The 288358-nt window shown below is 43.2% G+C and overlaps 5 protein-coding genes across 6 annotated transcripts; 3 read left to right on the top strand and 2 right to left on the bottom strand.

Moving 5' to 3' along the window:
• Nucleotides 1-61235: 61235 nt before the first annotated feature.
• SMC2 (structural maintenance of chromosomes 2) lies at nucleotides 61236-95116 on the top strand. Its single transcript, XM_063128532.1, has 25 exons — nucleotides 61236-61284; nucleotides 64629-64840; nucleotides 66107-66256; nucleotides 66484-66606; nucleotides 66874-66912; nucleotides 67009-67119; nucleotides 67415-67459; nucleotides 68917-69150; nucleotides 69907-70056; nucleotides 72084-72317; nucleotides 73340-73499; nucleotides 74346-74463; nucleotides 74740-74878; nucleotides 75359-75478; nucleotides 76777-76981; nucleotides 77442-77577; nucleotides 77973-78097; nucleotides 78784-78977; nucleotides 80540-80683; nucleotides 81637-81831; nucleotides 83991-84191; nucleotides 90510-90626; nucleotides 90915-91075; nucleotides 91988-92135; nucleotides 94279-95116. Exons 2-25 carry the CDS (start codon nucleotides 64673-64675, stop codon nucleotides 94468-94470), a joined length of 3609 nt encoding a protein of 1202 aa, XP_062984602.1. The 5' UTR covers nucleotides 61236-61284; nucleotides 64629-64672; the 3' UTR covers nucleotides 94471-95116.
• A 5076-nt stretch (nucleotides 95117-100192) lies between these two features.
• Nucleotides 100193-178993, bottom strand: ECPAS (Ecm29 proteasome adaptor and scaffold). 2 transcript variants are annotated; one of them, XM_063129185.1, is made up of 51 exons: nucleotides 178928-178993; nucleotides 178242-178286; nucleotides 169387-169517; nucleotides 168468-168584; nucleotides 166851-166969; nucleotides 165450-165599; nucleotides 163518-163689; nucleotides 162997-163136; nucleotides 161210-161291; nucleotides 154367-154486; nucleotides 153212-153297; nucleotides 152240-152318; nucleotides 150279-150328; nucleotides 148458-148524; nucleotides 148235-148357; nucleotides 147556-147659; nucleotides 146143-146266; nucleotides 144015-144095; nucleotides 141527-141746; nucleotides 140338-140430; nucleotides 139165-139256; nucleotides 137835-137969; nucleotides 136596-136761; nucleotides 135494-135666; nucleotides 133153-133254; nucleotides 131939-132062; nucleotides 130229-130374; nucleotides 127807-127861; nucleotides 126592-126706; nucleotides 124598-124666; nucleotides 124004-124121; nucleotides 123200-123367; nucleotides 122024-122103; nucleotides 120368-120473; nucleotides 119428-119475; nucleotides 118500-118621; nucleotides 117280-117430; nucleotides 116496-116561; nucleotides 113801-113890; nucleotides 113265-113331; nucleotides 112579-112670; nucleotides 112412-112478; nucleotides 111036-111227; nucleotides 110126-110334; nucleotides 108387-108430; nucleotides 107599-107791; nucleotides 106029-106173; nucleotides 105165-105270; nucleotides 103776-103864; nucleotides 102479-102550; nucleotides 100193-100487 (listed from the first exon to the last, which is right to left on the bottom strand). In XM_063129185.1, exons 1-51 carry the CDS (start codon nucleotides 178947-178949, stop codon nucleotides 100348-100350), a joined length of 5667 nt encoding a protein of 1888 aa, XP_062985255.1. In that variant the 5' UTR covers nucleotides 178950-178993; the 3' UTR covers nucleotides 100193-100347. The 2 variants fall into 2 exon arrangements, with proteins under 2 accessions (XP_062985255.1, XP_062985256.1); XM_063129186.1 differs by lacking the exon at nucleotides 140338-140430.
• A 5710-nt stretch (nucleotides 178994-184703) lies between these two features.
• On the top strand, nucleotides 184704-197946 carry DNAJC25 (DnaJ heat shock protein family (Hsp40) member C25). The gene is made up of 4 exons (XM_063129182.1): nucleotides 184704-185080; nucleotides 190676-190828; nucleotides 194306-194776; nucleotides 197624-197946. Exons 1-4 carry the CDS (start codon nucleotides 184748-184750, stop codon nucleotides 197744-197746), a joined length of 1080 nt encoding a protein of 359 aa, XP_062985252.1. The 5' UTR covers nucleotides 184704-184747; the 3' UTR covers nucleotides 197747-197946.
• A 2353-nt stretch (nucleotides 197947-200299) lies between these two features.
• On the top strand, nucleotides 200300-213955 carry GNG10 (G protein subunit gamma 10). Its single transcript, XM_063129184.1, has 3 exons — nucleotides 200300-200446; nucleotides 209915-210046; nucleotides 211605-213955. Exons 1-2 carry the CDS (start codon nucleotides 200366-200368, stop codon nucleotides 210038-210040), a joined length of 207 nt encoding a protein of 68 aa, XP_062985254.1. The 5' UTR covers nucleotides 200300-200365; the 3' UTR covers nucleotides 210041-210046; nucleotides 211605-213955.
• Nucleotides 210024-285243, bottom strand: SHOC1 (shortage in chiasmata 1). Its single transcript, XM_063128463.1, has 28 exons — nucleotides 285121-285243; nucleotides 275037-275166; nucleotides 273602-273689; nucleotides 265629-265819; nucleotides 259891-260053; nucleotides 258572-258665; nucleotides 255964-256117; nucleotides 255699-255797; nucleotides 254879-255008; nucleotides 252892-252986; nucleotides 249244-249486; nucleotides 246268-246740; nucleotides 243241-243358; nucleotides 242025-242201; nucleotides 240846-240953; nucleotides 239039-239220; nucleotides 236539-236611; nucleotides 235716-235785; nucleotides 235404-235588; nucleotides 234251-234368; nucleotides 233168-233279; nucleotides 231341-231462; nucleotides 229611-229704; nucleotides 227262-227393; nucleotides 225547-225696; nucleotides 222228-223182; nucleotides 217553-217660; nucleotides 210024-210109 (listed from the first exon to the last, which is right to left on the bottom strand). The coding sequence occupies exons 1-27, from the start codon at nucleotides 285241-285243 to the stop codon at nucleotides 217560-217562; spliced, it is 4680 nt and encodes a 1559-aa protein (XP_062984533.1). The 3' UTR covers nucleotides 210024-210109; nucleotides 217553-217559.
• Between the last annotated feature and the right edge of the window lie 3115 nt (nucleotides 285244-288358).

Below are 288358 nucleotides of genomic sequence, written 5' to 3'. Positions count from 1 at the left end.
AAAGCCATTGAAGCTACTGGCAGGGAAGGTACTGGCCGGCAAAGCCATTGAAGCTACTGGCAGGGAAGGTACTGGCAAGTGAAGCCGTTGAAGCTACTGGCAAGGCAAGTACTGGCAAGTGAAGCCGTTGAAGCTACTGGCAAGGCAAGTACTGGCAAATGAAGCCGTTGAAGCTACTGGCAAGGCAAGTTCGGGCAACTGAGGCTTGGGAAGCTACTGGCAGTTGTATTACTGGCCGGCGAAGCCATCGAAGCTACTGGCAGGGAAGGTACTGGCAAGTGAAGCCGTTGAAGCTACTGGCAAGGCAAGTTCGGGCAATTGAGGCTTGGGAACCTACTGGCAGTTGTATTACTGGCCGGCGAAGCCATCGAAGCTACTGGCAGGGAACGTACTGGCAACTGAAGCCGTTGAAGCTACTGGCAGGTAAGGTACTGGCAAGTGAAGCCGTTGAAGCTACTGGCAGGGCAAGTACTGGCAAGTGAGGTCTGGGAAGCTACTGGCAGTTGAATTACTGGCCGGCGAAGCCATTGAAGCTACAGGCAGGGAAGGTACTGTCAAGTGAAGACGTTGAAACTTCTGGAAACATAAGTCCTGGGAATTGAGGACGTGGAAGCTACTGGGAGCTGAAATACTGACATGGGAAGGTGTTGAAACTGCTGGCAAGGAAGGTACTGGAAAGTGAAGCCGTTGAAGCTACTGGCAGGGCAAGTACTGGAAAGTGATGGCTGGGAAGCTACTGGCAGTTGAATTACTGGCCGGCGAAGCCATTGAAGCTACAGGCAGGGAAGGTACTGGCAAGTGAAGCCGTTGAAGCTACTGGCAAGGCAAGTACTGGCAAGTGAAGCCATTGAAGCTACTGGCAAGGCAAGTACTGGCAACTGAGGCCGGGGATGTAACTGGCAGCTGAAATACTGGCAGGCGAAGCCGTTGAAGCTACTGACAATGCAAGTACTGGCAATTGAGTCCGGGGAAGCTACTGGCAGCTGAAATACTGACATGTGAAGGTGTCGAAACTGCTGGCAAGGAAGGTACTGGCAAGTGAAGCCGTTGAAGCTACTGGCAGGGAAGGTACTGGCAAGTGAAGCCGTTGAAGCTACTGGCAGGTAAGGTACTGGCAAGTGAAGCCGTTGAAGCTACTGGCAAGGCAAGTACTGGCAAGTGAAGCCGTTGAAGCTACTGGCAAGGCAAGTACTGGCAAGTGAAGCCGTTGAAACTAATGGCAAGGAAGTACTGGCAAGTGAAGCCGTTGAAGCTACTGACAATGCAAGTACTGGCAATTGAGGCCAGGGAAGCTACTGGGAGTTGAAATACTGACATGTGAAGGTGTTGAAACTGCTGGCAAGGAAGGTACTGGCAAGTGAAGCCGTTGAAGCTACTGGCAGGGAAGGTACTGGCAAGTGAAGCCGTTGAAGCTACTGGCAGGTAAGGTACTGTCAAGTGAAGCCGTTGAAGCTACTGGAAAGGCAAGTAATGGCAAGTGAAGCCGTTGAAGCTACTGGCAAGGCAAGTACTGGCAAATGAAGCCGATGAAGCTTCTGGCAAGGCAAGTTCGGGCAATTGAGGCTTGGGAAGCTACTGACAGTTGTATTACTGGCCGGCGAAGCCGTTGAAGCTACTGGCAGGGAAGGTACTGGCAAGTGAAGCCGTTGAAGCTACTGGCAAGGCAAGTTCGGGCAATTGAGGCTTAGGAAGCTACTGGCAGTTGTATTACTGGCAAGTGAAGCCATCGAAGCTACTGGCAGGGAAGGTACTGGCAACTGAAGCCGTTGAAGCTACTGGCAGGTAAGTAATGGCAAGTGAAGCCGTTGAAGCTACTGGCAGGGCAAGTAATGGCAAGTGATGGCTGGGAAGCTACTGGCAGTTGAATTACTGGCCGGCGAAGCCATTGAAGCTACAGGCAGGGAAGGTACTGTCAAGTGAAGCCGTTGAAGCTACTGGTAGGTCAAGTACTGTCAAGTGAGGCCAGGGAAGCTACTGGCAGTTGAATTACTGGCCGGCGAAGCCATTGAAGCTACAGGCATGGAAGGTACTGGCAAGTGAAGCCGTTAAAGCTACTGGCAGGTAAGGTACTGGCAAGTGAAGCCGTTGAAGCTACTGGCAAGGCAAGTACTTTCAAGTGTAGCCGTTGAAGCTACTGGCAAGGCAAGTACTGGCAATTGAGGCCTGGGAAGCTACTGGCAGCTGAAATATTGGTAGGCGAAGCCATTGAAGATACTAGCAAGGCAAGTACTTGCAATTGAGGCTGGGGAAGCTACTCGCAGCTGAAATACTGGCAAGTGAAGCCGTTGAAGCTACTGGTAGGTCAAGTACTGTCAAGTGAGGCGAGGGAAGCTACTGGCAGTTGAATTACTGGCCGGCGAAGCCATTGACGCTATTGGCAGGCAAGGTACTGGCAAGTGAAGGCGCTGAAACTGCTGGCAGGAAAGGTACTGGCAAGTGAAGCCGCTGAAGCTACTGGAAGGTAAGGTACTGGCAAGTGAATCCGTTGAAGCTACTGGCAGGGCAAGTACTGGCAAGTGAGGCCTGGGAAGCTACTGGCAGTTGAATTACTGGCCGGCGAAGCCATTGAAGCTACAGGCAGGGAAGGTACTGTCAAGTGAAGCCGTTGAAGCTACTGGTAGGTCAAGTACTGTCAAGTGAGGCCAGGGAAGCTACTGGCAGTTGAATTACTGGCCGGCAAAGCCATTGATGCTACTGGCAGGGAAGGTACTGGCCGGCAAAGCCATTGAAGCTACTGGCAGGGAAGGTACTGGCAAGTGAAGCCGTTGAAGCTACTGGCAAGGCAAGTACTGGCAAGTAAAGCCGTTGAAGCTACTGACAATGCAAGTACTGGCAATTGAGGCCGGGGAAGCTACTGGGAGTTGAAATACTGACATGTGAAGGTGTTGAAACTGCTGGCAAGGAAGGTACTGGCAAGTGAAGCCGTTGAAGCTACTGGCAAGTAAGGTACTGGCAAGTGAAGCCGTTGAAGCTACTGGCAGGGCAAGTACTGGCAAGTGAGGCCTGGGAAGCTACTGGCAGTTGAATTACTGGCCGGCGAAGCCATTGAAGCTACAGGCAGGGAAGGTACTGGCAAGTGAAGCCGTTGAAGCTACTGGTAGGTCAAGTACTGTCAAGTGAGGCCAGGGAAGCTACTGGCAGTTGAATTACTGGCCGGCAAAGCCATTGAAGCTACTGGCAGGGAAGTTACTGGCCCGCGAAGCCATTGAAGCTACTTGGAGGGAAGGTACTGGCAAGTGAAGATATTGAAGCTACTTGTAGGGAAGGTCCTGGCAAGTGAAGCCGTTGAAGCTACTGGCAGGTAAGGTACTGGCAAGTGAAGCCGTTGAAGCTACAGGCAGGGCAAGTACTGGCAAGTGAAGCCGTTGAAGCTACTGGCAAGGCAAGTACTGGCAAGTGAAGCCATTGAAGCTACTGGCAAGGCAAGTACTGGCAATTGAGGCCGGGGAAGTTACTGGCAGCTGAAATACTGGCAGGCGAAGCCGTTGAAGCTACTGACAATGCAAGTACTGGCAATTGAGGCCGGGGAAGCTACTGGGAGCTGAAATACTGACATGTGAAGGTGTCGAAACTGCTGGCAAGGAAGGTACTGGCAAGTGAAGCCGTTGAAGCTACTGGCAGGGAAGGTACTGGCAAGTGAAGCCGTTGAAGCAACTGGCAGGTAAGGTACTGGCAAGTGAAGCCGTTGAAGCTACTGGCAAGGCAAGTACTGGCAAGTGAAGCCGTTGAAGCTACTGGCAAGGCAAGTACTGGCAAGTGAAGCCGTTGAAGCTACTGGCAAGGAAGTACTGGCAAGTGAAGCCGTTGAAGCTACTGACAATGCAAGTACTGGCGATTGAGGCCGGGGAAGCTACTGGGAGTTGAAATACTAACATGTGAAGGTGTTGAAACTGCTGGCAAGGAAGGTACTGGCAAGTGAAGCCGTTGAAGCTACTGGCAGGGAAGGTACTGGCAAGTGAAGCCGTTGAAGCTACTGGCAGGTAAGGTACTGTCAAGTGAAGCCGTTGAAGCTACTGGCAAGGCAAGTACTGGCAAGTGAAGCCGTTGAAGCTACTGGCAAGGCAAGTACTGGCAAATGAAGCCGTTGAAGCTACTGGCAAGGCAATTTCGGGCAATTGAGGCTTGGGAAGCTACTGGCAGTTGTATTACTGGCCGGCGAAGCCATCGAAGCTACTGGCAGGGAAGGTACTGGCAACTGAAGCCGTTGAAGCTACTGGCAGGTAAGGTAATGGCAAGTGAAGCCGTTGAAGCTACTGGCAGGGCAAGTACTGGCAAGTGATGGCTGGGAAGCTACTGGCAGTTGAATTACTGGCCGGTGAAGCCATTGAAGCTACAGGCAGGGAAGGTACTGTCAAGTGAAGCCGTTGAAGCTACTGGTAGGTCAAGTACTGTCAAGTGAGGCCAGGGAAGCTACTGGCAGTTGAATTACTGGCCGGCAAAGCCATTGAAGCTACTGGCAGGGAAGGTACTGGCCGGCAAAGCCATTGAAGCTACTGGCAGTGAAGGTACTGGCAAGTGAAGCCGTTAAAGCTACAGGCAAGGCAAGTACTGGCAAGTGAAGCCGTTGAAGCTACTGACAATGCAAGTACTGGCAATTGAGACCGGGGAAAGCTACTGGGAGTTGAAATACTGACATGTGAAGGTGTTGAAACTGCTGGCAAGGAAGGTACTGGCAAGTGAACCCGTTGAAGCTACTGGCAGGTAAGGTACTGGCAAGTGAAGCCGTTGAAGCTACTGGCAGGTCAACGACTGGCACATTAGGCCTGGGGAGCTACTGGCAGTTGAATTACTGGATGGCAAAGGCATTGAATCTACAGGCAGGGAAGGTACTGGCAAGTAAAGCTCTTGAAGCTACTGGCAAGGAAGGTACTGGCAAGTAAAGCCATTGAAGCTACTGGCAGGGAAGGTACTGGCAAGTGAAGCCGTTGAAGCTACTGGAATGGAAGGTACTGGCAAGTGAAGCCATTGAAGCTCCTGGCAGGGCAAGTACTGGCAAGTGAAGCCATTGAAGCTACTGGCAGGGCAAGTACTGGCAAGTGATGGCTGGGAAGCTACTGGCAGTTGAATTACAGGCCGGCAAAGCCATTGACGCTACAGGCAGGAAAGGTATTGGCAAGTGAAGACATTGAACCTACTTGTAGGGAAGGTACTGGCAAGTGAAGCCGTTGAAGCTACTGGCAGGTAAGGTACTGGCAAGAGAATCCGTTGAAGCTACTGGCAAGGCAAGTACTGGGAAGTGAAGCCGTTGAAGCTACTGGCAAGGCAAGTACTGGCAATTGAGGCCGGGGAAGCTACTGGCAGCTGAAATACTGGCAGGCGAAGCCGTTGAAGTTACTGACAATGCAAGTACTGGCAATTGAGGCCGGGGAAGCTACTGGGAGCTGAAATACTGACATGTGAAGGTGTTGAAACTGCTGGCAAGGAAGGTACTGGCAAGTGAAGCCGTTGAAGCTACTGGCAAGTGAAGCCGTTGAAGCTACTGGCAGGGCAAGTACTGGCAAGTGAGGCCTGGGAAGCTACTGGCAGTTGAATTACTGGCCGGCGACGCCATTGAAGCTACAGGCAGGGAAGGTACTGGCAAGTGAAGCCGTTGAAGCTACTGGTAGGTCAAGTACTGTCAAGTGAGGAGAGGGAAGCTACTGGCAGTTGAATTACTGGCCGGCAAAGGCATTGAAGCTACAGGCAGTGAAGGTATTGGCAAGTGAAGACATTGAAGCTACTTGTAGGGAAGGTACTGGCAAGTGAAGCTGTTAAAGCTACAGGCATTTAAGGTACTGGCAAGTGAAGCTGTTGAAGCTACTGGCAGGGCAAGTACTGGCAAGTGAGGCCTGGTAAGCTACTGGCAGTTGAATTACTGGCCGGCGAAGCCATTGAAGCTACAGGCAGGGAAGGTACTGGCAAGTGAAGCCGTTGTAGCTACTGGTAGGTCAAGTACTGTCAAGTGAGGCCAGGGAAGCTACTGGCAGTTGAATTACTGTCCGGCAAAGCCATTGAAGCTACTGGCAGGGAAGGTACTGGCCGGCGAAGCCATTGAAGCTACTGGCAGGGAAGGTACTGACAAGTGAAGACATTGAAGCTACTTGTAGGGAAGGTACTGGCAAGTGAAGCCGTTGAAGCTACTGGCAGGTAAGGTACTGGCAAGTGAAGCCTTTGAAGCTACTGGCAGGGCAAGTACTGGCAAGTGAGGGCTGGGAAGCTACTGGCAGTTGAATTACTGGCCGGCGAAGCCATTGAAGATACAGGCATGGAAGGTACTAGCAAGTGAATCCGTTAAAGCTACTGGCAGGTAAGGTACTGGCAAGTGAAGCCGTTGAAGCTACTGGCAAGGCAAGTACTGGCAAGTGAGGCCTGGGAAGATACTGGCAGCTGAAATATTGGCAGGCGAAGCCGTTGAAGCTACTAGCAATGCAAGTACTGGCAATTGAGGCTGGGGAGGCTACTCGCAGCTGAAATACTGGCAGGCGAAGCCGTTGAAGCTACTGACAATGCAAGTACTGGCAATTGAGGCCGGGGAAGCTACTGGGAGCTGAAATACTGACATATGAAGGCGTTGAATCTGCTGGCAGGTAAGGTACTGGCAAGTGAAGCCGTTGAAGCTACTGGCAAGGCAAGTACTGGCAAGTGAAGCCGTTGAAGCTACTGGCAAGGCAAGTACTGGCAATTGAGGCCTGGGAAGATACTGGCAGCTGAAATATTGGCAAGCGAAGCCGTTGAAGCTACTAGCAAGGCAAGTACTGGCAATTGATGCTGGGGAGGAGACTCGCAGCTGAAATACTGGCAGGCGAAGCCGTTGAAGCTACTGACAATGCAAGTACTGGCAATTGAGGCCGGGGAAGCTACTGGGAGCTGAAATACTGACATGTGAAGGTGTTGAAACTGCTGGCAGGGAAGGTACCGGCAAGTGAAGCCGTTGAAGCTACTGGCAGGGAAGGTACTGGCAAGTGAAGCCATTGAAGCTACTGGCAGGGCAAGTACTGGCAAGTGAGGCCTGGGGAGCTACTGTCAGTTGAATTACTAGCCGGCGAAGCCTTTGACGCTACTGGAAGGCTAGGTACTGGCAAGTGAAGGCGTTGAAACTGCTGGCAGGGATGGTACTGGCAAGTGAAGCCGTTGAAGCTACTGGCAGGTAAGGTACTGGAAAGTGAAGCCGTTGAAGCTACTGGCAGGGCAAGTACTGGCAAGTGAGGCCTGGTAAGCTACTGGCAGTTGAATTACTGGCCGGCGAAGCCATTGAAGGTACAGGCAGGGAAGGTACTGGCAAGTGAAGCCGTTGAAGCTACTGGTAGGTCAGGTACTGGCAAGTGAGGCCTGGTAAGCTACTGGCAGTTGAATTACTGGCCGGCGAAGCCATTGAAGGTACAGGCAGGGAAGGTACTGGCAAGTGAAGCCGTTGAAGCTACTGGTAGGTCAAGTACTGTCAAGTGAGGCGAGGGAAGCTAATGGCAGTTGAATTACTGGCCGGCAAAGCCATTGAAGCTACAGGCAGGGAAGGTACTGGCAAGTGAAGACATTGAAGCTACTTGTAGGGAAGGTACTGGCAAGTACAGTTGTTGAAGCTACAGGCAGGTAAGGTACTGGCAAGTGAAGCCATTGAAGCTACTGGCAGGGCAAGTACTGGCAAGTGAGGCCTGGGAAGCTACTGGCAGTTGAATTACTGGCCGGCGAAGCCATTGAAGCTACAGCCAGGGAAGGTACTGGCAAGTGAAGCCGTTGAAGCTACTGGTAGGTCAAGTACTGGCAAGTGAGGCCTGGTAAGCTACTGGCAGTTGAATTACTGGCCGGCGAAGCCATTGAAGGTACAGGCAGGGAAGGTACTGGCAAGTGAAGCCGTTGAAGCTACTGGTAGGTCACGTACTGTCAAGTGAGGCGAGGGAAGCTACTGGCAGTTGAATTACTGGCCGGCAAAGCCATTGAAGCTACAGGCAGGGAAGGTACTGGCAAGTGAAGACATTGAAGCTACTTGTAGGGAAGGTACTGGCAAGTACAGTTGTTGAAGCTACAGGCAGGTAAGGTACTTGCAAGTGAAGCCATTGAAGCTACTGGCAGGGCAAGTACTGGCAAGTGAGGCCTGGGAAGCTACTGGCAGTTGAATTACTGGCCGGCGAAGCCATTGAAGCTACAGCCAGGGAAGGTACTGGCAAGTGAAGCCGTTGAAGCTACTGGTAGGTCAAGTACTGTCAAGTGAGGCCAGGGAAGCTACTGGCAGTTGAATTACTGGCCGGCAAAGCCATTGAAGCTACTGGCAGGGAAGGTACTGGCCGGCGAAGCCATTGAAGCTACTGGCAGGGAAGGTACTGGCCAGCGAAGCCATTGAAGCTACTGGCAGGGAAGGTACTGGCAAGTGAAGCCGTTGAAGCTACTGGCAGGTAAAGTACTGGCAAGAGAAGCCGTTGAAGCTACTGGCAAGGCAAGTACTGGGAAGTGAAGCCGTTGAAGCTACTGGCAAGGCAAGTACTGGCAAGTGAAGCTGTTGAAGCTACTGGCAAGGCAAGTACTGGCAAGTGAAGCCGTTGAAGCTAATGGCAAGGCAAGTACTGTCAATTGAGGCCGGGGAAGTTACTGGCAGCTGAAATACTGGCAGGCGAAGCCGTTGAAGCTACTGACAATGCAAGTACTGGCAATTGAGGCCGGGGAAGCTACTGGGAGCTGAAATACTGACATGTGAAGGTGTTGAAACTGCTGGCAAGGAAGGTATTGGCAAGTGAAGCCGTTGAAGCTACTGGCAGGGAAGGTACTGGCAAGTGAAGCCGTTGAAGCTACTGGCAGGTAAGGTACTGGCAAGTGAAGCCATTGAAGCTACTGGCAAGGCAAATACTGGCAAGTGAAGCCGTTGAAGCTACTGGCAAGGAAGAATTGGCAAGTGAAGCCGTTGAAGCTACTGACAATGCAAGTACTGGCAATTGAGGCCGGGGAAGCTACTGGGAATTGAAATACTGACATGTGAAGGTGTTGAAACTGCTGGCAAGGAAGGTACTGGCAAGTGAAGCCGTTGAAGCTACTGGCAGGGAAGGTACTGGCAAGTGAAGCCGTTGAAGCTACTGGCAGGTAAGGTACTGGCAAGTGAAGCCATTGAAGCTACTGGCAACGCAAGTACTGGCAATTGAGGCCCGGGAAGGTATTCGCAGCTGAAACACTGACATCTGAAGGCGTTGAAAATGCTGGCAGGTAAGGTACTGGCAAGTGAAACCGTTGAAGCTACTGGCAGGGCAAGTACTGGCAAGTGATGGCTGGGAAGCTACTGGCAGTTGAATTACTGGCCGGCAAAGCCATTGAAGCTACAGGCATGGAAGGTACTGGCAAGTGAAGCCGTTAAAGCTACTGGCAGGTAAGGTACTGGCAAGTGAAGCCGTTGAAGCTACTGGCAAGGCAAGTACTGGCAAGTGTAGCCCTTGAAGCTACTGGCAATGCAAGTACTGGCAATTGAGGCCGGGGAAGCTACTGGGAGCTGAAATACTGACATGTGAAGCCGTTGAAGCTACTGGCAGGTAAGGTACTGGCAAGTGAAGCCGTTGAAGCTACTGGAAAGGAAAGTACTGGCAAGTGAGGCCTGGTAAGCTACTGGCAGTTGAATTACTGGCCGGCGACGCCATTGAAGCTACAGGCAGGGAAGGTACTGGCCGGCAAAGCCATTGAAGCTACTGGCAGGGAAGGTACTGGCAAGTGAAGCCGTTGAAGCTACTGGCAAGGCAAGTACTGGCAAGTGAAGCCGTTGAAGCTACTGGCAGGTAAGATAGTGGCAAGTGAAGCCTTGGAAGCTACTGGATACGCAAATACAGGCAAGTGAGGCCGAGGAAGCTACTGGGAGCTGAAATACTGACATGTGAAGGCGTTGAAACTGCTGGCAGGGAAGGTACTGGCAAGTGAAGCCGTTGAAGCTACTGGCAGGTAAGGTACTGGCAAGTGAAGCCTTTGAAGCTACTGGCAGGGCAAGTACTGGCAAGTGAGGGCTGGGAAGCTACTGGCAGTTGAATTACTGGCCGGCGAAGCCATTGAAGATACAGGCATGGAAGGTACTAGCAAGTGAATCCGTTAAAGCTACTGACAGGTAAGGTACTGGCAAGTGAAGCCGTTGAACCTACTGGCAAGGCAAGTACTGGCAAGTGAGGCCTGGGAAGATACTGGCAGCTGAAATATTGGCAGGCGAAGCCGTTGAAGCTACTAGCAATGCAAGTACTGGCAATTGAGGCTGGGGAGGCTACTCGCAGCTGAAATACTGGCAGGCGAAGCCGTTGAAGCTACTGACAATGCAAGCACTGGCAATTGAGGCCGGGGAAGCTACTGGGAGCTGAAATACTGACATGTGAAGGCGTTGAATCTGCTGGCAGGTAAGGTACTGGCAAGTGAAGCCGTTGAAGCTACTGGCAAGGCAAGTACTGGCAAGTGAAGCCGTTGAAGCTACTGGCAAGGCAAGTACTGGCAATTGAGGCCCGGGAAGATACTGGCAGCTGAAATATTGGCAGGCGAAGCCGTTGAAGCTACTAGCAAGGCAAGTACTAGCAATTGATGCTGGGGAGGATACTCGCAGCTGAAATACTGGCAGGCGAAGCCGTTGAAGCTACTGACAATGCAAGTACTGGCAATTGAGGCCGGGGAAGCTACTGGGAGCTGAAATACTGACATGTGAAGGTGTTGAAACTGCTGGCAGGGAAGGTACCGGCAAGTGAAGCCGTTGAAGCTACAGGCAGGGAAGGTACTAGCAAGTGAAGCCGTTGAAGCTACTGGCAGGGCAAGTACTGGCAAGTGAGGCCTGGGGAGCTACTGGCAGTTTAATTACTAGCCGGCGAAGCCTTTGACGCTACTGGAAGACTAGGTATTGGCAAGTGAAGGCGTTGAAACTGCTGGCAGGGAAGGTACTGGCAAGTGAAGCCGTTGAAGCTACTGGCAGGTAAGGTACTGGAAAGTGAAGCCGTTGAAGCTACTGGCAGGGCAAGTACTGGCAAGTGAGGCCTGGTAAGCTACTGGCAGTTGAATTACTGGCCGGCGAAGCCATTGAAGGTACAGGCAGGGAAGGTACTGGCAAGTGAAGCCGTTGAAGCTACTGGTAGGTCAAGTACTGGCAAGTGAGGCCTGGTAAGCTACTGGCAGTTGAATTACTGGCCGGCGAAGCCATTGAAGGTACAGGCAGGGAAGGTACTGGCAAGTGAAGCCGTTGAAGCTACTGGCAAGGCAAGTACTGGCAAGTGAAGCCGTTGAAGCTACTGGCAAGGCAAGTACTGGCAAGTGAAGCCGTTGAAGCTACTGGCAAGGAAGTACTGGCAAGTGAAGCCGTTGAAGCTACTGACAATGCAAGTACTGGCAATTGAGGCCGGGGAAGCTACTAGGAGTTGAAATACTGACATGTGAAGGTGTTGAAACTGCTGGCAAGGAAGGTACTGGCAAGTGAAGCCGTTGAAGCTACTGGCAGGGAAGGTACTGGCAAGTGAAGCCGTTGAAGCTACTGGCAGGTAAGGTACTGTCAAGTGAAGCCGTTGAAGCTACTGGCAACGCAAGTACTGGCAATTGAGGCCCGGGAAGGTATTCGGAGCTGAAACACTGACATCTGAAGGCGTTGAAAATGCTGGCAGGTAGGGTACTGGCAAGTGAAGCCGTTGAAGCTACTGGACAGTAAGGTAATGGCAAGTGAAACCGTTGAAGCTACTGGCAGGGCAAGTACTGGCAAGTGAGGGCTGGGAAGCTACTGGCAGTTGAATTACTGGCCGGCGAAGCCATTGAAGCTACAGGCATGGAAGGTACTGGCAAGTGAAGCCGTTAAAGCTACTGGCAGGTAAGGTACTGGCAAGTGAAGCCGTTGAAGCTACTGGCAAGGCAAGTACTGGCAAGTGAAGCCGTTGAAGCTACTGTCAAGGCAAGTACTGGCAATTGAGGCCTGGGAAGCTACTGGCAGCTGAAATATTGGTAGGCGAAGCCATTGAAGATACTAGCAAGGCAAGTACTTGCAATTGAGGCTGGGGAAGCTACTCGCAGCTGAAATACTGGCAGGCGAAGCCGTTGAAGCTACTGGCAGGTAAGGTACTGGCAAGTGAAGCCGTTGTAGCTACTGGAAAGGAAAGTACTGGCAAGTGAGGCCTGGGAAGCTACTGGCAGTGGAATTACTGAATGGCAAAGCCATTGAAGCTACTGGCAGGGAAAGTACTGGCTAGGGAAGCCGTTGAAGCTACTGTCAAGGCAAGTACTGGCAATTGAGGCCTGGGAAGCTACTGGCAGCTGAAATATTGGCAGGCGAAGCCGTTGAAGCTACTAGCAAGGCAAGTACTGGCAATTGAGGCTGGGGAGGCTACTCGCAGCTGAAATACTGGCAGGCGAAGCCGTTGAAGCTACTGACAATGCAAGTACTGGCAATTGAGGCCGGAGAAGCTAATGGGAGCTGAAATACTGACATGTGAAGGTGTTGAAACTGCTGGCAGGGAAGGTACAGGCAAGTGAAGCCATTGAAGCTACTGGCAGGGAAGGTAAGGCAAGTAAAGCTGTTGAAGCTACTGGCAGGGCAAGTACTGGCAAGTGAGGCCTGGGGAGCTACTGGCAGTTGAATTACTAGCCGGCGAAGCCTTTGACGCTACTGGAAGGCTAGGTACTGGCAAGTGAAGGCGTTGAAACTGCTGGCAGGGAAGGTACTGGCAAGTGAAGCCGTTGAAGCTACTGGCAGGGCAAGTACTGGCAAGTCAGGCCTGTTAAGCTACTGGCAGTTGAATTACTGGCCGGCGAAGCCATTGAAGCTACAGGAAGGGAAGGCACTGGCAAGTGAAGCCGTTGAAGCTACTGGTAGGTCAAGTACTGTCAAGTGAGGCGAGGGAAGCTACTGGCAGTTGAATTACTGGCCGGCAAAGCCATTGAAGCTACTGGCAGGGAAGGTACTGGCCGGCGAAGCCATTGAAGCTACTGGCAGGGAAGGTACTGGCCAGCGAAGCCATTGAAGCTACTGGCAGGGAAGGTACTGGCAAGTGAAGCCGTTGAAGCTACTGGCAGGTAAGGTACTGGCAAGAGAAGCCATTGAAGCTACTGGCAAGGCAAGTACTGGGAAGTGAAGCCGTTGAAGCTACTGGCAAGGCAAGTACTGGCAATTGAGGCCGGGGAAGCTACTGGGAGCTGAAATACTGACATGTGAAGGTGTTGAAACTGCTGGCAAGGAAGGTAGTGGCAAGTGAAGCCGTTGAAACTACTGGCAGGTAAGGTACTGGGAAGTGAAGCCGTTGAAACTACTGGCAGTGCAAGTACTGGCAAGTGAGGCCTGGGGAGCTACTAGCAGTTGAATTACTAGCCGGCGAAGCCATTGACGCTACTGGAAGGCTAGGTACTGGCAAGTGAAGGCGTTGAAACTGCTGGCAGGGAAGGTACTGGCAAGTGAAGCCGTTGAAGCTACTGGCAGGTAAGGTACTGGCAAGTGAAGCCGTTGAAGCTACTGGCAAGGCAAGTACTGGCAAGTGAAGCCGTTGAAGCTACTGGCAAGGCAAGTACTGGCAAGTGAAGCCGTTGAAGCTACTGGCAAGGAAGTACTGGCAAGTGAAGCCGTTGAAGCTACTGACAATGCAAGTACTGGCGATTGAGGCCGGGGAAGCTACTGTGAGTTGAAATACTAACATGTGAAGGTGTTGAAACTGCTGGCAAGGAAGGTACTGGCAAGTGAAGCCGTTGAAGCTACTGGCAGGGAAGGTACTGGCAAGTGAAGCCGTTGAAGCTACTGGCAGGTAAGGTACTGTCAAGTGAAGCCGTTGAAGCTACTGGCAAGGCAAGTACTGGCAAGTGAAGCCGTTGAAGCTACTGGCAAGGCAAGTACTGGCAAATGAAGCCGTTGAAGCTACTGGCAAGGCAATTTCGGGCAATTGAGGCTTGGGAAGCTACTGGCAGTTGTATTACTGGCCGGCGAAGCCATCGAAGCTACTGGCAGGGAAGGTACTGGCAACTGAAGCCGTTGAAGCTACTGGCAGGTAAGGTAATGGCAAGTGAAGCCGTTGAAGCTACTGGCAGGGCAAGTACTGGCAAGTGATGGCTGGGAAGCTACTGGCAGTTGAATTACTGGCCGGTGAAGCCATTGAAGCTACAGGCAGGGAAGGTACTGTCAAGTGAAGCCGTTGAAGCTACTGGTAGGTCAAGTACTGTCAAGTGAGGCCAGGGAAGCTACTGGCAGTTGAATTACTGGCCGGCAAAGCCATTGAAGCTACTGGCAGGGAAGGTACTGGCCGGCAAAGCCATTGAAGCTACTGGCAGTGAAGGTACTGGCAAGTGAAGCCGTTAAAGCTACAGGCAAGGCAAGTACTGGCAAGTGAAGCCGTTGAAGCTACTGACAATGCAAGTACTGGCAATTGAGACCGGGGAAAGCTACTGGGAGTTGAAATACTGACATGTGAAGGTGTTGAAACTGCTGGCAAGGAAGGTACTGGCAAGTGAACCCGTTGAAGCTACTGGCAGGTAAGGTACTGGCAAGTGAAGCCGTTGAAGCTACTGGCAGGTCAACGACTGGCACATTAGGCCTGGGGAGCTACTGGCAGTTGAATTACTGGATGGCAAAGGCATTGAATCTACAGGCAGGGAAGGTACTGGCAAGTAAAGCTCTTGAAGCTACTGGCAAGGAAGGTACTGGCAAGTAAAGCCATTGAAGCTACTGGCAGGGAAGGTACTGGCAAGTGAAGCCGTTGAAGCTACTGGAATGGAAGGTACTGGCAAGTGAAGCCATTGAAGCTCCTGGCAGGGCAAGTACTGGCAAGTGAAGCCATTGAAGCTACTGGCAGGGCAAGTACTGGCAAGTGATGGCTGGGAAGCTACTGGCAGTTGAATTACAGGCCGGCAAAGCCATTGACGCTACAGGCAGGAAAGGTATTGGCAAGTGAAGACATTGAACCTACTTGTAGGGAAGGTACTGGCAAGTGAAGCCGTTGAAGCTACTGGCAGGTAAGGTACTGGCAAGAGAATCCGTTGAAGCTACTGGCAAGGCAAGTACTGGGAAGTGAAGCCGTTGAAGCTACTGGCAAGGCAAGTACTGGCAATTGAGGCCGGGGAAGCTACTGGCAGCTGAAATACTGGCAGGCGAAGCCGTTGAAGTTACTGACAATGCAAGTACTGGCAATTGAGGCCGGGGAAGCTACTGGGAGCTGAAATACTGACATGTGAAGGTGTTGAAACTGCTGGCAAGGAAGGTACTGGCAAGTGAAGCCGTTGAAGCTACTGGCAAGTGAAGCCGTTGAAGCTACTGGCAGGGCAAGTACTGGCAAGTGAGGCCTGGGAAGCTACTGGCAGTTGAATTACTGGCCGGCGACGCCATTGAAGCTACAGGCAGGGAAGGTACTGGCAAGTGAAGCCGTTGAAGCTACTGGTAGGTCAAGTACTGTCAAGTGAGGAGAGGGAAGCTACTGGCAGTTGAATTACTGGCCGGCAAAGGCATTGAAGCTACAGGCAGTGAAGGTATTGGCAAGTGAAGACATTGAAGCTACTTGTAGGGAAGGTACTGGCAAGTGAAGCTGTTAAAGCTACAGGCATTTAAGGTACTGGCAAGTGAAGCTGTTGAAGCTACTGGCAGGGCAAGTACTGGCAAGTGAGGCCTGGTAAGCTACTGGCAGTTGAATTACTGGCCGGCGAAGCCATTGAAGCTACAGGCAGGGAAGGTACTGGCAAGTGAAGCCGTTGTAGCTACTGGTAGGTCAAGTACTGTCAAGTGAGGCCAGGGAAGCTACTGGCAGTTGAATTACTGTCCGGCAAAGCCATTGAAGCTACTGGCAGGGAAGGTACTGGCCGGCGAAGCCATTGAAGCTACTGGCAGGGAAGGTACTGACAAGTGAAGACATTGAAGCTACTTGTAGGGAAGGTACTGGCAAGTGAAGCCGTTGAAGCTACTGGCAGGTAAGGTACTGGCAAGTGAAGCCTTTGAAGCTACTGGCAGGGCAAGTACTGGCAAGTGAGGGCTGGGAAGCTACTGGCAGTTGAATTACTGGCCGGCGAAGCCATTGAAGATACAGGCATGGAAGGTACTAGCAAGTGAATCCGTTAAAGCTACTGGCAGGTAAGGTACTGGCAAGTGAAGCCGTTGAAGCTACTGGCAAGGCAAGTACTGGCAAGTGAGGCCTGGGAAGATACTGGCAGCTGAAATATTGGCAGGCGAAGCCGTTGAAGCTACTAGCAATGCAAGTACTGGCAATTGAGGCTGGGGAGGCTACTCGCAGCTGAAATACTGGCAGGCGAAGCCGTTGAAGCTACTGACAATGCAAGTACTGGCAATTGAGGCCGGGGAAGCTACTGGGAGCTGAAATACTGACATATGAAGGCGTTGAATCTGCTGGCAGGTAAGGTACTGGCAAGTGAAGCCGTTGAAGCTACTGGCAAGGCAAGTACTGGCAAGTGAAGCCGTTGAAGCTACTGGCAAGGCAAGTACTGGCAATTGAGGCCTGGGAAGATACTGGCAGCTGAAATATTGGCAAGCGAAGCCGTTGAAGCTACTAGCAAGGCAAGTACTGGCAATTGATGCTGGGGAGGAGACTCGCAGCTGAAATACTGGCAGGCGAAGCCGTTGAAGCTACTGACAATGCAAGTACTGGCAATTGAGGCCGGGGAAGCTACTGGGAGCTGAAATACTGACATGTGAAGGTGTTGAAACTGCTGGCAGGGAAGGTACCGGCAAGTGAAGCCGTTGAAGCTACTGGCAGGGAAGGTACTGGCAAGTGAAGCCATTGAAGCTACTGGCAGGGCAAGTACTGGCAAGTGAGGCCTGGGGAGCTACTGTCAGTTGAATTACTAGCCGGCGAAGCCTTTGACGCTACTGGAAGGCTAGGTACTGGCAAGTGAAGGCGTTGAAACTGCTGGCAGGGATGGTACTGGCAAGTGAAGCCGTTGAAGCTACTGGCAGGTAAGGTACTGGAAAGTGAAGCCGTTGAAGCTACTGGCAGGGCAAGTACTGGCAAGTGAGGCCTGGTAAGCTACTGGCAGTTGAATTACTGGCCGGCGAAGCCATTGAAGGTACAGGCAGGGAAGGTACTGGCAAGTGAAGCCGTTGAAGCTACTGGTAGGTCAGGTACTGGCAAGTGAGGCCTGGTAAGCTACTGGCAGTTGAATTACTGGCCGGCGAAGCCATTGAAGGTACAGGCAGGGAAGGTACTGGCAAGTGAAGCCGTTGAAGCTACTGGTAGGTCAAGTACTGTCAAGTGAGGCGAGGGAAGCTAATGGCAGTTGAATTACTGGCCGGCAAAGCCATTGAAGCTACAGGCAGGGAAGGTACTGGCAAGTGAAGACATTGAAGCTACTTGTAGGGAAGGTACTGGCAAGTACAGTTGTTGAAGCTACAGGCAGGTAAGGTACTGGCAAGTGAAGCCATTGAAGCTACTGGCAGGGCAAGTACTGGCAAGTGAGGCCTGGGAAGCTACTGGCAGTTGAATTACTGGCCGGCGAAGCCATTGAAGCTACAGCCAGGGAAGGTACTGGCAAGTGAAGCCGTTGAAGCTACTGGTAGGTCAAGTACTGGCAAGTGAGGCCTGGTAAGCTACTGGCAGTTGAATTACTGGCCGGCGAAGCCATTGAAGGTACAGGCAGGGAAGGTACTGGCAAGTGAAGCCGTTGAAGCTACTGGTAGGTCACGTACTGTCAAGTGAGGCGAGGGAAGCTACTGGCAGTTGAATTACTGGCCGGCAAAGCCATTGAAGCTACAGGCAGGGAAGGTACTGGCAAGTGAAGACATTGAAGCTACTTGTAGGGAAGGTACTGGCAAGTACAGTTGTTGAAGCTACAGGCAGGTAAGGTACTTGCAAGTGAAGCCATTGAAGCTACTGGCAGGGCAAGTACTGGCAAGTGAGGCCTGGGAAGCTACTGGCAGTTGAATTACTGGCCGGCGAAGCCATTGAAGCTACAGCCAGGGAAGGTACTGGCAAGTGAAGCCGTTGAAGCTACTGGTAGGTCAAGTACTGTCAAGTGAGGCCAGGGAAGCTACTGGCAGTTGAATTACTGGCCGGCAAAGCCATTGAAGCTACTGGCAGGGAAGGTACTGGCCGGCGAAGCCATTGAAGCTACTGGCAGGGAAGGTACTGGCCAGCGAAGCCATTGAAGCTACTGGCAGGGAAGGTACTGGCAAGTGAAGCCGTTGAAGCTACTGGCAGGTAAAGTACTGGCAAGAGAAGCCGTTGAAGCTACTGGCAAGGCAAGTACTGGGAAGTGAAGCCGTTGAAGCTACTGGCAAGGCAAGTACTGGCAAGTGAAGCTGTTGAAGCTACTGGCAAGGCAAGTACTGGTAAGTGAAGCCGTTGAAGCTAATGGCAAGGCAAGTACTGTCAATTGAGGCCGGGGAAGTTACTGGCAGCTGAAATACTGGCAGGCGAAGCCGTTGAAGCTACTGACAATGCAAGTACTGGCAATTGAGGCCGGGGAAGCTACTGGGAGCTGAAATACTGACATGTGAAGGTGTTGAAACTGCTGGCAAGGAAGGTATTGGCAAGTGAAGCCGTTGAAGCTACTGGCAGGGAAGGTACTGGCAAGTGAAGCCGTTGAAGCTACTGGCAGGTAAGGTACTGGCAAGTGAAGCCATTGAAGCTACTGGCAAGGCAAATACTGGCAAGTGAAGCCGTTGAAGCTACTGGCAAGGAAGAATTGGCAAGTGAAGCCGTTGAAGCTACTGACAATGCAAGTACTGGCAATTGAGGCCGGGGAAGCTACTGGGAATTGAAATACTGACATGTGAAGGTGTTGAAACTGCTGGCAAGGAAGGTACTGGCAAGTGAAGCCGTTGAAGCTACTGGCAGGGAAGGTACTGGCAAGTGAAGCCGTTGAAGCTACTGGCAGGTAAGGTACTGGCAAGTGAAGCCATTGAAGCTACTGGCAACGCAAGTACTGGCAATTGAGGCCCGGGAAGGTATTCGCAGCTGAAACACTGACATCTGAAGGCGTTGAAAATGCTGGCAGGTAAGGTACTGGCAAGTGAAACCGTTGAAGCTACTGGCAGGGCAAGTACTGGCAAGTGATGGCTGGGAAGCTACTGGCAGTTGAATTACTGGCCGGCAAAGCCATTGAAGCTACAGGCATGGAAGGTACTGGCAAGTGAAGCCGTTAAAGCTACTGGCAGGTAAGGTACTGGCAAGTGAAGCCGTTGAAGCTACTGGCAAGGCAAGTACTGGCAAGTGTAGCCCTTGAAGCTACTGGCAATGCAAGTACTGGCAATTGAGGCCGGGGAAGCTACTGGGAGCTGAAATACTGACATGTGAAGCCGTTGAAGCTACTGGCAGGTAAGGTACTGGCAAGTAGGGATGTGCTCCGCTCCGATTAGGAGCGTAGAAGCAGTAGCGGATTGGCCTGCTCCGCCTTACCCAGAGGCGGAGTAGGAGCGGACCGCGGACCCCCTAGAAGCAAGGCGAAGAGAAGCGACCATTTTTCGGAGCTCCGAGTTCAGTCGGAGCGCTCCGGTCGCCATCTTGAAAACATTTCGCCATAGGATTGCATTGCGGCAAATAATCGCGCATAACTACGTTGTTTTTGAAGCTATCGTTCTGGAAATTCTTGTGCACAGAGAGTCGTGGATGGGGGTCATTTTGAGACCACTCTCACCTCTCTGCGTGCTGTGGTTCACGTGCAATATTTTTTTAAAAATCGGGTCAACCGCGGGGCTCAAACTGCGTTTCGGCTTTTCGCCCATAGGATTGCATTGAGGGAAAGAATCGGGGATAACTGGGGGGGGGTTTAAGCTATCGTTCTGAAAATTCTTGTGCACAGAGAGTCGTGGATGGGGGTCATTTTGAGACCACTCTCAACTTTCTGCGTGCTGTGGTTCACGTGCAATATTTTTTTAAAAATCGGGTCAACCGCAGGGCTCAAACGGCGTTTCGGCTTTTCGCCCATAGGATTGCATTGAGGGAAAGAATCGGGGATAACTGGGGGGGGGTTTAAGCTATCGTTCTGAAAATTCTTGTGCACAGAGAGTCGTGGATGGGGGTCATTTTGAGACCACTCTCAACTTTCTGCGTGCTGTGGTTCACGTGCAATATTTTTTTAAAAATCGGGGTTTGGGTTTTTTTTTTTTATTATTATTATTTTTTTGGAAGCGATGACAGGCACATTCAACTCCCAATCCTGATGAGAATTCATCTCCTCAGAAAGCATCCTCCTCCAATCCCAGCGTTGGAGGGGGGACTAAGGCAGACCCACCCTGAGAACTTTCTGTTTTGTGTCTCTTTGTGGGTTGGCGTTCGTGGAGGGAACACTTACTTAGCTAGTGCTCCTGCTTTGGAGATAGATTAATTTAATATAGGTTTAGTTTGGCGCGTGTGTGTGTTTGTTTGCTTCTTTCTGACTTGTAGCTTAGTTTGCCCTGTGTTTTCCCCTTACTTTGATTTAATATAAACTTTATTTTTGAATTTTGGAGTGTGTGGTTGGGTTGGTTGCCCCCCCCCTTCCCTGTATTAAAGCCTGACTGTTCTGCTTTTGTGAAAGCTTTCTTTTGAAAGCATACACACACTTTTTGTCCCATTTCCCTACATTTATATTCTTAAACATATTTTATTATATTCTTTCACATAGTCCATTAGTATATATTCTCATACATATTATATTAGTATTCATATTTTGTTCTTCTTATAGTAGTGGTTGGTTCTTTTCCCCCCTCCCCTCTCTTAAATCCTGATTGTGTTTCCTTCTATCTTCTATATACCAAATATACCAAAAAAATTGGATTCTCTTTTTCTTCTCTGTGTAACTTCGACGGAGTGGGCTGCTTTTGTCAAGTTCAACAGGCAGCCACAGATTGAGCATTTTGGGGAAAGCATACGCACACCATTTCCCTATTCTTAAACATATTATTATTATATTCTTTGACATAGTCTTAGTAGTCTATTAGTATACATTCTCATACATATTAGTAGTAGTATTCATATTTTGTTCTTCTTATAGTAGTGGTTGTCCCATTTCTTGTCCCATTTCCCTACATTTATTAGTAATATTCTAAAACATATTATTATATTCTTGTAGATATTCTTAGTAGTATATTCTCATACATATTAGTAGTAGTATATTTTATTGTTCTTGTCCCATTTCCCTACATTTAAACATATTATATTCTTCTTATACATATTCTTAGTAGTACCTTATACATAGTATTAGTAGTATTAATATTTTGTTAGTCATCATGAAAAGAGAAAGCAGGCGTGCTGAAAGCAGCAAGGCTCAGTCTGCCAGCAGGGCTTCCTCTCCTCCTGTGAAACTCAAACGGGCAACTCCTTGGCTGACTGCTCCAAAACAGAAGCAGGACAAGCAGCAGGCAGAGCCACTCTCTTCTGCAACTTGTGCCCGGCGTTCTCTTTTTGAGGGTGGGAATGGGAAAAGTGCCCGTTTGCAAGAGGCACGTGGCAGCAGTGCCATTAGAGGAGGAGGAGTATCCCCAACTCCTTCATTCTCCTTTCAGCCCACGAGCCCGCTGATGGACCTAGACGAGGTCCTCAGCACAGTGGAGGGGGGGGAGGAGGAGGAGGCGGTGGGCCTCCAGGATGTGGGGGCTGAGGAGGAGCAGCAGCAGGCCGAGGCTCTCTCCCCAGTCTCATCCCACACCCCTGTTTCTGTGGCAACACCAGAGAGCTCAGGCGGGCAATTGGTGGTGTCACCACAGAAACGAAAGACAAGCATCGTGTGGGACCACTTTGAGTTGGGAGCGGATCCCCGCTTTGCTGTCTGTCGCCACTGCAAACTCAGCCTAAGCAGGGGTTCATCGACAGGGCATTATGGAACCAGCAGCATGAAGATGCATCTTCATAGGCAGCACCAGGCGATCTTGCTGGGGAAAGAGGCGGGCAAGGCGACTGGTTCCAGGGGAAAGCCGAAGGCTGCTGCTGGCACTGCCACTCTAAGCTCTCCATCTCCCATCCCCACAAGGGTTAGGCAGGCAACCCTGCAGGACATGGGGTGGGGGAAGTATTGACCCACAAGATGGCGTTTTCCAATGCCCACCCAGGGTGCTACTGTGTTGGGGCATCTGCCGGGACTGACTCCTCCCCAATACTAGATCTATGACATGTCACTCTGCCTGCCCCTCTGCTAGCCTGTCCTCCTCGGTGACCGACTCGCTGGGATGGTTTGCGTTTGCAATGCGTGACTAACTGCAATGCTGGCTTAGAAACCAGCCATCACTTCCTTGTGCCCCCAGAAATGCCCGCAGCCTGCCTGCCTGCCTGCCCGCCTCCCCCGGGGTGCTGCTGTGGTGGGGCATCTGCCAGGACTGACTCCTCGCCTACTCTGCCTGCCTCTCTGCCCGCCTGGTGCCTGGTTTGCTCCCAATCGTCCTCCTCTGTGCCCCTCAAGGCGTAACTGCTGGCTTAGAAAGAAACAACCAGCCATCTTTGCCTCACTTTGCGCCCACTTATGGGTTGGTTTGCTATGCGTTAGTGCTCAAGCCATCCTTGCGGCACTACAATGCATGCTGCCTGCCTGCTTTCCATTGATGGTGCTATATAAATAAATAATAATAATAATAATAATTCTCCCCTTCCCGCCTTGCAGCGATGGTGTATGTGTCTTGCTTTGACTAAGGGGAGAAGTCCTTCCTGCGCTCACTTAGACTTTATCAAATTCAATAATCCCTTTTTCAAATGTGCCAGAAGATTTAGGGTTATCTCGTGGCATGTTGGGATTGCCTTGGAACTGGCCCCATTGAGCTGTCTGCAATTGCAACTTTAAATCCCTGACATACTGGAGTGTTCAAATTTCAAAAGTTCCCCTAACATCAGGGGATGATGGGATTGCCTTGAAACTTGGTGTCCATGGGGACACATGGGTAAGCTGTCATGGGACCAAAGGATAGGTTTCTAACGTGCAAATTGACGTAGTTGTAGAATGGGACTTGATTTGGGGTGAGTTAAAAAGTTTAAGCCGCGCCAAAAATCAGGGGATGATGGGATTTGCTTGCAACTTGGCGTGCATGTGGACACATGGATAAGCTCTCCTGGTGCCGAGTTTGAGGTTTCTAACATGCAAATTGACGGAGCTATCCCAAGGGGTGTGAATGGGGTGCCCGATTTTCATAAATTCCCCAAAAATCAGGGGATGATGGGATTGCCTTGAAACTTGGCGTGCATGTGGACACGTGGATAAGCTATCATGGTGCTGAGTTTGAGGTTTCTAACGTGCAAATTGACGTAGTTGTAGAATGGGACAATTTGGGGTGAGTTAAGCCATGCCAAAAATCAGGGGATGATGGGATTTGCTTGCAACTTGGCGTGCATGTGGACACATGGATAAGCTCTCCTGGTGCCGAGTTTGAGGTTTCTAACATGCAAATTGACGGAGCTATCCCAAGGGGTGTGAATGGGGTGCCCGATTTTCATAAATTCCCCAAAAATCAGGGGATGATGGGATTGCCTTGAAACTTGGCGTGCATGTGGACACGTGGATAAGCTATCATGGTGCTGAGTTTGAGGTTTCTAACGTGCAAATTGACGGAGCTATCTAAAGGGGTGTGAATTAGGGTTATGGGAGGTGCGTTAGAGGGTAGAGCCGCGCCAAAAATCAGGGGATGATGGGATTTGCTTGCAACTTGGCGTGCATGTGGACACATGGATAAGCTGCCCTGGTGCCGAGTTTGAGGTTTGTAACATGCAAATTGACGGAGCTATCCCAAGGGGTGTGAATGGGGTGCCCGATTTTCAAAAATTCGCCAAAAATCAGGGGATGATGGGATTGCCTTGAAACTTGGCGTGTGTGTGTATACGCCCATGAGGTGTCATGGTGCCAAACGTGAGGTTTCTAACTTCAACGGAAAAAAAGTTGTTTACTTTTTTAGCTTTCAATGCAAGCCTATGGGGGGGCAAAAACGGAGCTCCGGATCCGATCCGGAGCTCCGGGCGGAGTGGAGCGGAAGTGGGCGGAGCGGGGGCGGGGCGGAGCGACCCGCTCCGAAAAATGGCGGATCTGCAAGTGAAGCGGAGCGGGGGGTCCGTGCACACCCCTACTGGCAAGTGAAGCCGTTGAAGCTACTGGAAAGGAAAGTACTGGCAAGTGAGGCCTGGGAATCTACTGGCAGTTGAATTACTGGCCGGCGAAGCCATGGAAGCTACAGGCAGGGATGGTACTGGCAAGTGAAGCCGTTGAAGCTACTGGTAAGTCAAGTACTGGCAAGTGAGGCCTGGTAAGCTACTGGCAGTTGAATTACTGGCCGGCGACGCCATTGAAGCTACAGGCAGGGAAGGTACTGGCCGGCAAAGCCATTGAAGCTACTGGCAGGGAAGGTACTGGCAAGTGAAGCCGTTGAAGCTACTGGCAAGGCAAGTACTGGCAAGTGAAGCCGTTGAAGCTACTGGCAGGTAAGATAGTGGCAAGTGAAGCCTTGGAAGCTACTGGATACGCAAATACAGGCAAGTGAGGCCGAGGAAGCTACTGGGAGCTGAAATACTGACATGTGAAGGCGTTGAAACTGCTGGCAGGGAAGGTACTGGCAAGTGAAGCCGTTGAAGCTACTGGCAGGTAAGGTACTGGCAAGTGAAGCCTTTGAAGCTACTGGCAGGGCAAGTACTGGCAAGTGAGGGCTGGGAAGCTACTGGCAGTTGAATTACTGGCCGGCGAAGCCATTGAAGATACAGGCATGGAAGGTACTAGCAAGTGAATCCGTTAAAGCTACTGACAGGTAAGGTACTGGCAAGTGAAGCCGTTGAACCTACTGGCAAGGCAAGTACTGGCAAGTGAGGCCTGGGAAGATACTGGCAGCTGAAATATTGGCAGGCGAAGCCGTTGAAGCTACTAGCAATGCAAGTACTGGCAATTGAGGCTGGGGAGGCTACTCGCAGCTGAAATACTGGCAGGCGAAGCCGTTGAAGCTACTGACAATGCAAGCACTGGCAATTGAGGCCGGGGAAGCTACTGGGAGCTGAAATACTGACATGTGAAGGCGTTGAATCTGCTGGCAGGTAAGGTACTGGCAAGTGAAGCCGTTGAAGCTACTGGCAAGGCAAGTACTGGCAAGTGAAGCCGTTGAAGCTACTGGCAAGGCAAGTACTGGCAATTGAGGCCCGGGAAGATACTGGCAGCTGAAATATTGGCAGGCGAAGCCGTTGAAGCTACTAGCAAGGCAAGTACTAGCAATTGATGCTGGGGAGGATACTCGCAGCTGAAATACTGGCAGGCGAAGCCGTTGAAGCTACTGACAATGCAAGTACTGGCAATTGAGGCCGGGGAAGCTACTGGGAGCTGAAATACTGACATGTGAAGGTGTTGAAACTGCTGGCAGGGAAGGTACCGGCAAGTGAAGCCGTTGAAGCTACAGGCAGGGAAGGTACTAGCAAGTGAAGCCGTTGAAGCTACTGGCAGGGCAAGTACTGGCAAGTGAGGCCTGGGGAGCTACTGGCAGTTTAATTACTAGCCGGCGAAGCCTTTGACGCTACTGGAAGACTAGGTATTGGCAAGTGAAGGCGTTGAAACTGCTGGCAGGGAAGGTACTGGCAAGTGAAGCCGTTGAAGCTACTGGCAGGTAAGGTACTGGAAAGTGAAGCCGTTGAAGCTACTGGCAGGGCAAGTACTGGCAAGTGAGGCCTGGTAAGCTACTGGCAGTTGAATTACTGGCCGGCGAAGCCATTGAAGGTACAGGCAGGGAAGGTACTGGCAAGTGAAGCCGTTGAAGCTACTGGTAGGTCAAGTACTGGCAAGTGAGGCCTGGTAAGCTACTGGCAGTTGAATTACTGGCCGGCGAAGCCATTGAAGGTACAGGCAGGGAAGGTACTGGCAAGTGAAGCCGTTGAAGCTACTGGCAAGGCAAGTACTGGCAAGTGAAGCCGTTGAAGCTACTGGCAAGGCAAGTACTGGCAAGTGAAGCCGTTGAAGCTACTGGCAAGGAAGTACTGGCAAGTGAAGCCGTTGAAGCTACTGACAATGCAAGTACTGGCAATTGAGGCCGGGGAAGCTACTAGGAGTTGAAATACTGACATGTGAAGGTGTTGAAACTGCTGGCAAGGAAGGTACTGGCAAGTGAAGCCGTTGAAGCTACTGGCAGGGAAGGTACTGGCAAGTGAAGCCGTTGAAGCTACTGGCAGGTAAGGTACTGTCAAGTGAAGCCGTTGAAGCTACTGGCAACGCAAGTACTGGCAATTGAGGCCCGGGAAGGTATTCGGAGCTGAAACACTGACATCTGAAGGCGTTGAAAATGCTGGCAGGTAGGGTACTGGCAAGTGAAGCCGTTGAAGCTACTGGACAGTAAGGTAATGGCAAGTGAAACCGTTGAAGCTACTGGCAGGGCAAGTACTGGCAAGTGAGGGCTGGGAAGCTACTGGCAGTTGAATTACTGGCCGGCGAAGCCATTGAAGCTACAGGCATGGAAGGTACTGGCAAGTGAAGCCGTTAAAGCTACTGGCAGGTAAGGTACTGGCAAGTGAAGCCGTTGAAGCTACTGGCAAGGCAAGTACTGGCAAGTGAAGCCGTTGAAGCTACTGTCAAGGCAAGTACTGGCAATTGAGGCCTGGGAAGCTACTGGCAGCTGAAATATTGGTAGGCGAAGCCATTGAAGATACTAGCAAGGCAAGTACTTGCAATTGAGGCTGGGGAAGCTACTCGCAGCTGAAATACTGGCAGGCGAAGCCGTTGAAGCTACTGGCAGGTAAGGTACTGGCAAGTGAAGCCGTTGTAGCTACTGGAAAGGAAAGTACTGGCAAGTGAGGCCTGGGAAGCTACTGGCAGTGGAATTACTGAATGGCAAAGCCATTGAAGCTACTGGCAGGGAAAGTACTGGCTAGGGAAGCCGTTGAAGCTACTGTCAAGGCAAGTACTGGCAATTGAGGCCTGGGAAGCTACTGGCAGCTGAAATATTGGCAGGCGAAGCCGTTGAAGCTACTAGCAAGGCAAGTACTGGCAATTGAGGCTGGGGAGGCTACTCGCAGCTGAAATACTGGCAGGCGAAGCCGTTGAAGCTACTGACAATGCAAGTACTGGCAATTGAGGCCGGAGAAGCTAATGGGAGCTGAAATACTGACATGTGAAGGTGTTGAAACTGCTGGCAGGGAAGGTACAGGCAAGTGAAGCCATTGAAGCTACTGGCAGGGAAGGTAAGGCAAGTAAAGCTGTTGAAGCTACTGGCAGGGCAAGTACTGGCAAGTGAGGCCTGGGGAGCTACTGGCAGTTGAATTACTAGCCGGCGAAGCCTTTGACGCTACTGGAAGGCTAGGTACTGGCAAGTGAAGGCGTTGAAACTGCTGGCAGGGAAGGTACTGGCAAGTGAAGCCGTTGAAGCTACTGGCAGGGCAAGTACTGGCAAGTCAGGCCTGTTAAGCTACTGGCAGTTGAATTACTGGCCGGCGAAGCCATTGAAGCTACAGGAAGGGAAGGCACTGGCAAGTGAAGCCGTTGAAGCTACTGGTAGGTCAAGTACTGTCAAGTGAGGCGAGGGAAGCTACTGGCAGTTGAATTACTGGCCGGCAAAGCCATTGAAGCTACTGGCAGGGAAGGTACTGGCCGGCGAAGCCATTGAAGCTACTGGCAGGGAAGGTACTGGCCAGCGAAGCCATTGAAGCTACTGGCAGGGAAGGTACTGGCAAGTGAAGCCGTTGAAGCTACTGGCAGGTAAGGTACTGGCAAGAGAAGCCATTGAAGCTACTGGCAAGGCAAGTACTGGGAAGTGAAGCCGTTGAAGCTACTGGCAAGGCAAGTACTGGCAATTGAGGCCGGGGAAGCTACTGGGAGCTGAAATACTGACATGTGAAGGTGTTGAAACTGCTGGCAAGGAAGGTAGTGGCAAGTGAAGCCGTTGAAACTACTGGCAGGTAAGGTACTGGGAAGTGAAGCCGTTGAAACTACTGGCAGTGCAAGTACTGGCAAGTGAGGCCTGGGGAGCTACTAGCAGTTGAATTACTAGCCGGCGAAGCCATTGACGCTACTGGAAGGCTAGGTACTGGCAAGTGAAGGCGTTGAAACTGCTGGCAGGGAAGGTACTGGCAAGTGAAACCGTTGAAGCTACTGGCAGGTAATGTACTGGCAAGTGAAGCCGTTGAAGCTACTGGCAAGGCAAGTACTGGCAATTGAGGCCTGGGAAGATACTGGCAGCTGAAATATTGGCAGGCGAAGCCGTTGAAGCTACTAGCAAGGCAAGTACTGGCAATTGAGGCTGGGGAGGCTACTCGCAGCTGAAATACTGGCAGGCGAAGCCGTTGAAGCTACTGACAATGCAAGTACTGGCAATTGAGGCCGGGGAAGCTACTGGTAGCTGAAATACTGACATATGAAGGCGTTGAAACTGCTGGCAGGGAAGGTACTGGCAAGTGAAGCTGTTGAAGCTACTGGCAGGTAAGGTACTGGCAAGTGAAGCCTTTGAAGCTACTGGCAGGGCTAGTACTGGCAAGTGAGGGCTGGGAAGCTACTGGCAGTTGAATTACTGGTCGGCGAAGCCATTGAAGATACAGGCATGGAAGGTACTAGCAAGTGAAGCTGTTAAAGCTACTGGCAGGTAAGGTACTGGCAAGTGAAGCCGTTGAAGGTACTGGCAAGGCAAGTACTGGCAATTGAGGCTGGCGAGGCTACTAGCAGCTGAAATACTGGCAGGCGAATCCGTTGAAGCTACTGACAATGCAAGTACTGGCAATTGAGGCCAGGGAAGCTACTGGGAGCTGAAATACTGACATGTGAAGGCGTTGAAACTGCTGGCAGGTAAGGTACTGGCAAGTGAAGCCGTTGAAGCTACTGGCAAGGAAGTACTGGCAAGTGAAGCCGTTGAAGCTACTGACAATGCAAGTACTGGCAATTGAGGCCGGGGAAGCTACTGGGAGTTGAAATACTGACATTTGAAGGTGTTGAAACTGCTGGCAAGGAAGGTACTGGCAAGTGAAGCCGTTGAAGCTACTGGCAGGGAAGGTACTGGCAAGTGAAGCCGTTGAAGCTACTGGCAGGTAAGGTACTGGCAAGTGAAGCCGTTGAAGCTACTGGCAACGCAAGTACTGGCAATTCAGGCCCGGGAAGGTATTCGGAGCTGAAACACTGACATCTGAAGGCGTTGAAAATGCTGGCAGGTAGGGTACTGGCAAGTGAAGCCGTTGAAGCTACTGGACAGTAAGGTAATGGCAAGTGAAACCGTTGAAGCTACTGGCAGGGCAAGTACTGGCAAGTGAGGGCTGGGAAGCTACTGGCAGTTGAATTACTGGCCGGCGAAGCCATTGTACCTACAGGCATGGAAGGTACTGGCAAGTGAAGCCGTTAAAGCTACTGGCAGGTAAGGTACTGGCAAGTGAAGCCGTTGAAGCTACTGGCAAGGCAAGTACTGGCAAGTGAAGCCGTTGAAGCTACTGTCAAGGCAAGTACTGGCAATTGAGGCCTGGGAAGCTACTGGCAGCTGAAATATTGGTAGGCAAAGCCATTGAAGATACTAGCAAGGCAAGTACTTGCAATTGAGGCTGGGGAAGCTACTCGGAGCTGAAATACTGGCAGGCGAAGCCGTTGAAGCTACTGGCAGGGAAGGTACTGGCAAGTGAAGCCGTTGAAGCTACTGGCAGGTAAGGTACTGGCAAGAGAAGCCGTTGAAGCTACTGGCAAGGCAAGTACTGGGAAGTGAAGCCGTTGAAGCTACTGGCAAGGCAAGTACTGGCAAGTGAAGCTGTTGAAGCTACTGGCAAGGCAAGTACTGGCAAGTGAAGCCGTTGAAGCTACTGGCAAGGCAAGTACTGGCAATTGAGGCCGGGGAAGTTACTGGCAGCTGAAATACTGGCAGGCGAAGCCGTTGAAGCTACTGACAATGCAAGTACTGGCAATTGAGGCCGGGGAAGCTACTGGGAGCTGAAATACTGACATGTGAAGGTGTTGAAACTGCTGGCAAGGAAGGTATTGGCAAGTGAAGACATTGAAGCTACTTGTAGGGAAGGTACTGGCAAGTGAAGCTGTTGAAGCTACAGGCAGGTAAGGTACTGGCAAGTGAAGCTGTTGAAGCTACTGGCAGGGCAAGTACTGGCAAGTGAGGCCTGGGAAGCTACTGGCAGTTGAATTACTGGCCGGCGAAGCCATTGAAGCTACAGGCAGGGAAGGTACTGGCAAGTGAAGCCGTTGAAGCTACTGGTAGGTCAAGTACTGTCAAGTGAGGCCAGGGAAGCTACTGGCAGTTGAATTACTGGCCGGCAAAGCCATTGAAGCTACTGGCAGGGAAGGTACTGGCCGGCGAAGCCATTGAAGCTACTGTCAAGGCAAGTACTGGCAATTGAGGCAGGGAAGTTACTGGCAGCTGAAATACTGGCAGGCGAAGCCGTTGAAGCTACTGACAATGCAAGTACTGGCAATTGAGGCCGGGGAAGCTACTGGGAGCTGAAATACTGACATGTGAAGGTGTTGAAACTGCTGGCAAGGAAGGTACTGGCAAGTGAAGCCGTTGAAGCTACTGGCAGGGAAGATACTGGCAAGTGAAGTCGTTGAAGCTACTGGAAAGGCAAGTACTGGCAAGTGTAGCCGTTGAAGCTACTGGAAAGGCAAGTACTGGCAAGTGAAGCCGTTGAAGCTACTGACAATGCAAGTCCTGGCAATTGAGGCCGGGGAAGCTACTGGGAGTTGAAATATTGACATGTGAAGGTGTTGAAACTGCTGGCAGGGAAGGTACTGGCAAGTGAAGCCGTTGAAGCTACTGGCAGGGAAGGTACTGGCAAGTGAACACATTGAAGCTACTTGTAGGGAAGGTACTGGCAAGTGAAGCTGTTGAAGCTACTTGCAGGCAAGGTACTGGCAAGTGAAGCCGTTGAAGCTACTGGCAGGGCAAGTACTGGCAATTGAGGCCTGGGAAGCTACTGGCAGTTGAATTACTGGCCGGCGAAGCCATTGAAGCTACAGGCAGGGAAGGTACTGGCAAGTGAAGCCATTGAAGCTACTGGCAAGGCAAGTACTGGCAAGTGAAGCCGTTGAAGCTACTGGCAAGGCAAGTACTGGCAATTGAGGCCTGGGAAGCTACTGGCAGCTGAAATATTGGCAGGCGAAGCCGTTGAAGCTACTAGCTAGGCAAGTACTGGCAATTGAGGCTGGGGAAGCTACTCGCAGCTGAAATAATGGCAGGCGAAGATGTTGAAGCAACTGACAGGGAAGGTACTGGCGGGCGAAGCCATTGAAGCTACTGGCAGGAAAGGTACTGGCAAGTGAAGCCGTTGAAGCTACTGGCAGGGAAGGTACTGGCCGGCGAAGCCATTGAAGCAACTGGCAGGGAAGGTACTGGCGGGCGAAGCCATTGAAGCTACTGGCAGGGAAGGTACTGGCAAGTGAAGCCGTTGAAGCTACTGGCAGGTAAAGTACTGGCAAGTGAAGCCATTGAAGCTACTGGCAAGGCAAGTACTGGCAAGTGAAGCCGTTGAAGCTACTGGGAAGGCAAGTACTGGCAAGTGAAGCCGTTGAAGCTACTGGCAGAGCAAGTACTGGCAATTGAGGCCGGCGAAGCTACTGGCAGCTGAAATACTGGCAGGCGAAGCCGTTGAAGCTACTGACAATGCAAGTACTGGCAATTGAGGCCGGAGAAGCTACAGGGAGCTGAAATACTGACATGTGAAGGTGTTGAAACTGCTGGCAAAGAAGGTACTGGCAAGTGAAGCCGTTGAAGTTACTGGCAGGTAAGGTACTGGCAAGTGAAGCCGTTGAAGCTTCTGGCAGGGCAAGTACTGGCAAGTGAGGCCTGGTAAGCTACTGGCAGTTGAATTACTGGCCGGCGACGCCATTGAAGCTACAGGCAGGGAAGGTACTGGCAAGTGAAGACGTTGAAGCTACTGGTAGGTCAAGTACTGTCAAGTGAGGCGAGGGAAGCTACTGGCAGTTGAATTACTGGCTGGCAAAGCCATTGAAGCTACAGGCAGGGAAGGTACTGGCAAGTGAAGCTGTTGAAGCTACAGGCAGGCAAGGTACTGGCAAGTGAAGCCGTTAAAGCTACTGGCAGGGCAAGTACTGGCAAGTGAGTTCTGGGAAGCTACTGGCAGTTGAATTACTGGCCGGCGAAGCCATTGAAGCTACAGGCAGGGAAGGTACTGGCAAGTGAAGACGTTGAAACTTCTGGCAACGTAAGTCCTGGGAATTGAGGACGGGGAAGCTACTGGGAGCTGAAATACTGACATGGGAAGGCGTTGAAACTGCTGGCAAGGAAGGTACTGGCAAGTGAAGCCGTTGAAGCTACTGGCAGGGAAGGTACTGGCAAGTGAAGCCATTGAAGCTACTGGCAGGGCAAGTACTTGCAAGTGAGGCCTGGGGAGCTACTGGCAGTTGAATTACTAGCCGGCGAAGCCATTGACGCTACTGGAAGGCTAGGTACTGGCAAGTGAAGGGGTTGAATCTGCTGGCAGGGAAGGTACTGGCAAGTGAAGCCGTTGAAGCTACTGGCAGGTAAGGTACTGGCAAGTGAAGACGTTGAAACTTCTGGCAACGTAAGTCCTGGGAATTGAGGACGGGGAAGCTACTGGGAGCTGAAATACTGACATGGGAAGGCGTTGAAACTGCTGGCAAGGAAGGTACTGGCAAGTGAAGCCGTTGAAGCTACTGGCAGGGCAAGGACTGGCAAGTGAGGCCTGGGGAGCTACTGGCAGTTGAATTACTAGATGGCAAAGCCATTGAATCTACAGGCAGGGAAGGTACTGGCAAGTGAAGCTGTTGAAGCTACTGGCAAGGAAGGTACTGGCAAGTGAAGCCGTTGAAGCTACTGGCAGGGAAGGTACTCGCAAGTGAAACCGTTGAAACTACTGGAATGGAAGGTACTGGCAAGTGAAGCCATTGTAGCTACTGGCAGGGCAAGTACTGGCAAGTGAGGCCTGGGGAGCTACTGGCAGTTGAATTACTGGCCGGCGAAGCCATTGACGCTATTGGCAGGCAAGGTACTGGCAAGTGAAGGCCTTGAAACTGCTGGCAGGAAAGGTACTGGCAAGTGAAGCCGTTGAAGCTACTGGCAAGGCAAGTACTGGCAAGTGAAGCTGTTGAAGCCACTGGCAAGGCAAGTACTGGCAATTGAAGCCGGGGAAGCTACTGGCAGCTGAAATACTGGCAGGCGAAGCCGTTGAAGCTACTGACAATGCAAGTACTGGCAATTGAGGCTGGGGAAGCTACTGGGAGCTGAAATACTGACATGTGAAGGTGTTGAAACTGCTGGCAAGGAAGGTACTGGCAAGGGAAGCCGTTGAAGCTACTGGCCGGGAAGGTACTGGCAAGTGAAGCCGTTGAAACTACTGGCAGGGCAAGTACTGGCAAGTGAGGCCTGGGGAGCTACTGGCAGTTGAATTACTAGCCAGCGAAGCCATTGACGCTACTGGAAGGCTAGCTACTGGCAGTTGAATTACTGGCCGGCGAAGCCATTGACGCTACTGGCAGGGAAGGTACTGGCAAGTGAAGCCGTTGAAGCTACTGGCAAGTAAGGTAATGGCAAGTGAAGCCGTTGAAGCTACTGGCAATGCAAGTACTGGCAATTGAGGCCGGGGAAGCTACTGGCAGTTGAATTACTGGCCGGCAAAGCCATTGAAGCTACTTGCAGGGAAGGTACTGGCAAGTGAAGCCGTTGAAGCTACTGACAGGTAAGGTACTGGCAATTGAATAAAACAAACCGCTGTTTCGCTTTCAGTTTCCATCGTTTATCATTGTCAGCCTTTGGCTGCTTTCCCGGACAGACTGGCTCATGCATACTGATCATTCAACCAACTGTATCAGAAACATTGCCACACAATCTATACTTCCACATCTACCCTGACCGCAAGGGTCTCACCCGTGCTGTCACTGTATATATTGCAAATTCACAAAGAAAGTGCAGTCATTCAACAACAAAAGTAATGGAAATCTGATAAGAATTACAGATTTCTGTACATATAACACCTCTGGAGCCATATATATAATTGCATGTCCAGTGAAAATATCTATGTAGGAAAAATCTCCAGGCAACTAAAAATGAGGATAGCCAAATATCTGTACAACCTGTGGCATGCCAGACCTGGGGCGCCCTTAGTAAAGCACTTCTTAGATAAGAATCACGAACCAGAGTCTATAACCTTCTAGGCTATTGAACAAGTAAAAAAAGGCAAATCTCTATTGAGCAAAAGAGAACTATTCTGGATCCTATCTCTCAAAGCTTTGGTCCCACAGGGCCTCAATAAATCTATGGAATGGAAATTAAACTTAAACAGCTAACTAGCAAACAAAAAAAATAGACGTAACAAATAATCAACAAACAAAATAGACATGCAAAATAGGATGAGTTCCTTTAAAACCCTGCCCAGCCCATGGAAACAGAACGAAGTCTGGGCAGGATCATCCAGCATAAAAAACACCTGACTTTGGCTGGAAAGCACAAACAGCTTTCCTGATAGAGAACATCATTTCTGAACAGGACACCCCACGAATATACATCAGTATTAGGTAAAGATGATAAAACCACTGTTTTAAACAGCTAACATTTGATAAGAGGTGAATTGCTGTGCCAAATATAGTTTTGTAAGACTATTATACTGTTTTTGTATTAGATATCATGTAATGACCAAAAAATTTTTTTATCTCTCTATGCTTTAACAGCTCTGATAGCTGCCAGTACAGGGCATTTCTATGTAAGATTATATATCCAAGAAAGGAAATGCATTATTTTGTAAACATAGAATACTAATAACAAAAGCAATGCATAGAAGGATATAATGTAACCTCAGGGGAGGGGGAATTTATGGGTGTTGCTTTGTAGATTCATAGGTATTTGTATTATATTTTTATTGTAGCTCCTGATGAAGGATAGTAATATCCGAAACGTCGAGCCCATTTGAATTTCTTAATAAACATTTCAACCTTGAACGAATACCCAAAAGATTGTCTTTCACACAGCACCAGAGCCAGTCTCCCCTCCCACGCCATATTGAAATGAGACAAAGCACCAGAGAACAAACCCAAATTGACTATTCAATTTTGCCAATTTCCCCCCACTACTTCCGTGGTGATCCAGGGATGAACACTCAGTTTTCTCAGGATATCACTGATGGCTTTCCCCCCAGTTTTTTCTCCTGTCTCGGGCCAATCCCGAGGTCGGCGGATAGTGTGGCTTCCACTCCCAAGGTTGTTGCTGCTTCTCGCGAGGTCAGTACTGGTCAGCGAGAAGCCACTGTTAGTGGCAGGGCTGTGGAGTCTGAGTCTGAAGCAATTCTTGGGTTACTGGAGTCAGAGTCGGTAAAAATGTACCGACTCCTAATAAATTTAAATTGTATATAGAATTGCGATATGTCCCTGAAAACCAAGATTGTCCTGGATTCCAGCCAATTCCAAAATATTCTGGCTGGTTGGACAAAAATCCCGGATTCGCAGTCCAGCTGGCCAGAGAAATTCAGACCCCCTCAGCGGATTGGCAGCAGCAGAGAAAATGATGGCTCAATGTGCCACCTTTTCCAGAGTGCCGCTGCTCCTTCACAGGCAGGCTCAGACGAGTCACCATGACTCAGGTGCTCCAAGCATGTGAGTTCCAAGCACAAGAAGGAATTTGGTAATCTTGGCTGGTTGCAGTAAGCTCTGGGCACCGCTGGGTTGTTTGTGGGGGAAGAAAGTTTTTTGGGGTGTATGAGGAAGGGAATGTGGGGAGGAAGGAAAGGAAGCACAAAAAACAATTTTTCACTTTTAACTGAATAAAATACAGTTGTTATGAAGTAGCTCTCCTGTGAGTGAGCAGTACAGACTCCATTTTGAGGCAGCCAACAGTCAAGGTGTCTTCACCCTTCCATCTCCAACAGAGATGAGGGAAAAAACACAGGAATGGGGGGAAAACACAGGAATGGGGCTGAGAGCAATCACAAGGCTAGGTCAAGCATTTCATTTAGATAAGAATCACCTTACTTAGCCATAGACGCTCTATGACCAATGTCTAAAGATTCCTTACAAGTGTGTGTGTGAGTGAGAGAGAGAGAGAGAGAGAGAGTCTCATTAGAATGTGTGAAAGTTGTACACGAGTCTAATGGGAGCATATCACGTAACACAGTAAAGGAAATTTTTATTTGGATTTGGGGGGGAACACCCCAAAAAATATACACACAATGGCACAAATCAGTTGCTTTAAACACTTTTAGCTACCTAAACTAATCCATGTTTAATAAAAAGCAATTTCGATAGAACTCACTGGGACTTACTTCTGAGTAGACACACAGTAAGTCCCTTTGTCTGCAGTGGGGCTTGCTCCTAGGTAAATGTGCAGGTAAATGTATTTTATCAGGATATATTTTAATTTCAAGTTATTTTGTGATAGCGACATCCTGTGAAGAAAATCACAATGGCAAAGAGTGTCAACGAAGTTGGCTGTTTTTGAACATTTTACAATAGCAAGAGATGAGAAACATTATGTATGTCAGTGTATTATAGAAGATGATGATTCAGAAAAAACCATGTAATGCAAAAATCAGTAGTTTTGGTGGTTCTGGCAAAAATGCACCTACAAGAGCATCAAATTTGAAAAGACACTTGCAGCGTTTTCATCCTAAAGTGTTAGAAGCTGTGAATGAGAAAGATAACAACATTCCATCTACTCCAGGGCTAAAGAAAGATCAGAAATCTACTGGAGGCCTAACACAAGTATCAAGATTATTTACATCTAATAAAGTTACCATAACAATGTCACCAGAAAAGTTCAAAAAACAAATCATTGAAATGGCAGTGAATAAAAGTTTACCTATATCCTTTTTTCCCCACAACCAGCCTTTTTAGGCTTAACTGGAAAAATGGCTAGAAAACTTGGAGTTTCTCTAGAAAGAGAAAGCGTAAGGAGACATATAATTGAAGAAGCCAAATGTAAGAAAGAAGAACTTCGAAAAAGTTTGAAGGGACGTTTTGTCTTCATTAAAATGGATGCATGCACACGTCACAGAGTCAATTATTTTGCTATTAATGTTAGATTTGTTGATGAAAGCAATAAAATGGTAACTCGGACATTAGGAGTAAAGGACACCCAGGCACATCCCACCAGCAAATATCTTCAGAAGTTAGTGGAAGATGTTTTGAAAGTTTCTGAAATTAAAAAGGAACAGGTTCTATGTATTGTAACAGATAATGCTTCAAATATGTTAAGCACAATTGAGAAAATGAATGAAGTTGACGAAGAAAGCACACAAATATTAGAAGATGAAGATCCCATTCCTGCAAGTAATCCACCAACAGTGCAAATAGAAGAGAGCAGTGAAACTGAAACTTTAGATGATATTGCAGAAGAAGCATCTAAGCTTATTACAATTCAACATACGTGTTGTGCTGTACAGACACTGCAACTAGCTATAAGAGATGGATTGAAAGATCGTCATGCAGCTACTCTAATTGGCAAGCTGAGGCAAGTAGCTGTTGCGAGAAATTGAGAGCATTACCTGATGGCTTGAATAAGTGAAAATGATATGGTGATAAACCTTGGAGGGTTCCACTCTAAATGTATAGCCGCGGCTCCTTTTGTGAACCAGTTGCGTCCTACTGACAAAGAATTCTCAAAACAGAAACTTGTACCAGACTACTGTTTATTAGATGCTTTATGAAATTATTTATTAGATGCATATTTATGAGATCATTGATTCTTGTCATGAATGTTTAATGGATGCCAACTTTTTGTAGGCTTTATTATGAATGTTTAATGAACATCTTGTAAATGTTATCTATATGCCTGTCTTTTGTACATTTGTGATATCTTATGAATTATTCATCTATAAAACTTTTAGTACCTTTGTGGTTGAGTGTTATCAGTCCTATTGTACTAAGTAGCTGTTGCAGCCAGAACCCCTAAAACAGATGCTATTCTGAAGAGATGTGCTGGAAAAGGAGCCATTTTGGATCAAGCAACACGCTGGGGAAGCACTTATTTGAGGATAAAGCATTTGCTTGAACTAAAAAGACTTTCTTGAAGATCTGGACAACAGAAATGTTTCACTAACTTGAAAGCCAGTGGGTGCAAGTGACAGAATTAGAAAGTCTACTTTCTCATCCTTTTACTATCACCAAGAAGTTGCAATCTGAGGATTTAACACCTGGTAAATTCTTGTTGGAGTGGAAAAGCTTGATGTATCACCTGAACAAAAGAGGAGGATTAATTGCTGATGGCATTGTATCTTCAATGAAGAAAGAGAGGCTCTCTTGCTGGATAATCAAATCCTGTTAGCTGCTATTTACACTGATCCAATGACCTGGCTTTTGCTGAGCAATGCTCTATGAAGTAGCAGTTCGCATGAAAGGGTTACAAGTACTACCAGAAGCACCTGAACCACTGGATGAAGCTGGAGGGATTCTACACGTCGTACAGAGGGTGCTTCCATGCGCCCCCAAAGCGATCGTGTAGCTTGCCTGTTCGAAGAGACGAGGAAGAGGCGTCCTTGCCGCCGCCGCCACTGCCACCCGCCGAGCTCTCTGACCTGGCCGGCGAGGAGGTAGGTGGGTGGCGGCGGCGACAAGGACGCCTCTTCCTCGTCTCTTCGAACAGGCAAGCTACACGATCGCTTTGGGGGCGCATAGAAGCACCCTCAGTACGACATGTAGAATCCCCCCTAGAAGCACTTAATCATCCAGTTCAAATGAAGAAGTAGACTTTGAAACCTACTTGGACAGAATGGAACATTCAAAAGTAAAGTGATGCCGCTTAAGCATGGAAAAACATCAACCAGTACATATCGAAATAAAGAAATTTCAGCAAGAATTTTTTGATGGATTAAAGGTAGTGGAAAAGTATGACTGTTCATCAAAACTGACTAGAAACCATCCTAGTTTATCCAGCGGTTATTAGTGATGTAGCTAGAATTGTAACAGCAATGCCACCCACCCAAGTCAGTGTTGAAAGACTGTTTTCAGAACTGAAAATAGTCAAATCAGATTTATGGGCTTCTATGAGGGAGAATTTGGCAGAAGCAATTGTTTCTAAGAGTTAGAAAGACTAATTGTTAGTCTTCAATCTTCTACAATATAATGTTTATTTCATTAAATGTATATTCACTTGAATTTTATATTAAAATGATACTTTAATCTCATAAAAGGTTTATGTTACTTATGTACCTAACTGAGTTCATTTCTTTTAAAATTGTCATTTGTTAAGTTGTTTTAGGTGTTCAATTGTTTTTTACTTTTTTGTAGTTTTGACTGTGATATCAAAGTATAAACTTTAGATTTTTGAACTAGTAGAGAAAGTTGTTCCTGATTTTCTTTTATAGTTTCATATCCTATTACTTTATACTCTATAGTCTTTTGATAAACCGCCCAGAGAACTTCGGCTATGGGGCGATATAAATGCAATTAAATAAATAAAAATATAACCTCATTGTTTTCATTTTTGGGCTTCTTTAATAAATAAAATAAAAAACCCAGAATGTCTTAGCTAAAGCCTTTAGACCCGGGCTTTAACAGGTTTGGGTTCTAAAAAGTTGCGTGCTTGCAGTCGATGTAGGAAATATATAGGACATTTATTTCCTATATCGATATATAATTAAAGGAGTCAAGAGTTGCCATGAATAAAGGAGTTGGAGGTTTTATGTGCTGACTCCACAGCCCTGGTTTCCTCCCCGCCCCCCCAAGAAAAGTTTTGCGCACCAGCACAATTTTGAACAAGTCTCTGGTGAGTTGGGCAGCTTTGTGGATGTGGTGCTTAGCTATGTAGTACTGGGCAGCTCTGTGGGAAACAGTTGTGGGAGAAAGTTCTTTGTCCAACTCTAGAGAGTGGCCGCTGTGGTTTCCAGTCGCCAGTGGCCACTGCCACAGCTGGGAGCAGCAGCTATAGTTCCAAATGTGGTAGGACTAGGCTCTGTGGGTTCGTCAGTGGCAAGTAGGGGAGCAAAAGTCATGTTTGGGGGGAAGGCAGCCCCGCTAGTGCTTTCTTTAGGGTATGTGCTGAGCTTGCAGTGAGTACAGCAACAGTCCCACGACATTTGAGTTTAACTGCACAACACGTGAAGATGGGCGGCCATGTTTCTTCTGTTCTATGGCAGCTGCCTGGATTCATGGGAAGCATCCCCCTACAGCCCCGAACTTTCTGCATGGGGGGGGCGTTGGACTCAGGGTCCTGGGCTGCAGAAGAAAGCGGTCCCGCACTTTCAATTGTGCGCAAACTGACGACCCTTTGCATTCTTTGTGCTTGACCCATGTGCAGGTGTGAGGAATGACTCCACGGGGAGGGGGAGGCACCTGGAGGCACCAGGAGACCCTAGATCTCTTGAACATATGGGGCGAGCAAAAAATCCAGGACCAGCTCAGGGCTAGTCATCGCAATCTCAATGTCTTTGAGCACGTTGCTGAGGAAACAGTGAAGAGAGGGCATGATCAAACAGCATTCAAGTTCCACTCCAAAACAAAGCTCATGCGGAAGGAGTACCGGAGTGACAGGGAAACCTGAAAAGACCCCCTGAAGCTCCTCATTCCAATGTGAATAAAAGTGCAAAAGCACGCACACTCCTTCACTGGCCCCCATCTTTGTGCCTCTATGTGGAAAGACACAAATGTGCCTCATCTTCACTTTCTACTCAAGGTTGCCCTAAACTAGCTTGACTGTATACTTCGGAGAAGTCCGGGCCACTCTGGGAAAGCCACAGTAAGCCTTGTTTCTCTGGGTGTGAGCATCTTGTAAGGAAACAGGAAGTCTCATGAGACTTCCTGTTTCCGGTGAGACTTTGAAAAGACCCACCCTGGCTGTCTGCACAAAAACAGCAGAGAGCTTTGGGCGACGGAAGAAGCAGGATGGAGTCAGTGCAGGAGCAGCAGCAGGACCATGAGGATGACAACCCAGAAGCACAGGTAGGAATGCGGGGCCTGGTGGGGGGTTGGTGGGAAGGCCGCTGGCTCCCTTCGCTGCCCAGCCCATATTGGAACGTCAGTATGGCTAGTGAAGTTCCCAACTTCAACTATGCATCGTTCTTTGACATGATTGCAGTTGCTTTACATGCATTGGAAACTGTGATCCATGCCTTGCATGATTTTGACAAAGATAAATGTAGGAAACAGAGGTCGCGCATCCTATTCTCAAAGTGATACAGAAGGAGGGTGTCGTGCCTTGCAACACATCTTCAATTGAACATGAGCAAGATTGCTAAAATTTCTCATTTTGTATGGATGCCGGTGGTGTTCTGTCGATAGGGGGAGAATGTCATCCTAAAGGTATGGAATGACTCACGATGGATTGAAACCTTTCGAATGTCTTGTTCAACATTTGTTTGAAGTACTGGCCTTGCTAACTCTGGCACTACAGACAGCGAACTGCAATGCGGGAACCCCTTACTGTGGAGAAAAGAGTTGCAATTGCCATATGGAAACTTGCCAATCCTGGCTAAAAAAAAAGAGCACCTGAACTATTTGGGGTTGGAAGATCCACTGTGACTACTGCTTTTGTGGAGTTCTGTCTTGCGCTGGAGGACAAACTACTTTGGAAGACAGTTTACGTCAGTAATGTTTCCAAGGTATGTATAATTCATTTTTTAAAAACAATATCAAAGCATGCGCACCTGCGCATATTTTTATTCTTTTCAAGAATAGATAACATAGGGTACATTGTAACACTGTGTCTGCTTCGGTGCATGTTAGTTCTACAATTTCTGTGTAATTAGGCTTTAATGGACATGTATGAAAATGCTATGAAAGCCCACTGGTATCGTATGTCCTTTTTTCATAGATCATGGATGGATTTGCAAAACTAGGTTTTAGACATTGCTGTGGACACTTTGCTAATGACTTCAAAAACCAAAAAAGATTCTATTCTATGCTGCTTCAAGGAGCTACAGACCACACTGGGCGTTTTATAAATGTAGAAATCAGATGGAGCAGCTGTAACAACGATGCATATATCTTCACAAACCCGGCACTGAGGCGATGGAGGCAGGAGCATTTCTTTCAGAAACAGTATAAAGTAGTGGTCTCACACGTGGTGGCAACGGGAGTGATCTAGAGTAAACCCAGAGGCAAGACCTACACCATGGAAGGCCCAGACCGCCTGAGCCCAGACACGGCTGGCATAATTCCCCAGGCAGTGAAGCAAATCTTCCAGGTCTCCCACGGGATGGAGGCCAAGGGCTGGAAGGTGAGCGGGCTTTGCAGGGGAGAGGCTCCATAATTCCTGGAACCATTTACAAAGTTTACACAATAATAAAATAGCTGTGGGGCCTAAGCAGAAGAAGGCGCGCCACAGGGACGGCTTTAGCACCCCAAAGCCTTGACAAAGGCACCTGAGCTGGGTCCTTTGGGTCAAGAAAGAATAAGGGAACAGTATAAAATAGTGGTTCTTCGTGGTGTCTATGCATCACACATATGGGCTCTGCGCCTGCGCGGAGACCCGAACCGGAACCTCAAAAACCATCCCTAGCGCCACTGCGCATGTGCACGGGTTCCCACCTATACCTCAGTTCTTCGTCATCCGCCATTGTGGCTAGACCTAGAAAACCGACCTCTTAGCGTTTTTTCTCCAAAAATTCTTCATACTTGATTCTATCTCATCCTTTTCTCTCAGTATCTCCTCTTTTTTCTTATTTCTTCTTTACTATTAAAAAAAAATAGAGAGAGAGTTAGTATACTTTACTTTCGTCTTCGCGGCGATCCGCGGGTCGCTGGGGCCTATTGGTCCTATGGCAGTGAAAGCTCCATTTCGAAAGTGTGTTAGCTGTCGAGCTAAACTCCCTCCGACGGACGGTCCTTCCCTCTGCATAATCTGCTTTGGCGAGGGGCATGAAGTTGAGACTTGTCACCACTGCATGTCCTTCACTAAACAAACACGCAAAAATCGCGCCGACCGTCTCAGATCCATTTTGTGGGAGAAAGTCCTCAGGGCGACCGACGCTCCAAAACAGAAAACAATGGAAAAATCTACAATCCCAAAGAAAACAATTACTCTTACTCAACAGAGTATTGACGACGACCAGGGCTCTGGTGTACAGACTGTCGTCATTTCAGAAACGACCATGGCAGAAGATTGGAGAGATATACCCCTCACGCCTGGTCGCTCTTTGGTAAGCTCCGTGGCTAGAAAAATTTCTAAAAAAGCCTGGACTCCAAAGTCTGCAGAATTGCAGAAAAGGAAGAAAAAGAGAAAAGACTATAATAAATCTTCCTCACCGCGTGTCTCTACCGTACCAACCGCTACAGTACCGAGCAGGCCTGCATCGGTACCAACTTCGCTACCGAGGCCGCTAGAGTCGATCTCTGAAGGTGAAATTAGAGACTCGACGCCGACACGTTCAGTACAACCTGAACTGCCTTCATGCGAGCAAACAGCCGCAGACCGTGAACAACAGCCACAACAACTTATGCCTCCGATCTTCCCAGCCAGGTCTAGATCACCTAGACGTACAAGCTATAGAGAACAATTGTACTCCCCGCGTTCTGAATGGGACAGACATTCAGCATATGCTGATCCCCACAGATGCCGTGAATGGGAAGACTGGGAGTACTATCACCCGCAGGCATACTTACCAGCAGATGACTACTACTATCGATACCGACAGCCTATGGAGAGCCATTTTGCTCATCGCCCACCTGTAAAGAACCCTCGCAGGTTCTATGGCACCCCCGCCTACGACTACCTCTCGTCGGTACCGTGACCACTCTGCGCCACCAACGCCATCATCTCGTCGGTATCAAGACCAATTAACCACGGTACCGAGCACGGCGATTGTACCCGTACCCCCACAGCATTCAGAGCAAGACGTTCAACCTTTACCGTCTCCTACACAACATCAAACTATGTCGCCTGACGATGACTACCAGTCAGACTCAGATTCTACTGTATCACCAATGCCTTCCATTCCGTCACCAGATGGTGCAGTAAATTCTAAGGACCCTGCGTCTCCATCCGAAGATATGGGACACTTCTCTGAGCACATTTTAAGAATGGCTCAATCGTTAGGACTTGTAACCCAACAACCTCTAGAAAGGCTCGATGACCCCATCTATGACGTGTTCCACACGGACACCAATGCACCAGTCATCATACCATTCCCTCCTAACTTGCAGCAGACTGCGCAAATGTCCTGGAAAACACCATCTTCCACGGCCCCAACGTCAAAACAGCTTGAGGCGATGTATCACATCCAGGAAAAGGGAGCTGAATTTTTATTTCAACACCCAAAGCCGTCGAATCAGCACAGAGGAAATCCCAAAAAATTCATACTGCCCCTGTCAATAAAGAGGGGAGAAAACTAGATTTTCTAGGTAGAAAGATCTATGCATCCACCTCCGTAGGAGTAAAAGCTGCTACTTATCAAGCCATTATAAATAAATAAAAAAATTATGGCACGCTACCAGATCTTCCTTTGGGAAAAAAATTGGATCACTCTGTGACTATTTACCTGATGATAAAAGAGAACTAGCCAGGGTCTTCCAGGCAGAAACATCTGTTATTGCAAAACAGCAGCTCAGTACTACTAGGCATCAAACGGACTGCCATTCTAAGGCCATGATGGGTTCCATAGCCCTCCACAGACACGCATGGCTCAGGTCTGCCGCATTGAGCCATGAGACTAAGGCTCGCATCGAAAATTTGCCGTTTGACGGCGAGGGCCTTTTTAATGCCAAGACGGACGAGGCTTTAGATTCAATTCACAAAGCTCGTACGACGGCTAAGAGAATGGGATTCTCTGCTCCGGCCATACAATATAGACCTAAAAGATGGTCCAGACAACCATTCTTCCAGCAACAACATTTTCAATATGAGAAGGAACCTAGACAACAGCAACAGGTGCAAAAGAAAAGAAGCTACCAGCCTCAGTATCAACAACCTCACCGACAACCAGATTTCAGCAAGAAACAGCACCTTTGACTGCCTTTACCATTGCCAACCACCTTTCGGCCACCGACTTCAGCCATTCATCCACCAATGGGAAGCAATAACTATGGACTCCTGGGTCCTTACCATCATCCACAACGGCTACAGTATCGAGTTCGATACCATCTCTCCTTTTTCGGGAGTAAAGTCAACGACACCATCCGTACCGCTTCTCCAAGAGATTCAAACGCTCCTCCACAAGGGAGCAATCTCCCACGTACCAGCTCCCCAACTCAATCATGGGTTCTACTCCCGTTACTTTACTGTCCCGAAAGAAGATGGGGGTCTTCGACCAATTTTAGATCTGAGACAGCTCAATACCTTTATTACCCCCCAAAAGTTTCGTATGATCACGGTGGCATCGGTCCTTCAACTGATCCAGAGAGGCGTCTGGTTCGCTGTGATAGACCTGAAGGACGCTTACTTTCACATCTCCATCAGAGAGTCGATTCCAATTCACTGTTCTCCCATTCGGACTGGCAACAGCACCTCGGGTATTTACAAAGGTGATGGCGGTGGTTTGTGCTTATCTCAGGCAACAAGCGATATCCGTCTACCCCTACACAGACGACTGGTTACTGGTGGCAGAAGACAGCGCTACCCTACAGGAGAGCATTGCCACTACCCTGCAACTCCTCTTCAGCCTGGGGCTCTGAGTCAACCTAGAAAAATCTATCCTAACTCCCCAAACAAGGACAGATTTCATAGATGTTACCCTGTCATCGGTGAAGGGAAGAGCTTACCTTCCAACATCGAGAGCAATTACCTTACGCGACCAAGTGATCGATATCAGAGCTCAACACCTTACCACCGCATGATTGATACAGAGACTACTGGGGCTAATGTCTGCGACCAGAGCAGTCATCAGGTTCGTGAGGTTACAGATGAAAATCCTGCAGAACTGGTTCCTCAGGACATTTGATCTCCATACCAACCCTCATCGGACTCGGCTGTCTCTACCACCGTCGGTGCGGTCATCCCTTCTATGGTGGACAGTGCACAAGAATCTTCTACAAAGAGTTCCTTTTCAAGCCCCAAGTCCAACGAAGACGATCGTTACCGACGCTTCATTACTAGGATGGGGCGCCCATTGCGGGTCACACCAGGTCCAGGGAAGGTGGTCTACGCCACAGAAGACCGAGCATATCAACCTCTCTATTGGCAGTAGAGAGGGCATTGAAGGCCTTTCTCCCATCCCTGCAGGGCCGCAGTGTACTTGTAGCCACCGACAACACTACTGTCGCCTGCTACATCAACAGACAGGGAGGTACAAGATCTCACCCTCTAACAAGATCAGCCCTTCGCATATGGAACTGGTGCATAAGGAGAGACATCTTCCAACTGCCATCCATGTGGCAGGAAAGACGAACACTGTAGCAGACTTTCTGAGCAGATCGTTCCATACCGATTACGAGTGGGAGCTCATGTCATGCCCTGCGTGGACATGGAATCAGGGGATGATGAGGAGTTGGTGGAAGATGGACCCAGTACCAAGGAGCCCAGCCCAGGAAGCATGGAGTCTGGACTGGCAGAGATTCCTGCAGAGCCCAAGAGGGAAGAGCCAGTGCCAGCTGGGACCCCTGCCAGCTCAGAGGGCTCAGTGCCAGCAGAGACTTCTGCTAATCTGGATGGGTCAGGGGGAGAAACGGACATACCTGTCTTTAGTCAGTTGCGGGCAGAAAAAGAGACTAGGCGGCGGCCACGCCGCCTTTATCTAAAACGCCAAGCAATTAAGGAACAGCTGAAGGACCGTGACTCAGCACCCTGACTCAGCATAAATACGCAGCCGTCAGCAGAGGTAGCTTTGTCAGAGATTAACTGAGCTTCCTGGCGAAAGCCTCTGTTCCTGAACCTCTTGACCCCATGCCTTGCTTCTTGGATTCTTGTTCCTGATTCCTGCCTTGACTCCTGGACCTCGTGACTACGTCTCTCTGCTCTGGACTCCTGTTTGACCTAGGACTGGATTGTGACTTCGCTTGCCTGTTCTTGCCCTGTGGACCTACGGACTGTTACTTGGACTTTGCTGCTTGCCAGTTGTGCTGACCCTGGACTGGACTCTCGACTACGTCTCTTGCCAAAGCCCTGGACCTCGGACTGGACAATAACTACTCTGTATGCCATAAGCCTGGACTTCTGCCTTGTTTTCCTCCCAGTTACATCCAAGCCTCTTGAGTTCCCCCCCCCTCACCTGCCTGTGTTCTTTGAATAAAACAAACTGCTGTTTCGCTTTCAGTTCCCATCGTTTATCATTGTCAGCCTTTGGCTGCTTTCCCGGACAGCTCAATGTTGAAACAAGGCAGGACCTCTTTCAATACTGGGGTACCCCCACGATTGATGTCTTCGCCTCAGAAAGCAACGCTGTATGCCCAAAATTCTGTAGCAGAGCAGGCAAGGGCAGACATTCCTTAGGGGAGGCGTTCATGAGGACATGGAAGGGAACTCTACTTTACATGTTTCCACCCTTTCCACTGCTAACACGTGTCCTAGCCAAGATTCAAACGGACAAATCGGATTGCATCTTAATAGCCCCATGGTGGCCTCGACAACCGTGGTTTTCCCATGCACTGAGACTGTCAAGCCACAATTACATACGGCTCCCATCGATACTGATGCTGCTGACTCGGGATCGAGGTATGATACGGCATTCGGAGTTGTCGACGCTGAAAATGACAGCGTGGAGGATATCACTCTGCAGCCCAGCGCCTTAAGTATCGATGATGTATTGGTAGCGTCCCACAAACCATCGACTAGAAAATCATATGCTAGCAAATGGAGAAGATTTTCTATTTTCTCTAGAAGTAGGAACACTCAACCTAACTCGTGTTCTATCAGGCACATTTTAGAGTACCTACTCTCCTTGCACCAGCAGGGTTTGAAGATGTCATCGGTAAGAGTCCACTGCGCAGCCATCGCGGCATCACATAACGGCATCGACAACCACTCACCTTTCACGCACCCGGTAGCAAAAAAGTTTTTACGGGGGCTAAGAAATACGGTACCGACAACTAGACAGATAATACCAAATTGGAGTCTGTCGGTAGTACTACACGCTCTGACAAAGAAACCATTAGAACCCTTGGCTACGATTGACATAAGACTATTATCCTTTAAAGTAGCATTCCTCGTAGCAGTGACTTCTGCTCGTAGGTCAAGTGAGATTAGGGCGTTAAGAGTCGACCCACCTTATTTAACCTTTCACAAGGATAAGGTGATACTCCATACCGACATAGCCTTTCTACCGAAGGTTAGTGTTGGCCTTTCATACGATGCAGGACATTGTACTGCCTGCATTCTTCCCTAATCCGTCAACACCAGTGGATCGTACCTTACATCTTTTAGATGTCAGAAGGGCCCTTGCTTTCTATAAGGCAAGGACAGAGACCTTCAGAAAGACAAAACAGCTGTTTGTGTGTTATGGGGAACCTCGTAAAGGTCTCCCCGTATCTTGCCAACGTCTTTCCCACTGGATAACGCAGACAATAGAGATGGCTTATGCCTTGTCTAATCTGCAGTTGTCTGACACAGTGACAGCGCACAGATCGATGGCAACTTCAGTGGCCTTCCGGAGGGGTGTCCCTCTACAAGAAGTGTGTAGGGCAGCAACGTGGTCAACTTCGTCCACGTTCATCAAACATTATAACCTTGACGTAAGGGAGCAACAGGATTGTTCGTTTGGGAGAGTGGTCCTGTCTGAAATATTAAGATGACACACCAACCCACCTCCAGGTATGTCAGCTTGCTAATCGCCCATATGTGTGATGCATAGAGACCACGAAGAAGAAATGCAGGTTGCTTACCTGTAACTGTAGTTCTTTGAGTGGTCATATATGCATTCACACAATCCACCCACCATCCCATCTTAGTGGTGTATTTTGATACTTTCTGTGAATTAAATGACACTAAATGTTTTTTGTATATACAAAGTTTATGGGGCCACAATGTCGGACTCCTGTAAACTGAGGTATAGGTGGGAACCGCGTGCACATGCGCAGTGGCGCTAGAGATGGTTCCCGCCTAAAATGTTATTTTTAGCTATTTGAGGTTCCGGTTCGGGTCTCCACGCAGGTGCAGAGCCCATATGTGTGAATGCATAGATGACCACTCGAAGAACTACAGTTACAGGTAAGCAACCTGCATTTGTCACACATGGTGGTAAAAGGAGTGATCGAGAGTAAACCCAGGGCAGGGGTGGTTGTCACAGCCCCAAAGCTGCAATTTGAAGCCTTCTGCAGGGTTTGGAAACATGTAGCACAAGGACGGGGTGGGATGGGGCGGCCAGCACGCCTGTCCTGACAGGGCTCAAGTGGGGCGGTGGGGGGAGGGGCCGCAGGCTTGTGGCTCGCCTCCCGCCTCGCTCGCCTGGGGGTCCTGCACAAGGCGAGCCTTGTGAGCATGCAGGGGGCCCTGATCCTGGGCCTGTTCCGGTGGACGAAGCCCCACCACACACAGCATCACTTAGCCAAACCACCACCCCGGAAGAGGCATCCAGCCTTCTCGATTTTCTCCTACTTTGCAGGGATGTTGTGACATTAGGCTGAAAGAGAGACAGCAACTGGCCCGTGGTTATATTATTTATTTATTTATTTATTTATTACATTTCTATACCGCCCAATAGCCGGAGCTCTCTGGGCGGTTCACAATAATTAAAACCATTCAAAGTATAAAACAACAGTATAAAACCATAATATAAAATACAATATAAAAGCTCAACCAGATAAAAACAGCAGCAATGCAAAATTACAAATTTAAAACCATGTTATTTAAAATTTATAGACGGTTAAAATGCTGTGAGAATAAAAAGGTCTTCACCTGGCATCTAAAAGCATATAATGTAGGTGCCAAGCGAACCTCCTTAGGGAGCTCATTCCACAGCCGGGGTGCCACAGCAGAGAAGGCCCTCCTCCTGGTAGCCACCTGCCTCACTTCCTTTGGCAGGGGCTCACGGAGAAGGACCCCTGAAGATGACCTTAGGGTCCGGGCAGGTACATATGGGAGGAGGCGTTCCTTCAGATAACCTGGCCCCAAGCCGTTTAGGCTTTAAATGTTAATATTATTACTCCTTTGAGGGGGGATCTGAACCCAGCTCTCCTGGCACCAGAGAACGTCTTTCCCTTTCTTTGCCTGAATTGGCACTTTCTCTCTCTCGTCGCAGACCAGCTCTACCTCGGGCATGATGGGGGACAACACCCTCAGTTTTTCAAAAGAGCATTTGGAGCGCTCTTATCAAGACCCTCCATCTTTGAACAAACATCTGTTCCAGACCATAATTCCTGGAACCATTTACAAAGTTTACACAAGAATAAAATAAAAAATGAACTGCATGATTCCACTTTGATCGAGTATTGTAGGCACCAACATATCCCACGTGGACTTAGGATACAGAACCCAGCATGTATCGAGATAATCCAGGTGGGAATCTACACTATTGTTATTATAACGTTATGAATCAGCAACTGTGACGCAAAGCATCACATGACCCTCTCTATCTTCAGTTGTAAATGAGTTATACTTACCTCTTTGATTTCGTTGTTGCTCAGTACTAGCGCTTATTTAGAAAGCACGTGCCCTGTTCTAACGACTTGAGTGATCAGCCAATTGCTACCCTGGGGGCGTTTCCACTTCCGTTACCCGCCTTTAGTAACCGTTCTACTGAGCGTTTTGCCTCGTGAATGACTGCACTAGTCCTATCCTCCTCGGTGAGGATTGTTGTTTGATAGAGGGGGCATGAACGTCAGGTTTGTATTGCCCGGAGTCTATATATTAATATTTTCTGAAGCTTTTTTTAATGTGTTTTAATTTAATAATTTCCTTTATGTTGCTTTCCATTGTTCCCCTATTGTTTTCTCATTTCATTTAAAAAATTCTAAGAATGTACTACCTCTCTGCTGCATACTGTTTTGTTCTGTAAGTGTGCTTTAAAACACTTCTTATAATTCCATGGTCATCACTGTATTTTAAGTAATAAATGCACTTCTTAAATGATTTTTTGGAAATCACTAATGTTTAAAATTGTCTTCCACAGTACTTTCTTATATCTTAAAGTTCTATTTTTATTCCTTGGTATAGAAATCAATGATGTTTGTGGAGTAGCATTAACGTCTTCTGTAAAGGGGATTGCTGAAATCATGGTGTTACTTTTTTTGAATATTTTCTAATATTAAAATCTTGTATATTAAAACAATTTAATCAAAATAAATTGGCTGCACTTATTTTTAATAAATTACTTCTGCTACTATAGCCTCTTGCTCTGTAATTTTCCCTAATTTAATCATAGCTTTAATTTTTTTAAAAGATTCTTTGAATTAAATTCTTCATATTAAATGTGTTTTCTAGCAGTACTGGGGGCACGTTTATTTAACTTCAGTGGTGAGTATGTTTAAAAACTGTCATAATTGCATGCATTTTCAAATGCATGCAGACATAATGCTGTGGGAGTGTCCTTTTCAGCGTTATCTATATGGTTTATGTGTCATGCGTAATGTATCAACAAGCAGGTATATAGTACTGATTTGTAACATTACAGTAGAGTTTTCATGTAGGTGTTCTGAACACTCCTTGCTAATAATTTTTTTTAACTATTATGATGTAGGATGTTAGCCTTTACATATGGATGTATAAATACTTATTAAGTGTACTATTAGTCTTTCATTAGTTTTTTACATTGTGATTCTAAAACATAGCAGTTCTGTTAGTTATGAACGACTTAATGTAGGTTCCAATTCTGCATTTACTGCTGCTCAATATAATATTAATATTTCTTAATTTAAATGCAGAACCACTACTTATGGCGTCATCTCAGAGTACAAATATAGAAGAGATTATAACTCAAGAAACTTCTGTAACAGACATAGGGGATGGTATGTATTCCAGTTATGTAATGAAAAAGTTAATTATATGTACAGGACAGTATTTATAATCATTGTTATTGTAATAAATAAATGAAGCAGACTTTCAGTAAATAATTGTTTATACTGTAATTTAATATTTTTAATTGAATATTCCAGATTCCAATGAACAGGACACAACACTGGACGATTCTGTTCCTCCAAACGATGGAAGTGAAATTGGTATGTTCTTTTAAATTCTTCTAATCTAATTAATTATTATTGTATTATAATGATTTACATCATATAATTTCAAAGAGAAGGCATAGTACAAGAACAGTATGTATTTGCAGATGTTACATTCTGTGTCTGAGTGATTATTATTCTGTGTCTGAGTGATTATTATAAGTTAATTAATGCCGGAGTAATAGAAGAATAGCTTTGAAATTGCGTGAAGCACAGGTTCCTCTCTATTCGGCCCTTGTGAGGCCTAAAATAGCATATTGCATTTAATTCTGGGACCTACACTTCCAGAAGTACGCTGACAAGTTGGAGTGTGTTCAGAGGAAGGGCACCTGGATGACCAGGGGTCTGGAACCAAAGCACTATGAATACAGATTGAAAGAACTGGGCTTGATTTGCCTGTAGAAGAGAAGATTGAGGGGAGACATGATAGCCCTCTTCACATACTGGAAAGAGGAGGGCCAGGATCTCTTCTCGATCCTCCCAAAGTGCAGGATGCGGAAGAATGGGCTCAATTAACAGAAAGCTCAATTCCGGCTGGACATTAGGAAAAAGTTCCTGACTGTTAGAGCAGTACAACAATGGAACCAGTTTCCTAGGGAGGTAGTGGCCTCTCCCACAGTAGAGGCAATCAAGAGGCAGATGGACAAGCACCTGTCATTTCTGCTGTAGGGTGGATTCCTGCATTGATCCGGGGTTTGGACTCAATGGCCTGGTAGTCCCCTTAATTTTAGTATTCTATGTTTCTAAAATTACATGAAATCTTGAGAGCTCATTATGGAAATGCTGACTGTAATGCTTTCGTAGTTAATTTATTTAAATTGCTGTGGTAGTATCGGGAAGGAAATGAATGTAACTATTGAAGAAATACATAAATGAATCTATACATGTATTTCTCGCAGTGTTCTATCATTATGTAACATTTATTTTCATGGATACCGGAATTCCGAACCATACAGTCACACTTTCACCAGCCACTAGAATGGCTATTATTCAAAACAGAAAGAACAGGCATGCAGGAAATGAACTAGCTGACCGTGTAATGCGTCATTGTAGCCGGGAAAATGATAAAATTCTTGCTGTGTTGAAGGAGGACTCTGCAATATTTTCAAATTACATTGCCAAAACATTAGAGGATGATGTGCTGGTCAGACAAGATAGGTTGGCTTTAATCAAATCTATTGAAAAAACAGCAGCAATCCTTCAGGGAATGTCAGACAAACTGCCAGATAGCAGAATACAAGGTATTGGCAAATGTAGGAGAAAACTCTAGCACATTACCTAGTCTTTCACCTCATAAAGAGGAAAGTATTGTTTCAATTCCGAACAGGGAGAAATCCACGCTGATGCCTGCAGATCAGGGTTACATAGTAGTTAAAACCTCTAGCCCTATAGCTACTGATTCAACACTGAGAGAACATACTAGTTTCTCCTACTGTAACAAGGAAAATGTCCCAGAGATTCCGACTGATCTGTGTCATACACCAACACGAAAGATGTACATACGTGACAGACCAGCACGCATGCACAAGAGACCTGTTTTGTTTTCTCCATAAAAACATAACTTACTTATTGAAAAAAGCACTTTAAAAGTAATGTTCCTTCATGTTAAAAGTGCTTCATATAGTGATGTGACAATCACTACTTTAATAAACAATGTTATTATGATCAGTACTACCTCATATAATATATTTTACTCGTTATTGTTCAACTGCAATTATTTAAAAAATCCTAGAAATTGAAATGAAACACTATTTAAGTTTTAAGAATACAATTGTTTTTGGATGTCATATCTTTAGCATTATGGTAATGGAGAAATTGTGTAAAATTCTCTCCCCCCAAAGCAGGCATTTATTTCTGAAGTATTCCCTAAGATGTTAAACTAAAGCAAAACTGTGATGTTCATGTTTTTGAAACTTTATTTTTACATCCTTTTTAGTAACAATACTTTTTGGAATATAAAAAGATCTGAAAGTAATGCACTACAGAACCACGATTGTATGTTAAAAATTCATTATTTGAAAGTATAGAATAGAAATAAACTTCTTAAAAAAATTCTCTTGTCAAGCATCATCTGTTATTGGCATCCATTCCTTGTTATATAGTGATGACATGTAACCATATACTTAAATATGATATTATACTGTTTACCAAGCAGTGTGTAGTAATCTTAGAGATGATAGCATACCTACTTCTCTTTAAAAAGAGTTACGCACATTATCATTAGTCATAATTGAAGCATCATGCTTCTGTCTTATTTTTTGCTTTAAAAAATGTTACACAAGGAATACTGCCTAATAGAGAAAGGAAAACATGTATAGTAACATTTTAACAATCTTTGGTCAAAAGTACTGTAGACAGTGCAGATAAATTGTTACATCTATGGTTGTTCTGTTAGGATTATACATAGCTTTTTGGTTTTAGAAGTATAAAGAACGTGTTTTTCAAGCTTGTGTAGTCTTCTCTCAAATGTTCTCACTGTAAGGAAGGGGTTAAGTGTACAACCAGTGTTCATGCACTGGTTATTTCACGGTTGGACTACTGCAACCTTCTTCTCTCTGGCCTTCCTTCTTCTCACATCAGTCCGTTGGTTTCAGTTCACCACTCCGCCGCAAAGATCACCTTCTTGGCTCGCCGCTCTGACCATGTTACTCCGCTTCTGAAATCTCTTCATTGGCTTCCAATTCACTTCAGAATCCACTATAAACTTCTCCTGTTAACCTTCAAAGCTTTTCACAGTCTAGCTCCTTCCTATCTCTCCTCTCTCATCTCACACTATTGCCCCGCTCATGCTCTTCGCTCCTCTGATGCCATGTTTCTCGCCTGCCCAAGGGCCTCTACTTCCCTTGCTCGGCTCCGTCCATTTTCTTCTGCTGCCCCTTACACCTGGAACGCTCTTCCAGAACATTTGAGAACTACAAGTTCAATCGCAGCTTTTAAAGCTCAATTAAAAACTTTTCTTTTTCCTAAAGCTTTTAAAACTTGATGTTGTGTGGACTTTATACTGTTAGTTTTACCCTACCCTGTGCCTGCTTACCCTACCCTGTGCCTGTTTGCATTCTCTTCCCCTCCTTATTGTTTTACTAGGATTTTATTAGATTGTAAGCCTATGCGGCAGAGTCTTGCTATTTACTGTTTTACTCTGTACAGCACCATGTACATTGATGGTGCTATATAAATAAATAATAATAATAATAATAATAAATAATACAAAGAATTGCTGTTTTTATGAATCCTGTCAATTGTCTATTGTTTATTATAGAAATGCAGAAGTACAGATTATCTCACCACCTGGCCGGAGGCGTGTGGGCATCTCCTGTCTCCGCCAAGTCCAGGGAAGCGGCCTTGAGAAATTTACATCTGAGAAGGGCGAAATGGCCTATCCGGAGGGAGGGGGGGAGTAGAATAGTTAGTGGCTATAAGAATGTAACAATTGTGGGGCCTGGGGCCTGAGACGGAGAAAGTCTGGGCTGGTGATGTATGCTTTGTAACAATGTATTAATTTTGCTGGTGTTGGGGTTCAGGGTGTCTATATCTGTACAAGTTTTAGTAGCTAATCTGATGTTTGCTTGTCTCTTACCCTTCCAATGTAATAAAGGATTGGGCCTAACCCTTTCAATTTTGAGAGCTGTGTGCGTTATTCCAGGGATCTGTGAAAAATCCAGTGGGCAGCCGGTTTGGCTGGGTCTGGTTTCCTTTACACTCACTGTGGAAGATAAAACCAAACTTGGCACTATGAAAGCTTATCCATGTATACACTGCATGCCAAGCCTCAAGTAAATCCAAGCATCCCCTGATTTTTGTGGAATTTCTGAAAATCGGACACCCCATTTTCAGACATGGGCTGTTCTCCATCATTTTGAGAGATAAAAACTTGGAAGCAAGCACATCCATATTCCTGGCAAGTTTCAAGCAAATTCCATCATCCCCAGATTTTTTGGGGGGGGGCTTTAACCTCTAATGCAGGCACCCCTAACCCCAAATCACACCCCTTTCGATATCTCAGTCAATTTTCATGTCAGAAACGTCAAGTTAGGCACCATGACACCTGATGCACGTATACACATGCATGCCAAGGCTCAAGGCAATCCAAGCCTCCCTGATTTTGGGGGGATTTTTGATAATCGGACACCCCATTTTCAGACATGGGCTGTTCTCCATCCTTTTGACAGATAAAAACTTGGAAGCAGGGACTCACAGATGCCATCTAGATCCACATTCATGCCAAGTTTCAAGCAAATCCCATCATCCCCAGATTTTTGGCGGGGCTTTAACCTTTAAACTCACCCCAAATCAAGTCCCATGCTAGAACTCCGTCAATTTTCACATCAAAAACGTCAAGTTAGGCACCATGACACCTGATGCACGTATACACATGCATGCCAAAGCTCAAGGCAAGCCAAGCCTCCCCTGATTTTTGGGGAATTTTTGAAAATCAGACACCTCAGTATCTCAGGGATTTAAAGCTGCAGACAGCTCAATGGGGCCATTTCAAAGGAAATCCCAACATGCCATGAATTGGGGAGTAGATAAACCTATGAATCTTCTTTCGCACTTGTAAAATTGATTTGGAACTTCAAAAAGTCTAAGTGAGCGCAGGAAGGACTTGTCCTCTGAGACAAAGCAAGACACACAAAAACCATCCCTGCGAGGTGGGCACAAAGAGGGGACAGGAAGAGAAGAAAAAAGGAAGTGGGAGGAGCAGAGCCCTTGCATGACTGGTGCATCTCTGGGGTTGGAGCCTAAGGATTTGTGGATGACTCCAAAACTAGAGTTTAGCATGAAGGCTCCCCCCCCCTCAACTTTCTCCACCAGCCACTCCCACAGGCTGACCTCAGAGAGAGAGAGAGAAAGAGGGGGAAAGGGGGCATTCCACCAGCCCTGCTGAAAAATTCATTTTTCCTCTTCCCTCCATATTTGTCTTTCCTCTAATGTTGTTTCCTGCCTTGATGCAAACGGAGAGGTGGGTAAGAAAACTGGGCTAGGCTGGTTTGTGTCCCAATGATGTGCTGATACCATATGTACAACCCCATCCATATGGTACCAATCCCAGGTTGGTGCCATATATACAACCATATCTACAGCATTCCCGAGCAACCATTCATGGAGGGGGTCACAGAAGCAGACGCTTGCGTCTCGTAACACCTGCTGAGAAACTGAGATGGGTTTCCCAGCTTGGAAGCCATCCAACATACTTGGTTTCAAATCCCAATTGTGGGAATGAAGCATTTGCCTGGCATATCCAGGCCGGGGGGGGGGGGGGGGGAGGGAGGAACCAACTGCTGTTTTGCAAAACAAAAGCAACCACATTCAGAAACCTAGCGTAGCTGAATATGGCAACCATCATTGAAGATCATAGAGATTGAGAGTTTTCAGTCCCTAAAATTCCCGCCACTGGCAATTCAAATTACGAGCATGAGCAAATGAGTTAACAAAGGGGGACAGGAAGGGAAGAAAAAAGGAAGTGGGCGGAGCAAACTCAGAAGCTCGCCTAAACACAGAGGAGGCAGGAACCAGCTACAACGGAAGAACAAACAGTGTGCCCTGGTTTAATGAATTAATGACGTAAAGGGAAAACGTAAGTAACACTAGATCCCCATAGTGTGCCCCGTGATTAACAAAACTGACACAGATAGCAATGTTATTAGACTAGTGTAGATCCGCCCCAGAACTCGTCAAAAAATGGTGTTCCATTTTAAACAAATGTTCACAGGACTTAATGATTTTACTTATCGACACTTCTTTAGAGGCCAACACGCCCATACAGAACGCCGAAGAAGAAGAGACGGCATCCTTGAAAAAAACCTGTAATTCTAATGATTTCGATAGGCTACCATGGAGAAAGAACTATCAAAATTCCATGGAGAACTAAAAGAATTCAAACATAAAGAAATTCCTCAGAGACAAAGAGTATTATGACAAAAATCTGGTGGACCCAGGAAGAGTCACGTTCGCCAAAAACCAAGAATCCCCCTTAGAACACACAGAATGGGAATCATCTATTGGAGAACATAGCGACTCTTCCTCAGGTTCCATGTGGAATCGTTCTTTTCAAGATCCCCCCAGAAAAACAGGCCGACTCAAATCCTCAACCTAGGGCCCATTCACACGGGCAGAGGAATATCCAACCAGACAACTGAGAAGGAGGAAACAATGATCGTCAACTTGTCCAACACACTTTCCAACCTAGAAGAACAGGTGCTAAACAAAGATCTCACCTTTGTTCTCACCCAAAAAAACAATATTGTTCAGACACGGTTTGACCTCCTTTGATTCTTTCGTAACATAAAATTAAAACATTATTTCCAAAGTCAGGACCGTATTTTCACAGGAACCCAATCCAAATTCAAGACACCATTTAATTTCACACCATTAGGTCCGATGGACCCAGCCATCCAGCTGTTTGAACAGAGTTTTACAACAACTAGATCTACACACAAAACTTGGCAGAACATGACAAGAGTAGGTTATTGCTTTTGTCAGTCACATTGTATTCCTTTCAGATGAAATGCTCAGAACCAAAATTCTGAGATTTGGATCCTCAATGTTGAGTCAAATGTTTATTTTTCTTAGCTGGCAAATTCTAATATACTGAAGTTCTAACATGTTTCAGTTAAGCTTGTAGTTTTATTTAAAAATACATTTGTACTATTTACTTTTTATGCATTTGGGGTATTATATGGTTTAAGTATACTGCACAGGGCACACTTTTGTGTTTTTTCCTTGGGACAAGGTCTTTGAGTGTATTGGGACCCATACTAACTTCATGAGTAGCAGGAATTGAAAAATGGAAGTGTTCTTTAATAATACACTGACACAACTCTGGGGGGAAATAATCACCCCATGAGGTAAAAAATGTCACCATTTTCATAAGAGGTAATGGGTCAATTTAAAAATGAAAGCACCACTGTGAACTCCACTCTTGATCAACATGAGATACAGGATAGAAATGATAAGAAGTGTTCAGAAAAGTTCTAAGCCCTTCCAACGCATGATTTACTATGTGGAATGGAAAACTTTATTAAAGCTGACTCATACCTAGAGAACTTCCACACGCCGTAGTGAAGGCGCTTGCATGCGCCCCAACTATGGCCCGAAAACGATTGTGTGTACCTGTAGCCTGAAGAGACGGAGGAGGAGGAGGCTGGGTAATCCGGGCGCGTCTGCCGCCACCGCCAGCCTCCTGCTGCCAGGGTAAGAGCGACCCGGGTCGGAGAGCTCGGCTTCCGCCTCTGCCGAGCTCTCCGACCCGGATCGCTCTTACCCCGGCAGCAGGAGGCCGGCAGGGAGGCGGAGGCGGCTGGGTAATCCAGGCGCGTCCTTGCCGCCTCCCCGCCGGCCTCCTGCTGCCGAGGTAAGAGCGACCTGGGTCGGAGAGCTCGGCGAAAGCGGAAGCCGAGCTCTCCGACCCGGGTCGCTCTTAACCTGGCAGCAGGGGGGAGGCGGCGGCAAGGACGCGCCCGGATTACCCAGCCGCCTCCGCCTCCGTCTCTTCAGGCTACAGGTACACACTATCGTTTTCAGGCCGTAGTTGGGGCGCATGCAGGCGCCTTCACTACGGCGTGTGGAAGGGGCCCTAATAGCATCATCAGCTACTTTAGCTGTAACAGCGAATCTTTCCTCCAACATTAGACATGCCATACAGGAGAAAAACTATACTGATGCTCGGACCTGAAAGAAAGGCTTAAAGACCAATTCTACGATCCCTATGTGGAAAGTGTTATCTCTGGCTCCTCCCCGCCCCCGGTATTAGAAATGCCATACAGGAGAAATGCCATATTGGTGCTCAAGACTAAAATAAAAAATTAAAATAGTATGACAACATATATTGTTTTAGTGTATTGTCTCTGCATATGTGCAAGGTGTGCTTAGAAAGATGTTAGAATTATTTAACAATGTCTTAGTGCATAGAATAAATTAGTAACAGTCACACAGAACCCTATGTGCAGCATTAAACTAATCAACGCACAAGCACAACTCCACAACCACCCACACTACACACAAAACTAAACACTGATGTACTATGTAAAATAAACCCATATGAAACACACGTAATAGAAGATGAATTGAATTTTTTAAAAAATGTATGAAGGGTCAAAGATTCACTATTATTTACATCTACACAAGACAAAAACAGTGGATAACAGAACAGAATGGCAAGTAGTGGTGTGCACACAAGAAATGAAACTTAAAATAAAATTGGAATTGAAACGTATTGGAAAATTTTGCAGGAAAAACTACAGAAATTTTAAAAATACAGTATGAGATGCACTCAAGAAAAGGAACTAAAGGACAAGGAACAAGAACTGAATTAGCAATAAATAAGTGTATTATTTCCTTTAACAGTAGGGAAAATGTGGAGGGGGATTAACTCTCAACTAATATTAATGAAGAGTGATATAGTACAGGAGCAAAGATCAGAGTAAAAGATTACAGTGCAGGAAGAAGCGACAGGAGAAGGAATGATTAGCACTAGAGATATACTAGGTTTTTCTTTAGCAAAAAGAACACTATTTTTACTTTCAAATTACATGAAGAAGTCTGGGCTATGGCTCACAACTATTTCTTAGATGTTTTTAAAACACAAAATGTTAATGCACTGTTCTTCTGCTTCACCCTCATAACCTCTTAATCAAATAGGAAATACTGTTGAACTGGTTTCAGTAGTTATTTTAGAACCAGCTTTATTGAGACTAAACATGTTTTTAAGAAGAAAATAGCTGCAGTCAAATTTACAACCTGCTTCAATATCCAGTGCAGGGCAATAACATATATAATATTCTTCCTGAAGTTAACTTCTCTAATTGTAGGTTTTAGCTGTTTTAATTTTTTAAAACTTTTTGTGTCTTTTAATCCCTTTTCCAAGATACCTTAAGTCTTTTTATAAGGAAGGTGTCAAAGAAAATAAGAGTAATAGAAGAGCCTAATAATTTTCATGAGAATTGTGTGAAGCTATGAGTCAGCAAAAAATTCCAACAGCTACATTTCCCTGAAAAGCTGCCATCTCTCATCATTTTATTTATTATGTATAAGTTACGTACTACTCTTCATTAGTTTCCAGTAGTTTGAAAGTGTATATAAACCTATCTATAAACAAACATTGGAGTAGCAGGTACAAGACCCAAAGATGAGGGTCTACAAAGTAAATTTTTGGAGGAATAGAACATCTATTCATAAGTAATATTTTTATGCTTGTAATTTTAGAAAACACACAGGACCAGCCTACAAAATCACCACCCTGCCCTTTCCCATGCTATAGAGCGCTCAGATACCCGACCCCCAAACACGCCTTTTCCCGTCACGCAAAATGGACGTCTTTGCTCCGTCCACCCTCTTTTATAGCCAATTGGGAAGCCCCAAGGAGAGTCAGGCTTTGGGAGATTTAGTCGTCTTCGCGGGGGCCTGACTCGTCATTCGCGAATAAACGCAACAAAAAAATCAGGCAGAGAGCGGGGCCACCTCGTGGTGGGACGTTGCGTGAGCCTGAGGGAAAGTCCCTCTCGGCCCGCGCCAAAATTCAAGCGAAGGAAGGAAGGAAGAAGAAGAAGGAAGCTCGGAGGCGGCGGTTGGTTGAGAAGCCGCGACTGGGGCAGGGTCGTCAGGCGGTGGGTGAGTGAGAGATGGATGGTGGTCCTCTTCTTTACCTCATAAAGCTTTCGTAGACCAGACACCGCTGTGTCAAATGCATGTATTCCTCTTCATCATTAGCGATCACATATTTCCACAGCGCTTTTAAGAGTTCCGGGTGCTTCGCGTACGTCATCTCCAACAACAACCCTGTAGGGTAGACCAGCGTCGTTGCCTCTTAGCTGCTGCGCTCTGCTACAGATCTGCCCCAAGCTGCGGCACTGAACACACTCTCGAGAGAAAGATCCGCAGAGCTCCGTGGGAAGAACTATGCATAGGACTGCGCTGATGCACAGTAAGCCTTCTGCAACTTGGTACTCTCTAGATGTTTTGGATTTCAAGTCCCATCAGCCCCAGCCAGAATGGCCAATGTTCGGTGGTGATGGGAGTTGTAGTCCCAAACATCTGGAGGGCCTCAGATTGGGGAAAGCTGCAGTAAATTGAGGAACAAAGTGCTCGTGAAATGTAAAATGCAGGCCAGTGACATCTCCATGCAGAGATTATTATTCCCTGCTGAAAATTTTAAGGCAGAGCTACAATAATAATAACATATTTGTTACTCGCCTCTCCCTCTGGATCAAGGCTGGGTACAACATAAATGCAAATGCCATAAAACACATATAATTAAAACATTTAAAACTAACACTTTATTAAAAGCAGCACATTATTAAAAGGCATCTTAAAATTCAACTGGGTTCTAGTTCTGGGCACCCTTACTTGAAATAGGAGGAGGAGAAGGAAGAACTCAGCATGATGAATTCAGCATAGGTTGTAACCTTAATATTTTGAAGGCTTTATTCATGTCCAGTAGCTTTCTCCAGTTAAAAGCTTGTGATGATAAAAACAGATGGTTAAGATTACATTCTTTACTCTTATAATATTTTACATGTGATGCTATTGTAGTGAGACAGCTCTTTCTGTCATGTTCCTACCTTTTAGCTTTTGAATACGGTGGAGAATATTTCTGCAGCTATTCTATGCTTCTCTTGACAGGCTGATTTGGGAATTCTTTGTGAAGAGAAACTTCTGTTGTGAAAGCACAATAAGTCCACTTTCCCAAAGTATCATTTATTTTAATCATATTTGCCCACGGCCCTTCCAAGCACTCAGGGCAGCGTGAATAGAGTTATTCTTAACTTCGCAACAATCTTGTAACATTTAGGTGTTCCAGTAAGTTTTATTTTATTTATAGTATTTCTATACCATCCTTAAATTCAGAGTTTCTAAGGTGATTTTCAATAACACAATAAAATTATTTTTAGCACTGCATTTAGTGCTGTAAATAATCACATGCATGTGCGCGCACGCACACCAGTTGTAAAGTCTTGAAAAACAAAAAGGCTTTTGCCTGGTGCCTAGAAGATATTAACATAGTAACAGGTGACCTTCCCTGGGGAGAAAATCCCACAAGTGCAACACTACAACTGTAAATGACAAGGGTGAGCAGGGATTTGAACCTGAATTTCATGCATTTAGAACCGTTGCTCTTGCCACTACCACAGCCCAGGGCATTTTACTTTATGCCTTAAGTCTTAATGTTGATTTCTGCTCATGGACCCAACTTTAGATGCTTAAAAGTAAGATCCTGTTTGTTTTTGCTGATGGCCCTTATTTCTGATCTTGTTTACATCACTTGAGTATTTGTTGTATTGTTTTAACAGTTGAAATTATACCCATGTTAATGAAAATATTGGGTGTAAAAAATGCTAAATAATACTTAGGAATCTTGGTATGATAATTCTTTTAAGCAAATATGCTGATTCCAGTTTTGATTTAATTAGTATCAAATCAATATCTTCTTGGGGAATCACATGGCAACTACTCACTGTAGCAGAGCACAAGAAAGCATAAACCTACAGGTTAAATCAGGTCCTCTGCAATCTGTCCCCTTGCAATCCTCCCCCATGCCCTACTTACTTATATCTCATTTCTTTTTTGCTTTTCCATCCATACGTGAAGTTCAAAGTGGAATATAATTATAATGCATATTATATATTATAATCAATAAACTTAGAACTTCAGTAACATTAAAAGCTACAAAAACACCCCCAAAGTAATGAGCTATCTGTCAGCTAGTAGGAAGTTAATTGAGTTTATAAACGTTCATATATAACCCACCATGTAAAACTAGGAGAGCAAGCATATTCATTGCCCTACAGGTCTATCAGATTCTAGGGGAGCCTTCCCCAATCTGGTGCCCTCCACATATTGTGCAGACTATAATTCCTGACCATCGGCCATGCTATCTGGGGCTGATGGGAATTGAAGTCCAAAACATCTGGAGGGGTACCAGCTTGGGGAAGGCTTTTCTAGAGGGTTATGAATTTTCATTCTTGGTCTTAATCGTGACTAATTGCTGCATGATCACACATTTCTAATTGCATTCTTTGGGAAATGTAAGCTTTTGACTTCGCATTTCTTTCTTTTGGCTGTCAGATGTATATGCTCTCTCTAGCTACAGTCCAGCAAATAGTAGTTGCACTAAGGCCTATGTGCTAAAGTAATATTCCAAGTCTCACCATAAAATCAGTTGGACTTGAACTCAGAATCTCATTCTGTTGCTCAGTGGAAGATGTTGATCAGGGGTCAAGAACCTCAGGCCCAGGGACCAACTCCAGCCTTCCTGGGGTACCAATTAATTAATTAATTAATTAAATTTCTATACCGCTCAATAGCCAGAGCTCTCTGGGCGGTTCACAAAAATTAAAAACATTCAAAGTATAAAACAACAATATAAAACCATAATATAAAATACTATATAAAAGCTCAACCAGATAAAAACAGCAGCAATGCAAAATTACAAATTTAAAATACCAAGTTGAAATTTATTTATAGACTGTTAAAATGCTGGGAGAATAAAAAGGTCTTCACCTGGTGTCTAAAAGCATATAATGTAGGTGCCAAGCGAACCTCCTTAGGGAGCTCATTCCACAGCCGGGGTGCCACAGCAGAGAAGGCCCTCCTCCTGGTAGCCACCTGCCTCACTTCCAGGCTGTTGTATAGTGATTTTTCACAATCTAAAAAGGTTAAAATGCCTCTTTAGACCTAATTACTGGGAGTAATAGCTTTAAGCTACTTGGTATTTTTTGCCTTCCACCAATGAAATGCAGTCCCAAGAGCTTCCCCAAAATTCAGTGCAACCCTTTGGCTGAAAGTAGTTCCAACTCCTGTGATAGATCTCTAACATGTATAATGACTGAAAAGTAAATTCCAGTGAATCTGATGAGACTAGCATGACCACCATTTTCTGGATTGTGCCCAATGGATTTTATGTATACAAGTTTTGGCAAACAACAGAATTACAAATTGACCATTTTCTTTCGTAGGTTGGAAGTAGGTCTGCTTGGAATCCCCAGGGAAAACAATTAAAATGTACATCAAATCGATTGTCCTTGAGGGTTTCAAGTCTTATGCTCAAAGGACAGAGGTTAATGACTTTGACCCGCTATTCAATGCCATTACTGGCTTAAATGGAAGTGGCAAATCAAATATCCTGGACTCCATCTGTTTCTTACTGGGCATCACCAATCTATCACAGGTGAGTGTATGCCTCAGATCTCTACTGTAACCAACACTTCCTTCTAGTAGCCATATCTTGTTTCATGGGGAGTTTTAGGCTCACAATAAAAGAGTTCTGTGGTGTGGTTAGCTTTTCCCACTACCAATATGTAATTATTACAGCACAAAACTATTGGTCCCATGGATAGCATTGAGGCTTGGACCAGAGAAAAAGGCTTTGTCATACATCCCTTGGGCTGCTTTCAGTTTCTGTTCAATAAAACCAAACAAATTATTGCCTATTTTACTGTGGTGGTATGGTGATGAAATAAGGATGTTACATACTGACAGTACAACTATAAAAACAAAACAGGAAGGTTGTTAGATTAGGAAACAATCTTTGTCCTGCTCAGACCTGCACAACTGAAAACCAAATTTTGTAGACATGTGTAGCTATGATTGGCAAGAGGCCCAAGTCCATTCTCCCAATATGGAAATGGAAGATTATATGATGTTTCCTCGGTGTGATACCTGTTGAACCTTGACCTGAATGTTTGCCTATGACATCCTTCCCCAACTAGGTTCCCTTCAGATGTGCTGAGTTACAGCTTCCTTCATCCCAACCAGTGTGATCATGTTGGCTGGGGACGATGGGAGTTGTAACCCAACGCACCCGGAGGGCATCAGGTTGAGGAAGGCTGGCCTCTGACATGACTGAGACAGGACTACAGTTTGGATGGTTTGTGGACTGGCCAATTAGGGTGCTGTCTCAGAGCTCAGGTATAGGAATCCGAATTATACTATGCCCCTCCCCCCCAGGTGCTGTCTAGGGGCCATAGGACTGCTTTCCCCATGTACAAATATAGACAGAATTGGCGTAGTTAAAATAAAATGACATTACAGCAGAAGTAATTTCCTGCTACATCTAATTCTTACTCATTGTGGGAGAAGAGGTGGACAAAACGTTTTATAGAAATTAGGTGAAATGGCCCATTGCCTTGCAATGCCGTTTTTTTAAATCCTATTGAGCTATACATAACACTATACATGCCCTATTGTATCATACAACTGACCTGTCTTAAGTATATTACTCTTATTTTGCCCTCCATCCCACCCACCCTTTAAAATGTATAAACTTCATCAGCTGACAAAATGTTTAATTTCTGACTCCAAGAACGTGTCTGTAGTCTCGTAGGATGTCGATTAAATGTGAATGAAGTTTTTGGATGAAGCCCTATAGCTTAAACACACTTGTGTATCCTATTGATTTACCTGGGAATGATTATTACTTCTTCAACATTTTCAGGTGCGAGCTTCAAACTTGCAAGACCTTGTTTACAAAAATGGCCAGGCTGGAATTACTAAGGCTACTGTATCGATCACCTTTGATAATTTTGATAAGAAGCAGAGTCCGCTAGGGTTTGAGAATCATGATGAGATTACCGTCACAAGACAGGTGAGCCAGGTTCTAGGCACTTCTGTATGTGTTATAACCTTAACAGAGAATTATGCAAATAAAAACATGAAGAAAGTATATTATGAAATCCTTGTGATTTTTTTGGCACGTCTAGCCAAGTGGTGCACATGCCAAGTGGTCCACTTGCCCGAGCAGTGTAATATCAGATGGGGCCGGGGACTACTATGTTTTGTTACGTAACAGACCCTTGTTTCTTTTCTTTTAAGGTGGTGATTGGAGGTAGAAATAAATATCTAATCAATGGTGTGAATGCAAACAATACTAGAGTACAGGATCTCTTCTGCTCTGTTGGACTGAATGTCAATAATCCTCACTTTCTTATCATGCAGGTAAGGTATATTCATGCATCTGGTCCCCATTCACTCGCCTTTTTCCTCTATTTCCTATTTTTATTTTAGATTGTAAATCTGCTGGCTTAGACTCAAGACATCAGTCCTGTGCTATCTGGGAGTAAGCCCCACTGAACCCAGTGGGACTTTATTCTGAGGAGACATGCATAGGATTGTGTTTATTTTATTTTATTTTTAGCCCCTTCTATTGTTCCCATTCTCCTTGAGTTTCCTTTAAATAAAATGTGTTTTTTGCTTCTGTATTAGGGTCGTATTACCAAAGTTCTCAATATGAAGCCTCCAGAGGTAAGCACGGCAAAGTATTTTCCCTTTGTACTTTTTTTTTTTAAAAAAAAAAAAACACAACACGATTTCACTTGATATTGCAATTTGTTTTTCTAGATTTTGGCAATGATTGAAGAAGCAGCTGGCACAAGAATGTATGAGTGCAAGAAATTAGCTGCCCAGAAAACAATAGAGAAAAAAGAGGCCAAACTGAAAGAAATTTGCACGGTATCAGATTTTTGGATTTTATTGGTTCTGTAGAATTGATATTGTCTCTTTTCAGAAATAGGATGGCTGCTAAAGTTCCTCAAAGTAGATTTGACATTTTAAGGGAGGGAGGTATAAAGGACCAGTATCAAAGCACATTTTGTTTCTCTCGAAAGTCTTCCTTGTTCTTCACTTTGCTTGTTTTTAATTATTATTATTTTCCATTATTGTCAATCACGATTGTGCCCTCTTCTTAAAATATGACATGAACATTTGGGAAACTGAAAATTAAGTACATTCTGCTTTGTGTTTACAGATTTTGGAGGAGGAAATCACACCAACCTTGCAGAAACTGAAAGAGGTATTTCCCATGAAGCAAAAAATGCTTTACATTGCAATCCTATGTATGTTTGTTCAGAAGTAAGGAGCTTACTCTATTGGGTAAATATGTTTAGGACTGCAGCCTGGGACTTTGTCTTGTTTCAAAACTTGAAGTAATGCTATAGTTATAGATGTTCTGACTTGGCCCCAAAAGGTGACTGAGTAGGTCAGACAAGTTTACATTTCTGACTGTATCAACAACATATTTTATTCATATCATTTAATTGTTATAAGCATGGCGAGCTGTCGGTGGGCACAACTGTATGCATTCTTCAGCTCAGAGAGCAGAGCGATGAAGCAGGGTAATTAGGGAATAGGGTTGTTTGTGGGGGACTGGACAGGAGATAGTTGCTGGCGGCTGCAGGGTGAGGTGGGAAGTCCCTCCGCCTTCCCTCGAAGTGAACGTTCAGGTTGTAATAGGGCAATGCACAGAGAATGATGCAAATACTATTGTTTTGATATTTTGATTGTCTGAGCCTCTGAGCCCATCTAGCTGACTTACCCCCTGGTGGGCAGGAATGGGAGTGGAGAGGCATGGAGCTCCATGTCCCCACTCCCTGCCCACCGTCCCGCCCCATTTCCTCCCTCCAAAACCCTCTTCCGAGGTCATTTGTGTGGCCTCGGAAGAGGAGTTCCTGCAGAGCTTTCTGTGGTCACTGCTTAGGGAGAGTCCTCTCTCAGATTTCCCCTCCTGAGATTGTAGCTCTTTGTATGGCTTTGTGGTGAGGGAAATCCACAATATCCAGTGGGCCCTCCCAGGGACTGTAGGATTGCTCTGTTCATGGGCAAAATGTTGTGTGTGTTTCATTTCTCTTGCTTTCCTCTGAAATTCAGTGTGGAGCCAGTGTGGTGTAGCGGCTAGAGTGTCAGAGTGGGAGTCAGAAGATCCAGGTTCTAGTCCCTGCTCAGCTGTGAAAGCTCACGGGGTGACTTTGGGCCAGTCACAGGCCAACCTACCTCACAGGGTGGTTGTTGTGAGGATAAAATGGAATGGAGAAGGATTATGTATGCCACCTTGAAGGAGGAGGAAGAAAAGGCGTTATATAAATGTAACAATAAATAAAATTCTGATAGACCCAAGCTATTGAAGCAATCTGTTCTTGGAGTTACTAATTTGACTGAACTTTCATACAAAATGCATTACCATTGTTGACCACATTTTCTGTTCTCATTACACTGGGCGAAATGCAATGTCATTCATGCGGACTTGCTCGTGCAATGGGACATTCCCCTCTCCCTCCCTGAAAGCCCCTGTGCATTCCCAAAATTTGCTCTGGAGGCTCCCCAACCATCTGGAGCAGATGTTCAAGGTTATGGGGAGGCTGCAGAGGGGAAGAGGAGAGGGTATCAACCCCCATCTCCCCATTCGACTGATGGAAGCTGTTTCATTGACGGCGGAAGTGGGTGGGGACTCATCTTACTGCTTGTCCTATCCAGGAACGATCCTCCTATTTGGAATACCAAAAGGTCATGCGAGAGATAGAACATCTGAGTCGTCTGTATGTCGCATATCAGTTTGGATTGGCTGAAGAAACCAAGGCACGTTCTGCTGATGTGCTAAAGGAAATGGAAGGCAATATTTCAAAGCTTCAAGAAGAGATGATTGCAAATGAAAAGAAGGTGAAGGAGCTTGGCAAAGAAATAACAGAAATGGAAAACAAAAGGGATCAAGTAAGTCCCTTAAACTATTCAGCTATTATTGTTATTTAAAAAAAATGTGCCAATACCAGGAATAATCATCATTTTGTCTGTAGATGTAACACAGAGAACTCCTATATGTGGAGTTTGTAATAGTATTCATTTCCATAATACATTAATTCATTTGATAGAATAGCAATAGATCAGAGCATGCACCATATAGTTAACCCTGGATCGCTAACAAAATTGGGGTTTGAGGCTTCCACTTCAGTCCTGGCCTTTGTGTTTCAGGGCTCCTCGATAATTAAGGCTAAAAATCTCCTCTAGATGGCTGAGTTTAAGATGAAGCAGTCTCAATATAAGAATCTATTTATAGTCTTAGTTCTTACAGAGGACCTAAAACATCTCATTTACTGAAATTTTAAAGCATGAAGTCATGGAACATGTAATGTGTTTAGTTGTAAGTGGGACCATTCCCATGAAGCAAAGTGTACAGTAGTGTTCGCGAAATAAAAATTCCAAGGGGGGGACTTTGTTTATCCCTTAGCTGGCACAAGAGACATCCAAAACATTAAGCTTTTAGTAACAAACAAGACAGTTTTTCCCCCTTTATCACTGTTCCTGGAGGGATTCCGAGGACAAAGGTTGTAGATTCCCCAGACACCGTCCTTCTCACTCTCTGGCAGTGCCAGTGAAAGATTTAAGGAAAAAATCAGACAGGTACTTTTTCAGGCACACTCGCAAATACTTTGAACGGTTTTTTTTTTATAAAGTTGGATGTATTTGTAGGAATTTGGTGGTGTGCTTCATTCACTAGAAGAAGCTCTTGCAGAAGTTCAGAGGACTGACACCAAAGTGCAAAGTACCCTTGACATCAAAAAGCAAAACTTGCAAGGGGAAGAAAAAAAGCATAAAGAGCTGGTGAAATGCATGGAAGAGGTAAGCACTGGGCATTTTCTCTCTGTATTAAACAGTACACTTTCCTTGCCCTCATGCACTCACGTGCACCCCTAATGTGCTCGCTCAGGGCCGTACTTAACAGTATACAGCATGCAAAGTACTTCCGTTTTTAGAAATGCATCACAGCATTTTTAAAGGTAACTGAGCTTGGGCTCAATTGCAGGTATAGCTGGTGTACCATCTGCATCCGCATTATACACTAGTATGCACCGGGAGGTTCATGCTTTTTTCTTCTTCATTGTGACACACCTGGCTTCCCTTGCGTTTTACTGGACCACACTGCAGCGTGCACATGACCTGCATGTTAAAAGGGTAACCTGTCAAGCAGCTCCTCCATGTACTATCAAAGAAGCTTTAAAAGAAGGTGACTAAATAACATGCGCTACTTTGATGCCATTAGAAAATCTCAAGGGGAGGGGGTGATGCAAACTGACGCAATCATGTTTAGTGTTATCACATGTGCTTTTAGGGCAGTGGTTCTCAACCTTCCTAATGCCGCGACCCTTTAATACAGTTCCTCATGCTGTGGTGACCCCCTACCATAAAATGATTTTCGTTGCTACTTCGTAACTGTAATTTTGCTACTGTTATGAATCGTAATGTAAATATCTGATCTGCAGGCTGTATTTTCATTGTTACAAATTGAACATAATTAAAGCGTAGTGATTAATCACAAAAACAATATGTAATTATATATTGTGAAATCTTTATTTCTAATTACAAATAAATGAAATTTTGTCTTGAAGCATGGTGTAGCATGGGTAACACTCTTAATATAACAACAGTAAACTACATTGCTACATTTTGCGGCCGTTTGCGTAAAAAGCCAACGTCTGTGCGAAGGTAATTATAATTCAACACAGCAGCTGCTTTCTACACAGTAGCTGCTCTATACACATGTGTGACTGGTCCGCATAAATACATTAGGGCGCCAACCCTGTCATATACACTTGCATTTGTACGGGGTGTATGTGACAGGGTTGGCGCGATGATGTCATCACGCCGGGCACTTGTATGTGGGCGTATCTGCATGTGGGCAGACCCTCCTGGAGATGGATAGAGGAGCGGTGTCTCGGTTCCTAAGACCATCGGAAAGATGTGTTTTCCGATGGTCTTAGGCGACCCCTGTGAAAGGGTCGTTCGACCCCCAGGTTGAGAACCGCTGTTTTAGAGCATGAGTGGGCGACATGTGGGCCATGGAATCTCCCACCAATCAGCTTCATGGGATGACTTCATGGGCTTCTATTATTTTGAGACAGGGAGAAAAAGGTCTCTTTTTCCACATTCTCCACACCATGCCTAATTTTGTACACCTCCATCAGAGCTCCCCTCAGCCTCCTTTTTTCCAATCTAAACAATTTTTGCTATTGTAACCTTCTCTCATAGAGAAGATGCTCCAGCTCTTTGATCATTTTAGTTGCCCTTTTCTGCACTTCTGCGCCTACACCAGCCCCAGTTCCAAGTGTGGTTTGTTCCTGCAGGTGTGTTGGGTTTCCATGTGTCTCTCTGGAACCCAGGGCACACAGGGTTTTCCACACACAGGCATAGCATGAAGTCGGGAACCAGCAACACAGTCCTGGGTGTGTCTACTTGGAAGTAAGCCCCACTCAGTTCCGTTAGACTTGCCCCCTAAGAATGCTACATTCAGTTCCATTGAACACTGCTTCTGACTAGACCTATATAGGGATTCTCTGAAGAGGAGGTAGAATCCTGGCAACCTCATCTTCTAGCTGGGCTACTAAGGCCTTTGGACGCACCAGTCAAATTGTGCAGTTCTTTGGGAACTGGCTGTGGTTAGAACCATCTGTAACGATTATTTGGTATTGCTGCAGAATAAGCAGGAAGAGTCAATGTTTAAAATAAGATGCTGCTGCTGTACTTTCTGATTAATTGGGTCCAACTTTGTGGGCTTCTGCGAGCACGAGCTGCTTATTGTATAAACCCGTTTCCTCTTTAAATCAGTGTGTGTGTGTGTGTGTTTAATTATCTGCAGTATTTTCTCGTAGGATTCTAAAGCTTTGGCCTCCAAGGAAAAAGAAGTCAAGAAGATCAGTGACGGGCTGAGCGCTCTTCAGGAGGCCCGCAATAAAGACACCGAGGCCTTGGCTGCTGCACAGCAGCACTTCAACGCTGTGTCTGCTGGTCTGTCCAGCAACGAAGATGGGGAAGACGCGACTCTCGCGGGACAGATGATGACTTGCAAGAACGATATCAGCAAAGCAGAAACAGAGGCTAAACAAGTAAGGGGCCGGTGCCTGCATCTCTTGGGGGCGGGAATCCTGTGCCGTCTTAAATACTAGCAGGTGTATTAGGCTCATAGGCTCTTGTAGGATTGCCACTGGTGACAGTAGGGACTTACCTATAAATACACGAGCAACAATAATACTGGGAGAAAGAAGCAACGGGAGAGCTCTCCTTGGCAATATATCGAGGGCTATTATGACAAACAGGGCTTGTTCCCCAAAGGCTAGCTCTTTCAGGCTCTCTCATTGAATTCACTCCCCAAAATACCTTTTTCCCTGTAGGAAAGAACATTTTCATGTGTTGTCAGTGCATATTGAATTGTGTCTTAAAAGAACTGGAAGCACATACCGTTTTAGAAGGCAGAAATGTTGATCAGATTTCATGTGGTGCCCCGATGGCATTGTTGAATATTTCAGAGACATCAGCCTTGTTCAAATGTAACGTACTATGCAGGGTTAATTAAGTCACAAATTGCTTCCAGCACACTCCTCACTTCTGCTTTGGTTAGCGACCTATGATCACTTTGTTTCCTTGGTTGTTAGCATGGTGTCTGTACCTGGATATTTTGGTTGTTTGAGGGTTAAACAGCCCACAGTTAACCTACGGTTTGTTGTTGGATTAACTCTGGGTTGTTTAACCCTTATTAAGACTAACTTCTGACTAGACTTGCTTAGGATTAGCACTTCCTTAGCACTGTTAGTTAGCATTACAGCCAGCAGAATGCATCCAAACCCAGGGACTCAGGATTGTTTAACCCCTAAACAATCCATAGTGCCTGGGCTTGGATGTATTCTGCTGACTGTAATGCCCAGTAACAGTGCACTCTTAAACAAGTCTACTCAGAAGTTAGTCTCAATAAGTTCAGTGCGGCTTGCTCCCAGGAAAGTGGGTAGAGGAAGGCAGCCTATGTTAATTGAGTCTCATGTAAAGAGGCTGAATAATAACTTCAGGTTCCATGCAGAAAAAAAATGGGTCTGTGGAAGTGCCGTCTTAGACTTGTCCCGGGTTTTCTTTGCAGGCTCAGATGAAGCTGAAGCATGCCCAGCAAGAGCTAAAGGCCAAGCAAGCTGAAGTAAAAAAGATGGATAGTGGCTACAAGAAAGATCAAGATGCATTTGAAACGGTCAGAAAGCAGAAGGAGAAATTAGAAAATGAAATGAAGAAACTCAACTATGAAGGTTTGCTCAGACATAACAATTGTTTGTGGTGGGGAGACGGCAAGGGGAGGAATACCAAGAATGAGGAAAGAATTTGTGCGTACCTTGGCCCTTTCTGCACCTAAGGATTATCCCAGGAAAATGGAGGGATTGTCCCTGCCTGCTCCCGGGTCCCCTGTGTGTCATTTGGATGCACAGGGATGATCCCCTGGGGGGGGAGGCAGGTGTAGAAACGGGCCATGTCTAGAGACTGCTGAGAAAGGAGACAGTACAGAATGACATGTGAAACTTTCTATGGGGAGCTTCTGCTTTGCATGCATGGAGGTGGGTCTCTTGAGATGAATTGCTATCTCTGCATACTCGTTCCTCTTGGGCCCTGCTGTTCATCAGTTACAAGACATAAGTCAAAAGTGTAACACGGACGCGCTAATATTGCATGCATGTAGGCCGGCACATATGTGGGACATCGCTATGGGTAAATGCTCATTTTAGAATGTTTTAAAGATGTTTTAATCATGTATGGTATGTTTTTAATCAGTTTTTTAATGTGTATTTTATATCATGTTTTTATACTGTTTGTTTTATACTTTGAATGGTTTTAGTTTTTATGAACCACCCAGGGAGCTTCGGCTGTTGAGTGGTATAAAAATGCTAATAATAATAATACCCATGTCATGTCATGTGTCATCTTTCAATTGGGTCCTTGTCATTAGTGGCACATAAATCAAAGTTGCCACAGGGCTCACGCATTTTACCTGGCACTGCTTTTAAATGAGCTGTGTACTTCCTCCTAATCAGCTTCATTCTGTAACCTTGTAGACCGTTATTCAGTGGATTTTTATTTTATTTATGAATTGGCTGTTCTAGACAAAAAGGAAGAGAGCCTTTTAGAAAAACAACGGGAGCTGTCCCGTGTGGTTAACCGCTTGAGAGAGTCCTATGAAGCTTTAATGTCCAGGTTCCCCAATCTCCGCTTTGAATACAGGTAAGCCTACAGAACAATCTGTTTGATTAAATCAGCCTTCCCCAAGCAGGTGCCCTCCAGGTGTGTTGGAGTAGAACTCCCATCATTCTCAGCCAGCATGATGATGGGAGTTGTACGCCAACACACCTAGAGCACAACAGTTGGGGCATTAAAACGTGGAAGCTGAGAAGAAACATTTTGACCTGGGCTGGGATTTCTTCTTTGCTTCAGCTTGGAAGTTATTGATTATTTTGGCAGCAGCCGAATCACTGCTAACAAGTGTTGCCTTCTTTTAAGGGACCCAGAAAAAAACTGGAACTCCGATCATGTCAAAGGGCTTGTGGCATCTCTGATTACTGTGAAAGATGTCTCTACAGCCACAGCACTAGAAGTAGTCGCTGGAGGTCGACTCTACAACGTGGTGGTGGACACAGAGGTATGTTTTGCACATAGATATAATTAAAAGTGCATTACCCAGCCCTCTCGGCCTTTTCCACACATTATGTAGCAGCAAGGCCAAGTTTGGCTCCGGGTGTACACTTGACAGCAATCTGCAGCCAGTCATAACTCTTCTGAGTGTACCTGTATGATAACACCTATTTGAAGACATGTTAGTCTCATTTTAGGTGTGCACCTAAAAATGTCACGTGTGAAGCGGCCCTTATTTCATAACCTCGTCATTTCGTGTGAGGTCTGAGGTGCACAGCTAAAGCCATGCTCATTCAGCTTGTAATCTACCTACAGACGGATACTTATCCGGATGAGAGGGAGTCCTCAAAGTTTAACCCATTTTAAGCCATTGGAAGGCATCTTCTGTTACCACCACAATGTATCATTGATCTAACACTAGCTATGAGCTAAATGGATTAGTATATAAGTATGAAAAATGCCTAACCGTTCCTTCTTCCTGTACTAGGTTACTGGCAAAAAACTGTTGGAAAAGGGTGAACTGAAGCGTCGATACACCATTATCCCGCTGAACAAAATTTCGGCGAGGTGTGTTGGAAAAGAAGCAATCAAAGTGGCCAAAACCTTGGTATGCTTGGTTCTTACAAGGTTTTGCAAAACCATTTTTGCCATCTCTTGGGGTCAATGTGTGCCTGTCTCTTTCTTGTACATACCCACATGCATGGTGGAAAGCTATGCAGTTCTGCCTTCCTCAGCCTGGTGCCCTCAAGAGGTGCTGGACTACAATTCCCATCATTTTCCTCTGCTAGCTGGAGTTTGGTGGGATTGTAGTTCAGCATCACTGGAGGGCACCACTTTGGGGAAGCTTGATCTAGATGATTATTAGTCTTCTTACTATATACTTCACAGTTTGATTTTTCTGCTGAATACCTTTTCACTTGGAGGCCGGGCTGCAAAACCTGTGTGTGTCCCCCAAGGGGGGGCCTGACCCCCACCCTCAATCAAATCCACCCCCTCTCCTTTTCTCTCTCCACTCCCTCTCCCAGATATCCTCATGCAAATAGTTCTTCTCTGTTCTGCTGCTAGCAGTGAAGAAAGAGTGATCTGTCTTTGGACCCCTGGGGGAAGTGGGGAGGGGGGAATACCTGCCTATATTTGTGTCTGTATGAGTGCAGCTTTACACACACGCCCACTTCCCCAAGCCAGCCTCACATACATCTGTCGGAGGAACCCTCCTCCGTGCCCCACCAACTCAAAACATACGCTATGGTGGGACGTGGGAGAGGGCTTTCTCTGTGGTGGCATCCCAGTTGTGGAATGCCCTCCCCCTGGAGGCCCGACTGGCGCCGGCACTGGCTTCATTTCAGCGCCAGGTTAAGACATGGCTTTTTAACAAAGCCTTTGATGGCTAGATCCACCAGTCTTCTTTTAATTGGATTTTACTTTTCTAAATTTCATACTAGTTATAACATACTAATGGTTTACTTTGTTTTAGAATTGTATATTTATTGTTCTGTTTTATATGTATGGTTTTATCTGTACACCGTCCTGAGATCCTTGTGATATAGGGTGGGATATAAATGTTTCAATAAATAAATAAATGCAGCTCTTGCGGGCAAAACATTTGTGCCCTTCTACTTTAAGATGGTGGTTAAAATGCCTCTATTAAAGGGTGTATGAGTGTCTTGCAGTAGCTACTCCGCAACCATCAACTGAACTCTAGCCTCTCTCTAAGCAGAGGGTTGGTGAGAGATCATGGGACAGTTTCCCTCACCTGAAGCCAAATCTCTCCCCCCCCACCCCCAATATATCTGCATCCTGTCACAATTTGAAGACTCTGGGAGGGAGTTCTTGAGTCCACCTCTTTCTCTTGCTGTTGTCCTCTTCTCTTTGTCCAGCGTTAATGCTTTTTCTTTTGAACATTAGGTTGGTGATGACAACGTCCATCTGGCCCTTAGTCTGGTGGGTTATGAATCTGACATTCAAAAGGCAATGGAATACGTCTTTGGGGGCACACTGGTTTGTGACAGCATGGATAACGCCAAGAAAGTCACCTTTGACAAAAGAGTGATGACAAAGACGGTCACACTTGGTGGAGACACCTTTGATCCTCAGGGCACACTGAGTGGAGGTAATGGCTGTCTTCTATTTCATATCACACCTTGTAAGCCTTTCTGTTCTATTTGTTTTTTACAAAATCAACTTTTTTCCTATACCAGACTGTTTGCTAAAAGGCTGCACTTCTAACAGCCTTCTACATATGCCAAAGGCTGGGTTTTAGCACATAGCCTGAATCCCTCTGTTGGAGTGGTCTGTGAACCTCCCGGGGAACTTTGACTAAGAGGTGATATAGACGTTAATAAATGAACAGAATTACAGGTGTGTTCACACATGTGGACATGACCCATGAAGTGACAAAAGCCATCACAGCTCTGCCTCTCCAAAAAGAGCTTTGAGATCACTTGACATGATTCCAAAGGCAATCCTTTCCACGTAAATCCAGTTCACATGCATGGCTGTAGAGTAACATTTGTGTGAATTGATTTTGATTCAAACAAGTGTACAAGCCTTCTATTCTTTTCATGTGCCAGGTGCACGATCACAATCTGCATCGATTTTGTCCAAGCTCCAAGAGGTGAAAGGTGTGCAAGAGGAATTAAAAACAAAGGAGGCTGAGCTACAAATGATAGGAAAGGAGCTAGAGGGTCTACAGGGGACTGCTGAAAAGTATGTATGGACTTACTTGCTTTGCGGCTGAACTTAGGAGTATAAGGGAAAGTTCATCTTATATAGAACAGTATGAATAGTTCATAATGCAGTATTTCAGGGGGAGCTGACTTTTCTTTTCTATATTAAAATCTATAAATAAAAAAAGGATGTATTTAAGCTTGAATTCCTGGAATGTTTTGTTCTGGAAACTGAAGTAATGCTATCTTCACACCAATTGAAGAACACAGTTGTGTAGCAACTGCATTATTTAAAAAAATGCTAAAATGATCACAAGACAGTCATTATGCATTTTAAAAATATTACCGATATCCAGTTGAATTGATTTTTAAAGATACAGAAAAATGGTTGGGTGAAGAACTGATATGTATATTTAAATTGTTACATTTGTTAAGGTATCGTCAGCTGAAGCAGCAATGGGAGATGAAATCTGAAGAAGCTGAGCTATTGCAAACCAAGCTGCAGCAAAGTGCCTATCAGAAACAGCAGGAAGAATTAGATACACTGAAAAGAACCATTGGTGAGGGGGGGTGAAAAACCGAACACAGTGGATTCTAAGTGATTATAGATACTGTTATTTTGGGTTGGAATGTGTAAACCTGCTGCTTGAGGGAGGGAAATAACTTTAAACTAGAACATTTTCTTCAATCGTTTTAAAAGGTAAATTAAATCCAAATGGTAATTTGGTAATGATGTCATTTCTTGGTGACATTAAACTTTGGGTTTTGATGTAACAGTTTACCTCTCCAAAGGCAAATAACTTTCTTAAATCTTCAGGAGCTTTTCTGCAGAGTCAATCCTACTTTGAGTCACCTGTGACTGACATATGTCAGCCCTTCCCTAAGCTGGTGCCCTCCTGATGTTTTGAACTGCAACCCCTGTCATGCTGGACTATTGGCCATGCTGGCTGATAGGACTTGTAGTCCAAAAACTTGCGCATATGAGGTTGGGGAAGGCTGCAGTACATAAAACACAATAAACAATCATAAAACCACAAAACAAAATTTTTGCGAAAATCCTAAGGATTGTACAGTATAAACTGGCTTACAGCTTCAAGATGATGGCATTTTAGATGATGGGTTTTTTTTCCCCAGGTTTCCAAAAAACAAATGGTTGCAGGGGGGAAGGAATTATTTCATTTAAAATATAAATCCAACAGCATCTTTCTGCATAAAAGCCAGGAATTAGTGTTCTATTCCTTTTCAGAGGAAAGTGAGGAGACATTGAAAAAAACAAAAGAGGTACAAACAAAAGCAGAGGAAAAACTCAAAGTGCTGGAAAACAAAATGAAAAATGCTGAAGCGGAAAGGGAGAAAGAGTTGAAAAATGCTCAGCAGAAGCTAGACGGAGCCAAAAAAAAGGCTGACGTTTCCAGCAAAAAGATGAAAGAAAAGGAACAGGTAAAGCTCTTAATGAGGCTAACAATCAGCCAGCATGGAAAAGAATTAAATTGGAGTGATGCTTGAATGTTTATTTTGTTCAAATAGGTTCTCATCGTGTTACAGTTAGTTGAAACTTGTGGCTGTTCCTAAGTAATACTAGCTTGGCGTGGGTGCTTCTGTCATCTCTTGAGTTAAAGAGGATGCCTGCTTTGAAGCATTGACTTTTTGTGCCTGTTTGGACAACACGGTAAACCATGGTCTTAGCTTCAACTGATCCCCCTCCTCTCCAGTACAATCATGGGGGGGGGGAATCAAGTTTTTGCTTTCATTCTTGATTAACTGCATCATATGGTTTTGTTCAAACCTGACAAACTCTGGTTAATCTTAATTATGGTTTCTTTGAAACAAGCCAACTTCAAACCATCAGACTAGGCCCATTCAGAAGACACCTTAAACAATGGTGGTTAAGCCAGGAAGCCAGGCCGTGTTCAGAAGACACCTTAAACCACAACTTTAACCACGGTGAATAAGGCCTTTTGCTTTATTCACCATGGTTAAAGCCATGATTTAAGGTGTCTTCTGAACACAGCCCAGCTTTCTGCCTTAACCACCCTGGTTAAAGCCGTGGTTTAAGGTGTCTTCTGAACAGGGCCACTGACTTGTTTCCACAAACGATTGTTAAGATTAAACACAGTTTAGGATTCAGACTCTGCTAAACTGTGGTTAATCAAAATTAAAAGTAATAGCTTCCAAAGTCTTCCTTGTGACCATTTCTGAGGGAGGCAGGGAGTGTGTGAGCACGATGCTCACTGGGGTTGTTCCTGTCATGATAACCATAGTTTAGTGTGATGTCCAAACTGGCTTGTTCTGTTTTAAGTTGGATTTCCCCCTTCCTTGAAGGAGTTCAGAGTGCTGTGTTAACCTTGCAACAACTCTGAGCAATACGCTAAGTGGAAAGCAGTGACTTGTCTGAGGCCACCCAATGAGTTCCACGGCTGTTTCAGGGGCATTAGCACCTGAACTATCCACAACACGGCACTGACCATTGATTTTCATCAGAGATTCATTTTGTTCAGATCATCTGACTTGATTTGCAACAGCTTTTCTCATACCAAGTTGGGAAAGGTGTTTGTCAGCTCAACTTAGGCCAAGAGCTTTTCGAAAACAATGGGTTTTCTCATATTGTTATGAGCTCGTGGCTTCTTAATTGTGTCCTGTGGAATCAGAGGCTCTTTTAAAGCTTCTTTGGGGCTCCTTAATGAGGAAAAAAATGGCCACAAGCTCCCCTGTAAACAGCTCGCTCACTCCTCCCCTGCAATGTGCAGCTGTAGAAGAGTGTTGGTCTTACTTTTGAGCATGTGCTCATTTCCTGTGGTGCTAGAGTTTGCGACCAGCAGACCTGGCAAGCATCCCACATGAACTGAGAAAATGTCTTAGAACAATACCCCAGAATAAGTAGCCATGGCTGCAGCCCAAGCTTATGAATGCTTATACAGAAATAAATCCCACTAAATTCAGTGGGGCTTACTCCCTTGTAAGTGCCTGGGATTGCAGCATTAATCGCCCTTTTTGTTGTTTAGGAGGTTGAAGCGCTAGTGTTGGAACTTGAAGAGCTAAAACGTGAACAAAACTCTTATAAACAACAGATTGAGGCTGTCAACGAAGCTATTAAATCATTCCAAGGCCAGATTGAGGTTATATCGGCTGAAGTAGCAAAGAACAAGGTTAGTCATGCAACCTTTAGTAAAAAAGAAAGAATGAAAAAGGCTCTGTTTTTTTTTTTTTGTACTTAACACATTTGGTCTGGAACGCTCAACCAAACAATCCTGGTGTGTTTCAAGATACTCAACGCTCCTGGTCAGCAACTAGTTTTTGCTACTTTGAAAAAGGGGTTTGGGGCCTTGGTCTACTCCCCCACACCCGACCCATCTCCTGAAGTAAGCTTGCTGTCAAACCCCGTTGCTCTGACTGCAAGACCCTCTGCTCCCCACTTTTGTCTCTGGGTTCACAACTGGGAGGCCAGGATTTCTCCCCACCCCCTGATGCCCAGGCCTGTTCTTGACCAGCAGCTCCCAGATTTTGATCCATATTCTGAACCTTCTTTATGTGTTTCACTTCAGTTTATAAGTCTTACCCCCACCCCCCAGCCCCATGTCTCATGTAACCATCATCAAGTAGGTTTTTTAGAGGTGCACAAAATTATGCATGGTATGGAGAATGTGGATAGGGAGCCATTGTTCTCCCTCTCTCAACACACTAGAACCCAGGGTCATCCCATGAAGCTGATTGGTGGGAGATCCAGGACAAATAAAAGCAAGTACTTCGTCACACAGCACATAGTTAAATTATGGAACTCGCTACCACAAGAAGTAGTGATGGCCACCAATTTGAATGGCTTTAAAAGGGGGCTGGATAAATTCCTGGAGGTAAAGGCTATCAATGGCTACTAGCCCTGATGGTTGTGTGCTATCTCCAGTATCCGAGGCAATAAGCCTGTGTGCACCAGTTGCTGGGGAACATGGGTGGGAGGGTGCTGTTGCATCATGTCCTGCCTTGTCGGTCCCTGCCCGATGGCTGGTGGGCCACTGTGTGAACAGAGTGCTGGACTAGATGGACCCTTGGCGTGATCCAGCATCAGGGCACTTCTAATGTTCTTACTGTCTCATTTGTTGCCCAGGAGTCTGTAAAGAACACTCAAGAGGAACTGGCTAAGCAAAAGGCGGTGGTCATGGCCCAGGATAAAGCCATTAAAGCCAAATCAGCAGAGGTTGTAAAATACAAAGAACAAAACAATGAATCGCAACTTAAGATTAAAGAGCTGGAACACAATATCAGTAAGCACAAGCGTGAGGCTTCTGACGCGTCCGCAAAGGTATGTTAGCGTTATATCTGTTTCCTGCCTATCACTGTATGAAGTGGCTCAGTTAAGATCAGCTGGAGAAGAGGCCCTTGCTTGTGGAGGCCTGTTTGTCAGGCAGGCAAGACAGGGCTTTCTCCTGCTCTGTTCCTAACTCTCTGTGTTCAGGAAGGGGGTCAAGATGCAGCTTTCTGGCTTAACCACCCTGGTTTAAGATGTCTTCTGAATGGGGCCACATTCTTTTAAGTTGATTTTTGAAATTGTTTTTATGACTTTGGCGTTTTTAAGGTTTTGCTATATTCTCCGTTTGATTGCGATTTGTATTGTTTGAAACTTTTGCAAATGGATGGCTTCAGAAAGGTGGTATAGAAATACAGTAAGTAAATAAATTCCTCACCGGTGGTTGAGTCCGAGTCCCAATATTTCGCTTAATTTTTAAAAAAAATCCTCAAAAAAAATTTCCTGCTATAAATACATGCCAATCCCATGAGCTTCTACAATAAACCTAGAATTAAGACGGCAATGTGAGCGCTGCTAGTCCTGCAAACATTATTGGACTCCCTTTACCTATTAAGAGTGATGCAAGTGTAAAAACCTTGTTCCACTGGCAAATGCAAGATTAACATCCCAAACAGAAGCTTCCATAACACAAAATAAAGTTGCCCTTTTCTACCTGAGATTTACATACGAGACTGCCTTCTCCCGCATCGGCTGCCCCAGTCTCTACATTCTGCTGGGGGAGGCCCTGCTTACCGCATGCCGGCCTACGAAGGTCCGTTGGGCTGTGGTGCAGCATTCTCAGCGGTGGCTCCCACCATGGGAAATAATCTCCCATTGAGATCAGGTGGGCTCCTAGTGTGGAGGTGTTTCTGAAGACAACTTAAGACACATTTGTTTGCCCAGTCATTTCCTGATTTCTAGCTACCCCTGCTTATTTTAAAGAGATGTTATTGTTTTAAAGATTGATTTCATTGTATTTTGTCATGATTTCATCTTGTAAACTGCTTTGAGATTATTATTATTTTTAATGGAAAGTGGTATATACCTTCCCAGAAATAAATTAAAATGAAATACAATGATACAGTCTTAATTAAGCTAAGGCAGTACTTACTCAAACTATAAAACAAAACAGTACCCCATATTTTTTAAATCTAGATTAAAATTGGAAAGTACACATCTTTGATTCTCTCTCTATCACTCTCATAACCTCCCAGAGCAATAGTTCATATTGCCTCCTGATATCCTGTCCTCTCCTTCTGGCCCGTCAGTCAGGACTCATAGATGGGACTTAGCTTCCTGTGCAGCAGTGATGCTTCAGGGGATTCACCTGCTCATGCATGCTGCACTGCAGACTACCTTAGGGAATCTCATTGCATCTTTGCTCGTGCCCTTGGGAGAGGGCTCCTGCACATATATCCTCCCTGCTTGGAGGGGCATAGAATGGTGAATGCTGCACCCACGAAGAGTGTGTGTGTTGATTCCTTCATAACCTCTTGAACTCTACTAGTGTGCCCCAAGAAACAGAAGGGCAGCATCATAGAATCATAGAATAGCAGAGTTGGAAGGGGCCTACAAGGTCATCGAGTCCAACCCCCTGCTCACTGCAGAAATCCACCTTAAAGCATCCCTGACAGATGGCTGTCCAGCTGCCTCTTGAATGCCTCTACTGTGGGAGAGCCCACGACCTCCCAAGGTAACTAGTTCCATTGTCATACTGCTCTAACAGTCAGGAAGTTTTTCCTGGTGTCCAGCCAGAATCTGGCTTCCTGTAACTTGAGCCCATTATTCCTTTTTCTGTACTCTGGGAGGATCGAGAAGAGACCCTGGCCCTCATCTGTATGACAACCTTTCAAGTACTTAAAGAGTGCTATCATGTCTTCCCCCAGCCTTCTCTTCTCTATACTAAACATGCCCAGTTCTTTCAGAACACAGATGAGCAAAAAATAAAAGACAAGGCCAAGATATTGACAGCTCAATGCATTTTTGCTCTTGTTTCTGTTCCCTGAGGGAAATTGCAACAGAAATGTGTTGGTTTACATTGTCTTTGATTAATGTTTTTATACTTAAGGCCTCAACATTAATGCACCATTTGGGAATTGTTGTGCTAAAAGCACTAGGCACTTTTTTTTGCACATGGACATGCTTTTTCAAATGTTCTTGGTTGGTTTCCTCAGGTAGCTAAGATGCTGAAAGACTATGAGTGGATTGCTTCAGAAAAGCACCTTTTTGGCCAGCCAAACACAGCGTACGATTTCAAAACCAACAATCCAAAGGAAGCTGGTCAGAGGCTGCACAAACTGCAGGAGAAGAAAGAGAAGCTGGGCAGGAATGTCAATATGAGAGCCATGAACATGCTTTCAGAAGCAGAAGAAAGAGTTAAGTTCTTACTTCACTCATTTTCTAAGCCACTACAAACATGGTCATGCCACACCTTGCAGTGCCCTGTTCTAATGTGGAAGATGCATATGGTTATGGGTTGATGTTGTTTTTATTATTATCCAAACTGAATACCAGATGCTATGCTATCATACTGGCTGGGTTCACACAACATGCTAACAGACCCCTGATGGATTGTTGTTGAACCATGGGTTATCGTGGTGTTTGAACACTGCTTTTTCCGCAGGGTTGCTTGTTAACCATGCAGTGTGGCTTGTTAACCACTCTGAACAACCCAACAACAAGCCATGGGTTCTCAAGGTGGCTTTTCGAGAAAAATAAGCCACATTGCATGGTTAACAAGCCACCCCGCGGAAAATATACTGTGATCAGACAACACAATAATCCACCCTGCAGAAAACGCAATGGGTTCAGACATGTTAAACCACCCTGCGGAAAATGTACTGCGTTCAGACAACACAATAATCCATGGTGGGTTAGAGTGTTGTATGAACCCAGTGACTGTTTGATTTAGAGCAGGAGGGTGGCACCTCTTTCACCCGAGGGACTGAATTCCGTTTTGGAGAAATTCCTGGGGGCGCATTCCAGTGGTGATTTTAGCCTAAAGCTCTGACTGCCAGTAACTGAGCCTTAAGGGAGGCATTCCAGCCTTTCAGAATGGAGGTGGGGGGGGGGGAACTGCCCCAAAGTTGGAAAACCACCATAATAATGGGGGAGGCCATCTGGGAAACCCCGGAGCTGCGGTTCTGTACCCCTCCTTTAGATGTGCTCATAAACAAAAAATAAAAGGTCTCCAATACCTACTGAAATGATCTTAACAAGGAGTCATTCAAACCTCTATTGATGATAGGGTATAAGTTGTTTATAGGCATTGGAATTCCAATTATAAGGTCTTTGGCAACATCCAGCTGCCCAAAGCATTCAGGTCCCAGAATGCTCAGTTGATATGCTATGAAAAAAATTAAACTCCTGTCATGATAGGTCTGCTGTGGCATCAAGCCACATCAAACAATTCTGGACAGGCAGGGGGGCCTTGAGCTGCGGCTTCTTATCTCAGAAGAATTCCTCTCTTCTTCTGAGCCATTAAAACTGTTGCAGTGTACATTCATACACCAACACCAAATAAATGCAGAGAACTGCACAAAATGATAAAGTTACTGACTTTGCAAATTTAGCTCACTTCAGTGACACCTCCCTGTTGGGTTATTGTGCCAGAACTTTTCTCCTTCTGGAACTCTGTTTGTGCTCAGAAACAAACACACATCACACAGGTCTTACACAGCAGAGCTGGTTTATTTCCTTCAGGCTTCTGTGCAGTTCAATTCAGATCAGTTCAGATCAGCACACTGAGGCATACACAGAGAGCAGTGATCATAGAGCAGTGATCAGTAAGCAGTGATCAGTTCCATTTTACACAAGTGAGAAACTATATACACATCTTACACAATTCTTATCTACATTACATACAGCTGTGATGAGGCTAACTTAGAATCTTGGCAAGGTTCCCAGAACAGCCTCTATCTCAAGGTAATTGCTCACAGATAGTCTTTCTCTATTTAACCCTGAAATAGCCATACACACACAATTTTAATGACTTAGCAAGTATTTCTTTTCATATACTTAACAGTCCTCCTCTTGCGCATGTTGTTTAAATTGTGTTACAATCTGAGACCCAGCTTTAAAAGCATCTCTTTGTGTTTTACCATTGATACTGGTTTTGTGAATAAATCAGCCAACATCATTTCAGATGGACAATATTCAAGCTTAATCCAGCCCTTCTGAATTATATCTTTCACATGAGAATAACGAACATCCACATGTTTAGTTCTTGGTTTACACTTTTCAGATGTAGCCATACTAATACATGCCTGATTATCCTCAAATATGGTTACTGGTGTCTCAATTTCCAACCTTAGATCAGCAAATAATTGTTTATACCACTCAATCTCATTACAAGCCAGAGATAAGCTGATATATTCTGCTTCTGCACTAGAGGTTGCTACACAATTTTGTTTTCTTGTATACCAATCAATCAAGGATTGATTGTAAAAGAATGCTGCTCCACTGGTAGACTTTCTATCAATTGCGTTAGCCCAGTCAGCATCTGCATAAACACAGAAATTTCCATCTTTGTGTGTAGATATTTCCAATTTGTAATTGATTGTACCTTTTAGATATCTCAATACACGTTTTACAGCTGTCCAATCAGTTACAGAAGGTTTTGTCATTTTTCTGCTTAAAAGATTTACAGCAAATGTAATATCTGGTCTACTTAGGTTTGCTAGATAAAGTAAACTTCCAATCACACTCTGATATTTCTGTATGTCTTCCATTTCAGTACTGTCTGTCTGATTTTGAAAATCAGTGACCATAGGAGTGGCAACAATTTTACAATTCTCCATGCTGTGTTCTTCCAGCAATTTTTTAATTTTGCCACTTTGTTCAATCAGAAATGACCCTGTGTTAGAATCTTTTGAAATTTGCATTCCCAAATAACTTTTCACTGAACCAAGGTCTTTTAACTCAAAATGTCTTTGCAGCTGGTTTACAAATGTGTTTTTCTGTTCTTCTTCATTAAAAACCAGTAACAAATCATCTACATAAATCAGCAAATACACTACATTTGAACCATCCTGTTTTGTGTACAAACAATGATCAGCTTTGCTTTGTTTAAAACCCATTTTGATCAATACATTGTCCAGTTTCTTATTCCAACACCTTGCTGCTTGCCTCAAACCATATATGGATTTTTTCAATTTACAAACTAACCCTGGATTTTTAACAAAACCTTTTGGTTGAGTCATGTAAATTTCCTCAGTTAAATCTCCATATAAGAAAGCTGTTTTGATGTCAAAATGAAATACATTCAATTGTTTTTCTGCTGCAATTTTTAACAAAAGTTTTACACTTGAGTATTTTGTTGTAGGTGCATAAACTTCTTCAAAATCTATTAGATATTTTTGAGCAAATCCTCTTGCTACCAATCTTGCTCTGTAACGTTCCACCTGTCCTTTCTCATTTTGTTTTACTTTGAATACCCATTTACAGGTAATGGCTTTACGACCTTCAGGTAAAGGTACTAGCTCCCACGTTTCATTTTTTTCCATTGCTCTGATTTCCTCTGACATTGCTTCATGCCAGCCCTGAGCTTCTGTAGGTTCCATTTCCTGAATTTCCTCAAATGAAGTAGGTTCATAGGCTATTAGTAAAGCTCTATGAGAAACCTGTTTGCTTTGGTATTCATCTGAATAACGAATTGGAGCTTTGCGTTCCCTTTCTGATCGTCTTGGCATAGTTACAGGCATAGTTTCCTCCTTTACAGTTTCTTCCCCCTCTCTCTCTTGCTGAGATTGTTCAGGAATTTCTTCTGTTTCTACAGCTTTCTGTTCTACAGGCAAACTTACATACTGTTTTGTTTCCTGCATTTGTTCATGAAAAACTACATCTCTGCTCACAATTACACTTTTGTGATATGGAGACCACAAACGATAGCCTTTTGTTTGTGTATCATATCCCAACAGTTTACATTCCAAACCTCTCTGAGCTAGTTTTCCTGGTCTGTTTTCTTTCTGAATATGAGCAAAACATTTACTTCCAAAAACCCTTACATGTGACACTCTAGGTTTTCTTTTGTAAAACATTTCATATGGGGTTTTTTCATGTACAGAGTGGTAAAGCCTGTTTAACAAATAATTTGAGGTGGACAAAGCTTCTGCCCAGAACAGATTAGACAATCCTGACTCTTTCAATAGAGCTCTTAACATGTTCTGCAAGGTTCTGTTTTTCCTTTCTGCAACTCCATTTTGAAATGGTGAATATGGAGCAGTAAGGTCATGTTGTATACCCTCATCACTGAGGAATTTTTTAAATTGGTTGCTAAGAAATTCACCTCCCCGGTCCGTTCTTAGATTAGCTATAGGTTCTTTAAATCTATTTTTACTCCACTTAACAAAGGCTTTAAACTTTCCAAAAGTTTCACTCTTCTGTTTTAACACATACACAAATCCAAATCTACTGTAATCATCAACAATAGACAAGAAAAATCTGTTTCCTCCTTGACTTGTCTCAAAAGGACCTGCAAGATCTGCATGTATTAATTCAAAAATTCTTTTTGTTGTTCTCTCACTATGTTTTGGAATGTTTGACTTATGACACTTGGTTTCACTGCATACATTACATTCTACATAGTTAGAACATGGTTTGATTTTCACCCCTTCACACAATTCTGGAATCTTAGAAATTGTTTTATAGTTAGCATGACCAAATCTTTTATGAGTTAAATGGATACACTCTTGGTGTGGTTTGCAATTGGCTATTGTTTTTGTTGTGACTTTGCTGGCTACAACTTCATTTTTTGTACAAGTATTAATCACATACAAAGATTCTTTCATTATTCCTTGCACACACACCTTGTTTCCCTGTTTTATAGTACAATTTTCTTCAGTAAAACAAACTTCATACCCCATTTCTGTTAACTGAAACACACTTAGAAGGTTTGTTTCTAATTCTGGTACATATAAAACACTTTGTAGTTCAACTCCCAGACAATCAAAATATACATTACCCACACCACAAATCTGGATTTTTGTTCCATTTGCAAGGGTAACACACTTTTGCTCTGAAGTAGAAGTTTCCAAGGTTACAAATGAAAGTTTGTCTTTTGCCATACTTATTGAAGCCCCAGAGTCCAAAAACCAAGGATTCATTGTCTCTTTGACTCTTGCTAGAAGACACTTCTTTGTTGATTCAGCTTCATTCATTTTGTTTTCTTCTCTCCACTTTGCTGTCGACTGCTTTTTCTTCTTCTTCTTGTTGTTGCAATCCCGCCATAAATGTTCTGTGGAACCACAATTAAAGCATTTCCTTGCCTTTAATGCAGCCACCACGTCAGAAGATTTATGGCTTTGTTGAAATTCAGCCACAGGATGTTTAAAGCTCTGTTGTTTTGAAGCTTGTCTTCTTTCATAGGTTTCCAGTAGTTTTCCAGCTACATACTCGAGGGTTAAATTTTTCTCCTCTTGACTTTCCATCATGGTGACAACCGCATCGTACGATGAATCAAGACTTGACAAAATCACATAAACTTGGTGTATAGTTTTAAACTCCATCCCTCGTGCCCTGAGTTGATTGAAGATTTCTCTCATGCTTTTCAAATGGTTTGACATAGACTCCCCTAGTTTCAGCTTCATTCCATACAGTTTCCGGGTTAGAATTACTTTACTGCCCGCTGTTTCTCTTTGATATACAGCTTGTAGCGCATTCCAGCACTCTTTTGATGTATTCAAAAACTGAATGAAGGAAATTTGAGAGTCTTCCACAGCTAATGCAATAACTGCCATTGCTTTTGCATCGTCCTTAAACCATTTAGCATTCTGTGGATCTGCTCTATCTGGTGGATCCTCTGTGACTACATACCACAGTTCAGCCTGAATCAGATACATTTGCATTTTGTAAGACCATAATGCATAGTTAGAGTCATTCAGCTTTTCTAACAATTGATGCAAACCAGACATATTAGCTCCTGCCATTCCCTCTGCTTTAGGAATTGGTATCTCACCGTCCTCCTGCTCAGAGTCCTCCTCAGAGTCAGCCGACTGAGATTATTCCTCACTTTGCAGCACTGGCTTTAGCTTGATGTCTTCCTCCATCAACAGTCTTCTGTTTTAGCAGACTCCTGGTTCTGATACTGCACCGTTCCCACCAAGTTCTGGTTCTTCTGCCTGGGTTAAGCTGGCGTAGGCTTCCTGGACTGGACTAGACTGGGCCCATAACCTTTGTTGGGTTATTGTGCCAGAACTTTTCTCCTTCTGGAACTCTGTTTGTGCTCAGAAACAAACACACATCACACAGGTCTTACACAGCAGAGCTGGTTTATTTCCTTCAGGCTTCTGTGCAGTTCAATTCAGATCAGTTCAGATCAGCACACTGAGGCATACACAGAGAGCAGTGATCATAGAGCAGTGATCAGTAAGCAGTGATCAGTTCCATTTTACACAAGTGAGAAACTATATACACATCTTACACAATTCTTATCTACATTACATACAGCTGTGATGAGGCTAACTTAGAATCTTGGCAAGGTTCCCAGAACAGCCTCTATCTCAAGGTAATTGCTCACAGATAGTCTTTCTCTATTTAACCCTGAAATAGCCATACACACACAATTTTAATGACTTAGCAAGTATTTCTTTTCATATACTTAACACTCCCCCTAAAGAAAAACAGGGGGGAAACATCAATTGAAACTTAACCTGCCCCATGCCAAATTACATGACTTTCAATCTTGTCTGTTCTAGTACAATGACTTGATGAAGAAGAAAAGAATTGTTGAGAATGACAAGTCTAAAATTCTTGCAACGATTGTGGAACTTGATCAAAAGAAAAACGAAGCTTTAAACATTGCCTGGCAAAAGGTAAGCCTCATTTACGTACACTGTAATTTGGAATTCTTTTCTGTGCAGACTCAAGAACACACTTTGTTTCTTCGGTCTGTCTTTGGGGGTTAGCCAGGATGCACCACTTTGTCCATTTTAAATACTGCTTGACATACCTAAATATCTCATCAAACGAAACAGAGTGGACAAACAGGTTTCAGTCACCTATGGAATGGCTGTAAATGCTGAAATGGAGATCACGATTCAGCTCCAATTTCATTCTGTAAGTCTTATTTGAAACTGTGACATTGGCGTTCAATTTTCTAGGTAAACCAAGACTTTGGATCAATTTTCTCAACACTTCTGCCAGGGGCCAACGCGATGCTATCTCCTCCGGAGGCGCAAACGGTTCTAGATGGCCTGGAGTTCAAAGTTGCCTTGGGAAACACTTGGAAGGAAAACTTAACTGAATTAAGCGGGGGCCAAAGGTTAGTGGATTTCGGGGCGGTGTTGGTGGGACAGAAACATAGCATAAAATCATAGACAACCCACCCACCCACCTGGCTTCTGCTTAATTATTTTTTCCTCTTTCTCCCTAAGTGCAGAGAGTGCTTGGGTTTTGTTCTTTACTCTATGTAGCAGAATCTGGATATAGACTTGGTTAAGATGCACAAATGCAGTGAAGTGATATATCATCTTCAGCTGGAACGTAGAGTGCAGTTTCTGAGGGTCTTTTCGTTAGAAACTAATCCCAAATTGCGGCGCAAAACCAATAAAACACAGGGAAGTCCCATGGCATGGACCAATTAAAACAGGGAAGCACAGTAACATAAATAAACAGGGGCTTACGAGATACAGCAACCCAACTCCTATCAAAAGCCTTCCCCCAACCTGGTGCTTTCCAGGGTGTTGGGCTACAACTCCCAGCATTCCCAACCAGCCATGGAGAAGGCAGGGTGGATGGTGTTACTTAATCATTAACAGCACGTGTTCCTGGTTCAAATCTCAGCTCATTCTCACTGAACCTGCGGATAGCCTTGGGCAATTAGCCTCATCCCACCCGTTTTAAAATGGCAATAATAAACATTTAAAAGAAGGTGCAGTTGTTACCAAGGTTAATTGAGCATGCATTTATACTAAAACCAAAATCCATTCAGTACCCAAGCTGATCTTACTCACACCCAAGACAAGACGAGGTTTGCATGAGGATTTTTTTTTTAAAAAAAACCCCACAAACTCCCAGCTTGATGATTAATCTCAAAGAGAATTATTCCACTATATAGTAACTTGCACCATTTCTTCATCCAGAAATTATATTTTTATTCCAGAAAACTAGAAACTCCTCCCAAAGTATATCTAAAAAGGGACAGTCAACATCTTCCTCTCTTTCGTTTTGGTAGGTCCCTCGTAGCTTTGTCTTTGATCTTAGCCATGCTCCTCTTCAAGCCTGCCCCAATTTACATCCTGGATGAGGTTGATGCAGCCCTCGATCTCTCACACACCCAGAACATTGGGCAGATGCTTCGGACCCACTTCCGTCATTCCCAGGTAAGAAGCCAATAACGAAGAGCTGTCATTCACAAGGGCAACCTTCTAAAACCGTGGAAGAGTTCCAGTCCTGGCTGTGCCACAGGGCTTGTTGGGTTGTCCTGGGCAGGTCCACTCTGCAGCCATTATTTTTCTCCTGCTTTTTTTTTTTTTTTTTTTAAGTAGGAGCTGTATATGGGGCATGCATCAACATGTTGCATTGTATCCCCCACCCACAAGAGAGGTGCTGCTCTCTTCTAGGTTCCAGCCAGGCTGCAACAGGAGCCTAGTTATGTTGTGCAGGCTGGGGCGGAGGAGCAAATTACAGGAAGCAAGAACGGGGAGGGGGGGACACCATTTTCCTACCTTCCCCCAAGGACTTACCATGCTGAGCTATATAGTACTAGAAGGCTCAGCTTTGGGGCTGACTGGAAACCCTGAATTTGACCATTTTATAGCTATATGGAGGGCCTTCTCTGCTGTGGCACCCCGGCTGTGGAATGAGCTCCCTAAGGAGGTTCGCTTTGCACCTACATTATATGCTTTTAGACACCAGGTGTCTAAAAGACACCAGGTGTCTTCACCAGGTGAAGACCTTTTTATTCTCCCAGCATTTTAACAGTCTATAAATAAATTTTAACTTGGTGTTTTAAATTTGTAATTTTGCATGGCTGCTGTTTTTATCTGGTTGAGCTTTTATATTGTATTTTATACTATGGTTTTATACTGTTGTTTTATACTTTGAATGTTTTTAATTTTTGTGAACCGCCCAAAGAGCTCTGGCTATTGGGCAGTATAGAAATGTAAAAAATAAATAAATAATAAAGGGATGAGGTCTGGTAGTGGGAAAGAGAAATTAACTTTTCCTTCCTCTCTTTGAAACATCCCTGTAAAATGACATCATATGATACACGTGCACATACACACAGCAGGATACTTGGGGCAGTACCCAACTTTGTCGTTCCAGAATGACAGTGTTGGCTACTACCCTTAATATTAGCTGTTAAAGATTTGTACAGGCCAATCTTATCAGAAATGATTACAGTTAGTTAAGCTAAATAGACAGACCCCACTGCTAACCTTGACTGGTCAATTATCTCTTCATTCCCCCACCCACCCGCACCATTCAACTGACATCTCAATGCTTTTTTAGTAGCCACCTTTCACATCCGAACTGATAGCCACTCAATCATCCAAGTTTGCTGTTAAAGGGGAAGACTTAATGACAGGCAAGCATCACAGTTGGCAGGGTGTGCCAACCCTCTGGAGCAGATCCGAAGGTTGCACAGGGCACTGCAGGATATGCAAGTCCTGTTCCACAAGTGGCATCCTTCTCATAGCAGAATGAAGGATCTGGATCCAACCCCCAGTATTGTCTTGCTGCCACACTATGTTGTGGCTACTAAATTGCATTCATTTCTGAGGTCCTAAGCAAATGTGACGGCCATTCTCCTCAAACTAAAGTAGCTTAAACTTTAGCACTTGGGTAGGGACCTAAGCTCTGGCAGTGTGCATGCAGAAAGTCCCAAGTTTCTCCAGGTAGGGCTAGGAAAGGCTCCTGCCTGTAACCCTGGAGAGCTGCTGCCAATCAGTGCCAATACAGGGGTGGGCAGAAATTAGATCTCCAGATGTTTTGGACTTTTAACTCCCAGGTGCCCCTGCTAGCATGGTCAACGGTCAGGAATGCTGGGAGTTAGAAGTCCAAAACATCTGGAGCTCTGCTTTCTGCCTACTCCTGGGCTAGATCAACCTGTGAACTGACTTGGTATAAAACAGCTCCCTATGTTCCCATAAAGCCAAGTTAAGACTATATATGCTTCTACGTGGTTTTTTGCTGCCTCTTGCACTATTATAGTGTCGATGTTTTACTCTACACTACCCCAAAATCTGAATTTGCTGAAGGGTGACATAAATATGTTTTAATAAAATATTTCTATTTTTTTTAAAAAAAAAATTGTTATGGTGTTTATAGTGTGTTCTTTTAGCTGCCTCAAAAGCGATAGCGAGATCAAAACTCTTGAAATGTTAACAGTGATTTTATCTGCTTATAAGAGGCCTGCAGTTAGAAAACGTTATTCAACTGATAGCTTGATTTCATAATAGGAAGAGAAAGGTGATGACCATGTTTCAGATGTATGCTAACAACGCATTTTCCCGTTCCTAGTTCATTGTGGTATCATTGAAGGATGGCATGTTCAACAACGCAAATGTACTCTACAAGACTAAGTTTGTGGACGGTGTGTCTACTGTGGCCCGTTATACTCAGGCTCAGAATGGAAACAGTGGTTCCAGTCAGCAAAGAGTGGATAAGGCCAAAATGAAGGAGAAGCGGCAAAGAGTGCAGGTGGATGTTTGAAGAGTCAATGTCTCCTGCACCACAGTAGCCTGGTGATGCTTTTCGCTTTAAAAAGTATAGACTATTATGTAACACAAACCTGTCCTGTACTTAGTAGTGATGATACTCCATATTTTAACTTTCCTCTCCCTAGAGCTGCCAAACTATTGGATGTTGTCCATTTTTTATAAAATATTTTGAAATTTCTTCTTGGCACAGCCTACCAGTATGGCGCTTAAAATACAGGGAAATCATCAAAATAAAACTATTAATGTAAAATAGTTTAATATAGTTTAGAAAAATCTTGTATTCAGAGACTTGTAAATATTCTTGCTGTCCTTTCTCTTGTTGATAATTGGCTAGTACTGATGTCTTCAGCAACGTGAAAATGACCCATTTGCATTTAATATAAGCCAAATAACCTCTGTAAAACGTATCTCCTTCTGCTTGAAGGCCAGAGCCTTCCATGGAGTTCCGCTTCCAGGGGGTTTATTGCTATTGCATTGTCCATCCTTTAAAGGTTTGTGTTTAGGAATGCAAACACACATTGCAGGATTTTGCTCCAGTAATAACTTATGGCAAGATGGGAAAGGAAACACTGAAGGCTTCTACTCCCACAAGCCAGCATTTAAAAGGGCTAGGAAAGCAGAAAGAATATAAAATAGAAATGGCGGTGTGCAGCACCCTCATGGCTCTTATCTTCTCTTGCTTTTTAAGTAATCTTTATATTCAGCTTTATTTTTGTGTTCTGTGAAGTTGTCATGAAATGTTCATCTAATAAATCAGTTGAAACAGTGGCGTATTTTGATCTTTCTGCCTTGACCCTAGCAACCGATAAAGAGAATTTCTGCAGTAGAGATGGCTGAGTGTCTTACCTGAAACACTTTTTGTGGCTGTCTCAGTGAGATGGGGCTTATAGATCAGGACCAGCCCCTTCAAGGAGATGGAGTTGCGTGAAGGACTGGATGGCTGAGCCAAACCCTGTGGCACAGGAAGACCTGCTTTCATCGTGATGGAAAGCAAAGAAGGGGAGCTGGGATGTGTGTTCGTGCTAATCATGGAAAGCTAGCAAGAGTGGGACTGCCTGCTGCAGTGAAATATTATTGTAACTGGAGCCTGAATTTTTCAAAGAAAACCGTCCTAGAGAGGCTGAGGAGAGAACTCACACTTCTTGCCCTGCATGCTTCAGCTTTGAACTTTAGCTCAGCAAAGTTTGGATCATGTGGTTCAAGTAGGCAATTCAGCCTCCACACATTTCTCCAGAAAGACATTTAACACTGCACCTCTAGGTAGTCTGCTCACTAGTGGAAGAGGCACTGACTCCTTAATTCTAACACACTTGGGTTTTCCTCCTCTAATTTGAGGTGGGCTTTTGGCCAGATAGGACATTCCTCCCAGATGTTAAGTCCTAACTTCCCCATCTCACAAAGCTTTTCTGCCTGTTGCCACGATGCTCAAAGAAGTAGCTGTTCCTAGTGATCTGCCAACCATTAAAATGCCCTGAAGCACACAGCCTGTCCCTAAACAGGTGGTTCGGAGGAAAGGGATCCATCTCCTTTCTAGGATAGACTTCTGAATGTACACAGTGAATCAAGCAATCCCCATAGTTGATTTTCTTGAGGAGGGATGAAAATACATAAACAAAAAACAAAATAGAAGTTAAAATACAGTAAGATGAGTAAGTTCCTACCTGGGATTCAGCAATTACTGTTATGCTAGATATATACATGCAGAGCAAGCTGTGGTGGTGGAATATATTACCATATGCAATTCAAAGTGGTTCTGTCTTCTATTCTGCCAAATAAATCAAGCTGAAGATACCTAAGGATTAGGTATGATGTCTTTTTGGAGACAACTAAAAACAACCAATTTAAACCTGAATTGTAACTGCAAGTCTTCATCTGTAAGGCAGAATCATTTTGCTAGATTAATATTTCTTAAAACGTATCAAAATTCAACACTACGCTGGAGCTGAGAGATGGCTTTATGAGACAGTAATCTTAGGCTGTACTGAAGCGGATGTTATTCTTAGGAATGAAACATGCTTGAAGGTGGTGGTGTGCTTACCTGATGTGGTGATCTTAAATCTGCACGTGGATGTTCAATGGGCAAATTCAGTAGCAGCTACTATGAATGCACTTTACTAGCTGCTACACAAATGAAGATTTTCACTATTATCTCAGCTGCTTGAACTGTGTAGCAGTTAATATGAATAAGACATGAACAGTTAAGGTTCACTTTTTTTCTGTAGGGAATTTTGGCCCTGCCCCTCCCTTCTTCAAAAAATGTTTTCAAGACTGTCTCCCTCTAGAAATAACAAACAGTTCTTTAGGCTAAAGTGACAAGTGAAGAATGGGGCAAAAAATTATACCCCATGATATGGATGTTTGCATATGGGGGAATACAGGCTTGTGTCCCCACATGATAATTACACATAACCAAGGAATACCAATGATAACAAGACTTCAAAGCCAAGAAGCAGACTTTGGCATAAATATTTTGAATGGGAAGCATGCTGGAGCCCAGCATGGCCATTTCCCCTCCTTAGGGGCTCAATGAGTAGGCAGTGAATTTCACTGGCATGGAGGATAAAAATGGCCGCTCTCTTTCCACCCTAACTAAATGATGGAGACAGAGAACTAGTTTGTCTTGCAGCAAAGAGGTAATGAAGGCCTTCATGGACAGAAGCACCAACTGCCTCAAGAGCAAAAGGGCTAAAACTAGGAGGGTTTTACTCCTGATTGACACTTCAAGTCTAACATTTGAACAGCCCTGCTTCAAAAGTGAGTCAGAAGGGATAACCCGCTCTGTATACCTTCCACCACCAACAGAATTAGCAATTATATCCAAGAAGAGGTCATGCTCCTTTATTTGTTACCCTTTATGTGGGAAGGTTTCTTTCAGTCAATCCATTTACATATTTGACATCCAGATACAGAAATTCAATGTCGTGAATTTAATGGAGACCTTTCTTGCAACATTAGAAATCTTTCAACAGAGAACAGTTTGTAAAGTCAGTGGGATGCTAAAGTGTCAAATTTATACACTTCAATCCAGGTATACAAAGCAGCATTAAACAGCAGCACAAACGCCCATATTTGGGCAACAGTGTTTTATAGTGCAATTGTTTTCAGAGGAAAACATAACTCTCCAAAGGCCACTTTTTTCAGATCAAGTCAGCAAATTTAAAAGGGACAGGTATTTGACCTCTAAGTCAACTTTTTGCAGGTAGGTTTCTCATAGAGGCACATGTTTTATTTGAGACGTTCAGAATCTAAATTTGGAAGAAAAAAGGATATTCAGAGAAGCTATTCATCAAACTTGCACATTCCAGGTAGTTCTTATTGTTGTTAGTCTGGAATTTTTAAAGTCTTCTGTACAGTTAATATAAATTTCCGTTTGGAAATATCTACTACAGCAGCTGCTCCAAACTCAAATTTTAGATCCCATCTCAAAATACTGCAGCCCTTTGCTGAAGAGTCGTATCAGAGACCTAGCACATTTAGTATACAGTTGTCGCGGGTTCTATAAAACACTCAAAATGACTGTTGCAAAAGAAAAAAGCAGCACTCAACATTTCCGCTTCATACGAAGGGGGGGGGGGGGGAGACACCAAAACTTTCTTGCGACACAAAATGGGGAATTCGCTAAAAATTATGCAAAGATCTTATGCCTACAAACATTCAGTTTCATAGATGTGCTTGGCAAACTCAAAGATAAAAAAGCAATAAGCAGCTTTCTGTAATACATTTAAAATCTTTTAGACGCGCTTACAGCACCTCACATTTCCTTAGCCACAGATGCTGGGTAGAAGGCTTTTAACAAACAGGCAAAGTCTGACAACACACACATACCAGTCACAATTTCTCATCACTTCAGTTTTAAGGGCTCGTTCATAACATGCCAGCAGACCTGAAAATGGGGCAGGGCATCCGGAACGTGCATCCCACCTTCACCACCACTTTGAGGTAACATGTAACCCGGGACACAGGGACCTATATTAAGCCCCACTGCATATTCAGGATTTCTGGACAGCGCTAAGTATGAAGCAACACTAAAATCCCCCTTTCCTGTCAAACACATTAAAACTCTCAAGAATGGGTTGGTTCAAACAGCTAGTGCTTCACCCAGTCATCTCGGGAAGCCTGCAGGGCTGCAAACGCATCTGCCAAAATTTGCATGATCAAAACAACTTAAATGTTTATTGTGGCAGCTGCATATTCAGACCCCTTGTGGAGACATTGGGCCATATAACTATGAGCCCACTGGTGGCTCTGCATGATGCTGGAGTGAATTAGGTAGGGGCTTCCAACTGTGGCAACAGGCCCAAAGTGTATCATCTGTTCCACAGGACAGTTTTGTACGTTGCAAACTTCTTAACACAGAAGGCAATTCCATGTAGGAATAAACAGGCTACGTGGTATATAGACCTTCATGAGAGACATGCTACAAACAACACCTTACATGCAAGAACATCACACATGACAGATTGTCTTGAGGTGGGCAACTTGTGGTCCTCCACATATTTTGGCCTACAACTCCCATGATCCCTCATCATTGGCTATGTTGGCTAGGGTTGATGCAAGTTGTAGGCTGAAATATCTGAAGGACCACAGCTGTCCACCCCTCTATTAGCAGGTAGCACACCAATTCCTACACAGTACTTTCTTCTGAGTATGTATTATGACAAACCTTCCAAGTCTTGATGAAATTCATGGTAGTGAAGTTATATGAACTAAAAAATTAACTTCACTAAGAAATCTTTATTAAAATTGGAGCAAATGTCACTTATGCTTTTGCAACTACAGGTGGGGGGGGGAATGACAGGGTAACAGGGCTATTTAACACAACTGCATTTTTACTCCGAGTTAATGGATGTAATGTCAAGTTCTATGGTGCAAATCAAAAGTACTTCCTAGAAACCAGAAGATGCTGTGGCTTATAATATTAACTGCTTAATTTTAATAATGTTAAACTGTTACAGTTTCCCAAAGCAAGAGACGGGTTACAAACCAGAAGAGGGGAAAGTCTACTATGAAATCTTTCTTGGGAAATGTAGAACACACTCAAAAATGCATTTTAGACAAGGGTTTTGCTACAACCGTCATGCAGAACAACTTTGGGGGGAAGAGCAGTGCTCCATTTATTATTTATTTTTTAAAAACCAGTCCCCATCCATACACACCCCTGTTGCCAGGCAGCTAATTAAAGTGCTTTCCAGTGTGCATTCTTATCTGGGATGATCCACACCTTTTAATGCAGGAAGGCATGAACTTGCCCAAATCTTCATATTGACTCTTATTTTTACAACAGAGAAGTGATAGCATGTCAGAACAACCAGCCCACACCCAGGGGATTCCAAACAGAGGTCAGACTAAATCAACAGTGAGGTTGACCTCTTCATATTATTGTTATTATTGGTTCCTTTCATCCTTCTAATGGGACCCCATGTCCTACCAATATAACACCAAGTAATAATTACCCTGCAGGAAAGGTGTTTGCTCTCCACTGCTCCCAATAATACTTCCATTAATTCTTTTATAAGGGTAGTTTTCACATATACACTAAAAAAATTGGCCCAGTCTAATTTACCAATAAGGTGCTTCTTCCTCTCCTTATTCACACACAGACAAGAACAATTTCCCAAGAATTCATTACGTACTTTTTCCGTGTGGGGGGGGTGGGTGTTTAATACTTTCAAGGCTTGCGTACGGCTTGAAATGGTTATAAAAAGAAAAGAAAATTAATGGGGAACAGAATTCAAGGTGTTCTTTATTTTAGCCAAGGAATGATGCATGCTACAAAGTCATCTTTACTTTCCCTCTGCGTATTCAGAGCTCATTGTGCACTTTCATTTTTGCTTGCTTTGTTTCGCATGGCACTTGGTTGGTTTTCAACTCAATCAAGTTTTTCTAAGGTTTTCTTTAACAAAGATGCTTTTTCTTGCAGCTCAGGCCTGCTATCCAGAGTCAGGGCCGTTAATGAGCCAATGAGGAGATCTCTGCTTTCTGTGCTCAGGCTTTCCCACTGTTTGGACACTAGACAGAGAAAGAGGATAGAAAGATATTATTTTTATTTCACATTTTTTCACCTGACTTTTCAGTCAAAAACTGGCTCTCAAGGCGGCTTACAACAATTAAAATCCATCATCAAATTACAAGTTAAAGTACAATTTCACAATACATGTCAACATGGTCATAGAATCATAGAACAGTAGAGTTGGAAGGGGCCTATAAGGCCATCGAGTCCAATCCCCTGCTCAGTGCAGGGATCCACCCTAAAGCATACTTGACAGATGGTTATCCAGCTGGACCACTGAATAGCAACAAGAATATGGTGACCATATGAAAAGGAGGACAGGGCTCCTGTATCTTTAACAGTTGCATAGAAAAGGAAATTTCAGCAGATGTCATTTGTATATATAGAGAACCTGGGGAAATTCCCACTTCATCACAACAGTTAAAGCTGCAGGAGCTATACTAGAGTGACCAGATTTAAAAGAGGGCAGGGCTCCTGCAGCTTTAACTGCTGTGATGAAGAGGAAATTTCACCAGGTTCCCCATATATACAAATGACACCTGCTGAAATTTCCTTTTCAATACAACTGTTAAAGATACAGGAGCTCTGTCCTCTTTTTCATATGGTCACCCTAAACAAGAAGGCAGAAGGCCCTAGGAACTACCCAGTGGACTTTGGATGGCAGGAGATCTTGCAACAGGATCTCTCCAGGTGATTTCAAGGACAATGTAAAAGGTCAAATACGAAGAAGCACTACTCCAGGTGTCCAGAGTCCAGGCCATTCATGGCTTTAAAAAGTCAGGACCAACATTATGAACTCTGCTCAGAAACAAAGTGTAGCTCCTTCATGACCAGAATGATATGGTCTCTTTGGCAGTGCCTTTCCACAACTTACCCACTGCCTTCTGGACCATGAGCAGACAGCCCCACATACAGAACACATTGTAATAGTTCAATCCTGAAATAAATAAGCTGTTCAGGTAGATTTTGAAGCAGGTACATGGATAATCCAAAGTGTTTTAGTCAAGTGATGGCCAGAAACATGGGAGTGAAGACTAGGGGTACCCAAATTTACTTCTTCCCTTTTATCTGATCAGGGGTCTGGAAACAAAGCCCTATGAAGAGAGACTGAAAGAACTGGGCATGTTTAGCCTGGAGAAGAGAAAATTGAGGGGAGACATGATAGCACTCTTCAAATAGTTAAAAGGTTGTCACACAGAGGAGGGCCAGGATCTCTTCTCGATCCTCCCAGAGTGCAGGACACGGAATAATGGACTCAAGTTAAAGGAAGCCAGATTCCAGCTGGACATCAGGAAAAACTTCCTGACTGTTAGAGCAGTGCGGCAATGGAACCAGTTACCTAGGGAGGTGGTGGGCTCTTCCACACTAGAGGCCTTCAAGAGGCAGCTGGACAACCATCTGTCAGGGGTGCTTTAGGGTGGGTTCCTGCATTGAGCAGGGGGTTGGACTCAATGGCCTCGTAGGCCCCTTCCAACTCTGCTATTCTATGATTCTATGATTCTAGGATCTCCAAAGTTATTTTGGAAACCACACAGGGCAATCAATGCCTAGGAAAGAATACAGAATTTCAGACAGAAGAACTTATGTGCCTTAAGTCCCTTTTCCAAAGTCTTCTGTGTTGTTTTCTTCTTGCCCAAACACTTGCTACATATCACTTGGCCTCTCCTCAATTAAGGACATTCCATGCTTATAAAAAAAAATGTTTTCAAACATCTGAAAAATTGGTATCCTAAACCGCACAAAAGCAGGTATGTTCACACCAAATAAACAACTGCTGTGAATTCTATTTAGCTTCTGCACAGAAATTGGGCATCTCCATACAGAATAGAAACCAGCCCGGCCCAAACAGTCCTTCGGACTGAAAAGGACAATTCCTCCCCCATAAATCCATAACCACTATTCCTAAGAATCAGCCTAGAGCCAAACTCAGCAGCATTCTTCAACTTTTGGGGGGTAATTTGATCAAAATTACAAAAAACACGAAGTTTACCTTCAAGGTTTCTGAGCAGCACTTCTATCACTGACAAGGCTTCAGTTCTGACGGAGGTGTAGCTTCTATTCTCTAAGGGGGGGGGAAGTTATATTTAAAGGTGAAGAGAAATTATTTGAACAAAAATGTAGCTTTATGCTTGGGGTGCTAACACGAAGGCTACATAGGACTTTTAAGCCACTCACAGAATCTGAGCAATCTCAGCATTTACTTTCTCTTAGCCCCAATTCTGGCAAAGATACGAGGACAATGGTAATAAAACAACAACAACAGCCAGAGATGAACTTGTGTTTGGAAGATCCAGTAACCAGAACATAAATAAAGAGTCTCACATTTATTTATGCAATTTTTAAAGTCCAGTTCATACATAAATCAAGCTGAAGATAGTCATATCATGCTGAAGGGAAACCGGCATACATGCCCCTCTACTCCCTGAGTTTAAGAGGTTTAACACGGACTCCTCAAAAATGAGTCTTTTCCTCTCCCCATAGCTGCAGTGAAGTGCACCTTCAGCCTTGCACCTTATTCTGTATAATGTGCAGAATATTTATTTATTTATTTATTTATTTATTACATTTCTATACCGCCCAATAGCCGGAGCTCTCTAGGCGGTTCACAAAATAGAATAGTTCCTAGGCTTTGCAGGAGCTGGGATGGGCACTCTCTACCCATAGGCTGAATGTGCACAAACATACCCATTCATTTAAGAACAGGGGTAGGCTGAGCAAAATCTGGGATAGCAACCACTGGTCAGAACAAAAGGTTTCCTGCCTCCTAGACCTCCCTGTCTTTTGAGGTAGACATTTGATCTTGGTAGAGCTGCATGGAGTTCTGTGTTCCTGTGCCTCTAACCTGCCTTTTTGCCAAAGTGATACTAAGTTTGCTGAGAAGAACTGGAGGCAGAGGAAGATAAGTCCAGAAACACATGACTCTGTAGAACAAAATTCCAGACCGTCAAGACTGAAAGTGAAAGTGAGCATGACTTGGAGCATCCCAAAATGTTTATCTAAAATAGATACGTTTGATCAATAATTTTAATAAGAAATGGAAGAAGTAACTATGCTGAGAACCTTACAGAGAGGATTAAAAGAACATTTCCCCCCATGGTTTCATTATTTCCAGACATTTTGCACCTCTAGTCTTTCTATAAAAGTCTTATTCCAAAGATTTTAAAAATCATTTGGGGAGATGGATCTGGTAAACTTCAAAAGCACAGGATGCTCCATTCCCTTCCTCTTGTCATTTAAGCTTAAAAAATGGGTGGTCTAAGAGAACACACCATTGAAAAGATACTTACCTAGAGAATGGGTGATAGCAGAACAAGTTTCCAACAGTATTCTCGTCAAAACCTCAGGGTCTGAGTGTTCTGCTTCAAGCAAGCGCAACCTGCCAAATGGAAGAACAGCAGCATTACGCTCCTGTCCAATGGACCAAAGTGCTACATGCGGATTCTCTTAGGTCACACACAGGTGACCCACAGCCATTAGGAGGCTTCTATGGCCCTTAGAGGCCTCCTCCTATGCGGCTGGTGTGCGCGCCCAAGATGCCACTGCCAAATTGAAGCCCGTCATCCAGCTGTTTGGCAGGCTGTGCAGAGCACAAATGAGATAGGAAGGGTGCAAGGAGACCCATCCCTGCGTGCCACCCTTCCCATCATCATTGCATGTCTCCCCCTGCCCAAGTTGTTACAAGCACCAATCGACTGGAGGGGAGGTAAAGAGAGAGGAGATGTAAACCTTCCGATCCCCAAACACTGAAATAGGTGAGTGTGAGTGTGTCTGCCTGTGTATATGTGATGCATGTCACCCCCGACCCACCACCCATCACCACGTGCGGCCTTTGAAGGCAAAAAGGTTGTCTGAGCTTCCAACAGATAATATTGGAATGGAAGCTGCCCATGCTCCCATTTAGAGCTTCAGTACAAAATGGTAGGACACATAGGAAGCGTCTCTGGATGAGACAGGAACCCTTTTCTCTTTTAACACCCCTGAAAAGCTGCACAGCTTACATTAGTCCTAGCACTGCAAATAGATGGGGGGTAGGGTCAGTTTGGGCTCAAGCCAGTAGCACATAAGGACTAGGAGGTCAGGTGCACTACTGGAGTGGCTTTGACGGCAGATATATAAGCACCACTTGTGGATGGCCATTTTACGGAACACCATGATGTTCATGCAATCATTTGGGAAGCTGTTTATCTATACTATACCGCAATGTGGTTTTATTTAGTTGCATAACTGAAAATTCACAGTCACAAAGAAAATCAAATGAACTAACAGGTCAGAACGCTCAGAGGTCAAGGTTCACAAAAGGAAAAAGGCACAGTTATGCCCAGCTTAAAAGTAATTAAATTAAGATCACCCTTGGGCCCTGTGGCTAGCCAAAGGGATCTAGCCAGAGTTGATCATTTATTTTCCACTTAACTAGTCCAACTGTCTAGTTTATCTTACCAATCCCCTCCTTTCCAAATTCCTAATGAGAGGTAGAAGCTCAAACTCTTTTCACAACTGGGCAAGGCATTACACATGACAGGCCTACTGAGTATTTACAAAGGTAGGCTGGTAAGTTACTGCTTGGCCACCTGCCCTCATGGGCAGTCACTGCCCTCACAAAGGCAAAGTCCATGCAGTTGTGGGTCACAGGAGAAAGGCACTAAAGCAGCAGCAATGGCACTGGCAGTAAAAATTACCCTTGAAAATAAGCCTTCATAGCTTGGAGCACTCCAAGCTGCACTTTCCAGGTACTGAGCTTCAGCCGATCGCACATTAGCTTGCACAGTTCTTGTTGATAGCAGCCTGAAAAACAAATTTTCAAGAGAGCCAAAATGAAGATAAGACAGACATCAACAGTCCCCTCTTCTTCTGATTCCTGATACATGATCAACAGGGGTTCAACAATCCAGGAACACTGGGCACCCAAAACACTGATCATTGCACCTGTCCTTCTCCCATTTGTACTTCTGCATGTGAGACCTGGCTGCTATCCCCTCCTCTCACAGCCTTTCCCAAAGTTGGTGCCCTCTACAAGTTTTGAGCCACAACTGGTCACACTGACTGGGACTGATAGGAGTTGAAATGCAAAACATCTGGAGGGGACAAATTTGGGGAAGGCTGCATTAGTCTCTCATCTCTGCCAAGCAACCGCTCACTAGAGGAAGGGCTCCCAAGTCAGAAGACATCGTTTCTAGGTGGGCTTCAGCCTGGCAACCACTCAATTAAGCACTGCTTGGAAGAAAATGGTGAGTAGTAGGGAAAGAGATGAGAACACACCAGCCAAGGACAGGATCTCGCCTCTCACCTGATACACTCAGGCGTTCCTTGCTCTCTTTCTGTCCCCATCCCACAAAAGGAACATGCTCCTAAGTTTTACCCCCAAAACATGCACCGCCACCTACATCATTAAACACTTCTCATCTGTACAGGTGTAATTGGAATAACCATCCTCCCACAATAGCCCTATGCAAATAGGGCTCTACGATGCAGATGAGGCTCTAACTATATGGAAGCTAGGAGTAAAAGTATCTAAAGATAAAATGCCACTAGATTAAACCTACGTTGTGTTTCTAGGTTTTTAGGCCATGCTTTGCCCAAACTCTCAAAGGCACAGAGGAGAGATTCCATCTGGAGTTCCTTCTCATTTTCATTCTCATCCTCGTCTTCATTCTGTGGCGAGTTCACTCCCATGTTATCAGGACAATTCTGGGGTGGTACCAGATGGTGTGAAGTTGGAAGAGAAGGGAGAAAGAAAAACGTGGGTTAGCCTTTGCGGTTCTCTTTCCACAACAGCTCAAACATTCCAACTCATATATTAAATTGCTCATACTGTTGTTGTTATTATTAATAACAATGTGCTCAAAGTAATGTTCAATAAAATCTAAACCTATCCTGATTCTAAAAAAACAAAACAAAACCACAACTAAATTCAACAAGCAGCAGCATAAAACGTAAGACAATAAAACTCAGCAAACTTAGTATCACTTTGGCAAAAAGGCAGGTTAGAGGCACAGGAACACAGAACTCCATGCAGCTCTACCAAGATCAAATGTCTACCTCAAAAGACAGGGAGGTCTAGGAGGCAGGAAACCTTTTGTTCTGACCAGTGGTTGCTATCCCAGATGCAGAGATTGTCCCCTGGACAACTGAGAATGATTCCATAATTTGGTCTCTTGTATATGAATTTCATATGGAGTGTGTGTGCATAATACAGTGAGTTATGTTTCTGTTACTGTAACTCCAAAGTTCAGTGTGGGGGTTTGAAATGGGGGCAAACTGTTTACCTAGAGTCTAGACACAATCTCAGAGATTCAGAGCAATTTCCATATAGAGCTACAGCTTTCGTTTTTGGAAAATATTTCTAAAGGTTTGAGGAACTAAAATATATACAGTGATTCAAGACTGTGTGTGTCTCTGTGTGTGGGGTGGTGGTGGTGGTGGTATAGAGAGGGGGAGTGAGCATGAGTACACTTGGTTTCCCAGAGCCATAAAGGACATTGCAAATAGCTCTAGTACTCAAGGGAGCACCAACAGTCACCTGCTCCTTTCCCTAAAGCATACAGATATAAGGGAGGAGTTCGTAGAATAATGAACAGTGAGCTCTGTGGCTGGAAGCATGTCCAGTATGAGGCAAGCAAACAGACTGGAGAGGCTGCAAGGCTATGGCCCTGCATGATCTGAGTGTGCTACAGTTTGATCTGTGTGCAGGACACCCAAGGAGATGAGATAAAAGACAGCCCTATGCCTCAAATTAGTTCTCGACAAAGGACTTAAATAAAATCTTCACAGATTAGGGGTTACTGGTTCTCTTTTTGGCCTGAGCAAGTGAAAGCTAGTGCACTGTAGCAAAGAGAGCAAGAAGCAAACCAGGAAGTCACCAGTAAAAATTGTGCTTGTACAATGAATTCAATGGGTGGCCTTATCAGACAAGCCACTTACCTCTCAACTTCATCACCCACCCACCCACCCCACCTGCAAGATGTGGATAATAATACTGAGCTGCGACAAGGTTACTGAGAACGTATCTGAATCATTCTGAATATTCTATATAGCTACATACATACTAAATACATAAATATTACTGTTCATTATTAGTGGTGTATTCCAAAGGGAAAAGGAGCGAACGTTCACCTTCTTTATTATTGGAAAGATGATGTCCGTCAATTCCTGGAACCGATTTTCCTGTGTGGTCTTCAGCACATCAGCCGTGCACCGCAGTGCCACAATCTTGTACCTGAGGTTCTCTTTGCGACACTCCTTAAGCATGGCCTGCAGGATGTCATCGACACTTGGCTGGTCAGGCACTGACTTGTATAGCTCCTTGCTGAAAACACCAAGGACAGGGAGGGGAAAACTGGGTTACTGTATGCCCACCGGCTCGTCTTGTCAAGAAGGATTTTCTTCCAGAGTAGCGTATAGGAGCATTATCCACATCTCCTAGATTCCTTCCTTCCCCATATGCTTACATTTCTCCACATTCTCTCTCTCTCTCTCTCTCACTCTCTTCTCCAATTACTACATCTAACTCAGCCTTCCCCAACCTGATGCCCTTCAGATGCTTTGGACTTCAACTTCCATCAGCCCAAGTCAGCATGGCCAATGGTCAGGAATCCCTGAAGTTGTAGTGCAAAACCCCTGGGAGGGCACCAAGTTGAGGAAGGCTGATCGAACTCATCCACTCCTTTTATGTAACAACTGCTGTACTGCCTTCTTCCTGCCATCAGAAACCAAAAATCTCCTGATTCATTTTCACAATAAAAAGAGTTCTTGCAATGGTTTCTAAGCTGAGCAGAGATCGTGGTGGTACCCAGATAATGGGATACAAAAGGAAATTTAACCCAACCCAATATGGGAACTGTACTGTTTGCAGAACTAAAAAGTTTCAGACCCAGAAGATGATGAGTTTGTTTGTTTTTTACCTGCACGAAGAGATGACACTGGCAATAGCTTTCAATAGTTCCTCCTAAGCATCACAAAACAAGACAAGAGAAGAGTTTTAGCATGAAATTACTACAGTTTGAACGAACTATCAGATTTTTAACTAATCTAGATCTGGCAGAAACTGCAGAATCTTTCAAATCCAATATCCATATAACACAAACATGTTTTCCAGCACATTTTAATTCCAGGCACATTGTCTGATTTTTTAAAAAAAAGTAAAACAAACAAAAAAAGCCCATTATCTGTCTTTAGCCTTGTCTTATTTGCCAATGGTTCTTTACAGACTATAGCATATGATTCTATGAACAACTGCAGGGCTCAGGGACCATTCTCTGAAAAACACTAACTGCAAGAAGGGAAGCTTGAGGAACTTGGATCTTGGTAAATTCCAAAATGAACTGACCTAATCTGCTCTCCCACACTAATGTGCAGACCAGAAATTAGGTATCCACTAACTTTCATACTTCCTGAATATACAGATACAGGTCTTACAGTTCAAAAACATAGCAAAATACATTTACAGGACAATCCTACATTTAGATTTGGTAAGCTCCAATGTCAGAACCTCAAATGTATCCTAGGCCTTGCCAGGCTCATGCCAGCAGGGAGGAGGAGCTGCGATCTTCTCCCTTCCTTCTTTTTTCTGACCTGTTTCCCTCCCATTGCAAGCAATGGGAGAAAAATTATTCGACCTAAATTTGGGCTGGCATAAATTTCTCCCTGTGTTGGGGGGCCTAGATCCAAAGCCTCCCATCCTGCACCCCTGATCTGACTCTTTCTTCCTCTCCTGATGTCAGGGAGGTGTGATGGGAAACTTTCTGCAGTGGCCAGAAGGAGGAACCCTAGGTCACCCTTAGATATGCATATTTTGAGAAAAAAATATTTCCCCTTCTGAAGGTGGAAGCGTTGATCCAATAAATCCTATGGCCCCTGGGACACCCTTAGATATGCATATTTTGAGAATATATTTAGAGATATGTATTTAAATGCAATGTTTCGCGCAGATTTTTTTTTTAAAAAAATAGCAGACTAATGCAAAAACAGGGCAGAACAGGTTTATGGGCAACAGATACAAAAGTGACATGGACCAGAAATAGACTGATTTCTCTATCCTGAGCTACAAAGTACAATGCACACACAGACACACACTAGCATTCATACTATTTATGTTAGCCAGCCAGACGTGCACATTTATATATACTACACCAACCAGATGTGCGCATCTATATACACACCAGCCAGATGTGCACATTTCTATCCGCTACACCAACCAGATGTGCACGCCTATATACACACCAGCCAGATGTGCACATTTATATACACTACACCAGCATCCTTACTATGAACTTCAGTGTCATCAATGGGGGTGGGAAGGAGAGGAGATTTACCAAAGCAAGATTCATCCACTGAATTATTTCTAATTAAGAAATATGTGCAGAATGCTTTTATATGTGCTCTTCTTTTCGTGTTGGTTTCCATAAAATATGAATAATCTCTTTAGCCCCTCAGTTTTAATAGTTTTTTTTTCTTTTTTACTGAAAGCCCCATGGTATTTTATTTTAAAATCAAACACACAACCTCTTCTGGTTTGGACTGCAATATCCAAAGTAGAGGTATTTACACAGAAGAAAGAATGAAATGCAAACGTTTATGGTACTTTTAAATCCTATTTCTGGGCTGCAGGATTAACCACCTTACAAAGTAACTGTACTCTTACCTTCCCTGTCCACGTTCTTCCAGACAGACCTTGCAACAGAGCAGTGAGCACCATGCCCAAGTGTGGAGGAACCAAGGAGCCAGTTTGCTTTGCTATAGATGCCATGGCGGCCGCTCCCTGAGCTTTCATCTTCCAAGCCTGCGACTGCAAAGCTTTCTGGGTGATTGCTATCAATTCCTCCATATAGAGCCTTATGCCACCATAGGTGCCTAAGTTTCCAAACAGACAGAGTTTCGTGGATGAGTAAAAGAGCTACAAAACTAATTTAACTTTTTTTAAAAAAAAAGTCTGGGGAGAACTGCTCTTGTCCTTTGTTGAAGCAAAGTAAACTGCCCAGAGAGCTTCAGCTATGGGGCGGTATATAAATGTAATAAAGAAGGAGAAGGAGAAGAAGGAGGAGGAGGAAGAGGTGGTGGCAGCGACGACAAGGGTGCCATTTCAGAATTCACTAGGAAAGAGCAAGGAAAAACAACTATTGTTCTCAAAACACACACAAAAGGTACTACTCTCCCAAAAACATGTTGATAGGAAGAATGCACATATATGTAAAAATATTGGGGCAGGGGATAATAAAATGAATGTTGTTTTCGGTTTGAATTCTCCAAGGCCAATACTGTGGACTGAGACTACCCAATTCCCTATTTTATTTCATTTATTTTAGGATTTGCACCCTGCCTTACCATTTATTTATTTATTTAAAACATTTGTATCCCGCCCTATATCATTAAGATCTCAGAGCAGCATACAGATAAAAGCATACAGTACAAAACAATAAATATACACAGCTAAAAACAAATTAAACTATGAACCAAGTTAAAACAATATATAACTTAAAAGCAGTAAAGCACTTCATAAAAATACATCAAAGACGGCAAATGTAATAAATTATGCATTCATGAGATCAACTCACCAGGCACATTTTCCTGCCATACTTCAGTCCACAGGTTGCCATCCTCCTTCTCTCCTTTTTCTTCCTCGGGGACCTCATGCATGCCCAGGAAGGCCAGAGGCAAGACATGTCTGGCTTGATTCTTCAGGACATCTGGGCTATAGCGCCCAATAGCATGGATAGTTAATGCACAGGCCATCTTATAGACTTGCTCTGAAGTAAAAGAACAAAGGTACACATGGCTGCTTGGAGCACTTTTCTGTTTCCAAGTTAGGCTCAGTGTCATGGAAGTCACAGGGCTGGAGACCTCATGTCACTGAGCTATAAAACCTGTCCCCTAGTATAGCACAGAATATTAGTCTGTAAAGGCCCTGCAGAACTCATTTAGAAGGCATTAAATATTGAATTTAAATCAGCCTTCCCCAACCTGGTGCCATCCAGATGTGTTGGGCTGCAATTTTTGTCATCCAAGCCAACAGGACCAATGGCCATGCTGACTGGGGTGATGCAGTTTTTAGTCTAGTGCATATGTAGGGCCTGAGTTGGGGAAAGCTGGTTTGAAGTCTACAAAGGAAGGAAAATACACACCACATTGCGTTCATTCCAATAGTTAAGGATTCCTACAGCTTAAATATGTATTTCTTCTCCTTGCTTTTGAGATGCTAAACACCAGAGTGGGCTAAACACCAGAGCAGATGTACCAGCAATGATTACTATTACTCATACCTATAGCATTTTTCCCATGTACCAATTGACTGAAAATCTCATTTTTGTTTGGACTTTGCAAGGTAAGTCAATATTATTACCAGTTATCACACAGGGAGCTGATGTTAGGTCAGGCAGTGAGCTTATGGCTAAGCTAGGAGATTTTTGAACCTGATCTCTTAACATCCAAATCCAACTCCCGATCCATGGCAACAAACTGGTTCTTCAAAAGGGCTTTTTTTATAAAGTAGACTATACCAATTCACACAAAAAGGAGCATTAGGCTCTCAAATAGGGACACGTCTGACTAAAGATGCATAGTTTTCACATAGCCAACTTTTGTTCCCGAAAACGATTTCATGGGAGGAATGAAGGCACTCTAAGATAGACACCAGCATCGACGAGCTGCTTGGCAAACCTATCGCTCTGTCAGATGCAGGCCCATCTCAAGCCTTCCATGTCACATTTTAAGATGATTTTGAGTCATAGGCTGAACGTAATACCAATGATACACTCCTGTCATATAACAACCACATGGGATGCAGCTACTATTTTTTAATATTTAATACAATCTATTATATTCACAGAACACTGCAAGATAAAATGACAACCGTTCACTAACTTTTCCCGTCTCTTGCTGTTCATTATTCACTACAGACACACACACACACACACACACACACACCACATACCTTCCTTCTCCATGTACCAATTGTTCAGCTTCTGCAGCAATTTATCAGTGCTGCTGTCCCGTGAAGTCTTAAAAAAGAAAGGAAGATTCAAATACTTCAGAACACCTGAACACACAAAACCAGACGTAACAAATGCAAAACTAAAGGAGGACCAAAGCTCCACTCACCCGAACTAGGTGTCCCATGGCAAAGGCAAACGTTTTTTGCACCACACTGTTGCGATCAGTGAGGCCGCTGAGCAGAGCACTCATGAGTTTGCCTGTGTGAAGATGAACATAGGCTTTTACATTGGTAGATTTTGATTCTTTATTTGGGGAAGTGGCAAACGGAGTTCCAGAACCTCACATACGCTAGCGCTCTCTGTGTGCTTGCCCCTTTCCTGTTAAAATTACATCTCTTTCCACTTCTACTCTAACTCTTTAGGCCAGCCCTAACTCTGATCTTCTCATTGGTTTCTATTTAAAAGGCTTCAGTAAAAACAAACGATCAGAAACAGCTCACTAAATGTATCACTTTCTCCAGTCACATTTTCTACATGAGTTTGCAACTAATTCTTAATAAGGGGCTATAATAACCACTGAGCACTTACTAAAGGGCTAGGAATTTTGACTCCACCTACACAGTCCTAACATAAGCTGAAACAGAGGCAAAGGCAGACTTGCATTTAATTACTCTCCTGATAGCCATAGGCTGCCCTATACACGCACACCTAAACTGCCCTCCCTTTCATAGTTAGGCAGCAGAACCAGATTATAGAGCACAGATAAATAGCAAGTAAACAGCAATGAAATATTCTTCTCACTACAAGTCATGGAACACAAAATCAAGCAAAACATGAAAGCAAAAAGCCTACCTGAATAGGGTGTCAAGTCTTGGGGGCATTGAGTGGTTAGTGACACAATTACACTAGCACAACCGCCCTAAAAAGATTGAAAGAAAAAAAATCTGGTGATTAACTTATTCTGCTAGATGAGATTCAGGCTGCAAGGCTCTGCACATTTTCTTGGAAATAAGCCCCACTAAGTATGCAAAGGATCAGGCCGACAGTCACTCAGCATTCTGACAGTATGGGGTCTGCAAATCATCGTTGCCATGCCACTAGGTATTATAGTAGTACTTGCAGATTCCGTAACTGCCCTACACAAGGCAGAGGAACTGGACTGCACCCATTTCACCCCCAATGTGCACTTCCCCTACCCATGAGACTGCCTCACGCCCACCGTCATTGCCCCACCTCTGGGCCCACTTCATAAATCACACTCACTTTCACGATCACACAATCAAGCCTATACAAGGACATAGTACATATTTTGTTGGCAATTCAGGCTGTGCTTGTCATCCCCTGCTTCTGGCAAAAAAAAAAAACCTCAACTGGAAGATCAAGCATACCTTAGTGCCAATGCCTATTCCACTCCTGGTCAGCTCACACAGCCTAGGAATCAGCTCACCCAGGACAGACACATCCAGATACTGCAAGCACTGCAGAAAGAAAGAAGGTGAAAGATCAAAACACCAATCGGATGGTATCAAAAGAAAAGTGTTGTTCACAAGCTATTTGCTAGTGCACTGCTTGAAGGCTTATGGCGAAACTAGTCATTCAGTGGCAGACCTAGCTGTGTGAACATGAATTACAGCTGACCAACTCCAGATAGGGAGAGGGGGAGTGTGACTTCCAGGGGAGATGGAGTCGATGGGAGGTGGCTTAACCCTTTCCCCGTGGCTTGCCTTGTTTGCTCTTGTAATGGTGTTTTGCATTTGTGTTGTACCACACCTCGATCCAGAGGGAGAGGCGGGTAATAAATAGATGATGATGATGTTGTTGTTGTTATTATTATTATTATCTGCCCTCCCCTAGCTGCTGCTTCTCCCTTTGATTCAGCAAACATATATCCAGAACCCTGGCTGGGGGTGGAGTGGGGAGCAGCGGGGGAGAAGGGGGTGTAGGGGAAAAGGAGTAGGTGGTGGGAGGGTCAAGCAGAGACAGGCACATACACGCTCCTACAGATTGCACTTTGCCCAAGCCACTTTGCAGGCAAGACTGCAGCCCAGGTTCCTGTCCCTTGGTCTGTGAACAGCCATCTAACTTGGCCCTTAGGTCTTATGAAAAAGTGAGCCAAAATCTTATGCTTCAATTGCACAGCTGAGTCTAGCTCAGCACCTGAATTAGAGATGCAAAAGTTACTACAACCTGGCCTGAATGAGACTCATTTCTGGATCTATAACAGCTGTTTAATTAGTGAAATCTTCAGCAGGTGAGGTGTCTGGAATTACTGCAGCAGAATGTGGAAGACAGGTCTGCTGAGCAACTAATGAGGACATAAGTTTTGGTTAAAGATGCCCATTCAACAGAATGGAGTGAGGTGTTTTCTATTTTCAAAAGGGGCCAAAAAAAAAAAAAATGCAAGCAAAAACTACTCCAATTCAGTGTGTGAGTGTGGCTGCAAACACATGCACATATATATATTAACTAGAAAGCTTTATAATACATTTCCCCAGCATTTCAGAGGCAGGTTTATTGTAATACCAGACTCAGGCAGAAGAAATGCAGTTCACTCTGCCAAGTAAATTGCAACAAAAAAACCCTGCAAGCTGGTGTTTGAAAAAAGGCACACTTGGAAGAAAATTTGCCAGGCTGGGCAAGCGGGGTGGGTGGGGGATCCAAAGCCCCTTCATTTAGTTATCATGACACTTACTTGTTTGTTTGCTTATTTATTACATTTATAGACTGCCCCACAGTCGATGCTCTCTGGGTAGTTTACAAAAGTTAAGAACAATGAACATTAAAATGAACATTGAACATTTTCTATTCCCCTCTATTACACACGCACAGATTTTTTTTAAAAGCATTTAGATCGTGTCTCCATGATCCATGACAACAGATCAGATTTCCTTACATAAATGAGTGCAAACAAAACACTGCATTAAAAGATAAATTTCACGGGAACTGTGTTTCTGAAGCTCAGCCCCCTGGAGTTCCTTTAAAAGGAGCAATAATCTGCTGTAGGCTTTCAAAAATTGTACGTTGCTCTTTGGTGTCTCTCTTATGCCTGGGGCTATAAGATGAGGAAGGGTCACTCATTGCATATGCTTTGCAAGCAGAGTTCCCTCCATCTGCTGAAAAAAATGATCTCTAACTGCAAGTCTGCAAAAGTCCTCTACCTGAGACATTGGAGAGTGCTACCAATTGGAGTGGGTAATACTCGGCTAGGTGGACCAATGGCTGGGCTCATATCATGCAGCTACATGTGTTAACACAAAAAGAATGGGGTATCCTTGCTTATACGTCCGTGACTGACTTTACTGGGGGGAAGACAGCAGCAGCTGCTGGAGCTGTAGTGGTCCACTTTTATCCAGTGCTTTCTATGCTATTTATAGCTACTGATGCATCCATTCTCAAAGTGCAGCTGTCACAAGCATGGAACAGACATTCAGCAGCCTCCTATAAGAGCTCGTTCCTATATTATGTCAGGCAAGGGAGAATAGCTCAGCTACTCCTTTTTAACTGTGCATTCCTTCCTACTTGCATTGCACAGGCTAGTCTTCAGCCCATTTGTGAATAGAGCCATCATGGCCTTGCTGAGTGGGACTTGGGTCCATGCACTCTAGGGTGGTATTGGCTATTGCCAAAGCTCTCTGGAAGATCAAAGGGTGCTGTCTCGGCCCTTCCAGCTTTACTGTGCTAAACTGGCAGGGAGGTGCAAAGCACAGCTTCACTGGCTCCTTTCTGCACATCTTGCCCAGCCAAAGGGAGACTTGCACAGAAGGAATGACAGGACTATACAGAAACATTAGATGTCTCTCAACGGCAGGAAAGCTAGCAGGGATTCAAGAGCTCAGGAAATCATTTTGTGAGCCTTATCCCCCCTGGGGACCTGCCTAGGACTGAATGGTCTGCTGCTGCAGGCAAAAACAGCTTCAGGGCCCCAAATGAAAAAAAAAACGAACAAAATCCCATATTCTGTTGTCAATCACAATCAGGAGAAGAATTTTCATTGTTATTTGTAATCCATACGTAGTCCCTCTTGACCAACTTTACATTAAGAAATGAGACACACACAGCCTTCTTCTTAAGTGAGCTACCCACCATATTTATGGTTTCCATCATCGGGGAGGATTTAGCAGCACTTAGTCTTGCAGTATCCATTGCAGTCTGAAGGACACAAGGAAAAACAATAATTGATGCAATTAGAAAATGGTGTTTAAAAAGGCACCAAGAGAAGACTGAAGGTGTACATAGCAAACAAGGAGGATTATTTTAAGAGTGCCTAAAGAGTCAGAGCAGCAAACATCCCAAGCGTAAGAGCAGGAGAGGAATCAAGAAGATTCATGATTGGAGTCAAAGCATAATTGTTTAGTTCACCTAGAGATTTCTCTTCATCCTTTCAAGTTAAAATGGCTTTTAAAAAATAAAACAACGCACTACTCAGGTCTCTCCAACTTATAAAAATAATTGATTCTATGCATCATTATCTGATGGCCACCAATTTGGATGGCTTTAAAAGGGGGTTGGATAAATTCCTGGAGGCCAAGGCTATCCATGGCTACTAGCCCTGATGGTTGGGTGCTATCTCCAGTATCCGCGGCAATAAGCCTGTGTGCACCAGTTGCTGGGGAACATGGGTGGGAGGGTGCTGTTGCACCATGTCGTGCTTGTTCATCCCTGGCCAATGGCTGGTTGGCCACTGTGTGAACAGAGTGCTGGACTAGATGGACCCTTGGTCTGATCCAGAATGGCTCTTCTGATGTTCTGATCTCATTCTTTCATGTTCCTCGACAGCCATCAGTACAAAACCACTGATGTCCATTTGCTTAGATAGGTATACGCTTAGCTATAAATCTTCAATATGCTTCTCGGCAGCTGCACTTACCTTTTCCTGCTCCGTAGCACGCAGGCTCAAGTAATTGAGAACCTGGGGCTCCAGCACGCTCAGTGACTCCAACAAAGCTGGGATGAGTTTGGGCGCATGTGGTTTGAGCATGGCCCCAGCACTTTTGCTGATCTTCACCAGGGTGTTAATGCTGCAGACAAATGGTGCAGAAAATAAGGAAGTAAGAAAATAAGGGACGACTCCTTCAGTGCACTTGAATTGCATTTTTTAAAGAGGGTTCAGAAAATAAAATATTTTCACTAGTAGTAATCTACCCACTGCATATGGAACATTGTTTCGGAGATAACCTAATATAGAGATTAACCCTTGCTAGCTAAAAGAAAGCAATCTAAAACATAACTGCAATGCTGAGCCCCATTCACGGGCGAGAAACATCCAGGTGATTGTAACACCTAGGCATTCTATAGTCATCTGAGAAATTTTATTACTTAACAGATTTATATAACACCCTTTTCCAGTGCTCTCTTTTCAATGCTGTCATTCCCTGTCCACTGGCCCACCCACCTTCTGACATTGTCCTTGAGGAACAATACAGTCGGTGCTCACTGTGGCAGTGTTTAAAGAGGATTGGAAAGGGCCTCTCCATAGGTGACAGTAGCAGATGTTGGAACCCCTACTTCAGGGGTGAGCAGAAGGTAGCTCTCCAGATATTTCGGATTTCAGCTCCCAGAAGCCCCTGCCAGCATGGCCAATGGTCAGGAATGTTGGAAGTTGAAGTCCAAAACATCTGTAGATCTACTTTCTGCCCACCCTGCTCTACTTGATAAAGAGTGAATCCATACAAGACATTTACCCTGCCTCATTCAGTGCAATTTTACAGGGAGTCCAGACAACACTATCTTCCACTTATTACCTTCCCGGGGTTTCTCACTGCTTCTTCCATCTTTTTTCTTACCACAAAAAGCCATTAAGAAGGAACTGACAAAATAGCTATACAGTATCTGTTGATTAACATTGTCTTGATTAGTAACTTTTGATTAGTATCTTTTGATGAGCTGTCAGTCTGGGAGCACCCACAGGCTTCCCACATATACATGTGATCCCAGGTCCTGGCCTTAGATAGGAGGATAATTTATTGAAAACAAGATTCAGTGGGATTGTTTATTTCATCTCAGGTAGAAACACACAGTGCCCATAAGAAAGAAAAAGTCCTTTGGTAAAATATGCTCCAAGATATGCCACAATGATACCGAACACACCTCAGGGTCCGCACTTCAGCCACCGTATTTATCATTCCTTTATCAAGAAGGCATGGCAACAGTACAGCTATTGTTCTCTGGCCTGCAGCTCCTTTAGATGGGTCGCACATCTTCACACACACCTCAAAATAAAAAGAAGACACTCAAATGTGACACCCTGTGCACACTGGTTCTTGAATGAAAATATATGTACTGGACCAGCTTCCAGAAGCAATGCCTAATAGCAGTGGCAACTGTGAAGTGTAAGCAAGATTCTTTCTACTGGCTTTATTTTCAACACATGCTGATCACCTGCTGCATTGACCTAGAGCCCTTGGAACAAACGATGACACACGTTTGCACTGCTGCTATTTTTACTATGTTGGTGTTTCTGTGTTCATTCCTAGCCATTTGCGTCTGGCTTTTCAGTTCTTTCTACCGCTGTTAGTCAAGTAGCTGGAGAGGACAATTACCTATACTTGTTAATGACATAGCCCCTGTGTTTTTATGTATTTCACTCTATTTCTGTAAATAGAACAATTTAAATGCAAAAGAAGCGAAAAGAAAGCCTTTAAGCCAAGAGTACAGAACCTCTTTCATCCCAAGGGCCAAATTGCATTTCGGAGAAACATTCAGGAACCTCATACCCCCGGTTGGGGTGGGGAGAAGGGGCCGTAACTTTTTTAAAAATACCAGTGTATTTTAGCTTAAAGCTCTTACTGGCAGTAACTAAACCACATGAGGGGCTTTCCAATCTCTTACAATGGAGATAAAAAGTGCACAAAAGCTAGGAAACCATGAAATGATCGGCTGCTGGGGGGAAAGGGGAACTGGATCCCTGGCATGAGGTTCTGCATTCCTGCTTTAAAGCATGAACACACTGGGTCAAATGGAGATCTTCGGAGGTAAAATTCTGCTGATGTTTGAAGAAGTGACTATGAAAATGTACCTTGCTTAGTGTTTTCAGGGCTAATTCGGCTGCCTTTCGTACAGATTCCTGAAAAAGAAGAGAAGAAAAGGGTTAAGTTTTTGCTTAAGCCTTTGAAAGTAACTTCTGTCTCAATCCACAATGAAATAATGATTTCACCTTAATGTTATGTATGTCAGTGACATGGCACCCTCTCTGCCCCACCTCCGTTTTTATTTTATTTATTATTACAATTGTATCCCGCCTTTTTTCCTCTTGCAAGGATCCCAAGGCAGCTTACATGGTCCTCCTCCCCCTCCCCCCCATTTATCCTTATAACAACTCTGTGAAATAAGTTAGGCTGAGAGTCAGTGACTGGCCCAAAGTCACCTAGTGAGCTTCATGGCTGAGTAGGCAATAGATCCCGGACCTCCTAAGTCCCAGTCCAACACTCTAAGCACTACACCGCACTGGCTTCACACAACTTGCTAAGGAGCAGAAAACTGTCTGACTTTACTGGAACTACTAAGTTGTTTCAAAAGTTAGACATTAGCTCCAGCATGTTACACCCTCAGCGTTGTGTAACTATCTCCAAAGAATTAGAAACTGTATATGCAGTGTACCTTTCTAACGTCTTTCAATGTCATCTATTAAGATTTTGTCACAATTTAACCCACAGCATCCAGGTCTACACATCATGGAACTACCTCCAATCGGAGGTTAATTATGCTAAGCAGGAGCAGCTCCTGTCAGTCACACGACTTGGCAAATCATGGGTTAATTAACCCGCAATTTGCCACAGTTACGTGCAAATGTGAGTTTTATCACTCAAGAGCAAGCAAAGTCTAACAGGGGATCTGAGCTTGATTGGTTCCGAGACCCAGTAATTTCCAATGATTCCACTTGAAGAAGGAAACTCCAATGTCCTTAGTCAGGGATGATTTGTTCACTTCCTGTAGAGAATACGAGCAATTTTTAGTACCTTTATATCATCTTGCACTCTAAAGAGAGTTTCCCATATTTCAGGAAGCTTATGAATAATGTCATCCAAGGGTCTTCCTCTTAGCAAGTCGTTCAGCGCTAGACAGCTGTGGCAAGAGTTTTATTATTATACATCAATAATATATTTTACAAAATCAAAGCAATAAAAAAGTCAGTTTCTCAAAACCTATATATAGATTATTGACAAACTTAAGAAACTAAAGCAATTTCCAGATAGTAATGCTTGAAAAAAATCTCATTCAGCCCCCAGATCTCTTCAGATACAATTAATTCCCTTTTTTTCTGCCAAAAAAAATAATAGCCTTAAGATAAATGTAAGATAAATGTACGCTATGACATATTTTCTAATTCTAAGGAAAGTTTTTATGGAATTGGGTCTTCACTTATGGCTGATGCTACAGTTGAAAACTGGCTTGTTACAAACAAACTACTTCTGGAATTAACTACAGTTTGCCAGTTTGGATGACACAACAAGCTGAGATGAAGCAAAAAAAAAAAAAAATCAAAAGCTTTATGGCAATGTCAGAGGAGAAAGAGTTGGGAAATGTGCAAGACTGAGGCACACCTAGGCTCATTCATGTCACACTACAGTATTTAGCATGACATCCAAATGCGGTCTGTGTCTCTGCTAGCCTGTCCCGTAACATTAGTTAAAAGGCAAAATGTGGCCCACAGATGATCTTTTAGTTATGTCTTAAGAAATTGGGGCTGTTATACCTGCAGAGACTCTTGTGATTTCAGTGATTACCAAGAAAAATTCCAGAGGCACATTTATTTTACCAGTTTCACAGCATCTTAAATCATATGGCAGAGAGCCAAATATCTGGACCAAATTCAAAGTACTGTTAGCAGATGAAATTGCTACACAACCAGTTTTGCAAGTTGAACGTTCATTGAATTCTCCCCTTGTGCACAGTTTGAAACTTGGTTTTTGCAAGCACAACATCATTTGTACTAGCAAAATGGCCCTGTTGGATGCAACCCACTGTGTATATAATAAGTAATCCTGCCATTTTGTCTTCTGACCCCTGCACTGATCCAGGCGGTGACCCAACTTTTGCAAGTGTCTTTCTGGCACCGGGTTGCAGTAGAGAAAGAAGCTCAGAAATCCCAATGTGACTACTGAAAGTCCTCATGTGGTCCTTTGGATCACACACACACACACACACACACACGCATCTGACATTAAGCTTCATTTTTGTATACAGCTAAATAGAGCACCAAATCTGTGACAGAAAGGGTGCAGCCCACTTTGACATTTGTAATCTGAAAGACCAACCCATAGAGATGCATCTGAAAAGCCAAAAGAAGGACAAATATGAAGAAACTTCTGGGAACAAAGTAAAAAGGTTTAATGTTGCCCAAGCACCATATGTGTCTTTTGGGTACTTTTAGAATCCTAACATCGCAATCCTAAACATGCATACTCAGAAGTAAGTCTTCTTGATTCGCTGGGACCAAGTATGTATGCTCAAGACTCTCAGTCTTCTTTCTTTTTTAACATCCCTCCTAACTGTCAAAAATAAATAAATATATTTTGAAAACTCAATGCCAGACTAATGAAAGAGCAGTACTGGAACTTCCAAATCACCAAATTCTTATTTAAATCACAACAAATGGTTTCAGAAACGCATACCTGGACTCTCGAATCCGCCACATGTTGCTGGTGAGGTTGTTTATTAAATCGTCAAGGATTTCTTTCATATATTTGTCCACCTAATCAAATGGAAACCAATTGTAATCATTAACAGCCTCCACATACCCAAAAAAAGACATGATCCCAAACTAATATTTGTAGGGATTCTTTTGAACATAACCAGCTACAAACTTACAACCACCCAGAAAATTCACTCATGAATTTATGCCTTCAAAACCTTTTTCCATTTGAATATATGTTGACAATCTAGAAGTACCACACAAAGGTGAGACCATCTTAGGCTAATATGTCCAAAAGATAAAATATTTCAGGTCATCTCCACGTAATAATTTTCCTATATGGATAACACTCTGTGTCTTCATATGTGATCCACCCCCACACGCATTGTACCACATATACAAATTGTGGAAGCCACAACCCCATGTACACACAATGAAATAATTGTGTGCATGCATTCATCACACATGACATTGCTCCTGTGGCATATGTTTTCTCTCCAAATGGAAATAATATCCATGTAGGAAAAGGGCAAATATGATGCAGGCTGCAATCTTAAACACACATATTAAATACTTTCATTGGACTCAGAGGGACGTCTAAGTAAGTATGTTTTGGATTGAGTCAGCAGTCTTTACCTACAGCCATTTGTCAGTTGCTTTGGAGCAACTGCTGAGAAGACTCTGTTCCAACGCAGACTGTCAGTGGTGGGATTTTAAACCAGGGTGTCTTATATTTGATCTTAGGTTGTGTGCTGCATAGCCAAGCGCTCACATGTGGTTGATCCCTTTCTTTGATAAGGTCTGCCAAGGACCCAAGTGCACCAGCACTACTCTGCAGTGTCACATGTCAATCCTTTCAAAATCTCCATGTGGATACCTGCTAAGGCTCAATCCTCACAATCTGCAGTATCCACAAGGAGCACATTCTTTGGTTAATACAATGTTCTGAGGAGGAGAACGGAGCCACTTGGGATGCCCCCTCTTTCAAGATACACAGTGTGGCCATTTCTCTATGTACATTCATCTTACTTTTAACAAAGTATGTATCTTTTGTCTCTTGGGATTTCCTCCCCGTTAATGTATATCTCTTAATGTGTGATTGGCTGACAGAAAGACAGCAATGAGACTGGGATAGAACTGCCGTGTGTTCACTCACTGCAGATTTGTCTGTCACTAGTGCATTCCAAATGCTGGTCATCGCCTGCCGGATGCCGATATTGGGGTCAAACTGGTAACGATAAAGCCGAGGAAGTAGCTGAGGCAGGAAAGGAGCCAGCTGTTCCCCAGCTTTGGTAGCAATCACGTTAAATCCAAAAGCTGCTCCCTGAGAAAACAAAGAATAAAAAATATCATAGAAACCAACCATTTAAGAGTCATAAAGACATGACCATAACTGATGGTCGTTTATAAAAAATTAAGAAAGTATTAGAGACTAGCAAACTGTCATTCATTTTATTTGACTGGTAAATACATAAAACACCCTTGAGTGCAAAGCTCCCCAGGGTGGCTTATAAGGATAAAGAGAGAAAGCCCTGAGGCTGAGGGCAATGCGTGTGCACTTTTCAGTCTGGATGGCCCACTGGAATTGCAACAAGACTGGACAACTTTTTGAACTGTTCCAATTTTGGTTGGATTCCACAACGCTGGGCTTCAGATCAGAGCTCAGAACAGGGGCCCAAATTCCTTCAATGTGACCCTGAATGTACACAGTATTTATTTATTTATTTATACATTTATATCCCGCCCTATATCATTAAGATCTCAGAGCGGCATACAGATAAAAGCATACAGTATAAAACAATAAATATGCACAGTTAAAAACAAATTAAACCACGAACCAAGTTAAAACAATATATAATTTAAAAGCAGTAAAAGCAGTAAAAACTTTTAAAGTCCAGTATTATGGACTTTCATTTGTTTTGTTCTGCCGTTCATACTGCAGTAGCCACAAATGTATTACCTTCCGAGAGGTCCACATTGCATGATGATTGGCCAAATTCATGAACTTGTATACCAAATCTGGCTGGTTGAGGTCACTAGCAAGTGAACAAAGCTCCTGGTAAGTAGAAAGACCCTGGCTTGGGGAAATAGAAATGAACAATTAATGCAACTTTTTTAAAAAATTAAAAATGCAGAAATTACCAGAAAATAGGCATCCATGATGGATGATGTGAAAGTGGTATCCTGGACACGGGTTTGAATAAAAGCAGTTAAGTTTAACCAATTCTGATGCAACTTTGCAAGCCAGCCAGTATTAAAGACAAAACAATTCCCAAAGGTTTTTGGAAGCCTGAGTTGAAATATTACGTAATGATGCCCAATTGAAATTTATTTTGTGCAACAATGCAAAATCTATACAAGGGCCTTTTTTCATCCCACACTCTTCCCAAGGGTGGAGCTTCAGGGGAGGGGAGGAGCCTTGGTGGGCCAGCTGGGGAGACTTGGCAGGCCAGAAGTTTCCCACTGCTATTCTAATGTGGGGGGAAATCCAAGAAGGATTTTCCTAACATAAATACTAGTTAGTCCAAACATTGTGATTAATCAGTAAGCTTACCCATCTGGAGTCTTCCCAAGGCCCGATCCCTGGAACATCACTGTTTCCCCAGTCACTTCGTGCTTGATTCTGAAAAGAATGCGTATTTTTATAGGCAAACCCCCTAAAGACACTGGCTGTTATGACTCTTGGTAGCACTAAATAGTTACCCATTGGCCCTGCCCTTAAAGGCTAACATGTCAACTCTTGTGAAAGTGAGCGTATATAATGGACAGCAGATCACAACTACTTGCCCCTGCAATGGCCCACCACACTTCTACCTGTCATGCCCAGATGTGCATCAGCAGCAGTACTTCACTTGGAGCAGTACTGCGAGCCAACTATTTATTTATTGTATTTATTTATTATTGCATTTATATCCCGCCTTTTTTCTTCCAAGGAACCCAAGGCAGTGTACATAATCTTCCTTCTCTCTATTTATCCTCACAGCAACAACCCTGTGAGGTAGGCTGAGCTGAGAGTCTGTGACTAGCCCATTGGATTTCCATGGCTGAGTGGGGACTAGAACCCAGATCTCCCGACTCCAAGTCCAACACTTTAGCCACTACACCACACTGGCTTTAGTGCTACCAATTGTGGGATGACGAGCATGGGGATTGGACTCAGCCCTCTTTCCCCCTCCAAAAGCGGATCACCAGTATTTTAGTTATTTTGAAAGGGCTTGGTTCGGGGTCTAAGCATTGAATACAGCAGCTAGGATCCAGAATAAGTTTGCTATTACTGGTAGATCAGGACTTCCATGTCCTCTCCTCGCCCTGCACACACACACCCCAGTGCATCCTCCAAATCTACTGTGGAGGCCAGCAGCATCCTTTCCACTGGCGTAATGTCAATGATGGATCCAACCAAGTAATTTGCACAAATGTTACAAATAGGCTCATTAATATAATCATATCAAGGCTAGAAGTAACCTTCAAAGTCATTCAGTCCTCCCCACTAAATCCAAGTGAGTCATTTCATATCCAAACATGTTTAGGATTGGGCTGCCAGACAATTAGGTTACATTAGTCTTAATAACCTCAAGAATGAATTACTGCAATGCACTCTATGCTCATTAATCCTGCTCTGGAAACTGGAGCTAGTGCAGAATGCAGCAGCTTGGCTGTTGTCGGGAGCTGTCCCTTTTCAGCGTGCAACTCTTTTGCTGAGGGAACTGCACTGGCAGTCTATTTGCTACCAAGCAAGGTTTAAAGTTTGGTACTAGTGAACAAAGCCGTAAACAACTTGGGACCAGGATACCTGAGAGAGCTCCTTTTCCCTTACCAACCTGCCCAGTCATTGAGGTCATCAGAGAGCATGCTCCTGGTGGTTCCACATGGACCGATGGCCTGATTGGAGTCCACCAGGAGAAGAGCCTTTAGCATGGTGGCCCCTTCTCTTTGGAACTCCCTGCCCCTGGAGGTCAGGCAGGCGCCAGCACTGTATCGCTTCCAGCGCCTCCTGAAAAGTTCTTTCCCAGGAAACATTCTCTGACTGACAGCCACGGATTTTACTGGCATTCTGATTTTTTGTTTTTTGTTTTAAAGTATAATTTTAATGGTGTTTTATTCTTTGTATCTTTTACGATGGTGCTGGTGCTATATAAATAAATAAATAAATAATAATAATAATAATAATAATAATTACGGCTTTAATTCTTACGTTCACCGCTCTGGAATCTGTTTCAGATATGGAGTGGTATACAAATTTTGTAAATAAATAAATAACACAAGAACATATTTCTTCTAAATTATAGACTGCCACAAGTATACGGCAAGATGCCCTAATGATTTAGGTGAAACATTTCACACCTGATTTCACATATTGCTTCCTCCCATTAGCAACAATCCTATGACACTACAGAGGTAGGCAGCGGACCTTCCGGCCTTTCTTCCACCCAACCTATCTGTATTTTTAAATCATTCATTTTCAAAGCTCTGCCTCCTAAACTCTTACCAATTTACTCTCCCCTCTCCCCTGAACTGCATTCTGCTTAGAAGGCGTACACAAAATACCTTTTCCCAGTCATAAGAGTTTCAACAAGAGTGGTAACCAGTTCCTGTTGATCTTGCTCATTCCCAAGCTCGTATACCAAACCAAGGCCTTTAGAAGCAACGTCTTGACTGAGTTCTACAAGAAAGACAAGTCAAATTCATAACTGGGAATCATAACACTGTTGTTGTTGCTGCTAATAACTTGCTAATAGCTGAAAAATCAGGTCTCTAACAAAATATTAACGTTACAATAAAATATGCTTAACACCCATAAAAAGTACAAAACCTCTAAAACAAGGTGAGAAATGCAAACAAAACCACAACACATTCTCTTTACCATTTTCTTAGGGTGCAATCCTATGCATGTTTAGGCAGAAAAAAAGTCTTACAACTCTGGCTGGGAAATGCATAGGATTCCGTCTTTAACCTTTTGATAGAAAGAGAGAGAGAAAGAAAAAGAGAGAGAGAGAGAGAGAAAGAAAGAGACTTGTGGCACCTTAAAGACTAACCTATTTATTATGGCATACACTTTTGTGAACTACAGTCTACTTAAGCATTTCCCAACCTGGGGCGCTCCAGATGTGTTGGACTACAACTCCCAGAATGCCCCAGCCAGGAGCTGGCTGGGGCATTCTGGGAGTTGTAGTCCAACACATCTGGAGCGCCCCAGGTTGAGGAAGGCTGGTCTACTTCATCAGATGCATGAAGTGTTATCTTCAGTTGAAACGTACATATGCACATGATGGGCAGGGGGGAATTATAAGTGGTGAGGTCAGAGGGAATTGAAAAACAAATATTTTAGTCACTTCAGAGTGGCTTATTCAGAAAGTTTTAGCATTTGAACTGACAATTCTTGAACTAGCAGAGAGAGGTGTGTGTTCAGAATGATATTTTGGAAGTTTTTACTGGCAAGGAGAGTAATCGCAAAGGCTGGACAACTAAGTGGTGACAAGCAGGTAGAATGGGTAAACCGATGTTCCATTTTATTGTGGCTGGCTGGTTCAACCAAGTGATCAGTGGCACTAAAAACTTTCATAATACCTTTGGTTGTGTACATGCTTCACTCCTGACCCATTCTATAGCTGTCTGGAACTGGCCTTGGTACTCATATAAGGCCTGCATTTTACACACTGATCCACAAGTTCCCATCTACAATGCCTAATAATGACTTTTTGGAATAAAAATCTGCATCATTTTAATCAAGAAACAAAATTGTTTAAGTACAATTCTACTCACCGTCACTCTCGGACAGAATAGAAACAAATGCGGTCTGAATTTCTTTGAGATGAGACTAAAAGGGAGAGGGGGAAAAAGGAATTTTAACTGATATTATTGAGATTCATTCTACTATATGGTTTGAAAGAAGTCTTCCCACAAAAACACAGACAAGTAAAAAACAAACTGGAATCTAAGATCCCAATTGAGGGGCCATAACTCAGCGGTATGCAAGGCACGCAAAAGGTCCCAGGCTGATCCCCACCTTCTCCAGGTAGGGCAGGAAAATCTTCTGCCGGAAACCCAGGAGAGCTGCTGCCAGTCAGCGTTGACAATACTAGGCTGGATCGACCCATGATCTGACTCAATGACTGGGTTCGTCCAACAAGACAACCCATCATGGGTGACAAGCCACAGTGGGTTGCGTGTTGTGCAAACTCGGACTGATTCCAGCAGAGTAGTTTGTGCATGATCAACAAGCCACCCTAACAACCAATGGCTTGTTTTAAGAGTTGTTGTACCCACGATGAGTTGCCGTGTCATCCAAACCTAACCCTTCAAGGATTGCGGACACGGTGCCCAAGCTGCTTGTCAAGAGCAGCAGAAACGCCTGTCATTCTTGCTAAGCCATCTCGCCCGTGCAGCAGTGACAGCCCCAGTGCCCAAGCAGTACTTCAGAGGCGCTGCCACTCGTTCGACAACCCTTTTAAAAAAATAATAATTGTGCCCTGACATTTGTGGAAAACAGGGCAAAAAAAATATTTAAAATATATTTTCAGCTTCAGGAATGTGCACAAATGTCTTTATAACTCTTTGGGGGGGATAGTTTTTCACAATTGCAGAAGTGTGCAATTGTGGCTGTCAAACAATACGCAGCCTTGACAATAATAATAATAATAATAATAATAATAATAATAATTTGTTACCCACCTCTCCTTCTGGATCGAGGCGGGTACAATACAATTAAAAACACCATAAAGTTCATAAAACTAATTCAAACATTGCTTTGTATGTTCCAGTTGACAAAAGGGAATGAAGTGTACTATGAAACATACAAGGTAATTGGCAAGATGGGGCTGCATCTGGGAGCTCAGAAAATGGGTGGACCCTAGATCACCCTTAAAAAGGCATGAGGAGGGGTGAAATGGAAGGGGGACACTCCCCACAAGGGTAAATCCCACAATTAAAAACTTAAGGATAACTTTGCTAAGGGGCCAGTCTGGACCTGGTTTCTGCCCTGACCTGTAAACTCTCAAAGCTTGTCAGACTAATTTATACACAGCCCTGTCTTGTCAATTACCATGTATGTTTCCTGGTACACTTTATTCCCTTTGACAGTTGAAACATACAAGACAATAGATAAGGCAAGGAATATAGTTTGACAGCTGCAATTGCACACTCCTGCAATTGCAAAAAAGATCCCCCAAAGGTTACAAATACATTTCTGCACATTCCCACAGCCCAATTTTTTTTAAAAAAAAAAAAAATCAGCCCCGTTTTGAGCAAATGTAGGGGCTCCAAAAAATAATAATAAACATCTGAAAATTACTGGGGTTGTGAACAGAGTGGGGAAGGGGACTTGGCAGCAGACAAGACCATTTCTGCCACCAAGTCCCTGGGATATGTGCTGGAGCCAGCTGGAGGACCAGGAGGAAGGAGAGGGAGAACAACTCGCGGTAAGCCAGAAGGTCAGTTGGGTTCACTGTAGGTTGTTCAAACAACAACCTATACTACATAGCTTATTTCGCAGGGTGGGTTGTTGTGTCGTGCAAACTCTCCCACTGACTGAGTTCACGCAACACAATAACCCACACTTGAGGGTTGAGCATGGGTTGAGTGTGTTTGGTTGTTGACACATAGGTTATCATGTTGTGTTAACCAAGCTAACAAAAAAATGGTTTGTTAACCAAAAATAATCTACAGTTCACATCCCAACAAATGGTGCAGAAAGGGGTGGAAAAGAGAAAGAGAGAAGCCCACCACCGGCATGTGGTTCCAGATAGATTTCCCCTGAAGAAATGCAATCCCCAACCCCATTCTATGCCACTGAAGTAAAGATGGATGAACTAACCCTTTGAAATGTGATTATGAGCCACAGACAATGCAAGCGTTTTCCAATGGACCATTTTGTAAACATGAATTCCTAAATGTTTCAATGGCATTAGCTCTCAGTTGCCAGAAGGTGTGAGACCTCCAATAAATCTCCTTATACATTCTCATGAGATGTGGAAAAAATTACATGCCCAAAAAGGCCAAAATGTTCTATTGCTTCTTTTCCCCTTTTGTCCAGCCAGTTGCTGCAGTTCAAGATCAAGCAGAAAACCAACATAGAGAAACAAAACATGACAAGAGGGCAAGAAGAAAGCAGCGTGAGGGCAGAGAAGTTTAACACAACCGAACAGAACCAAAACAAAAAGAGAGATTGGTTGGTTTTTCTTCCTACCTTAATTTCTTTGTGAGTGCTCAATTTCTTCACCAGTGACAAAAGCCAGATGCACGATGCTTGCCTTATGTGAGGGTTGGGGCTGACAATGTGTTTATTCAAAATGGCATCCAAGACCCACGGAACCACATCATTAACTTTTACATCTATTAAACAAATTAAACATCTATTACACAAATGGGGAGAGGGAGAGAAAACTACTACAAACAAAAGAGATTGAAAAATTGAGACTTCGGCTAGCACTTATCCTTTTTAAGTTAAATATTCAGCATTCTGGCCCTTACTGGAATTTATCCATGCTCAGGTGTCTTTAACAGCGCTTGTGCTTTTAAAAAGCTGCAGCTCTTTTGGGATTATATTGAGATCTAAATCAGTGCTCTGGTAGGTTAATGTTCAACTTCTAAACTTCTTTCTGCTCCTACCCACAAGCAACATTGTTAAAGTTTCTCAAAGCAATTCAGTATTGTCCATAACAGATCTTGTGTCATGGAGAAATTAAGGGCTTAACAATACACACACAAAGCAGATATATCCCATTTTTTCCTAGTCCAAAATTGTTGTTGTTGTTGTTGCTAAATTCTGCATATTTGTGCACACAGGGCCCTGAGGCAAGTGTGTAGGGGATCCCCACAGTTCTTGCTAAGTATCTGGAATACACAAGGCTGCTTCCCAAAGGGAACACGAGGGGCCAGATAAATGTGTGAGGGAGCATAAAGAGGCCAGGTAAATGGGCATTCCATGGCCTTTGCAGCTTCTTTACCTTGGGATTCCCCTGCCCCCAGCACTGACATCCCCCACACAACCATCCTCTGTCTGAACTATCCATGCAGAAAGATCCAGACATCCTTGAACTGGCTACTGCTTAGTCAGCTGAAGGCCCTGATGGAAGCGCAAACCACTCTTGATTACTACACCATAGCCTGCTACACAGTACCACATCTAGCATATCAGTGGCATGAGATTCAAGCGCGCACAATCCTGATGGTTTTTATAAAAGTTGTTTCTGTTGCTGGCCTTTCTATTACATGGATTTTTATTGAATTTTTGGTTGCAATATTTTTGTAAACTGCTTTGAAAGGTTGCTTGTACCTGAAAGCAGTGTCTAAATGTTTGAAACTAATTATTTAATGACCAACCAAACCACACTGGGAACAGGGGGACGACATGTGTGCCCCTTGCGTCTGCATATGCCAAGACCTCTGCATTCTGCCTTCCAAATACAAAGGTACTGGACTAGATTATGCCTAGATTTGCAGCTTAAGCCTGCAGCTTGGTTGAAAGATGGTTTTAATTAGGCAAAGTAGATCCACTTATTACTCACAAGTTTAAGGCTGAGTGCAGGTTTAAGGCCATGCTCAATAAAGTTCAGCATCAAGTGAGTTTTCGAAAGATGCCCAAAATAATTATGCAGGCAAAGGTTCAACACAAATCTGGAAATCTGGGTTTGTTCACAATTGATGCTTTTCCCCTATCAATCATGAACTAAAGTTATTGACTACATCATATTAAAAGGCAAGGAAGAGGCTAGATACAGGCTTAATTCCAATAGATATTAAACATTTGAGTATGAAGCTAGTGCTCAGATGGGAGGGAGAAAGAAAGGGAACAGAAGTATTAGTTCCCACTGAGATTGGTCTGGCACTTAGGAGAAAGCAATAAAGCACTGAACATAATAAAGATGTTTTAGTTGTTCCCCATACCCAAACCTACCAACAGGAGGGGTATACTCTTCTTCAGCCACCATCCATGCATCTCGGGCAGCTACTGAGCTGGTTCCTATTGCTGCACTGGTAATCGCTTCACCCACAGTGAACTGCAGTTCAATTTGCTTGGCCTGACAAACACAAACAGTAAAGCACTAAATTTCAAGTTGTTCACTTAAAAGCCTAATAATTCTCTGTGGCCAGACAGCATACCAATTGTCACTAATATAGAGAGCAAAAAGAGGTATGATACTCTTTGCTAAAAATTCTTGGAGAAGATTTTCAAAGCTGTACATTTGCAGAATCTGCTCCAGAGGGCTGGGAATCCCTCCAGAGCAGATTTTTAGGCAGCGCCGAGGGATGCAATAGGGAGGAGAGAGGGAGAAATTCCTATTGCACTAGCAGAACTCTATTAGCATGATGTACATACAATTTAATGCTCTGAATCTTGATGACCATTCAAATTTAACTTGACCCTTGGGAGTTACTCAGCATTGTCAGGGATAATGCTCTATTGTAACACAGCCAACAGGAACAGTTTGTGGAATTAAAAAATATTTTTGAACATTACATGTAAAGTTTACGAATGATATAAATATGCTTACCATATCACGGTAAGTTGTTTTTATAAGAATACTGTGTTTTTATGCTTTTTATGTTCTTAAATTTTGTATATTTGTTTTAATGTTTACTGTTTTTAACTTTTTTAAACCACCCAGAGAGCTTCGGCTATGGGGTGGTATATAAATGCAGTAAATAAAGAAAAAAAGCAAAAGATGGCAGACAACAGGCTGACATTTTAAAAAATCATAAAAGTAGATCATAATGTAACTCAATCAGATAAAAGCAAAACCTTGTTAGGAAAAGTGAAATTGACAAATAAAGAGATAAATTCTGGTTTTCTCTGTAATCTACGGCTGCAATCTTACAACACACATACTAGGAAATAAGCACCATCAAACACAGTGGGAAATGTTTCCAAGTAAATATGCATAGGATGGCACTGCATAACCTACATTGCAGTAGATATTCCACCTAAAAACATTTACATTCAACATTTACATATAGTAAGGTAAATACTAAGGCAAGGATTTTGCACCCTTTTAAAAGACAACGAAACAAAATTGAAGATACATTTTAAAGTGTACCCCTTGATAAGTGTGACACAAGTTAATACATGCCAGTTTTAAACATATTCAAGGAGTAATATTAAAGCATTACCTCCACAGAATCCATTAATCCTTGCAAGAGTAGTTTCTGATGAGGAAAGTCTCCATCCCCCACGGGAAAGTAACCTAGTGTTTGTATAGCTCTTTCTTTCATCTAAAGAAAACAGGGATGTGTGTTAAATGTCTGCCAGGTTTAGGTGGGAAAACAATCTCTTAAGCTCAGGCATTCGTCTTACACATCCACACCTCTCCTGCAAGCAAATTTCCCCCTTTCCCTTTCCCTAAAAAAGCCACACTATCATGTTGCATCTGTGCTAATGTCAATTCTAATGATAGTAATCTCAAACAAATCTAAGTATGATGCCACAGTTAGCTCAGAAATTCTTGTGCAAGAGGTAAGGAGAAAGGAGTATGTAATTAGGAGATCAAGCACATTATATCTATTCCAGGCCAAACACAATGTAATACTCATTTCACAATGCACAAAAAGCTCATTCTTTATACTGAATATAAAGTATATAACAAATGCAGTCTAATATTCTAAGCTTAAGCAAGGTGCTTTTTAATATATATATATTTTTTTAGATTTTATGAGCCTATGGACAGATCCTGCCATTCATTTTATTTAAAGTACAGAGCTGAGTGTTGTTGTTTTTGATGTGCTATATAAAAGATTTATATACTATTATCGCTGTATATGGCACTTTACAGAATAATATGAACAAAACAGCTTCCTGCCCTGAAAAGCTTGCAATCTAAATTGCAACAGTGTGAAAGACAAGGGTAATATTATGTCTGTGAACATATACTTAGGATGAGGACTAAGAGGTTAAACTTTAGGGGAAAGTGAGATTTGAAAAGGGACTTGAATGCAGAGAGAAAGAAGAGGTCTCATATTGTTCTGTGATGGTAATTATTATTTAAAATCCGATCCTTGACCTGCCTCAAACAGATCTCTTTAACTAATGCCACAGTTTACAAGACTACCTTTCCAAAGCATTTTACTCGTGTAACTGCATTAAGGAAAGGAAACAGGTTGCATGAACTGGGATTATGCAAATTGAGTCTTAGATGTGCGAATCCCTATGCAAACACTGTGGCTCAGCAAATCCTACGACCTACAGAAATTTCTAAGACAGAGAATGTTCTTAATGCTGCTGTTCCTGCAGCAGATGAAAAGGAACTGAGGGGAAAGGTGGGAGCCACACCTAGACATGCACAGTGGGAGGAGGGTGGACTCCTAGCAACAACATCCCTGGCTCAGCTCTGGGATATTCTGAACAATGCTCTGCACAGGCACGGAACCTGTATGTGTGAGCCATCAAGACCACGAAGAAGTTAATATACGACTGTTTTTTCCTCTTTTTTGATAATCATCTTTATAAACTTCCATCTTTTAGTCATAGGCAGGCCTACCCAGTTGAATTTTAAAATGTCTTAAAAGATTTTGAGGTTTTAATAATGTATTGGTTTTAATCAGTTTTATGTATTTTATATTTTGTATTCAGTGCTGTTCCCTGCCTCGATCCAGAGGGAGAGGCGGGTAAGATATTATTATTATTGTTGTTGTTGTTGCTATTATTATCTCTTTCTGGCTCATGGCGGTTATTCTAGATGGACATGACGGGCATTGCCAAGTCACGCTGTCTTTTACCGATTCAGGAATTTCCTGACAATTGAGCATGTTTTAAGTATGACTGCTTTCTGGATGTTGGTGTGGATGTATTTTGGTATGCTGTTTCTGAAGGATTTCTGTATAGTTTTTTGATGTGATGCCAGTGACTGATGTGACTAACGGAATAATTGTTACCTTTTCCTGTTGCCATAGTTCTTTGACTTCCATGGCCAGTGGTGTATATGGTTTTCCTCTTCCTTTTCAACAACATTTTTGTCATTCGGTATTGCTATGTCGATGAGGTATGTGTGTTTTTCTTTTTTTGTCTATGACCATTATGTCTGGTTGATTGCAAGGTATTGTTTTGTCAGTATGAATTGTTCTGCACCAGTATATTTTATGATCTGCATTTTCCAAGATTGTTTCAGGTGAGTATGTATAGTATTGTGTAAGTTGTTTGATAAGATTGAATTTGATGGCCAGTTGTTGGTGAATTATTTTTGCAACTGTATTGTGTCTGTCCGTATAGTCCATTCCTGCCAGAATTTCACATTCTCCTGTTACATGGTTTATTGTTTCTTGGAATTGATGGCATTTCCTGCATAGGTCTGTTGATACCTTGTTATCTTTTATTATGTATTTATTTATTATTAATTATTATTATTATTATTATTATTATTATTATTATTATTATTATTATTATATCTATCTTTCATGGGTAAATCTAAATACACATATGCATAAAGGAATTAACTGTAACAGCATTGCAAAACATTACCTTATTAGTTTCCTTGCCAGAAGGAATTCGAGCTAGTAAGCTTTCAACAAGATGGAGCTTTGTAAATCCAGTTCCTTCATTGGGGATGGGCAGAGGGGCATTCCTGCCAATTTCTCCCAGTGCTGTACAAGCAGCTACTGCCAAAAGTGGTGAGGTACTATCCAAAAAGGAACCTGGGGAAAACAAAAAGGATGACTTTGTATTTTTCCTTTAAAAGGCAGTGATTCAAATTTTAAGAGCCCCCAAAGACAGTAAGAATTCCACTATTCTGCAGGAATGAAGTCAACAATGTTACTCTGCAGTAATACCATGTACATAGAAATAATATTCGTTCTATGGTGATGGGAGTCTTTTCTTTAGCGAGTATCTCAGATCAGGGGTGGCTGACTTCTGTATTTGTAAGAGCCAGTAAATTCTACACTCAGTGATTGCAAGGTGAAGTGGGTGAGCGTATTTTGCAGTATAAATAAACTTCCCCACAAGTGGCAGGCTTCAAAATAAAGCTGGTGCCCCTAAAAGAAATGGCTTCACGGTTATGGAGCAATGCCTTTGGACATAGTTGAGGCATTACACACAAAACCTCAAAGAGATTTTAGACTAAAGTATCTATTCTCTTACAACTTAACGAGTTTTCTTAACTAGTGAAGCTACGAGCAAATATTTTATCATACTTTTGATTAAAATTTAGTAGAGTCTCCAGGGTCCAATCAAAATAGCTGCCAATTAGTTGTGCATCCTTGTCATAGATAATTAGTTTCATACTCTCATGTTCAACTAAATAACATGAATACATTTCTCATTTTCAGAATTCTACCAGATGGTGTTTTTATGTTGTGTATATTGGTTGCACCTAGTGAAATCTTGTGTAACGAACTATACAGAGAATAGAAACAATAATTTTCCATTATGAATTAAGTGCCAAAGCATCAAACAATAATACATAATCCCATGGGTTTGATACCCATTACTATGTTATGAGAATTTGTGCAGCAGAGAACCCAGACGAAGTACAATGGGCTAAAACAGAGGTTTCATTTTTCAGATCCAGAGATGGGACCAACTGGGTCAAAAATATAGGCAAAGCATGAAAGTGTGGACTGACCTATAGTTTCTGTTGTTGACTTTATCAGTTGGTCTTGTTCAGGAAGAACAATGGTATTTGGATCTTCTAGGCCATGCAGTTCTACCATCCTCATTTTTTTCTTTGACAAATACCGTCCTACTGTGAATCCTAGAGCCAACAAGGATCCATGTTGCATCTCCAGATTCTGGAGATAAAGAGCGACAATGTCAAAATGAGATGTAATTCATGAAGCGATATACACCAACACTTAGAACGTTACCAGTAGCTCTGCATAGTAGGGCAGAGATTTTCAATTGGTCCATCAGCTAAAAACTCATCACCAATTGAATCAAGAATACATCTTTAAAATATAAATGATTTCAATATATATAGTTTTAAAAACTGCAGATGCATTTCCCTCTTCAGTTTCACAAGAGAGAATGCATTTTCTTGCTGTAATCTATACATGTGCCATCTAAAAACCAAAGAAAATGTTCTTTTTCTTTAAACACAGTGCTTTAGGCATATGCAGGTATATTTAGATTTAATAAATGAAATCGATTAAAACTAATTTGATTAATCAATTAAGGTTCTTTTAAATCTGGTGGTAGTCCTAGTTAGGACTATAACTGTAGCCCTTCCTCTCTCTAATGACTGACTTGGCTATTGAGCAGTATAAAAACGCTAATGGTGATGACTGGAATGGAAACTTTCCAACAACTACAACTGGGTAAGAATTCTACCCTCTCAGTAGATGAGAATAAATATTTATTTATTTAGGTTGAAACCCTAAGGCGGCAATCTCACTTATCTGGGAGCAAGCCTCACCAAACTCAATGACACTCACTTCTGAATAGAAATGTATACGATTGCACTGTGAGTGAGTTTCAGTGGGGCCCATAGAAAAATCTTTGGCTCCAAAAACTTGTTGAATTTGATTATTTACAGCTTTTGCCAAAGGAAAAAGACATAAACAAAACCCTCTAAAAATATTCTCCATTACAAACAGAACTATAAACATGTTTAAAATATATTTAACTATATAGTAATTTTAAAAAGAAAATGTCATGATACCTCCTGTTTCTCCAATGATAACTATGTGTTTCTGCTTCCCATTTTTTTCCAATTTGTTATGATATTTATTTATAAACAATTCCTTCCTGTTCAATTAGTTAAATTTTGTTTAGATGGGGAAAAAATATTAGCAGCGTACACTAGTATTTCATAGCCGCCGTTAAGAGAAGTTTTGTAAAATGCAAACAAAGACAACTGACTTACATGATTGTCCTTTGCTGTTTTTATCAGATGTTGAACTGATGTTTTAAATTCGTTTTCTGAAACTGTTGACAACACTACTGAATAAAATAGAGCAGCCAGTTCTCGCATCTCTTCCTTATTAGTATTCATAAGAGTCTGGGGGGAAAAGGTTAAAAAGAATGTAACACGTTAAATAGCTATCACAGTTTACTAGCACTTCAGCAATAGAAAGGCTGATCCAATAATCCAACAATCCAATTTAGGGCACATCTGAATAGGACAGTCCTTAAAGTTTTATCTGTAGAACCAGAAAAAATGTGACATGAGACGTACTGTATCAGCATTATTTTTGTTGGCTAATCGACAGAATCTGCTACATTGTCGCACCACCATGTCTGATTGAAGACAGGCACAGCATGAGCAAGAGAAGTTGTCAATATGGATCCAAGCCCTGAAGAATCCCTCTACTCCAGTGTTTTAGTTGCTCTAGTAGTAAACTGAACAGTTTTGCCTACGAACGTTATTATCAAATAACAACAGAACTGCCATAATCCCCTTTTTGTTTTCACCCTTATTCGGTTTTCTTTTTAAAATGTTGATTTTATCATGTTTTTAAAGGCAATAGCATACTAATATTCCCATCATTGACCTTTCAAACTGATCTGTATGTGATTGGGGGGGGGGGACCTCACTGGTAAGAAATACCAGGTTACAAAGAAGTGACGCTGGCTATCTTTTAACTATTTTTAACAAATCAGGAGCCCCCTGGTAACACAGAATCATAGAATAGTAGAGTTGGAAGGAGCCTATAAGGCCATCAAGTCCAACTCCCTGCTCAATGCAGGAATTCACCTTAAAGCATCCCTGACAGATGGCTGTCCAGCTGCTTCTTGAAGGCCTCTAGTGTGGGAGAGCCCACGACCTCTCTAGGTCATTGGTTCCATTGTCATACTGCTCTAACAGCCAGGAAGTTTTTCCTGATGTCCAGCCAGAATCTGGCTTCCTGTAACTTGAGCCCATTATTCCTTGTCCTGCACTCTGAGAAGATCGATAAGAGATCCTGCCCCTCCTCTGTGTGACAACCTTTCAAGTATTTGAAGAGTGCTCTCATGTCTGCCCTCAATCTTCTCTTCTCCAGGCTAAACATGCCCAGTTCTTTCAGTCTCTCCTCATAGGGCTTTGTTTCCAGACCCGTGATCATCCTCGTTGCCCTTCCTTGAACACGCTCCAGCTTGTCCCTCTCTGATCCCACCCCTTCAAGTTTTGAGAGTGATACAAACAAACTGTTTGTATCACTCCCAAAACATTTATTGAAATAAAACCACATTTCTTTTATAGTATTTTAACATACCTTTATCCAGTCCATTTTGTCTACAAATCTTGCAGCTAGTTTCTCAGGATAGACTGAAACAACCTCCAATAGACAATACATCACTGGCAAACCTAGAAAGTTATTTAAAAACACACATCAAATGTCACATTGCCAAATTACTAAAATGGCAAAAATCTAAACAAATAAATATCTATTTTGTAGGTTCCCTCAAACAGAGGCGTTTGCTAATGAAAATATTTTCATCTTGTATATCTGATCTCACCCACTGCCTATAAAACAAACATGCCAATAGTGTTCCAAGCAAATAAATAAAAGCAATGCTAAAAATGTGATCTCTCTTTTAAACCAAGGATAGATATATTTTGCAAGTCAAACCATATGGCAAAAATAAGAATCTTGTTTGGCACCGAAGTCCGTCAAAACCGTTTGATATCATATTCGCAAATTTGAGTCTTTGAGAATTTGGGATAGAAACATACTCTTAAAAAAAAGAGGACCTAGGATTCCCAGGCTATTAAATAAGAATTGATTAGTCACAAAAAAAACCTTGAGAGTCCAAGTTAACCAACTGCTCCATATAGAGACTGGCAGAAAGATGAGGTGCAACAAGAATCTTGCATGCATAATGCTTCACCAACAGGTATTTGTGACATCAGGATGCTCCCCCCAAAATTAAGTCATTCTGCAGGTGTGTCCAAAATCAACACCTTCAAGGGGCACAACATACTCACAGCGGGCAGTTCACATGCGCTAACAAGTCACTTCTGATGCTCCTAAATTTTTTAGAAACCTGAAGTTAAGTAATAAGCAAGCCAGTGAAGCCAAGTCAAATTCTATCATTCATGAGATAAAACTCACTCCAGTACAGGCAAAGAGGAGGAAACACAGTCCAGAGGCTAAACAGGATCACCTACCCCTGGAGCTCAGAAAATACTATTGTCTCAAGTTCAAAGTTTATTTAACTTTGAGATAAACTATTTTGGAATAAGCTTTTATAATTGTTGAAATTGACAAATATTTATTCCTAGAGTATAGTTACTAGTAATTTGATAATTCATAAAAAATATTGTAAATTGTAGGAGGTGACCCCTCCCCATGCCAAATTGATTTTTCCCCCTCCCATAAAATAAGACATAAATCTGAGTATAACTCTACATGACAGGATGAGAAACCACACCATCCAGGACTCACCCACACAGAAACCGAAAGCAGGAAAGATGGAAGAATGAGTGGCACAGCTGCCGAAATCCCGCGATACTGGAAGTGATGCCACTTCCGGTGTCGCTGTGATGAGAGGAAGTGATGTAAGGGAGGGATGAGGAAAGCTTAGAATGGTAGAAGGCAATACATGCTGAACAGTGGGGATACCAGGGGGGGCACTGCATATGTAATTGGGAATGCACGATGAGAGATGTTAAAAAAGTAAAATAAAAAAGTAGCATTAGCAATTGGCTCCTGTAAAGGCATTAGCAAACTCTTATTGTTCGTCTCTGGAAGTCAGACCTCTCCACATTCTCCTCAGCCAACTGGATCCAGATTTAGTCATAATTTCAGTAGACCCACTGAAATCAATGGGACTAGCCAAATTATTATTATTATTATTTATTTATATAGCACCATCGATGTACATGGTGCTGTACAGATAACACAGTAAATAGCAAGACCCTGCCGCATAGGCTTACAATCTAATAAAGTTGTAGTAAACAATAAGAAGGGAAAGAGAATGCAAACAGGCACAGGGAAGTGTAAACAGGCACCGGGAAGGGTGAAGCTAACAGTATAGAGTCAGAACAAACTCAAAGTTTAAAAGCTATAGCCAAAGTATGACTAAATCTGAATCCAACCTAGAGCATTACTACAAACTAATTTAGGATGATTCATACAAATATCCTAGAGACACCTTATGGCCAGGGTGATTTAAAATGGGACCAGGAAATTAAATTCATAATAAACATATGGCGTTCCACAATGTGTGATAACAGACAGGTTGTTGTTTTTAAAAAAAGGATTGGGGAGGGTGTTAATGGAGAATGGGTCTACCAATGGCTATGATCCATGATAGTTATATGGAGCCTCCACATACAGAAGCAGTGGGCAACTAGAGAAGGCCCCCTACTTTCAGGCCCTGCTTGTGAGCATCCAGAAGCATCTGCCTGGCTAAAGAAAACAGAATGCCAAGCCCAACGAACCTTGGTCTAATGCTTCCAAACAATTCTTACATCCTCAAGAAGTAAAACTACCCCACATCTGACATAGTGGTTGATAGCAGTCACTGAATTAAATCACCTTAAACGTCACACTCAGAACTCATTCATGAGAGATGCTTTGAAGAAGTCAAGAAGAGCTTTGGCTTTTAGCTCTGTGCTTCCTGGTTTCTTACCTCCAACCCCAGAGAGCAGCTGCTGAAGGAGACTTATATAGATCTGTACGGGGTTGCTTTCGCCACCCTTTGACGAGGAGGATGTTATGACATGTCCAGACAGGAGGTTCCTTATGTAACGGCCAATGGCGGGGGCATGATCCTGCATATCTGCTAAGCTCTGAGAGGTGGGGACCACACCAGCACTGTGGGCAAGACACATCCGGAGGTACAGGACTATCTAACCAGAGAAGAAAAAGATAAGTTAGAAAACAGGCCACAAGACAGATGGAACAACCATCATAACACTCAGAAAGTATTTGGCTTAACTCCCTCAGTCATGATTCCCGATTTAATAATAATACTAACATGCATTTCTACAGTGCTTTAGAATGTTCAAAGGATCCCATGTACATTCTCTCCTTACAATAACCATGTACGGTAGGTCAACATAATTATCCAATGCTGCAGATGGAGGGCTGAGGTTGAGAGAGAATGCCTTGCCTAAGACCACCTCTTGAGTCCATATCCAAGGAAAGATTTGAATGCAAATTCTCTGTTCATAACTAAATCTCATTGCCACTACCCTAAACCAACTCTGCAATTTAGGTGATTAAAAGAAAAAAAAACATTTCTCAATTGATGTATTTCAGAAAGAACTGCAACATCTGATGAATAGTATCTTAAAATCACATAGCGCTTGGAGCTAATTGCTGCAAAATTTAGCATGCAATCTGCAGATCTAATATTACTATGAATATGACTCAAAATTGAACTATGCAGTTAAATCAATGGGATTTTAGTGTGCTTTACACTGAATAATACCCAGGGCTGTGTGTATGCTGCAATTTCACACAGCTGCAGGGGGACAGATCCACAGATACCCAGAATGTAGTATTGAGCATAGAATTCAGCTTCCTAATAATCCCATTTTTGTCCCAGACTCCCCACCCCACCAGGGTGCCAAAAGCAGGGGGTGGGTGGGTTGGGTTTAAAAATTAAACTTGAGGCCCAGGTGGACTCCGTGGCCCAGAGTACTTGGGGCCAGCTTCAGCTGATACAGCCTTTCCTGGACAGGGATAACCTAGCTACAGTAATCATTCAATGGTAACTTCCCGATTAGACTACTGCAATGCACTGTACATGGGGCTGCCCTTGAAGACAACTCAGAAGTTGCAGCTAGTGCAAAATGCAGCAGCTAGACTGCTGACTGGTATATCCCACGAAGACCATATAACACCAGTCTTAAACGAATTGCACTGGCTGCCTATATGCTTGCAGTCGGAATTCAAGGTGTTGGTAATGATAGTTAAAGCCCTAAACGGCTTGGGACCTCAATACTTGAGGGAGCGCCTCTCCCTATATATATGCCTGCCTGAGACTTGAGATCTGCTGGAGGCGCCCTCCTCCGCATCCCACCAACGCAAGACATTTGCTATGGTGGGACATGGGAGAGGGCTTTCTCTCTTGTGGCACCCTGACTGTGGAATGCCCTCCCCTTGGAGGCCTGACTAGCACCAGCACTGACTTCATTTCGATGCCAAGTAAAGACATGGCTTTTTACCAAAGCCTTTGATAGTTAAATTCACCAACCTTGCACATTGTTTTTACAGTTTTAATTGGGTTTTACTGCTTTTAAATTCTATACTGGTTTTAGCTTGATGAATGGTTTAATTTGCTTTTAGCTGTGTATATTTATTGTTTTATAATGTTCATATAATTTTCTCTGAACGCTGCCCTGAGATCCTAGTGATATAGGGCGGGATGCAAATGTTTTAATAAAATAAATAAATTATATTCAGTACCATGGCTAAGGGAATTTTGATAGGCCACTTTTTATTTAAACAATATACAAAAGAGCTTACAAAAAAGGAAAAGCAGAACAATAAAAATATAGAAACAAGGCGATTATTTTGTTTACTGATCTTGCTAATGACCTTGATTAACAAAATCAGTAAACAAATTTATTAGAACTTAACTGGGATGATCAATAGAAATCATAAACTCAATACAGCAGCAACAGCACCCAATACAAGACCAATAAAAAGTACAAAATCTACTAAAAGCCCTGGAGAACAAGATGGTCTTAACTTGCCATCTGAATTATATAACTATTGATGCTTCCCTCACCTGTTGAGCATGGGGTACCATCATCGAAATGGGGTACCATCACCGAAAAGGCCCTCTTCCTAGTCATCACCCACCTAGCCAGCCAGGAAAGGAACCCTAAGGAGGCCTCCGATGCAAATCTTAAATTTCAGACAGGTTCATATGGGAGAAGACTGTATTACAGTCTTCTGTAATGTACAGCACCATGTACATTGATGGTGCTATATAAATAAATAAATAATAATAATAATAATAATAATAATAATAATAATAATAATAATAATAATAATAATAATAGGGCTGCCACAATGGCCACATTATTTTGTTATAGTGAACAGATTTGATGCCAGGAAGATCTGGTCAGGTATGACTTCCCCTCAGCTGAGATTGGTACACATACCTCTCCAAAAGTAGCTGGATTGAAAGGCATAACTGTTGTTCCAGTCATATATTTAGCAGGCGTTTTCATTCTGTGAGAGGCCTAAGATAAAACAACAACAGCATATTTGACAAGAGGTTCAGACAGCATTTGCTCAACAATCCCACTGCATAAGTATACCATAATTCTAGCGCAATTAAAAATATATTGCCCCACACCACTGAAGACTTGCATTGATGCAAAGCAGAAGCATGTGCTCAATCCTCCAAGGTTGTAGAAACTGTGAAGGTGCTAAAACTATCCTGGTGTAATAGAGAAGCATTTGCTATATGTATCATGATCCTAGCAAACAAAGGATTTTAGTTTCATGCATTTCACATCTTGAAGTACCACTAAATTAAACTGCCTCTAGATACACTTCAAGACTAGGTTTTCAAGGTGCTAGTTGACAAAATTTTATGGAGAGTCCCGATGACAATATCCTCCACTTCTAACCCTCCTGTATTTTCCCACCACTTCTTCCATCTTTTTCCTTACTGCAAATACGCTGTTAAGGAAGAAAAGACAAAATTGTTCCATAATGCATTCTGAATGATAATGCTAGGAATCCTACATCTGGAAGCACTCCTGGCCAGTTCTTAAGCGCTTTACTTTAAGGCAAACTACTGTTCCCAGATTCAAAGTGAATGAGTGAAACAAGCTAGAATGCACCAATCCCATCTCTCACATTAGACTACAGACTTGATTCTTCTGCTGCTTAAGCTGCTCACATCTTGTCATGGTCTGTCACCCTACCCTCCCATGGATCAGGAAGCACTTATTACAACATAAATGGGGTTTTCCCCCCTGATACAATCTTGTATGGTAATGAAACTGGGCCAATAATTGTTGGTAAGCACAATGCTGTATCTATCAGGCCTTTGGGGTTGCCATGGAAACAGCTCTCAGCCAGAGGCTCCCAAACTTAAGAGAATTAAAGTGAAAAGGATGCAGAATTAATAGTCTATTCCTCTGCCCAGAAACTAGGGTCACACTGAAGAGAAAACAGAGGTGATGGGGCCAGATACGCCACCCCACAGCCCATCACAGAGAGCTATCAGCGTCTTACTGTCATGGCCACATAGATGACGATTGCATTTATATCCCACCTTTTTTCCTCCAAGGAACCCAAGTTGGCATACATAATCCTCCTCCTCTCCATTTTATCCTCACGACAACCACCCTGTGAGGTAGGTTGAGCTGAGTGTCTGTGACTGGCTCAAAGTCACCCACTGACTACTTGTCAATGCATCCCACAGAAAAATTGGGGCAGGCAAACATGCTACAGCTATCTGCAGGGCTCAAGAGGAGAAATACCAAATGAAAAATGGAGGTGGCAGGGACTGCAATTCAAGTGTGGCAGTTATCATCTACCACTGGAAAGATAGCAAGTAGGAGGGAAAGGAGTTAGTGAGCATAAACAAGACATGGACAAGAAAGGATGGTTAAGATTCATGCCATGTATATGCCTTTAAAACATTAAAATGAGTCATGATCAAACCAAATACTCAAAAGGACAGGAAGAGCAGCCTACCAGAACAGGAACGCTTGATTTGTTTTCTACATGTCTGTCAGGGAGCTAGCCCCATGGACTTCTGGGAAAGTGTGTTCCATAAGACTGGTGCTATACCTGAACAGACCCTGCTACTAGTGGATTTTAGTCTAATCACTTACAGAGAAGTCACCTGAAGCAGGGCTTCCCCCAGAAGCTGTACCAAAGCTTAGAAACCAAGGAATAACCGAGATGACACTTACTCTAAGTCCAATACAAATTGCTCTTTTTAGAAAAGCAAAGATAACATCCAATCTCTATTTATCCTGTCCAAGTAGCCCAAAGAAAGAACAAACAACCGGCATTCATTGGTGTTATTTGAGTGCCTGCCTAGTATTTATTGGGCTGGTGTTTATCAACCTTATATCTCGCTCTCCCTTCAAAGACCTCAGAGAGACTTTTGTATTATTTGCCAAGTATTCCAGGCAGCTTTCAGAGCCAGACTTGCCCCAGATCATGCTCTTGCTGGGGTACGGGGGTGGGTTTTTTTTGTGCTATTATGACTAGACTATGAACAGACACACAATAATCTGTGAGATTTAAGATGAAGTTCTGTACCTTCTCTTGAATATACTGGACCATTTCTGGAAATGAAGGCATCTGTTTACCACCACTTTCCTTTTCATTTTTACCAGGAAATGTTCTCAGCGCACGTTGTGCCTCTCCATGGACCTCCTCCCGTCTTTCAAAAGTTAAAAAAAGAATGTTGCACACATAAATAATTATCGCTCACACCCTCCCTAATTTATTTATTGAGTAGACAAAGTCGAGTTAATGACCAACTTACACATAAAGCAAAACCATAATTCAGCCCCTAAAGAACCCATCAGTCCAGGTTCACATATCATGTTGATAACTCCAAACGTGCATATCGCACAGATCAGAGGTTGTTTACAGAAAAGAGAAGTGATTCACACACAGTGTGTATCCCTGCAAACCGTGGGTTAAATAACCCACAATTTGCCACTGTACCTTGCAAACTGGGTCCAAAAGAACATTGCATTTGATCCAGCAAGGCTCTTCTTACGTTCTCAAAAGGAATCATATATGATAATCCGGAGAATCTGACTTTCACATTAATTCTCTTTTCTGGTTATACATTGGGCAAGGGTGCCCTGTCTCTGGTTTACTAAACTCGGGGTAGGGAACAGTCTTTGGTAGGGGGCAAATTTGGTAGGGGGCAAAGCCACAACACTGATGTCCTATGGCCCCCAGTTGAAGTGCCAGCTAATCCTCCAACAGGCACTTCAGCCGAGGACTACCTTCGACAAGTGTGGGCTTTCCCCATCTGGGTGAAGGCACAGTGTGCACAAAGTCACCCCAGCCAAGCTCTTTTTAGCTGAATCACTACAGCTTAAACCATTAGGTAAACCTACTTAGCTAGACCAGGCACTCTCTAACTCCACACACTCACTAAAACCATAACAAGCACAAGCTCTTGGTTAAACCCCCCTGTATCCAAAGCCACAACAAAGTGCAGTTACATATAGCTGCCATTTGCTTCTGTTCATCACTTCTTACTCTGTCCTGTCCCATCATTCCACCTTTATCTCCCCACTGTCAAATGTTTAATGTAAAGCTTCAAGAGGCGGGTATTTGTTTTAGGTTGGCTCTGCATGTCACAGAATAGAAAGACACCCAGATTGGCCAGTAACATGGTAACCAAGTACTCTGCAGACCAATCTTATTTGTGAAGTGGATGTGCTAGCTGTGGTACAAGCCATTTTGCATTACAAGTATTGCAGTGCCATTCTTCCACTGGGGATTTACTCTTGCCAATGTTTAAAACACAGTAACGTAAGATTAGAAGAATCAATTTCTTCCTCCCACCTTCACATGTACCCTTCTGTATCAAGTGGTCTTAAAAAAGCTGACTATGCCTCCAGGTGTACCATTATTACAACAATGGTAAATCTTTATTACTTACTTATATATCTCAACACTATATTTTAAATCTGACATTAAACTTACGGATCTCCTGCAGCTAAAAGCAGCAAGTATCTTGAAGGAATGTGATCTGAAGGGAACACTGTGCTGGCAAACTTTACAGCCACCTGACGTACCTGGACTTGAGGCTTAAAAAGAGAGGGTGGGGGAGAAATCATTGGGGACATGTAAAAGCTGTTTAAAAACACAAGCATATATATAAAAATACATGGAGAAAATTGTTATGAAGTAGAAAGGTAACTACAGAAAAAAAACAGTTTATTTATAGTTGAGCTAGTTGAGTAGTTTATTATAAATAAACTTTATATCCTTTAGCAGAAGTCAGCATTCCTGACACCTGAAGAGAGCACATGCAGCCATTTCCTCAAGTGCTTTCCTTCTTTTGCCCAGTAAAAAATTAAGTGGCCAGAAAGCAAGTGGCCAGACCAACCATCACTTCAGGGGATGGAACAAAATGTGTAGCACAGTACATCCTCTTATCTCTACCATAAAGAGATAGATAACAACACAAAATGGGCTTTCACAAGGTGACAAAACTCAAGAGTTGTCTTCCTACAAAATGTAGAAACGTAGTCCCTCTTTTAAGTGTTCCATAAGGCAGAGGGAATGGGTTCCATTACCATAAAACTTGTCATGTACAAGAAATTGATGTGAAAAGATATTCAGCCCTTCATATTACCACTTCCCCATCTTCTTGACATACCTTAATTAGGTTTGAGGCCACAAGCGCCTCCATAAGAGTACGTGGTGCTCCTTCTAAACTGGTATATGCCCCAACCATCATGGACAAGGCCTCCTGAATAGCAAGTCTGGTGTCAGGGTCTTCCTGAAATAAGTTACGTCCTTTAGTATCTAGCATGCACAAGGAGCATCTTCTAGACAGACCATTTGCACGGCAAAAAACAAAAAATAGCAAAATTACCAACCTTAGAGAGAGCTTCAAAAAACTGTTGGACTAATGCCAGGTCCTTGGTGAACAGTTGAGGTATTCGGCTGAAAAATTCAATGATTTAGAAGTGCCATTTTTCCATTTTAAGTGTGAAACAAAATATATACACTGCAATTAATCTATCTATAAATTACTAATATTGATAATGATACATTTATATAGTGCTTTCTCACAAATCACCTCTGCAATTCTTACAAACAACCTGTAAGTAGCCAGTGTTACTAACTCACATTGTCTATATGACTATTTATTTGAGAGATTTCTATGACACCTTTTAAGGCCATGCCTCAAAATTCATACGTTATTTAAATCAAAATACTATAAAACAGCAGAGCACAATAAACACAACAGAGTCTGACAATAAAATTACTAACAACAACCCAGCATAATAACCTTAAAAATAGTTAAACTATTTTCAACCAGTGTAAAACCAATTTAAAATAGCAGCGCCCAGTATTTGCCTGAGAGAAACAACTTGAAACAAATGGGTCTTTAGTCTGTGTGAAGGCCTGAATTCATGGGATCATACATATTTCTGTGGGGATAGAATTCCACAAATGTGGGGCCCACCAAAATAAATAGGAGTCTGACAGAGCAATGCTATGCATGTTTACTCAAAACAGGCCCCAGCAAATTGTGAGTTAATCAATCTATAATTTGCCATAGCATATGCATGTGGTTTTATCCTGGTTGTGCTTTTTATATTGTATTTTGTATTTGTGTTTTAAATTGTTGGTTGTTTTTATGCTCTTCAGGGTTTTAATTTTTGTGAACCGCTCAGAGAGCCTCAGCTATTGGGCGGTATAAAAATGTAATAAATAAATAAATAAAAATAAAAATTCCACAGCCTTTTTGAATATTCAAAAGCCCAAGTGAGGGTTGCTACATGATGTCTGAACCTACTAATTGTAGGTTAATTGTGGGTTGTTTAATCCGCAATTAACCTATAGTGTCCAGATTCAGATGTCACACAGCAACCTATAATCAGGGTGTTCTGAAATGCACGTGGCACACACCACAGCAAATCATGGGTTAATTAATTACCCCGTGATATGCCACTGTTACATGCGAACTGGGTCAATGTGTTCAATGGAACTTACTGCCAAGTAAGTCTGCTCAGGATTGCAGCTTAAGGCTGAGAGTGGCTTGCAGCACTCTTGTATATGTTTACTTGGAAGTAAAGTCCATTGTGTTCAAGGGAGCTTAGTCCCTAGCAAGTATATTTAGGATTGCAGAATTTCCTGGTTCATATGTCATTCTCATAGCCACTATGCACCACTAGCTTTCAAACAGAGCAGTTAATTTCAGGTATCAATAATCAGGGGCTAGTAAAAATATATCTGCAAATACAACATAGCTCGAAACTGCCTGCTTCTACTAGTAAGAGGCTGATTTTGTCTAATAATCACTAAAGATAATTAAAAAAACAAGAAATTGCATAGGGAGGTCAATTTTGATAAGCCTTTTGTAGGTTAATTTTTATGCCGAAAATTCATTCAGCATGATACCACTGGCTTTGCTGCAAGACTGCTTAGTTGGCACAGTCTTAAACTATGCAGAGAACAACCAATTTTTGAACTTGATGCCCCTTGATTATCTCTGGCATTCAAATAAGCCTCCCACAGATTTAATTTTAACAGTTCGCAGGCTGTCAAAAGATCATCTCTGTTTCACATTCTACAGACCATTACAAATTGTCATGTGGTGTTCTAAGTTAACTTGCTTGCCTCCTAACAGAGTAACAAAATTGCTTTGGAAAATACAACTGACATCTCTTGAGTTTAAATGCATTTGTTACCTGGAGAGTTTTCCAACAGCTGAATATGCCATTGACAGCAGTTTGGGGTCCTTGAATTATAAAAAAAAGTAAGATCAGCAAAAAGAGCCATGAGAGAGATAATACACATTCAGCTTCCCATTTATCCCAGACAGTTCTGCTTTATTCTATATCTTACTTCCCATATTGTTTCTGCTAAAACATATTTCAGGAACACAAAAGTTCCAAAAATACAATAATCATCTCCTAATGCAAAACACTTTAAAAGTGAAGAACAGATGGGATTGTGTTCTGCATATGAAAATAAAAATCACAGCATATGGCAATAAAACTACTTTTGGCTCCTTTAACTGTATTTGTCAAGAATGAAAAAGGAGCCTTGAAAAATGTGAAAATGCAGATACAACCAGAAAACATGCAGCACCTTACAATAAGAGCTTGAAACAGATGTTGAGCAGCACAACTCCACATATATTCTTGAATCTCTATCAATGTAATGCCTTTATTAAGCCAACTCAAGGGCACAAAAATGTGAAAACTTTCAATATCTCCAGATCTCTTTAGCAGACAAGATGTTACAAAAAGTGGGGGGGGGGGGTGGAGAGGAGGAAAATGAGGGCTGACATAATGTTGAAGACTTGAAGTCTTCATGGTCAGAGTCTTAAGATGAAATGTGGAAGGAGGAAGCAGACATTCAAGTTAGGCTCTACACGGTGGTATGATGCTTTCCATTTGCACCTCAGACTGCCTCTAGAGCTGCTTAGTAGTTGGAGGGAATGAACCCTCAGAGAATCATGACCCAGTTTCTGGTAGTATAAAATTCCCCATTGCCAACACAACTCCCTTTGCTTTTTGTAAAACTTGAATACTGAATTTCATGTTCAAGAGCAAGATCCTACACTGGAGGAAAACGGATCTATATCAACAGCATTAAACATAGGCTGCAACTATGCAGACTTACAGGAATGAATTTAAATAAAACATAAAAATAAAATAAACTGGAAATTCCATTTCTTTTTAAGGGAACTTAACTGCTCCTTAATGTTCACAGAATTTCAGTCAAGATGCCCTAGACAGGCCATTTGGAAATCACACATCAGCTTTCACACATATAACTCCTTCTAATAGCAAAATCGTTTTTGAACAATGAAAGAAATTGAGCCAAAATGGGGAGAAACAAGAGGGAGGTATCAGCAAGCTTGGAGGAATGCCAACATTTGAAGAAGCATAAAACATTTTATTTTATTTAATGGTGAGGGGGCACCCAAAAAGAAAATCCAATGGGAACTGACCATGTTCAGTAGCCACATAACTTTGTCAATTGGAACATGGAAAACTGGGTAAAGGGGAAAGCAGAATGCCCTGTTTGGAAGGAAAGGTTGATAGAACTCTGAATGGAATTCATTCCTATTAGAAGGAAGAACACTGCAACACTGCTCCAGTTCAGGCAATCAAATTTTGTCCTAATAAGCCAGGATATGCATGACTTACATGCACTTGCATGCAGGCCCTTTACTCCTGTTTCTCTCCTCCTTTCACATGAGCAGGGAAACAAGTCAGGAAACCACAGTTAACTATAGCTTCCTGTTACATCTGATCCAGGAAATTATGGTTGATGGCTTCCAAACAACCAGAATTTGTACCCATGGTTAAAAGTTGGCTAACAAATCAGGATTTGTTTGGAAGTCACTGATCATCGTTTCCTGGTTCAGATGTAATGGGAAGCTATAGTTAATGGCTTCCTGGCTTGTCTCCTCACACGAACCTAGAGAGGAGCGAACTGGGAACATGAACCATATGAATTCAGATTGTCTGAACACAGCCATTATATTACAGTTCCAGCTTGTTTTCTTTAATAGTGATACCTAATGTATATTCAATAGCTCTTTTGAAGCAAGTATCAAGTCATTCCACAAATATGAAAAAAGACATGGCAAATTCCACAGTAAATGTCACTCTTGAGAAGTATTCTCTGAACTCACCTCTTTATATTCATTAATCAGTTTTGTCAGTCCATTTAGAAGCATGGGGCCTAGTGGCTTAATCTTACTATCTGGGCAACTGAAATTCAATACAAGAAAGAGTAAGAATTTAGTGTGTTTTTAAAAGACATTCTCATAGCAACTGCTTTCTTTGAATAAAAGAAAATATTATGTAATTCCCTTCCAAAAGAAGACCTGTCCAGCCTAGTAGTCACTGCTCAACTAATTGACAGGCAGGCAAAAACTGGCTCTTTAAGGAAGCTTTTAGATGATAATATTGTAGTTTTAATTATTTTCACTGCTGCATTTTCTTAAAGAATATAAGTAGACAGTATGATACAGAGCAGCCTTCCCAAAGTAATTGCACACTTTTTTGATGTATCTGTGTATCTTATATCATTCCTTGTGTATATGCATACTTTGATGAAGAAAAAGAAATTATACTGTAGTTTTAGGTAATTCTTACCCCTTTATATGATCATAGTGTTATGTATTGACTGGGTTCATACAATATGCTAACACACTCTCAAGGCTGAGTATGAATTGAATGTAGGTTGTCGTTGAACTGTGGGTTGTGTTGTTTGAACTCAACTGCGCTTACAAACCATGATTTGTTAACCATGAACAACCCACAGCTTACAACCCAACAACAAACCATGGATTTTCTTCATGAGTTGTTTGTGGTTTATCCACAACCCATGCTCAAACTTGAATGTGGGTTATCATGTTGTGTGAAGTCATTGTTTTATTTTGTACTGTTTTATTATTTTACTGTTTTTTTATTTGTAAGCTACCTTTGGAGTATGAGATCCAAAATAACGCTATTAAAATAACATTAATAATCTTTCCTGATAGCACCTACTTCTCCTAGTTTATCATTATATTCTATTCATCATGAAATTACTTAACTGTACCTTGACAACCAATGCTATGTTTGTGCGTATGATGCCATAAAAATATCGCATTACTTACATTACACAAATATGATGCACAAATTGAAGAGACAAGGTTCTCAGTTTTGCATTGGTATTTGCACCAAAAAGTCCATCATAGACAACCTAGCAGGAAAAGAAAACTCATTTGAAACAATCAATATTATTTTTCCATAAGTACCACAACAGTAAGTGCAATTATAAGATGAATGCTGATAAACTATATAATTTTTCCTCCCAGGATTTTCTATATCCCAGTAAAGTTTGGCCTACTTTCAACTTATTAAAAAGATTATCATAAATGTTTAATGAAAAACAGGAACATAGAAAACTGCCTAATAATAATAATAATAATAATAATAATAATAATAATAATAATATATTTCTTACCCGCCTCTCTGATAGGATCAAGGCAGGGAACAACAATAAGCATAAAATACATAAAATACTAATTAAAAACATCCTAAAAGCATCCTAAAAACATACTAAAATATCCTAAAATTCTACTGGATAGAATTGAGTCAGACCATTGCTCCGTTTCGCCCAGTACTGCTGACACCTGACTGGCAACAGCTCTTCACGGTTTCAGGCAGGAGTCTTTTCCAAACCCACCTGGAGATACTGAGGATTGAACCTGGGCCCTTCTGCAAAAAATGCATGTGCTCTAACCACTGAGCTACAGCCCCTCTTCAGACACTAAGATAAAATGTAATAAATTAATTAATAAATAAATACCTAGGAAAGTTATCTCAAATTGTATGCTTTTGTATATGCTTCAGTAAGAATTACTTATGTATACTTTGTGCATCCAAACCTCTTTAGCAAACAAGTGCTCTTCATTGGGCACAGGCACTAGTGTGGAAGTGTAGAAAACAACACACATGGTATCATAGAAAAATGTTTCTAGAACTATTAGCATGCTACTCTAGCTAGGTGGACTGTATACTCCATGACCCAAGACTCACCACATCTTATGATATAAGCAAACTTCTCCAACGTGGTGCCCTCCAGATGTGCTGGACTACATCTCCCATTACCACAGCCAGCAAGGGTCATACTGGCCGGGGTGATCAGATTTGTAGTGCACACATCTGGAGGGCGTCAGTTTGGGGAAAGCTGATATAGAGGGACAGAGTGCCTAGAACTGGGTTCTGAGGGGTTGAGAACTGCATTATTATAAAAGTGAAAACATTACCTGAATATTTGCAGGAAATGTTTCTGCTGCTTGCCTGGAACGCAGAAGATGAGGGACAATCTTTAACTTAACCCGTGTGCTGACTGGATCACGTTTCAATTCTGGTTTCAGAACAGCTCCCTGGCATAAGCAGATAAGAGTTTATGGGAGAATGTGCATTTCAGACAGAACTTCATACCGGTCATGCTAGCCAAACATTGTTACAATTTTATATATATAAAGTAGAGCGTGTATTTGATTTGGGTTCTATAAGATGAATTCAGTCACAAAATGCAAACATAAATAAGCTGCTAAAAACCAAAACAAAGCTGAATATCAAGCAAGACACAGCTTAGTTCATCCATAGTTCAGTGGCAAGATTGGTGTCAGCACCCAGCATGGGGGCAGGCAAATGCAAAGGCCCATGTGGTCTAACATCATCCACTGGCTTCCCTTTTCCAAACATTTATACTAATACTATGAAGGAAAACAGCAAGCAAGGCTGGTGCCACCTTCATTTCCTAAGGAGGCCTTTAAGCCTTGGGCAGAGATGGTGGCACATGCAACCTCACCCAGTTCCTCTCTGCTGGCCCCCTGCCCTACGAAAAACATTTCTAAAAGAATAGAAAATGGGATTCCCATCTCCGCTACTGCCAGCCACTGCCAGTTAAACTTATTGGGGGTGGCAGGAGGGGGCTGCAAATAGGGTGGCATTGCCAGGAGGAGGACAACTTGCCCAAGGCTCCCTCAAACCTGCCATCAGCAGTGTTCAGTGGTACAGTGAATAAAAGTTTTAGTTTTTCTCCTCAATCAATGACTTCATCAATAATCACCCATAAGGTAATTTGTGTTTTTCCCCCTTTCTGACACCAACAGCAAGCTGTGGTGGCCAGACCAGCTGCTGAGGGGGAATGACGCTGTCAGCTGGTCCCCTAGGGCTTTAGTGCCAGTGAGGGAGCATAAGAGAACTGGTGTGAGACTCTGGGGCCAAGAGGAGCCAGGCCGTGCCTCATGAGGACAAGAACGTCCAGCCACTTTGGCCACAACTACTGAAGTGCAGATCAGAAGCCTTTTTCAGAGGTCACCGCAAAGAATAAACTGCTCTGGGGGAAGGGACTGTCATCACCTTGGGTTTTGCCACCACTGAGAGAACAGGAGAAGGGCAAGTGCCACTTAGAGATGATTTTAAATATGTTCAGAGGTATACAAATCTATTAAGTAATTAAAATATATGGAAACTGCAGTGAGGGGAGAGGTCCTTGTTGGGTTTCTAGTTCCCTTGCTGGGATGCATTTAAGTTAGGATAACTGGACAATAAGACTAAGGCTGCGGCGTTCCTATCCAGACTTACACACTAATTTCAAAACTAGAGAAGAGAGGAGTGACTCGCCGTTTGATTACGGTGCAGGTTTGGAAGAAAATCTATTTACAAGGCCCAACATGTTTACTCTGCATTAATATGACAGTGAATGAATGAATAAGTTTATTATGGTATAACAACCAGCACTCCAATCAAACACCATACAATTTAACACATTACATTACGTTACAGATGTAAAAACGTGCATATGTTATTAACGTCTCGCCTCTTTACGGCATGAGATGGCTGCAGCACAAAATCTGGCCGCTTTCACAGTAACTTGGGCATTCATGCCTGACAAAAGGTAATCTAAACAAAATTTGTCCGTTCTGCCCGGGAATTTTTTTATGAGTGGTGTTATTAAGGAAACTCTGAGGTCTTTATACAGGTGGCAGTAAAGTAAAACATGGACTATTGTCTCAACATCCCCCGACCCACATGGACATTGTCGTTCGCTGTAAGGGATTTTTTTAAATCTGCCCTCCAGCAATGCTGAAGGTAAAACATTAAACCTGGCTAACGTAAAAGCTCTTCTGAGCCTCGGAACGGACAAGTTTATCAGGTATGTGGCAAGTGCAGGAGGACCACTATTTTCCCTGAACCCCAAGTTTAGGCTAGCTCGACTCAATTGATCTTGTAGATCGATGTCTTGAATCCTTTGGGCAATATCCATTTTTGCTTTCTCGTATCCTAGGTTCAGGACCGCAGTCGTGGAGTAGCCTAGGGATTGCAACTTCCTATTCCAAGTATCTTTCCACCTTGAATTGAAAGTGTCCGTTAGAGTAAGCGGAGCTAAACCCACAGGGACAAACAGTAATTTTAACCAGAGATGAAACTTACGTATCCATATACGGGCCTCTAATGAGATCTGGCCTGCCTCCAGCCTTACAATAATATGAAAGTGAAGCTCTGTAAAATACTGCATCAAGACTAGACTATCTACACCTAATTGATTGAATTACATTTATGGGAACTCTGAAGGTAGTGTTGGCAATGCACATCTGATGGGAATACCCTCTGATACTTTTGGAAAAAGGTTGCACATGCAACTTCATTACCCATGTTTTAACAGCTGTGTAATAATCGACTCAACAGTTGTTTATCTGTTGATAATAATCAACCGTGGTACGGATTAGGATCAGGTTCAGTTGACTATTAGTCCACGCTGAGTTGACTCACTCATCCCTCGCCCTCTGTCTCCTGCTCTCAGTCCGTCTGCTAGTATCCTATCAGCCACTGCTGCCAAAAATCTATCCTGCGGCTAACTAGAGTGGCAGGGGCCACTTTGACCACTCTTGCTTTACGACTCTGTGGCTGACAAAATAACCAACGGTTGCAGAGGAAATAACCAATGGTGACTCCCCATAACACGATAACCAACGGTGGTTCAACTAGCCAACTCTGCACAGCGTTGATTGTTTGGGCCAAATAACCAACCCTTGGTTAAAAAAACTCCTGCCACACAACACAATAACCCACAGTGGGTTAAATAACCAACCATCAATTATTTAAACCACCATTGGTTATCAGGTTGTCCGAACCCAGTCCTTTTCTTGCACACTCTAATAGTCCTGCTTGGTTATGTAGATGAACATATACATTCTATACATGAAGAAATGGTTCAGAAAGTATTGATTGCAGCTAGGATTTTGATTTCCAGGAATTGAAAGAATAATACTATCCCCACTTTGAAAGAATGGTTGTATAACGGATGACTAAGTTAACATAATACGTCTGGTTAAGAGATGGTAGACCAAAAACTGCCTGTTTTTCTAATGTCCGGCATCCTTTTATTGACTTTATGTTGGCTGGATAAAATCTTGCTCTAGGCTTTATTGTAAGAAATTGGTTTTAGTAAATTGAAATGTTTTTTATGTGTTTTATGTACTTATGTACTTTTTGTAAGCAGCTTGAGCTTATTTTGTAAAGAAAAGTGGGGAAATACCTTTTTAAAAACATAAACAAATATGTTCACCCCATGTGCAAGGTTTATGCACGTACACCTAAGAATAAACCCCGAGAGTCTCATTCTTTTCATTCTAAAAGCAGGCTGAAGTTAGAATTCTAAACGTAATGATCCTCAATCCCACTTTCCCCCACAAATTTGGTTCCTAGAGTTCTACCAAGTGTCTATATGGTTAACCATTCACCACGTACTAACAAATAAACCTTCTAGTTGAGGGAGACCCACAGAAATTCATAGTTCTTCCTCATTTCTAGTAAACTGAAAGGAACAAAGCAAAGAACTACATGCAGTGAAAAAGCAGCTCCACACACAACCCCACTATGCCATGCCAGACAGAAATGTAGGGAGCATGGTAGTGACACTGCCAATGAGGGAGCGTTTCTGTAAACAAAAGAACAATGGTTCCAAACCAACTGTGCTGTGCTGTGAGGAGGTGATCCCTCATTTTCACAGACCTTTCCCCCTTCTGCCTACAGGCCCCCACTCCAATTCCCATGCTATTCCAGAAGATCCCCCATTCCTGCAGAGATTTCAGTCAGGACACAGAGAAAATCACTAACAAGGAGATCTTAAGCATGTAAGATCTTAAGACAGAGGAAAGAAATGGTGGTTCAACTGCTTAATGAGGATGGCAAATTGATAACAGACGACAAACAAAAGGCTGAAGTGCTCAATTCCTACTTTGCCTCAGTCTTCTCCCAAAAGCGGATCTATGACCCCCCTGGAAAAAGTGAAGCAGAAGTTGAGGGGGCAGGATTGCAGTTTGAAATTGATAAACAAATGGTCAAAGAACACCTAATTTCCTTGAATGAGTTCAAATCCCCAGGGCCCGATGAACTGCATCCAAGAGTAATGAAGGAGCTAGCGGAAGAACTCTCAGAACCTTTGTCTATTATCTTTGCAAAATCATGGAAGACGGGTGAGGTGCCGGACGACTGGAGGAGGGCTAACGTTGTCCCTATCTTCAAAAAGGGCAAAAAGGAGGAACCTGGGAACTACAGACCAGTCAGCCTGACATCCATCCCTGGGAAAATTCTGGAGCAGATTATAAAGAAGTCAATCTGTAAACACCTTGAAATCAATGCAGTGATTACTAGAAGCCAACATGGATTTGTCAGGAACAAATCCTGTCAGACTAATTTGATCTCATTTTTTGATAGGATAACCTCCCTTGTGGACTGTGGGAATGCTGTGGATGTCATATATCTTGACTTCAGCAAAGCTTTTGACAAAGTACCACATGACATTCTGATTAACAAACTAGCTAAAAGTGGGCTAGATGGAACAACTATTAGGTGGATCCACAGTTGGCTACAGAATCGGACTCAAAGAGTACTTATCAATGGAACCTTCTCAAACTGGGGAGAGGCAACGAGTGGGGTGCCGCAGGGCTCAGTCCTGGGCCCAGTGCTCTTCAACATTTTTATTAATGATTTGGACGAGGAGGTGCAGGGAACGCTGATCAAATTTGCAGATGACACCAAATTGGGTGGGATAGCTAATACCCTGGAAGACAGAAACAAACTTCAAAGTGATCTTGATAGGCTGGGGTGCTGGGCTGAAAACAACAGAATGAAATTTAATAGGGATAAATGCCAAGTTCTACATTTAGGGAATAGAAACCAAATGCACAGTTACAAGATGGGGGACACTTGGCTCAGCAATACTACAAATGAGAAAGATCTTGGAATTGTTGTAGATCACAAGCTGAATATGAGCCAACAGTGCGATATGGCTGCAAGAAAGGCAAATGCTATTTTGGGCTGCATTAATAGAAGTATAGCTTCCAAATCACGTGAGGTACTGGTTCCTCTCTATTCGGCCCTGGTTAGGCCTCATCTAGAGTATTGCGTCCAGTTCTGGGCTCCACAATTCAAGAAGGACGCAGACAAGCTGGAGCGTGTTCAGAAGAGGGCAACGAGGATGATCAGAGGTCTAGAAACAAAGCCCTATGAAGAGAGACTGAAAGAACTGGGCATGTTTAGCCTGGAGAAGAGAAGATTGAGGGGAGACATGATAGCACTCTTCAAATACTTAAAAGGTTGTCACACAGAGGAGGGCCAGGATCTCTTCTCGATTCTCCCAGAGTGCAGGACACGGAATAACGGGCTCAAGTTAAAGGAAGCCAGATTCCGGCTGGACATCAGGAAAAACTTCCTGACTGTTAGAGCAGTGCGACAGTGGAATCAGCTACCTAGGGAGGTTGTGGGCTCTCCCACACTAGAGGCATTCAAGAGGCAGCTGGACAACCATCTGTCAGGGATGCTTTAGGGTGGATTCCTGCATTGAGCAGGGGGTTGGACTCGATGGCCTTGTAGGCCCCTTCCAACTCTGCTATTCTATGATTCTATGATTCTATGATTCTATGTTTACTTTGGAATAAGGCCCAGTGAGTTCAATGGGGCTTACTTCCAGGTAACAGTGTTTATGGTTTTAGCCTCAATTCCTTAATGTATTTCTAACAAAAATTGTCCAAACACTAAGATGACTCAATAAGAAAAATGTATTTAGCGTAGATTAGGCTTGACCAAAATGCAAAATCAGAGGTTCCCCAAAGCAGCCGTCTTGGCAGCGGACCAATGCATATAATCCCTTAATGTCAGCTGATGGACCTGAAAATCAGTAAATAATAAGAGGAGCTCTACTGGATCCAACCAAAGGTCTATCTAGGCCAGCATCCTGTTACTCACATGGCCAGAGGGAACCCTGCAAGGAGGGCATGAAGTCAACAGCCCTTCCCTTCTGTTGTGCCTTGCAACCGGAATTTAGTGCCATGCTGACCACACTGTCCATGATGTTCCATTTGGCAATTATGGCCAAGAATGGCTTATACCTATGTTGCATTAATTTGTCTAATCCCCTCTGCAACCCATCCAAGCTAATGGTCCATCACCAAATCTGATTGACACTGAATTCCATAAATGAATGTGCCTTGTGTGAAGAGGTATTTTCTTTTTCTCATGCACCACGTATCAAACCCTTTTAGGATGCAATCCTATGCATGTTTAGACAGAAAGAAGTCCTACAACTCCCAGCATTCCCCAGAGAGCATGTAGTAGTAGGACTTTTTTCTGTCTAAACATGCATAGGATTGCACCTTTAAAGGCCTAAATTGCAAAGTTTGGACCTTTCTTTAGTCAACCTGAGGTTGTGACAAATTCTTAACAAAGCTAGTCCGATGTTAGCCTTCTCCTTGCAGCGATGGACGTGCATTACAGAGCATATGTCTTAAATGGAAATTATGCCTTAACAACATCCTTACCTTTAATTTGGAAAGTAATGTCTTAAGTAGCTTAGTTTTTTGTAAGCAGAAAATTACAACTTGGCATATCTGCCCTGAAACATAACCTTCACTTTGAGCAAACAAGATATGATTAGGTAGCAGCTTGAGCAGCAGATTAACCCTGAAAGTCACAACTGGCCTGAATCACTATTACAACAAATAACAAAAGCTGCAAATATAAAGACAAATTTTAAACACACACACAATTTAATAAAAAATCAAGAAGGAACACATATGTACAAAAGCAAATCTTACCTCCTTGGTTTTTAGTGGTATGTCCCCAAGGTACACTTTGTACAGCTTGTTGATGATGGCTGGATTATTCCAGTCAATTAAGCTAAAGGATGTTGAAAGGATACATACACGGTAAAGTTGCTGAATTAATTATTTTACATGATTATAAATGAAGCCAATTAGCTGCCAGCAGAGCATTACTTTCTCTTCCATGCTACACATTTCAGTAATTGACTATCATACTCTCCTCACGCTTAACAAACGAACAGTACACAGACTGAGAGCAAGCAATTCTTTGGAGCTTGTAAAACTTGCTACTTGTTTGCCTCCCTGACAAATAGTTTGTTCTTGTGGTTGTGATTAATTAGGCTTTTCTATCTGTTTTATTATCACATATCCTTACTGTTTTTTCTAAACACGTATTACAGGGGTATTTATGTCTAAAGATGACAAACTCGAATCATAACAAATACACAGTACTGCCTGCATTGCTTAAAAAAGGAAAGCAATGCCAGTCCCTGCAGTTCCTTATTCTATTGAAGTCTGCATTCTTCCAACTACTGTCCTGGTTCACATGTAACGACAACCCATGGGTTATTTAACCCATAGTTTGCAGGAGCGAGGGAGCAAGTACGCTGCCTCCCACCCACTTGCCGCTTCATTTCTGTTCCTGGGTGGTTCGTCATGAAGTGTGAACCTGGAACTCTGGGTTGTTGAGAGGGAAACGACCCAGGGTTAACTCATAGTTTGTTGTTGGGTTAAACTCTGGGTTATTTCCCCCTCAACAACTCAGAGTTCTGGATTCGTAGGGGCATTCCTGGTTGTTTACAAAAGCAGAAATGAAGTAGAAGCAGCAACAGGACAGGAAACAGCGTACTGACTTACTTCTGTGCAGCCTTAACAAACTATAGGATATTTAGCCCGTAGTTGGTCATGACATAGAATCATAGAATCATAGAATAGCAGAGTTGGAAGGGGCCTACAAGGCCATCGAGTCCAACCCCCTGCTCAATGCAGGAATCCACCCTAAAGCATCCCCGACAGATGCTTGTCCAGCTGCCTCTTCAAGGCCTCTAGTGTGGGAGAGCTCACCACCTCCCTAGGTAACATGTGAACCAAGTCATCATCTTGTAATATCTGAATGTCTTAAATAAACATTGGTGAGCACAAAGTAGCTTTTTGGATCCAAATAAAAACATTTTGATTTGTTATAATCATTATGCATTAATATTTTATTTATGACATTTATATTTTTCCTATTGCAATTTTTATTAGAATTTATAGAATCATAGTCACTGCCCCAGTAATCAACTTACAGTAATTTTCTATTTTTGATTGCAGGAGCATAGGACCATAATCCCAATCCCCTTATTGTAAGAAGAGGTTGTGCTGGCACCAGTCCTTCACCTCCTTCCACAGGCTCAACCAATAACACCTGAATAGGGCTCTATTCTCATCACAAAAGTTTAAACTGCCCACCTCACCATAATCTGAAAGGAAAGCAGGTTCTCTATAGTGTGAGTAAACCCCCATTACTCACCCCATTGCTAGCATGGATGTTGCTACAATCTAGATGCTAGAACACATGGGAAAAGGAGGTACCAGAGTGGTAGGGAGGTTATACAATGTGACGGCATCAGCAACTTAGCAAATGCAATTGCCAATGCAGGCCAGTGTGAGAAGCAAACTTTTGTTGCAATAAGCAAAAAGAACCCAAGGATTTCCAATATTTAGCCTCACTTTCTATAAAGACAAAACACACACACAAAGAAGCCCTATTCAAAGCTTTTAAAATTACAAATCATTACCTTTGCTTGCTTTTCAGTTCAAGATCTGCTGCGGTGGCTACACTGTGCCGAGTGTCACTGGAAGCAATGACCAAATGTATGATAGCTTCAAGTTCAGGCACTTGCTCAGCTTCAATGCACTTCACTATGCCTAATTTACACTGCCCAGCAATACAGAAAAAAGGACAAAAGTCAGTTACTCTGATTGAACACAAGATCTAAAAATGGCAATAGTGAGGATTGAGACTTGTTATAATCACAGGATGATAGAGCTAAATAAAATGAATAGCTAGTTAAAGGGGTAAATGTCGCCCCACCCCAAAATATCTCCCACCCCCATCAGAGTACTACTGTTAGCATGCTGCCAAAATAGCAAGGGCTGCAGTAACCAACCTTCTGCACTTCGTCTTTCATGTATCAAAAGACAGCACCTTCCCCGACACTACCCTTTCTTTGTCCCTAACAGCTGAGCTCATATGCATCCATTTGGCAGTTTTTAATGCAAACGTTACCCTTCGACACTGCAATGAATTTGGCTTTACCTGTTCCAGCTGTTCAGGCGTCCATGGGCTGTCTCCAATGACCCGCTTGGCTGCATAAAAGCTCATTCCTGGAGGAGGCTGAGGGATCCCAGAACCTCCAGAACTACTTGATGAAGAAGAGCCCTGTCCCGTTGGCACACTTTGGCGACTCTGGGATTCATTCAATACATATCTAGAGGGAGAGAGAAGTTGAAGTTCTAGAAAGGGAATTTAAATCCCTTGAGTCAGGGTTGGTGAGCTGGCGGCTGAATCAGTCCAAGGACACCATAGATTGTGCCAGAGTTGCAAGTTACTCAGAGTGAAGAACCGAGCCAGACACAGAAGCCCAATCAGGCCCTTGAGTCATATGGCCAATTAACTGTAATACCTGGTGGCACTGCAGAGCAGCAGAGAGCAAAAGAACAGCCCATGGGTTATTTAAGGGTTATTTAACATTCAACAAGCCATGTTGCCCAAGTTTGGACAAAATAAGCTATGCCCAGGCAGTGATTATTCAGGCATCGCGGCTTAAACAAGCCACTGTAACTTGTTTAAGCCGCAGTGATTGTGCAAACCATGTCAGTAGCTCATCTTGAATGCCTTATATACAAGAATGCAAGCAAATATGTAAGAGATGTCACAACATATACCTTACAAAAACCCTGTTCAAATGACACTCTAAGCCATGGTGGTTAAGCATCTTGAGCTAAACATTATGGCTTAGCATGTCTTGTGAACCATTCCTAATCATGGGGGCTACATAACCACGATTTAAACATGCTCACTAACCATTTGCTGCAAAAAGGTTAGTGGCCTAACCGTGGCTAGCATGTTGTCTGAACAGGCCCAATGACTTTGCTACCAAAGACCCTACAAGTTACTAAATAGATCACTAGAAGGTACAACATATAGCAATTCTGTGGAAAATTAATATCACTGTTTAAAATAAAGGAAAAACATATTCAAAGTTTTCAAACAACCACGTTTCAGAGAAGGATAAATTCAGGGAGTTCCGTTCAACAAAAGCCTCCTGTAGACAAAAGAGATCCTTCTGTCAGCTGGAGACTTTTGATCCAGCAGAGTTTTTCTCCTGGCTTGAATAAGAGAGGAAGAGTTTTCCCCTCTGCAGTCCCCTATGTCCCTTGAAAATCTGCCCCAGAGGGTTGGATAACCTTCCAGAACAGTGGGGAAAGTGGTGCTGCAGGCTGCAAAGGAACAGGAGGAAGGTGAAAATCACCTCCCCACCAATTTCCACCAGCCGGGGAGTTCTGAGCAGAGCTCTACTCAGGTTAATAGTAATCTGGTTAATATTAATCTGTCCATTAAGCGTATAAATTTGCACATGACTAAAACAATAGTTGTGAAAAACATAATGTCTTTTTGTGTTTCGTTTGCATGTGTCACAGCAGGCACCAACTTGCAAATCACAGGTGTGCTGGGCTACAAATTGCAGTCCAACACATCAGCAATCTACAACTGGAGGTTGCATATTTAAATTAATCGACAATTTGCTGCTGTTACAAGCAAACTAGATCCACCACCTTTTAGAGCACACATTCCCGCACCTAAGACTGACCACTTTTAATGATTACGTCCACACCATCATCATCATCATCATTTATTATACGGTCACAGTCCCAATGAATTACATCCACACACATTCAGTAACTTTGATTATTACTAAACAGGGCTTCCCCAAACTCATCTGAAACTGTATCTGAACCAAACACAGGTAGAACCACTAAGCATTTCAAGCAGCTCCTGTAAGAATCAGCACTGATGGATTTGCCCATCAATTTATAATAGATCTGAGGTAGCAAACAAGGTCTCAGCCCTGAGAACACCATTTTAAAAATGAGAGTTTTCCCCACTTCCTTATGAGACTTTAACAGCACCAGCTATACAATAGTATGGGAGCAGAAATGGCCATTGCTTCTCTGTGCCTTTACTTACCCATAAGGCATAAGGAGGACATCCAACATAAAATCCAATAGCAGCTGTACAGTCTTTGGTTTTTCAGCAAGATTAAACGGAGAAGCTGCTTTCAGAGGTTCAACAGGATATTTCATATGAAAAAGGGTTGGTATTAGAAGGTGCATTAGGCTGAAAAACAATTATATTTACTGCAACTATTTAATGAAACAACATTTGAATTTTTACACTAAGCAGATAAATTACAAATAAGGCACGCCTGTGAAACTTGCCTTTTTCACTGGATACTTAACACTGAGAGGGAAAGCAAATTAATGTACCCAAGAAGCAAACTCCAACAACATTTTAAGAGTCTTTAAAAATTCATCTTTATTTTGATTTATTTTCTCTCCATTTATGAAAACATAAATCTACATTTTCTCAATCTAGAATTAGACATTGTAGGCAATGATGTCTACATTAAAAATACACTTTTATATCTAGTTAGTAACTAGTCCCGAATGGAACTGCAGCTTTAAAATTTCACTGAAATCAGCTAAATCTGAGGGTGATTAGCAGCTCAGCAGGTTAAACCCCAGAATATGATTTATCTGTAGGAATATTTCTTTCTAAATGGAGCGAGATATTTAAACATTGAAAATGCTCAACTGGAGCACCCGGACAGATGATCTGTTTTAACATGCAACAATAAGCCAGAATTCTAGAGAATCCTAGCTTACTTTTCCCTTCTTCTTGGCTCCTATCAGTGCGAACAGCTAAATTCACCAGAATCGAAAAGCTTACGATATCATCCAAACTGGAGCTCCTGGCTTGAAATTCCCAAACAACCCAGAAATCGTAAACCAAGAACAAAGCACCATTTGTGATTCTCAACTGAAAAGGCAGGAGCCCGGGTTCAGCCAACACACTAAGCTTTTGGATTCTGGTTAGTTTAGCTGCTCCTGTGAAATGGTGGCATGCACAAGCACAACTCATTAACAATAAGCCAGCATTCTCAAAAATTCTGGTTCATCATTATGTGCAGACAGGGTCATAAGCTCCATGGCCTTAAAAACTAACTAATTCTAATGTCTACATTTTCAAAAGTACCCAATACACAGAAGAACTCAAATTTGCCTCTTTAAAAAAAAGAATCAAAAAGTCTCTGAGAAAAGCAAGCCCAGAAAGAAGACAATTCCATCCGGCCTTCTTCTTGACATGTTAGATTTCTGCAGGAAGAGAGAATTTCATATGGGAAAACATTCAAACAACATAACCCCTCCACATGTGAAATCTGAAGTGGCATTGTCCCAGAAGGGCAGCATCGCATGATTTTTGCGATCTGCAATACTATCAGGCCCATTAAAAGATTTATTATTATTTTTAGATTGGGCAAGTAAAATTAAGATGAGAAAAAGAAGCTGTATGCTGAGGACATCATACCTGTCTTGTTGGGGTTGAGGTTTTCCTTCCATTGCAGTAAGGAGAGTGGGAGCCAGCTCACATTGCTTTTCCACAGGCAAACGAGGGTAACCCATCTTAACATATATTATTGTAAAATTCTGCAAAAGTACAAGATACAGCTACATAGAACCATCGCAAAAGAACAGCCCCCTAAGACAGAGGAGCAGAAACTCTTTCAGCCCAAGGACAAATTCCATTTTGGACAAGTTTTCAGGAGCCACACTTTGGTGGTGGACAGGGCCAAAGTGTGGGGGGGGACCCCAACACATTTTATCTTAAAGTTCTTACTACTAAGCCTTATGAGACACATTTCAACCTTTTAAACTGGAGGAAAAACAAAACATACAAAAGCTGGGAACCACTAAATAATCAGTGGTTGGGGGAATGAGGCATGGCTAGAGGACGGAGGTTTGGCCATCTGGATTTGGCTCACAGGTCTGAGATTCTGCATCCCTTTCTTAAGACATCTGCATAAACATTTAAGAAACCTGTAAATATAAAGCCTGTACTTGGTAAATGGCACTGAAATTATCTTAATATCTGACAGTCAACTAGACTGGTTCACCAGGAATATGCATAACACTGTTCACCTTTATAAACTTGAAATACTGAAATACACTGTAAATGGGCCTGAATTCAGGAGCCTACCTCCTAAGAGAAGTGGCTTCTACCTCCTAAGAGAAGGACCACACTACTTCTGCACCCCAGTGACTGCACTGTCTTTTGGGTAAATTTTAAGACGCTGCCTTCAGCTGCTAAAGACCTTAATGAATTGGGCCCCTTATATTTAAAAGATTGTCTATGTCCCACCACAATCTCTCCAATTTACTGGGAAAGCCCTTAGTACTACCTGTGAGCTGCTTCCCCCCCACCCCCAATAGCAACCATCTACATATTGTTCGCCACCCAACCCTTTTCAACATCCTGCCCCAGTGATCTGCCAAAGCATAATCTTTCTTGGATTTGGGTGTGGGAGGGTGTTAATGTGACATGACCTTTGGCAATGGAATCAGACAGGTTATAAATCTAAAGAAAGTAATAAAGTAAGGGAAGTAATAAAGGCATTACTTTCCTTACGCATCCAAACTTCCAAGTAAAAAATAAGAAATTCTACACATATAGATGTACACTGTAGTGTTTGGAAATTAAGGTTTGCAATCTTTTACTAGATATTTACATATCTCCTAAGTCAGTGGGGAAAGGTTGGAGCTCAGTAATAGAGCCCATGCTTTAGATGCATAAGGTTCCAGGTAGGGCTGGGAAGGACTCCTATCTGAAACCTTGGTGAGCCACTGCCATTCAGTGTAGACCTAAACAGACCAATGGTCTAACTTATTATAAGACAGCTTTCTAATGGGATCTTCAGCTAGACTGGGCTTCCCTTGACAGCAACAGGAATATTAAAGTCCATACATGAAAAACCTAATAACAGAATCCCTTCCATCTGTTCCGATGGCATAAGTGCCTTGAGTTTTAAAAATAACAAAGTCATCCTTATGAGGCACTGGATGACATTTAGAACTGTAGCAAGTCTTCAGGAGAAAAATACAGTATCTCTTATTTCATCAGAAAATTCTTCAGGAAGGAAGTACTTACTGTAACAAAGGACACAGCAGAAGGATCTTGGTACTGGACTAATAAGGTCTCCACTGGAAGCTGGATTTTGGGACGACTTTTGATACGTTTATTCAGGTGAACCAGCAGTTCCATAACCTGAAAGGGAGGAAATAATCCTTGATTTCACTGGTTTGGATTCTATAGTTACTGTACATTTTCTGAAGCATGAAATATAATGAGCTAATAATGTCTATATAATCAAGGGGAAACATATCAAATGGCCATATACTATATATTTCTTTCCATATAATCTTTTTCAGCATGGCTTCCATTTGTTATTCCTTTTGCCTGTATATATGATGAAACCAGGGAGATAAGCTGAATCTGAACCAAAAAGTCAACCAAATCATTATATTTTCCTGAAGCAGAACAGCACACTATAATAAATGTATGTTACCAGCAAAAAATAAAAGTTTAATTTAAAAAAAATCTGTGATGGTACACTCACTGTCTCGGTTCTCACATAATGGCAGTTCATGGTTTGTTTAACACATGAATTGTCAGGGCCAAACAAGAGCAAGCATGAATGTTGTCACCCACCCACTTGTCACTTCCACTTTGCATCCAGTTTCTCTTAATAACCCTGGAACATACCTTGGGTTCAAACTCTGGGTTATTTGTCCCTCTACAACCCAGAGTTCTGGGTTCAGACATTGCATCATGCAACCAAGGGCATTCCTGGGTTGTTGGAGAAAATGGATGCCAAGCGGAAGTGGCAAACATTCAGGACGCAACTGCTTGCTTCCGTGTGACCCTGACAACCCATGGGTTGTCTTACGTGTGAACTGGGACACTGACTTCAACCAAGATTAATTATATGCATATAAAACTAATATGAGAGAGAATTTTTAACACTTTGTATTTTTCTAAGTTTCTTTACCCAGACAGCCATACATACCTTCTTACGTACTCCTTCCTGTGTACTGGAAAGCTTCAGAAGAACAGGGGGTAGAAATTTAGATATAATACTCTGCAATTGCTCATCCGTTTCTGCATGGCCAAGACGTAAGAAGACACGTTCAAGCTGATCTATAAAAAGGAAAAGGAAAAATGTATTTAAGAACGAAAAATCTATAACTAACAGTAAAACAGTCATACCTCAAGCTCAGTTTTAAATGAAATTATACAATGCCGTAATTCCCAATATACTTCCATCTTACTCCGTTTTAATAATGCCCTCAATACAATGTTCCTAGAACAATGTGATCCTTCTGCTGGATTGACAGAGATTGTGAAAACTTATGAAAACGAATAAATATGTCTGAAACACCAATCAAGAGAAACAAAATTCTCGAGGAGTATAGCGTTTTTATTGGTTTTGATGTATTAGTAAACTAGCTACTGTTTAAAATATATACATTACTTTATTCACCACTAAAACAAAACTGACTGAATTTTAGTACTGCTTAACTAAAGGTTTTGACTGTCAAGACTCAAGCTTTTTAAATATCTTAGCACCCTTCACAACAGTGCCAGCAAAGCATCCCATACAAATGAATACAAATATCCCATATCTGAACAATGCCACTGATTCCACTGCACTAGCAGTTATACTTTTCATTGCTACATAAGACCATTTGTGTCAGTAAGAGTCACCAATCATCCTTTTTATTTGTCTGTTTTAATTTGTGGCTAGTCTGATCCTAAGGTGTCAGTATGGGTAATAAAACATTAAACAATTATCTTAACTGCAATTAACATGCTAGCCACACCTATTTGTGGACACAAAGTTATAATGAAGAGAAATATGCTACACTGCTTCAAGAATACAGTTTGTGTGTGTACACCAGCTATTTTTTGAAAGCTCCCTTATCAGTGGGCTATTGATAACGCTGCTTCCTTCTCCAAACCATAGTTTGCAAACCGTCAGCCAGTTACATCATCCTTTTCAGTGCCATTTCTCCCCCACCCCACACAACCAGGTTCTACACTACTGCTGTATAACAGAATTGAAGTGCACTGACTACTGTTGGGGCCCATAACACATTCCATATACCATTGTCAAACCGCTTTCATAGTGTTATATCCTGCCTGGTGTAGATCTGGCCACAATTTTATTTATTCACCATGGTTCTGTATAAGATTTACATTGATGCAAACCATGGTTAAGGGAAGGGAGAGGTGAATTGCTGTGGGAAAGGGAAAAGAGGAGCACGGATTCATGAGAGTGGCTTCAATTTGGTAACCATAGTTTGCAGAACATCTATCGGTGTGAAAGGACATGCCTAAAGAGAGAACATCATGAATGATATACAAACCCTGGATCTGCATTTAAGTCATATGTTTTTGCTTTTTTGCCCAAATCATGGCATATCCCAAAGTTGAAACCTTTAATAATTTTAACTGATATATTAATCAACGAAAAGAGCAATTCTATGGTCTCTGAGAGAGCCTCCTAGGGACCATAGAATTGCTTGTAAAATCTCTCCGAGGTTTACGACAGCGTTCCAACCTCAGAAGGCAGAGTCAGAGATCCACTCCTGACCCTCTTGCAGCCAGCTCAGACAAAGTCGGAATTCAATCTCAGGGTGTGGGTGTTCCAATGGATGAGGAGAGGAGGAGATCTGACAGGCCAGGATACGAATTATCCTGAGCCTCTTCCCGCCTCCTTCCCTCCCCCTCCGAAGCGCGCTCTCCAGATGGGCTAAAAAACCCATCTAAAAACCCATCTAGCAAAATCTGCAGGGTGGATTGCCTCTGCCTCTCTTCCCGCTGTGCACTGGATGATCAGATGCCTCAGAGTTCAGGAGCTTCCGATCACTGCAATGCTTGAGGAAGATCATAACCTTCAAAAGAGACACTTACTGTTTCTGACCATCTTAAAGTCAGATGCAAAGTGAGATGGGATCCCACTCTTCCCCAGATTTTATGCATGTGCCAAACCCAGGGGTGGGTGCAAACTGAAAATAAAAGCAAGCCTTAAAACTCATTCAAAATCTGTAGACCCTTGAACCACCCATTGTAAGAACTGCACAGCTAGATAATATATTTTAGAGATTAGTTAACAGTTTATCTATGATACAAGACTTCTATAGTGAGAGGATATATTTTCTCTTCTAATCTATTTGTTCAACAGCAAGCAGAAGTGATAAATGTTAAATCTCACTAGGCTAAAGTACAGGGAGCACCGGGGGGGATCAATATTGTTCTAACACTTGATAGCACATTTCTGTAAACTGCCCAGAGAGCTTCAGCTATGGGGCATTATATAAATGTAATAAATAAATATCTAAAAAACAAAACATCTGGGCCATTTTTCAGGTCTAAACTACTAATGGTGTAAGAGAAGTATAGTTGGAAGACATGTGTGAATATATTATGAACTCCACCCTCTGCTCTTTAAATGGTAAGCCATACCCAAGTTCCTATAGTATTTTACACAGTAGTGCCTAGCAATCTAATATATCCTAAGAAACCTGTATACTTTTAAGAAAACTTTATACTTTTCTGGCCTATAATTTGCTCACTAAGGACAATGGCAGTTGTTCAATTAACATCCCGCTCGATACACAAGTTGTTTCCCACTGGTTGCCATAAAGCAGGGGGAGGGGGGATCCTAACAGCTCAACAATTGCAACCGGCTCAGCAACTATGCTGCAGCAACTGGTTTAGTTCAGGAAACACATTTCTCAATGGTGGTTTTAGAACTCCACAGTGGAGTTTTATACCACTGTTGAGAAATGTGTTGTCCGGAGGGAAACTCCAACCCCACGGTGGAGTTGTGATTTTTTTTTTTTTTTTAGAAAATACTCCATGCTGAATATCCATGCTGTGCAAAGGACAGTTCCTGCACAAATGTTGTGTTGTGTGGAGGGCTCCATGAAGTTTTCCGTTGGGTTGAGTGGACTTTTCCTTCTGGCTACAGAGTTCTCTGGCAAGAGTAGCGAAAGGAGCAAGTACCGCTGTAGGAGAGCCGCCAGGATTGTTTTTTTGCAGCAATGGCTGATGGGATACCATCAGGAGGACTGCGGGAGGAGAGAGGGCGGAGAAACTGTCAATCAAACATCACGTTGCCTTTTACTCAACTCCACGGTAGCCCACAGTCAAACAACAGTGGAATCAGAACATGGTGAGTACCCCCTACAAACTCAATCACTGAGTGGAATTTTCTCATTGCGCAGAGAAATGTGTTGTCTGAGTTGAGCCACTGAGTGCTTCTACTCTGCATGAGCATCCTGCTTGGCTGATCTGAAAAAAGGCTATATAGGTACTGCCACTAAAGGTGTTTCTAGGGACATGGAGAAGCAAGACACTGACCAGCCTGGGAAGAAAGGAGCCCTTATTCCAAACTGCTGCAGTGGATGTACTCACGCAAAACATTTGAAGGCAGATTAAAAAGATCTAGCCTTACAGTATATTGTAGCCGCTGCTTCCCACCCTAGCGTCCAGCCCCTTCAACTACCATAACACCTCTTCCAAAGCTTTAAAATAAGTTCCCCTCTAGGCTGGCCACACAGTACTAGCACAGGGTCAGATTTTGGCAACAAAACTATACAATCTGACTACATATCATTCCTTTTTTTTAAGACTACAAGACTTTCCCCCAAAACAATAAATTCATCTTTTCAGAGACTGAGCCCCAATTTCAAATTGCTCTTTTTTTCAAAGCAGCCTGTTCCGTTTAGCATGCATGTTCAAACCTGTGAAAATGTTTGTTTATACCATTATTTCCATTTTTTTCAGACCAGGAATGGGTATTCTCATAGCAAGAATAATGGCGTAAAAATATTATCCAATATTCTCAGTAATTTGACGGAGATTATTTTCATAGTAGAATATCCAAATAGTATCAGTATATCAGATTCATAGACTGAATACAAAATGGACACAGCTGTGTGCCTGGAATATGTCAAACCTGATGATTTTCATGACAGGTGTACCCAGCTCGGGCAAACCCCAGAAACTCTGCTGAAAAAAAGTCAGGCACTTACCCTGACTTTTTTTTTGGCTGTGGAAGCATGTCACAGCTGATGGCACCCTCTGATTGGTCACCATCAGCTGAACAGGGAAGTGGGTGGACCTCCGGGAACTCAGGAGAGCTCCGCACGTCCCTGTAAATAAAAAAAATGGAGGGGGGCTAGAGGAGAGAAACAGGGGCCTTTCCTCACACCCTCCTGGTTGTTTTTGTTTTTTATCTGTATTTACAAAGCTGCACAGATACAGATAAAAAATATATTACACAATAGGCCTTTTACATAATAGGATTAAACTACAGGGCTTGCAACAGTAATATGCGAACCTCCCAGAGAGCTTCGGCTATTGGGCGGTATAAAAACGTAATAAATAAATAAATATTACGTAAGGTGGTTTAGGACAGAGGTATGAATCTACTGGTAGATCTGTCGATGATTTGCAGTAGATCAGAAAGGATTTCTACAGCTCAACTGTTTAACAATAGCAGCCCTAAACTAGACTGCTGAAATGAAAAAATTAAAATAAAACTTGGAGCAATCAGGAGTGGATTTTTGTGTGAATTCTGTTCAGTTCTGGAAGTCAAGGCAAATTCTTGGTCTCTGAATTCTTCACTTCTAAATATAAGTGCTTTGCACTTGGCTGTAGTTGGCGGATCTCGAGGGTCTAGTTAAAAACAAATCGGATCCTGCAAACTTGCGGTCTGTCTTCCACTGGTTTAGGAAATTAATTTCGCCCGATCTCAAAGAGAGGGCATCAATTTGCAAGAGCAATCTAGATTTCAACACTATAATCATAAGGGAGAACCCATTATTTAAAGGCAGCTTATTTCAAAATACTTCAAAGGAGCACTGTATGATGATCCTTAAAACCTTCGCCCCAAAACCCTGTTAGAAAGGCCCATTTATCAGCATGGAAGAGCTGGATTAATCATTCCTGTTTGTAGTATTATTTATTTATTTACATTTATATACCGCCCCACAGCCGAAGCTCTCTGGGCGGTTCACAAAAGCTAAAAACAGTAAACATTAAAAGTATACAAAATTTTAAAACCATCAGAGACATAAAGACAACAGTATAAAAACAGCAGCATCCATTTAAAACAACAATTCTGGGGTCCATTAAAAAACAAACTTAGCGTTCAATGCCATTAAATGCCTGGGAGAAGAGGAAAGTCTTGACCTGGCGCCTGAAAGATAACAATGTTGGCGCCAGGCAAGCCTCATCAGGGAGATCATTCCAGTCAAGGGGCCACCACCGAAAAGGCCCTCTCCCTTGTTGCCATCCTCCGAGCTTCCCCCACTTTTCTTTTTAAAAAACATACTGTAGTACAGTGAAAGAGAAGAGAGGTGTCCAGACTTATTTAAGTCAATGGAATGGGAACTACATATAGATTATAAGCATGATAGTGTTTACTTACAATCTAAGACAGGCCAAAAAGAAGAGATAGGGAAAGGTTTGGACCTTGATTTTATTATATATTTTTATTCTACCCTTTAGACCGACCTGACTGAGTGGCTCAAAATAAAATCATTGCAACAAAAGGAATAATAAACCCACACAGAACAATGTCAATTAAAACCTTCAGCTGCATTAAAAGTCAATTAAAAAATCCTTCTTCACCACCAAATGCCTTTCTAAATCCTGGAAGGAAAGGAGGCAAAGCTGCTCCTACGATCAGCAGGGTTAAGCAGCCCATCCTATTACAGGCAACGATTTTTAGGCTACCATTACAATTGCATATTATTTAGTCTGTGGATATATTTTTTACCACCAAATGAGGGTACTATTTAGATTTTCTGCCTCCAGCACTAAAATGTCTTCTGTCAGGGAAGAGCAAACTAGCCCCAACCAATGTAGAAAAATATGGAGCTGTGGTAGTCTAGGGAAGACTTTGTGGAAGTACTGAATTTTAATAGGGGATTTAAGGAAAGTGCTGGAAGATGGTTTGACAAATAGAGAAAGGAAAGCTGTTCTAGGCATATGGCAGAAAACACAAAGCAAAGACTTGGGGTAGGGTCTGAACTTGCCTGGGACATAGGACTCCTTCTGTTGCCTTCAAGTGCTGGGGCTGCTGCAGTATGCTCCTTCCCATACCACTAGAGTAACATGAAAATCCCCTGACCCTATAGAGCTGCTCTGTCATACAGCAGTGCTCTCCCAGTTTCCAGACAGGGCTACCCTGGCATGGGAAGGAATTGCAGCATGCCCCTCTTGCATATGGCCCAGTGCAGGAAGTAACTATGCTGCAACCATTCCCATCAGAGCCCAGAGTTAATGAGAAGGGAAATAAGGACATTTTGGAAACAATTTTTAAAAATGGAGTTTATTATCAGGACTATAGTGATGCTAGCCTCAATCCAGCACCAGTGGCTCAGTATCTTATCCTCATGTGAATAATCCATAGCAGACAACATCCACATGCAGTCACCCATCCCACATAACACAAAGCTGTTGCTGCAAAGCTTTTCCAACTTTGTGGTTGCACTGGGGTGATGGATGGGAGAGAAGAGTTGCATATTTTTGAAGGGAGGTTAATTAGTGGGAGAAAAATATTACTGGTATTTAGCTGTACTTTAAAGGACTTTAATAAAGAACTTAGAAAGAATTATACATTAATAAAGGTCACAAGATGGCAAAGGAAAGTTGTGTCACCTCTCACCAATGATGTCAAGAGCACTATCCAATAGGTGCCAGTGACACCCACTTTTCAAATATTGCAGTAGATGTATGTTATGTGAAGCAGGCAACAACATATTCGCATGTGAGCACTGAGGAAATAATGGTGATCTCTTTTTTCAGAACTGTGTCCCCATGGACTTCCATAGAAGAAGTATCAGAACAGTACAGCATTTGATTTTGAAATCTCAGCCACAAATTCACTAGGGCTGCAAGCCTAAGCACACTTACCAGAAAGGACTTCCCATGGAACTTAATGTGTCTTACTTCTGAGTAAACATGCTTAGGTTGTGTTGCATGTCACCTTAAGGAACTCACTATCTCTCCAGCTCAGCCCCACCATGTGCAATCTGATGACACTAATATTATCTATTATTATTTATAATAAATATTATTTATTACAATACTGACCTATTGTATAGACCGGTTGTAAATATGAGTGAGCTGTAAATCCCATGTATGTATATTACTTTGAAATGTACAAGGTAATTTTTGTTATAGTAAGTTTCAAAGTCAAGTTCCTGCTAAGAGATTTTATACTTTAAAACACATGCTGAAGGTAAAACATATGCTGAATGTAATTTATAAGACAGAAAAGGTTTACTTCTGCCTTAAGTCAGATATTCTGGAGAAGAACATAAAATAAATTGAGTATTTTTTGCTCTCTAAATGTGTGTATGCTTCATAGACACTCAACATTTTGGAACAAGCATAGAAGCCAATCATGCCATTTCAAACGCAAAGAAACTGATGTATGGAAGGAGGGTTATCCAAGGTAAGACAAGACTTATTCTGAGAGAGTAAGTAGCCCGCCCAAGCAACAGAAATATCATTACAGCCCGATCCTATGTCCTTTAACTAAAAAATATTAAATTCCACTGAATTCAATGGGACTTTTACCCAAAATAATATGCGGACAGTTTCCAGATTCACCAGTATCTCTTCTGCAAGGATGAGGCAGAAACATGTGAAGATTGTGGTGGAGTCATTTTTCAGCAAGACCAAAAAAAAAAAAAAAATCATTTCCCAGCTTGCCTCAGTGCCATAAACTGCAGACATTTCCTGTCACAAAGAATCATTTCCACGGCATGCCACGCCTCAGTAAAGCAAGGCCTCCGTCCCTTTAATATTGGGGGCGGTTGGGGGGGGGGGAGCACTGAATTTGGAAGGGCAATAGGAAAGAGGGGGAGCAGCAGGCAAGGCACGTTGAGAACATGCTTCCCCTACACTTGCAGCATCCTCTTTCCCCAAAGATATCTACGGCTAAAGGACGGGATCTGGAGCAAAAAAAAAAAGGGGGGGGATGAACCTTAGTAAATTCCCCCCCGCCCCCAGGTCCGCCGATCTCCAATTTTAGAAGTATCTGAAAGACTCCTAGAACCGGATACAAATCCGGAAAAGCGAAGTCATTACTGCTGCTTGGCCTGCGCTTTGCATAATAATAGACTGAAGGGAGGGGGGAGAAAATCAGAAGTCATTCAAACCAAAGGGAGGGGGGGAGTTTAAATTCTCCTCCCCATGAGAGCAAGGCAGACTTTGGCCAGATACGCCTCGTTTCTTCGATCCCTTGTAGGAACGAGACACACGTAACGCTTAAGTCAAATCAGTGGATCTTAAAAAAAAAGAGGGGGGATTAAGGACGAGGAAAAGGAGCGGGGTATTAATGCTTCAGTGTCGAGGAGGGCTAGTTCTGAGGCCCTGAAAACTACCCCCCTCGGTCCTCCTGAAAGGTTTACTTTCAATTTCCTAATATGACTTTGCACAACAGAGGCCTAAACGCCCGGCTTCTCCTCAGTGGCCTTATCTCACATCTTTTCAGGGCACCAACCACGCTTAGCCTCACCACCCCTCCCAAAAACACACACACACCACAAAACCCCAAGCCCTCAAAGTGTGGTAAAACATTATATAAATGAGCACCTTTTCCAAATCCTCCCTCCACGCCCATAACCTCCCTCCACACAGAGAGTCAAGAACAGAGGCCTCGACCACTCCCTTGGAGCAGGAACGCCCGCTTTAAAAGATGACCCCTGAAAGAAACGTGGGGGACGGACGGACGGAAGAAGCGAGGAATAAAAACCTGTCAGCTCAGAAGTGCCCCCTCCCTGACCACTTCGGCCGCACACTTCCAATTCCCCCGCAACACCACAAGACCACACTTACTCAGCTCATCCTGGGCAGCAGAGGCGGCCGCAGCCATGTTGTCAGCTGGGGAAGAGAAGGAGGGAGAATGGATCTTAGCCAGGCGTTCTCCTCGCTCAGGGGGGCTGCTGTGTTAATGGGGTGGGGAGAGGGCGGCGGGGCTTTCCTTCACCCCCTTCTCCCTCCTTCGGCTTCTGGGAGCGAGCTGCAGCCGGGCAGAAAGGGCTGGTGGTTGCTTTTCTCCTCCTCCTCCCGCCTGTGACTCTCCCTTAAAACACCAACCACGGTTGGAGACAGCAGAGCTTATGCCCTGCGACTCACTCTCCCTCTCTTTCCGTCTCCCTCCCCGTGTGTATCTGCCATAGGCACACACCCTTCCCCCAATCCACTCTCTCCGGCTTTACTTTAGTTTTATATTTAGAAAAAGCTGAGCCATCGTCCCACCCACCCCGTCCCCTCCATCTATCCCTCCACCCTCTCTTCCCTCGCCCTTACTACCTTCAGCCACTCTCCGCTCCCTGATTCTGGGAAACTAAGCCTAGAGCTCCACACAGAGATGGACTCAAGGTATTAACATCGAAGGGAAGGAAAGGAAAAGAAGAAGGGGGGGGGGGGACCCTAGCTTCCTATTGTTTATGCCCTGCCAAAGCTTTCATTCTCTCCGTCGTCTGTCTTCTCTCTCAAAGAGGGTGCGGAAATGAACTGACCTGGGTCCATGTTGACCTCCATGATCGACGGTGTAGTAGATGCTTTTTCTCCCAAACGGGTGCTGGAGAAAAAGCAGGTCAGCACTTAAAAAAAAATTTTTTTAAAGAGTTTCTCCCCCTATCTGCGGAAGGTGATTGTAGCAGTCTGATTCATTTCTGCCTCGAAAGAGATTTGAGTGACATGTTCAGGAGCAAACCTAAGATCCCTACATCTTAACAGGGATTTGCTACCCATTACCCGTCCTGTCATGCTTGCAGTCAGGGTGGTTAAAGAATGTTCAGTCATGCTTGTAGTCAGGGTGGTTAAAGAATGGTAAAGCAGAAGGAAGGTATTTTTTCAAAACCCAGATTTTCAATGTATGTGTATGACTGAAATGGGGATATTAGTGACTGTGAATGTAAAACCAAGAGTATAAGTTACTCTATGTTCCTAAAAAGGCCCATAATTATTACTGGTTATTACATAATTATTACTACAGGAATATCTTGTATATTTCAAGAAACCCGCTAGTGGGAGCAAAATGTGTCTCTTCGCACTCTGTGCACAGAAACACAGGGTGCTTCCAGACAGAGGAATCCTGGTACTAGTAATCAAAAGGCATTCCACAGCTATTGTGTCTTTTCTTACTTACAATGCAATCCTATGCGTGTTTAGACCGGAAATGTCTTACAATTTAAAAAATAATAACTAGAAGACTGGCATGTGAAGCCCTCCAAGCACCATGTTTATTTGAATTAAAGAAGGTGGTTTTGTGTGGGAGCTCAGCCCCCATTTCTGCCTTGTACTTAGGTTCTTGGCCAAGATACTTTTCTTATAATCTTACCAGTTTGCCTTCTAGAAAATGTATATTTTGTGACTGGTAATGCCCACAATGGTAAATATTTTATGAATGGGCAAGCCGTCACCACCCCGCCATGGCAGTCAATTTGTGAGAGCACTCACAACACTCAAAACTCAAAATGTGCCCACCAGCTCAAAAAGCTTGGGAAAACCTGTTCTTAAAAGTCTGCATTTTTGTATGCACTTTCTGAAATCACTTTTACTAGAATTAAGGATTAAATAGCTCAAGGGCAACATGATAAAAGTTTATGCTGGTTCACCAACTTTGAAGCAAGAAGTGCTGCAGGGTACTTCTTCAATCTGGAATTATGTTGCAGAGGAAAATTTGACTGTGTAGAGACTGAGTACATGAGTCAGTTGTACAGCCATTCCCATCCAATGTGATACCAACCCACAGATGTATTAATATAGACATAGTCCTGAGAGGCTTGCATAAGTACAAGTTCATTAATTAATTGCTATATAAAAGTAAAAAGTTGGACCGCTAGTGGAACTTATAAAAAAATGTTAGATTTTTTTTTCTAAAGAGGAAAAAAAATGTTGGAAAACATCAGATATCTGAAATACTTAATTCATGATCAGTACCAAACTATAATAGAATAGTATTGTTTAGCCATTCAGTGTAACAATACAAAAAAACCCTTACAGTAAGGACTTGATAGTATCAAATACAATACCAAACTGGATTATATCCCTATATAATTATATTATATAATTGTGTACCTCCTTCATCAAGCAATAGAAAATTCAACTTAACTTTTACAAAGTAAGTGTCCTTCGGAAGAAAGAAATTCATGACTAAAGACTTGTGCGCTCATTCTGGCCTATGTAGGTGGTGGTCATTCTGATGGGTGTCTCAACTAGACCAGTCAATTTTTTAGTTTTAGCAGAGTGCGTTCTTCTTGAACACCAGGTTGCTTTTTCACTCTTCATCACTTTATCTAGTTCGGCCCCTCTTGACCATGCAGCGAGAGCCAAGAAATGTTTAAGAAACAATCTCAACAATATTTTTGAATTGTGTATGAGGAAGAAAAATTAAGAGAAAAAATCAGTGGAGCTGTATGTCTCAGGAGCTATATATCTCAGGATCTTTAGCACAGCTTTCTCCAAGTTAGTGCCCTCCAGATGTGTTGGGCTGCAATGCCACCAGCAGGGCATATCAAACATAACATGGATGTAACACATCTGGAGGGCACGAGCTTGGAAAAGGGGTTTTTAATATATGTTTTAACAGTGTTGTATATTATTTCTTGATAAATGTAAGAACCCAATACATATAAAGCAATGTCCTAGCCACAAGAGCGCTGGCAATTTTGAAGGGTCCATGTTTTACTTTACTGCCACCTGTATAAAGACCTCAGAGTTTCCTTAATAACACCACTCATAAAAAAAATCCCGGGCAGAACGGACAAATTTTGTTTAGATTACCTTTTGTCAGGCATGAATGCCCAAGTTACTGTGAAAGCGGCCAGATTTTGTGCTGCAGCCATCTCATGCCGTAAAGAGGCGAGACGTTAATAACATATGCACGTTTTTACATCTGTAACATAATGTAATGTGTTAAATTGTATGGTGTTTGATTGGAGTGCTGGTTGTTATACCGCAATAAACTTATTCATTCAAGGGGGAAATGGCATTGTTATTAATGTTCTGACTTTTTGGAAATTTATACAATAAAAAATGTCAATAAACTTGACAGTAGTCTTGAAGCTTCCAGTTTAACAAGGCTGTGCAAGAGATTTGGAAAGGTTCCTATGTATATGATATACATTTTTCAAGCAAGACCAGTTGTAACATGAAGCCCTGGACACAGCAAAATAAGTACATCTTAGTTTTTGCACCTGACTACATATAACTTACAGATCACATGGCAGCAAACTGTAAATCCTTTCTCATAATAGGTACTACTTATCAGACTCTTAAAAGGTATGCCAGCTGTTTCCCACATTGGCTAAGGCACATTGGCTAAGGCACAAGTAAATTAAAAATACTCTGATTTATTCCATTGTGAACAGCTAGTGTATTTCACATAAAACACTACAATTATGATAGTGCTTATATATCACTATTGTTTTTCCTCCCAATACTGGGTTAAAAATAATGGGAGATCAAGGCAAAATCTATATCCTGGGGACCACACATATCTTTCCCATAAACCAGACATTATCCTATCAGCATTCACATTTTGACCTTGTTCAGAAGACATGCTAAGCCATTTTGGTTAAGCATTTTGGGCTAAACATTATGGCTTAATGTGTCATGTGAACCATTCCTAACCATGGTGGCTACAGACTCAAGTTTAAACATGCTCACTAATCATTTACTGCAAAAGGGTTAACAGCCTAGCCATGGCTTAGCATGTTGTCTGAACAGGCCCATAGATACACACATAGGCCTTAGCTAAACCTAAGGTTTATCCCGGGATCATCCCAGGGTCATCCCTGTTCATTTAAATGACACACAGGATATCCCGGGAGCAGGCAGGGACGACCCCTGATAAACCTTAAGTCTAGCTAAGGCTCACCATTCACAGAGTCTCCCTTATATCTTCTGCAGTAGAAATTATATTCAATTTGTCATGCCATGCTAGCTCACTTACCAGTATTCTTATTTTTTTGTCAGCTAAGAACGCAGCCGGCCACTGTTCTTGTGCTGAAGTAATTACCTATGTTAAGAGCCACGGTAAGGCATGTTCAGAAAGCATGGCAGCTATACTATCCACACTGACAGTGCTATCCATCCTGAACCTGCTTCCATTAGCACTACAGATATGTTATTTTTGACAGGATTTCTCGTCAAGAGTATTTTTTTTATTCTTCTTAGAATCTAGATTCCTTATAAGAGGCAAGGGGACAGCATTCTGTACATGTGTGGTAAAAAACAGAAGCATACTTTTGTCCTGCTGAATAATGGGACTCTTCTCTGAAAACAGGCCAGGGGAAAATAGTACAATTCCATTGTGGTTACCTTTTCCAATACAAGCCTGTTTGAGTTTTAAGATCTTTTTAGAAGGTCATTTTTCTTGGTTCTGCCACCATCAAAGGCATGTTTGGTGGAGGGGCAAGAGAAAGCCTTCTCAGTGGCTGCTTCCAAGCTCTGGAACTTCTTCTGTCACCAAGCCAAATATGTTTTTATTCGAGCAGGCCTTTTATTTTTTATTGGTGTGTTTTAAATTGTATTTTAATGTATTTGTTTCAACTAAATTTTGTTTAATCTTGGTTTTATTGTTGGGCACCTTGAGTGCCATTTTGGGGGAGGGGTGGAAAGGTGGGGTCTAAATCAAATAAATATGTGGATCTTTTCTGTCATTAAGAGGATATACTGATATGATACTGGAACTAGCACTGGCCACAGTACATATGAATCCGCCACAGACCACTGGTTCATTTAACTCAATACTGGCTGCACTGACTAAAAGTAACTCTCCAAATGTGTCTGGCAGAGGTCTTTACCAGCTTTACAATCTATTAACTGGAAGTATCAGTAATGAACCTAACACTCATGTGTGCTACCAAACCACATTCATTGGGCATATTTGTACTTTTTGGAAGTTGTGCTTTAAAACAGACTAACATGTTTACATTCTAAAACTGATTTAAATAAAACTTACTTTCAGTTTAGGCTAAAATCCCATAGCAAGTCCCATTTAAGTCAAAAGGGCTTATTTCTGAGAAGACATGTATAGGGCTGTGCTGTTAATGTGCTAAGCATCATAGGGCAAAAGCTATGGAGACCAGGTGGCTGAGACACATCAGATACACAAACCTCCTTTTTGGTTCATCATTTAATACTCTTCTGTCTTTGTCCCTAACTAACCACAAAAAAGCAGTCAGATCTATACATATTGTGAAAGACAGTATGTCAATTTTTAAGAACCCAATCTCACCACTGCAGTTTATAAAGCAACACCAGATCTCTACAGTATGCATATTTTTTAAAAAATAAAAAATCCTCCCACATTTGCCAGCTGACGGGCAGTAATTTTTCCCTTTTAAATTAACTATTTGGAATTAATAGATGAGAACTAATATAAGAAACAAGTTGTCTGCACCCAACTCAACATGTTTTATTTGCCGCATTAAGAGCTACACAGAAGGAACAGGTAGGCAGTGAAGATTTGTTTATGTTCTAGAGAGCCTACTGGCCAAGCTGGCTAAGAATAATCAGAGTTGTAGTCCAACACATCCAGAGGGCACTAGGTTGTGGAAAGCTGTTTTAAAGAATATGTGTTTTTTAAAGGTTTGAAATAATATCGCCATTCATTGTGAAAAATGTCCATTTTTTACACAGTCTTCCAAGCCTTACTCATTTGAAAACGGTCACCCACTGCTCAATCTCCAGCCCCCTGCACTGTCCAACTTTTGGACAACTGCAGAGTGCAGCCCCCTGCACTCTGCAACTCCAAACCATAGCTTCGATGTCTTTCATTGCAATACCATTACATGATCGGCTGGGGTTGCTGGGAGTTGGAAGCCTTTTTCCCTGCCTAAACGTGCATAGGATTTGAGCCCTAAGAAGTTTCATACTCCGTCCCTCACCTTCTTAGGATAAATCCCACCCGTTTCCCTTCCTCATTGGCATTTTCTGTCGCCATGCCTCCTGCCTCGCTCTCTCCTCCATCTCTGCCAGGCCTGCCTGCCAGCCCAGCCCGCCCCTCCTGCGTGCTGCTTCCCGTCTCAGGAAAGCCCGCCTGCCGGCCCGTTTTCCAACTCACTGATTGGGCCCCTCCTCTCCCCATCCCGGCCATTGCCATTTGCCCTCCGCTCTCTGACGTTCGGCAGCTTAGTAACGTATGGTTCCCGCCCGGTGCTTCCCAGGCAGCCAGCCAGCGCTCTTGCTTTGTCCACGTCCATGTGTTCTAGCCCCGCCCCATGCTCGCGCTCAGGCTAGAGTGAGGAAGCAAAAGAGGGGACGTCGTGGTCGTGCGCGTGAGGCCCGCCGGTGCCGCCCTGCGGGGGCCGTCGCCCTTGGCTACGGCCATGGCGTTAGCGCCGGGGGGCCCTGAGGGGCTTCGGAGGCGGACGGGGCGCTGGCCGCCGCCGCCGCTGGTGGTGGTGGTGGTGGTGTGGGGCGCCCTGTGCCTTTGCCCGCGGCCGGCGGAGGCCCTGGTGGAGGGCTTGTACTGCGGGAAGCTGGTGTGTTACGACGTGCTCGGCGTGAGCCGCGACGCCAGCAAGGCTGAGATCGCCCGCGCCTACCGGCAGCTGGCGCTGCGCTACCACCCGGACAGGCAGCGGGACCCGGACGGCAGAGGAGCCGAGAGCGCTCAGGAGAAATTCTTGCTCATCGCCACCGCCTACGAGACCCTCAAGGTGAGAGAGCGGGGCCGGGACCGCCCCCTCCCTCCTCCGGTCCCGGGAGGATCCCTCCGGTAAGACACGCGCCCTGCCTCCCTCCCTCCCTGCCTTTCTCCCCACATGCGCCGCCTGGAGAGGATGGAGCAGCTGTGTGTGACAGGAAGGGCCGGCTCCAGAAGCACGCGGGAGATGTGGTGGCGGGAGACCCTAGCCCAGATGTCTTGGGCTACAACTCCCAGCATCCCCTAGCCAGCCACACAAAAGGAGGGTACAGGGGCGAGGAGGCTGCCTTAGCCAGAGGCGACGTATTAAGAAGAGTTAGTCCGGCCTTCCCCAGACCCAGTGCCTCCCAGATGTGTTGGACTACAACCCCAATCATACCTTCCCATTGATCATGCTGATGTGGGAGGTATAGTCCAAAACATCTGGAGGGCACCAGGTTGGAGAACCCTGGGTTAGACATGAAACTATGGCCGTAGCTAGACCTAAGGTTTATCCCAGGATTGTCCTGGAGTCAAACCTGTTCATCTAAGTCAGCGGTTCTCAACCTGTGGGTCAGGACCCCTTTGGGGGTTGAATGACCCTTTCACAGGGGTCGCCTAAGACCATCGGAAAACACATATTTCCGATGGTCTTAGGAAACTGTATTGACTGAACTATGTCATGTATCATCTTTTGTATTATTAAAGCTATTGTTATGTATTATTTTCATTAGCAAACCATCCCATGACAATGGATCGTGTAGAGAAGATCAAAAATAATTTTATGGTTGGGGGTCACCACAACATGAGGAACTGTATTAAAGGGTCGCGGCATTAGGAAGGTTGAGAACCACTGATCTAAGTGCTACACAGGGCATCCAGCGCTCAGGCAGGGACGAACCTGGGATGATCCTGGGATAAACCTTAGATCTAGCTATGACCTAAGAAGAGCCCTGATAGAGCTGGTACATGGGCCAGTATCAACCTCTGCGGACCCACCCCACCCACCCCATTCTTGCTTCATGGCCTTCTTGTGGGCTTCCCAGAAATGTCAAGTTTTTGGAGGATCCATTAATTTTAACTTAAGTGGAACCTCCATGCATGGAGGCAGTTTATCTCTGGGGCCAGATGCCCGGGAAAAGCAACAGACGAGAGCTGTTACCTGTTGTTTGTGGGCTTCTTAGAGGCATTTGACTGACAAAAGTGTCCCTAGAAAAACATTTAGTCTCCATGACTTGTGGCAACTACAAAATCTGTAGATAGGAGTAGCTGAGGTTTCTACATGAAATGTTTCATTAATGCATGGGTGTTGTTCCTGTTTTGTTATTTTTTAAAAGAACTATATTTTATTATAGCTCCTGACGAAGGACGACATGTCCGAAATGTTGAGCAGAGCATTTTTGGATTTTAAGAATAAAATAGTTTTTAATACGTTTATCAAGCACCAGAGTTGATTTCTCTTTTTAGCATCTACGCTTATTGGTGCATTTTTCCCCCTACATCAGCATCCTAGTTTATCTCTGGGGCCAGATGCCCAGGAAAAGCAACAAAGGAGAGCTGTTGCCTGTTGCTTGTGGGCTTCTTAGAGGCATTTGACTGACCACTGTTGGAAGCAGGTTGCTGACTAGATGAACTCTTGGGTCTAATCCAGCAGGGCAATTTATATATATATATATATATAGGGGGAGGCTTTTTAGATGTCAAATACTTTTTCCTTTTCTTTTTTTGGACTTAAAGAGTTGTTCTTGACTGTCTCTGCCTTGAATATCTGACATGACGAGGTTGGCATTGGAGATTCAAGACAGCTGGAAGTGATGATGAAAATGATGGTACATGGTATCTTGACCTTCCCTATCCTGGAGCCCTCCAGATGGTTGGACTTCAACTCCCAGTCTTACTATTAGTCATATTTGCTTGAAATGAAGGGGGTTGATGTCCCAAATATCTCAGTGGCACTCTGGTTGGGGAAGGCTGGTTCAAAATGTTTTCACTGTATTTTAATAATCTGCACAGCGTTGCTGTAAGGTAGGCCTCTTCTGTCATCCCCATATTGCAAATGGGAGACTGAAGCTGGGAGAAGAGGGCCTTGCCTAAGCCCACAGTGGAGAGGAGAGCTCAGCTCTGAATCGTGGATTTCCTGGTAATGAAAAACAATGTGAAAATTGAAAGTGTCATAGATAAAGTGATTGACTTGTACATTGAGGGTAGTTTCCCACTGTGTCTGTGCACTCAGGGTGCCCAGCACTTGCACACAAAAAGGGAGCGTCACTCACTTGTCCCAATCTGGAAACGAGCATTTCTGGGGTTATTTTTAGAAATGCAAAACTCCCGTGGTGCAAGTATTGAGTCCCGCAAGTCCAATGGAGCCAGTGGAGGCAGAGTGGCCCCACTGGTTACCGCTCTTTAGGTATGAGCTGATCCACCCAACTCCACTGTAAACTGTCTATATGCTGTGTCAGTGAGGTATTAAGCCTTCTTGTCTACTGGTTTCCAGCACCAGTGCACAGCTGTTAAAAGAAGTTACCATGCGATTTAGGCATAAGAATGATGAGAACTAAGGAACTACATGAACAACAACACGCCCAGCAGCAGTTGCATGACAAATAGCTTCTGAAACTTGAAGAGCATTTCAAAACTACTTTATGATACAGTGTGTGAAATTGTATGAAGATGGGTGAGGGAGTCAAAGACCTCATCGGTGTGCCCAAACGCTTGAGTTTGCCTAAATTAACCCTTTGGATTGTAGGCAATACATAGGTTGATCTTTGCATTGCTGAACCTTAAGGAATATAGTCAACTATGTCTCCTAATTTAATTGGCACTTTTAAAAATGACAGCCAAAATGTAACTTGTTGGCATTCAGGATCTTGTCTCGTCATGGGAGTGGCCCTTAGTCACTTGTTCTGTGTGGGCAACATCAAGATTTGGAGATTTTTCTAAATACCAAAACTAATGGTGACATGCTGAGGCAAAAAGACATGTGCAGAACATGATCCCTGTAGGACTGGAGGTTAGAGAAATGAGTCAAGAGTGTTATTTTCAGAGGCTCACAGAAGAGCCAAGCACTGTCCCAGTTCATTCTAGCCCATGCTGTATTAGCAGTGACTGAAATGTGCCTCTCTGAGAGGTTGAAGTCCAAGTAAAACTATGAGCCTCTCTTGTCCTCTCCATCTTTAATTAGACAGGGTTCATTGCTAGTTTTAAAGAATTACTATTTCAATTCATAACTTGCCCCATTCCAGGCATGATTATATTTTGAAAATGATAATGTATACTTGCTGAGTACTGAAAACATTTAAAAAAAGTCTTTGGTGGTAAGCATTCATAGAACACAATATTCCTGAAGACATTGAAGATGGTATAGTAAACTAAAGGCAAGTCACTTAAAAGTAGATCATGTCTGATTTTCTAGTCTATGGAAATGTAGATCTCGTTGATTTGGATATTGGTAAGTCATCTGAAATAATTACTCTGGGGGATCCATTATGATAAATTAATGTGCACATATGACTATTAAGATAGGTTAATGGGAAGAATAACTCCTACACTGCACATTACCTTCTAATGTGGCCTTAACTAATATACATATGTTGTGTTTGATGTGGTAAGGGGCAGCCTTGCTTTGGTTCAGTTCTAGCACCTTTTCTCTTCTGTTCTTCACCTGCAGGGGGGACAGCTTAATTTGAAGATGCCCCTCACTTACAATAGGATGATAGGAAATGACTTGATCAGTGAGAAGACAAATGAGAGGCTTGAACAGAGCTCTCAGCTCTTCAACCAAGCGACCGATTTCTCTCTTCCATGAGCATGTTGAATATTGTGGACTGCACACACTAAGTTCAGCATAGCTGAGAAACCAAAATGTGACGCCACTTTATTACTGGCCAAAACACCCATCATTGTGATAAGTGATGTGTGCGTGAAGGGAGGGGTTTTAAACTGTAAGGATTCTGGGTATATGGGTGCAGTCATGGAAAGTCCTCAAAACATCTGCATCTCCCAAGAACAAAGTTTTACTTTCTCCCATAGGATCTACAGACAGCTATTCACTTCTGACTGGAAAGTAAGAGTAGTACCCTACTTTGCACATGCCCTTGCGGGACCTACCACTTGTGCAATGGGGCTTTTGCAATTGTAAAAATGACCTTAAACGAGCAGAGACACTCATTTCTGGGACAGGGCAGGTCAGCAGAGTTCCCAGATCTGGCTCATCCCGCTCTGCAAACAAGCATTTCTGTTCATTACCAAGGTTGTTATTAGAAATGCAAAAGCTCCATTGCACAAGCGGTGGGTCCTGTGAGCACAACAGAACCAGCAGAAGCGGATACTGCCCAAAAGAACTGTGCTTTTGAACACCATTTGGAATGGAGCTTGAATGTGCTCTTGACCCAGGTGTTGACCAGCTATATGAGTAACTGCCCCTCTTCATCTGCATGGTGCCATCCTGGGTTCTGCTTCTTGGTTGTGCTTGAATGTAGCAAAACACCCATCACTTTGACAGTATGTGAAAGGAAAGTTTGTATATTGCAAAGGCTCCTGGCTAGATGCAGTTAATGTAATCTCTATGAGCTCTGTGCACAGATATGCATTGTACCCTTCTTTGGAATGCCCTTCAGTGTCATTGATTTTCATACTGGTTTCTTTGGAATGAGAAAACCGCCAGTGGTAGACAAGTTGTGTGCCATTATCAGTCTTCCTCTGCAATGCAGTAAACAGTTAAAACAAAGAGCAACTTTGGTCTGGTTCAAAAAGCACAAGAGTGAGCTTCCGGCTGTACTGACCCACAGGTGCAGTATGATGTTTAGAGTAAATAGAGTAACATGCATACCTTTGTGTACTCTTGTGCCTAGCTGCATGTAGAATGTTTTATTTATTTATTGCATTTTTATACAGCCCAATAGCCGAAGCTCTCTGGGCTGTTTACAAAAATCAAAACCATAGAAACCATTCAAAATATAAAACAAACAGTATAAAAGCATAATATAAAATACAATATAAAAACGCAGCCAGGACAAAATAAAGCAGCAATGCAGAAATTAATATCGATTTAAGAATACAAATTTAAAACAGCAAAGTTAAAATTAATTTGATAGACGGTTAAAATTCTGAGAAAATAAAAAGATCTCCACCTGGCGTATAAAATAGTATAGTGTAGATGCCTGGCGAAGCTCTTTAAGGAGCTCATTCCACAGTCGGGGTGCCACAGCAAAGAATTTATATGCTATGTGTGTAAGAGAGGGAGAGAAAGACGGTGTATGAGAGAAAAATCCACACACACACTATATTGAATATGCCTTGCCTAAAGAATAGCTTCAGTCAATAGTATATTGTGTTCCTCTAGAAGCATATAACACAGGGTGCCTTTTGTCTTTGAAGGTAACTTATATTAGAAGCATAAGCATAAACATTTTGCTTGTTTTTGTCCTGTTACATAAATAGTATTGATTATTTTATGTTTGGGAGTGTGATTTACCAGTTTGTATTTTGTTTAGCTGTACAGCTGGGTATAATTAATGTAAAAGTGCATTCAAAAGCAATATGCTACCTTTTAGACTTACATGCTGTCTTTTTTATTTATTGTCTCATGGGATATTTGCAAATATCACAACTTGCCAATCACTGTTTTCAGGATGAAGAAACTCGTAAGGATTATGATTATATGTTGGATCATCCTGAGGAGTATTACAGCCATTACTATCACTATTATTCTAGAAGATTGGCACCCAAGGTGGATGTCAGAATAGTGATTCTAGTCACTGTCTGTGCCATCTCTGTATTTCAGGTAAATATGTTTGTCTCCTATCTCCGTCAATATTATTTCCTAATCTGGAAAATACAAAAAGGTGAAGGGTTGAATCCAAAGTTGCAGTTGTGTTGGAAGAAGGAATGGAGCAGTGATTTTGCGTATTTCCCCGTCCTTCTATGCCTCCTAAAAAGTCACCCTGAAGCGTTGGAGAATCCTTTGAGCATTGAGCAGCACCATGGGAGGTATGCATGGGAAAGAGGGAATTTGGCAGGGAGAATCTGCTGGATTTTGGTGCCTCCTGTGAATGCAACATCCAGTCTAGATCCAACGGTATTGAAGTCTATTACAGCTTGTTCCTTAATCATATTTTTCCTTTGTGTAAAAGGCATTCTTTGTGCTTAGATCAGATGTTGTCTGCTTTCTATTGTATCCATGAAAAGGAGATTGAAGGAAAGGAACCTCTTGTGCAAGCACTGAGTCATTACTGACTCTTGGAGGGACGCCAGCTTTCACTGATGTTTTCTTGGCAGGTCTTATAGTGGGGTGGTTTGCCGTTGCCTTCCCTGGCCATTGTTACCTTTCCCCCAGCTAGCTGGGTACATATTTTACCGACCTCGGGAGCATGGAAGGCTGAGTCGACCTGAGCCTGTTGACCTGTACTTATTACTGTTAAAGAACTTCGGCTATTATGCCTTTCTTTATACATATAGTGTGTGTTTTCTATATATTTTTAGTATAACCTTGGCTAAAGAATACATTTTGTTCTGAGAAAGAGCAGTCAGAAGGTAGCAGGGGACCAATACCTAATTACTTCTGTGCGTCTTCTACTGATTAAATTAAAAGAAGTTGTCCCTGTGGAACTCTGGATATATCCACATGCCGACCTGACTACCAAGCCACCAGCCCAGGGTATCTTTTAATTGGCCTTGGCTGGAAACATGGGGCAGTATCCAATGATACTCCTACACAGAGTAGACCCTTTGAAGTGAATGGGCCTAATCTAAGTAGGGCTACCATTGGATACTGCCCATGGATCAATCCTGAAATGTCCCCATCCCAAGATAGGTCAGCTGATTAAAGTAGCCTCTGAGCTCCTCTTGTGAAACCTTTTGTATTTCTTTAGCTTGCAGTCTTTCACTTAGCTATCTTTAATTCAGTCAAGTAGACTAGAACTTCCTTGAGATTCCCTTTCATTCCCCAGAGTCATGCTGCTGATTTCTATTCTATTCCATCCTGAGTCCAGCCCCAGCCCAATTCCTTTGAATTCTTTTTTCCCTTTTCTTTTTGAAGTCTATAACTGCCCCTGAATTTGGGCTCCCAGTGCTGCTTTTGGAACAGTGTGGGTAGGCTTGCTGTCACTCAGCTGCAAGATCAGCTGGGGCTGAAGAATCCTTGCCTCCCAAGTCTGATCCTCTCCTCACACTTTCCCTGCTCTACTCTTGTGCCTAGCCCATATTCCCTGGTTCTTCTCTTCCATCAGTTTAAACCACTTTGTTACCTTGTATGCTCAGCTACAGCTTCACCAGACTACCCCATTGAGCCTCTAGCCAGTGCCGTACATGGCACAGCCTACCTGGTGAGTTCATGGCCTGCAGGTGTTCTGTGCCTTATGGGAACTGAAGCCCTCCATATGAGTTATTGACTCAGAACCCAATGATTTAGTAGACAAGTGGGGAGTTGGGTGGTGGTTACAAGTGTCTTGGGTCAAACTCAACCACCCAGATATCTAGTTCTCGTCCCTCTGTGTTTCTTTTCATCCAAGTAGTTGGGGCTTAAGGAGAAGACTTGTTTTTAGGCTCCCTATTCTTAAATTCGGGGTGGGTGGGTTTGGGGTTGTTTGATTGTGACAAAATTGTTTCCCTGCATCATCACCTTGGTGCCTTTGCCCATATCGGAACAAAGATCTCTGTGTTCACTATGGTCTTGTTTCCAAGAGTTTTCGAGTATCTGTGACCAATCAGGAAGTGAGGTGCTTTAAATTCACTCACTTTGAAATAAGATAAATATAATTGCTTCATCTATTTCCTTCTATTTCTACTGATATTTCTTTTGATCTATCCATTCTTCCCCTCGTGTCACCCACCCCATGTCACCAGCATCCGAACTACCCTGTGTCATCATTTGCAAGCCCTGTGTCATCATTTTCATAGCACCCACCCCACCCCTTAGTTGGCAGATGCTAATTCCCCTACCTCCGTCTTTGTTAGAACTTTGAGAATTAGTTTGCTGGTCCATATGCCAGGACAGCCTTCCCCAATCTGGTGCCCTCTAGCTGTTGTGGCTACAACTCCCAGTTGGGGAACACGGGTGGGAGGGTGCTGTTGCACCATGTACTGCTTGTTGGTCCCTGGCCGATGGCTGGTTGGCCACTGTGTGAACAGAGTGCTGGACTAGATGGACATTTGGTCTGATCCAGCATGGCACTTCTTATGTTCTTTCTGTGACCACTGAACATACTGGCTTGGACTGATAGGAGTTGTAGCCCAAAACATCTGCCGGGCACCAGGTTGGGGAAGGCTATGCTAGCGGGTTGGTATACTACGAGCTTCATCCCACGTCCCTGTTTCCCTTGAATTATCCCCTACAGTACTAAGCTGTCGCCATTGTTGTTGTTGCTACCGGACGGCTAGATCCTTTGCATACCAGGAAATGGGTTTAAGGGGGGGAAATGTAAAAAAAATCAACGGATGACCCAATCCGATTCAAATTTGGTATGCTTAAAATTCTCCTTAAAATCTATTACTGTGCCAATTTTGATGTCTTTATCTTTAAAGCTTACACAGATGAAAGCATTTGTTTATTTTTCTTCAAATCCTGCTCCTACACCCCAGTGGCTGCTTGGAAAACAACAAATGATGCATTCGAAAACTAGTAGCAAAATATTGCACTTCTTTTGGTTAAGAAGCGCAATTAAAGCAGGATGCCTGGGAGTACTTCACAGTAAAAGCAGATTATAAGATGGAAAACTTCGGAGTTCTTTGCACGCAATTCGCAGTGATTGCACAGTATAACGCTGGTCTGAAAAAATCCTAACTAAGCATTTTTTCTTCTTTGAGATACTTGTGATAATGGTTCTCAAGAAGTAGCTTTCACCCCACTTTGTTGAAGCACAGTACATAATCTCCTGGATGTGTTCCAAACCTCTGAGAAAGGGCCCTTCATTCCCTTGTTTGTCATTATACATCTATACATGCATGTTCGCATACAGATAACTTAACTACCAGCAAAAGCAAGTGACATATGAAAAGATTTCATTCAGATCTCATTGAAATTACATGATATGACACAGAGAATTTTTGATACTTTGGATGAAAGTCTGTTTTAAAATCTTGTAAGGATGATGATGGTGGTGATGGTGGTGGAAAGGAGCTCTAGAATTTCAAAAGAGGAGTAGCAATCATGAATGCAAGATTATGCAAATGCAGTAGGTCAAGTTTGATATATTGTATCTTATATACAGTCTGAGTATCAAAGTTTGCTTACTTAGTATTTTCTTACCATTTTGTATTCTAGTTCTTCAGTTGGTGGGGCAGCTACAATGAAGCTATCAACTACCTAGCAACGGTGCCAAAATATCGTATACAAGCCACTGAGATTGCCAGGCAACAAGGGCTATTGAACAGAGCCAAAGAAAAGGGCAAAAACAGGCGGTCCAAGGAAGAAATCCGCAAGGAAGAAGAGGAAATAATTAAAGATGTAATAAAAAACAAAATAGATATCAAGGGTGGTTATCAGAAACCCCAAATATACGACATTCTCTTATTCCAAATTGTTTTAGCACCCTTTTATCTCTGCAAGTACATAGCATGGTATTGTTGGTGGATTTATTGTTTCAATATCAAAGGACAAGAGTATGGCGAAGAAGAGAAGCTGTACATCATACGTAAATTCATGAAAATGTCACAGTCTCAGTTTGACACTTTGGAAGATCAGCAGAAAGAGACTTTTCTTGAACGACAGCTCTGGATAAGAGAGAACTATGAGGTGAGCGGTGTGGTACATAGGTGGTGAAAAAGGACCTAATATGTCCTAATTCCTTTTTATACAATGTTAGTACTACTGGCTAAGGTAAGGAGCTTGCTTATGCAATTTCCAAAGTGTTGGTTCATGCAATATAAACAGCGTGTTTGGAGTCACAAGCAGTGATCACTGCTCCTTGCACAGCTAAAATACATTAGATGATTCCTATAAAGGTTGTTCACACTTCAACCATAAATTGTCTTGCATCAATGTCTTTGTAGCCCCTCCCCAACTTCTAGTTATAGCTTAGGCTACTACATAAACATCCATACTATAGTATGGCTACAAGTCATGGACAGTGCAGAAATAATGTAGTTGTACACTTCACTATTCAGATACATTTCATGATCATTGCCTTTGTTAGAGGCTGGGCGACTTTCTTTTTTTTATTTCTTACCCTTCTAGAAGTTTTTTGCTCAAAACAGTTAACAATCAAAATCAATAAAGCATCACACCAAATCATAACCAATAAAAGACAAACACCGTGCGATAAGCTGTGAAGTTAACAGGGAAGTCATTGCAAAAGTGGCTTGATTCAACCCTTTAGCCAGTATTGTAGGCTATGCAAGATAAGGACATCTTAATTTGCCCTTGAATTTGCTCTTGGCCCTTGGAGCAGAGGGCTATAAGTTCCTTACAACAAATGTTACAAAGATATAGCACCAAGATGGAGACAGGCTTGCTACAAGCAGCTACAAAATAGGCTACTGAATATAGGGAATTGTGCAGCAGGACTACCTCAGGTGATTTTGGCTAGAGTGGGAGTTTGTTAAGAACGTAAGAAGTGCCATGCTGGATCAGACCAAAGGTCCATCTAGTCCAGCACTCTGTTCACACAGTGGCCAACCAGCCATCGGCCAGGGATGAACAAGCAGGACATGGTGCAACAGCACCCTCCCACCCATGTTCCCCAGCAACTGGTGTATACAGGCTTACTGCCTCAAATACTGGAGATAGCACACAAACATCAGGGATGGTAGCCATTGATAGCCTTTTCCTCCAGGAATTTATCCAACCCCCTTTTAAAGCTATCCAAATTGGTGGCCATCACTACATCCTCTGGTAGTGAGTTCCATAATTTAACTATGTGCTGTGTGAAGAAGAACTTCCTTTTATTTGTCCTGGATCTCCCACCAATCAGCTTCATGTGATGTCCCCTGGTTCTAGTATTTTGAGAGAGGGAGAAAAATGTCTCCATACCATGCTTAATTTTGTACACCTCTATCATGACTCCCCTTAACCTCCTTTTTTCCAAGCTAAACAATCCCAGTTGATGTAACCTTCCCTCATAGGGGAGATGCTCCACTCCCTTAATCATTTTAGTTGCCCTTTTCTGCACTTTTTCCAGCTCCATAATATCCTTTTTTAGGTTTGATGACCAGAACTGTACACAGTATTCTAAGTGTGGTCGCACCATAGATTTGTACAAAGGCAGTATGATACTGGCAGTTTTATTCTCAATTCATTTTCTTATAATGCCTGACATGGAGTTTGCCTTCTTTACTGCAGCCGCACACTGGGTGGACATTTTCATCGAGCTGCCCACCACAATCCCAAGATCTCTTTCTTGTTCGGTTATACTTGAAGTTGTTGGTTTTTTTTGTTTTTTTTTTGCCCCAACATGCGTCACCTTACACTTGCTTACATTGAACTGCATCTGCCATTTGGATGCCCACTCTCCCAGCTTGGAGAGGTCCCTTTGGAGCTCTTCGCAATCCCTTTGTGTTTTAATGACGTGTCATCAGCAAACGTGGCCACTTCACTGCTCACTCCTAATTCCAGATCATTTATGAATATGTTGAAAAGAATTGGTCCCAATACCAATCCCAGTGGGACCCCACTATTTACTTCCCTCCATCGGGAGAATTGACCATTTATTCCTACTCTCTGGTTTCTGCTCTCTAACCAGTTACTGATCCACAAGGCCCTCTCCTCTTATTCCATGACTGCTTAGTTTGTCCAAGAGTCTTTGGTGGGGGACTTTATCAAAAGCCTTTTGGAAGTCCAAGTAAACAATGTCCACCAGATCACCCCTGTCTACATGTTTGTTGACACTCTCAAAGAATTCTAGTAGATTATTGAGACAGGACTTGCCTTTGTGGAAGCCAAGTTGATTCTTCTTCAGCAGGACCTACCCTTCTATATGCTTATTAGTTCTATATGCTTACATATTCCCAGCCTTACTGAATACAGAATTCAGCAGTTACTCCTGCATAGTGGTTCAGCTACAGGGGCTGCCAGATCCAAAAGTCTGATCTATCTACTATAAAACAGTAGTTGTCTGTGCTTAGCAAGTGGAGCAGAGCTGTCAGTCTCTGTCCTGCTTGCCATTTTAAACAAACAGACCTCCTACAGCCAATAAAAGCCTAGATACAAAGTGACACTGACAGTGTCCTGAGGGAGGCCTCACAGCCCCATTCTTTTCAATATCATGCAAGGACTACTGTGTGCAGCTTAATATGCTTTGAAAAGAGCAGGGCAAATGCTGGCTTCACTTGTGTAAACTTTGTGAATGGAGGGCTCTAAGATAGAGATAAGCAATTAGCACAAGGCCAGCCATGGCAGAGGGTTCCCCCCCCCCCCGCTTGCAGTTTTATTTGCTGTTCTTTTGGGAGACAGCAACTCTTTGGGGTTTACTGGAAGTCACCCAGAAATTTACCAATACATCTCAGTCTACCTTCTGCCAGCTCTTACACTTATTGTTGTTCATTTCACAATATTGAACTAATGCAATTTGCAAAGAATGTGTAGGTGCAGCTACACACTAAGGATGGCATTATTGCTTTCATTTAAATCTTCCTTTCTCTTTAGCTTTACAAACACGAGCAAGAGGAAGAGCTGAAGAAGAAGATGGCACTAGACCCTCGATGGAAAAGATACCGGCGGTGGATGAGGAATGAAGGACCTGGAAGACTGACTTTTATCGATGATTAACGTTCACTAAAACATGTATAGTCCCGTTACAGATGATTGGCAAGAAAATCCATACATAAAATATTCAGAGTTTAACTGCTGTGTCTCTGCAGTGTTCTAAAACTCAGGAATTACTCAATCAGGCAGAAAACTAGTAACATTTTATGATTTTTATATATAAATATATATATAAAATAAAAGCAAATCTGTTAAGTGGACAATTGTTTCACTCCACTGTTGACCTGGTATTGAATTAAAAATACATCTGAGGCTGATTTATTAATAGCTTTCATATTAGTGTGGTAGTAAACATACAAATAGGTGTAATATGCAAATAATGAAATCAGTTGGCCTAAAGTTTAGGTATCAGTAGTCAAATCTTGGGAAGCTTGCTATTTAAGCTCTAGCCGTTGTCTTGCCTTTTCTTTTTCACTGCAGCAAAGTTCAAAGGCCTGTCATGAGGCTTTAATCCTTTTTCAAGGCATAACAAATCATCTAAACTTTTGATACGTTTTTTTAAAAATGCTGCTTCAATAAGCATGGACTGGGGAAGACGGAGTGGACAGGGCAGGGGAAGGGGGGTTGAGGAAAGCCATCAGGAAGCAACCATATGGGGTGGAAGAGAGGGGTTGATGGATGTGTAGTTGTGTGGATATGTAAGGAAGAGATTGGCCTGGTTCAGACAGCGCGCTAAACCATGCTGCTTAACCACAAAATGGTTAATGGAATGCATTAACCATTTTGTGCTTAAAAAGCACGGTTTAGCGTGTTGTCTGAACCAGGCCAATGAGTTTAAGGGTGATCCAAAGGATGAGATGGCGTGTGTGTGTGTGTGCGTGGTCAGCAGTGTGGAGGCTGACTTTGTGTTGGGGGGTGTGTGCTAACTATCTTCCTTGTTGGGGGAATAAAATTTAGAAGAACTTATTTAGAGGTGAATTGGAGAAATTCACTTACTATGCATGCCTTACTATGAAACGTGGGTTTTTTAGAGTGGAAAGCTGGGTTCAAAAGGCTGTATTTGAATTTGGTTGCCAGTTTGCCTTCCTAATGAAACTGGTGTTTTATAGCAGCAGTAAATTTTGTGATTTCCTACTCCTGATGACAGCCTTTTTGTGACTCGTCTATTGTAGCCATTTTTCTGACAGTGCCCACAACACTCTCAAAAATCCAAATGTGCCCACAGATCTATTCCATCCTGCTTCCTGGTTTTTGTTTTCAGTCTGACATTCAGTATTCCCTGACTACTGTGCATGTTCATTCTTCATTCAGCTGCCTTATAAACAAACGATTTTCTTTTGCAAACCTCACATTATTTATTTAAAGTATTTTACCCTATTCTTCAGCCAAAAAGGCTCCAAGAACGGCTTACATATATCAGTAGACAGTCCCTGCCTACAGGCTTACAACGGCCAGTATCATACTGCCCTTATATAAATCTATGGTGCGATCACACCTAGAATACAGTGTACAGTTCTGGTCACCACACCTAAAAAAGGATATTATAGAACTGGAAAAAGAGCAGAAAAGGGCAATTAAAATTATTTAGGGGCTGGAGCATCTCCCCTACGAGAGAAGGTTACATCAAATGGGATTGTTTAGCTTGGAAAAAAAGGAGGCTAAGGGGAGACATGAAAGAGGCATACAAAATTATGCATGGTATGGAGAATGTGGATAGGGAGACATTTTTCTCAAAATACTAGAACTAGGGGTCATCCCATGAAGTTGATTGGTCAGTGATCCAGGACAAATAAAAGGAAGTACTTCACACAGCACATAGTTAAATTATGGAACTCACTACCACAAGATATAGTGATGGCCACCAATTTGGATAGCTTTAAAAGGGGGTTGGATAAATTCCTGGAGGCTATCAATGGCTACTAGCCCTGATGGTTGTCTGCTATCTCCAGTATTTAAGGCAGTAAGCCTGTATGCACCAGCTGCTGGGGAACATGGTTGGAAGGGTGCTGTTGCACCATGTCCTGCTGGTTCAGGGATGGGCAGTAGATCTCCAGATGTTTTTGACTTCAGCTCCCAGAAGCAGTTGTCAGCAACGGTCGGGAAATGCTGGGAGTTGAAAGACCCGAAGGTCTGCAGATCTATTTTCTGCTCACCCGTCTCTTAAGTGGACCTTACCCTCACAGACAGTATGCTTCTTTGGATCAATGCTAGAAAAGTCGTTGCCGTGAGACAAGACAAAACCCGAAACAGCCCTGTTACGTTTAAAGAATAGCCTGCTAATTGTGGCATTATCTATTATTTTTGCATTAAAAGGCTATAGGTGGGCCCAAAACAGAGCGGAGAGAAGAGCAAAAAAAGAGTGTTTAAATGCCAATGGAAAAATCCAAACACACCACGAAAGATGTCATTCCTCCCAAGGAGCCTCGGTCCGGGTGGGGTCGGCGGCGGCAGAGGAGCTGCCACGGCCCCAGCCACCGCCTTCGCGAGGCGGGGCTGTGCCAACTGGCCGCTTGCTCGCCCTCCGGGTGGGCGGGCCGCAAGGAGAAGTGGGAGCGGCGGGGGGAGCTGGAGCGGCGCTGCCGCCTCCCCTTCGCGCTCAGTCGCCGCCTCGCTCGTTCGGGGGCTTCTGCGTCGGAGAGGTCCGGCAGAGCGAAGCGCGTCATTGCAGCAGCCGCCGCCAGCATGTCTTCCAACTCCAGCCTCAGCACCATGCAGCGCTTGGTGGAGCAGCTGAAACTGGAGGCCGGCGTGGAAAGGATCCGGGTAAGGGGAAGGAAGGGCTCGGGGCGCAGCGGCGCTTAAGCGCGGGCGAGTGAGCCAGAGAGGGACGTGGCCCGTCCGCTGGCCGCAGTTCGGCGCCGGGGGTCGGATCGGCCGCCTTTCCCTTGGCGGCATCGCCACAACGTCTCCCTTTTGTCTTCGCCTTCGTGTCGTCCTCGCAGCACTCGGAAGCTCCGGGTTGGAAGCGCCCTTTATTTTTTCCGCGATCGGACCTCTAGGAAGAGGCTGAACGCCGGAGACAAATCCGGATCCAGGCTTTCTGCTTTTCCCAGAAGTCTGGCTACTGGGAGAGCCTCTTTGGCCTGTACCGAAAATGCACGCAGTTGGCTTTTCGAAACCTCCGGGCCGTGGCTGGCTGGGAATTCGGAATGGATTGGGGGTGGGTGGGTTTCTGTTCTCTTCTGGGCAGTTTTGGGATTTTATCTGGATATTTTCGCTTTACTCTTGTGTAGTGGTATCGTTTCCTTGGGTTGAAGGCTGCTGCTGGAGGCAGTTCGATTTTCTGAGTTTTATCTTTTTCTCCGCTAGTTTGAAGTGGGCGAGGCAATCCTATTGTTCGGTCTCTTAAATACGAACCGCGGAACCCGATTGCTTAATATGGGTTTATTGTCGATGCTACTGGACATTGTTAACTGACTTACTGTTGTGTATTTGTGCTCATCGAAACGGTTGGTATTTTTTTGAAGTGTGAACTGTTCCTAGCTGAACTATCCGTGTTATGTTGTAGTGCCACTTTCCCCAACCTGGTGCCCTCAAGATGTTTTGGATGTCAACTCCCATCAGCCCCAGCGAACATGGCCAATGGTCAAGAATTCTGGGAGTTGTAGTCCAGAACATCTGGAGAGCACCAGGTTGGAGAAGGCTGTTTTAGAGTATTTTTGTTCTGTTCATTTATTGTGGCTATTGTTGTATTGTATTTAAACTGTCTATTCCGTGAAGCATTTTGAGCACGGTGTATTTGTGGAGAGTGCAGCTGCATAAATAATAAACTGAGTCTGAGTATAACCCCCCTTTTATCCTTAGGTAACCCTTGTGATCATGTGTATAAAAAGAGAGTGTGTGCATGGTGGCGGCTGACTCCAGATTGAAACAGGCTTTGGACACCACTAGGAGTTTATGATGAAGTCTTGTTTGAGAGTGGTGGTGGGTTCCAGGATTTTCCTTTTGTTTTTTGGCAGCAGCTGAACTTCAGGCTCTCGCTGGGTTGGTGATTCTTTCGGCTGCCGCTCTGTATCCGCTTTTGAATTGGCCCTTTGTTCCCAGGGATGAGCGCTTTGGGCCGTAGGAATGAGCAGTGGCGCCCCCTAATTAGCGGTCATGGAAGGGGCCCACATCATTTTTATAACCAGAACAGCCTTTGTGTCAGTCGACTCTCAGGCTACATCCCCTAAATAGCCCCAGAGATCTCCTTTCCTTAGACCAACACTCTTGTGGAATTGCAGAAGGCAAAATAAACGTTCAAACTATGTCGATCTTCCAGATAAAGGGAAGGAAAGGAACCTCTCGTGCAAGCACTGAGTCATTACTGACTCTTGGAGGGACGCCAGCTTTCGCTGATGTTTTCTTGGCAGGCCTTATAGCGGGGTGGTTTGCCGTTGCCTTCCCCGGCCGTGATTACCTTTCCCCCAGCTAACTGGGTACTCATTTTACCGACCTCGGGAGGATGGAAGGCTGAGTCGACCCGAGCCGGCTGCCTGAAACCAGCTTCCGCTGAGATCGAACTCAGGCCATGGGGAGAGTTTCGGCTGCAGAAACCGCTGCTTTACCACTCTGCCCCAGGGTCATAATAAAACAGGGGCGGGGGTGGAATAAACAGTGTCCAGTTGGATGGAGCACAGCAATGACACAATGTTCACTCGAGGAGAAGAGTCTCAGATAAAGGCCAGGATCCGTAATTTGTTCCCATTGACAGAAGTGGTGTAATGGAGCCAGGGATGCAGCATCAGAACCTTTTGGTTAGCAGGGATGCTGATGTCACCTGCCACCCCCACCAATAGTCACAGTAGCTGTGGACCGTGGGGGAGGGAATGGATTTTCTCAGTAGCAAAATATAGCTGTGAGCTATCCCTGTTGTAATGCAAAGTATTTGGGGGTGCCTCGGATTCAAATGGGCAATTAAGACCCAATAGCTTTATAAAAGTATTGCTCTTGATAGCGGTGAAAACTAATAGAATTGGTTTCTTGATAGCTACCTGCATTTTTAGCCTCTCCTTATGGGTGTGGCTATGAGGACTGTCATAAAGAGTCACATATTTCCTCTTCTCCGTAGAAGGGGGAGGGTAGGAGTGGTAAAATTTGCCTCCCTCCCTTCCACCATGGGAATCCTCTGTTGAATCTCAAGCCCATGAACAGATACAAGCTCCTTTGGTTCACAGATGCCTAATTAGCATCCAAGCCAATGGTAATTAAGAATAACATCTTCTTTTGCAGTAACCAAATTGAGTAGGCATTTTGCTTTCTACAAATCTACTTGGGCTTTGAAAAGCTCCCTCCTTCCCTCTCTTAGCAGTATGTAAAAGGAGAAAACTGTCATGTCTCGTTTAGCCCTTGGGCTGTAACTCACACAATGCAATATTATGTCTTTTTAACTCAGACGTTCTACTTCAGCGGTTCTCAACCTTATTATTATTTATTTATTTATTTATTTATATAGCACCATCAATGTACATGGTGCTGTACAGAGTAAAACAGAAAATCGCAAGACCCTGCCGCATAGGCTTACAATCTAATAAAATCATAGTAAAGCAATGAGGAGGGGAAGAGAATGCAAACAAGCACTGGGTAGGGTAAACAGGCACAGGGTAGGGTAGAACTAACAGTATAAAGTCCAAGCAACATCAAGTTTTAAAGGCTTTAGGAAAAAGAAAAGTTTTTAGCTGAGCTTTAAAAGCTGCGATTGAACTTGTGGATCTCAGATGTTCTGGAAGAGCGTTCCAGGCGTAAGGGGCAGCAGAGGAAAATGGACGAAGCCGAGCAAGGGAAGTAGAGACCCTTGGGCAGGCGAGAAACATGGCATCAGAGGAGCGAAGAGCATGAGCGGGGCAATAGTGTGAGATGAGAGAGGAGAGATAGGAAGGAGCTAGACTGTGAAAAGCTTTGAAGGTTAACAGGAGAAGTTTATATTGGATTCTGAAGTGAATTGGAAGCCAATGAAGAGATTTCAGAAGTGGAGTAACATGGTCAGAGCGGCGAGCCAGGAAGATGATCTTAGCAGCAGAGTGGTGGACAGAAACCAATGGACTGATGTGAGAAGAAGGAAGGCCAGAGAGAAGAAGGTTGCAGTAGTCCAACCGAGAAATAACCAGTTCACAGGGGTCGCCTAAGACCATCGGAAAACACATATTTCATTTATTTGTAATTAGAAATAAATATTTCACAAGATATAATTACATATCGTTTTTGTGATTAATCACTATGCTTTAATTATGTTCAATTTGTAACAATGAAAATACATCCTGCATATCAGATATTTACATTACGATTCATAACAGTAGCAAAATTACAGTTATGAAGTAGCAACGAAAATAATTTTATGGTTGGGGGTCACCACAGCATGAGGAACTGTATTAAAGGGTCGCGGCATTAGGAAGATTGAGAACCACTGTTCTACTTGGTTCAATGGGGATGAATTGCTTGTAAGTTTGTTTAGGATGGTAGCCTTACTTAGATTTTAGTCCCGTCCAATATACATATATGAAACTGGATTATACTACTGAGTCACGCCAGGAGTCCATCAAACCCAGTATTCCCTTCTCATAGCTTGCAGTGGGTCTTAGGCAGAGCAAAACAAGTGTTGTGCCATTGTGTGATGGGCTCCCTGTAGAATTCAGCGATTGAGGCCAAGCAATGCCACAGTCAAAGCCTCATTTAGAAGCATCCTTAGGCAAAAGTCTCTGTTTATCAGGGATGCAGACCCTCTTCCAGCCCAAGGGGCAGATTCTATTTTGGAGAAGTTCTTGGGGGTCACATTACAGTGGTGGGTGGGGGAAAAGGGGCGGGGCCAAAGTACACAGCTTAATGCCAGGAATCGAGCCTTAGGAGACACATTTCAAGCTCTTAGAGGGGGGAAATCTGCCCAGAAGCCCAGAAATGAGCTGTCCTTGGGGGAAACGGGGCATAGCCTTTGGGGAACCCCCAACGGGGCCAGATAGCTCTGGTCAGCATATACAGCAGCTTGCTTCCCTGCTATATAGGCTGACCAGATCTTCGAAAATGCATCCATACATTGAAACTTTCGGTAAGAGGTGCGCTTGAGCTTCTTTCATTCATTGGTGTATAGGGGATGGACAGTGGTCGCTTAGCTACCAAGGAGGCCCAAAGGAGCTGGTTCTGGTGGCTGTCTGACAAACACTACAGTGCAGCATTCCTCAGCCAACTGGCATGTTTTAGGACTTTTTTTTATCTAAACATGTATAGGATTGTACCATAACCAGATATTTAATAGTCTTGGGCAGAATTTATTTTTTTTAGCACATTTTGGTGCATTTTTTTTTAAATACATTTTTGTAGTCAAATGGAGATGATACATAATCACCAGTTTTACCGATGAGACCTCAAGTATGATGTTGGTTTTTATTTCTCTTAGCATAAGGGCAGCAGCAAGGTGAAATCAATTGTCAAGGGCCTGTTAACAAGTAAACAAGAGGTGGGGTGGGGAACCAAATCGAAGAAATGTGTAAAAACATTTCACATGCATAGTTCCATAAGGTAGCATGCAGCTCTCTGTACTAAATTAACACTACTGAAAAAGATGCAGATTTTCTTTAAGCATTGGGTTCTTAGGAAACACAAACTGAAAATGTCTTTTATATTTGTAAGTTTTGCAAATTCCATCAGCATATCACTTTTCATGTCAAGAAAGGTCATCAGACTTTAGTATGACTCCTGGCTTCTCAGAAAGAGGAGCACCAGTGCTCAAATTGCAAGGTGGTGGGCATCCCATTACCTTTTGTGCAGGCCCATTTAGCTACTATTCTTAAAAGGCTATGGTGAACTAAAATCATGTGCTAAATAATATGCTAAGAGTAAGGCTATTCAGGGGGTGAATATATCATGACGCTCCCGCCTGCTCATCTCCCTGCCACTCCGTAATTTAAGCACTGAAAGGCATAAGTGGTTGAATGTATTCTATGAATGAATTACTACAGAGGGGCTGCCACTTTACCTACTCCCACTGGAGCAGACTTGCAAATAGCCTCTCATCCAGTTACCGATGGTGAGTAAAATTGCTCCCAAGTGACTACGTAGGCAAGAGTTTGAAAAGCCAAAGAGTTGGAAATGATTGATGGGTCACAAATATTTGGCTAGAAGGACTAGTTTTCTGGGGTGGGGAGGGTTGTAATTTTTATATCATTAAATGCTTGAAATGCCATCGGTGTGCCAAGAGAATCATGCTCATGGATTGCATGGAAAGCAGGGGTGCAGAACCTCAGGCCTGGGAGCCAAATCATGGGGTCCCAATCTGGCCCTCCAGGGTTACCCCTTCCCCTGGCACCACCTCCTTGCTTCCAGCCAATTATTTAGTGGATTTCCAGATTTTTTGCAGTTTGTTTCCCCCTTCTAAAAGGTTGAAATGCCTCCACTACTGGCAGACAGAGATTTAAGCTAAAATATGCTAGGGGTGTCATTGGCTTTTGTTGTTTCACATTTTGGCCCTACCTCTTTTGCATTTTCGCCGCACCCACCACTGGAATGTGCCCCCTTTATGCGTCTCCAAAATGGCATTCGAGCCCTCGGGCTGAAAGAGGTTCTGCACCCCTGAATTAAATAATGCATGCTTGTATGGCTCCACTCTTTCCTTTCAATCAGTTCCCTGATAGGATGGTGGCTTTATTTGAGTCTTTTTCAAATCATGACGTGCTGCAGTGTCTGTTGTGTTAGTTTAGATTTTAGTAATGGGCGTAGTGTGGCATAGTACTGCCTGTGAGATGCTTTGCTGTTGGCTGTTACAAATGAGTGCCGTGTTAACTTAAGTAGCGTCAGGACAACAGCTTGAGTTTGGCTGAGCCAAAATCGGGCTCCTCGGCCCTATTCAGTGCACACTGGCTTTTTCTACATGTGCAAGTTGACACATTGACATTGCTCTGAGCTGCGTGTGTTTGGATGACTTCTTGGCTTGCCTTCTGCTCAGAGATCATTTTGCCCTGGGGATGTTGAGATGTCAGCAGCTCTGCCTTGAATTGCCCTGGCAGGAGAACACAGGGTATTAAAGTTGGCCCCTGGGAAAGTGCTGTTCGTTGCTGCTTGTGGAACTTTCCCTGCTGGAATGTGCGCTGCTGAGAGGAGCCAGGAGAGCGGTGGAGCTTCATATATTGTTCATTATCATCAATGATTCATTGGCTCTTGTTCACCCAGCCTTAACCCTTGCCTCTACCACTGCTCCCCTTCCTTCCGCTGTTTCTCTCCACTTGCAAACTTCAGGTTATGCCTTCTATGGGGACCTTTCTGTTCCATGCACACTGAAATTGCTGTATATTTATTACTTATTTACAATATTTATATGCTTCTCCATATCTCAAATAGATATCTTTCAACGGAATGAGATTTTGTGAAGTGCCACTCCCATGCTAGGAAAAATTTGGGTGATGGGAATATGACAGGGTTCATTTTTGAGAGCTGGGCTGAGGTTGGGCTGAGTGCAGCCAATGAGACTGAAGAAACAGAAGGACATTTCCCTAGAGAGGTAGATTGTAATATAAATAATATAGACGATCCCCATTTATTGTTGTGATGTGAGATCCCAGACACAGCCATAAAAGCAAGCGCTTCTTGCATCTCCACCTGAAAAAAGCTGGTTGCAATGAGATCTGCCCATTCCTTGTTTTATTGCTTTATATTAATAATATTTATTCTATATTAAAGCAAATACTTTAATATGCGGTAAGTTGGGGAGTTTATATTGTGGCAGGATTCTGTCAGGGAAATTTTGTGAAAATATTCTGTTACAGGATCTTGCCCGCACCCCACCCCACCCCGCATAATTCCAAACTTTGCATTTTTTTTGCATTAAAAGCTCAACAAGTGTTTCAGCTGCCAAACACTACAATAATCCGCTAATCAACAGACCACTCTTTCTGTTACCTTTTTGCTATGGCAAACATTTATTAGATTGTAAGCCTATGCGGCAGGGTCTTGCTATGTACTGTGTTATCTGTACAGCACCATGTACATTGATGGTGCTATATAAATAAATAATAATAATAATAATAATAATTCCTAGTGGGGGGGTGGGGGCAGGGGCAGCCAGACCTTATGATCGAACAATTGGTTTTTAATCCTGCACTAGGGACTTTGCCACCTGCTCCCAGTCAAAGCAGCGTCTGCATGCCTATTTGCCTAGTAAAAAGCCACCGCTCCTTCTGTTACTGAGGGCCAAAATAGACATTACTTTATATCTGTATCTAGCAGCTGTCTCTCCCCTCCATTTTTACTCAAGTGTAGGTGCTGAGGACCCAATCCAGAACTTAAAAGTCCCCCTGTCCACCATGCTAAGGTCCTGATTGGAGGCCATGTGCCTACTCTAGAGTAAATTATGGGGGCAGGCAGGCAGGAAGACACGTCCTCTTTCTCATCATTATTTGCTTGCTTGGCAGGCAGAGAGCCAGTGAGCAAATAGGCTGTTTCATCTACTGCTCCGCCTTCTCGCCGTCCCTGTGGCCTGGGCCAGAGCAAGAGGCAAGTAAGCAAGCAGGTTGCAATGGGGAAGAGGAGGAGCAGGTCCAGGTGGTTTTTGTCGGTAAGCCCCTACTGGGGTGCGGGCTCTTGGCAAGAGCCCACCTATGCTTACCCTTGGTGCTGGCTGTGATAGTATCAATCTCCTCTCCAATAGCGTTATAATCCCTTGCCCTGAAGAAAAGCATTTACACGGACAGATAGACTTCCAAAGAGCATCACCTCCTGCACATAGGCTTCCCGTCTTTCCCCCCCGGATCTGTCTCTTCACCAGAAAACAAAGCACTGTGCTCACTTTGATCCTCAACGCACCATCCTGCACAGTTCCTTTACTAATATAAATAAGGAAGAGCATCGGTTCTAAAACAAAACAAGGATATTAGGACAAACATTGCAAGCTATCTATCACAGCAGCTTTTGATTCTCAGCCAGAAGTTGCTGCTACAGCTTGCAATGTTTGTTTGTTGCCCCATTTTATGTACACAGGGTTTTTCCCGCCCCATTGCATCTGGAACAGTCTCTTTGTTGGTCTTTCAGGGCAAACAGTTTCATTCTGTCATGCAGTTCCCCACCATGCCTGACAAGAGTTGCCCTGAAGGCTAACTTCTCCAGACCAGGATATTGCTGTTCCCTTTCTCCTCCTCACTGGTGGCGGTGGCCTAACCATGCGGCTGCAGCCGGGGCCTGCCTTCGGCCTACACTGATGGGTCGAGCAGGGCTGTCCATCAACTTACTGGCAGAGGAGCTGCCCTGCCTGTTTGGTGCAGAGAAAAGTAATTGCTATTAAAGCTCGAGCTTTGAACTTTTTCGAACTTCCAAAATTTTCTGCACGTCTACACTTCTCAGGCTTCCGTTGAAAGCAAAAATGAGCAAAATTGGTCTTTTAGATCTCGAGGAATAAGCATTACACTACTGTATTCTTATATAAGATGCCTACCCAGACCTTAAGACAATCTTCAAAGGCCTTGCTCTGTGTGGCTCCACCAAGGGAAGTAAGACGGGCAAGAGGGCCTTCTCAGTCGTGACACCCCAGCTTCAGAATAACCTCCCTAGAGACATTTACCTTGTTGCCTTCTTTATGGACTTTCTAGCATCAGGTGAAGACCTGTTTATTCGCTCAGGCCTTTTCAACAACTTGTGGGTGTGGATTTTTTTGTTCCTTTTAAGTTTTTAAGGGCGTCATCTTTTTCCACTGCTAAGAAAGAAAGTTTTTAATGCTGCATTTTACTGCATTTTAAAAATACGGTATTGTACTGTATCTTAATATTGTATTTTAGTCTCAGTTCTGTAAGCCTTTCAGAGGGTGTAGGTCAATGGGTGGCCGTATAAATGTGATAATTAAATAACATAAAAAATGGATTCGTGGTGGGACTATCAGTGGCTATTCACCATGATAGCTAAGTGGAGCTTCCATGTTGAAAGGCAGGACTCCTCTGAATATTGGATGCTGGGGACAAGAGAGAAATTCTTGCCTTCAGGCACTATTTCTGGGCTTTCTGGAGGCATCTGGCTGACCACTGTCAGAAACAGGATGCTGGGTTAAACCAGCAAGACTCTAGTTTGGTTGATGGGAGTTGTAGTCCAACACATCAGTGGGAGGGTTGAGGAAAACTGACTTGGGGTTCTTTGTCTTTGGTGTTGAAAGTCAATCAAAGCTTTGGGAACCTCGGATAATGACGGCAGCTTTGGGAAATACAGGGTGCTGCTTGCCAGAGAGGTCATGATGGCTTCTAAGAAGTCAAATTGCCTGCAACATCTCCTGCGCTTTCTCTTGTCCAGGTCTCTCAGGCGGCTGCAGAGCTTCAGCAGTACTGCATGCAGAACGCTTGCAAAGATGCCTTGCTCGTGGGAGTCCCTGCTGGAAGCAATCCATTTCGGGAGCCCAGGTCCTGTGCGCTGCTCTGAAGGCAGGTAGGGTCCTCTTTGGAGAAGCTTGCAGCTTTCTTCTGAGTTTAGGCCAGGATCCAAAGAAACCTGGAGTGCACAAAACAACTTGCACAAGTTTGGGGGCTTGAAAGGCAGGCAGGCAGGCACCCACCTGCACCCCTCTTTCAGCATTGCAGAAGACTTTTGAAGCAGAGTGGTTAGTGAAGCCACATATGATACGGCATGAGGGCTTGCTGATGGAGGAAGAAAAGTTGCAGATTCCATTGGGCATACCCCTGAGCAGCAATTGGGGCTGGAAAAGGTGCCTTAATGGCTCCAGTGGGAGGCTTTATTCAGTTGTAATTGCCACATGGGGCATGATTTGGGGGGACACAACTGTTCCTTTCCCAGATGCAACACCCCACCCTGAGAAAATCACCACCACCTGGGAATTAGGCTTAGAAAAAGCCTCCCATTGGCTCCACCAGGAGGCTTTTTTTTAAAGCCTAATTGCTGTGCAGGATGGGGTGGGATTGCTGAGAGTCTTCATATGTGTGTGCCTGTGTTGCATGCCAGAATGGCTGGGTGAGGATGGACTGTGTGTGGATGGCTGGGTGGCCCCACCCACTGCTGGCATATAGCTCTTGGGCTGAATATGGTTCCCGGCACCCGATTTAGTGTGATCAAGAAACAGAATCCACATGGGGCTATGCAGGCAGGAGCAGGTTTGATCCTTAATGAGTGAAGTCACCTGGGGAAAGGATCAAGTTTAACCTTCCCTTCCACCATGAGTGCACCCCTTTCATTTCTCCCCAATGCTGCACTTGGGGACCCTGTTACGGTGAGAGCAAAGCGTACTCTCTCCACCGCTGATGCTGAGTGGACCAGTCCTCACCAGAGACATTATAAACCAGGGGCGCAGAATTTCGTACAGCCAGAAGGCCAAATTCCATTTCGGAGGAAGGTTCGGGGGCCACGTCCCAGTGGTGGGTGGGGCCATTAGCAGAAGGGGCGGGGCCAAGAAATACCAGCATATTTTAGTACAATGTTCTTACTGACAATAACGAAGCCTTCAAATGCAATGCAAACCTTTCAAAACGGGGTGGGTGGGGGGTGCCCAAAATCTGGGAAGGGTTGCGGGAAGGATCTCCCCGAGTGCCATTTTTGGGTAGAAAGACGGTGTACAAGTCAAAGAAAAGTATTAAAGGGTCATGACTTTACGGGAACCCCCTGTAGGGCCCAATTGGGACCCTGGGAGAGAGGTTCTGCACCACTGCTATAGGCCATGGGGAGGGCATACCTGGTGCCGTCCAGACGTTTTGGATTACAGCATCCATAATCTCTGACCATTGGCTGTGTTGACTGGAGCTGATGAGAGTTATAGGGCAAAACATCTGGAGGGCACCAGGTTTCCTACCCTTGCCCAATGCAGTGTGTGCCTCTGTGCAGCATGTCACCCCCTTCCATAGAGGATGCATGGAATGCCTTCTTGTCATAATGACGGTGGGGGATGTGAATGTATTTTGCCGCTGTTATATGTGGTGATGTTTGACTTGTAAAGGGGAAGAGCAGCTTTTAATAAACCTTTTTTTCCACATTGCAGGGAAGGTTATCGGAAAGTTCTCTTCAAGTATGAGAAGAATCCCAGCAGCCTTCCTTTTTTCAACGAACACTTTCTCTAAGCCCTGACTTTTGTGTGGCCAAAACAGTATCGTTAGATATTTATTAGTCTGCTTGACTGTCTTAGGAACTGATTAGATTTTTTTGCTATTATTTGTATAAATGATTTTATAAGGAAAAGGCTTTCCTTTCGTAATTCATTAAGCCTTGTTTCTACACTTATTCCTCTGAGATGTTTACATTTTAGGAAGAAAAACACACAACCAAACAACTTTTTCCTTGTTAATAGCTGTGCCTGAATGAAGCACTCACCAGGTACCTTCTTACTAACAGCTTTGTGTTTTCTGAACAAAGATGCTCATGGTGGGCTTGATCCAGCCAAAATCAAGCCTTTTAAGGCTACCATTCAATGCAGGTTTGCCTCAGTGGGAACAAATTTACTTTTGAGTAAATATGTCTAGGGTCAGGCTGTATTTTCCATTAATTTCAATGAGGCATTGTTAAGCATGTACTTAACTCTCCTTTTGAAATTGAAGACTTCACTTAAAAGTGCTTAACTTTGGCTAGAGTGTACCTAATTTTAGTAAGGGAACAGGGCTCATCTATCCTATATGACATCCAGGCAGGCCGCCAGTGACCCTGGGAGGCCTTCACTGTGGTCAACCCTAGAAATTCCTCCACACACCCCACTCCTGCAAGCTTTCTTCAGTGGACTGAGAGGAAAGGGATTTTAATGTGGAGGAGGTGCATGGCAATGGCCATTCCTGCATGCCATCTACCCCATGTAAATCACTCTGTCTCTGGCTGGGGTTAGCATCTTTGTGATGGGAAGGAGGGTGCCCGCTCATCCTCCCCATTGCAGCCACTCCCATACACACATACATACACCCAGATGATTGGCATTGAAAAAAGCTCAGGAACACACTGATCGGTGTGCTTCTTAGCTGTTCCCACTGCCAGTCAGCAGTGGAGAGAGGTGCAATGATACCTCAGCACACAGGGAGGAGATTAAAACTCCTAATCCCTGCCTATTGAGATTGGTGCATGTGGTTTCTCTAGATATGCAGAAACAGGGTTATGGAAGAGAGGAGAGAAGGCTGTGTGTGAGTGGGGAAAAACTCTGGCTGCGTTCGGACAACACAATAGTCAATGGTAGGTTAACAGTCAACTCTACTGATCTAGGGGGTACTCCCCACACAACATGTTCCTACACAACAGTAGGGGTTGGACTCGATGGCCTTGTAGGCCCCTTCCAACTCTGCTATTCTATGAGTGGTTGGGGCTGTTGCTGAGTGGGCTAATAGTGAACCCAGTATTTGGCTGACAAAGCCCCCGCCCCTCTCACCACCCTCCCTCAGTCCTCCCGGTGCTTTCCCAGCAGCCTCTGCAAGTTGTGCAGGCTGTAGCAGAGCAGCCAGTGTGGTTTTGGCCACTCTTGCCTGGGAACTCTGTAGACAGCCAAGATAGTCAACTCAACCCTGCAAAATAGTCCACTGAGCCCGACAGACAACGTGCTAACCAATGGTTGCGTAGATAGTCAGCTGTGCAGAGCGTTGGCTATCTCTGTTGGTTATTTTGAGGAAGTCATCAACCGTGGGGTGGTTTTTGCCTGACAGACAACACGATAACCAACCGTTGACTATTTTACCAACAGTTGACTACTTAAATCACCATTGACTATTGTGTTGTCTGAATGCAGCCTCTCTCTCTCTTTCTGTATATATGTATGTGTGTATTTTTATGTGAGTAGACGGGAAGGCAGATGCTATCCCTTGCCACGCCCACTGCCAGCCACCTCTTAGCCCTGCTCGTCACTGCCATGTGGCCCACAACCGATACCGCATGCAGCCCTTGGGCCAAAAGGGTTGAGTACCACTGCCATAGGGAAAAGGACATTTTCTTTCTAAAACATTTTTTGCTATCCTTGAAAATCAGTTGGGTGACAATTTACAGAAAGAACTGATGCCATCTGTAACAAGATGGAATTTTTCCAACATGCTCACCACAGAAGGTCTAGTCTGTCTTTATTTTTGATTGTGCTTTTTCAGAAAACTGTTTCTTTAAAGTGTCTAAGCTGTAACTCAGCAAATCATCACATACAAAAACGCTACACTACATAAATGAAAATAGTTCCATAACCCAAACTTTTCTAAGGTTTGCAACATTAATAGAAGCTCTAAAAATCTGTTTTTGGGTCGGGATGCCTTTGACTTTTTGTTTACCAAGCACTTTTACACACACTTGTTTACTTTTTAAAAGAATGTTCTGTTTACACACCATTGTTTGTATTAATATATTAGAAGCTTTAAAAAAAATAAAAAAATCTTTCCTTAATTAATTGGACTATTTTGTTTATATTATGAAAAAGGACAGTTAGGCATGTAAATATATCCACAGAAGTTATTAATTCACACAAAAAAGTAGCCTTCCAGTAAAAGTCATTTGTGACACAGCTATAACCTGAAAAAGAAGCATCCACTCTAATCTAGTACATGGTAAGATACTTACCTGCTCCTCTGGAAGCAATTCTTACTTTGATGTAGTCAGTTAACCACCCAAAAATATTAGTGCATTTTGAGACCAACATGCGAAGTATTTCTTTCAATGAGAACATCCCATACCTCATAAGATATGACATTCATAAAACATGATAGTCAATGGTGGGGTAATAGTCAACTCAACCGTTTATCTAGGGGGTACTCCTCACACAATATGATAATAATCAGCCATGGTGTGGATTATGATCAGCGGTAAGTTGACTATTCGCCTACACTGAGTTACCCAGTTAGCTGGGGGAAAGGTAATAACAGCCGGGGAAGGCAACGGCAAACCACCCCTCTATAAGGCCTGCCAAGAAAACGTCAGCGAAAGCTGGCGTCCCTCCAAGAGTCAGTAGTGACTCAGTGCTTGCACTAGAGGTTCCTTTCCTTCCTGAGTTGACTCACTCATCCCCTGCCCTCTCTCCCCCCCCGTCCTCCCACTAGTATCCCATCAGCCATTGCTGCCGAACATCTATCCTGCCAGCTGGACTTGAGCGGCAGCCACCACTTTGACTGCTCTTGCCTTCTCTTGCCTTGCAACTCTGTGGCTGACGAAATAACCAATGGTGGCCAAGGAAATAACCAACAGTGCCCTCCACACAGCACGATAACCATTGGTGGTTCAAATAGCCAACTCTGCACAGTGTTGGTTATTTGCGTTTGTTATAAACTCCCTCCACACCACGCGATAACCCATGGTGGGATAAATAAACAACTGTTGAATATCTAAACCACCATTGCCTATCGTGTTGTCTGAACCCAGTCTGTCTGTCTGCAAGCCTAAGTGGCATCCAAAATCTTCCAGATGAAACAACTGCCTCACCTTGTGAAACAGCCACCTCTAGCAATGCAAGGGGTAGGGAACTTCAGGCCCCGGGGCCAAATCCAGCTCTGCGTTTCCCCAGATTGCCACACCCCTTTCTCCCAACCATTGATAACTTGGTGGTTTTACAATTTATTTTTGGAAACAAATTGCAGTATATGTTTTGAGGCTGAGTCAAAGTGGGAAATTTTACTTGTTAAAAAGTCTCCTAAAAGTTTGCCATTTTTTGCCAAACTCTGGGGTGGGTTTTTCCCACCAGTTCCCCCCCCCCCCCCCGCCATAAAAGATGCCTCATGTAGGATTGGATGACAATTGTGATACAAGCACAATAGAGGTGAAAAAGAAATGGAAATGTTAGATAAACTATATATCCCAGAAAGAAAGCAGAAACATCTTCCCACCCTGTGGCTGCTTGTGATTATATTTTCTAGATGCATTGCTTTAAAATTACAGATTCCGGAGAACAGCAATTTGGAACATTTTTCTTAAGAGCACTGCCAAACTTGTAGAAATGGAAAATTGTTAGGTCACAGACCACAAAAGTAGTAAATGTTTTCTGCTTTCTTTTTAAATCCAGACTGTTTTACGGTTGTGTCTATATGCCTCTGCACCACGTTCTCTGCCTTGAATTCTTTTAAAAAATCAGCAATACTGGATTCCATCCCTACCCACCACCCACTATCCCCCTCTCCCTATATTTACTGAACCACTAGGAAGCAGTCCTATGCAACAGAAAAAACAAGGGCAGCAGAATCTAGCAAACTATTCCACTAACTGCAGATCAATTACTACAAGATAATCCAGAATGCTTCCCTAAGGCACGTCTATATGGTGCATTATTTTAGCATTTTAACCTCTCTGCCCAAACATATGGAGTATTTGAAGTCTATGGTGCTTCCCCATGGCTTTCAGTTTCCATTGCAGGCTCTGTAGTCCACATATGTCGCCTCTGACTGTGAGCTCTGGGAATCTCCCAAGGAAAAGCTACCTGCATTTATTGGGGATGTTTTATGTGATCCTTTTGAATACAATATTGTACTATAAGGAGTGCAAGAAGTTGTTACCAAAGCACTGCCGCACTCTGGGCATTTAGAATGTTCCACGTCCCTTTAATAGGGATAATATGTTTGTAGCAGCTCAAGTGTAAGAAACTTAAATAGGGTTCTGACAACTGGGCATTACCCACAACATTCTGGTGATGCAAAAGTTAGTAGTAGGCTGTATTGTACCAAAGCAGCACGTTTTAGGATTAAGCTATTAATTTTCCATAAAACAACAACACATGGTTGTTTACTGATTTCTAGGAATCTGTTCCTAAAAGGACAAGAGCTTCCAAGCCAGTAAGATTGAAATTCATAATTAATTGTGAAACTGAACGGTTGGAAGTGACAATTACTGCTGTTTTAATGACTTGTATTTGTTAGTGAGCAATCTTGTAGAACTGTCTGAATATTTTCTGATATATTTGACGTGTTCTAAGACAATCTCTTTGCTTGGTAACAAAGAGAACATGACAGGCAAGTTGCAACTTGACTTCCCTCTCTTCTTCAGCTTCAGATCTAGAGGGGAAGGGTATATATATCACCAAGGCTTCTACCCTTCTCTCCTGTTCTCTCCCTTGTTCTGCCTGGGCACCTGGAGAGAAATGGGGAGACATGGAGGATCCTCCTTTGCAGAAAATCCAGGACTTGGGTTAGGAAAGGTGGCTAATTGCCATAACAGTAAAGCCATTGCCACCTGTCTATCTCCTCATTCAGCTGACTTTAGGGTGACCATATGAAAAGGAGGACAGGGCTCCTGTATCTTTAACAGTTGTAAAGAAAAGGAAATTTCAGCAGGTGTCATTTGTATGCACGCAGCACACGGTGAAATTCCCTATTCATCACAACAGTTAAAGCTGCAGGAGCCCTGCCCTCTTTTATATCTGGTTAAGAGGGCAGGTCTCCTGCAGCTTTAACTGTTGTGATAAAGAGGGAATTTCACCGGGTGCTGCGTGCATACAAATGACACCTACTGAAATTCCCTTTTCTATGCAACTGTTAAAGATACAGGAGCCCTGTCCTCCTTTTCATATGGTCACCCTACACTCGCTGAGATGCTGATTCAGTTGCTAGGGCAACCACTGCTCCACAGAGCACAGGGGCAGCCCATTGTCCGTGGCAACCAGTGTCTTCTCAGTCCTTGCTCTGTTAGATTCTCTCAGAATCGCTGAGATGAGTCCCTGGAGGTACCATCAAAATTCTGTATGCAGAGTTGAAAATGCAGGCCCGTTTATACTGACGATGTGAATGAATTATACAGATGCTATATAATTAAAAATTTAATATAATATAATCATTCTATCCAACAGCACATATTCTCTATTCACTCTCCAGAAGTATCTGTTATTTCCTAACATCCTCAAAAGCCTAAATATGCATGAATACTTTTCTTAACAGCACGTTATAGAAAAAGATTACAATGTATTAAAATAAGTGGTTATAAAATTAGGTTAATTATAAAATTAACCTAAAACTGCTCTTTATGAAGTGTCTCATATTCAAATAGATATCTAAAGGGTTCACTTGCATTTCCTTTAAAAGAATTTAAGACGTGTTTGACCATCACTTCTCCCAGGGTCCTTTTCAAACGTTAGACGTCTTTTTTTAATTTGCGGTAGCTGGGTGAATTCTAAACCTGTTGCATCTAAAATAAAAATAGAAATAGAAATGAGTGATTATCTAGTAAGCGTTTCATGGTTATGCAGATTTAGCTTATTAGTCCTATGCAAAAATGTGCATCCTTTAATATTTAAGTGTATGATCTAGCTAAAGTTAAACACTTTAAATATTATTGATTTCAATTTGAGAGAGTTTAGCACCAGCTTAACTCTCCCCCTGGATTAAACTGCTTAATGTTGGCTAGATTGTGCCATTAATTGCTATCTTAAAATGAAATTAATTCCTTGCCAAAGTAATGGGGTATTTTAAAATATATCGCTGAGTTTAAAATGGAGACAAAGTTACAACAGTTTGGGGTCAGGTTATTTGAAGGAACACCTCCTCCAACATGTACCTGCCTAGACCTTAAGATCATCTACAGGGGCCCTTCTCCGTGAGCCCCTGCCAAAGGAAGTGAGGCAGGTGGCTACTAGGAGGAGGGCTTTCTCCGCTGTGGCACCCCAGTTGTGGAATGAGCTCCCCAGAGAGGTCCGCCTGGCGCCTACACTGTACTGCTTTCGTCGCCAGCTGAAGACCTTTTTATTCTCTCAGTATTTTAACACTTAATTTTAACTAAAATTTAAATTTTACTGTTCTAACTCTGTATTTTAATCTTATATCAATTTTGCTGCGTAGTTTTATCCTAGTTTCCCTTTTTATACTGTATTTTGAAATTGTGCTTTTAATATGTTGGTTGTTTTATTATGGTTTTAATTTTTGTGAACCGCCCAGAGAGCTTCGGCTATTGGGCGGTATAAAAATGTAATAAATAAACATGAATTGACATCCTAGGCCATGTAATGATGAGCTTTACGTTATAGCTCACTCTTCCTTTATAGCTCAGAGCTACTTACACGGGCTCCCAGAGGTCTCTAATAAAAGCACTTATTATATCTGCCTCTCTTTAGTTTCAACAATTGTATGGCTTTGGGTATTTTCACAGCATCAACTGATCTATTTTTTAAATCAAATAAAATATTTTTTTAACCAAATGTATTGGAACATGTACAATTGCACATATTCAGCATTATTCACACCTATTATTTAGTGACACACTTCAAATCCCCCCCCCCCACACACACACTGTAATCGGGCTTTTAAAAGCCTTATTTGCAATGTAGGAAGGTAGGGAAATCCTTTATCTCTGATCAGAGATAAGGACAGGAGCTGAATGGGGACCTCATGTAGGCCATATCCAACCCAAGAGCCAGAGGTTCCCCATTGCTTGCACTCCACATTATTTTTATTACATTTCTATCTTTTTTTCTCTTGCAAGGAACCCAACGGGGCTTACATGGTACTTCTCTCCATTTTATCCTCACAACACCCCTGTGAGGTAGGTTGGGCTGCCCAAAGTCACCCAGTGAACTTCATGGCTGAGTAGGGACTAGAAACCGTATCTCCTGAGTCCTAGTCCAACAATCTAACAACTACACCACACTGGGTGTCATGGAGGAAGCATGTAAGTACAGGAAAAATTTTAAGATTAACATGCCCATAAATTGAGATAGTGTCCCCATTCAGAAAAAACCTTAAACCATGGCTTTAACCACAGTGGTTAAGCCAGAAAGCCAGGCTGTGATCAGAAGACACCTTAAACCATGGCTTTAACCATGGTGAATAAAGCAAAAAGCCTTATTCGCTGTGGTTAAAGCCATGGTTTAAGGTGTCTTCTGAACGGGCCCAATTTTTTTATTTATTTATTTATTTTATTACATTTATATACCGCCCCCCAGCCGAAGCTCTCTGGGCGGTTTACAACAATTAAAAATAGTAGACATTAAAAGTATACAAAAAATTTAAAAAACATAAAAACAGTATAAAAACAACAACAGTATTCATTTAAAACAACAATTCTGGTGTCCATTAAAACATACTTAACGTTATTAAATGCTGTTAAAATGCTGTTAAAATGCCTGGGAGAAGAGAAAGGTCTTGACCTGGCGCCGAAAAGATAACAACGTTGGCGCCAGGCGAGCCTTATCGGGAAGATCATTCCACAGTCGGGGGGCAACCACTGAGAAGGCCCTCTCCCTTGTTGCCATCCTCCGAGCTTCCCTCGGAGTAGGCACTCGGAGGAGGACCTTAGATGTTGAGCGCAGTGTACGGGTAGGTTCATGTCGGGAGAGGCGTTCCATCAGGTATTGTGGTCCCAAGCCATGTAGGGCTTTATAGGTTAAAACCAGCACCTTGAATTGGGCTCGGAAACATATAGGCAGCCAATGCAAGCAGGCCAGAATCGGTGCTATATGCTCCCAGCTATCAATCTATCCGCCGCATTTTGCACAAGCTGCAGTTTCCAGACCGTCTTCAAAGGCTGCCCCATGTAGAGGGCGTTGCAGTAATCTAATTTGGAAGTTACCAAAGTATGGACAACTGAAGCTAGGTTATCCCTGTCCAGATAGGGGCGTAGCTGGGCCACCAACCGAAGTTGGTAGAAGGCACTCCGTACCACCGAGGCCACCTGTGCCTCAAGTGATAAAGATGGTTCTAGGAGAACCCCCAAGCTACGAACCTGCTCCTTCAGGGGGAGTGCAACCCCATCCAGAACCGGTTGAACACCCCCCATCCGATCAGAGGAACCACCCACTAGCAGCATCTCAGTCTTGTCTGGATTGAGTTTCAGTTTATTAGCCCTCATCCAGTCCATTGTCGCAGCCAAGCACCGGTTCAGCACATCCACAGCCACACCTGATGAAGTTGAAAAGGAGCAGTAGAGCTGCGTGTCATCTGCGTACTGATGACAGTGCACTCCAAAACTCCGGATGACCGCACCCAACGGTTTCATGTACATGTTAAACAGCATGGGGGACAAGACCGACCCCTGTGGAACCCCATACCGAAGAGTCCACGGGGCCGAGCAATGTCCCCCAAGCACCACCTTCTGGAGCCATCCTGCTAAGTACGGCTTTTTTACCCCTCCACATGTGTTAATCAGCCTACTAATGGCAGGACATTTGTATTATGAATACAGCTTTGTGAATGGCCACAGTGAACGATCGCTGCGGTTATTTTACACATAGATATATAAGTTTTAATGTTATTATTGCAGTCTGTATTTTTGCATTTCAATTTTATGTGACCTCACTGCATAGTTTTTCTCTCTCTTCTCTACACTGACAAGTACACATATTGTCAACTTAGGATAACCCTTCATGCATCTGATGAAGTGGACTCTGGTCCAAAAAAGCTTATGCCATAATATATCAAGTCCTTTTTGTTTTAAGAAGAAAACAGAGGCACATTTTGCTAGAAGATAAGTATAAAAAAAGAGTCATCCATAACAGTATAGACACTCCGATCTCAACTAACCCATGAGGAAGAGTTGACATCATTGTTTGCAAGTATCTTATAATCACTTCAATTCCCTAAGGTATGACAGTATGAGAAACATATTTCAATTGACATTTCCCCTGTTCAGTGCAAGCTTGCCTTACGCAGCCTTGCAGTACCTGACACAGCAAACTGAGGGCTGTGGCCACAACATGGTCATGATGGAATTTAATACAGTCAATATTTATGACTAGACTAGGGCCCACTTTTGTTCCCTGCAGGAATGGCACTTGGGTAAAATTCTTCATTTAACAAATGGATTGCCCACTGTTCTAAGAATATCTGCGTGATTTTGAACAACAGCAGGATTTCCTTTTAAATAAATTGTTATGGCATATGGCAATGAGTCCACGGACATCTAATCATTTGTCTCTTATACTGTCATTTGAGATGGCAGGTAAGATTGTCAGTGCTTCAAAGAGTTACAAATTTAAGATGTGGAGGAAAATATCTAAGTAAGCAAATCACTTACGAAATCTGAAAGCCGATGCCCTCTGACTTTTTCCTTAGAATAGTATCCAGCGTTAGTCCTGTGTAGAATAGCCCCATTGAAATGAATAACTTAGGTCTCATGCATTCAGTAGGTCTACTCAGTGTAAGACTAACGTTGGATACTGCCCTAAGTATATAAAAGCTGCAAATTATTCCAAACAGAAAGTATACAAGCATATCCCGATAAAGTGAAAAGACAGAATAACTGCTCTGTAATTATAACAGAGCAAAACTTTAAGGAAAAACTCTCTTCTAATTTTCACTATTATTTTATACTTCAGAAAATATAAAATAATATATGAGGTCATCTGAGGGCATGCTCCTGGTGGTCCCACTTGGACCTATGGTCCGTTTGAAGGCTCTAGGAGAAGAGCCTTCAGTGTGGTGGCCCTCTTCCTATAGAATTCCCTGCCTCTGAGAATTCTATAGAATTCTATAGAATTCTGGAGGTCAGGCAGGCGCCAACTTCGTATTCCTTTCAGTGCCTCTTGAAAACGTTGTTGCAGGAAGACTTCTCTTAATGATGAGCCACGGTTTTATTTGTACTTCGTTTCTTTTAAAAATGTAATTGAATGTATTTTTATTCTGTTTTTATTCTTTTACCTTATTTGTTCACTGCTCTGAAATCCTTGGATAGGGAGCAGTATAGAAACGTAAATAAATAAATAAATAAATAAATAAATAAATGTAGCTGCGCTTTTCTTTTTCTTTTACTATACCTGCTGAAACATCTCGTTCTCTTTGATTACATGTTAATACATTGGTTTTTTTCTTTCCTGTATATTCTGCAGTCGTTTGAACGTCCAGGTTAAAGAACCTATCTAGGTTGGATGTTGTTTTATAGAAACTTGGATCATGGGGAGAGGAATACATGGCTTGCATGAATGGATGGCCATCCCAAAACCTCTCCTCAAACCGACATTCTGGACTGCTACGTGCTGTCCCTCCAAATTCTCCTAGAAAACTGTCAGAGCTCTGCTGGAATGGGACATCTTCTCTATCAGAGTCAGGGTACCAAGAATGTTGAAAATCCTGAGTAGAGTTATGTTGCTTCACAAGAGGCTGCGTTTTCATGCCATATACATTTTCAACATCTTGATCGGTACAGTTCTTTAACAAGACTGGGACCTCTGCTTCTTTCGGAAGGCGCATTCTGTTTTGTGGGCCATTTACAAGGTTAGTATTAGTGTTGCCTTGGTTGTACCCCAAATATGGCATGGTGGCTTGAAAGTTAATATGGGTAAGTCTGCCAAGATTGTTTGGTGATAGGCGTGATGAACCTACTCTTCTTTCTGTTTCCATTGTTTTCAGAAATGGGAGGTACTGTTGCCTCTCCCCCCCTATATTATCCTGAAAGGAACAAACATCTCCTTTGCCTGATACTGACAGTGCCATAAAATTGTGCCTTGCAGCTGATTTCATAGGAGTGCAAGACTCATTTTGGCAGTAAGGTGGGGAATGGCTTTTGCTTTTCTGTACTTCATGAAAGCAACCTGAATACTCAGTCAAGGGACTATGTCCTTGAAAGCTGGATAACAACACTTTAGAACTGGGAACTTGAGAACAGGGGCTGATGGCAGGGTTCATGTTTTCTTCAAGTGGCACTGTTTCTTTTAGAAGTTGTGACTCTGTTGGAGGGTTTAAGGTGTACAATGAGGTGATGTCACTAAAGAGCTGAAATGGAAGAAATAGATTCAAGTTGATACAAATTTAGAAAGACATGCAACTCTTTGGTAACAGTGAATATGTCAATTTAGATACAGTACATATAAAAATGGAACTAGCACCCAAGGAGGGATAACTATAGTTTTGCTAAGGGGGAAATCATAGAATCATAGAAAAGCAGAGTTGGAAGGGGCCTACAAGGCCATTGAGTCCAACCCCCTGCTCAATGCAGGAATCCACCCTAAAGCATCCCTGACAGATGGTTGTCCAGATGCCTCTTGAATATAGAAGTGTGTGTGTGTGTGTGTGTGTGTGTGTGTGTGTGTGTGTAATTAATGCTTTAGTCCAAAAAATCCTATGGGCTGGCAAACAAATGCTTTTCATAGTATATTGAACACTGCTGGTGTACTAATTACAGAGATAGCCTAGCTACAGTTATCCATGCTCTGATAACCTCTCATTTGGATTACTGCAATGCGTTATGCGTGGGGCTGCCTTTGAAAATGGTCCGGAAACTTCAACTGGTACAAAACAGGGCAGCACGGTTACTAACAGGGACTGGCTGACGAGACCACATCACACCAGTCATTTTCCAGCTTCATTGGCTGCCAGTCCAGGTCTGGGCCCGATTCAAAGTGCTGGTATTAACATTTAAAGCCCTAAACGGCTTGGGGTCAGGCTATCTGAAGGAACGCCTCCTCCCATATGTACCTGCCCGGACCCTAAGGTCATCCTCAGGGGTTCTTCTCCCCGAGCCCCTGCCAAAGGAATTGAGGCAGGTGGCTACCAGGAGGAGGGCCTTCTCTGCTGTGGCACCCCGGCTGTGGAATGAGCTCCCTAAGGAGGTTCGCTTGGCACCTACATTATATGCTTTTAGATGCCAGGTGAAGACATTTTTATTCTCACAGCATTTTAACAGTCTATAAATAAATTTTTAACTTGGTGCTTTAAATTTGTAATTTTGCATTGCTGCTGTTTTTATCTGGTTGAGCTTTTATATTGTATTTTATATTATGGTTTTATACTGTAGTTTTATACTTTGAATGTTTTTAATTTTTGTGAACCGCCCAGAGAGCTCTGGCTAATGGGCGGTATAGAAATGTAATAAATAAATAAATAAATAAATAAAGGTGATATATCAGGATTTTCATAATGGGGCAGCAGTAGCACTATACTGGGCAGCAGCTAACCTGGCAAATGCAACATAGCATCATCAAGCAAAACAAGGGTGGGCAACTTGTGGCTCTCGATACTTTGGACTGCGACTTCCATCAGTCCTACCCAGCATAGAGAATGGTGAGAGATTATGGAGTTGCCAGCTAACAACATCTCGAGGGCCTCAAGTTGCCCACCCCTGAAGTAAAGCATTCACACAGGGGCGGGGGCAAGGTGGAGGCAGGACTCCCAAATGTATCTTGTAAAGCTATGGCCTCAATTTAACATTCCCATTGTGGAAAACCACTTGAGCATGGAGAAGGCCTACACCACAATGGTCACATCTAGAATCCAGTAACGACAGTCTCATAAGCAGGGACATCAGGGTTGCTGATACTGGTGTGGGGATGCGCCCCATCATGCCGTCCTTCTTAACGATGTTACAGAGACATTCCGGGCTCTTAGTCCCCACTTGGCCATGGGAACCCACTGGGTGACTTTGGGCCAGTCACAGACTCTCAGCCCAACCTACCTCACAGGGTTGTTGTTGTTGTGAGGATAAAATGGAGAGGAGGAGGATTATGTACACCGCCTTAGGTTCCTTTTAGGAAAAAAGGCAGGATATAAATATAATAATAATAAGAAGAAATATGACTGTTGTGCATTACAGTAGAGTTGTGGCCTCACCATGCTGAAGTGGTTTTCAGTACCAACCAAACTATGGTAACAATATGAAAACAGATTCTGTATCAGAGTATGCCTCCATTCTTGATATGTGGTCCTCTTGATAAGCAACCTTTTAGGAATGGGATTGCAAAGGAAATGCAAGAGCTGTAGAAGAGGCCTGTCCTATTTATATGGCACTGGTGTTTTTTGCAACTGCATTGGCACCAGACACTCTCTGTGCGATTACATATGATTAGGATGAAGCTCTAAAAAAATGAATGCAATCCCAGGCCATCTTTCTCTTTCGACAACAACAACATGAATTCTTGCTTTGTACATATAAATGCAAATAGACACAGGGTTTTCTATTGCAGGTGCTTCGTAAGCATATATAGTCAAATGCATTTACAAGCTTCTATTCGGATCTTCACACTCAACACACAAAGAACTTTAAAGTAGCCGTGAGTATGGGGACATTTGGGGGCAAGGCCTCCCATCCCATATTTTAACTATGTCTGTGTTGCAAGCAAATGAATTGCTAATACATCTGACCTTCAAAACTTTTTCTGGCACTTCAGGCAGAAGTTCTTGGAGCTGGTCAAATGTTGCTGACAGAAGCCACTCCAGCGAAGAACTTTTCTTTAACATGACTTGAGCCACTAGAGGGTTCATGCATGGAAATGTAAGCAAGTATTTCTCTGCCTGGGGGCAGAAGGAAAAGAATTAGCTTTGTTATGTTTTCAAGGCAAACACCTGCAGGCGATGTTTAATTTTGTTTTGAATTCAAAAGTAATAACATCCAGGTAATTTTTAAAGATGACATATTGCCATGAGATTTTCTGACTGCGACAAATAATCTGGAGTTTATACAGGCAGGAATGACTGAAAATGTTCCCTAGTGGGCAACAGGCCAAGTTGCCAGGCACATCTGTTGATAGGGCAATTAAAGGTAAATGGCCCAAAACTGGGTTCTTCATAGGCACATTTGGCAATTTTGAGAAAGTGGTGTGGGCACCATCACAAAATGGCTGCCATGCCTGAGCTGCACAAAACCAAACCACTCCTTTGAACTCACAGTTTTCTGTTCCAGCAGACCACCATTTCACAGAAGGCAAGCCGATTAATTTCCCAATATCACTCCTAAGTAAATCCCTTTAAAATTAATTTATGCCCCCACATGTATTGGAAAACCACCACAAATCATCCCCCCTCATCACTTCCTTTTTCAATTAACTCTCAATGCACTCATTTCCCCTCTGTCAACCCAATCCACTTACCCCCTTCTCTCTCTCTCTCTCTCTGCCTGCCAACTCACCCACCTGCAGCTTCTGAGAGTATCTCTGCTAGCCAACTCATCTCAGCAGCCAAATCTCTATCTACTGATAAGAGGGGGAACCTGCAACTCTTCCGCTCCAATCTGCTTTAAGGAAGGGCTGCTGCCTGTCTCATAAAGTAGTGGGCTGGAGTCCTCCCCCCTCCTCCAGGCAAGCTGCACATGAATGTGACAGTTGCTTATAATTTCCATGTTGCTGAAGACAACACATGTGGAAAGACTACACACGCAGGAACTTGTCAGGGCGAGGAAGGACAAACATGGAAACGCTTGCCCCACTGTGTCCAAATAAAATAGCAGTTGGTGGCGCTTATTCAGACTCCGGAGACATTATGGATTGAGCCTCAGTCGTGCTTAGAGTAGGCCTGTTGAAACCAATGGGACATGTAGAACATGACTAACATAAGTGCAATTGATTTCAATGGGTCTATTATAAGCATGACTAAGGGCATAGCGAGATAGGGCGATATCCCGGTGTTTGCCCTGGGATCATCTCTGTGCATCCAAATGACGTACAGGGCATCCCGGGAGCAGGGAGGGATGATCCTTCCCTTGGCCCGGGATATCGCCCTACAGTTCTAGCCCACTTTTTCTTTGGTCTTGGGATGATCCCGAGACCGCGGAACGTGTGGCCTGGGGTCGCGGTTTGTCCCAGCTCTTTGCGAGTAACCACGAGGAGCCGGGCCTCGGGCACAAAAAAACAAAATGGCAGGCACGATGTCGTGCGCCGCATGTGAACCAGGGCAACGATCTCGCGATCATAAAATTGCGAGATCACCTCCCTCTGACCCCCATTGTCTAGCTGAGGCCTAAGTCTGGATTCAACCCTAAACACCTAATGTCATCTGAGCAAATAATAAAAGAAATACATGCAACTGGAACTTGTTCGTACCTTGTAAACAAAAGGAAAACAATTAAATTAGGATAAACAGACCTCTAATGGCAAGACAGAGAGCCAGGATTTGTCCAACCACTCCTGAGGGTGCCTTTTAGAATTCATTAGAATATGGTCAGCAATCTGACGAACTAAGAGCGCAGTCTCTTCAACTCCTGGTGTAAGAGCCACCTAAAATATTGTTTCCTTATAAATTTAGAATGAAGATTATATAAAAGTAGTAAGTAAGTAGAGTCTTGTGGCATCTTAATGCCCAAGTGATGCTGCATGTTCACAATCTATCCTGGCCATGCTCTGGTCTGGTAACTTCTAAGTTAGCCTACTATAAAGTGCTATACATGGGGCTGCCTTTGAAAGCTGTTCAAATACTGATGTTAGTAGAGACAGTGGGCTCATCTACACCAAGCAGGATATTCCACTATGAAAGTGGCATGAAAGCGGTGTATAAAAGGCAGGAGCCACACTACTGTTTTATAGCAATATTGAAGTGCACTGCAGGATCTACACTACTGCTTTATAGTGGTACTGAAGTGCACTGACAACTGTTGGGGCCCATGACTCATCTACACCAAGCAGGATATAGCGGTATGAAAGTGGTATGAAAGCGGTATATGTTGTCAGTACACTTCAATACCCAAACAGTTGTCAGTACACTTCAATACCATTAAAAGCAGTAGTGTGGCTCCTGCCTTTTATATACCACTTTCATAGTGGAGTATCCTGCTTGGTGTAGTTGAGCTCCGTGACTCCTAGATTAGTCATGGGAACTGGGTGTTATGATCTTCTTACACCTGCATTATTCCAAATGCACTGGGTCCCAGCCCATTTCTGGCCCAATTCAAAAAGCTGGTTTTATTATTAAGAAATAATAACCAACGCATTTTAGATAACATTTTAATCCTGCTTGCTGTTTTATGCACACACAAAAATGGGGGGGGGGGCTTTCAGTTTAGTATTTTTGTATTTACATTTTAACTGTTTTGTTCTTTTTGTAAACCACTCTGGGAAGGGTGATAGAAAATACTTATAAAAAATGGTAAACAATATTCTACATAAAAGTCCAGTCTGACACAGCAACCGCCTAGAAGGTAGTAGTTATGTAGTTGCAGATAGTAGAAATAAACATCCAAATTTACACAGAATTATATCACACCGATAAGGAGCAGTCATGCAGTAATCTTAAGGTATCATAAGACACTTGTCATTTTTGCTGAAGCTGATGGTCACTTTTGTGGAATAAAAGCGGTAAAAAAAATTGCATGGTAATGACCTTCAACACAGCAATCTTACAGGTCAATCCTATGCATGTCAGAAGCAGATCCCATTGAATTCAATGGAACTTACTCCTAGGTACATAAGAATACTAGGATTTCAGCCTTCAACTTTAAAAAGCAGCTGGAAAAGCAGAAGTTGCCTTCACCTCAAACTACCCTGTAATTTTTCTACAATGAATACTTCATAAACAAATAATTTTGAGATTTGTGTTGTTGGCATGAAAAGAAACAGTTATTCACCATCACTAACCCACCCAACATCATAGTCATATAGCAAGGTATAAAAGCGAACTGGATGCAAAAAACAAAGAGAGGAGGCCAAATAAACAAAAAAACAGCCCAAACAGCAAGGAAAATAAAATGTACAAAACTTGCAATAACAGGAAACTGCTGAATTGTGATACCTAAATTTGCTGCCCTCTTGTGCTAACACAACATTAGTTACTTCTGTTCAGACAATCAATTCCCCCCCACCCCATGCTCAAACGTCAGAATGATTATTTGAAATACTTATTAACATGTCAACTATAATGGGCAGAGCCTAGTCAGTGTTGGACTGTACCATAACTGGATAGTGCTGAACAGCGCCTCCTATAATCCCCAGCCAGCACAGACACGCTACCTAGAAATTATGGGAGTTACAGTTCAACACATCTGGAAGGCACCAGGTTTAGGAAGGATGGTTTCCCCATTAACTCCTTGGATGAATCTGACTTTGTGCTGCATCCACACAAGCTTTCTACATTTTTGGTTGGGAGTTGTTGCACACATCTGGACCTAGGGGGAAATGTCGCAGCCACAGGAAAAAAGCAATTTTGCTTTGTGCCAATTAGCTACTTAGAAAAGTCGAAACTCCAGCACTCCAGAGATCAGATGGCAGCCCCAAATTAGACCCATACTATTGCAAGAAGGGTGAAGCCAACCAAATGCTTACGGAAGAAATCCTTTCATGCTCTCCCCTGAATCAGATCCCCTGCATCCTTTAAGATTTCTCTGCATCAGATATTGAAAATCAATTTCATCACTTTTGTCTGATCACAGGACCACATCTTTTGCTAATGTGATAATGGAGTTTTATTAACAATGTCAAAAAATATCTTTTGCCTTGGACTACCTTCACTTCAAAGTCTTCTGATTTCTGAGCAAATGGAACCAAGGCTGCATAAATCAAGGCTAGGTGATGCAGAGTCTTTCCAGCTAGGCTGTACCTAAATGAAGCAGCATTTTGTTACGCTTATTCAATATCTGTGTTCATAATCTTTTAAAAAAAATCACTAATGAATATTATGGGTATTCTCTGTACTTCTTTTACGCACCCCCCCGTCTTACTGCCCTATAATTGTACCTTATTATTTATTATTATTATTTATTTATATAGCACCATCAATGTACATGGTGCTGTACAGATAACACAGTAAATAGCAAGACCCTGCCGCATAGGCTTACAATCTAATAAGTTGTAGTAAACAATAAAGAGGGAAGGAGAATGCAAACAGGCACAGGGAAGTGTAAACAGGCACTGGGTAGGGAGAAGCTAACAGTATAGAGTCAGAACAAACTCAATTTTTGAAGGCTATAGGGAAAAGAAAAGTTTTTAGCTGAGTTTTAAAAGCAGTAATTGAGTTTGTAGTTCTCAAGTGTTCTGGAAGAGCGTTCCAGGCGTAAGGGGCAGCAGAAGAAAAAGGACGAAGCCGAGTAAGGGAAGTGGAGGTCCTAGGGCAGGCGAGAAGCATGGCATCAGAGGAGCGGAGAGCACGAGCGGGGCGATAGTGTGAGATGAGAGAGGAGAGATAGGCAGGAGCTAGACCGTGAAGAGCTTTGAAGGTCAGCAGGAGAAGTTTATATTGGATTCTGGAGTGAATTGGAAGCCAATGAAGAGATTTCAGTAGTGGAGTGACATGGTCAGAGCGGCGGGCCAAGAAGATGATCTTAGCGGCAGAGTGGTGGACAGAGACCAGCGGACTGATGTGAGACGAAGGAAGGCCAGAGAGAAGAAGGTTGCAGTAGTCCAACCGAGAGATAACCAGTGCGTGAACGAGAGTCTTGGCAGAAGAGACAGACAAAAATGGTCGAATCCTGGCAATATTATACAGGAAGAAACGACAGGATTTAGCTACTGCCTCGATGTGAGGAGTAAAGGAGAGCGAGGAGTCAAATATAAAGCCAAGACTACGAGCTTCCTTGACCGGAGTAAGCGTGACATCGTTGACAGTAAGAGAGAATGAGAGGTGAGGAGAGGGTTTAGGAGGAAAAACCTGAACATATTGGCTGGGCAAAGGGTAATCCAGATTACATACAGCATTAATAGGTTTTACATTGATTTGATATCTTCGACTGCAATCCAATGCAACTTACTCAGGAGTAAGTCCCATTGATCTCAGTAGGCCTACATAGATTGCTCTACAGAAGTTCTTTCCACATCATCCTTGCCAAACCACACATTAGATGAAAGGGAAAACCAATGTGTTCTCCACCAGACCCCAAAGCACCCTGGAAAGAGGAAACTGTTTGCCTTTATAACAGTAAATCTGAAATCTACACAGATGGATTGCATTCTTACAGCCCTTTCTCCCCCACCCCCTCCCAACCTCCCAAGGAAAGAACATTTAAGGCAGGAGAGCACCACTTGATAGCTATTCTGTCAGAGGGACGCATGCCCTCCAGGTAAGTGAAAATAGAAGCAGAAAGGACCCAGTTCCCTTGTAGCCGGAAGAACATTTGTGTAGTGACTGGACAAGATATAGCATTTTAAGAGGCATCTACCTTTAAACAGTACATCGTATGGTGCTGGGCAATAGATAACTCCTGAACCACATATAGCATCCAAAGCATTTTTGAACTTACTTAGAATTTAATCTTTCTCTGGAGTATAAAATGATCCAACAAGCGCTGTACTGGAGTGATAGCACCATCAGTCTTAATACAATATTATCAGAAGACTTTTCATAATTGAGTTCTTCCACATTCTACAACAAAATTGGCATAGAGTCAGTATCTGAATTTATATACAAGACTGTACCTAGCACCTGCAATGGTTTGAACACAGGTATGATTCACTCTCAATTTGGCACGCTATTTGCTACTCCGTGCTCAGTTTTCCTTTCTATAAAATAGGAATAATTAAACTAAGATGTATTTTGAGATTTATATTATAGATGCCTGTCAAATTACAGGAAAATCAGTGAGCAGGTCGTAACTGTTCCAAATGTTATTATGAATCTCTTAAACTCTGTGATCAACCCATGTATAACATACAGCTCTACAGAAGGTGTGGTTAAAAAACAAACAACACCCACCAATACTATTGTTTCCATGTTAACAGTTTCCATGTTAACATAATTTTTCCTCTTTTTATCTGTGGTTTCTAATTTAGTAGGGCTAACATTTTATCCAACAATCTTCATTAATACATTAATAAGGTTTATGCTTTACCATGGGTAACAATAATTCAGTTGGCAAATTAAAATACACAAAAACAGCTGTATACCTATATTGTATATTGTACAATGTATATCTATCACAGAACAATTCCTACTTGCAAGTAGATTTGTTAGAACTATAGATGCTTTTGAACTGTGGTGTTGGAGGAAAATTCTGAGAGTGCCTTGGACTGCAAGAAGATCAAACCAGTCCATACTCCAGGAAATAAAGCCAGACTGCTCACTTGAGGGAATGGTATTAAAGGCAAAACTGAAGTACTTTGGCCACATAATGAGAAGACAGGATACCCTGGAGAAGAGGCTGATGCTAGGGAAAGCAGAAGGCAAAAGGAAGAGGGGCCGACCAAGGGCAAGATGGATGGATGATATTCTGGAGGTGACAGACTTGACCTTGGGGGAGGTAGGGGTGGCGACGGCCGACAGAAAGTTCTGGCGTGGGCTGGTCCATGAAGTCACGAAGAGTCGGAAGCGACTGAATGAATAAACAACATCACCTCATGTTAATTTATTAAACAGCCTTCAACCCACACGACTCCTCTCCGTGGATAGGGCAATGTGAAGCTTCACTGATATGTGAAACGGTAAGGTGTACTTAAGGACAGATGTTCCATAGTGTGGCATTACCCCACAAGTGAGTTTTTTGTATACATCTAGTTTAGTATGTCTGGTGTGTATGGAATGTTAGAACTGAGTGGGTGTGGTTTGTGATGTAATAGGTAGGGTGTGGGAAGGAGTCTATAAAGAGTGACTGAGGGGAGGAGTTAGGTAGTTGTTGTTAGGGTGTTGGGTTGTTGAGTTTGGTTGGGAGTATAGATTGGAATTGTTTGTGGAGTGAGAGGAAATTAATTGTTAGGGATTTAGGATTATTGTGGAGAGAAGGGGGGAGGTGGTTGGTGTGTGGGGAGTTTGGATTAGGCAGGATTGGAAGCATTATATTTTCATTTGAGGCTTTTAACATTACAATAAACTTATTATTATTTTGTTACCTACCAATTACCATGTGTCAGCTTGGCATTATTTACCTGCCTCACACTTATCAAACACCCACACCAGAATATACTCACAGTACATTTAAAAACAGATCCTATATTTAACCTGTTTCCCTCATAGCTAGGGGAAAGGTTTTATTTAACTCTCTCTCAGGTTTTCAAGTGGTGATGCTTGGCCTGAGAAAGGTTTATGTGGAGGGCCTAGTATTGGTGTAACTCACACATAGTTAATTGTTTCTTACCTGCATAACAATAGCAGTGCATTCATCAATAGCCATCACAACATAACGCTCTGTGCTCCCAAAAAACTGTAATGCGTCACAGCAGCTTCTCTCAATAAATGAAATATTGTACCTGCATGGATTAGTCCTTGTCAGCATTTCACCAGCCTAACCAAAACATTACAGTTGTGCTCTTCCCATACCCCAGTTCCCAACATTATTTCTCATGTTCACCCTTCCTTGCTCATGCCACCCCCCTGGATTTAGGAATGGACGATTTGGAATATATCCGCCCCAGGTCAGTTTAAAATTAATTCAATCGTAAGTCCATTCCATCCAATTTCCACATAAGTCTGCAAACTTTTTTTTAAAAAAATTATCACACACAAATGCGTATTTATTTTGCACACAACTTTACCTAACATGCACATCATAACACCAGTTTTAAAATCTCTTCACTGGCTGCCAATTAGTTTCCGAGCGGGATCGCCTTCTCCCGTACAATCCAACCCACAAACTCAGGTCCTCTGGGAAGAATTTCCTTCAGCCAGCCAAAACTCAGCTGATAGGTATTACCCAGAGGATCTTCTCTTCTGCTGCTCCCAGACTGTGGAATAGCCTACCAGAGGAGATTCGTCAACTTAACAGTTTTTTAGCATTTAAGAAAGCTCTTAAATGCTAAGATCTCTTCTGGCAGGCCTATCCAGTGGAATTTTAGGATGCTTTTAGGATGCTTTAGGATTTTTTTAAGGATGTTTTAACAATGTACACTATGTTTTTAATCAGTATTTTATGTATTTTATACCCCGCCTCAATCAAAATGAAGAGGCGGGTAAGAAAGAAATAATTATTATTATCATCATTTTGTAACACTACTTTTGTGAACGTATGCATTTTTGTATGGGATTTTTGAGTTGAGAACTGTATTGCAAAATTCAGAGAAGTGTGGAATCTGAAGGACAACTATGTTTCGAACTGCATATTAGTCTGGGAAGTGAAGTGCAAATTAGGTGAGTTGCTTAAAAATGCAGACCAAATTAATGCGGAGATGTGTGGCTGATGGAGAAATGCAATACTATTCTGGCTTGCGGTTTTGCTACTTACTTGGACTCCAGTAACTGGAGAATTTCTGGGGTGTTGAGAAGTCCCTCAGATGTCAGAAAAACATAGGGGATTTGCAACTTCTGAAGGACCCATCCAAAATTATCTGGCGAAACCTCTTCTGAAGATAAGTAATAAAGAAACTTCACAAAATGGAATACTACTTCTACTATCTATTTATAAACACCACCTGCTGGATCTAAGATCTGCCTTCTACAAAAGGAAGGGCTCTGCTTGTGAAAGGTTCCTCCACCCTGCTCCTGCCACAATCAGCAAGGTCCCCTGATTCTCTGTTTAGCAGTTTCAGGCAGCTGGAGGAGCTGTTGTGGGAAAGAGGGGTGGGGTGGAAGTCCACTTCCACCAACACAGTTGATCCAGCTCAAATCTGGACCCAATGTTAATGATATAGTATTAATGCTAGGATACGAGGGCTTGAACAAGAACACAGAAACAACAGACGCTCTGTCCAAAAAGCACATTAAAGAACAATAATTTTAGTCACGTAAATGGTCCAATTATTAAAAAAGAAAGACATGCACTGTAGTAATTATTATCTTCCTTTGGGATGTTGTTATTTGTGTTTCTATCCAAGTGCTAAACGCCAATTATTACTTTAAACCACTGGATCAGATTACAGCAGTAGTTCACCTCTGCCTTTGTATAGATGTATAACTGAAAGTCCAGCTATGAACATCTCTTCCTTAAGGGGGGAAACACTCTTAACAAGGTTTCCCCCCCCCTCGGGTCTTTTTGCATGCACTGCAGGCTTCTTTAGATGGCAAGCATCAGCGACTACACGATTTGTAATTGAAAATTTCTCCTCTGGCCAATGTTCCATAAAGTTAAATGAAAGATCTAGTGGCAGAATTAATCCTGTGATATTCTAAATACTCCATTATCCCTGTGGTTTTTTAAATATATAGCATGATTAGAGGCGGAAGGGGCAGGAGACATCCTGGAGGTTGATGGCATCATGTAAATGACCCGCAAACATCCGTGGGTGGCCAATCACGAGCGTTCAATAAATCACTCATGTAGGGAAGCTTATCTGTCTCTTTTCTCGCCAGGACCAATTATATGCAACCTTTTAAAAATAGATTAGGTATGGAGCAAGCCCAAGACCTCCACTGGTTTTGCATTTTAAACATTCACACACCAATTCCAGCAGTTTCTGGGAGAGCTGTTCTGAAAGTCATATAAGAAACACTCAGATTTTTGCAATGATCAATCCAACAGGAATTTTCTGAATAGTTATACTCCACCACTAATGAAAAACGAGTCCACGGAAAATCAGGTCCAATGTGCTGATTACGTACAACCACACAAGAATATATTTCCAAACTAAAAATGAAACATCAAGAAAAAAATGTTTTAGTATGGTACCTTCAATTATATCCTACAGACATTTTTTTTCTGTAAGAACATCAGGATCTTGGTCTATTTTTCAATAATAATGGATGATGCTCACCTATTTATTACATTTTTGCTCTCTAGAAAAGTTCCTCTTTTCTCACACTCCAGATATACAATTTTCAAGCCTGTTTAAAAACAGAGACACACTATTAAAGGCTCATCTGCAGTTCTGAAGACTGGCATACAGCCAATGTTCAGCAGTCTGGAAAACATTTGCAAGTTTACACCGGATGAGAAAGAAATAATAACAGCATATAGTTATTATACTGATATTGTTTTCATTTATATAAATGTGCCAAGAAGTTCTATTCTTTACATTTTGTAAGCCAAATTATTATTAATCCTCTAGCACTTTACATTGTGCATGATGCTTTGTTAATTAAAATATCATGCTGTCACAGCTGTTAAGTGATCATCATTTGTATACCAGATTGCTTTCTAATGGCCAGCTGATATTTTTACAATAAGTGGAAGAAGCCTACAGAATGGCTTTTGATGAACTGGAAAGGTTTTAACAGCCTAATCATATGCATGTTTATACAAAAGTAAGCTCTGTTGTGGTCAATGGGGCTTACTCTCAGATGTGTGAACAGCAGGGGTGCAGAATCTCGGGCCCAGGGGTCAAAGCTGACTCTCTGAGGTTCCCTAGACATCCACACCAATAGAGACATAGAACAAAATTGTCATAAGCCTTCAGTGGTCTTTCCCATCTGAAAGGCAATTAAAACATGGACATTTTCACTGTTCAGAGGAACAGTGTAATAATATTCTAGGAATTTGGCATCCTGATCCAAGAGATTTGAACTAAAATATGCAGCTATGAATATAAAAATAAGAATAACGGTAGTTTCCGAAGCACTATGAAAAGTAACATTTACCTTGCACTGCACTGACGGTGTTGATCAGGGCAGCTGTTTCTTCATCAAAATCCATTCTAGTCACAATTACTGCCTGACACATTATAGAGAAAATAAAGTATGCCTCTTTAAATAAGAACGAACCAGTCTGTATTTGATACTTAAAAGATATTGTAGTATTTTGAGACATTGTTAGAGTATTACCAGGATCAGAGGTTTAATCACTAGAAGCAAGAGCAATTTAGAAGAAACACAGAAGTAAATTATAGAATGTGGAAAAATAAAAAGCAGGACAATGGAAGAACAATGATATCTACTACGTTGAAGCTCAGACCTATGCTTTGCTGAGCCCGCAGCCCGTATTCCCTTGCTTCAGTTCTGGGAGCTGTAGGGTGACCATATGAAAAGGAGGACAGGGCTTCTATATCTTTAACAGTTGTATAGAAAAGAGAATTTCAGCAAGTGTAATTTGTATATATGGGAAACCTGGTGAAATTTCGTCTTCATCAAACCAGTTAAAGCTGCAGGTGCCCTGCCCTTTTTAAAATCTGGTCACTCTAGTATAGCTCCTGCACCTTTAACTGTGGAGATGAAGAGGAAATTTCACCAGGTTCTCCATATATACAAATAACACCTGCTGAAATTCCCTTTTCTATGCAACTGTTAAAGATACAGGAGCCCTGTCCTCCTTTTCATATGGTCACCCTACCTACTCACTATGCAAAAGTAGCAAAAGCCATCACTGCTTCTGTTTTTTGGTGCAATGGGAGTGATAAGCTATCAGCTTTTGGTGACACGGGGCAGAATTCAGCTGATTCCTTTTCACCCTGCCTTTGCACAAGAGGGAGACACCGCTTACGTGAGGGACATTTAGCACTTTCTAGGGGAGGACCCAAAATGACTGGAAACGCTTGTTTCTGGAAGGAAGCAGGTTGGAGGCGCTCACTTATACAACCAGCAAGGCATCAGAGAATTGGGGTGGGGGTGGGGATAACTGCCCCATTGGACGCTCCCATGGTTCAATCAATCAAAAGGTTTATTGAATAAGTCTTCAGACCATTTCACACATGCGTTAAAAACAAACATTAAATACATGAATCTTAAAACATTACTTTAAAAAAGTCTAAAATTGAGGTAATAAAATATTTAAAAAGATAAAAATACATATAGATTTTGATAAAATGAGTGTTTATGCTCCTATTGAGGCCCCTAAGATTTAAAAGCTGTTACATGGCTTATTTAATCAGTTTTTCCTTTTCCATTTTCCTTAAACTAGCCACCTAAACTGCAAAAAGGGCAACCCTCTGAGTCACAAACTAGTTAGATCCTCGTAAAAGGAAATTCAGCTTGTCCTCAACCACCCAATTTTTCATACACCCAAGAAATGGATACAAATAGTGTTCCCTGCAACTGGAATACAACCAGCATTCCAGTAAATAGTGGCCAGATCTTCCACTTCAGATGCACCACATATACAACGTCTGTGTTCTACTGGAATGCCCAAGAATCTTCCTTGTGGCATCATTGAGTCCATTTGCTCAAATCGAAGACAGGTAAAGGCCATGCGTTGACCCCTTTTCATTGGAAAGAAGAGATATTTTTCTTCCTGAAATTAGGTTTTAGCCCTCACTAACAATTTCATAGACCTTGTGTTTGACAGGGCAGCAATGTCCATCTGTGCTCTGGTATCCAGTACTCTTTGTTTAAAAACATTTCTTATATCGGAACTGAGAGCACTTAGAACCTCCACACTAAAGCCATAGTTCAATAACAATTTCGAGAAACTGTAAAACCAATGGTTGTTATCGTCACCAGCAGCTCTTGTGTCAGCTAGGAGTTGTAGTCAGGGCATTTCCAGCAAAGGACAGCAGACTGAGAAAAGTTCAATATGGCCCCATTCAGAAGACACTTTAAACCACGGCTTTAACCATGGTGGTTAAGCCAGAAAGCCGGGCTGTGTTCAGAAGACACCTTAAACCATGGCTTTAACCACAGTGAAAAAGGCTTTCTGGCTTAACCACCATGGTTAAAGCTGGGTTGAGATCTTCTAATAGGGAAGAATCCCACAGATTTGGAGGCATTTGCAGTTGCTAGCTGCTTTTGCACCTTCTAGGAGCTGTAGCTAAGGAATTTACAAAGAGTGGGACAGATCTGCTGAGTACAAAGGGACCTTTTTAAAGTAGCAAGGTGGAGCCCTCCTAGCTAGTAGATCTACTCATGGGGAAACATTCTTTCGCTGACACTTCACACAATATTCATAATTTCATATGATAATTCCAGCAATAAGACCTTGTGTGTTGTTGTTGTTGGGATTATTATTATTATTATTATTATTATTATTATTATTATTATTATTATTATTAATTACACTTATATACTGCCCCCATAGCCAGGGCTCTCCGGGCGGTTTACAGAAATTCTAAAAAATTAAGATAAAAACGAGTATACAAAATTTAAGATTCTAAAACACAGAACATACACACATAAAGCATTAAAAGCTGTTAAAAAGTGTGTTATCTACCTTATTCTGGTCATTCACATTACTTTGCATCCATTTGAACATTTGGTGCTGCAATTCTGTTATCTTGGGGATGGTTTCATGTTTCTGTATGACAAACTGCACAATCTCCAACTGTCTCCAAATATTATCCAGGCTGGAACCTAGGAAGTCCTTATATCTATCTTTTGCCTTGGACAAATATCCTATTTCAAATAAGTGTTAAATACATGAATCACATGTTTCACAATCTTGTACTTGCAGTACCAAAATGGTACCTTCTCTCTGTTCTATACAAACTTTTGTTACATTTGGAGGCAGCATAAAAAGGAAAGCTAAAAAGCTAAACCAATAAAAATATGCCCCAAAGTGAGAGACAAATACACACTTTCAGTTTTAGGAAGGATTTTATTATGCCAGTAAATATGTGAAAAGCAATAAAGAGTTTTCTTGCACCATGAAGACTAATATGTTTATTATTGCATAAGCTTTTGTGGACTACAGTCCATTTAATCAGATACAGGAAATGTTATCCTTAGTTGGGGAGGATTCTTAACAGTGAGATCAGAGAAAACTGAAATGCAGAAAGTACAGACAGTGATAATTTCCTTAACAGTGACCATTCATAACACAGGCATCCCTGCAATAGTGCACTGATTAACACATGTAGCATATATATATATATTTTAAAAATGTGTTTTTTCTATGATCAGTAACAACCTTAATACATATTCTGGACTAACTGTAACCTGAAGCATATAGTGAACATATTTTGCAAGCTCTGCAAAATATTATGTGAAACCTTACCCACATCAGATCTGAGGTAGAGGGACGAAGATTAAGAAAATAACAGGACCTTGGAGAACTCAGCTCCAGAACTAAGGCCCGAGCTGATCAGGTACCTGGGACTTCCCCAGCCCTGCACGTGTGATGGCTAGGTAAGGCAGCTCAACTTGTCATTGGCCTGCCCAACACAGATCTCAGCAGGTTTTCTTTGCTGTGGATGATCTGAGGTGTGGCCTCTTCAGGGGATTGGGGGGGGATCCGCACGTCGCTCCCAGAGCGCTTCTATGCAATCCCAGTGCACCCTGAAAACGATAGTCTGACTTCCCTGTAAAAGAAACGAGGAAGAGCCGTCCATGCCGCCACCCGCCGCCGATGATGACGGGGAGAGCTCGCCAAAAGAAGGAGGGGTGGAGCTCTCCACCCCTCCTTCTTTTGCCGAGCTCTCCTCGCCGGGGGAGAGCTCTCGTCGTCGTCGGCGGCGGCGGCATGGACGGCTCTTCCTCGTTTCTTTTACAGGGAAGTCAGACTATCGTTTTCAGGGTGCATTGGGATCGCATAGAAGCACTCTGGGAGCGACGTGCGGATCCCCCCTGGGTGACTGCAGCTGCCCTTCACACAGTTAACCTCCCCTTTTCCTTTAACGAAGAGCACTGAACTCTATGTGATCCTTTCTCTCCTCACAGTGGCTTCCTCTAATCTCCAAAGGAAGCAAGGAGGAATTAGGTTCGCCTAGGCTAGGGGTGCAGAACCTCTTTCAGCTCAAGGGCTGAATTCCATTTCAGAGAAGTTTTGGGGGGCCACATTCCTGTGGTGGGTGGGGCCGAAGGCAAAAGGGATGGGGCCAGATTATATTTTTAAAAATCCCAGTATATTGTAGCTTAAAGCTTTTCGTGACAGTAACTGGCCAACGAGACCACATCACACCAGTTCTTTTCCAGCTTCATTGGCTGCCAGTCCAGGTCCAGGCCTGATTCAAAGTGCTTTGGGTTTTGTATGCTATATTTCATTAGAACAATGAAGGGGTAAATTTACTTATAAAACTAACCTAGTGCAGTGTTCAAGCTACATGTTAATAAGAGATCTCGAACTGTTACCAGCAAATGAAGAATAGCAGCATGTTTGAATAGTGTAGTATCTTTTGCATCTTTGGTATCTATTAAAAAAGGAGAGAGGAAAAGGCACAGTTTGCATATGATTTTCCTCCCTAATAGAAAAGCTAGTTAATAAAGGTGGGAATAACATTTCTTACCATTCCCTTGATGACAGAGCTCTATGTGTGGGGTTTAAGACCGAACGGTTGCTCCCACACTAGAGGCACTGAGGCATTACTCTTCTGTAATAGGTTGAAAGCAGAATTGAATCCTGTAATCGGTTATTCTACATAGCACTTTTAATAGTGCTATGATCTGCATTCTAGTCCTGCTACGTCTGTCCCCACCAGCAGCAATACATGTTAACTAAAAAGTAAGTAAGTCCCATTCAGCAAAGGTCCCGCTTTCCCGTTTCTTAATCTGGCAATAGAATTCTTTCCTAGATTTGCCAGGGGGATTCCACACGCCGTACTGAGGGCGCTTCCATGCGCCCCCAGTGCGGCCCCAAAGCGATTGTGTAACTTGCCTGGAGAAGCGACGAGGAAGAGGCGTCCTTGCCGCCGCCGCCACCACCCACCTACTTCCTCGCCGGCTGGGTCGGAGAGCTCGGCGGAAGTAGGCGGGGTGGAGAGCTCGGCGGAAGAAGGCGGGGTGGAGAGCTCGGCGGAAGAAGGCGGGGTGGAGAGCTTCTTCCGCTCTTCACCCCGCCTTCTTCCGCCGAGCTCTCCAACCCGACTGGGTCGGAGGTAGGTGGGTGGCGGCGGCAAGGACGCCTCTTCCTCGTCGCTTCTCCAGGCAAGTTACACGATCACTTTGGGGCCGCACTGGGGGCGCATGGAAGCGCCCTCAGTACAGCATGTAGAATCCCCCTACACAAGATCCTTTTAACTGGAGATACTAAGGTGAGCCCATATCTCAATCTTTGTGTGGGGAGGTCCCAGATTCAATCCCTGCCATCTTAGTTTAAAAGGATCCCATGTAGAAGGTTCTCAGAAAGAGAACTTGGAGAATAGTGGCAAAGACTATTCACCATTAAATTATAAATTATTGCATTTATATTCCTGTATAATACATGTAACTCTGTTAAGGTTATAAACAATGCACGTTGATTTAAGAAGTGAACCTCTCCTTACCAGTCACACCTTGTTTCAAAGTATCACTGATCACCTTCTCTTGCTGTTTTAAAAAAAACCTGGTTTCATCAAAATTAAGGGTAGCAAACCTCCAATTATTCATGCCAAGAGTCATGAGCTCTTTCAAAACTGGAGCCACTGCTGCTTCAAGGACATGATATGCCTGAATCTGGCTCTCTGGTTAGAAACAAACAAACACACAATATGCAGACCTCAAAGTAACAGCCCATGGTTAAATAACATACACTCAGATGACGATGCAAAATGTTTTTAGGTCCCACAACTCAGAATAGAACTTGCACACTTTTTATTTCTAATGCTCTTGTGAAAATGATCACTCCTAACCAGCCACTCTTACACATAAACACTAGGTGGCATCATAATTGTCTTTTTCAAAAACAAATGCATCTGAATTTAGTCTCATTGAAAATTCTACAATAGAAATGTTTTATTTCAGTTTTATGTTCTTGCTGATGTCTAATCAGTTGCTAAGGTTTAACCACAGGCACTTCAGGGCCAGCTTTCCCCAATGGCTGGCTGGGAATGATGGGAGTTGCAGTCCAACACATCTGGAGGGGACCACATAGGAACATCAACTTCCTGACACTAATCAACATGAGCAATAACAGTGTTTCATAAATGGGAAGATAAGATACTTCGCTATTGGCTTTATGGTTTTCTGTCTTCAGGAAACCCTTTCTAAACTGAGTTTTCTACCAAGGAACCTCTGCAAATCTGCCACCGAACCCCTGTCCTTTGCTGACAAATCTTGCATTTATTTTAGAATGCCTACTCAGTTTATATGGAGCACCGGGTAGGTGTCCTGTGTTTTATTGTTACCCTGCAAGAACTGAGTACACCCTAGAACAACCTTCCTCACCTGGTGCCCTCGAAATGTTTTGGATTACAATTCCCAGCATTCCTGACCTTTGGCCATGCTGGCTGGGGCTGATAGCAGTTGAAGTCCAAAATATCTGGAAAACTCCAGGTTTGGGAAGGCTGCCCTAGAACATATGCAACACTCCTCTGTGGCTGCACATTACAAGGAAAGATGGGTAGTGATGGGCAAACTAACTTTCAGACAAGCTTGACTTTCCATTGCTAATCTTCTCATTGGGGGGCATCAGGCTTCCCAGGAACAGGGTTTGAAAACTACAGAATCATACCATCCACAAAAGAAACTTTTAATTATCAGGTGCCTTAAACTATCCAGTACCTGATGCTTTAATTTCAATGGAGGCTATTGTTTCATTTTCCTTTGTTGGCTTTTCCATAGGGACGGCAGCATTAAGAACAACAGGACTGGTGTGGTTTTCAAATGCTGGGCTCTCCTCCTTAATAACATCCGGAACTTAAGAATCACAAAAACATGAGTTTTATAAGACAAAGTAGAAGACAATTCAATCCCTTACTGTACAGCTCTAATACTTCACCATTTCAAATTCAGCCAGCAATTGAACAAAAGGCAATGTACACATATTTACTTTGTGGGAAACGTGAACGGACACAATAGCCACATTTCCTGTTAAATCATATTGTAAACTCTATACAGCCCACTCTGGAGAAGATTTCCAGACTCAGGTCTGAAGTGAGCTATTCAGAACGCCTAACATCTAGCAAACCCTATGGGGAGCGTGACAAATCCCAAACTGATCTCCGCAAATCCAAATGGCAGTCTGGAGACACAAGGATTGAATGGATGGCATAGTCTAAAAAAGCGACTGTTGCACAAACCCACCATGATCACCACTTATCATCTCTTCTTTTGCTGCTGCTCTCCCAATATATAATAAGAAACCTGTAATGGGGAAGGTTTCACCATCTGAAGAAGCCCAAAAACACCTATGGAATGTCAACATACAGATGCAGTTTTAGCTTGAGTTCACTAGATGGTAATATAAGACCTAAGTACAAACGTCCTGCTATGGTATGTATAGAACAGGGATTTTCAGTTCCCAAAAGCCTGCACTAAAAAAACAAAAAGTGAGACTGTGATATGGTAAATGATTCGGAATGACAGTAGACCTGAATTAACACCCCCACAAACAAATGCACACATTTAGTTTAAACCTAAGCTTCTGTAAAACATAAGTGAACATAAAAAGGTAATCCACACTTCATGAGGAATCCGCCCTTACACTTATAGAAATCCATCAGTCTTCTCAATTGTGAGGCACGACTACACCATGCGCCTTGCTAGATGTCGGGGGTAGCCCACTACAAGCCCCGGCCCGGCCCCTGTGCGTCCAGATGGCGCACAGGGGATCCCGGGCTCAGGCAGGGCTGAAACCTCGTTTGGTCTGGGCTAACTGGAACCTCTTTTGGCCCAGTATTACCCACAGCCTCGGGATAAGCCCAAGATTGTGGGCGTCTAGCTCGTTCCGCCACTTTTCCCGGCTACCACGCTTACTGGGGGGGGAGATCGGAGCCCGGGGGAGGTGGGGGGGTGAAGATCAGAGGCAGAGGGGGAAGGGGGCTGGCGGGCAGGTGACGGGGCTGGCGGGGATGGGGGGGAAACGAAGCTGGCGGGGGGGGGACTCATGGCCAGGGAGGGGAGAGCGGGGAGAAGGTTTTTTTTTAAGGGCCTTACCTAAGTGCAGGAGCGTTCCTGTGTCCGGCCCCTTTAATATATATTGTAATATATATTGTATATATACACACACATGGCGCGGGGCTTTGCTTTCCCCCGTCGTGTCCACGTCTAGCAAGGTGCGACAGCCCATGCTGCTTGTAGCACGGGCTCGCCATTCCTCCCGCCCAGATTAGGCAGTAGGTCTAGCAAAGCCCCATAACACCCAATATCAGGGATTAGCCCACCTCGTTGGCCAAAAGGGTAGGCATAGTTGGGCACCCCAGTAGGGGCCCAATGACAAGAGCCCCTGGAATTGCTCCTCCTCTGCAACCTGCTTGTTCACCTGCCTCTCGCTCTGGCTCAGATCATGGTGGTGGTGAGAAGGAGCTGCCATGGTTTACTTGCTCACTGTTTTTCTGCCTTTCAAGCAAGCAGGTAGTGACAGCTATGAGACAGAGGATGAGGAGCAATAGCAGCGGGTGAGAATGTAGAAATGCTAAGGGAGGGGGCCCATGGAGGGCCCTCAAATACCTGGAGCTGGTACTGCTTGGGAGTTCCCTGCTGTGCAGTCTGTTAGGGTATCCCAGAGGCTCCAGGGGACAGGAAGTGGGGAAGGACTAGGATGGGTCTTACATTGAACCAGAGCCTTCAGTTTTTTAGACCAATTGTTTTTATACAAAAAGAAAATAATAGGGTTACGGCAACTCTCTCCTGTAGTAATATCTTGCTTAGTTTCCTTGTGACTTCTAGAGCGTCATCACACGGGGGGCGGGGGGGGGAATCACGTTTCCTTACAGTCGCTTCTCCGCCCACACTTTTGTCCCTCATTTCTTTCAAAAGAGGAAGTAAACAATGCACCGCTTCTCCTGCACACAGCAGGAGATAGTGGCAAGTTGCATCTCAAAAAATAAGTTGGACTTACTGGGTTTTTTTTTTGTCGCGCGAAGGATAGAAGGGGCGGGAGGCATGTGGGACACAGACAGCGTCGTGAGAGTGTGAGTGCCCAGCAAGGCTCATCCAATAAAACACTCATCCAATGACTCTCATACTGTCACTCTCACTTCCTCTGTGCAATCTATTGCTACACATTCCTGTAAACCATGCGCTGTCACAATACTTGCTACATTTCATCCTAAGCACCTGAGAATTTGTCCAGTCATATGATCAGGTTATTCACTAGACTAATTAATGAAGCTGTGATTAATGGGAATTCCTTTCAATTAAATGTGCCAGTGTGGCTTTTAGATTACTTATTAACTTGCACCCCAATCCAAAAACACGCTGACCAAAATCCCAAGGATTTATCTGCCTCTAATTATGCCTCTTTCTGTTCTAACTGGTTTACACAGGCGTTTCCCATATATAGCATTCCCTGTTGTATCACTTGATGAAAAGAAACAGCTGATCTTTAGTAGCAGCTGTACTTGTACAACAGTCTGAGTCACAGCATTGAAGGGACTTGAATGTAATATTCTGGATTTGAAAGCCCCATTTTTACATGAATATTTCAGATTGGAACAAATGTTGGGACGATATTCTATGGAAGAAGAGTACCTAAAGCAAAAATAGAGAGTAATTCCTTTTCCCTCCCTCACCCCCCCCCCTTCAGTCTACAGTACAGAGCAGATTTAAAGCCTGGAGTTGTGACATGTAAGGCTTCTGCAAAACAGCACTTAACCTACCTTCTTTTTGAATATCCACATTGTTTGCTTCCTCATTTTGGATGATCATACGTTTAGATCTCAGCATGATAAAGTTGCTCAAAAGGTCAAAATCATCCCTACTTTTTTTAGGCAATTCAAAAGGGCTAGGCTTTTTGTTTCCTGGTGCGCTGTTTGATTCAAAGGACACCTCCTTGCAACTGACTGGTTGTATTGGATCATGTTTTTCATCTTCTTGGTTTCCAAAATGCATCACTTTTCCAGTTTCACTCTGCAATTTGATTTCTCTCATGTGACTTCCAATAGGTGTGTTGTCTCCTGTTAGAGAGCCAATGTATTGTACTGATGTAGGCCCCAAGGACTGTGCAGGAAATATATCTTTCTTTTGAAGAGACCAACAGGAATCCTTTGTTTCACTATCATCAGGGACACTGAAAGACTCCAGTTTACTGTCCAGAAAAGAACTCTTCTGTTCAAGCCATTCTGAAAAGGGGGAAAGACAACAATGTTCAGATTGTCCATCTAAATGTGTCTCTATTTCTCTATTGAAGACAGCTCACCCTGAAACATAGATTTCAAGTTATTAAAAGGATGTCAAAATCATGACCAAAACCAATAATTTCCCATACCCTGTGAGATTAGGACATTATTTAGGATTATAAATTTGGAATATGAAGTTATGTAGGATTATGAATTTGGCCACAAATTCATTCTAATTTTCCAAGTCACCCAATACTTTGTGTCATGGTCAGTTAGTGTACTGTGTATGTGGTTTATTGAAACTTCTTGTAATTATGGCTGTAAATAGCATTTGTAAGAACATAAGAAGAGCCATGCTGGATCAGACCAAGGGTCCATCTAGTCCAGCACTCTGTTCACACAGTGGCCAACCAGCTGTCACAGTAGCCAACCAGGGATACACAAGCAGGACGCAGTGCAACAGCACCTTCCCACCCATGTTCCCCAGCAACTGGTGTATATAGGCTTACTGCCTCTGATACTGGAGGTAGCAAGGGCAGGTCCATTTATTTATTTATTTCATTTCATTTAAATCCTGCCTTTTTTCCTCCAAGGAACCCAAGGCGGCATACATAATCCTCCTCCTCTCCATTTTATCCTCACAACAACAACCCTGTGAGGTGGGTTGGGCTGAGAGTCTGTGACTGGCCCAAAGTCACCCAGTGAGTTTCCATGGCTGAGTGGGGACTAGAACCTGGATCTCCCGACTCCCTGTCCAACACTTTAGCCACTACACCACACTGGCTCTCTCATTTACTGGGTTGTATCCAATTAGTGTGAGTCTCCTCCCAGAGTTCTTGTTAATATATGCTATGAAAAGAAACGACATCTTAATAAATTTGTCACAAGTTTCTAATCCTGCTTGTTTTCCTTATTTCATGCATTAATTTCTCTGAAAGGGCCAACACCTACGCTCTATCCATTCACCTCTATAATGAGAGGCCCTTGCCCATTCTCCAGTAAGCTGCCACTTCTATTTGAGGTGCAACTAGAAGTCTTGTCAAGTCTTTGTGAATCAACTGTTTATTTTCTTTAATGAAGATGGACAATAAAAACGATGCACCACAATAGTTAACTGCTTGTCCTGTCATTTCCCCGCACCCCATCCAACAAGGACGACAACTCTGTTGGTGAAATGATCTTTGAACCAGCAGAGATCTCCATCCGTGGAACAAGGGGGGAGGCAAGTTTCGGCAATTCCCCCTCCCTCCTGCAGACCCCCCACCCCACTCATGGTGTTTTGAAGGATCCCCCAACTCACCAGAGCAGATGCAGGAGTGCTGCAGAGGGTAGGGGGAATTGCTAAAAATCACCTCCTGCTAATGGAAGCTTTAAGATAGATCAAAGAGCATTCCATCATCAGAGTGGCACCATTTTCCCCCCTACATGGAAATGTGCATGTAGAGATTGTCAGACATGTGACAATCTACCAGAAATTTGGTCTTAGGAGAGGCATTTCAACCTTTTTGATTGGGGAAGAAATCGTGCAAAACCTAGGAAAGCACTAAACAACAGGTGGGTTGGGGGAAGTGGGCACCACCTTGTGACACGGGGAAGGGTGCGTGACCATCTGGGATACCTTGGAGTACTGGATTGGGACACCAGGCCCAGGGTTAGAGGTTCAATACCCCTTTGTTGAAGTCTCTGCTTTTTTCCTTTACTTTTTGGATTTACACTGAGGCTATAGTTAGACGGGGCGAAATCCCGGGGCGACCCCCGGGATCGTCCCTGTGCATTCACATGACACACAGAGGATCACGGGATCAGGGAGGGATGATCCCTCTCTTGCCCTGGGATCTCACCCTGCCCTTTGAGCCTGCTTTTTCTGCGGTCTCGGGCTGATCACGAGACCGCTGAACGTGCGGGCGGGTGTCGCGGTTTGTCCCGGCTACTCACGGTTACTCCTCACGGACCTGCACATGGGGTGCAGAGCTCCTCAGGAGCTCTGTGCCCATCGGGAGTGGGATGGGGGGAGCGGGGATTGTTTTTTTTTTAAAAAAAACCCACCTACCTTTGAGCGCACGAGTGCTCGTGCGCATCTTCTGTTTGTTTTTAAAAAAGAAAATGGTGGGCGCGATGTCCTCTACCTCTGAGGTCGTCGCACACCGCGTGTAAACAGAGGGGGGATCTCGTGATAAAAATAGCACGAGATCTTCACCCCTCCATCGCGCAATACCAGGTAAGTCTAGCTGAGGCCTAAGTATCCCCTGTTCCCTTCTCCTGTATTTGGACAGATCATAAGGAAGGATAACTCTCTCTCCTCCTCCTCCTCTCCTGCTAGAAGGTATGCATGGCCCTGTTCTAAGTTTCACTTAGGCTTTACTGTCAGGTAAATATAACTAGGATTGGAGTAATAGTTGGGAAACTGCTATTACCCACCGCTAAACTGAAAATGGTCTATTAAACAATTTTTCTTTGTCATTTTTGCCTCCTGTGAAAAATGTCTAACGAAATCCAAAGTACTTACTGTCTAACTGAGAGTCAGTCATTTTTGAGAATGCTTCTACATTAGCACAAACAAGACTTTCTCTGTCACTTAAATCTGTACTCAGTGTTTCTAAAACACATGGTAAAGGCATTTCCCCCCATAAATTAATCCATCCATCTTCTTCCAAGGAGTTGAACACTGAGATGTCTTCATGTATAGACAACAGTGTTTTCAGTTCTGTAACTGGAAGCTGTTGACACAGAGGTACAAAAGTCTGATTTTCTATGAAAAAAAGGGACAAAAATGTAATACAATCTATTAATAGAAATAATCTACTTCTTTTCTTGTGTCTTATGTGCATATACATCTGGGTCTGGCTAGCTGCTGAACAGATGATCAGTGCTGAGTGATTACCCGTTTGGGACTGAAGAGGTCCTGATCCAAGCCCTGCTTTCTGTTTGGTCCTACTCCCCGCAACACAGAAGAAGTGGAGAGGTGAGATGCTTTAAGTCTCTCTCTCCTCCAATCACTCCTCAAAACAGTTGACCACAGCTGAGAACACCAACCATGTGTTCGATGCTGCACTTGTGGTTCCCAGTCCCAGATACCAGAACCAGATACACAGTCCAGGGATGCCATAGAAGGAACTGCACCTTTCCCACAATCATAGCACAATGGATGTGCAGAAAACCCTTCTGCGAGGGATGTTTCCCAGTTAGCAAAGGCATATATGATCCTTTCTGGGCTGGGATACATAATAGACTGCCAGTATGGTTCTATATATCAAGGATGCAGAACCTCCTTCAGCCCAAGCTCCGGGTTCCATTTCCGAGTGGGTGGGGCTGAAGGCAAAAGAAGTGGGGCCCACGGCAAAAGGGGCAGAGCCAAAACACCAGCATATTTTAGCTTAAAACTCTCAGAGCCAGTAAGAGACATTTAGGAGAGACATTCTAACCTATTCGAATGGGGGGAGGGGGAGAACTGCCCCAAAGCTGGGAGACCACCAAACAATGCATTGTTGAGGAGGGGGGCAGGGGCAGGGGGCAAGGGCTTTCTGCAGAACCTCAGAGAGTGGGATTGCGACCCTGGGCCTAAGATTCTGCACCCCTGTTAGACGCGTCTGTCCAAAAGTAAAGAGCACTGAGTTCCATAGGGCTTATTTCTAAGGAGCTGTCTTCATGGCACAGGGTTGCCGCCGCTTTTGAGAAAACTCCACACTTTCGCTGCTGCGGGGTGGTGGTGGTGGCGGCTAATCCCAATGCAGAAGGCAATGTGGGCTTTCCAGTGGCCATTTGGCTCGCTGGGCCCGCCCTCTGCCCAGGCTTTCAGCGACCAATCAGGGCCCACCTTCTGCCCGGGAATGCCTCCACCTTGATGCCAGAGCGAGGTCAAATGGTGGAAGGGCCGTGCTCACCTCTCTCCAGCATCAAAAGGTGGGGTAAGTCCCTGACTTTTTAATCCACAGCTTCGAGGGAGAGCCCCAAGGTGGCTGCGAGGTGGCTGGGCCTTTTAAAACAAATAGACAGCTCCCAGGTAAGCCTGAGGCCACAATCTTAAGCGCACTAACTAAGGAGTAAGCCCTGTTGAACAAAGTAGGATTCACATCCAATTAAGCATGTATAGGATTGGGAAATTGGGAAATTGCTGTATTCCTTGCAAACAGAAGATTTTCAAAGATGTTGTCTTGCATTGGCTAGGTTGGATATGCCAGTGACTTTCCCTTTAAAAAATGTATTTTAAAATGATAAGAAAAAAGCATCTTAGGGATGCATAACCTCTTGTGATCCATGAATTAACGCAAGGGTGGGCAGCTAGTGCCCCTCCAAGATGTTTTAGTGTACAACATCCATCAACCTTAATCAGCTTGGCCAATGGTGAGTATGATGGGAGTTGTAGGCAAAAACATCTGGAGGACCACAAGTTGAACTAGAGTATTATGTCTTTTGGCCTAAGGGTCACAATGGGGGGGGTCAGAACCTCCCTTAATGGCTGTCCATGCCTCCCTATGTGTTAGAAATGCAGCCACCCGGTATCTGCTTTCAAGTGCTTTTATTATGCTAATAATCCTTTAACCAGCGCAACAGGAGATTAGCTAGCCCGAGATCGGGTTTCAGCGTCCCACGGAATGAAGGCTTCCGCAGAGCAGCCGCTTTAGCACAGAGGCTGCATAAAGTTTGTAGAGTTCAAGATACTGACTGGAGCCCAAAGCTAGGAAGCGTAGCCCAACCGGTCCGGGGTTCCCGGGGGGGGGGCAGGAGCAGGATGGAGAGCGATGTTAGCACGGCCCGAAGTCAGCAACAGGAGCGAGACGGAGAGACGTGGTCAATGTCGTTCCGGAGTCCAAGGGCAGGAGCAAGACGGATGAGCGTTGTCAGGGCAGTCCAAGGTCAAGAGCTGAATCCACACAATGGGAGCAGGGTCCGATGAAGCAGGGTTCCGAGCAGGGAACAGGCTGGCTGCTAGGAATTATTCCAGGTGTCTGCCAGAACGTGCAAAGCGTCCTGCTTCCTCTTTTCTACTTTCGGCATCCGACCTACGCCCTCATCCCCAGCTGTGCCTTATCACCCTAGGTTGTTATTTACACAACGCATTCCTCTCTCCCCGACTGTGCACGCGCGCACTCCTTCTGACCGCCTGCCTCTCTACTGCTCGCTTGTGCCGTCGGCGTTCCTGAGGGCTGGGCGGCTCCATGTCCACCTCCTCAGAAACCTCAGGTACGGCTAAATCCTGGTCACCCTGTGCCTCTGGCCCTTCTTCTGTTCCAGACCCTTCCTCCCTCTGTGAGCCTCTTTCTGGCTCGACTGTGGGACCCAACATTCCCTCTTCTGCAGAAGTGCTCTCCTCCTCCTCCTCCTCCTCCTCCGAGGAGACCTCCCCGAGCACATCCCTAACACTATGGATGTCTTCCTTGGTTTCAGGATCAGCAACATAGTACGATAATAGGGGAGTTGGGGTTGGTCGTTAATTGGTGTCCTGGTAGTTTACTGTTAATTGTTTCAAACGGCTTTATATTTTTTTATGTTAAAAGTTTTATATTAGATTTGATCATGTTGCATTTTAATTTTTGTGAACTGCTCAGAGAGCTTTGCCTATTGGGTGGCACAGAAATGTAATGAATGAATGAATGAAATGAACTTGGGACAGATGTTCAGCTTTGTATAGGCACTGTGCTGATTTTGAGCGTCATCAGATGAGCATTTTATTTCATGCTCGTTACTGGGCACTCACGGATTTTTGCGGGTCCCTCTCACGACGCTGCCCACCTCCTGCGTGCCTCCCACTGGTTTCCTGCTCCTTCTGCCATTTTTTTTTGGTAGTAAAATAGTCCAAAGAAAATGCGACGCTTCTGAGTTATAATGAAATTGGTCGCCATTTCCTGCCGTGTGCAGACAAGTTTTGCTATAAAACGCCCACTAGAGGGTGCTGTCTCACTGCACCGAATGGGCCACATGGTGGCAGCCTGTTTCCCCCTTTCTCTCCTGTGTGATTCTTTTCGTCTCTATAGCGGAAGAGCAGCAGGAAGCAGGAGCGACGGTAAGGAAATGCGATTTCCTCCCTGTCTGATGACCCCCTATACCTCGAATGCAATCTCACAGGCTTTGAATATTCTTGGGTTTTATGAATCTGTTGTGTGCATTCAACATTTGGAATTAAGATAATTTGAAATAAAAACCTGTACTTATTTACCTGTGAGCAAAAGGGAATTCATAAGGTTTTGGTATTTCTCTGATTGCCACATCAGGCCTTCTAAGTACTCTGCAGTGGATTCTGTAATAAAATCACTAAAGAAAAGAGAGGAAGAGAAAGGAAAAAAGTACTTGGGTGGAGTAGTACTGTGTTGTATTTCAAACTTGCTTTATATTATTATGCAAAGGGTGACTCCTTCCCTCTTGTTTCCTTTTATTAATATGAATATTTGGGGAGAAAATATTCTATATTAAATGCTAGCTTGGATCATGCTTGGAAAATTCATATTTTTCTTCTTCATTTGTTGGAGTGCTAATGAAAACCCCCAGCAAATGCCAATACCTACATGCTCAGAATACTGCGAACATTTTTCTGTACTAATTTCTGACGGTTCTAGCAAACGAAAAACAGCAAGAACCATAGCTTTACCCATATAGAAATTTTAATTTATTCTCCTACACACAGCATGGCTACCTCTAACAGCAAACTAAGGATTTTCTTGGTAGCACAGGATCAATTAGCTTTGGAGGAATATTGAGATTTGGAGGCTTCCATTAAATTTCCAGGCCGGAACTATCTGTGGGGTAAGGGGGGGGGAAAGATAACCCTCCATAACTTTTGATCCATCAAGCTGAATATCGTCCACTAGTGAGCTGTCAAAGGCTTGATGAACCTCCTGCCTTGTTGTTAGCATATATGGCAAAGGCAACCACAATAAACGGCTGGCAAATGGATCAAAACTTGTACAGGCTGTACCAGCTACGTTATGGCTGGTGAATTTTGTTTGGCAGTGTAAATTGTTCAGCCCTGCCCCAAACATTTTATTACTCCAGGCAGCTGCACGGTCAAATGTGAAAGGTTTTTTGTCAGTACATCTATATATAAATAAAACACGATGGTGATGCATAGCAATGTGTGGCATGGAACTTTGTATGCCAGAGGTTCTGAGCTATGATACCCTGGAGGTTCCAAGCTAGGAGAATAACTTTTGTGTTGTTAAGCAATAGGATATATAAACACCATTGGAAGTGGGGGGGAGCGGCTGGGAAGGAGTAGGGGGGAGCGGCTGAGGGGGTGGAAGCCCAGAGAGGAGGGTGAGCATTTCATCGGCGCATACAGAGGCCTCAGGTAAGTCTCGTGGGTCGGCGGACAGGCAAGTGGGAGGGGGAGCAGCTGGGAAGGAGTGGATGGGAGGGCGGAGTCCAATGGACTCTCAGAGGTCCATCACACCAGCGATTTATCGCACTCTCACCATGCCTGGTATGTATTTTTGCATCATGGTACTCACATGTCTTCGTCCCTGTCCTGCGCTCATCTCGCCTCTTCCCCTCCCTTTTCCATCTTATTTTGGAGCGGGGAAAGTCCGTTTTTTCCTTCATTCACAATAAAGCGATTCCTCCGTCCCGTGTATTGCTGTCCTTGTGCTATATCGGACCATCCCATTTTTTGGAAACATGTGTGTCTTGCTGACAAAGAGGATGGGGCAGTTCTCCGTTCAACTGCTCAACTGTGAAGGGGGAGGTTGGAGAGAGCTCCCAAACACCCTATGGAGGAGGCGAGTGAGGCAGGTGGCTACCAGGAGGAGGGCCTTCTCTGCTGTGGCAGCCTGGCTGTGGAATGAGCTCCCTAGACAGGTTCGCCTAGCACCTACGTTATACTCTTTTTGATGCCAGGTGAAGACCTTTTTATTCTCCCAGTATTTTAACAGTTTACTATCTTAGTCTTTTAACTTTGCTGTTTTAAATCTGTATTTTAAATCTACATTTTAAATCTCTTCATTGCTGCTCAGTTTTATTTCTGGTTGTATTTTATATTGTGTTTTTATACTGTGGTTGAAGTTTAATGTTTTAAACTGTATTTCATGGTCTTAATTTTTGGGAACCACCCAGAGAGCTTCATCTATTAGGTGGTATAGAAATGCAATAAATAAATAAATATCAATTTTGTTCATCCACAGTTGTTTATTCCATCATAGGCTTTCCCTTACCTTTTACTAATGGGAGAAATTGGTTCTGATTGTAATTGTGCGTGCTGTGAATTCACATGCAATTTCTCTGATTTACTCGGAGGAGTCAGTGGTACATCCAGTTCTCCAGGATAGAATGAAGCATGACTTGCTGGCAATTACAAAAAGAGTCAAAATTAGAGAAAGCATGAATTTGGAATACACTGAACTGAAATACATTTAAAATAACTCTTGCCCCGTAATATGGCCCTTGTGACAATAATAAAGTCACCCCAACTCCTTTCCAAAGAAATAAGCTTTTTCCACCTGCACCTCCAAATAAAGTGCTGAACAAAATTTTAAACAGATAAACTTTAATTTAACTTATTGATTTTGAAGGCAGACAGATATCCATGGGACAGGAAAAGACAAAAAAAAATCCATGTAGGATTCAGGCTGAGTATGTATGTTATTTAAAGAACAACTCTGGAGCAAAGCAAAGTTTACTTTGAAAAAATAAGAAACTCTGAGAGAAATCCATTTGTATATTCTTTTCTATGCACCCTCAGTGTTCCTTATACATAGCACCAGTGATTCCTAATCTAAATTTCTCTGCCAATTCCCCTTCAGCAATTCAGGAATAAGGCTTTAGCTAGACCTAAGGTTTATCCCAGGATCATCCCGGGGTCGTCCCTGCCTGCTCCCGGGATATCCGGTGTGTTATTTACATGAACAGGGATGACTCCGGGATGATCCCAGGATAAACCTTAGGTCTAGCTAAGGCCTAAGAAATAAAACCAGATCAATAGTTTTCTGACATCCACAAAAATATCTCAGCACAGATATGCCTGTGTAGACCTACCCAGGTTGCTGAATTCCAGTGCATTTCTGTTACCAACTTCTTGTGTATAGCAGTATTTTGAACTCTCTATTTTCTCAGGAGTAATTTTCACTCTAAAGTCTGAAAAAGACAACATGAAATCCAAAGAATGGCCTTTTTTCTCCCTGTAGAATGCACAGACTGAGTTTGATTATTTGTTTTATACCAGTTATAAAGAACAGACATAAAATAAGAAAATTGGGCAATATAAAACCTGAGAATTGGTGCTAAAATATCACTAGCTTACCTTGGCTAATTATTTTGAAACATTCATTTTCATCTCCTATAACTTCCGGAGTTACTTGTAATAAAGATTTCAGAGCCAAATAGGTGGGAATCTCAGTATCCAGCCTGAAGTTTGTTGTTTTGTAGAAATGTAATTGAATAGGAAGTACAAGCGTCTAGAAACAAAAATAACTTGAGCAATATTTCTCAAAATAGCATGTAGAATTTTATATTTGAGTGATACATATTAACCACAAAGGCTTAGATACAGAATTGCCTCTCCACAAACAGAAGAGCTTCTTCCACTTGCAGAGAGAACCAGGACCCAATCTACAAGGGAATGAACGCAGAAGTATTTTCAGCTTTTATATCCAGATTATCAAGAAATTTGCTTTGGTCCGTCAGCGGCGCATGAAGCAAAAAAAGCAGAGCATAAACACCTAAGAAACCATGTTCACAAGTCACAGAGCACACTAAACCACCTTATGCCGGGGCGGGGTAGGCGGACTCTCACCAGTTGAGGTGAATGCCATCGACCGACCGCAGAGATGCTACTCAGCGAATGAGAGAGGCTTGTTCCTCACTCTGTCAATGCTCCCGCTACTGGCTGCCCCTTCTCCTTCCCCTCTGTGTATTCTCTGTTGTGCACTAAGCTGGCTACTCCACTATTGTGAATGGGAAAAGGAGGCTCCTTATGGTGAAAGCAGCCCTACTGCAAATGGGGAAAACAGGGGGAGGGAGAAGGATAGCCCCACCTCTTGACCCAAGTCATTGCCAGCTCACAGCCAAGTCACAGAAATGGACATGCCCAAAATTTAATGCGGGGGGATGGGGCACACTGCAGCACAACCGCTCAGGAACTGCGTTTAAGGAAAAACGACGCACTAAAATGGCTTTCCGAGAGGGAAGCTGCAGGCTTGCTGTGGATTGGCTACAGCGTCATCTATTGCGAACAACCTCAATGTGTTCTTTCTCCGCATTAAATCTGCTGTGTTGATCAGCATCTGGCGGAATCACCACCGGCCCCTGCTGGAGGAAGGAAGGAAAGGAAAGGAACCTCTCGTGCAAGCACTGAGTCATTACTAACTCTTGGAGGGACGCCAGCTTTCGCTGACGTTTTCTTGGCAGGCTTTATAGCAGGGTGGTTTGCTGTTGCCTTCCCCGGCCGTTATTACCTTTTCCCCAGCTAACTGGGTACTCATTTTACCGACCTCGGGAGGATGGAAGGCTGGGATTTTTGCCTTCCTCCTACAGTCTCCAACACCACCTCACAAACTGCTCTGGAGGCTCCCACCCACAACCTTCTAGGCAGGCTTCCCACACACTTTCTGCCTGTGGGATAATCTAGCTTGCAGAGTTGCATTCCACACAACTCTAGATTCAATCCCATTGTAAATAATTAGTGCACTTCTAAAATTTTACATCAAACTCAAAGTAAATCTAATCACCCCAGCACAAAATCCATGTGCCTTCTAAGACTGCCAATAGTCCAGAAGAAAATGGCCAAGCCCGTTCCTGAGCTTTTAACAAAGGCAGAGTAATCATGGCATGAATCTAAGCATGATCACCAGCTGCTTACTACATAGCAAATCCTTACATTTTAGCACATATGAGCTCATTGGCTTTGTACAAGATGACTTATTAACATCTATGTATGCAAGCTTCACTAAACTAGGGATGATCAAAAGTAGACAGGAGAAGCTTATACATACAACTTCCAAATTTTGGCAAAATGTTATTTTAACATGGTTTACATGCCAATTTCAATTTAGGAAACAAATACCTAGGACTCATCTACACAAGCATTTTATCACGGTACTCTAACATCTCACTCACACACAGGACACGAACCACAACCTATTGTGCAGACACTACTCCTCCCTCAATATTCTGTTGTTTCCCAAACTATTTTTTATGATTGTTCTTCTGATGCTTGCAATTTCTGTACACTATAAAGACATGCGTGTTCCAATCTAGCAGCATTATAATGCATAACAGTAGGAGCAGCTTTAGAGCTCTTCCCATGCAGTGGTTTTGATGGGATTTTTAGGCAGGAAAAAACAAAAATGAACAATAAAAACAGCACCATGAACTCCCCACCTTCTCCCTGCACCCATCGTTGTCTCCCTCCTCTTCTATTTATTTTGCAGCTATTTTAGATTGCACATGTATGGAGCTGAGCATCTGTGAATTACCACACAATTTATTTTTAAACCTCCATTGCTGTGCACAATTGAAGGTGCACATGCAGTCAAGTGAACTAAAAATATATATTTAAAAACAGAGAAAAAGGAAATTCACACAGTACATACCCTCCCATTTCCCCCTCAAAGGCAGCACTATGCTGAGGCCTGTGTCATGTGCTCACGCTACAAATACAAATGATAGAACATACATGACCTTTCAAACTTCCTCTACCTTTCTCACAATCAGAACACTATGCATTTCTGAATGGCACTCAATATAAACACAGCGGCTACAGTGCTGTATTCATTAGCATGTGCCTCTGCAGCAATGATTGTATTTTGAAAAAAATACTGGTACAATAGTGCATCAGGGATCTAGTGTAGATCCTCCCATACTGTTGATCCTCCCATAGTGTAGATCTTTCACTTATGTCACCCACGTACCTCTTCATCCTTTAAAGAAAATTTGCAAAAATCTTCATGTAGTTCTTTTTGTTTTGATTGAGGCATCACACTCCTTTTGAAAGTTAAGCACTCCCTTTTAAAATCAAATCACAAGTTAATTTGTTTTAGTCTGACATTTTATGCTTGAACAACAGCAAACACATTTTCCCTTTGCAAAACCAGTTAAACATGCAACAGTAGTGTTTACATTCAGTAGGAAAAGTGTGAGTTCTTGGCAGTTTTATAAAGCCTGGTAGATTATAGATAGCAGAGATTAACTGGATACCATTATGCTTAAATGCAGCAAGTTTTGGAGGGGGAAATAGTCCAAAACTATAATTCATTCAGGATTAGTATTCTTCAGGGAAATACCATTGGTAAATAGGCAATGAATCTGAGGATGTAATGAGGAAGTAAGCAAAAGCAAGTATTTCCACAAATATTTACCTCCAAAATTCCAAAGTTGGCATTCACATTCATTGTGAACCAATGTAAGTAATATTTGCACACTACAATGTAATACAGATGTTTTCATTAGAGTAGTCTAGAAAACTGTTTAAATGATTTGATTTGATTGATTTGATTTATTACATTTATATACCGCCCCATAGCCAAAGCTCTCTGCTGTGAAGGAGCTGCATACTAGGGCACAAAGTCTTTTCACTTCCACGAGCATGAGTGGTTTGTGGGGGGGGGGAAATCAAATTGTTTATTTAGAGAGTGATCCTATGCATGTCGAGGCAGAAAAAGTCCTACAACTCCCAGCATTCCCCAGGCAATGTGGCTGGCTGGAGAATGCTGAGAGTTGTAGGCCTTTTTTTCTGTCTAAACAGGCATAAGATTGCGCATTTAGTTCTGTTGTCCCAATTTGGGATTCTGTCTTCTTGCTCCCAAGCAATGCAGGATGATAAACCAGGTTAGTTTATGAATCCTGCTTAGTTTTGGAGCAGGAAGCCTGAATCACCAGTTCAGATGCTACTTCTCACTCTTGCAAAAGGAGCCAAGAGGAATTCTGGGAAATCCTGGCCTACTGTTCTATTCAAATATACACTTAAGACTAATTTGACTTAAAGGAGCTCCAGTTTGGCAGGGTTATATATGCAGGTTGCTTACCTGTAACTGTAGTTCTTCGAGTGGTCATCTATGCATTCACACATATGGTCTCTGCGCAGGCGCAAAGCCCATATGTGTGATGCATAGAGACCACGAAGAAGAACCTATATATGCAATCAAAAATGTGCACAAAAATAATTCATGGCCGGATATTAAAATACTAATCATAAATATCACATACTGCACACCATCTGGCCATATGGTACCTGAAAATGTCCTCTTCTGTGATATTGTCACCTTCAGAATTTAAAAGGGGATCCTGCATGTGGAAAATGTTTAGTCGGCTCAAGAGCGTACGCAGAGTAGGTAGCCATTTAGCATATTGTATCAAATTGTCCGTAAAAATGAGTTCATCTTCAATATATAAACCTTTTAAGAAATGAAAATCAAATTACAATACAATAAGTAATAAATATTTAGCTTTGCAAATCACTTTGTACACTGGAAAGTGCCATAGGAATCTATGGGGTTGGATTCAGACTATTGATTTTAATGGGACTAAAGCAGGGATGGGCAACTTGTGGTCCTCCAAATGCTTTGTCCTACAACTCCCATCAGCCCTAGCTTACATGGTGAATGGTGGTGGATGGGAGTTGTAGTCCAAAACATTTGGAAGGCTGCAAGTTGCTTATCCCCAAACCAAAGCGTGAGTAACTTCAGCTGCAGTCCTATGCACACTTACCTGGGAGTAAGCACCATTCAGCTTAATGGGGTTTACTTTTGAGTAGTAGGAAGTAATAGGTTTGTGCAGTGAGGCCTAATCTACACCTACAGCCCTTTCACAATGGAGGAGGTATAATTGCGAGGTTTCCCGCTCCTACGAGTGTCGCTGACGGGGCACATGCAAGGGAAGTTTCCTGAAAGTAAAGGAGAGCCGTTGGGAGAGAACATGTGCTTTGTGACAACTTTTCCGAATGTGTATCGGGAGAAGTGGGCGAGACTGGACATATGGGTACAGGGCTTTAAAAAAAACAAACTCCTGAGAGGTGCACACCAACCCAGACACTCAGCAATGCAGGGGGGATATATACGGTGTCGAAAATGCGCTCCTGTGCATTGATACGTTTGTGTAAAAAAAAAGAAGCACTTGGTGATGAAACACACTGATGCCCATGCACATGCCCCTGACCGTGGATTGGCTGTTCACTGTGTCAGGAGCTTGTGCTGTACAGTAAAAGCTTCACAAAGGGAGTGGGAAGACACCGGCCATGTACTTTGGGATTGTAGTTGGAGAACCAGAAAAGCTGCTGCAAATCCAGCCAGCGATATCCCTGAGTAACTGAATGGTCGACCCGAGATCACCGCGAGAGTAGGTGAATGTCATGTGGCCCAGTAGGGACAACTTCAATATAATCCCTGAATAAATGGCTGGTGTAGACAAGGCCTTAGTCTCTTGATCTAGCCCTATGTATTCATATGGTGGGTTTTTTTTTTAATCTTTTGGATAAATTCTAGGGGTGTAAGCACATGTATTCTCTGGGTTCCTAGATTAGGGGTAGGCAATGTAGTGCCAGACACTTTTCTTGGCACCCACCAAGGGTCCCTACCACTCTCACTTTTTTTTTAAAGTTGACAGGGAGCGAGGGAATAGAGAGCAAGCTAACAGGAAGAGCAAACAGGTGTTTGACAGGGGGAGTTCGGCAGGGGAGGTCAAGGGGGAGGCCTCTAAGAAAAAAAAGAGGTGGGAAAAACAAAGAAAAACATAAAGAGAAAAACCCCCCCACAAAACCACCACCAAAAAAACAAAAAACAAAAAACAAAAAACCCCACAACAACCAAAAGATCTTACTTTCCCTTAAGACATACTCATATAGTTGTGTACCTTCAGAGAGGACAGGACAAAGCAAAGGCAATTCCAATATAATCAAAAAGGAAAAAACCAAAGCAGAAATCGACAATATGGATGGAAAGGAGTCCCTAGAGGTGGTGACCTGCAAAGGGTGTGCAATGTTCGTGTTTCTGCCTGAGCTCAACATGGCATATACCTGCAACAAGTGCAAGCTGGTGGCACTTTTGGAAGAAAACGTGAGAGGACTTGAGCGGCGAGTGTCCACCCTCCAAGGAATAAGAGAAGTCGAGGAGCTCTTAGACCGAACGGTGGAACTGCAACAGCAACAAGAAGCACATGAGATTGAAGAGCAACAGCCAGCTGAAGCAGAAGTGGAGTATGCTGAGGGGAGGAAAGCCAATGAAGAGGAAACTCCCTGGAAAAGAGTGACAGTTAGGAGCAGAAGAACTAGAAGGCGTTCTGCACCGGTGGAACCATTAGAGTTAAGCAACCGCTTTCAGCTTCTGGAGAATGAGACTGAAGGACAGTTTGCAGAGGAAGAAGTACAGGAGACACCATGCAACAATGAACAAGAGGCAGAAGGTAGGTCAACCAAGAAGAAGAGAAGAGTAGTCGTTGTGGGAGACTCCCTGCTGCGTGGGATTGAAACCCAAGTATGTCGTGAAGACCCATGGACTCGCCAGGTGTGCTGTCTCCCTTGAGCACAGATTAGAGATGTGACTGAAGGGTTACCGAAGCTCATAAAGCCCACGGACACATACCCCTTTCTTCTCATCCATGTGGGAACAAATGATGTCGCCAAGCAGAGCTACGAAAAAATCTTTTCAGACTTTGAAACTCTGGGAAGGAAACTGAAGAACTTTGGGGCCCAGGTAGTTTTCTCATCCATCCTCCCGGTTCTTGGAAGAGGATTAGAAAGGGAAAGAAAAATACTCTGGATGAATGACTGGCTTCGAAGGTGGTGCCGTCGTGAGAGTTTTGGATTCTGGGACCACGGGCTATGCTACTTGGAACATGGACTGCTGGCAAGGGATGGGTTGCACCTCACAAGGGTTGGAAAGAATGAGTTCGGCCACAGCATGAAGAACTTTATCAGGAGGGCTTTAAACTGAATCTTATGGGGGCGGGAGACGTAAATTTTGAGGCAACAATGGATGAAGGCCAATGCACCACAGTACAGAGAACAGCTCCAATAGTGTCCCAAAATAGTGTCTGCAACAAGGTAGGAACAAAGCCAGACTATAAAACACATGGTCTTCGATGTCTATATACTAATGCCCAGAGCATGGGAAACAAACAGAATGAACTTGAACTCTTATTACATGAAGGCAAATACGACTTGATAGGTATAACTGAAACTTGGTGGGATGACTCCCATGACTGGAATATAGCAATTGAAGGATATAACTTGTTCAAAAAGAACAGAAGAAATAGAAAGAGAGGTGGAGTTGCACTATATGTTAAAAATACTTATGTCTGCACAGAAATACAGGCGGATGAGACTGGGAGCCCCGTCGAGAGCGTCTGGATTAAAATAAATGGGGCAATGAATAAAAAGAATATGATAATCGGAGTCTACTACCGACCACCCAATCAAGGAGAAGACGAGGACAAAACCTTTGAGAAACAAATTGCCAGTGTTTCAAGGAAGTGTGATGTAGTAGTGATGGGGGACTTCAATTACCCTGATATCTGTTGGGAGACCATTACTGCCAAAAGCGGCCCTTCCAAGTAATTCCTGACATGTATGGGTGATAACTTTCTCCTACAGAAAGTGGAGGAAGGAACTAGAGGATCGGCAATCCTTGACTTGTTATTGACCAATAGAGATGACTTAGTGGATAAAGTGGCAGTTACGTGAACTCTGGGGGAAAGTGACCACGTCATACTTGAATTCTTGATTATGAAGGAGACAAAAGTCGAGCGTAGCCATACATGTACTCTGGATTTTAGGAAAGCTGATTTTAATAAACTCAGAACTGTAATAAGTAAGGTCCCGTGGCAAGTGAGCCTAATGAGAAAAGGAGTGCAGGATGGGTGGGAGTATTTAAAAAAGGAAATTTTAAAGGCACAGTTACAAACAATTCCAACCAGGAGAAAAGATAGAAGACAACAGAGGAAACCAATGTGGCTCCACAAAAAGCTTAGAGATGACCTGAAAACAAAAAGGGATACATATAGGAAGTGGAAGGAAGGCCAGGCTACAAAAGAAGAGTACAGACATGTGGCTCAGAAGTCCCAAAATGGCGTCAGGAAGGCTAAAGCTCAGAATGAGCTGAGATTAGCAAAGGATGCTAAAAGCAATAAAAAGGCTTTCTTCAGATACATGAGTAGTAAAAGACAGAGGAAAGAAATGGTGGTTCAACTGCTTAATGAGGATGGCAAATTGATAACAGATGACAAAGAAAAAGCTGAAGTGCTCAATTCCTACTTTGCCTCGGTCTTCTCCCAAAAGCGGGTCTATGACCCCCCTGGAAAAAGTGAAGCAGAAGTTGAGGGGACAGGATTGCAGTTTGAGATTGATAAACAAATGGTCAAAGAACACCTAATTTCCTTGAATGAGTTTAAATCTCCAGGGCCCGATGAACTGCATCCTACAGTAATGAAGGAGCTAGCAGAAGAACTCTCAGAACCTTTGTCTATTATCTTTGCAAAATCATGGATGATGGGTGAGGTGCCGGACGACTGGAGGAGGGCTAACGTTGTCCCTATCTTCAAAAGGGCAAAAAGGAGGAACCTGGGAACTACAGACCAGTCAGTCTGACATCCATCCCTGGGAAAATTCTGGAGCAGATTATAAAGAAGTCAATCTGTAAACACCTTGAAATCAATGCAGTGATTACTAGAAGCCAACATGGATTTGTCAGGAACAAATCTTGTCAGACTAATTTGATCTCATTTTTTGATAGGATAACCTCCCTTGTGGACTATGGGAATGCTGTGGACGTCATATATCTTGACTTCAGCAAAGCTTTTGACAAAGTACCACATGACATTCTGATTACCAAACTAGCTAAAAGTGGGCTAGATGGAACAACTATTAGGTGGATTCACAGTTGGCTACAGAATCGGACTCAAAGAGTACTTATCAATGGAACCTTCTCAAACTGGGGAGAGGCAACGAGTGGGGTGCCGCAGGGCTCAGTCCTGGGCCCAGTGCTCTTCAACATTTTTATTAATGATTTGGACGAGGAGGTGCAGGGAACGCTGATCAAATTTGCAGATGACACAAATTTGGGTGGGATAGCTAATACCCTGGAAGACAGAAACAAACTTCAAAGTGATCTTGATTTCCAATCAAGAGGCATATTCAGAACAGTGACTATTGCAGAAACACAAAGGCGGCGGCTGGGGCCGAGCTCTCCGACCCGGGTCGCTCTTACCCAGGCAGCAGGAATCTGGCGGGGAGGCGGCGGCGGCGGCTGGGGAATCTGGGCGCGTCCTTGCCGCCGCCTCACCGCCGGCCTCCTGCTGCCGGGGTAAGAGCGACCCGGGTCGGAGAGCTCGGTGGAGGCGGAGGCGGAAGCCGAGCTCTCCGACCCAGGTCGCTCTTACCCAGGCAGCAGGAGGCCGGCGGGGAGGCGGTGGTGGCGGCAAGAACGCGCCCGGATTCCCCAGCCACCGCCTCCTCCGTCTCTTCTGGCTGTAGTACACACTATCGTTTTAGGGTCGTACTTGGGGCGCATGCATGCGCCTTCAGTACGGCGTGTGGAAGGGCCCTTACACACTAAAAATAATCTTTAGGGATGTAAGAATGAAGTGTGCCTCCAATTTTAATTCAGGGTGCGGGGAGGGAGTCCATCTCAGTTATAAGAGTGTAGTGAAACATAGGACTGGACTCTTTAAATAATAAAAATATAATGTAAAATGCACGAACATTATAATGTAAATGTAAAAATACAATAGGCATGAAAACAGCCTTGGATTTAGACATTTGCCTTATTCTGGGCAAGCAATTTCCTGGCTTTTTAGCCACATATGGGCAAGCAACTTTTCCAGCATGTACAGGTTTTGTACATGTATTTATTTATTTATTATTACATATTTATATCGCCCATTGGCCGAAGCTCTCTGGGCAGTGCACAATTAAAAATGATGCCAGATTGCACTGCTTTGATTATTCCTTTAGATGTGAAGTACAAAAGGCTCGTTTACCTTCTTGCTGTTTAAGCACGACTGGAACATAATTAGACTGCAGTTGACTGGCATAAGAAATGTCTGCCTTGTTGGCATCCTTCATAAGCATATAGGCATCTTCTATATCCAACTGTGAACAAGGATTTGAACTTGGAACAACTTCAACATCTTCATTATGGATGTGGAAGAGAGTGCTTGAAATGGGTTTCCTGAATAGTGGAGAGTGAATTCTTTTAGTACATGAAAGAAAATCATATCCCATGATCAACTACTACAGCCTGTTATGCAAGGTGCTGTGACCCAAACTCTATTGAAATTGCAGTAGTAAGTTGCCATTTGTGCTGCTGAACTGATACTTGTCCCATGTTGCAGCACAGCAACTTCATGTTCATGACACCTGCTCCAGACTAGCAGAGACAGGGCTTAGGCAGCTGCCCTACCTACACCATATCCTAGCTTCCAAAAACTCTCTATCTAGGCCCTCGTCTATAAGACAGCGGGATAGCTCCTCATTAAATAAAAACCCGATTTTTCATTGATTTGAATGTAGGTAAAGAGCGTCACACTGTTAGATCAATGTTCTTTTCACCCAAGGACGAAATCCAAACACCCCTTAAGCACGACTCCACCACTCCAGCGTGGAGCAGTTCCATTGCAGCAGCAACAGTGATTTATTTCCTGAATTGTTATTTTTTTATAGTGAGTTATTAATGCGCACATGCGCATTGTCGCATTATCCCATATACGATGTTAAAAAGTAGAAGCCAATGAAGCTATAAAACTTATCTGCAGAGCTCCGCAGACTAATATAACACACAAAACAAGTGGGAGTTGGGGGGACAAAGCTACAGAGGGAAAGGAAGGAGGCTGCCTGCCTGTTTCCAGCTATGTTCCCATCATTGCTCCCCATAAGGAAATTCAAAGAAACAGCCTCCACGACCAGGAGTGGGGGGGGGGGAATGAGGCTACAGAGGGAAAGGAAGGAGGCAGCAGAACACGTCTCCTCATCTGGCTGCCCGTTTCCCTCTCTTTCTTTTTGTGAACTGCCCAGAGATCTTTGCATATTGGGCGGTACAGAAAGCAATAGAGAGAGAGAGAGAGAGAGAGAGAGAGAGAGAGAGAGGAATAAATTTGTTTTAAGAAGCTTTCTCTGCGGAGCTCCGCAGAGAGACTTCAAACTAAAATCGGCGCGAACGAAGGAGGCAGCAGATTGGTGCAAAATTGGGAAATGGGCCAATCACGTTATCCTACCCTCAAAGCTCCGCCCACATGTCAAAATCTGACATAACTCCCCCAAAGACACACAGTCATAACACGGCGCAAACTTAGACCCAATCTAAAAGTCGCAGTAAACTGCGAATGCAAATATGCGCATTATTGCAGTTAAAACCTAGGGCTGAGGCGAATGGACAGCTGCCAGCATCATGTAACCTAAAATGTGAATGTGCGCATTTAGGTTGGGGTAAAGAAGCCGTATAGACAAGCCCTAGAACAGGGGAATAAAATTTGTGACCCTCCAGAAGTTTGGGACTACCACTCCCATGACCCCTCATCATTGGCTATGCTGGCTAGGGTTGATGGGAGCTATAGGCCAAAACATCTAAAGGGCCACAAGTTGTCCACTCCTGATCTTGAACAATACAGGGAAGTAACCCTGCACTGAATGTTCCTAATAGTAAGGGATTAGCTACAGGGATTTTCTGGTAGGTAGCAACCAGAAGCATAGTCAGAGTAAGAAGGGCACTTTGTTTGATCCTTGAAAAACAAAAAAGAAAATTCAGAGCAGTCAAACCTGTATCATAAAATTGTTCCCATTCCGTTACGTTTCACAAGGGGCTAGCAAATATGGGTATTATGGAAAACTAGTGGGACCTTGTTACAGTAGTGTTCCTGCTCATGTCTCCAGACACCCTGGAATAGAAGCCATGTAGTGTGTGTGTGTGTGTGTGTGTGTGTGTGCGTGTGTGTGTGTGTGTGAGAGAGAGCTCCATTCCACTAGCATTTTATTGTATGCTCGCTACTGGGCACTCACGGAGTTTTCTCAGGTCCCTCACATGACGTCGTCTGCCTCCTGCACTCCTTCCACCCCTTCTGGCCTTCCTTGTGCAACAAAAAAACCCTAATTAAGTCCAATGTTTTTTTAAACTTGGAATCACTGCTCTCTCCTGCTGTGTGCAGGAGAAGCAGCGCCATTAGAACAGCGGACTCAATGGGCCTCGTGCTCGTTGGGTACTTCCTCTTTCAAAAAGAGGAAGTAACTGAGGAAGAAAAACACGGGCGGAGAAGCGAGGTAGGGAGTGTGTTAACCCCCGGTGTGATGGAGCTTTACGTTTCAGGAGTGGGAAACTGATAAAAGGATCTCTACCCACCCACCCCTGCCAAACGCCTTCCCCTACTGGTGGACTAAATAGTGCTAGAGGGCTTCTAGCCCCAAACCAAAGCATTTTATAGCTGGGGAGGGGGGACAAAGTTCTGGAGATGGGAAAGAAATCTCCTAACCGTAATCCTCCTTTCATCTGGCCCATTGGCCTGAGGTTCCACGGCCCTATCTTACATCCACAGACATTTCCACAGGTGTAATCTGCCTGTGGAGCAGCACGTTTGCAGTATCCAAACCCACTTCCAATGGCAAACAGTAAAATGTCTCTCTCATAAACCCTACAGCTCAGAATAGTACCATAGTACCTTTGGACCTAAACCAAATGTTCCTTTGCACTTTCTAATTTAAGGATCTGATCTGAAGACCATACCTTTTGATTATTAAGTTGCCCTCTTTACTGACTTTGCCTGTTTCTATTACTGTATGTCTGAAACTTAATTTACGTGGCTCTCTAAGTAAACTCTTGGCTTAATAACAGTAGTGTCAGCGGAAAGTCAATACAATCTGTAGAATTAACTAAATGCAGGAGACAAGAGGAACAAGGTCATCCTATGAAAAGCATTAATTGACTCCATGACATAGTGTATGTGAATGTCTAAAAATAACATCTCTCATATAAACTAAAATGTATCAACCTGGAGACATAAAAAGATTTTTAATTCATAACAAATGACAAAGTTGGATGACCTCTAATCCACCAGTCTAGAATATTATTTTAACATACTGATTAGGAATTCTTTTCCTATTCAGTCTTTTCCTATTTCTTTCATTCCTTAAAATATCTTATATTTCAATAAACAAGGTCACTCTGTGATTGGTTTCCCCCTCTTTCTTATTTAAGAGTAAGTAAACAGTTGCTAAAATGCTATGATGCCATATAATCAGGGCCAGCATCAAGGGCAGGCATGGCTGGTCCACATCCCAGCAGGGGCCCACTGATAGGAGTCCCCTGGAGCTGCTTCTCCTCTTCACCATTGCAAACTGCCTGTTCAACGGCCTGTCGCTCTAAGCTCCATCTGACGAGCGTTTTATTGCATGCTCGTTACTGGACACTCATGGAGTTTGCTCAGGTCCCTCACATGACGTTGTCTGCCTTCCACTCCTTCCGGCCTTCCTTGCGCGACAAAAACCCCCCACCTTAAGTCCGATGTATTTTTAAACTTGGAATTGCTGCTCTCTCCTGCTGTGTGCAGAAGCAGCGCCATTAGAACAGCGGACTCAATGAGCCTTGTGCTCCTTGGGTACTTCCTCTTCTGAAAAGATGAAGTAACTTGAGGAAGGGAAACACAGGCGGAGAAGTGAGGTAGGGAGCGTGTTAAAACCCGGTGTGATGGAGCTTTCTGGCCCAGACAACTGTGGTGGTGAGAAGGAGATGCCACTGCCCGTGTATTCACAGTCTCTCTGCCTTTCAAGCAAGGAAGTGGTAGCAGTGATGAGAAAGAGGGTGAGGAGCAATAGGAGCTGATAACAATGGTGGTGCGAAAATAAACTCACTGAGGCAGGGGCTTATTCAGGGTAACTTGTCCAAAACCTGGAGCTGACACTCCGCATAATATAAAATCATAGAGTGTCTACTGGTTTCAGTTTGTTTGCTTTGTACAAGATTGTGGGGCAAACCTATTAACTACATGTACAATGTCAATGATGGAACTCAGTTTATAACAGAGAGCTTTTCTACATGAGGCTTTTAACCCACCATTTTACCAAGGTTTCTGCTTCTGTATTCTTTGCAGATCAAAGAATACAGATCAACTCCTTTAAACATTTTTTCCTGGTTCCCCCCCCCACCCCACCCCGCCTTTCTATATACTCCATTACACAACCACTAGGTGGTGCTGTGGTATATCGGAATTGAGCAAATACATCAGGGTTTCATGCTGTCATTCAGAGAAATACCAGACCTTCTTTGTTAGGAAAAAACACCTGTAATAGTTGCAAAAAACAGGAGAGGAACTGCAGTAGGATGATGTTGTGTAAACCACCTGCAAACTACTGTGAGTGAGGAATCACAAGCGCACAATAAATGCCTCATGTAGAAAGGCTCAGAATGTTCCCATAGAATGAAGAACAGTAAAAGATGTTAGATTATAATCATACCGAAAGTATAGAAACGCCAGGAAGATAGCAGAACAAGGAATGTGATAAACAATGAAGAAGAGCTGTGTGGTTTATTTTCCTCGTCCTCCCTGCTTCCTTTTTTACCTTCCTCGTTGATCTGCCCTTTATGTGTAGAGAGGACTGATCTCTCATTATATTATCTTAAACATTTATGGCCAGTTAAAGATCTTCTCCCTAAATAGGGGGTATACATAATGGGGAACAAAACTGCATGTTTGCGCCCTGCCCATCAAATTTACGTATTTATTTATTTATTTATTACATTTATATACCGCTCCATAGCCAAAGTTCTCTGGGCGGTTTCCTTGGGCCCACCAAGCAGTGGCATCTACTACTAGTATAATGTATGCATTGAGCCCCTACATGCATAAAATTCAACACAGTTGGGATCAAATTGTATGGTAAATTCCTGGATTATATGTGGGATACTGATTCTATGCTTCTGGCTGATGTATTTGGACCGACATGTGTAGGCCCTACGCAAATGTAGTATCCACATGTGAACATGCCATGGGCCCAGAGGAAAGTCAGATGAGTGGGGTAGGGTCAAGCAACGCATTTATTCTGGCATAAGCTTTCATGGACTATAGCCCACTTCATCAGATGGATGGATCAAATCAATGCATCCGATGCATTAAGACTCTGTTGTTTTTATTGCAATAGACTAACATGGCTTTGTCTGGATAACATTAAGAGTAGCATTCTTTCACTGGCGTAATATAGCAGAACAGTTCCCAGACTTTAAAAAAGCTTAATTTAAAACAATAACAACAAACACATTTGTATAAGAAGGAGAGAGGATGCTGCTTGTCACTGATGTAACTTTCTCTATACAATGAGTGCCGGTGACACTTTTGTAAACATATTTCACGTAAAACCCACAATTTCAGTGGGTTTGCCACATGGGAGAGAAAAAAAATCACATTTCTGTGAGATAGGACTAAATTACAGAAAAAGATGATACCTACCCAATGAAATGTCCACCTTAAGAAAAAATGTCTAGTTCGCACGACAGCAAATAAATAACAATTGTGCATTTAACAGGGCTGGCCCTACTAGGGTGAAGCAACATGCTTCCAGTTACACCATGCGATAGGTGTGGGAAGTAGTAGGAAGCAGGAATGAAGTATGCAGCAAGACTTTTAAAAGCATCCTTCCCCAATCTGGTGGCCTTCAGCTGTTCTGAACTACAACTGCCATCATTCCTGACCACTGATTGTGCTGGCTGGAGCTGAGTTGAAGTCCAGATCAGCTGGAGGACACCAGGCTGCTTGTGGTGTTTCTCAAAACCTCCCGCCTTATAAGGAGACAATAAAGAGGTCTGCCACGTAATCTACAGAGCTTTATTCGGGTGATAAACATCTCTTCCCACCTACAGAGAGTCTAACCTCTAAGAACTTTCCTCGAGGCAAAACTATGTGAACTGAGTGAGACAATTGTCTTTTCAAGAAAAAGGGAAAGCCTTTCCCCAGAACGCTTTAACTTTAAGGAGGCTGGTTCTGAAGAAGCCTTTGGCGAAAAGCTAGCTGGGCCGACTTTCTTTCACTTTCTTTTAGCTCCACCCATTTGAGTCTGCGTCGGACTCTAGGATCAGCTAGCCCTGAAGTGCCTTCCCCCTCTGAAGAATACTGATTTCCCACAGACTGTGTGTTGTTAACGTTTGCAGCGATAAGGACTGGTGAAGGTTCATCCCCAGCTGGTGAAGAGCCTGTGAGAATCACTTCCCTCACTTCCCTTGTAGGCTGGTACATTACTGGTGCTGTCTCTTCTGCTTCAGAATCTGATGCTGATTGATCGCCCGAAACTCCTTCCCCCAGCCTAGGGTGACCATATGAAAAGGAGGACAGGGCTCCTGTAGCTTTAACAGTTGTGATGAAGAGGGAATTCCACCAGATGTCATTTGTATGCACATTGCACCTGGTGAATTCCCTCTTCATCACAACAGTTCACGCTGCAGGAGCCCTAGCCTCTTTTGTATCTGGTCACTCTAGCTATACTCCTGCAGCTTGAACTGTTGTGATAAAGAGGGAATTTCACCAGGTGCTGCATGCATACAAATGACACCGGCTGAAATTCTCTTTGGAATACAACTGTTAAAGATACAAGAGCCCTGTCCTCCTTTTCATATGGTTACCCTACCCCAGCTTAAGGGGAGCAGGCCTAGTCATGACACTGCTCTAGATGTTTTGGATTACAAGCCCCAGGGTTGCAGATGATTGCCTGGAGCATGATGGGAGATGAAGTCTAAAGCATCTGCAGGGCACCAAGTGGAGGAAGTCTATTTTAAAGCGTTGCCCACTGTGGAGAGCACCATTTGGGCTCTGCTTCAGGCAGCAAACACTTGTGCGTCAGCCCTAGCATTTAACATGTGGAAAATATTCTTTGGGGAAAGCAATTTGTTTTTCTTAAAGTGCAATCAGATATTTTCTATTCCTCCCAAACACAATGTATGTTTTTAAATATTCAACTAGCCTTTTTCAGAGTAGTCTTCCATTGGAAGTTCCAGGAAATGTAAGTTGCAACAAGGATTTTTTTCATTAAGTTCCTATATATTCTGTGATACTAGCAATACAAAATCTTTCTGTTTTCCAATTATGTATAGAGTGCTATTAAAGTGCAAAGTGCTCTATAACCTTGGATTCATTTTTCCTTGCAATACCTGATTTGATAAGTTATTACTATTATTTGCATTTTACAGGTTGGACATTGAGGCATGGCTACTGAACAATGATGTTTGAACATACATCTCACAAGCCAAGGCCCACCACTGTATTGATTCACTCCCCATACAGAGATGATGTTGATGATAATAATATTAATAATGACTCTATGTATAAGATCATGTATGTCATTTTAAACACACTAATTTCTTGGAGCATTTCTACATGAGGCTTTTTTCTTTTGCATACTCGTGATTATCACTTATGGATGAAAGTTTGTGGGTCCTTTACATGACATTGAGCATCATCAGACAAGTGTTTTATCGCACACTCCTTCCTGGTTTCCATGGCCAGCCCCACCATTAGGCAGAGCTGCTGGGGTTAGCAAAAGCAGCCTCCTGGCTGTTCCTTTTGGACTTCCTGGCTATTCCTCTTTCTTTGAGGACAGAGCTGTGGATATCATACAACGTATCCCACTAAACCAGCCTGTTGCTTCAGGTGTGGTAGAGCTCTTATCACATCACCAGTATTGAAGTAAAGTTCAACTGCCAGTTCAACTGGCCCCTGTTGGGTAGGAGGCACAACCTTATCCTTTGCCTCAGGTAGCAAAGTGTCCTGGGCCAGCCTGTTGGTTTCCATTTTATTTTTCCTACTAAGTAGATGAATGTTGGTCTGCAACTTTAGATGTCAGTAATACGTAATCAACCATAAGGGAACTTACTTTTTCAAGAAATCTTCTATGCAGAGACATTTTATTTTTCCTACTAAGTAGATGAATGTTGGTCTGCAACTTTAGATGTCAGTAATACGTAATCAACCATAAGGGAACTTACTTTTCCAAGAAATCTTCTATGTAGAGACATTTCTTCCAATAATCAAGCACAGAAATATTTAATGTAATTTGAGTAGAATCAGCTGAAACTATAACAGATAAAGAAAAAGAAAACAAAAATACTACAGAAGGAACAGTATGTAAACCATTTCTTCCACACCCCACCCCATACCTCCAGGAAGAAAAATCCTACTAAATGGAAATAGAAACTGTATCAAGGATGGTGAAAGGAATCCCCAGGCAGAGACACGAATGGCACATCTTCAAGAGACAGTTTAATGTTTACAGTGTTTGCAGACTTTTAGGAGCCCAGCAGCAACCTCTGTGAACCTTAGGGTGCAATCCTATTGGATCTGCTCTGGGTACTCGTAAGTCGATAAACTTGGAGGCTTACAAGTATCCAAAGCAGAGTAGGAGATGTGCTGTGCCTCCCGCTCTGCAATTTAGCTAGACAGGCATTTTCAGAACCCCGATTCCTGGGTCCAAGGTCAGAGTGCTGTCTCTAGCCTTGGATCCAGGAATCCAAAAAATCCTATGGTTCCTTAGATACTGTCTAGAGACCGTAATATTGCTCTCTTAGAATCTTTGGTTACATTGACTGGAATGCCAATGGTAGGAAAAGAAACTTAGCCAATAGTACAAGAAGCAGCATGGCCAATGGCAGCAAGAAACCCCTTGGTCCACCTCTCTGTGAAGCAAGGGCAGCTCAGCCAATCACTACCACAGGCATCACCAAAACCAAAATGTTGGACTATGGCTCCCATCATTCTTAGTCAACATGGCCATTGCTGGCTGGGGGTATTGGGAGTTGTAGAGGGCACCAGTTGGGGAAGGCTGGTATAGATATGTCTCCACTCCCCTTTTCCTCACACTTTCTCAGCTTCCTGTTTCTGTCAATTCACAGCTTAATCCAGAGTCTTGCTCTTTCCTTCAATGATGCTATCTCTTAGTTTCTTTACCATCCAGAATCAATTCCCAATCCTCAATTTTCCCAGTTACACCTATCCCTAGTGTGTACATATGGTTTACTCCCGAACTGACATCTTTGGCTTTCCCATCACTCATAGGAACTGGACTGCAAACATGATTTGAGTCATTGGAATGGTTATGAATAACATTCTGTGCCCTCATATCAGCTCATTCAATCAGTGCTACAGGTTACACTGCCATAAACACAATATGTTATAAATATAAGGATAACTATTATGCATATGGTGCAAACATCTTGAATGATTATTTTTGGTTTCCTGATTGTTTGGGGTTACTGTGACTTGTCAAGAGAATGTTTAAAGTGGCTAATGTATTTTTTTGTGCAAGAAGATTGCCTATAGTTATTTTAGAAATGGTCAAAATTCTCACTGCCTTTCTCTTTTAGCCGTAACCGATTGTTTAACCTTTTAAATATAAATTAAACAAGAAAGCTAGCTATAACATACCTCTTGTCCAGGGTCTCCTATATTTATCATCAGCAAAGCCTCCATCATGATAATAATTTTTATCCTGGTATAAACAGGAAGGGATGTGAATTGATAACGATTCAAAGGAAAATCGCTGTCTAGTTACTCTCTGTACAAGAAAAATGTACCACATGATTATGAGTGATATGTTCCAACTTTGGTCATATTAAATAATTTGTTGCTTCACCAAAAATCATACAAATGTGTTTAGCAATTGCCAGTCCTATTCATTAGAATTGTTTAACAATCTCACTAGGAGTTCTATTTCCTTTTTCTAGAGTACATAGTCATTTTGTTTGTCCACATATTTTAAGTCTACTTTAATCATATGCAGAAACTCACATCCAGCTCCTAATTTTCTGATAAATTCTACTGATTTCAACAGAAAATATGTTTAATGGGACTTACTCCTTGGTAACTGTTTTTTGGATTGCATCTAAAACCATCCTATCAAATTTTATAGGGATTTCTTAACTTTGACTGGATTGTGCTTTTTAAGAAAATCTACACCATTCTGTGTACAATAGAGCAGATAAATTGTAATACCTGTTAAAATCAGTTATTCCTTCTGCAAAAAAGGCAATAAAATATTTGTTTCTATGTTGCAGCCTATTCTTAGAGTGAGATGCACAGAAGAAACTAGTTAATAAACAGTATCAGACATTCAGTCAATTGCCAAATCAATCTGTTTTCCAAACGATAAGAAAATAAAACTTTATAATACTATCAAAACAATAAAAAATAATTGAAACAGAATTTAATCTCTTGCTTTTTTAAAAGGTTGTCTATACTGTTAGATGTATCTATTCCAGTCACTTCTGAGTGAGTAAGAGATGTAGAGCTTTGAGATTGTACCTCATATAAATAATCTACTGCCTGATACTTCAAGGCTGAAAACATCATATTTCCTGTTTTCTGATGTATTCAAAAGTTTATCTGTCTGAAATAAGAGTAAGATAATTACTTAAAAACCACATTGCTTATATACTGCCCACTCAAACATTGTCCTTTGGGTGATTTACAAAATAGATGTAAAACAGAAACTCTAGCCTTCCAACAGGTTCTTGCTGGAGACTTGCTAGCGACTCTTGGAAAATGCTACCAGATTTCCCAAGTTAATAATGCCCTGAGCAAGCCTAAATTTTTACATATTTTCACATATTTTCACTGGAGCGCAAAACTTTCATGCCTTATATACGTATGCATGAGAACCCTAACTACACATGATGATAAATGTGTTGCCTGGAGTGTTGTGTGAGGGTTTTAAAAAGTTACTAGTATTTCTGGTCTCTGTGTGTTGTCGTCGTCATCGTCAGGATTGTGGAAGTGGAGGCAAAGGTTAAGAATGAGTAAATTCAAAATGGACTCTCCCACACATACTTACAATTAAATTAAAAACAAAAACCACATGCACCACCTCACAGAATGCTATAGGCAAGTCATTTAATGCCATGTGTAGGCCCTTATTTTATTTATTATTGCAATTACATCCCCTTTCCCCTCCTGCAAGGAACCTAAGGCCACTTATGTGTGGTCCTCCTCCTTTCTATTTTATCCTCACAACAACCCTGTGAGGTAGGTTAGGCTGAGATTCAGTGACTGGCCCAAAGCCACCCAGTGAGCTTCATGGCTGACTGGGGACTAGAATTCAGATTGCCTGAATTCCAGGCAGTCCAACACTCCAACCACTACACCATGCTGACTATAAAATAAATAAATCTGATTGGGCCCTTAAATACTTCTGAAGGAATTGTTCTGAAGGGTATGTTACACCATGCGCTTCAGCTGAACATATAATATTGTCCATTGCTCCCTCATGTCACCGCCAGTGAGGCCCTGTGGGGATATCCCAGCCTGGTTTTGACTCTGTTTCATATCGTGTAAGTAGTTGTATTAAATGTGGTAGATTGAGGCACCCTTTTGTATTTTTCACAGAAAACCTCGCAATAACACAAATAGCGTGTGAAGGAATTAGTTTATTATGACTCCTGTTCAATTATGTTCCAGCAATTTTCTCCCTCAAGGAATTCCTTGGCCACTGGGTGGGGGTAGGTTGCTGACGCTAAATCTACCACAGCTCTTCCTGTTATCTTCACCTCTGTGGCCTTCCTTCTCTTTGTTATTGTCCAGCCCTGTTTTAGTCCCAAAGTCACCTCTCTTTCCTTACCAGAGCGCTCTCTCTCTTTCAGTGACAGATGGAAGGAAATGTCTCTCAACTCAGGAAAAAGGACCCAGAGGAGACACGGAAATATCTGGACATTGTTCTGATTTATAGGGGTAGGTTGGAGCATATCGTTTCTATGTTATTCACATTATTTATATAGTAGCTTACCTATCGATAGCACGAGAGGGTGTCTTTAAACAGGCAAAGGACTAATAAGAAGGGATGAGCATGCTTTTTCTTTTAAACTAACTAGGTGAAAGACCAATAGGGGGGCTGCTTAATCTGAAGCCTCACTCACATGATACAGGAAGTATGCCAGAAACAGGAACCATTTTAAGGAGCCAAGATAGAGCCGATGTCAGACGACCAGCCTGGCCTGTATGAGTTCAACATGACGAGATGGTAGGCTCTTTTGGTTAAAGATATCGGAGGGAAACACAATTGCTTCATAATAATACATGATCCGTTGCTTAAAATGAACCTTACCAGCTTCTGTAGGACATGAACTGGCAGGTATGCATTCGTGTATCTTTATGCACACTATCCAACCCAATATTTATGTGAGCTGGATGCATCTTTACTCCAGCGCAGGGATAGGCAAGTTGTGGCTGTCCAGATGTTTTGGCCTACAACTGCCATCAGCCCTAGTGCATAAAGCCAATCGTGAAGGATCATGGGAATTGTAGGCCAATTCCCATGAACTGGAGGGCTGCAAGTTGCCCACCCCTTCTGTAGTGCATATGGAGTAAAGATGCACCCAGCTCATGCTCAGAGATGGTAAAATGATAAAATGCATTCCAGAGTTATGCTGCCTTGTAGTATAAAATTTGCTTAACTATCACAAGACTACCCTTGTCAATAGGATTAACTTATTTTTAACTCACTTTAAAAAAAGTGCCCCACATTTTGCTCCATCTTACCCTACATGTAATTCCATTTTTGCCACCATTTTGCTAGCCACCACCTAATCCCATTCTCTCCAAGAAGATAGATGGAAGACTGGTTATGCATCTGAGGAAGTGTGCTCCAGCCTGTGAAAGCTTGTTCAACAGTAAAAAAAAAAAAAAGGCTTTCAGGTATTACAAAATTCTTGTTATTATTTGTTATAATAATGGTTACTCACATGATCTCCTGACATCTCTGCCCAAACTCAGCTTGACCACAGCGTAGCCTGAAATTGTGTCATGAACCCTTGGCTACTCTAAAAGTTGTAATTAGTTAATAGACTTCTGTCTGCTTTTGCCTAAATTAAGGCAGAGGAGCTATGTCTCACTTTGTGATTGCATTTGAATAAGGGATCAGAAAATCCACCATAGACCTGTTGAAGTAACAACAGACTTGATTCATATGGTGAGAATAATCCTGTGTTTATATAATTGTGGGATCTCCCAAATTGCCCGTTACATATTGCAAAAGGGGAGAAGGCATACAAATCCTAGACCCACTTCCACTCTCACTGTCCATAAAGGTTCAATTCTTTCATTTATCAGCTACTACAACGATCTGTATGCCCTGGATTTTTAGGAAGTGCCTAATTTTACTTTATTGGATTTGGTGGGAAGGCTATTAAGAAAATACTAACCCACCTCTCTTCAAACAATATAAGCTGTCTTATGAAATGCAAAAGCCAAATGTTTAATGATATGTAATGATTTGAAAACAGTCCGGAAACTTCAGCTGGTACAAAACAGGGCAGCCCGCCTACTAACAGGGACTGGCCGACGAGATCATATCACGCCAGTCCTTCTACAACTTCATTGGCTGCCAGTCCAGGTCTGGGCCCGATTCAAAGTGCTGGTATTAACATTCAAAGCCCTAAATGGCTTGGGGCCAGGTTATTTGAAGGAACGCCTCCTCCCACATGTCCCTGCCCGGACCTTAAGATCATCCACAGGGGTCCTTCTTCGTGAGCCCCTGCCGAAGGAATTGAGGCAGGTGGCTACTAGAAGGAGGACTTTCTTTGCTGTGGCACCCCGGCTGTGGAATGAGCTCCCCAGAGAGGTTCGCTTGGCGCCTACATTGTTTTCCTTTTGTCACCAGCTGAAGACCTTTTTATTTTCTCAGTATTTTAACACCTAATTTAACTTAAATTTAAACTCTGCTGTTTTAATCTTATATTTTAACCTATATAAATTTTTGCTGTGTGGTTTTATCCTGGTTGTGCTTTTTATATTGTATTTTGTATTTGTGTTTTAAAATTGTTGGTTGTTTTATTATGCTCTTCATGGTTTTAATTTTTGTGAACCGCGCAGAGAGCTTCAGCTATTGGGCGGTATAGAAATGAAATAAATAAATAAATGAATAAGAATGTGCAAATGTAAATATGTAAAAGTAATAATTGTATTAAAGGGAAAACACCCAAAGATACAAGTAGGTTCAAAATTAATTCTGTGTAACACATTAGAAATAGTCAGGATGACCTGGATAAAGGGAAAATGCTGAGTTAAAGCCCTATCATTTGGGCTACATGGGGGGCCCGTCTAAACATTTGGAAAGTCCTGGGGTGAGTGCACAGTGGTGCAGTTTCGATTAAACAATGCCGCTGTAATTGTGCACCCACCCTGGGACTTTCCACTGAAACTGCGGAGAAAAAAAGTTGGGGACTTACCCGACTTTTTTCCCTCGAGCGAGGCAAGGATGTGCAAGATGGCATCAAGACAGCCCCAAAGCCTTGCTCCGGAGTTGCAGCAGAGGCGTGACCAGGTGGTGCCTGGTGGAACGCAACCTGCTACTGTTCGCCTGACACCAGGAAGAGGGCAGGGGCAACTACGGTCCCTGGATGGTTGCCCAGAAATCCCACACTCCCTCCTTGGCTTCGGGATTATCCAACGCCACCCCGGGGGAGGGAAAGCACAAGCTTTTTGAGGGACGCAGCGCCAACCCGGTGCCATGAAGACACTCCCAGGATTATTTGAGTAAAGGTGTGAAACTATTATTCCAGGTCAAAAGTCTATTTGGTACTTAGAATGAAATGTTCCCTTTTTAAGCTATTAGAAGTCTAAGAACAAGAAATATTTAGAAAATGCTACTTCTTGTTAAGTTATTAAGATTTAAGAATCTTTTTGTTTATCAAAAAGAAATGTTTCATGTTATTTTAAGTGAGTTATATTTTGATGTGATGTTATAAGCATAAAATAATAAAAATTGATCTTTTTTTTAATTAATTCTTGTTATTACAAAACTAAAATGGAATCCACCTAGAACAATTTTTGGTATATGCTTTGTTTGAAGTGTAGAGAATGGAAAAAAGAGGCCAGTGTCTATTACTCAAAACAGTTGTTTTAGCTGACTGTCCAATCTAACTGAAAGTGCCATTTTCTCAAGATCCCTTGGTGCAGATCAGTTGCTGCTTTAGAAATTTTAATGGCCCTTTCATACTCAGAGAATGATTAAACTTTTTTCCACTCTTTAAACACACGTTTATGTGTGGAATGGGGATTTTTGTCTGGAATTCACTTACAGCTTAATCCTATGCATGTTTAATCAGAGGTAAGTCTAGCAAATTCAATATAACTTTCTTCCAAGCAAATTTACCTAGGCTTCGAGTCTAAATTCTGCGAATAATTCAATTTGGGCTGGATCATGCCCATATGTAACTTGCCAGGTGGATGGGATTGAGTTCGTTTTTCAGCAAATTTTGCAGTGAAGCTACTAGTGTAGCAGAGGAAGATAAAATGGGAACATTCCACCAGCCCTGCTGAAAAACCACTTCCATCAGGCTCCTTCCTCAATTATCACTAGCATGCAGAAGTAGAAAGGCATGATGTGAGAATCAGGGCCATTTCAATAGTCCTGCTACCTTGGGAGTAAAACCAAGACGACTTTCAGATGTGGGCTCTGCTTTCCTTACTGTGGCTCTGCTTCCTGCTTCTTTTCTGTATTTGAAACAAGCTGAAATTACACAGGGAAGAGAGCAGCGGCCACGTGGCTTGTACAGTTAAATATGACAGCACCTTCTAGTGGGCGTTTTATAACACAACTTCACCTGCACATAGCAGGAAATCCTGACAAATCCCAACATATCTCAGAAGAATTGGGTTTTCTGAGAATTATTTTTTTTCGCTGAAACCAGGAAAAGGAGTGGGAGATGTGCAGGAGGCTCATGTCATTGTCAAAATGACCTGTGAACATCTGTGATTAGCCGGTCATGAGTGTTCTTTAAAATGCTTATTTAAAAAAGCCCAAAGAAACCCTGGCATAAATGTTGCAAACCCACAATATGTTGACAATCCTTTGAAAAAATGAAGCAGATTAGATTATCCATAAACCAGCATTTTAAGATTAGTCATTTGAATGATCAAAAAAATAACAACACATGTTTGGGCACAATTTGCAAGATCTCTGTGGCTTTTATTGCAGCTGCCGAAGTTCTAATAAGTGAACTATCTAATAAGTGAACCATGTACATTGATGGTGCTATATAAATAAATAATAATAATAATAATAAATAACTGTCAAACTTCCTTGATGTGCTCAAAAGTTTAAATACGGTTTGTACTTCAGAACCAAGAACCTCAATCAGGAAAATAGAGATAAAAACCTTAAAACATAAGTTACATGATTGCCTCTTCTAGATTGTACCCCTTTATGTCTAATTTGTCTCCAGTTTATAAACTGAAAACTCCAGTGGGTAGAGATATATAGGGTGTAATATAATCCTAGTTGTCTTTTGTCTTCTGTAAAGTTTTGAAAGTCTAGGCAGTTCCCTCACAAGACTGCTTTTACTGGTAACATTTGCCTGATTGTAATTAAATTTAATTAGTACGTTCCACATTTCATTTCTTTACTACCAAGCCTACAACCAAACTGTAAATAGGGAGCGTGGGGGTGAAACAAGAAAGACATGACTCACAGCTGCTTTTTCACTAGAGCATGGTAGCCTATGGTGTAACCTGACGTAGCCGTCCATTCGCCGCAGTGCTGGTTCTTTAACTCGCTAATGCGCATATTAGCAACAGGCGATTTACCACGACTTTTGGATAATGTTCGACTGTGCACCGTGTTATGCTTATGTGACCTCGGGGGTGTTGAATCGCATTTTGACAGGTGGGCGGAGCTTTGAAGCTAGGAGAACGTGATTCGCCAATCTCCCGTTTTCCCACCTATTAGCAGCCTCGTTTCTTCGCGCCCTTTCCCCCACAACCCATTTGTTTTTATTCCTTCCTTCTTCCCTCTTGGGAAGAGGAGGGGGCGGTTGGTGGCGAGGCGATCGAGGCAGCCTCTGGGTGGGCAGGCTGGTGGCTAGCAAGCAGACAGGCAGGCGAAAGAGCGGCCCCCTTCCTCTGCGAGCTTGCTCAAGCCTGGAGCCTTGCTGCCCCCATCGGAGAGAGGGTTGAGTCCTCATTGTCAAGGTTGCTGACCATCAATGCGCACACACAGAGCTCCGCGCAAACTCCTCCACTGCGCCTTCGACCAAGGCAGGGGAAGAGGAGGAGGAGGAGGAGGAGGAAGGAAGGGAAGGGAAGGGAAGGGAAGGGAAGGGGGATGTCACCGCTGCCACAGGCAAGCCAGCAGGCAGACAGATCCAAATGGGGGGGGTAGCTCTCTCCCCTCTTTGATGAGGGGCAGCAGGGTTTTTGCATTTTGACAGGTGGGCTAGCGGGGCAAGCAGAGGACATAAGTCGCTGTTGCTGCTGCAGTGTGATGCTCTTTTTTACACTTGAATCAACGAAAGATTGGGTTTATATTTAATGAGGTGCAATCCAGTTGTCGTATAGGTGAGGACCAATAGTGCAACCAACAAACCTGTGGGTACAGGACGGACCGGAACATGGCATAGCTGTTCTGTCTGGGCTGCGTTCCCTTTACCTGGCAAGTCCTCGTGCAATATGTGCTGACATGCTGGAACTCCACCTACCTCATGCTGGAGCGTATGGTGGAGCAACAGCGTGCCATCCACGACTTGTTCAGGGTCAGGGACATTGGCTTACAGGCAGCACTGGGCAGGCAGCAGTGGGAGGCCATGTCCCAGCTGGTGGTGGTCCTCAAGCCGTTCCTTGAGGCCACCGAGACCCTGAGCACTAGCTCTGCCCTCCTCAGCCAGGTGATCCCTGTATGTAAACAAAAGGAACCCAAAAGACGACCACCATAGAAACAAAATAAACCCAATGAATTAAATCGTCATTCAAAAATTGTACACACTTATTTATACTAGAATAACTATTTTCAATCCAATACTAATACAAGTCTACAACAATCAACTATCACATCAGTGTAACATTTCATTACATATCAATATAGCATTCAATTGTAGTTAACAATCATTTCAAACCAGATTTAAACAGTCATTGCATGGAAATCTGACCCATAGACATCAAACACAATCATCTAATCACATAAACAGTATATTAAGACCAAATTTAGTCAACAAGGTTCATGTTAGTTACCTAGGGAGGTTACCTAGGGAGATTGTGGGCAGGGCCGGTGCTACCATAGAGGCCACTCAGGCGGCCGCCTAGAGCGCCAAGCTAAGAGGGGCGTCGGGTGCAGCGCAGTACTCATGCGCGTTGGCTGTGAGCCAGCCCGGCCCGAGGATTCAGCTGGGCCTGGGTGGGCAAGATGGCACCTTGCGCCCACCCAGCCGAAGCGAAGCCAGGGACGCTGGGGTGGGGGTGGGGCAGCTCCACGTTCAGACTTCCGGAACGCACCCGGAAGAGAGAAAGAGAGAGAAAGAATGTATGGGTGAATGGGGTGCAGGGGGTCTTTGAGTGAATGCATGTGTTCATGCATGTGTTTGTTTGGAGTGAATGATGCTGAGTGTGTGTGCGCATGTGTGCGTGCGTGAGTTGGGGGGGATGATTTGGAGGTGATATTCCTATTAAATAATGCATTTTAGACCCATAGATGTTCCTTTCCAATTTGTTTGCTATAATTGGGATGACGTATTTCTTGCACATTAAAGTAAATTTAGCAGATTCAAGTTTTGTGCTTCTTATTTTTTCCAGGAAACATATGTTCTTAAAAATCAAAGTTGGCATTTTGGGGGTGGGGGTGGTTTGAAAGTAGCTCACCTTGCCTAGGGCGCAAAATAGTCTGGCACTGGCCCTGGTTGTGGGCTCTCCCACACTAGAGGCATTCAAGAGGAAGCTGGACAACCATCTGTCAGGGATGCTTTAGGGTGGATTCCTGCATTGAGCAGGGGGTTGGACTCAATGGCCTTGTAGGCCCCTTCCAACTCTGCTATTCTATGATTCTATGTTATTCCTTGTTTCGAAGTATCTTCTTCAAAAACGTCAGTCTTAGTACTCTGTAAAAAATAACAATTGCCAAAGTAAACACATTTGATTAGAGTTACTCCACAGTAACAACTCTCATTTACTTCTTATTTTTTGGCTGGTTCACAAGGTAAGAACACCGCGAACTGCTTTATTCAGACAACTTACCACCAACAGGCAGTGGAAAGCTCACACAATGTCTCTTTATTAAGTTTTTCAAGGTGAGACCATCTTCTGGTATTATATCTACACAGTATACAGAAAGCTAATTAGCTATATTTTTCCTAAACAGACAAAGCTCTGTGCCATTGCACAACAATATACTTATTTAACATTCCCGGAAGTCAACACAAAATTAAGACCTTACATACATACCAAAATCAGTAAAACGTATTTTGCTTTGTCACATTGTTTTGTTTCTCAGCTGGCAGACAGCAGCGTCTGCTCAGTTGATTAAATAATGAACCACAGCATAGATCTCCCAACTGTAACTTCTGTTCTTAAAGTGATATCTACCATACACCACTTAGACTCAAGTTCCCAGGAAAGAGGAAAATTCCAGACTGGAGTTTAAACACTGTGGGGCCACTGTATTTAACCTAAATGTCCACTGAGCCTCCTTTCTAAGCAAGACATTGTCATAACACTGCCAATTGTATTTGTGTGCATAAACCCATTCAATTACCAGAAACTTAAAATCATTACATCCATGTCCCATCTCCATAAAATGTTGCACAAGAGGTGCCTCCGTGATCTGATGTTTAATCTTGGATCTATGTTCCAAGAGCCTTGTCCGGACCGAACGCATCGTCTTCACAGTGTAAATAAGGCCACATGGACAAATGATCAAATAAATGAACCTTTTAGTCGCACAGTTTGAAAAATGGCCCAAATCAAAGCGACGATGATCCACAGGATGTATAAAAGTTTTCGTTTCCAGAGTCAATGCACACGCAGAGCATTTTCCACATTTAAAATGCCCAAAAGTAGGGTCCACCCTTATTGTGGGCTGGTCAACATCAGTATGTACCAGTAAATCCTTTAGATTCCTGGAGCTTTTCAAACCAAAGTAAGGAAAATCACTTCTTGAAGTTCCAAATAAATTTTTGAAGTGTGGAAGAAGATTCATATTTAGGTTTATCTTTAAATACTCCCCAATTCATGGCATGTTGGGATTTCCTTTGAAATGGCCATGAATAAGGAAAGCCCATTTAGCTGTCTGCAGCTTTAAAAATCCCTGAGATATTTGAATTTCATAGAATCATAGAATAGCATAGTTGGAAGGGGCCTACAAGGCCATCGAGTCCAACCCCCTGCTCAATGGGGTGGGGGATTTTCAAATATTCCCCAAAAATCAATGGAGGCTCGGATTTCCTTCCAACTGGGCATGAATGTGGATACATGGATAAGCTCTCATGGTGGTGATTTTGAGGTTTCTAACGTTTACAGTGACAGAGATATCGAAAGGGGTGTGAATTGGGGTTAGGGGATGATGCTTAAAACATTTAAAAAATGCTAAAAATCAAGGCATGCTCAGATTGGCTTGAAACTTGGCATGAATGTGGATCTAGATGGCATCTCCGAGGGTGCCCATGTTCAAGTTTGTATCTGTAAAAATGTCGGAGTAAATCCCATTTCTGAAAATGGGATGGGGGATTTTCAAATATTCCCCCAAAATCACTGGATGCTCGAATTTGCTTAAAACTTGGCAAGAATGTGGATACATGCATAAGCTCTCATGATGCCATTTTTGAGGTTTCTAACGATAACAGAAAAAAAACATAGGCATTTGGATTTCAATGCAAGTCTATGGGGGGGGAGGAAACGGAGCTCTGATCCAGATCCGGAGCTCTGCAGCAAAGTGAAGCGGACCATAGGCAGATCAAAGTGGGGCGGAGCGGACCTGATCCGGAAGTTGCAGATCAGGAGGTCCATGCACAGCCCTAGCAAAAATGGATATTGTTCAGCCTCTTAAGAATTTCACCTTTCATTTTTAAGGGAGGGTTTTTTTTCCCTAGCCCAATAGATGGTGAAGAGTACATGTGGATAATGTCTTAGAGAACATTTGGTGGACTGAACACAAAGCTTCAATGGCCTGCAGAGGGCAGGGTTCTCTGAGAAAGACATTTTGTTGATAAGATCTTTGCAGATATCCTACAAACCCCTGAAGAAGGCCTTGTAAAGGTACAGGATGAAATGCATCAGGCTTCACAATCTACAATAAAAAGTTCAGCATCCTGAGAATTCGTTTCTCCCTTCTCTTCACTTCATTGGTTGCTTGTTTTGAAAGGATATTGTTGTTTTGATGCTTTTGATGCTTTTAAATTTTGTATATTTGTTCTTAATGTTCATTGTTTTTAACTTTTGTAAACTTCCCAGAGAGCTTTGGCTATGGGGCGATAAATAAATGTAATAAATAAATAAATAAATAAATAAATTCGTTTCTCCCTTCTTTTCACCCAAAGGGACTGGCATTCGGAGGCCTTGGATGTAGCACACAGCCTTGATGGCTAGTAGCCACTGATAGCCCTTTTGAATTTGTCTAAAACTCTTTTAGAGTTGGTGGCCCATCACTACATTTTGTGCCAGGAAGTTGCATAGTTTAACTGTGCCCTGTGTGAAGAAGTGTTTCCGTTTGTCTATACTGAATTTCCTTCTTATCAGCCTTATTTTAGGATTCCAAACTCCTAGTGCAGGAGTACAAAACCTCTTTCAGCCTGTGGTCCAATTTCCATTTTGGAGAAGCTCTTGGGTGGCACATTCTTGGGGTGAGTAGGTGGGGCCAAAATACCAAAAGTCCAGCATATTTTAGCTTAAAACTCTTATTGCCAGTAATGAAGTGAGAGTCATTTCAGCATTCTAGAAAAGGGGGGAAAAACTGCAGAAAGCTGGGAAACCACCAAATGATCAGTGGTTAGGTGGAAGGGGATGAAGGTAGGGGAAAGGAGAGTGGCTATTTGGGGAAATCTGGATGGCTGGATTGGGACTCCCAGGCAGGCCGGATTTGGGGCCTGGGACTAAAATCCTGCATCCCTATTCTAGTAACTATGAAAGAAGAAAAAACCTTTTCCTCTCTCCATTCTCTTCACATCTCTGTGAAGTTTCCCCTTAGTTGCCTTTTTTCTAAGCTAAAACACAAGGTAAGTAGCTCACAGAATTCTGCTTCCTTCGCCCAGAATTTAGGAGTAGCTTTCATATTTCTTTTATATTTTCAGAGGACCACATTTAACATCCTGAAGTTTGTATTCCATTTGTACAACTGAGGTGCTCAGTTCATTTACTTATTATTCTGTAAAGTGGATTAGGCCGAAATACAGTTCCTTGATTTGATGCTACTCTGAGCTTCATGGCCGCACAGGAAATCTGAATCCGGACATTGACCTTTGTTCTGTTGCATGGCACATTTTCAAAAGCACAATGCCATTTCTTTTGCAAGGGCTTTTCTGCACCTGCAGATGCTATGCAAATGAACTTGACCCTGCCTTGCTGCCTGAAACCAGAGCAGTTGAGCAACATGAATTCCAGCATCACGCATTCCCTGACTCTTACACATTCTTCCAGTGTGAATCATCCCTCACTCTTATCCATTCTTCTATTTTCCTCTGACCCTGTTCCAAAAGTAGGCTTGCTTCATATCCTTCTCTACCTGCCTGAAAACTCCGTGGTCCATGTTTTGAATTAAAAAAAATCAAGATTGCATATGCTTTCTTGCTTAAAAACCTAAGAAGTAGCTTGCTAGATCAGTCAAGGATTTTCCTGGTTCAGCATTCTTTGCAGAAATGCCAGCAAACCAAGCTGCTAGATGGCCCTCCAGAAACTGGTCAGCCATCCACCAGTAGATCACAGTTAACCTTCTGCTCACCTCTTTTCTGTCATTAGAGCCTTGTGACTAAATCTGCACAATTTCTGAGCTGTAATGAATG

This window comes from Elgaria multicarinata, chromosome 6 (assembly GCF_023053635.1).
Source record: "Elgaria multicarinata webbii isolate HBS135686 ecotype San Diego chromosome 6, rElgMul1.1.pri, whole genome shotgun sequence".
Taxonomy (NCBI): Eukaryota; Metazoa; Chordata; class Lepidosauria; order Squamata; family Anguidae; genus Elgaria; species Elgaria multicarinata.
This window is presented reverse-complemented; position numbering and strand designations above follow the sequence as displayed.

What these genes read in the sequence shown, in the direction of transcription:
- SMC2 (XM_063128532.1), top strand. Translation starts at nt 64,673, where the DNA reads ATGTACATCAAATCGATTGTCCTTGAGGGTTTCAAGTCTTATGCTCAA. An exon ending in CAGAAACAGAGGCTAAACAA is followed by an intron (nt 72,318 to 73,339) that starts GTAAGGGGCCGG and finishes TTTTCTTTGCAG; the next exon opens with GCTCAGATGAAGCTGAAGCA. An exon ending in TACACTGAAAAGAACCATTG is followed by an intron (nt 78,098 to 78,783) that starts GTGAGGGGGGGT and finishes ATTCCTTTTCAG; the next exon opens with AGGAAAGTGAGGAGACATTG.
- ECPAS (XM_063129185.1), bottom strand. Translation starts at nt 178,949, where the DNA reads ATGGAGGTCAACATGGACCCAG. An exon ending in GCTGTTGGAAAACTCTCCAG is followed by an intron (nt 148,525 to 150,278) that starts GTAACAAATGCA and finishes TGAATTTTTCAG; the next exon opens with CCGAATACCTCAACTGTTCA. An exon ending in TGATGGAAACCATAAATATG is followed by an intron (nt 113,891 to 116,495) that starts GTGGGTAGCTCA and finishes TTCTTTCTGCAG; the next exon opens with TGCTTGCAGTATCTGGATGT.
- DNAJC25 (XM_063129182.1), top strand. Translation starts at nt 184,748, where the DNA reads ATGGCGTTAGCGCCGGGGGGCCCTGAGGGGCTTCGGAGGCGGACGGGG. An exon ending in GTGCCATCTCTGTATTTCAG is followed by an intron (nt 190,829 to 194,305) that starts GTAAATATGTTT and finishes TTTGTATTCTAG; the next exon opens with TTCTTCAGTTGGTGGGGCAG. An exon ending in GGATAAGAGAGAACTATGAG is followed by an intron (nt 194,777 to 197,623) that starts GTGAGCGGTGTG and finishes CTTTCTCTTTAG; the next exon opens with CTTTACAAACACGAGCAAGA.
- GNG10 (XM_063129184.1), top strand. Translation starts at nt 200,366, where the DNA reads ATGTCTTCCAACTCCAGCCTCAGCACCATGCAGCGCTTGGTGGAGCAG. An exon ending in CCGGCGTGGAAAGGATCCGG is followed by an intron (nt 200,447 to 209,914) that starts GTAAGGGGAAGG and finishes TCTCTTGTCCAG; the next exon opens with GTCTCTCAGGCGGCTGCAGA.
- SHOC1 (XM_063128463.1), bottom strand. Translation starts at nt 285,243, where the DNA reads ATGCGTTCGGTCCGGACAAGGCTCTTGGAACATAGATCCAAGATTAAA. An exon ending in CGTGCTTAAACAGCAAGAAG is followed by an intron (nt 260,054 to 265,628) that starts GTAAACGAGCCT and finishes ATTTCTTAAAAG; the next exon opens with GTTTATATATTGAAGATGAA. An exon ending in TCTCTGTCTTGCCATTAGAG is followed by an intron (nt 225,697 to 227,261) that starts GTCTGTTTATCC and finishes TTCTGCCCCCAG; the next exon opens with GCAGAGAAATACTTGCTTAC.